The sequence below is a fragment of the Amphiura filiformis genome, chromosome 14, assembly GCF_039555335.1.
Source record: "Amphiura filiformis chromosome 14, Afil_fr2py, whole genome shotgun sequence".
Taxonomy (NCBI): Eukaryota; Metazoa; Echinodermata; class Ophiuroidea; order Amphilepidida; family Amphiuridae; genus Amphiura; species Amphiura filiformis.
In genome coordinates, this window is record NC_092641.1 from 14,941,529 (window position 1) to 15,229,886 (window position 288,358).

Sequence of the window (288,358 nt, forward strand, 5' to 3'; positions counted from 1 at the left end):
CTCGATACCAATAAATGGTAGAGCTATTTTAAAATAAAATCAAATAAAATCTGTGTTTATTTTTTACATTTAATATTATATATTTAACATTAGCTTTTTGATGGGAATTATTAACAGATTGTAGAAGTAAATGCAAATAATATCTATAGTATACAATATAATTTTATTTATTGTAGAGAATCTTAAAGGAGTATTTCGTGATCCTAGCATCCTCCATTTATGTCATTTTTCATTAGATATCCACAAAAAACCTATTCCCAAAAATTCAGTTGATTCCGATTTTGCGTTCGCGAGTTATGCATGATTATGTGTATTACACTGCTCCATAGACAATGCGTTGTAATGTCGTTCTGGTGCACCAGAACGAAATTCAAATTTCACGATATCTTTGCTAAACGAATTAATCTGCAAGAAATATTTTGCACATAAACATTATGTAGCCAGAGGTTTCCAGTGATAAAAATCTCAACTTTTTTTGAGAAAAGTGGGGGGGTGAGGCTGTGGATCACGAAATGCCCTTTTAATTATATTCTTAGTATGAAACCAAATCTCCAATGTGTAATTGAAATATTAAAAATTTAATCGATACATGTAGACGCATCCACGGCTGGGAAGTGCTCGAAGAAACCCTGCAAAAAGGAACAAAATAGTAACAAATAATGACCAATTTCAAAACCACAGAAAATACACTGCAGGTAATTATAAATTGATAATAGAATAATTATCTTTCTTTTTGGTTTATTTTCGTCCATGAGAGCACATAATTTGAAGAATATATTAGGGGGCTGTCCTATAATTATGAGACCTCTCATATTTTGAACGTCTTGTAATGTTTTCCTAAGCCTTTTTTTTTATAGAGCGTGTTATTTAAAAGGTGCCTCGTAATTCTCGCTATTCGCAATAAGGGCGCCGCCAGCGGTTTTGCGATGTAATCGTGATGTATCATGGGAAAAGGTCGACATCAAGTCACGCGAATACGATATTACCATGCTACTTACATAATGTGATTTGAAATTTGACAATAATTTTTTTAGTTTGTCGATTTGGTGTTACACGCGTTATATTGACAAACTCAAAAATATTAATCACGTGATTTGAAATTTGCATGGTAATATTCGTATTCGCGGACTTGAATGTCGACCTTTTCCCATGATACATCACGATTTTCCCATGATACATCACGATTACATCGCAAACCGCTGGCGGCGCCCTTATTGCGAATAGCGAGAATTGTGGACCAAAAATCGCTCGCCCCTCATTCGGATAATAAGCTAGTCACTTGATCTAAAATTTAAGCCTGCCAAAATTTTGACTGTAAGATTGTCATGATCACTAAGTTGCCATTAGTTCATCATGTATACATGTAGTTACTAGTTAGTATACATTGGCTTATGAGGGGGCTGAAACGTAAAACATTCAGTTTTGGTGGGCCAATTTTGCAAAATATAAAAAAAAAACACCCATTTTCCCTCTATTTTATCACAATTTTTTAATTCAACTAGGATTTAATGGGGCTGAAAGGTATTCCAGCCCCAGCACCAAAATTATTGAGGGGCTGAGCCCCCCCCACACACACACACCCACACACCCCAAGCCCCCACCCGGTTCCTAAGCCTATGGCTTAGGTGACATGAACTTGATTCCCCAAAGTTGACAATTTTGTAGGGTACCATTGTAGCTTACGGAAGCTTTCCCTGTCATACTTATAAGTTTGAAGTATGCCTGCATTAGTTTTCTTTTTGTTTTCCCTCCAAATTAGTCTTAGGTTATTTGGTGTTTTGTTTTTGTTTTTGTTTTTTCTACTTATTTTGATGCCTTTGCATGGTCATTGTTCAGATCACTGTCACACATCCTCCAGGATATTGACCAAATCGTGTATTTTGGTATGGTAAATGACTGATAGTGACTTATACATGTATAAGTATATAAAAATGAATGAACAGAAGCAAATAATACCTTGTATAAGATGTTAAGCTGTTGAATTCCTGTGGTACAGCACATCTCTCGGATAGAATGCATACTCAGTTGAGGGCCCCCTATGTCAACTGTTCGTAAACCAAGTTTAGCTGACAGGATTGGACCAATCGTAGAGCCACATGGACTGTCGTTCCTAACCACTACATCCTGCAAATGAATTAGTTCAAATATGTTACATTTGAAGAGCTTTTTTTCCCAAAAGGATCAAATCCACTTTTTGTTGAAATTAGGTTATGTGCAGAATATGAAAGAGAGTGACAAAATACATAGTATATCCTTTGTTTCACATCTGTAACACTATATGTTCTGGTCCGGCGAAGTTAATGGTCCACGATATTTTCCGGAAATTTGAATAATTATATTAAAATATTGAATATTTGAATTATACTAAAATGGTGGAAACTGGGTTCTCAATGAAATGAATTCAAGAAAACAAAAATTGGATTTTTATTAATTGCAGACGAATAAAATTGATGTTGTTTCAAAAATATGTGCAAAATTTACAGTTTTCTCACAAAATACAAAAAATTGTAATTAAAAAATGTTTAAGATATCATTATGGGCCAATTTAACTGTGGTATTCTGTTTTTAGTGTGACTTGAACTTGCCTTTCAGGTGCCATCTTCGTTTGAAATAAAGTGTTTCTTATAAAGCATAAATATACGTAAGACTTTTACCTGTAATGGCACATTGACTTTGTCAGCAATTTGTCGTAGTATAGCTGCTGTGACAGCAGTAGTAGCATATCGTTGGTTTCCATTGAATTTGAGAACAGGACCCTATATTGTGAGAAAATAGACCAACGTAAAAATGGAAGAATAGTTGATATCACAAAAGTTTAAAGGAAAAAGAGACAGAGTGGGCCGAAGGGAAAAGGAGCAAAGGTGGCAAGAAGAGAGGATAGAGTCAGTGAGAGAGCAATAAAGCATGGACTGATACAGACATAGATGGAAAAGATACAAATGAGGAAAATAATATCAATTAAAGAAAATAAATTTATGTCAAATACCTTATGCAATCCAACTTTATGATTCTCCTCGTGTTTGTCTCTGAAAAAAGGAAAGTAAAAGAAAAGTGTATAAACATCATAACTAACAATTCTGCTTTTATATTAACATTCCCATTAAACCTACTATGAATTCTCTTTCTGATGGAGCCACTATCAAAAAACAAAAAATATCCGTCAAGTGGTTTAGCTTTAATGCCCTTCGGAAGAGAGTGGTCTCCAAGTTGCATTTGATTTACACAGGGAATTTTGCAGGCCATGCGTGCCCTTCCTTATAAAACACCAAAGTGCGAATATTTTCAAATATCTAAATTAGCCAAAAATTTAGGACATGTTACAAAACTATGTTTTCTAGAATTTCAGAGAGTACAACAAATATTGGCCGGTTATTTTTTCACACAGTGACGTTAACTAGGAAATGCCATATACCTCTAACATACACTGTTTGTAGAGGTCACGCATCAATGGTGAGAGCACTGTGTATTGTGTATAGGAAAATGAACAGTAACTGCAGTATGTATAATTAGGCTTCGACGGCTTCCTGCAACCGATGACGTCCTCGATTGGAATATGTCCGCATTAATGTGGAGTGTATATCCCAGACAAATTCCATATACCAACGACGTCGCCCATGCACCATCAACCCGGCGCACTCTGCGCCGCAAATGACGAGCTTGTTCTTCGTTTCTGTTTTTCATATAAACATATAACATAAACTTACGAGTAATTGGGATGGACTGCGTGTGCTTGGTCTGCGCTAACCAAGTAAGACTTGCTGACTGCTTCTTCAAATGCAACAGGGTTGGTTCCAGCACAAAGGCGTCTCATGATCCACTCAGACAACGAGGAGGCTGCTCCTTGTGCACTTTCTGAACCGACCTACATGTAAATAAATCATTCATACATTGTTTAAAACTAACTAAGGCTTAAAGATAACTAAGGTTTAAAGATAACTAAGGCTGATAGTAAATTGTTCACTTGATTCTTGAGAGTTGTCCTCTCGGTCTTTTCACTGTCCGTCTTTAAATCTGTTTCTCACTTCCCTTTCCATGTATCCCAGCATGTTTCAATAATTATGCTTTTTAGCCAGGCCTGAACAGTTTGTTTGAGCTTGGTTCCATCCAGACCCAAGTTTGTCTCCACACGCAACGACCGTTTAAACAAACAAACAAACAAACATATTTGTGTATTTAGGAGTGTAATGAGGTATTATCATAAGAAGACAGTTAGGCTATTTCTTTACTTCTTTACACTCTTCAAAATGAAAGCGTTTCATTATATCTGAAACAAGGTTTGATCTGATCCATACAATGCAGTTTGAGTTCTCATCATCATTGAAATATTGTTACCCCGGACTGTAACAAAGCAGATAACAAGTAAAAGTTTGATGATAAATTTACTTACTTCTTCGTTGTCAAAAAGTAGTACCATTCGGATATTGGGCTCATTTTTCAGACTATCTTTATCCTTACTGGACTCGATTAGACCCTATGAAAATATATACAATAAAGTTAAAATGTTAATGTTATTTCACTCATTCTATGCAATAATTTGTTGCCCAAAACATGTGATTCTACTGCATGCAGTAATTTCCGTTAAACCCAACCTACTATTAATTGAACAAACACGTCAGATTTTACAAGCATACAGCAATTAAAAAATGGAAAAATGGAAAATCTGGGTCACTTGGCCGGGGTCACTTGGGCCTAGATAATAGGGTTTTTGTCACCTAAATGGGCTATTCCATTTATAATCCACACTACCCCTCTGGAAGATTTAGCTAAAGTCATCTAAAGAGGGAGTATTTAGTTGCAAATAAAATAGACAGTTGGGTTACTTCCATTCGAAATATTCACTCCAGTTATGGAAGATATTAATATTATAAAGCCATAATATAGGAGAAGTATGGGTTACAAAATGATGTACCCTGACCAATTGCATTTGAAAAACATATACTCCCAAACTCCCATGTGGATATTTCTCAAATCTTCCACAGTTTATTCTACAAATCATATATTTTGAAAACTTGCTTGATTTATTGAACCTGCTAGGTTTCATTTTCTCTTTCCTTTCAGGTGTATTCTCTCGAATTTCCTTCATTGTTGCTACTGGAATTTGTCGAATTCCAAATTAAACCAATTCGAATGAAATAGAAAATAAAGAAAAGTGATACATTCCTTACCTGAAGTGAAGAGAAGCAATTGACCTGGTTATCAAGGCGTGGAGAAAAGATGAATTCGTCAAAAGCACCACCCAATGTCTGCATTACCAGAATAGAATGAAATGAAAGAAATATTTTGAAATCTTATGTACGTCATATTTAAAAGTTCCTGAAATCATAAAATGAAAGTAAAACAAAGACAGGAAAGAAATTTTTGTTTACCATGTTTACTGTAGTATGAATATTAAGAAATAAGTAATACAAATTGGTATAACCTATGCTCTACACCAGGCACAAAAAGAAACTCGTCAGTTATAGTCATCCTTGCTGTTCAACAACCTGATAATTTTGGATTATTCTGAAATATACATTTTGTTAATTGGATTTTGCTGTCTCATTTGACACCCTGTTTGTGAAAATCGAGCAAGAATTAACCAAGATATGCGCCTCCAAACCCTCAAACCCCAAAATGCAATTATAACGATTAAATTGTGCCTGTTATATTGTGTGCTTTATTGATTGTCCCGTGGTGCGTGTGTGCAATACAACGATACGTTCCCATTAAAATCGTTGAGATTGCAATTTTTGATTTTGGGGTTTGAGGCTTTGGAGGCGCATATCTTGGTCAATTCTTGTTCGATTTTCACAAACAGGGTGTCAAATGAGAAAGCAAAGTCCAATCAACAAAATGTATATTTCATAATAATCAGAAATTATCATGTTGTTGAACAGCAAAGATGACTATAACTGACGAGTTTCTTTTTGTGCCTGGTGTACAATACTCTGCGTTCTACCATAATACTTACAGCAGGTTGAGTATCTGCCAAACAAAGCTCAAAATCCAAAATCTGGTCTGGTTGAACACTTAGCTGCTTACATATCAGATTCATAAGGGCTGGATGATGCTTGGCAGACTGGAAGTAACAAAGAACAAACTATTCATAAGCAATGATATAGCAACCGGAACAATACAGTGCGATGTGTAGTCTAAGTATTCACAATACATGAATATATGATTGTCGACTAAGTTGACGATTGAACTTGGATTTGCTGATAGCTCTCATTACATCATTATTATTGAGAACGTCAAATAAAAGGTGATGAAGCAGGAAAGCTAATGAACTACAGTAAGCCAAATAATTAAGGTGCCAGTTATGTTCACCCCTTGTATATCCTAATCAAAGACAGATATCAAATTTGGAACCAGCAGCCAATAGCTACATCTTTTAGCTCGAATTTAAGACCTCATTTGTTGAAATTGTTGAAGAAATAATCACACGACGATCCAAAAACTCAAGGAAGATGCCAATGTAAAAGTTGCCGTTTGCTCCATATGATGCCCTATTGATTTGTACACAACGCGTTCGCAAACTAGCGAATTAGCACCGTGATTCCATTGATTAGCACGTTAAAACTAGCGTCGTGCTTTCATTGATTAGAACACAAAAGTGCAACTTTTGATTTCGTTTCTTCATTAGATTTTAGATCACAGTTTCTTTAATTCTCAACCAACTTCAACAAATAAGGTCTTAAAGCAGAGCTAAAGAGTACAGATATTGGCTGCTTGTTTTATATTATCTTACATATTTGTCTTTATTTAGGATATAGGGGTGAACACAACTGGTACCTTAATTCTTTGGCTTTATACTGTATATAAGCAGACAACCGCGTTGTTTTGTTAAATCAATGTCATATTTTAGTTTCACACTAATACCGTACAGCCCTACTGGTACCTCCATTTAGGGTTATAATTAAAACAACCATAATTGGAGTAAAAAACAAACCAGAGAACAATTGCATACCTGGCTCGACGTCTTGTCCTCATCTCCACCTTGTACCACTGTTGGCTTCTCCAATTCGTCTTGTACACATGTAGCTAGAATAGGAACTCTAGAAAAAATACAAATACAATATGTAAAAATAACTCAATGTGCCATCAAATCAAATCAACCCAATGGATTAATTGGTTTCCCATTGTTATTGGCATTTATTTTATATTATATAATTATAATACTATTGTTATAATTGTTTTTGCTATTATACCGGAATTGGTACTTCTTCCAGGTATTTAATTTGTTATTGTATTGAGGAATATATAAATATATGAATGAATGAATATATGAAGACCTGAGCGCAAGAAGACCGTAAGTCCATATTTGGCATTTTGAGATTTCATGGATATGATCGTTTAAACTTTTCAAAATAAGATAATTTGGAAACCCAAAAAGCCATAATATAGATACTTCTCAGGTACATGGGTATAGGCAAGAAGAATCATTTTGTATATCAACCAATTAAATATCTGTAATATTGATTGATATTATTTTATAGTCTTGCGCTCGGATTGAAACAAAAGCTTATAACTCAAAACTGAATGCAGATGTTGGAAATATTTAACCATTATCGGTAATCTATGTGCAAAGACGAGCGATTTGACACCTTGTTTGTTGAATTTTGGTTGTTTTAAAATTTGACCTCAGTTGCCCTTTAACCGGAAATGACCCTCTAACTCATTAACCGATCTCAAAACGTATGATAAATTATATATTTCCATAATCGTTGTGATGAGACGAGTAATTTGACATGTCTCTTGACGACATTGGATAATTTTACATTTTTGACCCCTCTTGACCCCTCACGTGACCCCTATACTATGGAAAGGAGGCCAAATGTCAAAAAAAATTGTCACAATTTTTGTCTTCATCCAATAACTTCAAAACCACCTGTAACTCAATTTCGTCTTAAGTGGACTTACAGTCTTCTTGCGCTCAGGTCTTCATATTGAAGTCGTGTTTTATTTCATTCAAACTTAACTTAATTACCTACTTATTACAGAGGTAGAGGTCTTAATGTTAAGCAGGGGTCGCATTTAAGGAGTTTGCGCGTCCAGGGACTCCTTACTTTTTTATTTTGGCCATTTTGGACTCCTTAAATGACAAGTTGAAAGTGACCAAAGGGTCCGATAAAAACTGTATGGACTCCTTTAGTTTTACGATGCACGGTGGCGTAAATCAGTATAAGAATCGTCGATCAAAAGTAAAAAATAAAAAGATCAGTAAATCTTCCAAATCACCATAGGCCAACGACACTAATAATTTCACTGGAATATTTGACAAGTTCCAAAGTTTAGAATTTTGGACAGGTTGACTCCTTGAATTCTCATTGGACCACTTAAATGTTGGTTTTGCAGGTACCAAAGGGTCCAGAAAAATTAAATTGGACCCGTTGATTTTTTGTGCTCGTGCTACCCCTGATGTTAAGGGAATCAATGCACATTACTACGTGTATTTTAGATTCAAATTCGTGACGTTGTATATCTACTTACAGTTCACTTTCCTTATTGGGACCAAAGGCTTCGTTGTGTTTCCTATACAGATGAATGGCAATATTCGGTACTCGCAATATAGGTTTCTCCACGTGTATAAGGTGGTGTGTGACCTTGTCATCATTCTTGCAAAATTTAAAGAAAAAGGAAAATCGAAGACAATTTGAATATTCGATTTCACTAGGTTAATAATAAACACCATACTGCAGTTACTGTCCGTTTTCCTATACACAATACACAGTGCTCTTTCCCATTGACGCGTGACCTCTACAAATAGCCCTACGTTAAAAGTATGGAGATATGACTAGTTAACGTCGCTGTGTGAAAAATAACCGGCCAATATTAAAAGTACTCTTCTAAAGTTCTAGAAAATATAGTTTTTAACATGTCCTAAATTTTTAGCTAATTTAGATGTTTGGAAATATTCGTACTTTGGTGTTTTAGTTAATGTTATAGGTAATAGTACATTGCCTAGTTAACGTCGCTGTGTGAAAAATAACCGGCCAATATTAAAAGTACTCTTCTAAAATTCTAGACAATATAGTTTTGTAACATGTCCTAAATTGTTAGCTAATTTAGGTGTTTGGAGAGGGTCGTACTTTTGTGTTTTAGGAAGGATATGTAAACGACAGATAACACCAAAAATATGAAGAAATTATTTCCAAACCGTGTTTAGTCAACAATCATTATGTTGCTCATTTTCAAGAATGCTGGTTTACAAAAAGCACGCCATTGTCTCATTTCGTGAACAAAAGTACACATACCATTGTTTCTTTTCGTTTCCTTTATAATCGGTTACCCAACTGAAGCTATAATACAAACTTTATTGCGATATCGCACATGAAAACAGTCACATGTGCACAGCCAGAGAAGATCCGATTTAATCAGTTGAGCTGTTTCAATGAGTGTTATCTTGGTTTAATAGCTTTTAATGGGGTTAAGTCCTGCAAAGGTCGAGATGAATTCTACTGTAGACATGACTGCATCATGCATAATTATATACAACGCCTCAACGTTGTAAAACGTTGTATATATAGCTATACATTGTTACAACTGAACGAAGCTGTGTCATTGTTGTGATAACGTTATATGACATTGTGTGTCACTATAGGATATGCCTATATAATAACGCAGAGCATAAACGAGGGGTCACAACAAAAGTCAAACACACAACCCAGTCCCTTAACCATCCCAACACCCCCCCTACAAAAAGAGTAAGGAAAGGCTTGTATATATTTGGAAACAAAATCGATCCGAATCCTTCTCCGTCGTCCGTCACTTTTGGTAATTTAAGTAACCCATATAATTATGAGTTCATAGGAAAAAATAACAATCAGAATGGTAGATCAAATCCCGAGACCCAAGTATGATTTTTTTAGTTAATACATTTTTTGTGTACTGTATCAAACACAGGAAATTTACCTTAACCAGGATTCTGCCGGCCACCGTCAAATCTCGGTCAAACCAGGTGTGCCATATCCCACCGCCGTAACACTCCGTAGCAACGGCTAGGTATCCAGCCTTGCATTTCTTAGAGCTGGGTTTAACCTGTAAAAGGCAACATAAAAATACATTACCGTTCAATAAATTAACAATATGAGTGTATTTGAACTGCATGCAATTCATGTGCAGTATCATATTGTGCATATACTTTTTAACAGGACCATCAACGAGAACGCAGAAACCCATTTCAAACTATAAATTGCCTTAGTGTAATGTTACATGCATTTTGGTATAAAACACATATCAATAGATATATCGCGGTTCGCACACATTCCCAAATAAAGAGCTGGGATACACTTTTCGATATTAAAGCCCTAGTATTCTTGAAATAAATTTTGGAGAGTCTAGGTACAAAATGTGCTATAATTGTACTTACTTTGAGACAAGGACTGTCCGTATGAGCTCCCACCATAGAAAACCCATTACCAGGCTGATATTGACCACCAACAGCAAAGGCAACAATGGTAGACTGGTTACGGGTCACAAAATACTAGAATAGAACATGCAAAGGCCATAGTAAAGAAGGTAGTCGTCTACTCTAAAATTGCAAATGTGTCACGATATAACTCAGTGAGCCTAGCCAAAGTGTAGAAATATTAAAATTAGTTTGAAAGTGAAAGATAAGTAATTGAGTCATTGAGTATTTTGAACTGAAAATTTGCCAAAAACAAAACAAAAGAAACAGCAGCGGTATTGACCAAATTTAATGTGGTACTTATACAGTGTACATGTATAATATACACCCCCTGATAAATGTTGTGACTAATTTTCCATTTTTCTCAAAAAATTACTACACACTGGTAACAAAAGTTATGTATATTAATATTATTATGGGCAACGAATCCAATTACTTCCCTGAAATTTCAGTGATTCAAGACAAGTGGTTCATTATTTATGTTAAGAAGTGAGGACATTCTAGTAGTACCTCTTTTCTTATCATAAGTAACGTACCGCTTGTCCTGAGTCACTGAATTTCCAGTGTAGTAACTGAATTCCTTGCCCCTAACTTTTGTTACCAGTGTGTTATTATTTATCAAGGGGTGTAGTACCACCTTAAGCCCCATACAAATTCATATCATGTAGATAATCTCTCTACTTAAAGCCATATTATAACATTTGCTGAGGAGAACGCCCTCAAAATATTTTTAAATTCTGTTTTTTACACGATTGTAATGTATTTTAGTCAATAAAGATACTCTGCAAAAATCAAGACTTTAGGTGCTGTAGTTTTGTCAAAATCCGAGGTTTTGAATAAAACGCCGGAACCGGCATTTTATTATTACGATGGAAATGTTAGTCGAACACGTATGCACAGTACGTACACGGCGTGCGGGATACACATGCACACAGACGCAGAGGATCGTACCGTATTACAACCGCGGGAGTAACAATTCAAGCGCTAGTAGTAAATTCCAATTTTCTATGCTTTACCTCACTTGTTCGGCTCAAAATTAAAAGGGGACATATCTGACAGTAAAAGCTAACATTTTATGGAAAATAAATACTAATCTATTTTTACAGAAATGTTATAATATGGCTTTAATGATATACGATGTATTGTTGGTCGAAGCAGCAGAAAAAAAGTAGTTCACAGCATCTTGCGAATGGTAGTGAGCTTTAGCAAAAATTGCATTACTCAATTCATACCGAGCGTGACGAAGAATTCAAATATCACAGATATACTTTTGTAGGTCCTGTGGTTCTTGAGTTATGTAAAGTGTAAAGTGTGCTGAGGCTTGTGGATCAACGTCTAGGCGTTGTGCCTGTGCGTAGCGCACTATAAATCACTGCGCTTTTTTTTTTTTTTTTATGTTGTAAAGAGGGCTGAAACAACAACACTTTTGTAAAACGTACATAACTCATTAACAACAATAAATTAAGCAAGTTTTCAAAGTATATGACTTGTAGAATGAACTTTTGCAAAACACCAAAGTGCTATTTTTCAATAATATATTGATTCAGATAATGAAAATCGATTTTTTTTTTTTGGCTGCTTCGACCAATAATACCTCGTATACCCTTAAGTAGAGAAATTACAGATTCATGTAAAATAATCTATTTTGTCATTCGGCTTTCGGCTTAACCACTTGCATGGTATGTTAGCACAACTATGCTACTAACAAAGGTGCAAAAAGCTGAATTTTTATGATTTTCTAAGTTTGCAAATTACTGAATACGACTGTTAGTTACCTTCTCTGTAGCCTTGATATCCCAGTGGTCCCTCTCCTTCAATTCTTGAAATCCCGCATTTAGAAGTTTTATACGACACTCATTAACCACTGAGTTAACACAAAATAAACAAACAAAAGGTAAATGATAAGAAATGAAATAACACTAAAATTTGTTTCACACGTATTTAAGTGAACACTGGCTGTGTGTGTGTGTGTGTGGGGGGGGTTGGGTAGGTGTTAATGTATATTTTGTAAAATGTGCTTATCAACTGAGAGACTTGAACATCATCTGCTGGTTGGCGGTCCGCGTTTGAGTCGTAACTTGTTTTACAGTCATGTTGTAAGACCGAGTTAAGACTTTCGCTACAAATAGTACTAGCGTTCTATCGTAAGTCAATTTTTACAATATAGTAATTAGTATGAAGATTTACGCATACACTTTCCATGAAAAAATCTTACGATTAATATTTTCAGGTAAATTACAACATTTATTGATATTAGAAGTTAAAACTATTAGACGTTTTACTTGGGAATCAGATTGCTTAGGTGTAGGGATGGATACATCTGGCCTTACTGGCCTTTCGGCCATCTCCTCCATGATTCTTTGATGGTATTTTGATGTAATGATATTTTAGTGCGTATTTTGGAATTATGGAAATGAATGAATGAATGAATGAATGAATGAATGAATGCTCACAAAGCCGACCAATCTTGCTTTCATGCAGATATTTTAGTGAAACTGGGACAATTGGAAAGAGTAAAATACCCTTTCACCTTTACACACAAAACTTTCACAATACCAAATTATGCGAAACGTGCATTTTATGAGAAGTAAGCTTTATACTATTAAACTGAAAGTTCGAAGTTATTGACCTATATATTCCATATATACTTCCTTTTTTTAAATATTCATACTACTTTAAAAATCAATCTGAATAATTTTTCTAAAATTAAAAAAAAAAAATTGTTCAGTTTTGCACGTTACCAAATGCCTGAGTGCACCAATAGCGAAATGTTCGAGGTAAACTCACCATGGTATGGAGAAGGCGCCTTGTTTACAAAGGCGATAAATTGCTTGGCCGAGGCTTCTGATGCTTCTTTGGACATCATCTGAAATTGGAATATTTTGTAGAGAAATACATGTTTGTTAACTAATTATTTTTTAGCTATTTAATTTATGGAATATTTGCCGCTGCGTTTAAAGCTATACTATCTCATTTTCGACAAATGAAAGATGTAACTCTATGTATAAGCAATTTCTTAAAATGCAATCCTGTTTGCTGTTGATTTGGTATTATATTCTAATGCATAATAATATGCGACAGATGATGATACACAACCGATCTGACGGCAGCTCTACCCTAATACTATAACTATAGATCACCCACTACCATGACTACGTTTACATAACACTCAGATATCAGCAATTATAGACCTTCCTTACCTTAAATTTCTGCTCTTGTTTCTCGTCTGATGGTACTCTGATCCAAATTGAGAAACGATTTGACTTCAGTGATTATTGGAATTGTTTTCCAAATTATGACAACATCTTGATATCAATAACGTCTAATTGAGAATACGCTATACACGTGCAAAAATATCTTGACCAATCAAATCGTCAATGAATAATAATTGTATGACCTCGTTGGTCAACGATTTTGTCTTTCACTTTTCATTTGTCCTAATAATCAAAATGAGCTTCACTTCCCTGAATAGCCACAATAGAATACTGTATATCATTTCTGGGCAGGTCACTGTCTGGGGGCGTTGACGTTGCTGATTGGTTGGTATGTGGAATTAAAAGCCGTAACGGTGTTTCTTGATTCTCAGTTGTTCCAAGGGACATCATAGTGTCACATCCAGTATCAGTCTACGTTGCTAACATAAAACCTATTACCAGTTTCTGTTAATTAAGGTAAGTTTTCATTATGTTAAGTTATATGATTATCAATGTTAATGATTGCAATCATATAATTCTTCTGCGCATATTTACTAGTCTTGTAAGATAAAGAGTACCAAGAGCTTCCCAATTCTCCTTACAATAATGATAATTATGGTGTTTTTGTTTGTTTTGTTTTTGTTTTTGCTTTTGTGTTGTTTTTGTTTTTTGTTTGTTTGGTGTGTTTTTTTTTGCTGTTTTTTTTTGTCCCACAAAGCACTTTAACTGATTTTTTCCCCTAAACTAAATTATAACGCTGTAGAGCTCTTGGTAAGTGTATATGGTTTGGTACAAATCTTTTTGTAACTGATTTCCATGTTGCTTAAAACATAACTCTTCATAAAACGCCTGATGGATAAGGCGTCCGTCTAAAGATCGGCAGGTCGTGGGTTCGATTCCCATGCCGGCACATTCCCTTGCTTTTTTCAAGTTGGGTTGTGTGCCGGTCGGGATTTAATGTTTATTTGTTGTCATGTTTAATTGTAACACTTTGGGTTGGTAAACTGTTCATTCTTTCTTATTGAATATATTCAGTTTCCTCTTGTGGCGAGCAATCGTTCCCCATTGTGTTTATTTGTTCTTGTGCAGGATGCGTACATCCCCATACCTACTTTACTTATATTATACTGGGGAAACGATTAAGCATCAGTAATGATTTCCTTCACTTGTGTACTTGCGTAACATTTGTTTGTGTGTATTGTATAGCTCGACTGCTTACATTAGACCCAGTTTTAACCACCGTTTATCAGTGAGAGCTGGCAGCCTAATGGATAAGGCGTCCGTCTAGAGATCGGAACCGGCAGATTTCCTTGCTTTTTTTTTTCAAGTTGGGTTGTGTGCCGGTCGGGATTTGTGTTTATTTGTTGTCATGTTTTGTTATAACATACTGCAGTTACTGTCCGTTTTCCTATACACAATACACAGTGCTCTCACCATTGACATTGAAGTGTGAAAAATAACCAGCCAATATTTAATTTATTCTCCCAAACTTCTAGCAAATATGTTTCTCTAACATGACCTAAAATTACAGCTAGGTTAGATGTTCAGAAATGGTCGCACTTTTGTAAGGGCAAAGCATAGCTAGCTCATAGCTAGCCAACTCCCCGTGTTAATTGAATGGAGATTTGACCGAAAATATTGAGCTATATTGGTAACGGACCGCTCCGTTCTGAAGGATGCCACAAAAAAACGGTACAAGCTACATTTAAACTATTCTAAATAGGTTCTAGAAAATATAGTTTTGTAACATGTCCTAAATTTTTAGCTAATTTAGATGTTTGGAGAGGGTCGCACTTTTGTGTTTTAGGAAGGATATGTAAACGACAGATAACATCAGTTGAGCTGCTTCAATGAGTGTTATCTTGGTTTAATAGCTTTTAATGGGGTTTAAGTCCTGCAAAGGTCGAGATGAATTCTACTGTAGACATGACTGCATCATGACACTTTGGGTTGGTAAACTGTTCATTCTTATTAAATATATTCAGTTTCCTCTTGTGGCGAGCAATCGTTCCCCATTGTGTTTATTTGTTCTTGTGTTGAGGATGCGTATCCCCATTACCTACTTTACTTATATTATACTGGGGAAACGATTAAGCATCAGTAATGATCTCCCAGTTAGCAACCTGGACAACGGATTCTTTTGTTCTGCAAGGCTCACTCAGTCATTTAATGAGGCAATACAAACGATCGAATTTGGTGTTGAAATGAGCTAAATTTTGAGTTACACCTTTTCAATGTAAAATTAATTTTCATGGCCAAATAAAAAGCAATCATTTTCATTTTTTCAGTACATGTCAGGTCAAATTGTAGCGCTTGATACTGTATTTTTTTTTCAAATCCTAGTGTTAAACTTAGGCGTGAAATTCAGTCATTTCGTGTAAGATTTTCGATTTTGATAGGCTTAAACTCTGCCCACGAGCCTTTTTTGGATCAACCTTTTAGCTTTTCAAAGTAATATAGTTCGCTAATGAAGGATTTTTCCCAACTTTCTAACGCACATCACCGTGAGCGATATATCATAGTTTTGTCAGAATTTCCGTTTTGATTTCACCATCTTTCACTGTCGGCTGAAAAAAATTCAAAATCAACGCTGAAATCTAAGGCTAGTACTAGCATTGTGGATCGATATCCCTGGGTTTAATAGGAATACCGGCATGGCTATAGTGTTGCCAGAACTTCAATATAGCAAAGAAATTCCCAGACCTATAGCGCTCCTACTGATCATGTTTAACCAGAACACCCAATTGGGGATTTAATCGCTGGTCGGGCAATTTGCTTTCAATGAAAAATTGACCTGGATAACAACAAAGGAAATATCGACTATTTCTGCTGGTTGCTCTCGAGATAAAAGCACTGATTTGACATTTTCGGAACATGAATGGAAAAAGGGTAAAACAAAACGGAAATTCTGACAAAACTATAACATATAGACCCACACGATGTGCTTTACAGAGGTGGGAAATATCTTTCTTTAGCAAACTATATTAGTTTGAGACGCTAAAACATGAATTCCGTAAAAAGCTCGCAGGCGAATTCAAGGCCTATAAAATCAAAAATATCACACTAAAAGACACAATTTGATGCTTAATTTTAACACCAGGATTTAAAAAAAAATGTATATCCAAGCACCAAGTTTTTAACTGACATTACTGAAGAAAAAAAAAAAAAGTATTGCTTTATATTTGACCGAGAAAATTAATTTCATAGCAAAAAGGTGTATCTCTGAATTGTGCTGATTTTTACATGTATCGATCGACTTTTAGCGCGACTAAGCATTTCTAAAGAATTGGTTGTCCAGGCGGCTGACTGCTTCTGTACTTGTGTACTTGCGTAATATTTGTTTGTGTGTATTGTATACCTCGACTGCTTACATTAGACCCAGTTTTAACCACCGTTTATCAGTGGGTGCTGGTAGCCTTATGGATAAGGCGCCCGTCTAGAGATCGGAAGGTCGTGGGTTCGATTCCCATGCCGGCACATTCTCTTGCTTTTTTTTTCAAGTTGGGCTGTGTGCCGGTCGGGATTTGTGTTAATTTGTTGTCATGTTTAATTGTAACACTTTGGGTTGGTAAACTGTTCATTCTGTCTTCTTCATAATATGTTTGATTGAGTTGTGTGCAGTGTGTAAAATAGATCCCGTCGCACCTCTAGCTACTTAGTCTTCGGACGTGATATTTTTAAACCAGCCCGTCCGACGGACGCCTTGAAATGATGCCACTACAGCTAGTAGTGCATGGCCTACCAACCGCCGAGATAGCAAGACATAATTGACAATGCCTCATTTCAAATATTTAGTTTTAGTTTTGGTTTTGGTTTTGGTAACGTGGTTTCCTATTGTCCTGCCTAACCACTTGAATCATAAGATATCGAACTCATTGTTTCCACCTATTGTTTAAAACCGAACATTTGTGTCAGTCAGTTTCGGTTTTGGTTTCAGTTTCTTATAAGTGGTGTGAATCGTAAAATTATTTGATTTGAAGTTACCTACTCTAAGTATACAAAAGAAATGTTTAAATTTCGCAGTGCAATATTCACGAGGAGAGAAATCGAGCATAGTAATCTACATTGAAAGACGTGGTTTACAAAACCGAATAAGTCTAGGCTAATTCACCTGTGAAAAAATATAGACCATCGAAATATTTGCATTCGACATTACAAAAGGGGCCACTATTGTAATTGTATACGTGCTATAAACAAAATCGATTCATGTCCTTAATCCCATGTAGCAGAATCGATGTTAGGCCATTATATGACCTCTAATAACCTAATGAATTTTACTGAAGCAATTTTTACTGCAAAAAGTAGAAGATAGAGGGGAAAATAGATTGTGTGGTGGGGTGGGGGGTGTGTGTATGGTGGGGGTGGTTGGAGGGCAAGGGGGATATGGGCCGGGAGAGAGAGAAACAGATGAGAGAGAGCATTGGAAGTGAAAGAGAAGGGGGAGGAGAGCTCGAGATGAAGATATCGAATGTAGGGGAGAAGGAGGGGGAAAGGGATAATTTAGGGAAGAGGTGGTTATATAGGGAGGGGAGCCCCCTCTTAAAGAGGTATGGGTTGTGCTTCCCGGGGATAATAAACTAATTCATAATCAAATCATCTCCATGCATCGTTTATGTTTCATACAAACAAACAAATCCCCCACCCCGCCCCATCCTTCAATATACGCGCATGTATATGATTTCTAGGCCTAGAACTCGTGAGTGTAATATGCCACCTACCTTCGACAGAGAGCATCAACTGTCGTCCGCGGGATAGATTTCCGATATCAATCATGATAATAATTATGTTAGCACAATAGGCTGTTGTATACTTCTGGTTATATACCCTATACTGTGTCCTCCCAGCATAATAGTGTTATGATTGCAGAACAGATCAGCTCTACTTTTTAATCCCTTGATTTTTGGTTTCTGAACAAAAGAGAAACCAAAACTAAATATTTGAAATGAGGGAATGTAGTGATGTTTATCTTCACAATTATCTGGTCCATTTCAGCATTAAAATTACACATTCACGCGCGCGCATACGTCCTAGCAAAGACACTTTCTTATCACACTTGTTGGGATTTTGTAATTTTGCCCACTGATAATTAGATACTAAGACAGTGTCCAGCATCCATATTATCCAAAACAAAGTTACGCATACAATAAAAATTATATGGACAAGTTACTTTCAGGTCGGATGGGCTAATCTCTAAGGAGCAGCCTATCCTGCAGACTAGTTGCTTTTTGGCTGAATTTTACACACTGCCTGTGTTCGGGGCTATGTGCCGGTCGGAGTTTGTGTTTATTTGTTGTCTTGTTTAATTGTAGCCCATTAACTTACATGTATGATGCTGGGAAACGATTTAAGCATCGGTAATGATCTTCGGTACTTGTATACTCGCGTAACATTTGAGTGTGTGTATTCGCTGTAGAAGTGACGTAATAATCGGATTAACTACCATGGCAATAGATAAATACAATTTTTGACTATATCGCCTTGCTCTACACGGCCCACACGATACCTATGCATTGAACCATATCATACTGCTCACTCGCACCTGTAAGATGAGTTTTTTAAAAGAGCGGTGTTGTATTCAATCTATGATTATAGACATACACAGGTGATGAGTGCGACCTGCTTGGAGTGCAGGGCGATATAGTCAAAACTGTATTCATCTATTGCTATGGTAGTTAATCCAATTATTACGTCACTTCTACAGCGAATACACACAATCAATTATTACTCGTGTACACAGGCTGGGAAATAAGAAGCGCCGGACCAGGGGCTCCTTTTTTAAAAAACATAGCCCCTGGTTCACGGGGTTTTACAGGGAACCAGGGGCTATTTTCAACAAACCAGGGGCTATTTTAATTTGAAAGCACATAATTACTGATGTTCGACAATGTTGTGATAAATGCCTTAAGGGAGCACTACACCCATTGCATTTTTGGCGTTTTTTTGTGGCATTTTGTGAAGAAATGAGAAAAAAATGTGACAAAGTGGTATGCAAAATGAAGGGGCAAATCAGTATCAATGTAGCTTACATGCTTTTAAAGGTAGAAGCCAAAAAGAGGTACATAGTGATGTACCACTTTTTGGCTTCTACCTTTAAAACATCTAAGCTACATTGATACTGATGCCACCAATAGAGCGAGAAGATTTGCCCCTTCATTTTGCATACCACCTTGTCCAATTTTTTTCTCATTTCTTCACAAAATGCAAAAAAAAATGCAATGGGTGTAGTACCCCCTTAATAACCAGATGAATAGGCAGAGAATGCAAGAAATAACCTACATTCTATGAACAAAATACACAATTCTGATTAATAAACTAAATGACCATTAGATTAGGGCCAGAGGCCAGTTTGAACCAAATAGGAGGCCCCTGGTCACATGTATTTACTTAAGAACCAGGGGCCTTTTGGAGCTTTACCGGAGCCAAATGGCCCCTGGCCCCACTTAATTCCCAGCCTGCGTGTACACAAGTACAGAAGATAATTACCGATGCTTAATCGTTTCCTAGCATTATACAGGTAAATTATTTAATGGGGCTACAATTAAACAAGACAACAAATAAACACAAACTCCGATTTAATCCGATTAATTGCGTCACTTCTACAGCGAATTGTATACCTCGACTGCCTACATTAGTACCCAGTTCAGCCACCGCTTATCAGTTGGAGCTGGTGGCTTAATGGTGAGGGCATCCGTCTAATGATTGGAAGGTCGTGTTTTTCGAATCCTGCGCGGGCACATTTCCTTCCTTTTTTCAGGTTGGGTTGTATGCCGGTCAGAGTTCTTTCTTCCCATTAATTATATTCAGTTACCTCTAGTATCGAGCAATCGTTCTCCATTGTGTTTATTTGTTCACGTGTAGCTCAATAAATACTTTACTTGTACAATACTGGGGAAGTGATTTAGCATCAGTAATGATGTCATGTACTTTAATATGTACTTGCGTAATTTGTTATCGGTATTGTATACCTCCTTCAACTGCCTGCATGATTACCCAGTTTCAACCACCGTTTATCAGCGGGAGCTGGTGGCCTAATGTTGAGGGCATTTGTCTAGTGATCGGAAGGTTGTGGGTTCGAATATCACACCGGCACATTCCCTTGATTTTTCAGATTGGAGTGTGCTACGTCCGAACACTTTGGGTTGATCGACTGCTCTTTACAAAATATATGTACATGAACACTTACCCCTTAATTAATTACCCCCCCCACACACACACACACACACACACCCACACCCCAACCCACCCACCACACCCCCACCCACACACCCACCTCTTCTTTCTTTCTTTCTTTCTTTCTTTCTTTTTTTTTTCTTTCTTTCTGTCTTTCTTTCTTTAATTCACTCATCCATTCATCCATTTATTCATTCATTCATTCATTCAACATTCATATATTCATCATAATTAATTAATTAATCTATTTACTCATTTTAAATTGGTCTCTATACTGATAAATGATTGGTTTTTGTTCTTGTTTATTCAAAAGGTAACAACACTCCGATTAGATAGAAATGGCATCTAAATTTCAGAAATCACTGGATCTCCTAAGAGCTACTAATGATTACAGTACAGTGGATGTGGGTCGTGCTCTTGATTGCGTCCTCTTCTATAAAACCGGTGACATTGAATGTCAAAAGGAGGCCCGGAAGTATGGATTCGGACTGGGCGAACTTTTTGCCCGTATTCTGAAGTCACTCGGACATCAATTTACCGCGCCAGACAGTTCGCAAGGCACTCGTAATCTCACGAAGATTACATCTTTCTTCTGGAATTACACCGACAGTTGTTCTGACCTGGGAATCGAAGTGGGAATGTCTGGAGCAATCACGTGTATTATGACGATATTAACAAAGTTGGCTAAACAGCAAGAAGGCGGATGGAACACCAAGCAAGTCAATTCACTGATGGGCGTTCTTCACAATTCAATTCGGCCAGATGAATGCATTACAGCAAACCGTTCTATCTATCGTCAAGCAGGAGCCGTAAAAATTCTTCAGAATTGGATCCATTCTTCTGAGATGATCCTCAAAGTCAAGTCTTTGTTGATCTTGTCATACATCACCAATGAAGACGAGAGCGAAATTTTGGCCAAGAATGGCAAGGCGGTTGTGTTCTTGGTATCGAAGGTAAAGGAAGCTGTCGCGGCCAGCAACCACTACGCATACATTGGATCTACGTACTTTTCGGCAAATGAACTTTTGAAAGGTCTGTGCCAACTGATAATCCATGATACAAATAAGAAGATTGTGCTAGAGAATGGAGGCGTTCCCGTCATAACTCGCATGTTGATGTCGGATTTTTCTAATGAAGAGCGAATGCTGGCTATAAAGGCGTTATGGAGTCTTGCGTTTGATGAAGCGGTGAGGAAGAGTGTAGCGATCAGGGAGAGTGTAACTGGTGAGTAATAGTATCTAATAGAAGCGTGTTCGAGCTGGGGGGAATAATAATAATAATAATAATAATAATAATAATAATAATAATAATAATAATAATAATAATAATAATAGTAATAACGCTAATAATAATAATAATAATAATACGAATATTATTAATAATAAATAATAATAATAATAATAGTACTAATACTAATACTAATAATGATACTAATGATAATGATAATAATAATAATCATAATCATAATAATGATGATAATAATAATAATAATAATAATAATAATAATAATAATAATAATAATAATAATAATAATAATAATAATAATGATAATAATAATGATGATGAATCTCACTCCAGTTTAACATGCTTTGCAATATGTGACTCCTCGCCACAACTGAGCCCGGATGTCGCCAATCATCATTTTTGAGATATTCAACCAAAATATTCTGCTTGAAATTAGCTTTAAAATGATGTATATCATGTCTATAGTACTTGACATTTAAGTAGTGAAAAATCAATAAAACAGTCAATAAATCCTTTCTTTCCTATTGTGTATTGTTAAGTTCGATGGAGCATATCTCAATAGTGGCACTGGCGACATCCGGGCTCAGTTGTGGCGAGGAGTCACATATTGTTTTACATATTCCTTTTATTATTATACAGCACTTCGAAAGCTCACTCTCTCTAAAGATGAAAACTTGCGCTCCCTCAGCAAACGAGCTTTGTTTGAAATTGAAGGAGAAGACTCAAAACAAAGTGTTAGGAGTAACAGAGATGCCGGAGGTCACGTAATGATAAGTTATAACTGGGAGCATCAGAAAACAGCACTGAAAATACGAGACGAGCTCAAGAGAAGTGGCTATAAAGTATGGATTGATGTAGAAAAGATGCGTAAGTTTTTATAATAACCTTATCAGTGGCGGTGCCAAGGGGGCTTGACCCGTGGGAGAATCCTTCAATCCTAACCGCTATACAAAACTTGAACTTGGCCACCAAAATCAAAAGTCAAAATCATTGCAAAATCCATGACTTTTGAGCAAAGGTTGTCAAATTTAATGGACATTTTCAGTTTTATTCCTCCCGCTAAAATTCACTTTCCTCCCCAATACTCTCTTTGAAATATATGTGGGTGTCCCCACTGTATCGCTTTATCGTATCCAACTTTTTTATGCTTATTATTGGTAGCCAGTCACTCCTGAGGTTGAAAAGAAAATTGTTGCCTGTAATATCTGGCGTGGGCATATAAGAGAGTGTCCAGAAATGCCTTTGCGGGGGTGGGTGGTAATTTTCACGTATAAACCCTATTTAACCCCTCCCCATTTGCAAAGCAGAAACTGTTTTCGACCCCCCCCCATGGAACTATAATCTTTTTAGCTCCCTCATGTTAGGCCCGAAACCTGTTTGCTCCTCTCAACAACTTACCCCTGATCGTTACGGCACTGCCGAGGCAGACTCCAAAATATCAAAATATTTATGTGACAATATTATGATATGTTGCTTGTGTTTGACCAAAAGCAAGCTCAACTTGGTAAAAGACTTTTTATTAATTTCAATTGCAATTGAATTTTGTAGTGTAATCGCAAAAATTGGCCATTTTTATGCTTAAGCTTTTCTGAACCCTACTGCCTGTTGTACAAAAACCTTTATGATCCTCCCCTTCTTTAGAGGACCAAACTTTTTAGAGGTCCAAAAATGTATGAACCCTTCTAACTGTTCCCGCCAAGGTATTTCTGATCACTCCTTAATGTTTTAAGAGCGATCTGATTTCTGAATCATTTTGTTATTTGAGAAAACAGAACAATTGATAAATGTTCGCATTTATTTTGATCCAGAGGGAGACACTCTAGAGTGCATGGCTAAAGCTGTGAAGCAAGCAGATGTGATACTGATGTGTATGTCTCAGCACTATTATGCAAGTACAAGCTGTCGTCAAGGTAAATAAGTTAAACTAGTTGAGAACTTCTATGAACTGTTACAAAGTTTATGACGCTGTGTAATGAAGTATCCATCCTGGAATGAATAAAGTCGTAAAATTGTGTTTTTGTGCAATAACTATCAGAGGTGACCCGTGAAAGTACGTCTAATTCAGGTAATATTGCGTACGTTAGCAGATGGTAGAATGGCACCTTATTAACCAATTGTCTTAGGGTATTTAAATAAAGAAACTTAATTTAATGCCCTCGTGACCAGATGGGCGCCGCCATTACAGCCTCTGGACAGAATGTCTGGAAAAGCGGGTGGTCTTCCTGTGTATTTCAATTGGAAATACGGGATGCATGTCCAAATTTTCTAGCAAATTTGTCTTTTTTTGCAACTTAGTAGTATTATTGTAAGAGTTTCCGTCGATAACTTTTTTCCGTCGGTAAAAACTTCCAAAATTTAGTTCTTGAAAACATACTAAAAAGTAGAATCTCCCAATGACATTTGTCACTGAACACTTGATGGTCTTGTAATGGCGGCACCCATGGGTCACGTGGGCATTAAATTTAGTGCCTTTTATTAAATGCCCTACGGTGACTGTTAACGCGATATTCTATGAAGCCATCCACACCACATTCTGTTCCTTACGTACCGAAATGGATTGGAATACTAACATGAAATTCCATAATGATGTGACCGAGTTGAGAGGGAATCAAGGTCATTAAAAGCTTTAATGCTCGATTTTTGGTCAACTTTTTTTTATTTGGTTATTCTTTGCCAAAATAATAAAATATTATTAGTAACAACCGTCATGGAAGTGTTCTGGTGATTTTTAAGCCAAGCGAATGAGGTGAAATGAACGAAAATTCATTTACTATCTTAGCCGCTTAACTGACGTTGTTCTATGGGAAATTTAAAATCATATTAATGCCTTTAATTCAAACTTGCCCTGTTGTCTTAAAAACACAATGAATTTTGCTTAATTCAATTAGGTAAGTTGGGAAATGTGTAAACATTACAAATATAAAAGTTCAAAAACAAAAAAAATCTGTATTAAAAGATCGTACATAATAAAAAAAAAATTAATGCAATATCATGTGATGCACTTTAAAAACATATTATTAAGATTAAATCGTTGTTTTGTACAAATAAACACACTACGCACATTATTTGTCACAAACTTGACTTTCCAGAGGCCAAGTATGCCGCAAAGAAAAAGAAGGCGATGATTCCTCTCATCGTAGAGCCTGGCTATGAACCTGATGGCTGGTTGGATATTCTCATCGAAGCAAACTTGTATTACAACGTCAGCTCAGATAAGGAGCTTCGAGCGAACTTGGCCGGAGTCAAGAAGGATATCGGTAGTCGAGGGAAGAGCAGCACGGATGTCGTCGATGGTATGTACATGTATAGCAATGACTTTGTATATGAATTTATGAAAGTATTAGAAGTTGTTACCTTCAGCCAGGAAAGTGATATCAATATTATTGATATCAATAGGTATGAGGTCCTACTACTTTCATCCTATCAAACAATAGAAATAAGTACATGTATAATAATTTCATACCCCAATGGGTCTTTGTGTATTTGTTATACAGTTCGAAATTCGAAGGTCGCCGTTTCGCATTCGGCCAGAGATGCACAGGGTGTTTGTCAATGTGTATGGCCGCTGACCGCTCTGGGGAAAGATTACAAATTTTGAAATATACAGCATTTTGTTCCAAAACCTGTCGCCCGGACCTGTCGGCATTTTATTGTAAATTTAGTTCTTTAAATTTGCGAGAAATTGCACCAATGTCATGTAAAGCTGGCTGCCGCACCTGTAACTTCGCAAAGACACTTTTATTGGAACTTTTAATTCACATCATTGGAAAACAATGTCCTATTAGTATGTTCTAATATAAACTATCATTGTTCACTCCATGCAGGGCCAATCAAACCGAAGCAAGCTGAGGTTCTTGGAGCTGCCGTATCCACGTCTGCATCCACGTGGTCATCTAATCGTGTTCAGAAATGGTTTGTAGAGATTGGATTGCCTCAACTGAAGACGAAATTGCACTTCTTTAAAGGGTCAGATCTACGAGACCTGTACAAAGATTGCCGCGATAACCCTGATGATTTCAAGCAAGCGTGCGAAGAAAGTGGGTTAAAGGGAAATCTTGATATCAGGCGACTTAGAGCAGGACTCCGAGAATTATTTGAGTAGGTTATGTACGATGAACCATCGAGTCTATAGTTTAAGTTATGAATTTTAGCGTGGTGGGTTTTAGTTAACAATGGTTGATAGGTGCATGCTTCATATTAGTTTCAAGTTTATTGTGTAATTTTAAGATCAAATACTATAACCAGTGGTAATACACGTGTTTTTCAAGCTCATGGATACTGGCTATAATAATGTCTTACAAATAGACATGCCTTCACAAAAGAAAAATTAAAACTACCATGAATTGGCTGAAGACACAATAACAATAATATTATTATCAACATTCGAGACGTGACAGTTACGTTATTTAGCTTGAAAATGTGTGTGGGGGTGGTCTTAAAATTAACAATTAGTTTAATTAATTAATTAATTAGCTAATTAATTACTGTTACACGAAAAATCACAATGTCTGTAAAATTCATCCGGTGAAAAAATATTAATCTTACTGTTAAATACCCCTTCCGGCTCTAAAACATTATTTTAAAATAATTTACTGGTACTTAAACTACAAGGGTTTACAATGTGCTGTAAAATTTACAGCGTTTTAATTTTAATTTTTTTACAGTATGGAGAATTCTGTTGGCAGAATCACTGCGCGAAATGTTACTGTAACATGCTATTTTGTTGTTTAAAATTTGTTGTTGTTTACTGTTAGTTCAGTAATTTAGACTATTATATTTACCCAGTAGTTTACGCTATATTATTTACAGTGAATGTGTATTATGGAAACTATCCCACAGTGTTACTGTATAAAGTCGTGCACCAATTCCTGTATAAAAATATCAGCCTTTCAACAATAAATGCTGTAAAATATACCGTTTTGTATCTAAAATAATTATACTATGCTACAAAAAAATCACCATGTGGTGTGAAATGCACAGCTGTTTCATTATATTTTTAAACCTATACTTTAGTACTGTATTGTGTGTAAAATTCACAGTCATTTGTATGATACTTTATCATGTTTTGTATAGCAATGTATAATATTATTATCTTGTTCACTTCGTTATTTTCTAAATATCCAAATGTAATATACAATGATATATATACTGCGCCAAAAAGGCATCCTTACACTTGAAAGATAATCACAATTTCAAAACTGAACCATATTGGGGTAATTTTTTTTAATAGATGCACTATCTAATCCTGCTCATTATAACACCACATTGAATCCATTGTGACCTCAAGAAGTAAAGTTACAAGCAATTGAATAGACGAAGGTCCAGTTTTAAAAGTGACAAACTTGCCTATACAATGCGTAAAAAGATTCCAACAAGCGCAACAAAGAGACAACACAGTTTCTTCAATGAAACTTTATATAAAGCAGTATGTATTTCAATTTTTACTTCTCTGTACTTTTCATAACTTCCATTTTATTTTCAGCTCTTTTGTTTCAGTTTTCTTTTGTTCCTGTTGCTTAAGGCACGCACAAATTAGGCATTTACCACTCTCAAACCAGATGTCTAGTCCGTGGAGTTTTGAATAGGCCAGTTTGTCACTTTTAAAACCTGACCTTTGTCTAATCAAATGCTTGTAACTTTGCTTGTTGAAGTCACATTGGATTCAATGGGGTGTCATGATGTGCCGGATTATATAGTGCATCTATTAAAAAAACAAATTTACCCCAATATTGTTCAGTTTATAATTTGTGATTATTTTTCCAAGTGTAAGGATACTTTTTGGAGCAGTATATTAGCCTTTAATACTTGTTGTTTGAAACATCAAACCGGAAATTGTTTTGGTGATCTGCTTGTTGTTGTTTTTTTATATAATTTTAGATAGATTCTTTGGACAGTTCACCTAAACATCCCGATTTTAAAACACCTTATTAAACAGCTTCTAGTATTACAATGGCGAAACAAAAATAAGGCATAAATAAATAGGTCTTTATTTATTATATCCTATACACAAAAGATTATTTAATAATATGCCTCAGAATATATTGTATCGTAGCTCATTATCATTGTATTGTAAACAGATAAATTAGATCATTACTGTAATTAGGGACCTGTTTACAATGTAAACGCTGTAAAGCTGTTTCTTTTTGAAAGAAAATAAAATAAAATGGTGACTTGAAATATATATTTCTTTGTGGTATTTCTCAATCAACAATCATAATGTCAAAAACGTAGTACCGCCGACAGGTATGCAATAACACCAGTCCGGGATCTTAAGGGCCCTTAAAAAAGCAAAGAAAAGAGTAATTTCTGCCAGTAGCATTTACCACACAAGGATGCTTAATAGAGAAGGAGAGCCAATAGATCACGTAACGCATTGTTCCTTTGATGCTGACTAGATTTGCCTACATACAAAGTAGTACCATTGTTTCGAACGAAATGATTCCGCAATTAAATTGGTAACTGGCCAGACAGCATATTAACGCTTTACCTTGCAGGTTACTGTCAATAAGTGATGAAGTATAAAGTCATATGTAAGTGCACCACTTGAGAAAGTGGTACCATTGTTCTCACGTATCCCAAAGGTGTGTTTGTGCGGGTTCCAAGAATATAAAGCAGGCTTTAGCTGTCAGTATACACTTCTTGATCACCCACTTGACTTCATGCGCTTCATTTAAATAAATTGAATGCCGCAGACTAATCATATTTGGTGCGACCATGGAAGTAAGAGACATGGAAGCTGGTCGATCCAACACCTATTGAATTATTTACGTAACATTCTATAGAGGGTACGTATCAAGCTATTGTGTTAACAATGTAGTCAGCGTGTCTTTGATGTGGATCAGACTTGCCGCCTTTATTGCCAGTTCGTTTATTTACAGGTTTATTATTACGAGCAAAAATCGTGTTTTTCTTGATTATGTTTCAAGTATGTTGTTTATTTTCGGAAAAAAGTGACAGGGATGTTAGATTTGTAATCCATAATTACAGAAATCCAATCAAAATATCGATCTCTACCCTATACTTACAGATTTTCTTAAACTTTTGAAATATTGGAAATCATGCATTTACTTCTAAACCGCTAATTAGCCGTAAAAATTGATATGCGCACTTGGCACATGCGTTACATTATAAAATTAATCTCGCATCTATTTGTGTGCCCGGGGATGCCCGAAATTGCTGTTGACCAAAATGTTCCAGAGTCGGGTTTTATTTTTACATTCTGCGTAAAATAAGTTGTATTTCATTCATTTTCTGTATTAAAACTGCTATCTGAGAGTCTAGCATATATAAATTTAATCGGTAGGTTTTCACATAATTACATACCTTCAATAAAATTGTATAAAATAAAATGATAGCATTCTGATCATTACGTAGGGATTTTATAAAATCTGTTTGTGTTCATAAAACTAGTCATGCACTGCGGTAATATAACACAGCCCATTGTCAGGACTTAGTACACGACCTCGTACTGCTATTGATTTTTAAGCGGGAACTTTGATTTTAGACATGGGGTCCTTTCATCTTTTCTGTTTCGGTTTCGGTTTCCGGTTTCGGTTTCGGATCTCATTGTTATTTTGAAGTGTTAGCATGGTACGTGTGAACAATCCTTTTATTCTAGTCTTTTGTTGACTACAGAAAAGTTGAACGAAGATAACTTCTGTTTCGGTTTCGGGAGTTATGTTAATTTCTGGCAGGAAAAAAAGTGAGATGAGAGGGTTGATGCTAATCTAGACAAAAGAAGTGTCTAAATTTTACGGTCGTAAATTCGCGATAAATTGTACGGCTTCAATTGACTTGCGTTGGGTGTATAGGTACTCCAGCCTAAGCGGGAGTACATTGTGAAAATTGCCCAACGTAGAAATATATACATTAACACGCGTAATCAGTGTTGCCAAGAATTACGTACTTGTTCGTGCAATCGCACAAAAATCGGTTACATTATGATTATGTAGCGATTAAACGGGGAATTGTTTTCGTCCCAAATACACCTTAAAACTTGGTAATATGCAACACCAGAGAAGTGCGTTGAAGTGAAACTAATAGGATTTCTTTCATTGAATTGGTAATCTGATAATTGCTTCAGGCAAAATTGCCAGACTCAAAATCTATTTTAAATGTATATTATATGAGAGAGTGGGGATGAGAGGAAAGGAGAGAGAGGAGAGAGAGGAGGAGAGGAGAGGAGAGGAGAGGAGAGGAGGAGGAGAGAGAGGAGAGAGAGGAGGAGGAGGAGAGGAGAGGAGAGGAGAGGAGAGGAGGAGGAGAGGAGAGGAGAGAGAGAGGAGAGGAGAGAGAGAGAGGGGCGAGCAGAGCAGGGGGGAGTTTATTTCGTTTATTTTGATTTTTTTTTTTTGATCATACGCCTACTGCTAAAACAGTGAGAGGGGGAGAAGGGTAAAGGAAATACAACATCCAATATAATTCAGATATCCACATAATTTAAAAGATGGCACAGGTGAGAGTTGGGGAGGGGGAGAGACAGGCAGACTAGAAAGAGAAGAAAGCGAGAGGAGAAGAGGCAGGGGTCCTTTTTCTTTAAAGTAAGAGTGAGTAAGATTGCCCACTTGAGACGCCAGTGTTGCATATAATTGACTTATCCAACCTTTATTGACAGACATAAGTGTGATTGACAGCACCTATTATTACCTCTTCAAATGAGAAGCATGATGCCCCAAACGTAACAATGAAGTCAACTTACACACCATCCTACTTAATCCCTTGCGTTTTCGTTTCTGAACAATAGAGCTCCCGAAACAGAAAACTTGAAACGAGGGATGGTACACGTTGACCATGCGTTGACTCAATTGTTCCCCTTCCACCTGTACTTCTTTTGTTCAGTATCGCGGCAAGTATGATACTCACTTTGATGTAGCATTTGACCAGCTTCCATGTCTCTTACTTCCATGGTGCGACAGATGATACTAACAGAAGTTGCATACTCTCATTGTGGGTCACTTATTAGAAAAAGTACGTTAGCCAAGGTTAGCCATTTTGTGCAATCACATAACTACGGGGTCAAAGTTTATACAGGGGTCAAATTTGAAAGTTGCTCAAATTTTGTTACATCTTATTTTAAAATATTCCTCAGGTCGTAACTATTCAGAAAATGTATGGCTTGACTTTTCTACGGTTTATCGTTCCGGAGTTATGAGCAAAAAGGTCGAAGGTAAACATGGATCAAAACAGAAAATTTCTTCCGATTTTGATTTAAAAGGTCTCAAATTGTTCGTCTTGTAATAGCAATCAAGAAAAAGAATACTTTGCCCTAACTATGACATTTGGTTACCTAGGAGGCACAGCAAAATACATGTAGTTGACAACCAATAGGACTTATTGGGTATTAACCCGTTTCACTACGTTACCTATGTAACAAACTCAGCTATTGCAAACTATTCCTTATTGAAATTGTTATAAAAAAAGGAACATTTTGAGACCTTTTTCATCAATATCGGAAGAATATCACCTTGTATCACCTTGGTCTCAATTGATTCGCCAATTTGAAAATGAGAATGTTAAGGCTGCCAGGTCCATATGTCTATAGTATACAAATATTGACTGCTATGAGGGGCACAGTTAAAATTATAGGCCCTCAGGTGATGTCAAAACCATGACTATGCCCGAAGCGAAGCTGAGGGCATAGTCATGGTTTTGACATCACTGAGGGCCTATAATTTTAAACTGTGCCCCGAATATTAAGCAGTCAATATTTGTTTTATATACCGAATAATATAGATTCTTCTCATTTGATTGGTTAAAAGATTTCCTGACTGACAAGGCCTTCAAGCTTTTAACTGCATAGGCCTTTAGGCTTAAATGCACACAGCATGACAGTGCATGCAAGAGCAAGGGTGCAGAATTTGGACCGATATCTACCGATGTCATAATCTAAAACAACCCTACCGTTTCTGTGCTAACATCACACACTGCCGAGTCTCCAGGTCGTAGTAATTTGTCTAAAAAGTGACATTTGGCAGGTATAAATCCTTGACATGTAACATTTTGTAAACAATCACTGCACTCACTAAGGCGGCCGGTGAAAGATCGTCGTCAAGCAAGGAGAGGTCAAATTCATTGCGAACTGTGACCGCGATAGTCTCAACACTCGTAATCAACGCCGGCCGTATAGTGGGTGCGCAATGTATACGAGCGATCTGTGTATTCGGGGTTGCGAATATCCAATTATTTTCCGGGCATAGAATCAATTATATACTTCATTCTTGTTCATTGATTGGTTAAAAGTGGATCACATGACCAAGAATAGTTCTACCATCAGTACTCCTATCCGTAAATAGTACCTCTAAGCCGTAAATAGTATTTTCAATGTCCCGGATGAGCCGTAAATAGTACCTCCAAGCCGTAAATAGTACTTTTGACCATGCCTTCCGCGTGCGCGCATTCGATGCGACGGAACAGTTCACGCACGCGAAACCGCCATAGCGTGATTTCGCGCTGCTGTAATTGGTTAGCCCGATTTTAGCCTATTCGATTTTTTTGAAGGGCAAAATATAGGTTGTGCTTAAATTGGTCGTGCTGTTCACTCAGGATAGAAGCTGGAGAGCAACGTCAAATAACCAATCTTTTAACCAATCAATGAACAAAGAACATATTAATGAAGTATATAAAACAAATATATACTGCCTTTATTCGAAGTTCTGGTTAAAACTATGGTCCCTCGTTGAGATCAATTAATACTATTTTCCTTCGGGGCTGCGCCCCTCAGGAAAATAGTACTATTGATCTCACCTCGGGCCCATAGTTTTAACCAGAACCTCTCATGGCAGTATATATTTGTATACTGTGCCCGGGGCACAGTTGTTGTATGACGTCATCTTGATAGAAAAAGGGGGCACAGCTATTTTAATGATCCACTTTTAACCAATCAGATGAGAGGAATCTATATATGAGGTAGGCCTATATAATATTGTATAGTGATAATATACAGTGATTTTATTCATGATGTAATAAATTGATCAAAATGAGAGATCCTATTTTTCTTGTTGAATTAGGAGTTCCAAATCGGTGTATTTCCGAAGATATCATCAAAAAACTGTCTCGTTATTGTCATTATTATGTTTTGATGAATACAAGTGTGCGAAAATATTGGATCCAACACATTTTAATGATAAAATTGGATGCTTTAGCCCAGTATTTATTGGTCTCGCTATGAGTTTTAAAATTCGTCTCGTCCAATATTTTAAAATTCATAGCTCGACCAATAAATATGGGCTCAATCGATCCAATTTTATATCAAACGTGGCATACCACAGTTAAGACTGGTTTTTTTTTTATGATTTCTTTGGAAATACGGATTTGGAACGCCAAATTTCAATATATCAATGTGAAAAATATAAGCTTTGACCATATGCCAAAATCTGTATTTTGATGGGGTAAAGTGGGGGATGAGGCTGTCAATAAGGTTACCCATCTTTAAGGTCGACAATATGCTTCCCTGGTCATGCTGGTAGGCGACATTACTGACGTTGGCCACAACTGCAGCTATATTCCTTTTGAGATTGGTTCAAGAGGTCGTATTAAAATTGAACTTGCCTCAACCGCCTCCTGCATGTAGCCAAGTCGCACATCATATAGGCCTACATGTACAAAGATCTGAAGAATAACATCTCCAAAATGGCGCTCACGCCTTCTTTTGCCATCTTTCAGGCAAGGCATGAAAAAGAGTGGAATATCAATATCCTCAGATAGCCTATCAGGGTGGCATGTCTGTCGCCTGTTGCTCAACGGGCTGGTTAACAATACTTTTTGTTTTAATACTTTGTGTGCGTGTAATATGTCTTTCGTTCTCCCATTCAGTGATCCCAGCAAAAAATGAAGAAAACAGCAGTATCGATGATGTTGAAGCCCCATTCAAATATAAGTACACCCTAGCTAATTTATATACTGTCAGTATATAAATCACAAATTCAAGTAAAATGCCTTATTTTGTCTTAAATACACAGCTCTTGGCTGAACTATACCAGGCTATGTTAGCACATCTATGACAATGCAATGGCAAAGGTACCAAAATCTGAATTTTGATGATTAATAGGATCGTCCGGATCAGCAAATCACTGAATGTGCCTTAGGCCCCAGTTGTCTTGGATGTTTGTTGATTTCTTTATTCCTTGTATGTTTGAATTGTTTGAATAAAGATGATTGAATAATATTTCACACCTGTCAATTGTACTTTCCACAACTATTTGGTGCAACCTTTACTTCTGTACAGGTATTATTATTAATTGCCTTGCTCCATGACACCACTCTATGCAGTTAGGGGGAGACAAAAGTCAAGGATCAATGCCCTTTCATCTTTTTCCCAAAAGACCTACAATTTGTAGGTCTTTTGGAGGAAACAATGTGTATCTTCAATACGAAAGGTCAAAATTTTCAAATGATGGCCGGCCTTTCCTCCCAGCTACATGCCCAATTAAGTACATATCATTAGATTTATTTATAAGTTTACTTCGAGGACTGTGAAATATAAAAAAATAAAAATATATATAATTATAGTATTATTGTATTATATCGCGAATTTTAAATTATCAAAATTATTTGATATCAGAAGGACATTCCTCGTATTCAGAATACAGTAAGATGTGTCTGATGTTCCCTCATGTCCCACAAAAAATATACTATGCAAACGTTGCTATCCGTTCCTTTAGAAACTTAAAAGGTAATGGCAAAAAGAGACAAAATATTCCACACTTTTGTCCATGACAGCATAAATGAAAATAAATTTTAAAGAATAATATTCAACGAATTTGACTTCTTCGTAATTCAATCATCATAAATATAATATAACAAATAGAAGGCATTCTTTCTGGTAGTAATGTATAGTCACGTAGCCTACTGGTTACCTTAGGCCCCGTATCCATAGGCTGTTCCCTTGCTCAAACAATCTCTTGAATGCGAGTGTAAAAGTTCAAAGTAAATAGTTGCATGCTTTCTGTTAATTTGCCAACAATTAATTTCTGCTTTTCTCATAAGTATAGTTGCATATTGCATATGCTATCGTCACCCACGAGCCCTGGTTTCTATTCTTTTGTCTTGTTTTATATACCGGTATTTTTCCACGAATAAGAAAACTTTCATTTTTGCACCCTCCTGCATGAGTCAGAACAGAGTCAGGGAAACCACGCAAATAGACTGTTGTGTCATGCTTGTCGCTGAAGCCACTATCCTCGTCTCACTGAGTAGTACATCAGGGTATTAAAGCCATAACGATTTTTGTACGATTTTTTTGGCATTATTTTGTAACGTTCACACATTTCTCAACGTACACTTAATTGGAATCAGCCAAATGTGTTGTGTTTCTAGGACAAACAGAGCAATTTTAAAGTTAATTGTTAAATAAGACATCCACGGAGCTTCCCCAGTTAAGTGTGTTTCTTAGTACATCGTACGATATCGGTCAAATTTTTATTCTGCTGTTGTTTGCCAAACATTTTGAAATAATATTAGTCAGGAACAGTAGCGTAGCCAGCGGTGGGGCAGGTGGGGCAGAGTGCCCCCCCCCGACAAAAAATTAAAGAAAAAGTGCCCCTCTGACAAAAAATGAAAGAGAAAATCAGGAGGGCAAAGGAAAAGAAAAGGGCAAGGAGCCCTTTTCTAGCAAAATTCAGGGCCAAAATAGTGTAAAATACAAAATTTTCCGCGCTACACGCGCACATTGTAACAATAGAGCCCTTTTCAGCCGGATAATGGGCGAAAATAGTGTAAAATACCATTTTTTTGCACATCATCCAAATAAGGCCTTTTTTTCGGGAAGCTCGAAGACATACAGTCTCTATGTATTGTATGATGCAACTGCAATTTTTTTCGTCTGTGCCCCCCGAAATTTTATTTTGCCCCCCTCGACCAAGAAAGCTGGCTACGCCCCTGGTCAGGAAGGTTTACTAGTCAAATTAATGAGGACAAAACCAACTTATTGTCTTGGCTGCTTCACTTTTAGAGGTGTTCTATGGGGGATTTAATGTGTTATTTTAAAAGACATTACTTTAAAATTGTTTTGTTGTCCTATAACATGCATGAGAAAAATTAATTTGGCTGAAGCCAGTTAGGTATCCCCGTTACTACTAAGTATTGTCGATGTTGTTAAATCAAACAAAATAAATAGACGTAGCCAAATTGGAAAGTAGATTAAATTTTTTTTAAATATAATTAATATTTCAAAAAAAAAAAAAAATTCTACAAATGTCAAGAAAATTAAAAAGTAAAAAGGCACAGATTTGACAAGATTAGACTAAGCAACCACAGTATACATACAATCATGAAAAAGGATAACAAAGGATAACAATATGCTTCCCTGGTCATGCTGGTAGGCGACATTACTGACGTTGGCCACAACTGCAGCTATATACCTTTTGAGATTGGTTCAAGAGGTCGTATTAAAATTAAACTTGCCTCAACCGCCTCCTGCATGTAGCCAAGTCGCACATCATATAGGCCTACATTAGACTAAGCAACCACAGTATACATACAATCATGAAAAAGGATAACAAAGGATAACAATATGCTTCCCTGGTCATGCTGGTAGGCGACATTACCACAGTATACATACAATCATGAAAAAGGATAACAAAGGGTACCAGTGGCTTGCATCTAAATTTAGAATTAATATTTTGCTTGTTTTGTTTATATGAATGAAATACAAAGGAGACAAATTCGTTGAATATCTTTCAAGTTTACTTTCGCTATAATACCATTTTAGTTGGGTCATTCCATACCATATCAAGGAGGGCCCCCACCTGACCCCATCAGATTTGCATTATATTTTAATCATATGCTATATTTAGCAACTATAACTACAAAAAACAATTAATCTGACAAGAAATGTGAATTTAGAGGGGCTAAACATGACAGTTTACAAAACATTCAAAACTTATTCGTATATTTAATAACCCCTTGACACGACGCGCAATTACGAACATTTTTTTTTACTTTTTGACAAATTGGGTATACAATTAGTGTGTATACAAGGTTTCAGACATTTCTCTTTCTTTATAAGGAAGTTACATCCCCCCAAAGATGAAATTTATTTAAAGGGCAGCTTTTGGGTCGAAATTTAGAACCCCCTACTCCAACTTTAAGGCCCGGTCACACTATGACGAATAAAGGTGAACGGCAAGCGACGTTAAGCTGCGAATTGCAATTTTGAATTTACCGTCACTCATCGTGGATTGCCGTTAGTTGTCTCTGACGAATCCGTTAGCGACCGCAGACGGCCGAAATTATTCGTCGCGTTCGTCGGCAAATTTTCAACATGTTGAAAATTTTGTGACGACAAAAAAGTAGTTGTGATTCCGTTCAAATTTCGTTGGAGACCGCAATTTGTAGCCCAGTCAAATTATGAAATCACAACTAATTGCAACAGAATCCATTTCACATGCGTCCATCTCCCACAAGCTTATGCAAACTTATCACAAGTCCCGGAAAAATTCGGTAAACGTCTTGAGGAACATAGGGCAGAGGCGGATAAGGTGTGTGTTAATGTTTTCGCACGAGAGCAAACAGAAAAGCCTCTCAATCAGCTGTCAACAAATCGGCCGTCACAGACCATGTTCTCGAAAAAGACTACATCCTTTGACTGGGAGGAGGCTACGATTTTAGGCAAAGAGGCAGACAACAAACGATAGATCAAAGAAGCAGTGAAAATCAGACAATAGGGCACCACCATGAACAGAGACGAAGGATAATACAACCTAACTCACTTGTTTGACGATCTCCAGAAGAAGAAACCAACTGACAACCGTTTTGTTGTATGCTAAAGAAATCTGACAGATCTCGAAACGTCCACAGTAAGTGCTGTTTTTATTGGACTAGAACTATGAAATTCGTCTCTATTTAATTGGTAAGTGTGACTACAGATATAGATGAATCCAACGATCCAAGTGATGGTCAGAATTTAGTCGGCCATGACTTGGTCCCCGGCGCACCAAACTGGTGTTGTGACTGCTTAAAATCAAAGTTATGTTGTATTGTGTTGTAAACTTTCATCATTCTATTGTTTACGTGTAACACGGGTGATGAAATGCAGTTTAAAATCCCCGCCAAGGACTCATTTCATATTTTAGGTTAGGATATACCCTACGGGGACCCAGCTATGGCTGCCACTGAGGTGTAGGAATGCGTGAAATTGGATTCGTCTATAGAGGTTGTGCATGAAGCTATTGATTGGCTCCAAACAAAGCATTTGAACCGGCTTCCATCACCGTAATCATGGCGCAGTGCAATCCATTCAATCAAATGTTGTCATCGTAGTGCATTTGTTATGTGTGTGAGACGAAGTACTGTCGCGGTAGATTTTTCTATGCTTGATATATAAGAAAATGTTAACACAATTCTTGACAGTTTACTTAATTGTTGTGGGCTAGCTAATAAGTTACAGTCCATATGCCTTCAAAGAAAGGAAATTGTTAACCAGACATATCTAATGTAGTCAATGTACTACTAGCCAGTAATATCTAGAATACGTCAAAGTGTACCTCTTCCCAGAAAGGAACAAATATATTCTCCAGTTGACTTGCTGAAGTCTGGTTTATGAAACAACACGTCTGTTAATGTAAGTGGAAACAGGAGGATCCAAGACATACCTGTTTTCCAGAAGAAATTATGTAAAAGTGAAAATAGCACAACTGTGCGAGGATTTATGCAAAGGATATAAAAGTCTTCAGTGGGCTTCGCTGAACAGTGATCTTTGCAGAACAAGTGAATCAGGATATACGTCAAGAACATTGACACCAGAACTTTCAAAATCAACAAAAAGAAGAAGGCTGCTGGCTAAGTAACTTTATTTAACACAGTGTAATTAAATGATTCTGACTGATTGCATGTATTTACGATGTTATCTCACAAGATTATTGATAAATCATACTTATCTTTTGATTAAAAGATTCAGATATTGTTAACTTAATCAAACAGTGTATAAATAATGTGCATTCGTGTTATTTGGGTAAAAGGTGATTTTATGGCTCGTAACACTGTCAACTTTCATGCATTGCGCGTAAGACTCACGCATTAGGCAGTGTCTACTTATGTTTATCAACTTCGGAAACGTGTACCGTGCACGTGTACCAGGTGTGTACGGGGCATCATTACGCTCGCGTAGATTTACATAAGCGAGAGTGCTGCGCCCAACACGTGGACCTTATCATATAAACAAACAGCTGTCTTCGGAAAATTTCAATTTGAAAATGTCTAAATCATCACGCAGTCACGCAGCAAAACACCAAATATTTTGTCCATAGGGGCTATGACCACTTAATAAAACTAACTAAATTTCAAGGTAATGCACAGTGTCGACACCCAGTGTTATAAATATAAAGTTAATACTCCGTTGGTGAGCGACGGGCGATTGGTATTTCACCGAACGCAAGAAAAGGAGGCCTACCATATCTGATTGGCTAGAAATCGATCGCTTGATCGCTCAGAGGTGTAGTACAAACTCAAAATGGAGACATGTATTCCATTCGATTGAAATCGATATCCTATTATTGACGCAGATAAAGAAAGTCGATAATGTACATTGTATTATAGATACAGCAGCTGGATCTTACACGGGTTCCTTTGTATAATTCATTTCTCAAACAGTTGAAAATATCATAATTTTTACTTTGGATTTCAAAATCTTTACTTATAAAATGCAGTAACATATATCCACAGCAAACAGCAAGGCCCCGCTAATTAGTGTATTGCTTTTCGAGTTAGTGTACTGGAAACAAAACCTGCGTTTTACCTGACAACAAATCGAATTTTCTATAATGGCAACACCATATGTGGTACTGATCATCATGCACAAATCAAGAATAACAACTATGCGGCAGGCTCTGTGTGACATCTCATATCATGTAAATGGTATGCTTAGTCTGAGTCGCTCGGCCTATCTCGAACAAAATCGCCATGTGTAGCTTTTGAAAAACGAGAGGATTCGCCGTACTATCACGGCAATTTTTGACACGAATATAGGGATGATGACGATGTGTAATGTAGATGTGTGTCATTTCGTATATGGCAGCTATAATACAAAATGATAATCAATTATCATTACTACATTTTGTGCACCCTTTATCGATTGTTTCTTCTCAGTTGCCGTGTCTATATTTTAAAGGGGAATTCGCTGTCAAAGTGACGTAATAATCGTAATAACTACCATAGAAATAGATGAATACAATGTTGGATCATATCGCCCTGCACTACAGCGTTCACGCGGTACGCGATATTTGTTTTAGTATAATTAAAATTCTACTCGGGTTCGAACCCACATCCTATGATCCACAGTCTAGTGGCTATACTGCTACCAGAAATGCGTTTTTCATCACACGTATTGATTACGGAATAAAGCGCATACACACGATATACTATATTACTTGTCTATTACTAATAAATAGGTATATGATCTTCGATCAATAATGACCCTTACCTCCGACTATGCGGTGCCTATGAATGTTTTTGTGTTTTTCGGTAAATAAAAAATATCGCACGCGGTACCAGAGAGTAGTTATTCTTGAGAGGGCACTCTATTCACGTGGTTTCTTTTCCAACGCTAAAAGATCACGAATTTTGGTGGCTTGCAAATGAAAAGTGTCCGCACTATCGATTGATTACGTAACTGTTATGAATAATTTATTAGGTTTTTCAATGCAATCGCCTCGACCCATTAATACATATTATCTGTATTATCAAAGTACTTGGAATAGCAATCCGGTGCGTTCACTGAACTACGCCCTATTACTGATGGAGTTTTAATGGCGTTTAATGGCGTTTCTCCTCTCCATACACAAATGAACAAATACAATAGATGAAGGTCAACACGTATGACCCCCTATGTAACATGTTATACGTGGTGTACAAAAACCTGAATATCATAAAGATCAGTATTCGTTTGTGCATATGAACTGCATATATACGTTGCTAAATATGACTCATTATGTATTATGACAAATATTGGTATTATGACAATACGGTATATACATTGTATATTAAACGACTAATAAAACCTACTATCATGGCGTCAAGTCAATGGTTCATCATATCCCGTATGTTTCTTAAAATTCATTCATATTTGAGACAAATTTATGTGCCCATTTTATAGGTGCACAGGTGGATCCGTGTTTTTTAATTTCAATTTCTTTTTAATGAAAAAAAAAGGTTTTCCACTGCACGGGGGCCACAAAAGTGATACTAATTTTAATGCTATATTTTCAAAATGAATACGTGTTCCCGGTTGGCTCTACAGCGATTTCACAGAAAAGGTATTTCTAGTACAATGCAGCGTCGGACTCTAGCTGAGAGCGTAGCCTAAGTCATTATAGACTCCAAGAATGGCTCTCCTTACACAAATGAACAAACACAACGGAGGGTAGTCTCTTCCGTGGCCAGCTTGATTTCGATGGAGCGAAACCAAATTGGCTGTGGAGGAGACGGGTCATTTTGCTATGCAAATTTTTCAGTGTCGTAGACCTGGCGGTACCTATGCACTGAACAATATCATGATGATCACTCGCACCTGTAAGATTAGTATCTTTGATAAGAGCGGTATTGTATTTAATCTATGATTGCAGACATACAAAGGTGATGAGTGCAACCTGCTTGTAGTGCAGAGGGATATAGGAAAAATTGTATTCATCTATTGCTATGGTAATTAATCCTATTTATTACAGCGAATACAGTAGGTACTTTTCCTAATAATTTTGTGTGTGCCCTGATCGTGAGCACTTTAACTTTTTCATGCGTTGAATTTATATGATTGTGTTCTAATGGTACAAAATATTTGACAAAAATTAACTGTTGCATTCCGTAACAATAAATTTAGCTTTTTCATTACACACTAACATTCAGTTGTCAGCTTTAAACATTGCTCTTGTACTTGATACCCTGATCTAATGATACCCTGTTTCATATTGAAAAATGATTTTAATATTGGAATTGTTTTACAAATTATGCCAATAATCATCATCCATTCAACATTCCATCATGGGCTAACGTCGTAGTTCCATATACATGACTGAATGATAGTTTAATGAACTCATGGCTTTCGATTTTTCTTTCATTTTTGTTTTCTTTTTCCAAATAATCCAACGGAGCTTCACTTCCATTAATTTCACACAATAGAATACCGATGGTTAGGTCACCGTCTGCCGATACTGGTGTTACTGATTGGTTGGGATGTGGCATTTAAAGACGTGCGGGTGTTTGTTGCTCCTCATTTGTTCCAAGTGATTTGATAGAATCGTTTTCCGTATTTGCCTGTGCTGCTTCATCAATCAGTCTTAACATTGTTGTTAATTAAGGTAGGTTTTCATATGTTTAGTTTTATAGAATTCTTCTATTCTTCGGCGCATATATAATATTTAGGCCTATGACATTTTCGTACTGTTTACGTCTTTTTCATGATTTTAGGGCGAATTTATTGAATTCCAAAATGTTAACTTGACCAGGATATTCATAATATGTGATGCGATCAAGCAAAATCAGTCGGAACTCGGAAATATTAATTTTGAGATATAGCCAAACAAAGGAAATATTTCTTTTTGTTTTCTATTGTTTTGGAAACTCTTTAATTGCTCATATCAATGGAGTTTTCTGCAAAATGCAACTTTGCAAATGTTTGTTACTATCCTATAAGAAACTGAAAATTTATTATTTCCGAGTTCCGACTGATTTTGCTTGATCGCATCACATATACGTTTCATTATCTGGGGGCGCGCCTCAACTTAAAGAAAGAGGATCAGATGCATGTTTTTGGCTTTAAAAAGTTTAACAAAAATATTGAAATTCAAGTGCTATTCCTAGTTTAGGTTATGACCTAGGTTTTTTTCCTGCCAACATTATATAGGCCTACTATAGTACTATTATAATAATTATTCCCAGCCCTTCCTTATCCCCAAAACAAAAAGGGTGCTTTGTAGCCACTTTGTTATTATCGACACTGATCCTCAAAAAGGTAAACGACTCAATGATTATGATTCCTATCATAAAAGTTTATCTGTGTTGATCATCAAATAAATGGAGGATTGAACTTTTGTTCACAACATATAAAGTTCCTCACCTTAAATTTTCGTTCGGTTGTTAAGACTACAAATTTCTTCAACAGGATGACCCAGTTCGTTGATCGATTTGACTTGTGACTCTATAGAACTAGGTAGAACTGGATCGTAGACTCTTGATAAGTTGAAGCGGCCTTATTCAAAGAAGACATGTTGGTTAGTCTTGATGCGAAGGGCCTCCTCGACTCCTCTTTCGAAGTACCATGGTTCTCTGTCGAGGATCTGCACTGTACTTTATATAGGTCCACATGATGTCCTGGAGACTCTATGTGTATGCATGGTATGTGTTGAGATACTTCGGATGAGGTTAAGCTATGCCGCTATTATATGCTCAAGGAATCATTTTAAGAGATCTCCCAGTCTCTCCTATGTATATGATTCCGTATGTATGATCCTGGCAAGGAATCAGATAAACATTTTTGTCCATTTTTTCTTTGGGCGCAACTAACAGTTTATGTAGTGCATGTAGTGTGCGCGTTGGCTTAAAACACACTCTTATTCCGCATGAGCTGATAATACGTTTTAAGGCATCAGAGATGCCATTGACATAAGGGATAACAACTTGTCCTTTGTTGGTGTTTCTATTGTCCTTTGGCAGTTTATTTTTGTTCTTAGGGCTTCAGTGATGTGCGACTTCTTTTCGCCACAATCTTCAGGATTAGTAATCACTGAGTATGCGCGATTGAAACGCGTGTATATCACTCCTAGTTTGTGCTGCAAAGGGTGATTAGAAAAAAGTTCAAGTACTGCTCTGTATATGTGTCTGCGATAGATCTTGATATTGAGTGAGCCGTCCGGTTTTATGACTGTTAGAGTGTCCAAGAATTTGATATCCGGATCAAGAGAATTCAGGTAATCAGTAAAATCCAGGTCATAACGTGTCTTTAATTTGGTGTGTGTGTCGTCAATATATCTGAGCCACCACTATAGGAGTTCGTGATCACAGTCTTTATTTAACACGCCACGCCACGCCGGTAGATGTCGTTGTTAAGCAGTGTTTGAGTTGGTGCTGGGGGAGGGGGGGTAATAGACAGTCGATAACCAACAATCAATGATCAATTAATTGTCAATATTCAATTAGATTCTAAAACCTAACACGCAAATGATGATCACAGACTGTCATGTTCAATCGCAGTCGCTAAGGATGATTAGATTAGGTGGGGGTAATATGTGTGTAGTTGAGGGTGGTGGAGGAAAATCGATAATCGTTAATCGATTATCGATTATCGATAATCAATCGATAATTTACATACAACTGTATGTACCGCTCTTTATGTGACCCCATTGAAAAGCTACAGGGGTAGGATATTCTAAAATAACTCCAAAGCTTGTCTTAAGTTCTGATGTCCTCAACTTTGAAAGTTTTGAAACTTTCTTCCGTGGAATCGGTTTATTCTAATTATTATTGTAAATTTGACATACGGCTTTTAATTGTTCTTGTCTCATCAGTATAAGAGCATCTGTCTGAAGAAAATGGCGTCCGCCACTTTTGAAGCCCCAAGTTATGAAGATATGGAGCTGAATGATATCCTTCCGCATGTCAAAAAAGCCGTAAAATTTCTGCAAGACACCGATGATTATAGAACCAAAAGCGCTAAGAAGGCGCTGCTTTTTTTGTGCAATGTTAGGTCTGTGAACGAACCTGCAATAACAAGTGAGGCTACAAAATGTGGAATCGGTAAGCTGTATGTCAAGATATCACAGAACTTGAAAGACGAGTTGGCAACTACAATGGAGGATAAGCCTACTCGAGGCATGTGGAATCTTAAAACAGCGACTAACATATTCTGGGAGTATGCTGATGGATGCCCGGACCTTGGTATTGATCTTGGAAAAATGGGGGCAATCGATTGTGTTTTGACAATATTGAAGATGGTTGAAAATCAGCCAGACAGTAAAAGGAAAACCAAGTTTGTGAACTCATTACTCGGCATCTTATACAATTCAATTAGACACGATGAGTGCGCAAGTAACCGCGTCATCTATCGAAAGGCAGGTGTCGTTTCCAGTATGAACACATGGATAGAGTCGCCCAAAATGAATTTGAAGGTGGTAGCCCTGCTAGTTTTGGCGTTCATTATAGATGAAAAGGAGAGTGAAATGTTGGGAAGAGATGGCAACGTCATTGCGACATTTGTGGGTATGCTAAACACAGCGGTTGAAAGCAGTGATCACACGGCTGACGATGAACACGCATCGTTTTCGTTAGAAGAAATCATAGCAGGTTTACACCGTCTCATTATCAACGATGCTAACAAAGAAATTGTGTGGAGAAGTGGTGGTATACCTACCATTACCAGCATGCTGACACCTGATTTTACTTCGGACGACCAAACCATGGCAGCCAAAGTGTTGTGGAGCTTAGCATTTAATGAAAATGTGCGAAAATCTGACGACATGAAGAAAAGTGTAGAAGGTAAGCCAGCCCAGATCATAGCCAGGATATTTGTACCAGGGGAGCTTAATTTCCAAAAGATAGATTTTGTTTCCTGCATAAATTCGCTTACATGCAAAAAGTGGGCGTTAGCTAGCGTAACCCTCCTAAAATCGACTTTGTCCTGCTTTTGTTATCTTTCATGTGCTCAAGGGATAAGGAAATACAGGGTGTCCCAGAAAAAATTACCGAGTGAATAAAATTGAACGTAAGTCGAGAAATAAAGATCAAAATCAAATAATTTAAAATGTATCGCATAGCCTGTTTTATTGTGCATCATATACGAAAATTTTATTTGATTCGGTTGACTGGTTGCGAAGAAATTTACGATTACACAATGCTCGCATCAATGCAGTTCATTCCAAGTTTGATCAAAAGGCGCTCTTTTCATACTCGCTCACCGCTGTCTTAAGTTTGTGTATCTCATTTAATTTAGTCTACAAGATCTATTAATTTTATAATCCGACGGTGTTGTATTATGCATGTTTTCACTGAAGATCAATAAAATTTTGTTTTAGAAAACTTTGATTTCTGCAATTGGAAGCTTTCCAACTTTTAATATTCTCTAGGTTTCCAAAGAACATTTGAGCCAAGAATGACAATGATTAAGTGCTTACTACTTTACGTGTGATTTTTGATACCATGCAACATTAATGTTGAAGTTTTAAAATATTTAAACTTTGCAATACAATTTCTTGGAAATATTCCAAAAACATTAATGTGTGGGAGAATTTTTTAAGCCAGCTGGAATTCTTTAAGCAATAATTCTTTATGCAACATTTATATCAACATTAACAAAAAGATATATTTACAAGTACCGAGCATCATCTTACATGCAAGCTTTCATTTTCAATATCGTGGACGTTTTCAAATTTGAACAAAACGTAATTAAATGTTTTGCATCATTTAAGAAGAAAATATGAAGCACATTGACAATAACCACCAGTGCGCATTATGTTGAATGATCTTTCTTTCAAACTTGGAATGAAGTGAATTGACGCATGCGATACATTATCGCTCATTTCTTCAAAATCAGTCAAACGAATCCAGTAAAATTGGTGTATAAGATGCAGAATAAGATGGGCTACACGCTGATGTTTAGAGTTTTGGATTATGATGTTTATTTCTCGACTTACATCCAAATTCATTCGCGCGGTAATTTTTGTTGGGACACCCTGTACATGCATACAAATTTTACAATTCATCAAATAAATATATCAAATGAAATAAACTTTTGTGGGTTCTCGACCTTTTTGTGCGCATTTTTATATTTAACCCCTAACAAGTGATTTTTTTCTTGTCAATCTGGTGACATAATATTAAAAAAGAGTAAAAAGTGAAAATGAAATTTCAAGACAGGACAAAACTGGATCACCTTTGTTATGGTACGATAATAATCATATTGATAATGTACATTTCTAATGTGCACAAATCCGCAAAATAGCATGCATGACGCAATAAAAGCTCAATACAAGAGCAACTAGAGGGCCCTATATTTGTACACAAATACGGCTATACCTGCATGTTATAGGTGTAGACAAACTTATAGTCTTTATTTGCTGAGGACTTAAAATAACGAAATTGTAAAAAGTCGCCCAACTGGGTGAAAAATGTGGAAAAATTGAAAGTCCGATTCACAAGCTTTATTAGAATGTAGGTTGCACTCTCGTACCACTTAAAATAAAGAATTTGTAGATCTGTTTGTAGGTTTATAGATTTGTCTGTAGATTTGTATGAGGCCGTCGTAGTTTGTACGGGGGTCAAACTCGGTAGGTGGGTGTAGTTCTGTCCTGGCAAGAAGTTCATGTTCGTTGTCATCCGACCCCGGGGTCCCTTCCCAGGGGAGTCGTCTTTCTTACTCTACATAGGTTGCTGTTTCTCTTATTCACAGTGAGGCTGTGCAATTTGATAGATTGAAATTCACAATATGCAATTTGATTATGGAGGACTGCTTTTATGGTCTACTTACCTCAGCAATGCTTTGCTGTCTTCGATAGCGCATTGTGTCGGAGAGGTACCTGGCTTTTATCAAAGCCCAAACCCATAAAAGCCTGTAGCAAACTCTGTCAGGCTCCGCTCAATTGTACACTACGCTTCGATACCACGAGTTGACCAAATTATCGATCGAATCAATTTTACGACCATGCTTGAATTAATAGCAACCCCTTGAAACCTAATTACACCACTTTATGTAAACATAAACTTACACACATTATTGACTTTCTATTGACCGCAGACACTACCCCAGACATGCTTATTAAATTACCACTTGAGTAGTTGATGAGTGGGTCGTTTTGTACTTACTGAACACAAAGGAAATTGATTATGGTTTTACCATCGACCGTGTTTATAATCCTGCTGCTCTGCTGAACGCCCCGATAGATATCAGCCAACTCGTATACTGTTCGCTTGTTCCTATCGAACGCTCTGGCGTACATGAACCATTATCGAAGACAGCAAAGCATCGCTGAGCTAAGTAGACCATAAAAGCTGTCCTCCCTTAAATAGGGGAAAGCTATTCCAGAGGGAGTATGTAAATTAAATGGAACATCCATTTCAGAGGGAGTGTGTAAATTAAATGGAACAGCCTATTTTGTGGCCATTTCGGAGGGAGTATGTAAATTAAATGGAACGGAACAGCCAATGGGTATGTAATTTAACTGGAACAGCCTTAACGTTGATGTCATCTATATTATAATTACGCTATTCTCTGTGGATCTGTTTAGTCCTACGTGTATGGGGTGGGTATTAGTAACAATATAATTCTCAGGTGCAATCTGTGTACAAACTCTGAGCCCTGAAGCTGCTTTATTTGATGAGAAACAACCGGCCCTTTGTTTTAACATTTGGGGCCCTGGGGCCCATAGTATTTGACTTATGAGGTTCATGAGCATACATTGAAGTATAATTCTCAGGTGCTCTCGGTAGAATCAAGCTGGGCACTGTAGCTGCTTTTATTTACTGAGTAACGACCTGCCCTATGTTTTAACGTTTGGGGCCCTGGGGCCCATATTATGTGACATATGGGGCTGATATGTTCATATAACAATATAATTCTGAGGTGCAACCTGTGTACAAACTCTGAGCCCTGAAGCTGCTTTATTTGACGAGAAACAGCCCTGGGCCCATAATATTTGACTTATGGGGCTCATGTACATATGTTGAAGTTTATTCTTAGCTGCTATCAGTAGACTCAAGCTGTGTATTGTAGCTGCTTTATTTACTGAGTAACGGCCAGCCCTATGTTTTAGCGTTTGGGGCCCTGGGGTCCATATTCTGTGACACATGGGGCTCATATACACAGATAACAATATAATGCCTAAGACTACTAAAATACCAAATCTGAACCCTGCTGAGAAACGGCCGGCCCTTTGTTTTAAGATTTGGGCCCCTGGGGCCCCTAGCCTTGAACATCTGGGGCCAAAAATGGCAAGAGGCACATCTACAACTTAGGGCTCATACATGTGCCACATAATGAGCTCTAGTGCCCTTGTAGTTTTAGAGCTAGCCTTGTCAATCTGTTGCCCCTTATTTTAACATTTGGGACCCTGGGTATATATATGACATGTGGGGCTCATGTATACTTGTATTTATAGAGTACCCTGGGGCTATCAGTCTACCAACTCAGGGCCCTGAGGCTGCTTCATTTGATGAGAAAAGACATGCTTTGTGTTTTTACATTTGGGCCCCTGGGGGTCATGACCTTTGATCTCTGAGGCCAAGATGGGCAAAAGGCACATCTACGGGGCAGGGTCCATAAATGTACCACATAAGAGCTCTGGGGCCCTTGTAGTTTTAGCGCTAGCCTTGACTAAAGGATGTGTTTGATAGGAGAAGATGGAGGAGGAGGAGGAGGAGGAGAAACCACAGGATGGCAATATACCCTGCATGCTCTGCATGCGGGTGTAATGAAACCAAACAACAACATATATATGAAAACAAGTAAGAATATTAAGAATGTAAGCAATATTCATAAGGTAAGTTACAAATGATTCAAGAAGAACAAGCACAGACATGATGAGCTGAGCCCTGAAGCTGCTTTATTTGATGAGAAACAACCGGCCCTTTGTTTTAACATTTGGGGCCCTGGGGCCCATAGTATTTGACTTATGAGGTTCATGAGCATACATTGAAGTATAATTCTCAGGTGCTCTCGGTAGAATCAAGCTGGGCACTGTAGCTGCTTTATTTACTGAGTAACGACCTGCCCTATGTTTTAACGTTTGGGGGCCCTGGGGCCCATATTATGTGACATATGGGGCTGATATGTTCATATAACAATATAATTCTGAGGTGCAACCTGTGTACAAACTCTGAGCCCTGAAGCTGCTTTATTTGACGAGAAACAGCCCTGGGCCCATAATATTTGACTTATGGGGCTCATGTACATATGTTGAAGTTTATTCTTAGCTGCTATTTTTTTTTTACTCACCCTGTAACTTTTAAATTTCATCATGTGCATTTTAGAGGAACGGTTCGACTAATTGGATTTTCCGGGACTTTATTCTGATATGTTTTTGTGTGAGCTGTTTGAGATGGATGCATGCGAAATGGAATCTTTTGCAATAGGTCATTTCATAAATAACTGGCTTTAATCTAAAGGGTTATAAGTTACAAAATTTCCAATATGGACGTCAGCAGCCATCTTGGATTTTATGCGCCGATGATTGACTCTTAAGGTGGTAGACCTGGGATTGGGTGATAAAATGTAATTTTCTGAGGTTTTCGTATGGATTTCCCCAAACGTTCAGCTTTCTTTTAATTTTTCTTTGATCACATTTTTATTGGATCAAATTGGTTGTGGGTATTGCCCACAACCTTTGGTATTCCATAATGCCGCAGCACTGAAAACATGACGGACATGTTGATGGAGTCAAAGCCTTTTTTGACGTCCACAAAAGTGCCTGTCAAGGGAAGTTGGTACTCCTTGAAGCTTTCCATGATCCTCTTCAAAATGTGTATTTGCTGAGCACACCTGATCTAAAGACAGCCTGATTGCTTCTCAGTAAAGGATCAATGTGAGGTCGGATCCAGTTCAGAAGGATCATGTTGTACACGTTCTCATTCATGAAAATCACCAGTTCGGGAAAATCAGCCGAAATTAACTAACATGTTTTAAATATTATGTTCTCAGCTTTGACGCGTTTGACGAGTTCAAACACCAAATCTGTCAGAACAGCAAGCAGTAATGCTCTATGGCAGATTTTAGACAAATCCAGTCAACAGAAGAAAGTTGGTGGCAGAGAACACATCATGATCAGTTACAACTGGACACATCAAGACATAGCTTTGAAGGTACGAGATGATCTGGAAAGAGCGGGTTACAACGTATGGATTGACGTGGACAAGATGGGTATGTTAAGAATTTAGCTATTATAGAATAAAGTAATAAAGGCCAACATTTGTAATAGTATATCCGTCTACAGCTATATCTATTTTTAATTTTTAATTTCTTTAAAGAGGACGATATATTGGAAACAATGGCCAGTGCCGTAAGCAAGTCTGCAGTCGTCTTGGTTTGCATGTCTCAACAGTATCACAATAGTCAAAACTGTCGCTCAGGTAATGAATAACACATTGTAATAGGTTGATCATACAATATGTGACCATCCATCTCAAACCGCTCGTAAAGTCGGCAAATTGTATTTCGAGTTACAGTCCAAAATGTGCATCAAGCTTGTATTCATAATGTACCCAATAATTGTCCTACAAGTTTCTCATTTCAGTCCAGTCCGCACATCAATCTTCAATCCTATTGTTGAAGAGGATAATAAGCTTATACTTATAGTAAATAGCTTTAGTCTCTGTTTGCTATGGATAAATCTTGTTCAAGTGGTGGGTTAACCAACAATTAACAATGAGAGGACATTCCTGAACCTCGTTGACTTGGGGATGATTTGAAGTGACCGCCAGTTATCACAATTTAATATTTAAAACCAGCGTGATGTAGAAAAAGAGAAATATTGTAGCACCAAAATAATGTACCCTTTTACTGAAGGAGCAAAGTTGAACAAGCCATAACTCCGCTTTTGGATATCGTTTGAAGTCAAATGATATATCATTGTAAAGCTTATGATATATATTTTCTAAACACGGAAGAAAACAAAATTGACCAGGGGCCGACTTTACGAGCGTTTCGATGTGGATAGTCACATATGATGAGGATAACGATGACGACGAAGATGATGATGTTGATTTAAGTTACGTACTGCCAAGAGTAAACCTTTTAAGGAAGTATTGTCACTACGCACAGTAACGTCTTCGGAGGGTTAGATCATAGGGTCTTGTGAAACCTTTTTTTAAATATCTCAGTAACCATCTTGATTTAGGGGTAAAATAGTGTAAAATTAAACATTCTTGCTCGCTCTCCACACAATTGACTCGCCAAAATGATTCACACTGGTAAATTATATTGAACTTTGCCCCGCCTCTCATCATGCTTATGCACGACAAAAATATCCTAAATTGAATCTCTAGCCAGAGTAAATTATGTGGGCAGCGTGTGGAAAGCATCATATTCCTTGTGATATTCTGAGATTTAAAAAAAATTATTACAGAGGCCACATACGCGTACAAGAAAAAGAAGCACGTGATCCCTCTCCTTATGGAAGACGACTATTCACCAGAGGGCTGGTTGGACATCCTCATTGGAACGAAATTGTACTATAAAGTTAGCTCTAGAGGAGATCTCCAGAAGAACCTTGCCGAGATCAAGAGAGTTCTGGGCAACCGTGGAAGAGGGCTGGGAAGCAGTGATGAAGTTGACGGTAAGCTGGGTTAAAACATAGCCTATTTTTATTTTCATTCATTTCATATATTGGTATTGGAAGTTCTGGTTGAAGGTGAGGTCACGTCTTACAACTACATGTGTATGGAGGCTCAAACAGCACCCGGTAAAAGATTTCCATTGGCCATGGTCATTATAATGCCCGCTTAAAAAATTGTGTTATTTCACATCAAACAGGCTACACTATTAAGGGGTCGGTCACCCACCGTTACACAGTATTTTTGGTGGACCTGAGAGCAGATCAGATATATCGAATTGCATTCTGAATACGAAGAATGTCCTTCTGATATTATGGCATTAATGATTAAAAATGAATATTTTTGACATTTAACGGCCCACGCAGTAAAGTAAAATTTAGGTCGAGGGGAGGGGGAACTGTGTATGTTCAATACGAAAGGTCAACATTTTCAAATGATCGTCGGCTTGTCCTCCCAGCTATACATCATTAGATTTATAAATTTTGTTGTTTGATGTATATAGAATTGGCCTCATTATTAACTAAATGCAAACTATAGATGGCGCTATTTATCCTAAATCATATTTCTTTATTTGCAAGAGGTAGATGATTAATACTGCCATTGAAACAGCTGGAATAGGTGAAACAAGCAACAAAACTATTTCATGAAACAAAAAAGGAATTATTTGTATTAAAAGCTTGAAAGAGTAATTTCCAGTAACTAAATAGCGCCACCAATTTTGTCATAGATACAAATGCTATAAAAGTGAATAATCTTGTAAAATAGGTGAAATTAAAGTTGAGAATAACTCAAAAGCATCTGTATTCATTAGCATGATATCACTGTAAAGCTGTTAAAGCCTCAAATTTAGTTGTACATGATGTTTTGTTTGAAAAACTAATAAATGATCCCATCAAACAACCGTGGGACCTTTACTTCAAAAAGCTTATAAAGAAATCAACTTAAGCTGATATGTGTTTGCTTGTTTGTTCCAGGACCAGTAACGCCAAAACGTGCAGCAACAACAGACACTGCACCTCCTTGGAAACCTGATGCAAGTTCCTGGACTACTGAACGTGTCCATGAGTGGTTTGAAGAAATCAAGCTTCCACAGCTCAAAGCGTTAGATTTCTCCGACGGGAGTACGCTGAAAGTTCTCTATGAAGATTCTGATACATTGAAGGAAACGTGCAGAGAAAGTGGCCTGAAGGCCTATGATGTCTTACGACTACAATCAGCCCTGAAGAAGTTATTCATATAAAGCATTGCATCGGGAAAACGCATAGACTGGCACCACAAAGCCATGTAATTATTGTAAGTGGGTACGTTCCGAAAGGGGTATCAGTAAAGCGATGAGATTCGATGACAATAAAATGGTAAATAAACAAAAGAAATAAAAAGGGCCCCGCCCATGAAAGCAAAATATATAAGTAAAAATACAAAATAATATTATGTTATCATAAAGGATACATGGGAGAGGAGAGAAATCGTTCGCGAAATGAACAATATAAATGAAACATGAAGACATGAGAAAAAGGTTGCCGTTTTCTATATCACAATATATATTTCTATGGGATGGCAAATTAATGTGAATAAACTGGCTGGTTTAATAAAAATATATGTAATGTAATGTAATATAATGTAATGTAATGTAATGTAATGTAATGTAATGTAACGTACGGTAACGTAACGTAACGTAATGTAATGTACAGGGAGTGTTCATAAAGACTTTAATGGGTTGTGGTGGAAAGGTTGGAACCGTGAACATCAGAAGTTTGTTGATCCCCTTACGTTTGCTCAGAATGTTTGTGGGACCTGAGAGCACAGCAGACACGCCAAATTACATTCTGAATACGAGGAATGTCTATCTGATATCAAGTAATTTGTATTATATCGTGAATTTTAAACGAATGGGGTCTTAAATCCGAGCTGAAAGATGCAGCTATTGGTTTTTGGCTCTTATTATGACATAAGTCTTTGTTTAGGATATACAGGGGTAACAATAACTGGTACCTTAATTGTTTTGCAGACTGTATGAAGTCTATCCGCAAATAAAATACTGTAAGATGTATACCGTTTTCTATCTGAAATGATATACTGTTACCACAAATATTAACAATGTGGTGTAAAATGTATAAAGTTATCATTATATCTTTAAGCCAACCCGTATTTAAGTGTAAAATTGACAGTCATTTGTATGACATTGACAATACCATGTTATACTGATATAAGTATATTATAATTTATGTAAATATCCTAAAAATTATCCTTTTTTAGCCTTTACTACATTGTAAAAAAAGCTGTTTTAAACTGTTAAACAGGAGATTGTTTCAGTGACATACTTGTTGTATACTTTAAATAGGATATTCGAACAGCACATCTAAACAGCCCGTTTTTAAACAGCTTTTTAAACAGCTTTTAGTATACAATTTGAAATTACTTGGTACTATATAGGCCCATTTCTGTTCTTCCAATTGTTTCCAAAATTATTGAGAGGGCCATTCATGATCAATTGTATAATGTTTATGACTAATGCAGGTCTTCTCTCTGAAGATCAATCTGGTTTCCGTGCCAACCATTCAACTACCACAACTTTACTTAATGTAGAAGATTTTATACTTAAGAACATGGATAGTGGATTCGCTACTGGTGTTATATTTATTGATTTAAAGAAAGCTTTTGACACGGTCAATCATGAAATACTTCTGAAAAAACTTGAAAAATATGGTGTTCAAGGCAAAGAGCTTCTGTGGTTTAAATCATATTTGTATAAAAGATCTCAAACAGTTAGTGTAAATTCTTCTTTATCCGACTTTGAAAATGTTAATATTGGAATTCCGCAAGGATCAATCCTGGGTCCTTTGTTATTTATTATGTTTGTAAATTGTATGCCTAATGCTGTTAACTGTAAAACTATCATGTACGCAGATGATACAAGTTTAATGTGTAAAGGAAAGAATGTTTTGGAATTGCAAGCTAAATTAGAGTCAAGTCTTTACAGTGTAGCAAATTGGTTTCATGCAAACAAACTTACTTTAAATGTTGATAAGACCAAGTTTATGGTCTTTGGTACCAACCAAATGCTTGAAAAGTTTAATGGTATAAATCTAACATATGAAGATACTTTTATTATTGAACGAGTTCACGAGTTTAAATATCTTGGAGTAAAACTTGATTCTAAACTTTCTTGGTCGGCTCATGTAGATTATTTATGTAAAAATGTTTCTAAAAAAATTGGTGTCATTAGGCGTGTTAAATACTTCCTGCCTCGTCAAACAATTGTTATGTTATCAAATGCACTTGTTATGCCTCAATTTGATTATGGTAGTCTGTATGGAGTAATTTTCTTGTGAATCTCAAGCAAGGCTGCAAGTGTTACAAAATCAGCTAGCCAGGACAATTTTATCTGCTGATATTAGAACACCAATAAGTAACTTAATGAGTGCACTAAAGTGGATAAAACTAAATGATAGATGGAATAATCAACTTCTTATTTTAGTTTTTAAGTGTTTAAGAAACCTGGGTCCATCTTATCTATCATCTCAATTTGAATTTGTTCACGATAGTCATATGCATATTACCAGGAATCATTCATCAAATACTCTTGTTGTACCAAAATGTAATTCAAATTCAGGCAAGCGTACATTCCATGCCAGAGCTGTTAATACTTGGAATGGAATTGCACCTGAAATCCGCAAAGAATTAAATAATATGTCTTTGTATCAATTTAAAGTGCAAACAAATATTTCTGCTAAATAATTTGGGATTTCTATTCCCTTATAAATTGTACTTTTTATAAGGACATTTTAAATTTAGCTTGTATTTTGTATAATCTTTGCCATATGAGTTCAATACTATATATTACGTTATTGATTTACCATGTGTATAATATGTAAATTTACTGTGTATCGATATGTATTACAGTATTTATAATTGTAAGAGGGCCTGCTTGGAAAGCAGTGCTTGACACTGAAGTGGAATTACCCTCAATAAAGAAAGATTATTATTATTATTATTATTATTATAGGTCGGTAAACGTGATTGAGATTTAATCTTTCCCTAGAGAAGTCCTTTTCAGAGGGCTGAGCTTGCGGAACTCTAGCGAGTGCCATCTTCAGAACAACTAAATTAACATGATGATGCGCCTTATATACATTAGGAGAACTGTCAATAGGACATGCCAAAGTGATTGACATAAACTGTCAAGAGGGGGATGTCAAAATGATTGAAAGGAAGTGGCAATGAGTCAAAAAGGAGAACTCTGGCAAGTGTTCTGAAAGGAAATTCATGGAAGCTTGGCATATCCATTCCACTCCAGACAACTTCAAAGGGACAAAGGAGTGGACATTCCTCCTGAACGGAACAGATTATTCAAAAGGACCTAGTTAATTAGCCTGTTTGTTCTCCACACAGGAAATTCTCCTTTTTGACTCATTGCCACTTTATTTCAATCATTTTGACATCCCCCTCTTGGCAGTTTATGTCAATCACTTTGGCATGTCCTATTGACAGTTCTCCTAATGTATATAAAGGCGCATCATCATGTTAATTTAGTTGCTCTGAAGATGGCACTCGCTAGAGTTCCGAAAGCTCAGCCCTCTGAAAAGAACTTCTCTAGGGAAAGATTAAATCTCACTCAGCTATCAGTATATTAAACAATGGCGAAACAAACTAAATACATAAAATGATATTGGCCTATATAGCTTTTACACCGTGTAAGGGGCTGTGTAAATAATTATGAATCCTGGGGAGGCTTAATTTGAGGGGCAGGATTTTTGGGCCAAGCAATTTTAGCAAGCCGACGGTCGGGGCAAGACTTTAAAAACACTCTTAAAATGGCTTAGGGAAACAGTACGGAAACGCTTAAATATGCACACATTTTCCTATCTAGACCATTTATGGTTTGCAAATTGGGACCCCAAAAATTAGGCATCTGCAGAGGGGGTGGGCATTTTGAGGCACGCCGTTTGGAAGTTTTACCTCCCTCAAGGGGCTCATAAGTAATATACAGCCCCTAATATTTAAATTAATATACTAAGCATCATCTTCGATCTTACGGAACATATTCATAATATTGTATTGCAGTTCATTGCTGTATTGTACACAGATCATTAGATCATTACTGTAAACCGTTTTGAAATAAAATAAAATATAATTGGTGACTGGAAATATTATATATAGTTGTGGTGTTACTCAGTTAACAATCATTTTGTCAATTTAATTAAGTACCGCGGGGGTGTAATAAAGAGGATGAATTAAACCTGGTCCGGGATCTTTAAAGGGCCCGTAAAAAAAGAAAAGAAAAGAGTCATGCATTTAAAAATAGCCTTTGACCATTAACTTTCGAAATAATTTCTACCGGTAGCAGTACCGCCGTCAAGATGGTATTAGGGGCCCTTGAAGAAGCATAGAATAGGCAAATAGGCCTGACGTAAATTTAATACAATTAATAATGCACATCCGCTTTTGACATTGTTCAGGCCACAGTTTTGGTAAGTGATTAAATTTGGAGAAATACACCTTTAGTCTGGGAAAACGGGGTTTTTTTGCTTATTTGCGGGTGATAAAAAAGGAAAATATATACTTTTCTGAATTGCACATCACTTAAATCTTGAGGTCACTTTAAATGAAACCTTATCACCATAAAGCCATCTTTCTGCTTTCCCCAAATGTCAAAAAAATCAGTGATATTTTTCTATGTGCAATTTTAGGGTTGGGCATCCTTGACAATTTAGGTAATTTGGCAATAATTTTTATTATCAAACTTTCTGGCAACACTGGCTTTACAGAAAAACTATCCTAAACAATGTGTACGGTATTTGGAAGGGGCAATGTCTGCTCAAGTACCATCAGAGAGGAAATAAGTTTGGGTTCTCAAGCAAAATTAGTTTTTGACCGTTAGCAGGCATATCTGATTTTTATATGGATTTGCAATGAATACTCCACTTTGATCACCAACAGTACGTAGCATAATTCGATCAAAATGGCACTGTGCATCTTCTTTTTGGTGCGGCGTGCTTTAACACCAAAATTAACCTTTATTTAATGAACCAAATAATGTTAAATTAAAATCTGAATAAAATTCTGATTGGATGAAGGGAACACTTGAGGTTATGACAAAAACCAATCACGGATTCCTATTTTCCACTAAATCTCACACAGCTCTTATGATACTATGCACTCAACCGTGTAGTACAACACAGTCTGCGTAGAGTCTAGACTCGCTTTGCTTGGAAATTTCTGTGTACTCGGGTGTATCGAGGTGAAAACTGTGCGTAGATGTATTTATAAGAGAATCATTTTTGTAGTCAAACCTTTTTATATGTATTGAATGTTCCCATGACCCCTTGCCCTCCCCCCTCCCCCACCTAAAGAAGTCCCGGATACGTCACAGACCGCGTGTCTCAATAAAAGCAACATTCATTTTAATTGCATGTATTTACACCAGTTCAAAGTCTCCATGAAATGCCAGGTTCTTTGTCAGACTAGACGGTTGAATTTAAAGTCACGTAACCGTTGTATATACCTTTGACCAGCAAGTATGAGATATAAATGACTGATAAAGAATATTAAGGGCACGCGCCGTTGGAGTATACAAGAAACAGCTGAAGAAATATTTTAACACTTTTGTTCCATGATAGTTTTTGCCACGTATCTGAAACCTTTAGTGAATGATATTTAGCAGTCCAATTAACTTTTAACGAATGGAATAAATAGCAGCGAACCATAACCAATGCGAATTCCACACGCATACAATAAAGTAAGTGGATGCAAAAATGAAAGTAAACTTTCTGTTTTAATTTCTGGAAATGGTAAGAATTTCAGCAAGACAAAGGACAGGAACAAGAACAATGTCGTAATTTATAACTCTCAGTTAAAAGTGTATTTCATTTCAAATTCATAAGAAAATCTTTTTAGATATTTTCCATGAAGTTGAGTGCCTTTTAAATCAGGATTTTTGTTTGTTTGTTTTTTTTGTTTTGTTTTGTTAATTGAGAAATAATTTTCAAGGAAAAAAGAATGACTTTTAGTTTGTTTACAAGTAATATGAACTCAACAAAGCCTATAAAACCAATCTATATTTTTTTAGTAATTGTCATATCGAACCTACTAGACACTGATTTGACAAAAGCTTTTTTGTGATTTGAAGGCTATTTGAGGCATATGTTGCTATTAAGGGAAGGGGTATGAACGTTTGGACAGTATTTATTGTGGGACATTAGAGCACATCAGACATATCGAATTGCATTCTAAATATGAAGAATGTCCTTCTGATATAAAATAATTTTGATTTTTTGAAATTCGCAATGTAATACACAGTTTATGGCAAATCATTAAAAATTGATATTTTTGATATTTAAACTTTATAAATCTGATGATTTATATTTAAAGTATATGTAGGTGGGATGAAAAGCCGACGATCAATTGAAAAATTTATCGTTTTTTTCCCAAAACACCAAAAAAATAGAGGTTTTGGGAAAAAAATCCATATCTTCAATATGAAAGGTCAAAATTTTCAATTGATCGTCGGCTTTTCCTCCCAGCTACATACACTTTAAGAATATATCATTAGATTTATAAAATTTACTTCGAGGACTGTTATATATCAAAAATTTGAAACATATCATTTTTTTTTATAATTTGTCATATAATTTCGAGTTTATCAACTATTTGACAACTGATGACTTTAGATTGACCTTCCAATATGTGACATATAGACTTGATATAGTCATATAATATTATACCGACAAGGTGGCGCAACATTTGCACCTATGGGTTTGCCCCTTTAAAATGTTGCCGAATGAAACTGTGTTGGTGTATTGTAACATTTCTAAATTTTACTATATACATACGGCAATATTTTTTGTACTTGAGAGGTATGTGTCTTTTAAACAATCCCATGTAAACGTACTGGCATCTACCATACCATAACATAGCATTATTTAGCATATATACTGTGTTCGTTTTGGGATAGGCATGGATGAATGCTTCCAATCAGTCTACGTCCAAAGTAAAAACGTTGTATCTACCAGTAATTAACAAAACACATGTTTCCTTTTAACTTGGAGGTCACACTAGACAATTGGTTGTGTGCCGTTTTATCCACGACCCCGGGAAATGAACTTAAACACGTAAGTATACACTTGCCTGACTTTATTAACATGAAAAGAATAATTATGACGACGGTGACTTTACAGTCTAATGAATCTTAAATAGGCAGAAATATTTCTTAACCAAAGTTATTCTTCCCTTTGACGTGTTCAGATAATAGTGTGTTTTGAATCTTTAGCATCACTTTAATATCACCAAATTAGCTTATTTTGACAGTTACATTTTCATATAGTATAGTATATACATCTCTTAATAATAATAATAATAATAATAATAATAATAATAATAATAATAATAATAATAATAATAATAATAATAATAATAATAATAATAATAATAGTAATAATAATAATAATAATAATAATAATAATAATAATAATAATAATAATCAGACGCTTTAAATATATTCAGATCATTATTATACCAACCTTTCTATACTGTTCTATTTGGTATCAGAGGATAAGCTATATATGATTTTCCTATTATTAATGAAAACATTTCCAACATGCTCTATTTTATAGCACTATGCCATGATGTGAGAGCGGCATGCAAAATGCTTTTTTCTTTAAAATTTTCTTTCACAAATAAAATTCTCTTACTCAATGAAGATTCTGTCGAGATTCGATGAGTGATTTAAAAGATATTATCGCCCGATTTTTACGTAAAACGGAGTTAAGAAGGATAGATTCCTATTATTTTGTACGACTGGCCTTAATTCAAAACAAACCAATGATGTCCGCCCTCATCCTGTAAGTTGTATATACCGACTGTTGTCAGGATAGAGGGTGACGTTATCGAATGTTTGGCACTGCTGCAGTGGGGTTGTGGTATTTGAAGTCTCGAATGTTCATTTGCGGGTTTTTCTTTAGTTAACACTTCTCCGCGATAAAGTTGCGGGTCCGAGATGGACCAGCAGTGAAATGTCTAGAACCAAAATAGATATCACTGTATAGCCTTGAAATCCCTGAAATCTTTCTTTCTTTCTTTCTTTCTTTCTTTCTTTCTTTCTTTCTTTCCTTCTTTCCTTCCTTCCTTCCTTCTTCTTCTTTCTTTCTTTCTTTCTTTCTTTCTTTCTTTCTTTCTTTCTTTCTTTCTTTCTTTCTTTCTTTCTTTCTTTCTTTCTTTCTTTCTTTCTTTCTTTCTTTCTTTCTTTCTTTCTTTCTTTCTTTCTTTCTTTCTTTCTTTCTTTCTTTCTTTCTTTCTTTCTTTTTCTTTCTTTCTTTCTTTCTTTCTTTCTTTCTTTCTTTCTTTCTTTCTTTCTTTCTTTCTTTCTTCAAATAATGCCTACCCATTCATCCTGCTGCAGACACCAGCAGTGCCAAACGCGTGTACGAACTATTGAAAACTGGCGAAACTTTCACAGATAGGACCAAGCAAATGAAAAGATGGACTGAGCACGACACTGATCAATACTCAACGAAAATGTAGCCCTCGTCGCTGTGAAAACACTGTCCGTTATGAGGTTCAATGTTGACCCCTTCCTAGAGAAGATTCGTAATGCTATTGGCTCAGATCTAAGAAACCAGTTCTAATCAAACATCTCCATGATTTCTTTTGTTCTTGCTGGGAAGAAGGGTCAGTCCTTCAAGATCAACATGATGCCAGCACCACTACCTTATACAAGAACAAGGTCAGTGATCGTAGTGACTGCAACAACTACATTTTACTGACGAATGGCATGTATTATTTTACGGACATCATCGACAGCGCTATGAAAGATTGGACAAAATTGGATTGATGAGGATGTTCAGCTAGAAAAGCCTGGAAAATTACAATGAAGTTCGTGTTTGCTTTGTAAACTTTGAGAAAGATTTTGCTGGTTACCTTGGTGAGGCTGTTAGACATTCTGAAGAGGATGGATTGGAATTAAAGCCTTAATGTACGATCTCTTTTCAGAATATATCTTTATTTTTTTCAAAACCGATTTTGGGATCAATTTTCAAATTATGATAATACGGTATGTCGGAACGATCGCAAATCGTAGTCTCCTACGAAACCATTTGGTAGTCTCCTATGAAACCATTTGGTTACGCTCCCTCCCCACATGTGGAGGGAGCGTCACCAACCTGGCTGCGTAGGAGACTAACTCTGAGGCCGCACTCGCCGTCCTAATCCAAAAAGTGTGAGATATTTTGAGTGATAGAGGTGAAGTTTATGATGTTGTTTCTTTGCAAATTTCCAATGTTTTTCGATATCCAAATGTATTGGGAACTTTCATAATGATTACATATTAACTATTTTATCATTTTGGAAGAAAAATCTAAAAATTTAAAAAGATCGTACATTAAGGCTTTAACTGGAGAAACTGAATATTGATAAGCCAACTACATGAATACATATGACAGAGGTAAGAGTGGCAGGTTGAGTTCTTCTCAATGTGAAGACGATGATATAGAGGCAATATAAATAATACAAGTCTTGGGTGTACCTGTCCTGGTATTAAAGGCTGTGTGATATGCAGATTACCAAGTAATAATGGCAAATACGAAAGGAGGTTTACAAAGATTGGGCAGCTATATAGGGTATGAAAATGCACAAAAAATACCAAAGTGATGAAGGTATCAAGAAAAGAGTGGAACAGGTAAAGCAATTCAAACATCTGGGTACTATATATGGGAGAAAGATAACATTATGGACTGGCATGACAAAGCTGGCATTCAATAAAAACAAAGTTCTGCTTACCAACAGACTAATCAGTTTGGGCTGTGGCCATGTGTGGAGCTGCGACATGGACACTGCAGAAAAAAGATTTGGGGAGACTGGAAGCAAATTAAACTGTTGGAGTAGAATAAAAGAAATTGAGTTGGAAAGAAAAAAAGACAGATGAGGTAGTGTTAATACTGTGAGAGAAGAGAGGTTATAAAGCAGAAAGAGAAATTGATTGATCACATATTGAGGACTTTTGGACGTATGACAAATGTGATAGAAGAAAGGATGGAAAGGAAGGGGCGGAAGGGAAGACGAAAAATAGGAATGCTTAATAAACTAAAATAAACTAAATTACGAGGATTGGAGCCGAGGACCTGCCTTATTAAGGCATACAGAGCATAGCATGCAAGCAATATTGCAAAAAATAAAGTGCTTCTGAAGTAGTCATGTCACAGTGGCTGCTCAATGATTCAGCCATAAAATTGAATTGAAAAGCGCAAATAAGACTTCGTTATCCCGATATTTTGTTATTTTGTCACTTACAAGCGTATAACCATTTATGTATCGTTCGGCACTTTCAATTCACCTTTTCGGTAAATCCCATAACCCTTTGCGAGTACACCTGAGACCTCGTCATTTGACGTCACGCCGATCTGCCCCGATGCGCACATCGTTTATCGAACATCGTAACTGCGCATTGCAAGCCGGCGTGACGTCAAATGACAAATTCTCAGGTGTACTCGCAAAGGCTTATGGGATTTACCGAAAAGGTGAATTCATAATTATTTTTAAGCTTCCATAAAGATATTTCACGTACAAACATTAAATAACGTTATTCAACTGCATGTGCTTGTTTACACTCAAAATATTCTCTGAATAATTCAAAACATACATGTCAGTGACATATATCTGCCAAATTGTAGGTTAGTCAAGTTTATGGTTATCAAGGCAGTTAAGCGAATGCCCTGGTGCCGTGTGTCATTACCGCTCATGCGCTGATCAACCACACGATAAAAAGATTCGGGAAGCACCGTAAGAAAACTTGGCAAGTGGTGGCAAGAAAGTTTCGCACCACGTACGTCGAAGTTCACTTTTCAAAGGGCGAACTGTTGTTACGAAAATCAAAACGACTGGTAAACAGGTCTACTAAATGACCTCAAAAGGTCAAATCTTCTCATTTCGTCTGTGAAAAATAAAATGACGAAATTGCAACAATTGCAAATACAGCTTATTTAGCCAGCGTCAACATGGGGTCATCGGTTTGAATATTTTCCTAACATATTGGACTAACTCCACAGCTATATGGTTTTTCACAATATAACAGTAATGGAAAGAAAACTGAAATTGTTCGTCATTTTTCGGCACAAACATTTTGACAAAAATGACGTCACGGACATAAACAACAATCTCCTAATTAGCATAATGGTCGCCATTCCTCCAGCTAGCTCGTCCTGTGATTGGTCCTTTAGTTATCTAGTTTTTATTCTATATCGCTGTTATACACCACTAATGGGCAATGCATGGAAATACGAAAAGTAAATATTTGTTTGTGTGGCATCTGAAAAGACTGCTTTAAAATCACTGAAATTGACCATTATATATTGCCAAAAAAAGTACATCCGCATAGCATTGGTTTTTAATATATATTCGCCCTACCATATTGTAACTTTTAGCTTCGATGGCGCACTGCAAAATAATCGAGTGTGTTAAAACAAGAGAAGTCTCAGGTAAACCTATGTTGAGTTTTTGTTTCATTTGGCATCTAATTCATCTAGTTTCTTCTGATATTGGTGGCGTTTAACTCTGAGAGTTCTGAATATGAATAAATTCCCCCTGAAATTGGTCATTTTCCCATGGAAATCGTGTAATAGATAATTAAATAAATTTCGGATTTATATAGCGCCTTTTTCCAGCTAGATCTTGAAGGATTCAAAGCGCTGTAATTTCGCTGCCATGGTGAATCATCACAATCAGATCGCATCATCTAGGCCAGTTGCAGCCGAATCTCAGGCGCAGACCTATCCGCACTTAGATTGTAACATCCACCAATTATCTGCGCAGCTCCCAAATTCCATTGGGTGAAGGAAGTTTTTGATAACCAAACAACTAATCACCGATTTTTTTGAAAGCAGGAGGAAACCGGAGATCCCGGAGAAAACCTGCGAGAGCGAGCATGGAATCGGGATAAACCAAGTGCACATGAGTACTTGGGCCGCGCCGGGGCTTGAACCCGGGACCTCAGTAGTGCAAAGCGATGGAACTACCGCTGCGCTAACTCGCCCTCCCTAGTGATGTTGAACCTGATGTAACCTATCCTATCATGCGTAAAATCACAATTGGCAGAAAACATGTAAACATATTTGTAATTATGCAACTTTTCTGATCGAAAAACGTGCTATTAATTGTGATAATAATTTTAACAGTTAAGGTGTAATATTAACATTGATCTTTAAACAGTTACAGTTCTTGAAAACGCTCATTGAAAAAACAAACAAATACAAACTAAATGCAATTTATAGACATATTACTAAATTGATATTAAAAAAATTAAAACACTTACTATCATTATTACCAAATAGATTTAACAATGAAACAACAACGGCTGGAGTGGCGCACTACTAATATGAAGCTCTGAGTAAATAATCAACTTGAAAAACATAATTTACAGAATTTACCTATTCTCATTAATATCACATTCTCACAAAAAAGATAAACGTCGCCACTGAAGTCCTAATTAACTCAAGTCCTAACCCATCTATAATATAAAGGCATAACAAAGCACGACCCGTAGACATTTAAGGTAAAGTTCACAAGATAGAACTTGCAAAGGAAACAAACCTGTTATACACGCAATACCTTTAACCAAAACCTGTCGTATTCAAAATACACTGAGATATAATCATACATTTACTAAAATAATTCTCGGAGTCCCGACTTCAGTCGTTTTTTATCCAAATTTGTTTTTAACCCACTTTCTTCGCAGGTTGCTTTGAAATCTTCAGGAGTATCGCACGATTCTTTGTACAGCTCCTCCAGGTCCTTGCCTTTAAAGAAGTTCAGTGTGGCTTTTAGTTGCGGTAGTCCGACCTCCTCAAACCACTCCTGAACTCGCTCAGATGACCATGTGGATGCAGACGTGAAAACGGATGTCTGTAAGGAAACAGCAGCTCCAAGCACCTCGACTTGCTTCGGTTTTATTGGCGCTGCGTGGAAAGAACAAAACAAATTAAGATCAGGACACTTTTGATTTATGTATTAATACATGAGTTTGTACGTATAGTTAGTACTTTTGTCGGGTGTCGTGGGCACTGGTAGTATTTGCCATCAACACTTTTCATACTTTATCGCACATTGCGATGCTTTATTTATTTATTTATTTGTTTCTTAAGTGTTGTTTGTGTGTGGGTGTGTAGGGGAGGGGGCTGTAGATGATGGGTGGGCTATGGATGAAGGTTAGGGTTTATAAGGTATGAGTTTTATCCTACGCTATTGATGAATTTGTCTCAATAATGAATAATAAATATTGCCTGACCATTATTCTCCCTTACATTATCTTAATTTTTGCATCACTTGTTTTTGTTTTAACTGATGTTTTACGCTTTATATTACTTTTTATTAAATTAACAACAAGACCACGCTCTTAGCTAATACTAAAGAGTTTGACAGATAAATTAATGGTTGAATTTAATTAGAAATGCTTGATTTCAGGATCTCTGTATTGTGAGACATGAATGTTCAAGTCTGGTTTGTAGGGACCTGGGGTTAGAAGTCTTTAGAAGGCAGAAGAGAATATGTATATATTATGTTACATTGGAGGAGATATTCATATGCAAATTATGTTGTGTACACCTGTTAAGAAAGGTACATACCATCAACTTCATCTAGGCTGCTTTTCCCCAAGCTCTTCCCTCGAGTGCCGATATCATTCTTGAGACTAGTCATGTTCATTCGAATCTCCTCATCTGAGGTGAATTTGTAATAAAGGTTCGCTTCGACGAGAATATCCAACCAACCATCCGGTTCATAGCCAGGTTCCACGATGAGAGGGATCATTGGCTTCTTTTTCTTTGCGGCATACTTAGCCTCTGAAAATTAAGGTTGGCCAGGATTAATCTCAAGTTGAGCTTTTATCATGACATTTAGGAATTTGTTCTCGATTACATACTGCATGAACATCTCAATTGAACTAAAGACTGCACAAAAAGTAACGCAGCTGTTATAAATACGCCCATAGCGTCAGAACAAGTAATAATGTTTACAATATTTCAACATAGAAAGATGGATGCCTTATTTACGCACATTTTGATACCCGAATGTGTTTGTTAATATTGAACAAAATTTGACAAATGGGGTATCAAAATGCGCGTAAATAAGTCATCCTTCTTCTATGTAGAAATATTGTGGAAACAGTTATTAGTTCTGAAGCTATAGGCTTATTAATAACAGCTGCGTTGCTCTTTGTGCAGACTTTACATCAGGAGGGTGAGATTGCATAAGGGCAATGTCGGATGAGTGGTCACAATTTTATGTCCGACTTAAGTTACATTATTATTAACGCATGCGTATTCGTCAACTATTATCTTTAGTCTCCTCCACCTTCGCGGTTAGTCATGTTAATGGAATCACACTGACGGCGGAGGGGAATACTAGCTGGCCAGACAGTCTAATTATATAAGTATGTACCTAATACAACAATCGCCGTCATATTGTTTGCTCAATAAATAAATTAAAATTTTAGAAATGTTAACTAATACAACTTTTGTACAAAAGTATTATGACACCCGAATATCATCATGTAGGAACCACAATGGCCGCTAAAGGCGCATTTTGTGTAGACCTAGAATACAAATTCTTAAATCGTGACGTTATTCCACTCGCCATCCCCATTGACGGAACTTGACCCATCAAAGGTACAAATAATGTTGACCGCAACAAACCAAAAAGAATCAGCTGGTTGATCTTGACTCCAAATATCGGAAATTATAGCGTTTTGCCAAATATCGGAAAGTCTAGCGTTTTGCAGACAGAAAGCTACCCAATGTGAGCTAATTTTTACTGCTGTTGAGAAACAAGATTCGTTCAATATCGGAAATTATAGTTCTAATTTACCGTAGAAGTAATGATGTAACAATATTAATTACCATAGCGATAGGTCTACTCTATTTTTAATGTATTGCCCTGCACTAGACGCTACCAAAGTATAGGGTTAAAGACCTGGATCGGTTATTTTATAGTAATTTCACATTGTGTTGTGTCCATGCATGTTTCACTCACACCTGTAAAAATAATGTCTTTGAAAAGATCGGTATGGTAGCCCACATACACAGGTGATGAATGCATCATTCGTATAGTACAGGGAAATAGAATAAAATATAGTTCAGACATTTCGCTATGGTAATTAATCATGTTATATCACAACTTTTACGGCGAATATTAGAGACCCGAAACTGATGATATTGAAAAAGACACACTCACCCGACATTGCCCTTGTGCAAACGTTTTACGAGTTTTAACTTTTAAAAAAGTTAAAACAAAATACCAGCATGTTTACCTTGACGACAGCTTGTACTTGCATAATAATGCTGAGACATACACATCAGTATCACATCTGCTTGCTTCACAGCTTTAGCCATGCACTCTAGAGTGTCTCCCTCTGGATCAAAATAAAATCATGCAAAGCATTAATTCTTATTTATTACATTTTCGTTTGTCGATGTTTCGGGTTTAGCCATTATAGTTTAGTTGAAAGAAGGGGCTATGATGCATATTCTGAAATCAACTTCTAAATGACGTCTGTAGATCAGAATAAAATGTGTAGAAAACGATAACGTATGTTTAAAAAAGAAGTGTCTCTAGGGGTCAACAGGAGGCGAATCTCATACAACAGGGTTAAAATTTCAAAATTGCTCAGATTCTGGTCATAACTAGTCAGAACAGTTATCTATTTGCGACAATACCGTTCTTGAGTTATAAGCAGTACGGTCAATATTATTTTTTATGGCCACACAGTAAACACAGTATGGTCAACAGTAAAAGTGCTCCTATTTCAATGAAAATGGTCTCAAATTGTTCGTCATGTAAAAATAAACTCAAATAAGAAATAGTTCTCACCAGCTAGGATTCTTCGTTACCTAGGAAATGGTCAATGATCAATAGGAACCATAGGCTGCAATGGTGGTTGACCTTTGTTGCTGAATTTTGGCAATAAAAACCATTCTAGACAGTGCAAACTATTCTTTATTTCATCGTATCCAACTATAATGTGTATCGATGATTTGCATGTTTTTAAAAGCTCGATCTCATTTATAGAATCCCATACCATTTACCACATGTTTCAGCTTTATTTGTCTCAAAAGTTGAGTGGAAACACTGCTAGGTTACGCTTCCAACGAACCCGCCTTTGAATCCTTTAAAATAGGATTTACGTAGCAAATGGTGTATTTGGTTATCTAAAGAAAATTATGCTGTTATAGGTCCTATTAACGTTAAAATATTACAAGGAACGTACGCATATTGTCGACATCAATCCAAATTTTATAGCCATTTTTCTTGAGCTCATCTCGTATTTTCAGTGCTGTTTTCTGATGCTCCCAGTTATAACTGATCATCACGTGACCTCCATCATTCACCTCTATGGATTTGGACTGACTACGATGCTGAGGGTCCTTATTGGTTGCCTTTGTATCGTCCTCTTTCCCCTCGTGACTGTCTTTATCATCGCCTTCGTCGGCCTCAGTCACCTCTTGACTTGACTCATCTTCAATCTCAAATAAAGCTCGTTTGCTGATGGAGCGTACAGTTTCATCTTCCGAGAGTGTAAGTTCCTTAAGAGCTGTAAGTCAAGAGTAAACTAACTACAGTATTTCAGTTACACATTTAATAAAGGAATTATGTTTTATAATTGTTTCGGGTCAGGCACGTATCGTACACTTGCATCCTGTTGGAAATGTATGGTGGTATTATGATCTGTATTTTTAACAGGTAACATGTATGTTAATCAGAGTTGTTGATCAAAATCAAGTGAATTTTGTTTGCTCATTGTAGTATTTCTTTCACTCGCTGGCAGACATTATGATCATGTGCAAATGCCTTAACCCTGCACGTCATGCAAAATCAGAATCAGAATCAGCACATTGCATGTTTGCTCCTACAATTTCATGCAAAGATAGGTGTACATGTGTACCAGAGGATGATTTTTGCTTAAAAGCACTTCCCAGCAAGTCTTGCGGTTAGCACAGCTGTGTGAGTGAACATGACACCACTGCCCGCCCACTGCATACACAGGTGCATAGTTAAATTTGAATTTGGACAGATATATTTACAGTAAAAACAACTTCAAAAAGTTGGTCGATTTCACATTTTATGTTATCTACAGAAGGTGTGAATTATCCTTCATGCATACACCACTTTAGATCTGAAATCGACCAAGTAATAATGACACACGGGTAATTCTAAAACAACATCTTTTGCACAGAGTTCAATGGGATTTGAAAAGTAAAGTGGCAGTTGAAACTCTAGTGATAACACTTTTACAGTGCATGATGGGGCTTCCTTAAAGCATCCTCTGCATGTGTACGTATAGCTTACGGAGGGATTAGAGGTAATACATAAATACAACGAATTTTCAAAATAACTACCCCCCCCCCCTTAAATAATGGCCATTATTCAAATCTGTAAAGTGCGTTGGAAGTAGAGTTTATGTCTTCGCATTTTGACACCTCATATGATACGATAGCTCAGAAAACAATAAAACACAATTAATGTAGTGAGGTTCAGATTTGAAAGAACTTTGCACTTACATACAATACAAAAACACTCAGATAACATTACACAGATTTCCTTCCATTACTCTGAATACAAAATCAATACAATTTACTGCAAATTTCAAATCTTGGGTTACATTAATTTAAATGTACGCTGTGACGTCAATATTTAGTCAATTGCTACAAATGAGGTGTCAAAATGTGCAGAAATAGATTCTGCTTCCAACGCATATTACTGATTTATAATACAATCACCCATTACTTTTTTTTCAAATGTTTATATACTTACCCGTTAAGCTCTTTCCGATAGCTTCACTCTTTCGCACTGTCTCATCAAATGCAAGACTCCATAAGGCTTTGGTAGCCAGGCGCTGCTCTTCGTGGGAAAAATCCGACATCAACATGCGAGTTATGACGGGAACGCCTTCATTCTCCAGCACAATCTTCTTATTTGTATCATGGATTATCAGTTGGCACAGACCTTTCAATAGTTCCATTACCGAAAAATATGTAGATCCAATGTGCGCGTAGTGGTTGCTCGCCGCTACTGCTTCCTTAACTTTGCTAACCAAAAACGCAACCGCCTTGCCATTCTTCGCTAAAATTTCACTCTCATCTTCATTAGTAATATAAGATAAGATCAACAAAGACTTGACTTTGAGGATCATTTGAGAAGAATCTGTCCAATTCTGCAGAATGGCAACAGCTCCGGCTTGACGGTAGATGGAACGGTTTGCTGCGATGCATTCATCTGGTCTGATTGCATTATGAAGGACGCCCATCAATGAATTGACCTGTCTAGTATTCCATATGCTTTCTTGCTGTTCAGCCAACTTTGTTAATATTGTCATAATACATGAGATAGCTCCAGAATTTGCTAGTTCGATTGCCAGGTCAGGACAACTATCGCTGTAATTCCAGAAGAAAGTTGTAACTTTCATGAGATTACGAGTGCCGTGCGAGTTGTCTGGCGCGGTAAATTGATGTTTCAGTGAATTCATAATACGGACAAAAAGTTCACCCAATCCGAATCCATACTTAAGAGCCTTCTCGTGACATTCGATGTCATCGGTTTTATAGAAGAGGGCGCGATCAAGAGCCCGACCCACATCCGCTGTACTGTAGTCATTAGTATTTTTCAGAAGATCCAAGGATTTCTTAAATGTAGACATGTTAGATGTCATTTCAAACTTTATTGAATTAATCGGAGTCTTGACACCTATGGAATAAAAAGGGCGAATCATTCATTACTCAGCACAGACAAATAAAATAGAATAATAACAGATAAGGAGAATGCAATTTACTTTTTGAAGTGCTTTAATAAGGTTGAATTAAAAATCAATTTTATTTCATATGACCCAAATATGCGAAGGGTAACTAAAAAACACATTTTTGGGTGTAAATATCTATGAAAATTTCACATGGAAAAGTCAATCAACGGAATCTCAAAAACAATATCACAAAAGAGCGTGTTTTTCACAAGATCTCACACGCATTATTGTATACGCTTGTTTTGCCTTATAGTCATCTGAAATTTCGTTCGTTTCTCGGTGGATTTGTCTTCTATAAAGGTTGAATAAAAAATAGCCCCGTGCCCCTTTCGAAAACGTGGTCTAACACCAGGAGGTTTGAATACACAATATAGGGTCAAATAAGAAAAATGCTTGGATTTAATGCTTGAAGTGCATTATTATCAAATTATCCGTCTTGTCACAAGGATTAAAACATATAATATCTGGGTCACATTTGCAGTGATCAATTTAATTTAACAGCCGAACTAGGTCAAAGACACCTACCCAAGAGCAGCGACTTACGTGTAATGAGTCATTGCAATGTTACCCAGTTGCATTGACCCACTTATGCTAAGTCAATTCAGCTATATACATACTTTACATGAGTCGGTTGACCCAGTGTCAAAACATGAGTCAGTTCCGATACTTGACCTATTTGAAAAATTCGGACAATTTTCAAGTCCGAATTTGAAAACGTGGCTAAATTTCAACCATTTTATTTTGTGTGTTTAATCGGCTGTAGTCAATGTGGGTGATTCGGACCTCAAAACATTATTTTCAACAAGAACGCTCTCACTTGCGAGTGATAGTTACAAACCGGCAAGATATAAAGATCATTTTGTTTAGTTTGCAACTAAACTACTAAAACCACTTAAGTTAAAACCGCGTTAAGCTTCCTGTACCTTACAATAATACAGCATAGTTTACTGTGGTAAAAGTGTCTGATATCATTAAACTTGCTAGTGATTGAATAAATATTTGGTCTATAATCACCGAGACTGCGCATTAATCAGCACAAAATCATTTAAAAGATCAATTTAAGACCGACATTCAACTTCATTATAACCAAAATTAATTAGTGGTAGGCCCTATTTGTGCAAATTTTTCAAGAATCGGGGGGGGGCGGCATTATGTATCCTTAGCCCTGGGCACCACAAGCTCTAGCTACGCCACTGTTTAGGGTGCTGCCGAACAAAAAACAATAAGCCTACATGTAAATACCAAGGATTTTGGATTCATTATAGGGTACGCACATAACCCGTGAAACCCTTCTGTAATCTGTCGTATTAGTAAGTCTACTAATATTTACGCGGAAGGATATAGTCTATTAGCTATATACCATTGATGATAATTATACAAAACTTAGCAATGTAAAACTTACCTTGACAAGCAACATATACACGTACAGGGATAATGACTGATTAATGAGAAAACGACACTTTCAATCACCACATGAAGCTGAACCACAAGAAACACTCAAATAGACTACTGCAGAAGCTGTGACATGTACACGTAATTGATAAAGTGTTGAGGAAACTCCCTTATAAAAGAATGTAACCACGATTAATATCTGAATATTGCAAATGAAGTTGTTCTGTCGAACGGAAGAAAGTTAGTGCCAAGGTTTTGCAACTCAGGAAGTTTTTGAGCTAATAACTTCCTGAGTTCCTGCCTTTGGCCAAATAAAGAATAATAGTTATAAGTAAGGAGCTAGTTCTCAACACGCGATATTCAAAATTCCCGCGCCGAAATTGATTTTTTATTTGTTTTTAAGGTCAACATGAGCTTGTTTTAAATAAAACCACGCAATTCGTGCTTGATTATTGGTTCTTTTTTAACATATAAGGCATAATGTTGTAATTGCCGGCGTGTTCCTTTAATCTACAATTTACTACAATTTCTTAGTAACTACAGTAAACAAACAAATATATAGGGCAAAAATATTATACTAAAGAAGGTTTAAATCTCTTTGTAGGTAGCGATACTTTATAATGTGAGCCCATGAGGTTATGAATATATTTATTTGCGCAAGAAGAAAAAGAAAAGAAAAGAGGTATTGATGACAATTTTGTTATTGCGTAACTTTAATGCTCTGCATGCTAGCCATAGGCTTCAACATAAAAAGTCCAAGTTTTCAGGTATTTTCTTAAAATATCAAAAGCTATCTTAAGAACCACTGAACCAATAGTAGGCTTGTTTGTACTCATTTTAATGCATTTTTCATGCTGATTCCAAATATGGTCATGAAAATTAACATTTCCGAAATTTTTGACTTAAAAAAATGTTAAAACTTGTCGTCTGCAGTCGACACCCGCTTGAAGAGAGTTAAAGATTCAATACCACTAATTCTCTATAACAGTTTTCAATGGGTAATTGCAAGCCCGGTTTTCACATACATGGAACTCTGACAGTGGTATTATTGTCAATTGATTTCAAGAGCAAATGTGAATTTAGGGGGGGCTAAACTTGCCAGTATACAAAACATTAATGTTTTAGCCCCCCTAAATTCACATTTTTTGTCAGAATAATTGTTTTTTGTTGTCACTGATGCGATATATAGGACAAATACAATGCATATCCAAGACATAGAGGTGACAATTTATTTACATTTCGAACAGCGCCCTCGCAAAGATGAAATTTAAGTTGCAAATTCAACATTTTCAGGGGCCCAAAGTCAATGTGGTCAACCTTCAAAATTCATAAAACATCACTTTTATATGACTACTAGTCTTAAAGTACAACTTTGCTCAATCCCAGTAATTTTATAGGTTGACTTCATATAAAACGACAGGCCCAAAGTTGACCATTTTCTTATGATTGTATGTACTGCAAATGTGCCGAATTCGGAAGGTTTAAAAGTCAAAATGGCCACAATATTGAAAATAAATGACTAGATGTGTAGTTATTGGCCCTATTTACTTAAATTTCCAGTTTATTTTCAATATTGGGGCCAATTTGACTTTAAGCCTTCCAAATTCGGCACATTTGCAGTACATGCAATCATAAGAAAATGGTCAACTTTGGGCTTGTCGTTTTATATGAAGTCAACCTAGACAATTACTGGGACTTTGCAAAGTTGTAATTTAAGACTAGTAGTCATATAAAAAAAATGTTTTATACATTTTGAAGGTGGACCACATTGACTTTGGACCCCTGAAAATGTTGAATTTGCAATAAATTTCATCTTCGTGAGAGCGCTGTTCGAAATGTAAATGAGTTGTGACCTCAATTTTTTGGATATGTATTGTATTTATCCTATATTTAGCATCAGTGAAAAAAAAAAAAAAATTAATCTGACAAAAAATGTGAATTTAGAGGGGCTAAACTTGCCAGTTTACAAAACATTACATTTTTTTCTTGCATATTTAATGACCCCGTGACACAACGCGTAATTACGGATTTTTTTTTTTTACTTTTTTGACAAATTGTTATGCAGTTAGTGTGTATACAAGGTTTCAGACCTCTCTCTCTTTTTGTAAAGAAGTCACAGACTCCCAAAGATGACATTTATTTAAAGGGCAACTTTTGAGTCCAAATTTAGACCCCCCTACTCCAACTTTAAATGGTTGCCACAGAAAATCCGTAAGAGCTACAGACCTCAAATTTGCAGGTTTTAATATTTTTACAGGTACAACATATGACTAAAATATAAAGCAAATCTGAGGGGGTCAGGTGGGGACCTCCTTGATATCATATGGACTTACCCAACAAGGATTTGTTAAATATAGAAAATATAAAAAAATATAAAATTTTAATAATTTGCCATAATACTTGTATCATATCGCGAATTAAAAATTAGATATGTCTGATGTGCTCTCAGGTCCAATACAAATACTGTGCAAACGTTGCTATCCGATTCCGTAATGTCAAAACCCATTGTACTTTAAATATAAGGCATATAAAAGGCATTATAAACAAGTTAATTAACTTGTCGGTAGGCAAGTCATTTCGACATGAAAGAAATAATGCATTACATAATATTTATACGACCTCAGTGGCCATAAAATGGCCAATATGTTAATAACTTAAAAACTCGAGAGTCTAAGTAATTACAGTCAAAAACTGATACAATTTATAAGTACTTTATCAGATGAAAGCATTCTGATATGTCAGAAACTTAGTCAACTAGCTGATTTTGCAATTGTAGTTTTATCCTCAGTGTTTTCAATAAATTCACCGCAAGTTGCAGAGGATACGTTTGTAAAAATTCCCTATTTCGTTCATAGTAGCTGCATACAAGAATGGATTTATGCAGGAGTTGAAGGAAAGTAAATACAGCAATACGTTTTCAAAGTACACATTGATACACTCTGGGCAGATGAAGTTAGTGATTATAACATAAAATACATACGGCAGTGTGCATATGTTGACAACCAATACGATAGCACCAAGTACCGAGGCTGCCTTCTTGTACCGCTGGTTGGGATCCGCTTCTGGTCTAGGCGGTGCTGCTCTCTGTGCCATTGCAAATATAACACTTCGACCTGTAGCAGGTCTTCTTGAACTTGGATTCATATTTTGAGATGACGTAATATTGTTGATGGGATGAATCTGTGGTCGGCGTAATTTTCGCATCAGCTGGATAAAAACAGCGAAACTGAATAATTCAACGGCAAGGAGTGGACCAAATATACTCAGCATGGCCAACACAAGTGCGTAAACCATGTTATGTTTCGGTGGAGAATGACAATCTTGACTGAAATCAAAGTATCCATGTAATTCATGAGGTGTCAGTATATCCCACAAGAGCACTTCGCTTGTTCCCAGTAAAATCCCATAGAGCCATATCCCACAGATAATGCACATCACGCGTTTCCTGGATTGAATCCTGAGGTACTTGGGATACTCTTTGTAGAGAAGCATAAATCGATCCATGCTTATTGCCACAATTGTTACCATTCCAACACTGATAAACAGATTTGCGAGAAAATCTAGCATCTGACACCCATATTTACCATATGGCCAATGTTTCATGGCAATTAAAGGGAACATATACACTTGAATCAAGCCTACCCCAAGATCTGCACATGCGAGGTTCAAAATCAATAGATTGCTGTGTTTTTGTCGCAGAAGACTTACTTTAACAAAAGCAACTATTGTCGCCACGTTGCAAATGAGAATCAAGATTATTATAATACTAACAGCAGCAACATACATGTACAATATATTGAGGTTACTAGGCAGATCCATTTGGAGATGATACCTACAAATTCAAATTGTACTCTATAACGCTGTAACTAACTCCGCCGTATAAGAACTGTTTGAACGCGTAAGTTTTGTGGCAAACAAACAGGCAAACAGCTGTGACGTGATATACACGACTGTTGTTCCGTCTTACACAAGACTCGCGGGGTCTTGTTCACCTAGTATCGTTCAAGACTCTAGTGCTTTTATATTACAGGGTGGTCCAAGCACAACTTTACCCAATTTCAAAATTTAATTTAAGTTGAAACGTCTGTTTCAAATTGCTTTTTACTTATTCTGAAAGACTATTTTTCTATTAGTATTTGGTGAACATGTGAATAAAAAAAAATAAAAACGTGGCGGCAGGTTTAAGGGCTGGGGTATGAACGTTTGGACAGTATTTATTTTGGGACATTAGAGCACATCAGACAAATCGAATTGCATTCTGAATACGAAGAATGTCATTCTGATATCAAATAATTTTGAATTTTCTGAAATTCGCAATTGAATACACATTTTATGGCAAATCATTAAAAATTGATATTTTTGATATTTAACAGTACTTGAAGTAAACTTTATAAATCTGATGATTTATACTTAAAGTGTATGTAGATGGGTTGAAAAGCCGACGATCAATTGAAAATTTTGACCTTTCGTATTAAAGATATGGATTTTTTCCCCCAAAACACCAAAAAATTAGGTCTTTTTGGGGAAAAAAAATCCATATCTTCAATATGAAAGGTCAAAATTTTCAATTGACCGTCGGCTTTTCCTCCTGCTACATACACTTTAAGAATATATCATTAGATTTATATAATTTACTTCGAAAAACTACTTCAAAAATTCGAAAAATATCAAATTTTATAATTTGTCATAAAATTTGTATTATATTGTGATTTTCAAAAAATGAAAATTATTTGATATCAGAAAGACATGCTTCGTATTTAGAATACAATTCGATAGGTCTGATGTGCTCTCATGTGCCACAAAAATACTGTCGAAACGCAATAAACGCTCATTTTAGATCCCTTAAGTCAAATGGTCAATATTAAGTTTGTCCAAATGTAAGCCTATAGGATGTGGGGATGTGTCATCAGTTTGGTGCAATTTCCTTTGACTTTGCGTGAAACTCATCTTGCAAGAATCAAGAAAGAATAAGCTTATCTTACTGCTTTTGGAATAGGGATGAATCTTGGGAGATTTTTATGATCGAAAATTATTAAAATTTAGGAGAATCGCAGCGAAAATCGATTATCTGTCTTGACAAGTCATTATGGAAAAAACGGTATACATGCATGCACAAATCATTTTTCTATTCTAATTAATTTCAATGCGTTATATAAAATTTGTAAAAAATAAATTATGAGTAATGCTGGTTTTATTTTACTGTTAATTAATTCACTAATAACCGCTAATAAAATCACGCCATTATTACAGATGCCAATGTTTTCGCCATAAAATATGCACTGGTGTAAGAATTTATAAATAAGCAATAAACAAACAAAATAGCGTTATAAAGTAAATTATGGACAAAAGTATAGGTCTTGTGAATATTGACAATTTGTTGACAAATGATGCGACCAAGTAAGTTCATATGGAAGACAGTGAGCTATAATGCAACAGAGATTTTGGTAATGTGCGTCCAGACAATGCTTTCCCACAGAATAGCTGAACCATTTCTGTTTCTTCTGCAATCTTTATTTAAATCTATAAGTTATTTGCAGTACTTCTAACATATATTTTCACGCATTTTACTCCTGTTCCAAAATTCCACATGAAAATTCCAACGTACACGCGTACCATCACGTCTGTGTGAACAAAACCGCTTAAAGTAAGTGAAGCAACGCAGCGGCTAATATGCTTAGGTGTGGACATACCTAATCTTGGCCATTTGACTTAAAACTGGCGCCACATTTAAAGTCATTTTCATTAATATTTTCACTAAATAAACAGAATTTTTAACTTTGAAAAATTAACCTATGAAAATGATTAAAGTTGTTTATGCACCACCCTGTACAGCCAGCCGATCACAGAGGCCGGCATTACATGCCTATTGCATAGAAACGCTTACGGCTAATTTTATTTTGCACAATGCACCTTCATTGAACTAAGCTTGATAGATATTTATTTATAAATTACAAATTAATCGCCATTCTTTATCATAGTTGTTTACCACTTTGGTTGTTACAAAATATGACCATGATCTGTGCAAGCAATTTTATTTAAAAAGCCAATTTAGCAAACGTTCATAGTAACACTGGATTTATTACGTCATTCATTCATCTTGAGTTTAAATTATCCTTCAAGATGTAAGTGTCATGGGACGTTTGTTTATTTATTTGTCCATCGCAAATCACACAAAAAGTCTTAGCTTTATTATAGCCAAAAACTCCCTCAAGTCCGGTCAGGTCAGTACTCATGCATACTTATGCAAACATAAAACGCTTTATATAAATATACGCTAAATATAAATATACAGATTAAAGGGGCATTTCGTGATCCACAGCCTCATACCCACACTTTTCTCCAAAAAAAGTTGAGATTTTTATATCACTGGAAACCTCTGGCTACATAATGTTTATGTACAAAATATTTCTTGCAGATTAATTCGTTTTGCAAAGATATCGTTAAATTTGAATTTCGTCCTGGTACACCAGAACGAAATTACAACGCATTGTCTATGGAGCAACTGGAATTTTGGGAATAGGCTTTTTTCGTTTTTATGTACTGAAAAATGTCATAAAAAGAGGATGCTAGGATCACGAAATACTCCTTTAATACATAGAGGTAACAAAAAGAAAATGATTTTAAAATTAACCTTCAACACTACTTTATTAATTTCGCTTACCGAGAGCGCATTCGCGAAACGTCCTCGTTATGTTTTCAGCTCTAATTTTTCTTGAAAACGGTATTGAGACAAACATAATCAGATCTGATCCAACCTACCAAACCCAACATGAACAGGGACAAGAGTTTGCCAACTTTGGTAAAGTCAACTATAAGTTTGACGTCCTTTGAGTAGGTTGAAACAAGATGGTGGGCATGTGACGTCACAGGAATAACCTCGATACAAGTAGACTATGCCATAGTCGAATTTTATTAAAAATATGTTATTATTAGTCATGATGAACCCATTTCGTTGAACTCAAAATTATACTGATGTTTATTAAAATTAAAGTATTCAATAGTAAAATGGTCATAAAGAGTTAAAAATATCAGACGATTAGTGACAATAAAAGTAATTGAATGCAACATCATCTTGCATAATTATAACGGCTCACTTTAATACTGAACAATTCTGATTTTGGAATCTACCAGTTTATTGATAGCGAACCCCGAAATTTCGACTATGAACTTTGAATTGTAAGCAGAACTTTATCCCCTGGACTTTGCTCTCTAAAAACACACTGTCAAGCATACTTGTTTATCAGTCCATTAACCACAAGTACGCGCTAGATGTTTGATGAGAGATTAACTTTCGCGTCAACACAAAAGCGCCGCTAATACCACAGACAGTTGTTTACGGTGTAGTTAATGGTATTTGGCGCGGGCCCAGACGATTTAAACCATAGCGAGGTATGGGCGACCAATCACAAGCAGATCCATTTAAAGATGCATTACATCATCGCCAATTTTAGTTAGGCCAGAAATTGACCTAACTCTCCATAGAGTCCCGTGTTAAAAATCTTAACCGCAAGGCAAAGTCAGTAGTCTACTTGGGAAGCTAACAAACAGAGGGAGTAGGGTGACTGATCAGATGTGAAAATCTATCAATTGTGCACACATTAATTAAATCAGAGTTTTAAGCTTAAATACAATATCCAGAGTATGCACAATGGGCAAGTCCCGGGGGGGGGGGGCAAGTGGACTACGGGGTAGTCTACGATACAAGTAGGAAGATGAACAATGAAACCCACGTAAACCTATAACTGAATTAAATAGACTAGTTTGCGTATGACGTCCTGTCAACCAAACCAAAAATGCTGTACTGCGCAGGTCGGCAACCAATCACGGCGCGCCTCTTCCCTGACGTCAGACGCAAACTACTAGTCTTTTTAATTCGGTCTTCAATTTATATAACACTTTAATTTTGACTAACTGTTGCATTCTCAACTTAGGTTGTCACACATGTCACCAAATCTGTTTCCAACGCTGTTTTAAAAATAACCGTCATTGTATGGGTTATTTGCAATTAGTCTTTTGTTTTGTAAAAGCTATGTTTTTACATATCTACTCACATTTCCACCCGTCTTGAATTGACTCGTAAATTTGCAATTAAAATTCCTGATAAAACAAATATTTTGGAGACAAGTTTGTCTACTTTTGAACAAAACATTTATTATAGTAATGTGCGCTGCTCGACGGTCCTGGTAGTTGCTCTTCCATAGTTGTGTGTTTTAGGCTCCATGTATATACACAGTTAAAGTGTGCAATGATTACAAATTCGTAGCCACTAAAGCGAAATAAGTAATGTAAACACCAATAACCTGTATCAAAAATAATGTTCAAAATTTTTTTATTAATATAGTATAGGAAGGGAATATGAACTATTCCCTCTTCCAGAAAAATACAGCACTAATTTGTTTTTCAATTAAAAAAAGTTTGGTAAAGTCGATTTTAAGTTTGATTAGGTTGAAACAAGATGGCGGACATGTGACGTCATAGGAATAACCTCGATATAAGTAGAACGATGAACATGAGACCCACGTAAACTTATAACCCTTTAATTTGGACTTACAGTTGCATTCTTAACTTAGGGTGTCACACATGTTACGTACCAAATGTGTTTCCAACGCTGTGCGTTAAATAACCATGAGCACAATTGTATGGGTTATCTGCAAATTTTAGTCTATTGTTTTTGCTTCTGTGACGGAACGATGACTTTCATCTAGCCGTTTTGAAGATTTTGCACATATGAAATAAACGCCCGGCTGATCAATGCAAAAATGTCTAAACTCTGCCCGTTTTACATGGTAAATACAACCAAGAATATATACCATAAATAGGAACCTTTATTAATACGACCCCTATGATTGGTAAGGAATTATTATAAAAAGTAAAAGTGAGGCGTGAAATTTGACTTTATTTATACATGTACCTATGGGACATACGTGCTATCAGTTATTGCTTTGTACATGTTGTATGTGAGATATCCAGTACATCAAAAGAGATTGCAATTCACATCTCGGTCACTCTGTTATACCCAATGACCCATTTTTTCATTTTATTTGTACCCAATACCCCCCTTTAAAACAATCACGTTTTGTACCCAATAGACCCCTATTTCGCAACGCCGGTAGGCTACGTCACTTCTTAATTTGAGTGGGAGTCCTCGTTTAAGTGACATGAGTTGGAAACGTGATTTGGATTAATGTTTCTCAATTGCTGCGAATTAAAAAAGGATTCGAGAACAGAACGGTCATTTATTTCGTTATTTATTTCCTTACCGTCAACAAGAATTCATTGGTGAGAGGTATGATGCCCCACACGGTCAATGCAATACTTGGGCCATTTAATTTGGCCAGGAACATATTCATCTGAAATAAGAGTTTCCAAAATCAAAAAATACGATAACTATACCACATAAAGGAGTAAAACTTTAAAAGAAATTGCTACGAGTCGTTAATGACTCAAGGACAAGTTAACAATATCCGAATCTTGAATCAAAAGTAAAGTATGCAAGTAATTTTGCAAGACTAGTGAACATAAATACACATACACTAGTGGAAAATTTGCAATGAGAATTCTTTCAAAACGATGAGAATTGGACAAAAGTATGAGAATTTAAAAGTTTCTCATTTATATAAAACTTTCTCATTCAAATGAATGAGAAATACCAAATAACGTGTCAACCACCTGTCACATTGTTGTAAATGAGAAAATTATTGACTTGTGACAGGTTGTTGACACGGTAATTAATATTTCTCATTCATTTGGATGAGAAAATTTTCTATAAATGAGAAAATTTTAAATTCTCATACTTTTGTCCAATTCTCATAGTTTTGAAAGAATTCTCATTTTAAATTTTCCACTAGTGATAATCAGTCAAAATCAATCAAATGCACTTTTTAGTAATATTACAGTAGCTTCCTTCACGTTGTTAACTATCTATTTTACATTGTAGGGAATTCCCAATCCATAAATAGTCCTGACTTTGGTTAAATGTTATGATTGCCAAACCATAAAATACTCACTAGTTTTAGACTTTCTGATGGCTTCTTCAGAAATGACCATTAGGATCTACTTTTCCTGCGGGTTTGGCCGCTGCGTCCGGCGATTTTCTCATCTCTCGGAGGTTTAGTTCTTATAAGTGGATCGTATACATGGTCTAGAGAGTAGCTGCCGATGTCCCTGTTGACTGTTTTGTCCCCCGCCTTCTAATCCAAACCGCTTCTCTGATAAGTCTTGTTTGTTGGTCCCCGTCTTTGTCAAGTAGCTTAGGCTCCTCGCAATTCATGACGTGGTTTTCAATCGCAATGTGGTCAGTTATGGCTGATTTGTATAACTCCGAAAGGACGACCTGTCTCACCAATGTACGACTTGTCGCACCCTTTGCAGCTTATCTCGTAGACCACCCCACTATAGTCTTGATGGTATCCACTTTGTCCTTCGGGTATACTAAAAGTCTTTCGAATGTGTTGTGTGGTTTCATGGCTACTGATATTTTGTGCTTGCGAAATATTCTCTGCAGTTTTTCTGATAAACCTTCCACGTGAAATTACCATATGCCTTTCATTTCAGTCTCCTGTGTGGTGTTCTTCTGTTCTCTTTCGCTCTTTTCCAACTCCGCTTTACATTCTACCTGTTGTTTTGCTTTGTCAAATTCCCACAATTGGTGACTGTTTTTTTTTTATTCTACTTTCTTCTTCCTTCTTATTTTAGTCCTCCGTCACGATGGAATGCATTCTGTCAAGCAATGTTCTTATGACGCCTATTTTTTGATGAAGTGCGTGACGTATGTTGTAAATCGAAATTCAAATACTGGTCGGTATGTGTTTTCTTTTTGTATACCAGGAGCTTAAGGGATCTAAAATGAGCGTTTATTGCGTTTCGATAGTATTTTTTGGGGGACATGAGAGCACCTCAGGCCTATCAAATTGTATTCTGAATACGAAGCATGTCTTTCTGATATCAAATAATTTTCATTTTTTAAAAATCACAATATAATACAAATTTTATGACAAATTATAAAAATTTGATATTTTTCAAATTTTTGATATATATAACAGTCCTCGAAGTAAATTATGTAAATTTAATGACATATTCTTAAAGTGTATGTAGCAGGGAGGAAAAGCCGACGGTCAATTGAACATTTTGACCTTTCATATTGAAGATATGGATTTTTTTCCCAAAAAGACCTATTTTTTTTTGGTGTTTTGAGAAAAAAAATCCATATCTTTAATACGAAAGGTCAAAATTTTCAATTGATCGTCGGCTTTTCATCCCACCTACATACACTTTAAGTATAAATCATCAGATTTATAAAGTTTACTTCAAGTACTGTTAAATATCAAAATACCAATTTTAATGATTTGCCATAAAATGTGTATTAAATTGCGAATTTCAAAAATCAAAATGACATTCTTCGTATTCAGAATGCAATTCGATATGTCTGATGTGCTCTAATGTCCCACAATAAATACTGTCCAAACGTTCATACCCCACCCCTTAACTGTTCCGTATTCCTTTATCACAACCAGTGTGTCCATGAAAGGGAGTTTGCCATCGCACTCTTCCTCATAGGTAAACTTGATGTTTTCTGTCGCGTCTACAGTGTTTAGGGCTTACATGTACATTCTAACGGTGCGGTGGCGATGGTCAATTTGGCAATCATAAAATTTAACCAAGTTTAATTTCTACAATCCTACAAATGCATCTATTTCATGAGTCCTGACTTTGTTTAGCTTAACCTAAAACGCTATAAACTTGACTAGTGTAGAACAATATTAATTTACACACATGGAAACAAAGGGTTTAGTATAATCGGAATAAACATTAATTCTTATCATACATACCTGTGTGATTTGTTCGAGTTCTTTAAACCCGAATACGCCGATGTCATGAATGTTGTTGACGAGCTTATGTGCCTGATGGATGAAACGAAATGTTTATTTTTAGTCACAATATAATCTTTTAACTGTCATAAAGAAGAAGAGATGACACAGCAAACACGAATTATCTATGTGACTTCCAACCTAACATCCACCATGGCATCAATTACCCCACACTAAGATTTGAAAACTTTTATGCTAATTAGCTTAAAAAGAAAGATGTTAATACATGTTGCTCGTGCCAAATTTTGGTACAAATGTCGATAGACTTTCGACCAATAGATGACAAAATGGGCTTACATGTATCAATATTTGTTGCTTAGGGGCTATGAGCACCATAATGTAGACTCACGGAAAGCACTATCGAAATTATTTGACACCATCTCCAGACAAACCCCAATAAAATTTAACCCTTGCGGTTTATTCAGACCCCTTTCAGATTAGTCCTGGCACTTCTTGAAGAAATATTCCACACTAAATGTCAAGTCTATAATATTTTTAGTGTAAACACATCTAAAACGATTAATATAGTCTCCGCTACTTTAAGTGGTCATACCGATTGGCACTATTAATAAACAGCAACAAGAGTAATACGAACGTAAGGAGGATGTTGGTAGCTGCAGTATGATACCACTCTTGTGTTAAGATGTAAAGTGAAATTGGGTGCGAATCGGAAAGTTGCAGCATAATATGCTGTGTACAGGGCCGTCGCCAGGGGTTTCGACACCCCTTAATGATCTCTAAAAAAGATAGAAAGGGAAAGAAAGAAGGGGGAAAGAAGGAGAGAGAGGGTGAGAGAGAGGAATGAGATGGATGAGGGTTCAGAGTATGATATTTTCTCTCGCAAAATGTAAGAGAAGGGGGAAAACTACAATTAATTATAATTAATCGGTCAGATAGGCCCTATTGGGCATAGAGTTATCTTGGCCGGCCATGTGCGCTTAGGTGTATGTGGTTCATGATAATTATATCTATCCATTGGTAAGAAATTGTACTGTATTGTACGAAATAGGAAAAGAACTAATGATTTTGCTAGATTAACCACATATGTGTCCGTCCCATCGCCCCTCTGCACCTCATACCTCATCAACACCAATGGAGTATCGGCCTGGGCCAGGATGGCAAGTTCTCATGCCCAGTCGATAAAAATATTTGGACAAAATTTGCGATTTATTTTTGGTCTAATTCGGACCCAAAATGAACACCTTTTGGTCCATTTAGCATTACAAATTTATCCCGGTGTATAGGCTCATTGGGAGAACAGACAAACCAGACAGCCCTATAGACAATTCGTTTTTCATCTAGAACTTGGTTACAAATCAGATCTGAATTCCATCCAGCCTATTTGAATTTGCACCTTTCAAATTGCAATTATTGTCAATTTATCGATCGTAGGGAATCCTATTTAAGAGGGTGGTACAGTAGCTAACGAAATTCTCTATACATGCATTTCAATCTTTTCTCACAAAGTTATGACCGCTGGCAATAGTAGTGATTTTCTCTTTAGGATGTATTTCGTTACCTTTACATGAACCTGTGCCGTAATTATCCCAAGCAATCCAAATTTCATCGCCGCCCCAGAAAACCAAAATAAACTTAGCGACGTCGAAAGGACACTGCTGAGATCTTGAATTACAAGCTCGTACATTATAAAGCATACTGAGAGTACCGAAACTCCAAATTCTACTGCAAGAAAAATGCTGAAGGCGTCATCAAGAAGAGACACAAACTTTGAGAAGAACTGATGTTGACGACGGAATGAGATTAAACATCCTTTAAATTTACTTTCTTCTGCGATACATTGGTTAAATGTTTCAGAGAACAGGTGGAATTGTCGCGAAATGATGGAACAAAGTATAAGCAAGAAGGCGGTAGGGAGAGAATACGATGCATTAGCAAATACAAACGAAACTACAGCCAATATATCCCATACGATAATGGGGTCAGTTGCTGGAGTCGCCAGATAAATGGTATCATTTCGAAGTGATTCAATAGGTGCCAACCGTGCAAAAGCAGTGAATAAAGAGTTAGCAATGATGTATACAATAGCCCCACCGAACAGAAGCAATATTCTGCGGTAAACGCAGGCGATGGTAACTGAAATCTCGAACTTTCGACTCATTGACGAAGATTGGCAATATGTCTGCCAAAAATTAAAGATCTTAGGTAGTTTGTCCGTGTTGCAGATATGATACCAAATGAACCCATTAGCTGCACAAAGCCAATACCAGAGAGTCGCAGTTATATGAGATGCAAATGCATCTAAGTACCAGATCCCAACAACTGTTCTCACTCCGTTAAGAAACATGAATAGTTGGACAAGAAGACAATATAATCGGTGCGCGTATTGTTGAAAACCACTAGACGTTTCTTGACTTTTCCAACTCTTTGGTGTGTGGTACAGCCCAAAAACAGCCAAGGCACGGAATATGTGACGAAACTCGTGGCGTAGGTTAACATCATCGGTACCATTGTCAGTAATGGTTGTTTCACCTGGATTCCCGTTAGAAACAGTAGATGATGCCATATCAGCTGCAATCCTGTGTGTTTGGATTCTAGCCATGACCACTTGTTAATATAAATGTATAATAAAATAGTATGTATCTGCTTTCCACAGCAAGAAATAATATTATAGAAGCAATGTACTCTTTACACATTTAACTGTGTTTACATTTTACTCAACGCAGTTTGGTGGATCTACTAAAACAAGAGTTTAAATAAAGGACTAATTATTGTAACCATGCAGCTGTTCTGAACATGAATTTGCCACTAATCAGAGCCGAGGTGAATTGCATCAAAATGTAAAAAAAAAATAATATACTTTATACTGAATTGTGTATGAAGTAGCCACGTGAGATGATATTTGACTAAGGATTGCGTTGACTTAGGTATGCATTAAATTAAGAACCTTTTACGATTGATCGATAACATGTTGCATCACTTAAGGTGTCACTGGTTGAATATTTATATTGAATTTAACTTTTCACAAAAATTGGTCCTAAAAGGCGAGATTAGGTTAAACCTAATGAGGTTAAAATCATGACCATTCAGAGCCTCTTCCTTGCTTGTTCTGCCTCGACATATTTATTTTGATTTTATGCACATAGTAATAAAAAGATCGAAGACGTCCTAAAAGATCAACTTTAACCGATGTTCTAACTATTTTTTTTTTGTTTCAAACCGTCGCTTTTACGGCATAGTGACCCATGAGCATTTTTTCACCAAATGAGTTATGTTGATATTCATAATCTATGAATCATTCGCTTTTATTGTACACATGATGAGATCAACAAGTTATTGTTTAATTAATGTTATTTCACAATTTAAATACTGTGAAAATAATAACCTACAAAATATTGGTCAATACCACATATTCCAGGACATAGTGACCTATGATATGACATAGGGCCTTAGATATGCCACTATGTCGTAGACGTTTTATTGCAAAACTCAACTTAGCACACAATATAAAAAATAGAAAATGCGGTGTATGTCAAAGGTGACCTATGTCATCATGGTCATAACTGTCAAAATATGTAAACCGTTAAATTTAAATAATTTAAAAGAATTTCTACAATGAGAAATGATGCTATAATAAACCCAGGATCTTTTTTTCTTCACTATGCTACCGTCGTCTGCAGCTATACCATACGCGTGGTGGATGGCGGTGAACTATCAGCCGCTCAGATCTCTCTTCAAAAATTCTTGGTTGCTTAGATTGTATAGGTTGCTCGTTAAAGTTTGTTCAACTTATATAAGGCTGAAATTATTCGGCTTTTGTTACAGCGCGCGTCAATAAAGTCCCAACTCACGCTCGTGTAAATTCACATAAGCGTGCACAACTAGCGTAAGCACTGCGCCCAACAGCGTGCACGCCATTCTATATCAATACACGGTGTTATGAGTCTTATTTTCGCCGCCTTATATGAACCGAACAAACATTAGGCATATTTTGAGATATCCGGGAGATATCCTCTACACCCTGTCTTTTATCTTTGTTCTGTGGGCTTGGTTGGTGTACCCTCTGGACCGATCATTTATTAGCAAATGGGGTGTGACACACCGACTCAACGCACCCCCACCCGGCCCTTTTCAACAACAAAAGACAACAAATCCATTTTCAGGGAGAAATTGTGAGCAGTGTCCAATGTCACCTAAAGGAAATAAAGCTTTCAGTTGAACAAACTTAATTAGTAACAATGTCTATGTTTGAACAACACTTACATTTAAGCAATGTTTCAAATTATGACTGTGCAAATATGGAGAGCCATTAATTTATTAGGTATTATTGTTTCTAAAGAACTTCTGAAACCAGCTTACAATATGACAATTTTAATATACAATCAATGATAGCTGCAAGGCTATTGTGGTCTGAGTTTAGCGCCCGTAGTCAAGTTTTTGACGAAACGTTGGTGGCGCATTTTGAGGAGCTGTACAATTTTCGTGGCGTTACAAATTCTCGAGATGCTGCTCTTGATGAGTGCTGTGACATTCTACTTTCTCAAGGTATTCGCCACAGAAGTCAAGTAGTGATGTAACAGGATTAATTACCATAGCGATAGGTGAAAACTATTTTTGGAAACTCAAGATGCAGTGGTGCATCCATCTGGTGGTACAGGACTGGTAGTATGGTGCGGTAAACTTGAGGTATAGCGCTGTAAACTCGAGGTGTAGCGCACTGAGCTCGGCATGGCGCTGTAAAGTCAGAGGGGATTGGGCGTGCCCTACATACTTGATTGTTGAGAAGCAGCCTTCTCCCATGTACTCAACCTCCTACCACCAGTAGGCCTACCCCTAGTTAAGGCCTATTAATATGCCCGCTCGAACCCAAATTGGTAGCTGGTCAGTGCGTACCCTTCAACCTTTGATAAAGAAAATAGCATGGATAGATAATCGATGTTACACAATTATTCAATTCTGGAATTTGGACAGTTCCTAAAATTTGACGCACCAGCTCGTGTAGAGCTAGTGCAAACCTTCGCGCAAATGGTGGTCGCTTTCATTTATCGTCGTTCTCTTCCTAGCCCTGTTATCTGTGGGAACCATCAACTACATTCACGTAAAGTTTAACTCCATTGCTGGTGCAAAGAATCAAAACGACAGACAACGATTTATTATGTTTACCATTCTGCGACAAATACACATTTCACCTGACGGTTGTTTTCAATATTATGTCTACAGGGTGTGTGCAAAATACCAGTGGCGTGTGTCATTCCCCCTCCCAGACATCATGACCTTCGTTACATTACAGGCCAAAATTAATGTTGGCACATTAAGCTTCTCGCCCTTGCCAAAAGTAATCATAATCTGTAATATAACTCAAACTCTTTCTCTCATATATACAATTCAAATATCGTCACCTTTTTGTATCCATGATTGAAGCACCTTTAACATTTTACATCATTATGACCTTTGACTTAAGCCGGTGACCATACAAAGGACAAGAGCTTTTGGACACAGATATTTTTGCATTCCTATACACCTATACAATATGTCTAAACATAACATAATTATGTCCAACTTTTAACCACAATGTTTAGCAAATTTCTATAGGAGTACTGCCTGTCTACTACTAAAAGTTAGGATTTTTCGCAATACCCTCCACTCAACTGGTAGGCAATTAATTAGACTCTATAAATAACACCATTATCTCCAAACTAATTTACACCTGAAAAATTTAACATATATATAATTCTTCACATCCTTAAGGGATGGGGTATGAACGTTTGGACAGTATTTATTGTGGGACATTAGAGCACATCAGACATATCGAATTGCATTCTGAATACGAAGAATGTCCTTCTGATATCAAATAATTTTAATTTTTGAAATTCGCAATGTACGTAATACACATTTTATGCCAAATGATTAAAAATTGATAATTTTGATATTTAACATTACTCGAAGTAAACCTTATAAATCTGATGATTTATACTTAAAGTGTATGTAGGTGTGATGAAAAGCCGACGATCAATTGGAAATGTTGACCTTTTGTATTGAAGATATGGATTGTTTTTGTATTATATCGTGAATTTCAAAAAAATGAAAATTATTTGATATCAGAAAGACATTCTTCGTGTTCAGAATGCAATTCGATATGTCTGATGTGCTCTCATGTCCCACAAAAATACTGTCGAAACGCTCAAAACGCTCATTCCAGATCCCTTAAGAAAAGTTTAAATTTATATCAATTACATCTCATTCTTTTAACAATCATAATGTACATCAGTTCGGTTATAATTATACACAAAGAAAAAAAGGTTCCAAAAGGAAGCACCTTGTTACTACCCTCCTGTAAGTTTTAGAACCTTTGGTGAACTACTAGGAACTGCAGGCTTAGAACTACAAAAGCTTCCTCGGATTTGAGTGACCAAAGAATCTTACATGGTTTCGTTTTGAAAGTGGTCATAATGATAAACATATGATAGGATATTATACTTTTTTTTTAGATTTTACTATTTTTCATATCACATTCCCTAAGTAAAGTACACATAAGAGACACATAACAAATAAATCAGATTAGATGGCCTATTCATGGAGCACTAGGTACATGTCGAGTCGAGTCATTTGACTTTTGTCGAGTCAGTCGAGGGACTCGTGTATTCGCACGTAAAATTCACGTTGATTCATGGCTCGCACAGTTTTGTTTGAAGAATTTACTTTTAATAAAGCCACAGTTAAGCCTCGTACAATAATATTTATGTATCTAAACCTAATCCTACATACATAAATTTTAACACAATGGAAACTTTGTCTAACTTTATCTATATCTAGGTATTGGGTTTATTTTAAAATTAACTGGTAGCATACACTTGGTTTCAGAGAAGAACGATAGTCCCTTGCCAAGATTGACGCAAGCGTTCTGTTAATGAGCGTCATACGAGGAGCTTTGCGTTCCATTCAAACGCGCTCATCTGCGCCGACCAACACAGTCAACCAATCAGATTAACGGTTTCTTGTAATGATTGTCAGACGATTGAATCAGCTAATCAGAACCACACTTCCGTGTTTACGCTGTGCACGCTCTCAAAATGTAAACAACTGCCGTTCTTCACTGCCACAAACAGTACGTAAATAAATTACATAACCCTGATTTATTACCCCATCAATATAATTATCTCTATTCTCAATGTCTATGTAAACATGAACACAATGGGTTATTGAGCACTCATAATAAACAGCCCGGGTAAACAGCAAACAGTAAATCAGTGCAGCATCACACACACGTTTAATGCACTACTCTTTTGAAGATCATTCATTGTCAGCGTCTTGTACATTACGTTTTACGAACTATGCGTATGTTCGGCAGTTAAGATCTTCTCCTTCAGCGCACGCATGTTATAATCCATAAGCGACCTTTGTAGGGGCTTTTTTTATATTTTTTGTTACCAAAAATACTCCATTTCTCTTTCATCTGTGAAGAAAACTTTAAAATCACAAATAAAATAGACGATCTTTTAAAATCATTTTTAAATGGCTATTTCTTTTTCAACCTTATTGTTTGTATTTGTAATGTTTACACAATCTGACAATGTCCCAACTTATACCTATTGTGAATCGAGCCATTTAACATGTGCTTGTAGGACAACGATTTTGAATTAAACATATTAATTTAATATTTTAATTCCCCTAGAACACCGTAAATTCCTTAAATTGTATCCTGAGTTATGGTGTAAAATGTGTACGAAGGTCGTATTCATCGGTAACTAAAGCTGGCCGACATCTGTCTTATTTTGATAGTGGTAAACTAATCAATAATCCTATTGTTGAAGTGGATAATAAGCTTCTACCTTAGATGGCTATAGAACTTTTAATAGCTCTGGTCTTTGTTTGCTTTTGCTAAATCCTGTTCAAGTGGTGGGTTACCAGACATTGTATTTTGTATAGGTATGCATAACCAACAATTAACAATGAGAGAACTTTCTTACACCTCGTTGACTTGGGGATGATTTGAAATGACCGCCCATTATGACTGTTTGATATTTATTGCCAGCAATGTGGAAAAAGAGACACATGTAAAACGTAAAAGCTATAATTTTGTTGAAGGAGCAAAGTTTAACAAACCATAACTCCGCTTCTGGATATCGTTTGAAGTCAAATGATATACCATTTTAAGTTTATGATGTTTATTTTTAAACACGAAATAAAACAAAATTGACCGGGGAGGAATTTACGGCTCATTCGCCGTGGACGGTCACATATTTTTAACCTCGGCAGGGGGCAAACTTATGAAATTGACAAAAATCACGTATTTTGAGGTCTTTTTTAACATAAGATCCTGGGTCACGGTCATGTCACCATTGAAGTTGAATAAGTGCATACAATAGGGTACAGTCTCTTGATTGATGAAAGGATCACTTCATATGAATTCAGTGTGTCACGCATGAGTTATTCCTCTAGAAACAAAACCCCTTTCGAAAATGCACTGTCCCTTCCAAACACATGTTACCCAATTATGCAAAGAAAAGTGACTTTGTATGGTTCATGGCCGTACAGATGTTGTTAAAATTTATTTTACAACACTTGTTCACAATACAGGCGCCTAAGGGACCCCAAGACCAAATTTTGTCACAGGAGGGGGCATGAGGGTTCCGAATGTGTAATGTTACTTTTGTCCTGCCATTGCTCGATGATTTATAAAATAAACATGATGTCGTCTGTTTATCAAAATATGGACTGTAAACAATACTTACAAATGTCAAGTTTGAATGTGACATGACCTTGAACCCAGAATACTCAAGTCAAAGTTGGCATCAAAAATCGCATTTTTGGAAAATTGCCATCTTGCCCCCTCCCAGGTTATAAGATCATCGACAAAATTTAGTGTGACAAAGTTAAATCTACTTAACTGGAACTCTATTAAACCCAAAGTCCTTGTTAATTGCCCAAATTATCATTGTTTAATAGAACATCTAATTTTATCACCTCCTGAAAGTATATTCCAAACTTTTGTTCAAGACTGTAATTCAATGAACCTTGACGACAAATGAGCACAAATAACCATGACGTCATTGCTCTAGAACATTTCGGCGCGGGAATTTTGAATATCGCGTGTTGAGAGATTGCTGTTTTATTCATTTTTATGGTTAATATGAGTTTCTTTTAAATAAAACCATGTCATTCGTACTTGATAATTATTTTCTAAAATATAAGACATAATGTTGTGATTGCCGGACACTTCCTTTAAAAACAGGACTAAAAATCCAAAAAAATATAAATATTCCAAACTTTTATCCATGACTGTTAAAGTAAAGATAAACGTTTTAGCGTGCAGAACAGACATTTTTTATTTCTTTTGAAAATTTCAATTATATCCTTGTTACATATTTAGTTTATACTATATCATATAGTCTAAAGTGCAGTGGCGACTTGTTTCTAAATCTTTTGTGAGTAAATAATATATCAAACTATTTCTTCATATTTGACAGTATATTCCACATTCCATCCGGCTTTGACATTTTTTTGAATAAACACTAAAAGGAATATCATATCACCAGGGTTAATCTTAACACGATACGGCAATGGCAACGAAGTGAAAATATTCACGCGAGTACCTGCATCAACTTCTAAGAAATAGGGCTTCTTTGAACACTCCGATGAGCCTTCCAAGGTCATACCAGACTGTGTTCTCCGTTCATATACGTAAAGACAGCTGCTGCTGTCCAACGCTTTTGTAGTGGTACTGTTTTTCTGATACGCACCAGTAAACTCTAGATGCCACGATGGGATGACCATGTAATCTGGCCTGCTGATTGGTTCAGTCAAGGAACAAATTCAAAGTTTGACGTCAACGCCTTTATCTGCGCATGCTCTGTATTGACCGTATCTGGATATGCGCTGGTGGCTGAGCAGACTCATATGGTTGGTTTTTGAAATAAGAACGGTAACAAAGAAAGCATCGTCGTCAAGTACGTGAATATCTAGCTGTGTGGTTACCGCCGCGGCGCCCTGTGTATTGTAAAAAAAATTAACATATTCAATTAGGATTGCCAGATTGGTAGCCGAATCCCAATTCCCACCCCATGTTCCCATCCCAACTTTTTAACCTTTTGGTACAAGTGGGACCAATTATGATTTTCTTATGATTCCAATGTGAACTATTATGTTTCGAATCATGCTTTCCGCCCCCTTTATGTTCATCAAATGGACTAATGAAATACTACAGTACCGAATTATAATTTGCACCCCTGCAAAGAAAATCAATTCAAATTTAACACATTTCCACATTTTATTTTTCTTAATTCATAATTACTCATCTCTCCAGCTGATTTTATCCTCGATGGTTTTTGCAGGTGTTTTTTACACGCACACTCATTGTGCATAAATACCGCGTCTTTTACACACTCTACACATCGATTGATTATAAATTCATGTTACGTTATATGTCCCCTTAAAATGTTAACAAATTCTTTTTGACCTTTGACTCTTTTAATAAGAGCACGATATTTGAGGTATATTCGGAGGCTGTGAAATGCCCCGAAAGAATGTTAAAATTGGGAAGCCCAAAAGGCGAGGGGGGGGCAAACAAGTTGGGCAGGTCGAAATGGGGAGGGGGACGGGCAAGCAATTGCAGACACGCATAATTCAATATGTGTTCAATATTAAGCTGTAAAAAGGTGTAGAAAACAGTACGAAATTGATCAAACACTTTCTGCTCGTTACGCTCGCATAATGTAATAGAGACCATGAAAGTAAGTTTGAACATTGGGTTAATATAATAGCATTTTGCATCTGCTATAGGGTCCTGGCTCGGTTAAGAGGAGTGTTAAGGTTTTTCCAAACGTAATTTTTGGACACCAAGAGGGTAGAAGGTGCCAAGAAATATTTAGCATTTATTTATTTATTTATTTATTTATTTATTTATTTATTTATTTATTTAACAAGTTTACTTTACAAGTGACTAACTTTGGAATTTAGAGTGCTCAAACCCATTACAGGTGAGCTATAGAAACAAATTCAAAGTATAGACCTCTGGCAAGGCAACCGTTACTTAAAGTTTCACGGAATACCCTCACTTACGAATATTGTTATATAACGCCCCACTATTTTTAGTGGTTGAGCACTCTCGACTACTTTTGGAGTAGAGACTGTTCTGGTTGGCTTGGTTTGTCATGTTTTCGACACCACATAATGTATATACATGTATAAACATTTCTGTTAAGTTGAAATCATGACAAATTATCCGTCTCATGTTCGGTTTACCCGATGATCGTAAGTGAGGGTATTCCGTGAAACTTTAAGTAACGGTTGCCTTGCCAGAGGTCTATACTTTGAATTTGTTTCTATAGCTCACCTGTAACGGGTTTGAGCACTCTAAATTCCAAAGTTAGTCACTTGTAAAGTTAACTTGTTATATAACGCCCCACTATTTTTAGTGGTTGAGCACTCTCGACTACTTTTGGAGTAGAGACTGTTCTGGTTGGCTTGGTTTGTCATGTTTTCGACACCACAGAATGTATATACATGTATAAACATTTCTGTTAAGTTGAAATCATGACAAATTATCCAAATCTGATGATCGGTTTACCCAATGATCGTAAGTGAGGGTATTCCGTGAAACTTTAAGTAACGGTTGCCTTGCCAGAGGTCTATACTTTGAATTTTGTATTTATTTATTTATTTATTTATTTATTTATTTATTTATTTATTTGTTTGTTTGTTTGTTTGTTTGTTTGTTTGTTTGTTTGTTTATTTATTTATTTATTTATTTATTTATTTATTTATTTATTTATTTATTTATTTATTTATTTATTTATTTATTCCGAAGCCAAGCTAAGCCAAATAGTGCTATTAAGAAGCTACTTAAGTCAAGGATGTTATCCGGATATGACGGGACAGAGATATGGGAAGAGGTCCGATTTTAGATGCATGAGGAAATATCCTCATTATCCAAATACTTTTTACATGTAATTAAGGTAGGTGTCGTACTCTATCATCTTGACAGCATTCCCTTCCCAATTTGAAATCATGTGAGTCCTTACTGACTGAAATTAGTTTCTCCTCGACAACTCATCGAAAAATAAGTGAAATATTCCTTGTTTTAATACTGTTTAAATGCATTACGCACATTCGTTACACACCCTGATGTCGGTATAAAATAGTGTAAAATTACCAATTTCGACCTTTACCTCAAATAGTTTGAAACTATTAATTTTGAGTGCTGATATCTCGGTAAAATTGGGCCAAACTAATGCTCACTGGTCATTTCGTTTTCTTTGCCCCCTCACCCCACCAACAGTAAGTCCAGGTACCACTGTTTTGAACTCCTTGATATTGGGCCCGGATATTGCTGACAGGGCCGTGTGATAAAATAGATGAAAAAGGATCTTATAATTTCAAGTTTAATTCACATGGGTTATCTTACCTTCTCAGAAGTTTCGCGCACATTGCCAAACCATGATGCTACTAGTCTCTGACACGAACCAAACCCAGTCGCTGCAGCAGGATGTGCAGTTCGGAACTGATTCAGTATTGCATTATTTATCTCTCCTAAAGCAAATTCTGCCACCATCGCCTGCCTTGTGCCATTGACAACATATTTAGTATTATAGTTTTCACATATACATATATTAGGTTGAATCAATGGGATTGAATCACATGTTCTATTGACTTCAATTGGTGCTAACAATCCCATCGGTTCAACATTATACCGAGCATGATTCGTTGTCACTTCAATGCTGCCCCCTGGAGCTAGTGTATGGAAAGCGTAATGAAGATCAAGTATGCTGACAAGCCGATCCTGGTTTAGTAGCAATGCATTCATTTTATCTTCCCCAATTACTTGAGGTAAGTTCTTTGAGGCATGTATCATTAATATTGGATGGTGTAGTTCAACTCGAGCTTCACCTGTTGTCGAAATATATTTTCCATAATTATTGCCATGATCCCCAAGCAATATCGTCAACATATTATCACGGGTTGATAATGAGTTAATGTAATGGGCAAGGTCTTCATCAAGAGTTTGTATCCGTCGACCGCTGCCTTCGTGCCCGACGTTCGTTGCCGTAAAGTGAAAAAATGGCTTACCAGCTTTCTGTAAATGTGTTTGTAATTCAGCTAGATGCGATAAGGTGTAACTATGCTGGTATTTTCCGTTGTAGCATATTGCCGCATGTAAATCATAATAGAACTGATGATTAAGAGCTTCACAACTAGATAATGTCATATCAATTCTATCAATACCAACTTCTGCGAGAGCTTTCTGTATATTTTTCCACCGCCTATCGGTTCCAAGATGCATATCAAGTCCCCATTTATGTTTCCAACATGTATCGAATGACCAATATATCTCATAACCCCCGCTTTTATATCTTCTCATTAACTTTTTACTTTGGCTGCCTCCTTCTCCTCCCTTGCTCCCTGCCTTGCTTACTACGCCTGAGAACAGCGCCCTCGCCGTTTGAATAGTATGGGAATACACCGCTTGGTATAAGTTGTAGCTAAACACATAACCAGTCTCTTGCCTCCTAATATTTTTCAACGATTTAATCGTAGCTGGCATAGAACGCATAAAATGGCTATGCGAAGTTGTATCCAACCAAATCAGATTGATGTTAACGCCATTGTGTGTTTTTGTGCTCGACGTGACTCTCTGTGGTGGGAGTAGTAACAGCTGCGACACATTCTTTTGAACGTAATTCTCTTCTTCTCTTTTGCCAACTTCTTTTTCCTTTTCCTCGACAATGCATTTGATAAAACAAAACCCAAAGTTTGGTTTCTCTGGTGGCTGTTCCACAAGGCTCTGGATGCGGTCCTCTAGGTCGGTGGTATTATGAATCTGGATCCATTTTAAAATTCCTTGGTTCCAATCGCTAATGCCGAAGACAATGGTACTCTTACACATCGAGGGGAACATTTTACTACTGACGCGCCTTTCTTCACCTGAGTTTAGAAAATGTTACAAACAAACAGTTAGATAGACTTAATATATCTTATAGTCCGAAAATGGGAAGCAAAAATCTTTTATAGATCCGTCATTTTACAAGAATGCCACGTTTACCAATAAGACAATCAATATGCGCACCTCACCTTCTTTACCTCACAAATGTTATACGTTTTTTGATGAGAACAGGATTCTTTGGGCTTAGAGAAAAACAAATCGTTTGCAATCTTGCAAGAATTCTTCAATGGCTTTATGCGTTTGCATTTTACTTGTAGGTCTGGTTTGGTAGATAGGTCAAAACGTGCCAAATTGCATTCTTGGTTATGTCGATTAGTTGAAACGCCCTGATAGAAAAGAAATGGCAAATTAAAATATTATAAAATTATATATTTTTAGAATACTATAACTAATTGTAGAGACTTTTTTATTATGTTTTTTAGAGAATTACAATATTGCAACTATGTATATTGCTTAAGTTTTTATGTTTCAATATGAATGTTGGCGCCACTACGACCAGATCGGCTATGGGAACAGCAATCAGTAATGAAGCATGTTTACACATGAATTGCTATTACCCAGTGCATATGTGGTATTTGTTCACTTTGGGCTCAAGAGTCATGAAGCGGTCACTTCCGGTATAAAAAGAAATACCTTTAAAATGCTACATCTGCCACAAATTACGTAGGACAGTGACACCACTTGCACACATGCATTGCTATTACCAAGTGTCTATAAATTGACAGATTTGGAGTCAAAGCTCATGCAGGAGTCACTTCCGATGTAAAACTAAATATCTTCAAAAATATTATTAGACAGGAAAAACATAGCAGAGTGACAGTATGTTTACACATGAATGGCTGTAACCCAGTGCATTTGTGGTATTTATTTTCTTTTGGTCAAAGGTCATTAAGAGGTCACTTCCGGTCCGAGACGAAATACATTCTCCTGCCACAAATAACATAGCAGAGTGACGCCACTTTTACACATGCATCGACTTAGTCAGTGTATATTGGATGTTTACAGATTTGTGGTCAAACGTCATTAAAAGATCACTTCCGGTCCGAAACGAGCCTCTTTCGAAAGGCTTACAAATAAGATATCATCAGTGTGATGACATGCGCACATATGCATTGGCATTAAGCCAGTGTCTATAGAATGTTCAGATATTTGTTATCAAAGGTCATTTAGGGGTCACTTCTACTATGTTCGTGGTCTTAGACCATAGCTAGTACTATTTTCTTTTATATAGGGAGCTGGCTGAATAAATAATAAAAACAATCCTGCTATATTGTTTCATATTTTGCAAATACTCAGGTTTTTATTTGTGAGTGAAGAATAATATTGACTTACTGAGTAACGCGAAATCAACTTCAATCCCAAATCCCTGGAATTATTGGAACGACCACTTTGATATATCCCGATTGGTGCTGGTACTATTGATCTCAATGTGTAATCATGGTAACTGCCAATAAGCTTGACATATAGGATGAACACTCATAATAAACAGCAAACAGTAAATCAGTGCAGCATCACACACATACACGTTTAATGCACTACTCTTTTGAAGATCATTCATTGTCAGCGTCTTGTACATTACGTTTTACGAACTATGAGTATGTTCGGCAGTTTTAACTGATGTTCTCTTTCAGCGCACGTATGTTATAGTCCATAAGCGACCTTTTGTAGGGGCTTTTTATATTTTTGTTACCAAAAATCCATTTCTCTTTCATCTGTGAAGAAAACTTTAAAATCACAAATAAAATAGACGATCTTTTAAAATAATTTTTAAATGGCTATTTCTTTTTCAACCTTATTGTTTGTATTTGTAATGTTTACACAATCTGACAATGTCCCAACTTATACCTATTGTGAATCGAGCCATTTAACATGTGCTTGTAGGACAACGATTTTGAATTAAACATATTAATTGTGATATTTTAATTCCCTAGATAAACACCGTAAATTCCTTAAATTGTATTCTGAGTTATGGTGTAAAATGTGTACGAAGGTCGTATTCATCGGTAACTTAAGCTGGCCCGACATCTGTCTTATTTTGATAGTGGCAAACTAATCAATAATCCTATTGTTGAAGTGGATAATAAGCTTCTACCTTAGATGGCTATAGAACTTTTAATAGCTCTGGTCTTTGTTTGCTTTTGCTAAATCCTGTTCAAGTGGTGGGTTACCAAGCATTGTATTTTGTACAGGTATGCATAACCAACAATTAACAATGAGAGAACTTTCTTACACCTCGTTGACTTGGGGATGATTTGAAATGACCGCCCATTAAGCTATAATTTTGTTGAAGGAGCAAAGTTTAACAAACCATAACTCCGCTTCTGGATATCGTTTGAAGTCAAATGATATACCATTTTAAGTTTATGATGTTTATTTTTAAACACGAAATAAAACAAAATTTACCGGGGGATGAATTTACGGCTCATTCGCCGTGGACGGTCACATATTTTTAACCTCGGAAGGGGGCAAACTTATGAAATTGACAAAAATCACGTATTTTGAGGTCTTTTTTAACATAAGATCCTGGGTCACGGTCATGTCACCATTGAAGTTGAATAAGTGCATACAATAGGGTACAGTCTCTTGATTGATGAAATGATCACTTCATATGAATTCAGTGTGTCACGCATGAGTTATTCCTCTAGAAACAAAACCCCTTTCGAAAATGCACTGTCCCTTCCAAACACATGTTACCCAATTATGCAAAGAAAAGTGACTTTGTATGGTTCATGGCCGTACAGATGTTGTTAAAATTTATTTTACAACACTTGTTCAATACGGGCGCCAAAGTGACCCCAAGACCAAATTTTGTCACAGGAGGGGGCATGAGGGTTCCGAATGTGTAATGTTGCTTTTGTCCTGCCATTGCTCGATGATTTATAAAATAAACATGATGATGTCGCCTGTTTATTAAAATATGGACTCACGTGTAAACAATACTTACAAATGTCAAGTTTGAATGTGACATGACCTTGAACCCAGAATACTCAAGTCAAAGTTGGCATCAAAAATCGCATTTTTGGGAAATTGCCATCTTGCCCCCTCCCAGGTTATAAGATCATCGACAAAATTTAGTGTGACAAAGTTAAATCTACTTAACTGGAACTCTATTAAACCCAAAGTCCTTGTTAATTGCCCAAATTATCATTGTTTAATAGAAAATCTAATTTTTATCACCTCCTGAAAGTATATTCCAAACTTTTGTCCAAGACTGTAATTCAATGAACCTTGACGACAAATGAGCACAAATAACCATGACGTCATTGCTCTAGAACATTTCGGCGCGGGAATTTTGAATATCGCGTGTTGAGAGATTGCTGTTTTATTCATTTTTATGGTTAATATGAGTTTCTTTTAAATAAAACCATGTCATTCGTACTTGATAATTATTTTTCTAAAATATAAGACATAATGTTGTGATTGCCGGACACTTCCTTTAAAAACAGGACTAAAAATCCAAAAAAATATAAATATTCCAAACTTTTATCCATGACTGTTAAAGTAAAGATAAACGTTTTAGCGTGCAGAACAGACATTTTTTTATTTCTTTTGAAAATTTCAATTATATCCTTGTTACATATTTAGTTTATACTATATCATATAGTCTAAAGTGCAGTGGCGACTTGTTTCTAAATCTTTTGTGAGTAAATAATATATCAAACTATTTCTTCATATTTGACAGTATATTCCACATTCCATCCGGCTTTGACATTTTTTGAATAAACACTAAAAGGAATATCATATCACCAGGGTTAATCTTAACACGATACGGCAATGGCAACGAAGTGAAAATATTCACGCAGTACCTGCATCAACTTCTAAGAAATAGGGCTTCTTTGAACACTCCGATGAGCCTTCCAAGGTCATACCAGACTGTGTTCTCCGTTCATATACGTAAAGACAGCTGCTGCTGTCCAACGCTTTTGTAGTGGTACTGTTTTTCTGATACGCACCAGTAAACTCTAGATGCCACGATGGGATGACCATGTAATCTGGCCTGCTGATTGGTTCAGTCAAGGAACAAATGCAAAGTTTGACGTCAACGCCTTTATCTGCGCATGCTCTGTATTGACCGTATCTGGATATGCGCTGGTGGCTGAGCAGACTCATATGGTTGGTTTTGAAATAAGAACGGTAACAAAGAAAGCATCGTCGTCAAGTACGTGAATATCTAGCTGTGTGGTTACCGCCGCGGCGCCCTGTGTATTGTAAAAAAAAATAACATATTCAATTAGGATTGCCAGATTGGTAGCCGAATCCCAATTCCCACCCCATGTTCCCATCCCAACTTTTTAACCTTTTGGTACAAGTGGGACCAATTATGATTTTCTTATGATTCCAATGTGAACTATTATGTTTCGAATCATGCTTTCCGCCCCTTTATGTTCATCAAATGGACTAATGAAATACTACAGTACCGAATTATAATTTGCACCTCTGCAAAGAAAATCAATTCAAATTTAACACATTTCCACATTTTATTTTTCTTAATTCATAATTACTCATCTCTCCAGCTGATTTTATCCTCGATTGTTTTTGCAGGTGTTTTTTACACGCACACTCATTGTGCATAAATACCGCGTCTTTTACACACTCTACACATCGATTGATTATAAATTCATGTTACGTTATATGTCCCCTTAAAATGTTAACAAATTCTTTTTGACCTTTGACTCTTTTAATAAGAGCACGATATTTGAGGTATATTCGGAGGCTGTGAAATGCCCCGAAAGAATGTTAAAAATTGGGAAGCCCAAAAGGCGAGGGGGGGGGCAAACAAGTTGGGCAGGTCGAAATGGGGAGGGGGGACGGGCAAGCAATTGCAGACACGCATAATTCAATATGTGTTCAATATTAAGCTGTAAAAAGGTGTAGAAAACAGTACGAAAATGATCAAACACTTTCTGCTCGTTACGCTCGCATAATGTAATAGAGACCATGAAAGTAAGTTTGAACATTGGGTTAATATAATAGCATTTTGCATCTGCTATAGGGTCCTGGCTCGGTTAAGAGGAGTGTTAAGGTTTTTTCCAAACGTAATTTTTGGACACCAAGAGGGAGAAGGTGCCAAGAAATATTTAGCATTTATTTATTTATTTATTTATTTATTTATTTATTTATTTATTTATTTATTTATTTATTTATTTATTTATTTAACAAGTTTACTTTACAAGTGACTAACTTTGGAATTTAGAGTGCTCAAACCCATTACAGGTGAGCTATAGAAACAAATTCAAAGTATAGACCTCTGGCAAGGCAACCGTTACTTAAAGTTTCACGGAATACCCTCACTTACGAATATTGGGTAAACCGATATATAACGCCCCACTATTTTTTAGTGGTTGAGCACTCTCGACTACTTTTGGAGTAGAGACTGTTCTGGTTGGCTTGGTTTGTCATGTTTTCGACACCACATAATGTATATACATGTATAAACATTTCTGTTAAGTTGAAATCATGACAAATTATCCGTCTCATGTTCGGTTTACCCGATGATCGTAAGTGAGGGTATTCCGTGAAACTTTAAGTAACGGTTGCCTTGCCAGAGGTCTATACTTTGAATTTGTTTCTATAGCTCACCTGTAACGGGTTTGAGCACTCTAAATTCAAAGTTAGTCACTTGTAAAGTTAACTTGTTATATAACGCCCCACTATTTTTAGTGGTTGAGCACTCTCGACTACTTTTGGAGTAGAGACTGTTCTGATTGTCTTGGTTTGTCATGTTTTCGACACCACAGAATGTATATACATGTATAAACATTTCTGTTAAGTTGAAATCATGACAAATTATCCGTCTGATGATCGGTTTACCCAATGATCGTAAGTGAGGGTATTCCGTGAAACTTTAAGTAACGGTTGCCTTGCCAGAGGTCTATACTTTGAATTTTGTATTTATTTATTTATTTATTTATTTATTTATTTGTTTGTTTGTTTGTTTGTTTGTTTGTTTGTTTATTTATTTATTTATTTATTTATTTATTTATTTATTTATTTATTTATTTATTTATTTATTTATTTATTCCGAAGCCAAGCTAAGCCAAATAGTGCTATTAAGAAGCTACTTAAGTCAAGGATGTTATCCGGATATGACGGGACAGAGATATGGGAAGAGGTCCGATTTTAGATGCATGAGGAAATATCCTCATTATCCAAATACTTATTACATGTAATTAAGGTAGGTGTCGTACTCTATCATCTTGACAGCATTCCCTTCCCAATTTGAAATCATGTGAGTCCTTACTGACTGAAATTAGTTTCTCCTCGACAACTCATCGAAAAATAAGTGAAATATTCCTTGTTTTAATACTGTTTAAATGCATTACGCACATTCGTTACACACCCTGATGTCGGTATAAAATAGTGTAAAATTACCAATTTCGACCTTTACCTCAAATAGTTTGAAACTATTAATTTTGAGTGCTGATATCTCGGTAAAATTGGGCCAAACTAATGCTCACTGGTCATTTCGTTTTCTTTGCCCCCTCACCCCACCAACAGTAAGTCCAGGTACCACTGTTTTGAACTCCTTGATATTGGGCCCGGATATTGCTGACAGGGCCGTGTGATAAAATAGATGAAAAAGGATCTTATAATTTCAAGTTTAATTCACATGGGTTATCTTACCTTCTCAGAAGTTTCGCGCACATTGCCAAACCATGATGCTACTAGTCTCTGACACGAACCAAACCCAGTCGCTGCAGCAGGATGTGCAGTTCGGAACTGATTCAGTATTGCATTATTTATCTCTCCTAAAGCAAATTCTGCCACCATCGCCTGCCTTGTGCCATTGACAACATATTTAGTATTATAGTTTTCACATATACATATATTAGGTTGAATCAATGGGATTGAATCACATGTTCTATTGACTTCAATTGGTGCTAACAATCCCATCGGTTCAACATTATACCGAGCATGATTCGTTGTCACTTCAATGCTGCCCCCTGGAGCTAGTGTATGGAAAGCGTAATGAAGATCAAGTATGCTGACAAGCCGATCCTGGTTTAGTAGCAATGCATTCATTTTATCTTCCCCAATTACTTGAGGTAAGTTCTTTGAGGCATGTATCATTAATATTGGATGGTGTAGTTCAACTCGAGCTTCACCTGTTGTCGAAATATATTTTCCAAAATTATTGCCATGATCCCCAAGCAATATCGTCAATATATTATCACGGGTTGATAATGAGTTAATGTAATGGGCAAGGTCTTCATCAAGAGTTTGTATCCGTCGACCGCTGCCTTCGTGCCCGACGTTCGTGTCCGTAAAGTGAAAAAATGGCTTACCAGCTTTCTGTAAATGTGTTTGTAATTCAGCTAGATGCGATAAGGTGTAACTATGCTGGTATTTTCCGTTGTAGCATATTGCCGCACGTAAATCATAATAGAACTGATGATTAAGAGCTTCACAACTAGATAATGTCATATCAATTCTATCAATACCAACTTCTGCGAGAGCTTTCTGTATATTTTTCCACCGCCTATTGGTTCCAAGATGCATATCAAGTCCCCATTTATGTTTCCAACATGTATCGAATGACCAATATATCTCATAACCCCCGCTTTTATATCTTCTCATTAACTTTTTACTTTGGCTGCCTCCTTCTCCTCCCTTGCTTACTACGCCTGAGAACAGCGCCCTCGCCGTTTCAATAGTATGGGAATACACCGCTTGGTATAAGTTGTAGCTAAACACATAACCAGTCTCTTGCCTCCTAATATTTTTCAACGATTTAATCGTAGCTGGCATAGAACGCATAAAATGGCTATGCGAAGTTGTATCCAACCAAATCAGATTGATGTTAACGCCATTGTGTGTTTTTGTGCTCGACGTGACTATCTGTGGTGGGAGTAGTAACAGCTGCGACACATTCTTTTGAACGTAATTCTCTTCTTCTCTTTTGCCAACTACTTTTTCCTTTTCCTCGACAATGCATTTGATAAAACAAAACCCAAAGTTTGGTTTCTCTGGTGGCTGTTCCACAAGGCTCTGGATGCGGTCCTCCAGGTCGGTGGTATTATGAATCTGGATCCATTTTAAAATTCCTTGGTTCCAATCGCTAATGCCGAAGACAATGGTACTCTTACACATCGAGGGGGAACATTTTACTACTGACGCGCCTTTCTTCACCTGAGTTTAGAAAAATGTTACAAACAAACAGTTAGATAGACTTAATATATCTTATAGTCCGAAAATGGGAACCAAAAATCTTTTATAGATCCGTCATTTTACAAGAATACCACGTTTACCAATAAGACAATCAATATGCGCACCTCACCTTCTTTACCTCACAAATGTTATACGTTTTTTGATGAGAACAGGATTCTTTGGGCTCAGAGAAAAACAAATCGTTTGCAATCTTGCAAGAATTATTCAATGGCTTTATGCGTTTGCATTTTACTTGTAGGTCTGGTTTGGTAGATAGGTCAAAACGTGCCAAATTGCATTCTTGGTTATGTCGATTAGTTGAAACGCCCTGATAGAAAAGAAATGGCAAATTAAAATATTATAAAATTATATATTTTTAGAATACTATAACTAATTGTAGAGACTTTTTTATTATGTTTTTTTAGAGAATTACAATATTGCAACTATGTATATTGCTTAAGTTTTTATGTTTCAATATGAATGTTGGCGCCCCTACGACCAGATCGGCTATGGGAACAGCAATCAGTAATGAAGCATGTTTACACATGAATTGCTATTACCCAGTGCATATGTGGTATTTGTTCACTTTGGGCTCAAGAGTCATGAAGCGGTCACTTCCGGTATAAAAAGAAATACCTTTAAAATGCTACATCTGCCACAAATTACGTAGGACAGTGACACCACTTGCACACATGCATTGCTATTACCAAGTGTCTATAAATGGACAGATTTGGAGTCAAAGCTCATGCAGGAGTCACTTCCGATGTAAAACTAAATATCTTCAAAAATATTATTAGACAGGAAAAACATAGCAGAGTGACAGTATGTTTACACATGAATGGCTGTAACCCAGTGCATTTGTGGTATTTATTTTCTTTTGGTCAAAGGTCATTAAGAGGTCACTTCCGGTCCGAGACGAAATACATTCAAAATCCTCTCCTGCCACAAATAATATAGCAGAGTGACGCCACTTTTACACATGCATCGACTTAGTCAGTGTATATTGGATGTTTACAGATTTGTGGTCAAACGTCATTAAAAGATCACTTCCGGTCCGAAACGAGCCTCTTTCGAAAGGCTTGCAAATAAGATATCAGAGTGATGACATGCGCACATATGCATTGGCATTAAGCCAGTGTCTATAGAATGTTCAGATATTTATTATCAAAGGTCATTTAGGGGTCACTTCTACTATGTTCGTGGTCTTAGACCATAGCTAGTACTATTTTCTTTTATATAGGGAGCTGGCTGAATAAATAATAAAAACAATCCTGCTATATTGTTTCATATTTTGCAAATACTCAGGTTTTTATTTGTGAGTGAAGAATAATATTGACTTACTGAGTAACGCGAAATCAACTTCAATCCCAAATCCCTGGAATTATTGGAACGACCACTTTGATATATCCCGATTGGTGCTGGTACTATTGATCTCAATGTGTAATCATGGTAACTGCCAATAAGCTTGACATATAGGATGACGCCAATGACGCCCAGGACTACCAGCATAGTGTACACACTCTTTGTCGTCATAATCTTCTCAGGAAAGACAATGAAGGTTGCAGCAGATTCTGTAAGAAGGAAAGGGTATATCTGCTGATATCTTGGTTTTCAAATTATAAATGTAATTAAGGAAGAAATAATAATCATGACTGTCTGTGTTTGGTGGTAAATATCAGATCGGTAAACATGGCAAATACTATATGTATAATATAAAAAATTTTATTCACATATTAACATCATATCCCAAGATAATGTCACAGTTCGTTGATGGAGATCTTAAAGGAGTGAGCACCGCAGATAGCCACAGCTGCAGTATTGGAGATGATATTCACCCAGTCGTACGAGAGGGAAGTTCTAGGGCCATATTTAAGAAGCGAAACAAGAACACTGCAGCAAACTATCGACCAGTTTCTCTTACGTGTGTCACAACATAAAGTTTGCACAAAAAGTAACGCAGCTGTTATAGATGCGCCCAAAGCTTCAGAACTATTTATTGTATTCACACTGTTTTGGCATAGAACGAAGGATGGTGTATTTACGCGCATTTTGATACCAGGGGCGGCAACATTGGATTTTCTTCAGCCCCCGGGGAAGGGGCGGCCACGGTACGCCACTTTATTAAGTCGCCTGAAGACGCGGTTACACTGCAGGATGATTTGAACCAGTTAATTGAATGGGCTGATAGATGACGGTTGGATTTCAACTTGAAAAAGTGCTACACCCCAGATAGCAAAGCATAGTTGGTCTAACGTTGGTACAACATATTACTGGATATTGGCACAATGTTGGTAGGTGAACGATGGGCCAACGCAATTTTGTCCGTCGGCCCAACATTGCCATGATGATAGTAATTTGACCTTTAGCCAAACATTTGCCAACATTAATCCAACCATTGGCAAAGAAGCCAAATGGACAAAAATCATGAAAAAAAAAGAAAATATTTAGTTTTCAGTGAATAACAGCGCTTGTATTGAGTCTCATATTACGTGGCTTTCTATTTAACAACGAAGACAAATTACCTAGGTTAATTTAATACTTGTCACTTACCTTAGGGTATCTACCGGGAATCGAACCAGGAACCTCTATGTTAATAGTCTGATGCTCTACCGACTGAGCTATCGGGGTTTCTATATTTGAAGAGGTATTTTAAGTTAATATAAGCAATATTTTTGTAACTAAACCTGCTAAAGTGCATCTTTTGAGGGATATTGATCAAATTTACTGTAATTTTATTATTGATAACATTTACTATAAATATTAATTTTAATTAATTTATTTCATTTCATTTCATTTCATTTCATTTCATTTCATTTCATTTCATTTCATTTCATTTCATTTCATTTTATTTTATTTTATTTTATTTTATTTTATTTTATTTTATTTTATTTTTATTTTATTTAATATTATTATTAAGGCGTGGGGTATGAGCGACCTTGAAGTACAGGTATTGGAGAAGGGGAGCAACGAGTTACCCAAATCACAGCGACAGGTAGTGACTTGGCCGCCGAGTGTTAATATATATTTATTTTGGAAGGTTCGTGTTTGTTTTAAATTTTGGGGCGTTTTTCCAAAATTTGATATTTTTAGTGATATTTCAAAAAGCGACATGCCAAAGACAAATCTTTTTGCACATACTTTGTTATTGCTAATACAACTCTTTTCAGCATACCTACGTTACAATTCGTTTTGGTGATTTAGTAATATTATAAATTTTGTGACTGCATTTTGGCGTTTTCGGTGCGATTTTAGGCTTACCGTGATTTAACGTTGATATCTGGTCTTGCTCCTTTTATAATTTCACTTTGATCGTCGGCTTTTGTAAATAACAGAATGTAGATTGGCTCTGAATAAGTCTCGTAGTCCTCTTGGTGGGTTTTTTCATGATATATTTAGTTTGCATTTGCATGTAACAACCCAAAACCGACCTCTGATTTCAGGGTTGAAGGCTGTTTTTGGAATGCCCGTGGACTCAAACAAGTGCACGAGTGGCGACCATGGTTTTATACTTCCCGCATTGATGATTGCGTCTACGCCTAACAATATACTTCTTTTTATATGTTGACTGTAGCTGGTATATCACTGGTATACAAAGAATTGGTTACATGTCAATGACCATTAACTTCAGGGATAGGCCCTTCGATTATTTATGCGCCTTTCTATCATGCAGTATCTTTACCCGCAGACATGTGCCCGTGTCATGTGACAATATTGCGTAACGTTTAAGGTTAATACATTTCTTTGACTTCGAAGAAACTGTGTGATTCTATGGCCTAGCGGTCTAAGGCGTTGAGGTTTCTAAGTTGCTGTTCTTGGCGTCGCTTGTTCGAAACAGTGCGTCTGTCACTTTTCTTATGCTGCTTTATTTTTGCAACGTTAGGGCCTAGAAAAACTTATTTATAATTTATTTTTGTATTATTTATTTATTTATTTATTTATTTATTTATTTATTTATTTATTTATTTATTTATTTATTTATTTATTTATTTATTTTTCGATTGATTATTGAGTGAGCAGATTTATCGATTGCTACTTTAGTTGTGGGATTTCTATTTGATTTTGAATGACATTGTACATTAGTATTGATTTTTTCCGTTAAGCATTATCAAGAATTAATATCACAGGTTTTAGGGCAGATAGAAAGTTGGCTTAGTGATACTATCCGTTGATTCAGAACCGGAAGGTGCCGGGTTCGATTCCCACCTATGCCTATTTTTTTAAAGACTTGGAACATTTCTGCAGTAAGTTTATTTGGCGCACGATCTCAGTTATTAATTTTCTGATGGCTGTGCCTCTTACAGACACCCTCCCTCTGGAATCCAAACCACGGTTCGCTTATTACACCTCCCTTAATATTATTAATATTATTAGTTTATCTACTGGGGCTATTATAGTCTTTATTTGATGAAAATATAAACTTGACCATTCCTATGCCTTAGACAACAGTATACTGTTTACCAATGTTGGTCTGATGTCGGCATTCCAACCGCCATATTAAGGTTGGCACAACAACGTTGGTCCAACCTTGGTGTGTTGGCATGGCGACCGTCATTTTAAGGTTGGTTGGCTATGTTGGCTCAACGTTGGCATTTCAACCATAATATAAGGTTGGCACAACAAAGTTGGTCCAACGTTGACTTGACGTCGGCTTGCCGATCGCGACCATGCCGACCATTGCCAACGTTGGGCCAACCAAATTTTGCTATCTGGGACCATGCGGGTTCATAGAAAGAAGAACCCTATATCTATAACTACAGCATGAAGGGAAATAGGCTGTCAGCATAATCCAGTAAGGCGTACTTGAGAAGCTGAGTTGTAAACCACACAGTACAAATGTAGCATCTCTAAGCATCGCAATCCCTGGGATTTATCAGAAGGAATCTTGTGCAGTGTTCAACAGCAACAAAACAGCTAGCTTACACCAACCTCGTGAGACCTCAACTTGAATATACTGGAGCCATATGAGACCCCTACAGACAGAATAAGGTAAATCAGCTTGAGAGAGTACAATGAAGAGCATTAAGATTCATATATGACAACTACAATCGTGAAGATATTGTCACGGCCATGAGAGAGGAGCTTGGTCTACCACCTCTTCAAAAAAGAAGACAACACAGTAGATGGGTCATGATGTATACGATCATTCATGAACAAGTGGCCATCCCCCTGCCGGATTACATTCAACCCAGGGATCGCACTGCAACAGCACCGTTTCACCAGACTAAGCACAAGCAGCGAATCCTACAAGCATAGTAGTAGTAGTAGTAGTAGTAGTAGTAGTAGTAGTAGTAGTAGTAGTAGTAGTAGTAGTAGTAGTAGTAGTAGTAGTAGTAGTAGTAGTAGTAGTAGTAGTAGTAGTAGTAGTAGTAGTAGTAGTAGTAGTAGTAGTAGTAGTAGTAGTAGTAGTAGTAGTAGTAGTAGTAGTAGTAGTAGTAGTAGTAGTAGTAGTAGCAGCAGTAGCAGTAGCAGTAGTACACCTTTTATGTTTACCATCTCCCTACACTGACCAATGGATTTGACTTGAGTGCACACACTGTGCATCAGTAGTATCTCATATTAGCCTGTTTGTAATTTTGGTAAAAACATGTTTTGATAAAGTCCAAATATGCACCCCTAAATATCCAATGGCCAATCACCTAACAGGAAGTTCCCATCTACTGTAGCCAACTTTATTATTTGAGATACCCATCGTTTTCCCTCCACAGCAAGCTAAAGTGAAATCTACAGGTAACACGGAAAAACAGTGTCATGATCGACGGGAATTATATAAATAAACATTAATTTTCATCAGGTTCGCCGTCGCAAATTCGAACCCATAAGCGGTCACTTAAACTTATCTCCTCCCCGCAAATAGCCCATAGTAGCTAGAGCCGTAAATGCGAGAAATAAATTGCCATCCTCCCTGTGAGGAAATATAACACGGAAAAACAGTGGCATGATCGACGGGAATTATATAAATAAACATTAATTTTCATCAGGTTCGCCGTCGCAAATAATAAAGGAGACAAGGAGAAAAAGTGATCCCGCCTGGGAATCGAACCCAGGACCTCAGGTTTACGAGACCTATGCCTTAAACACTTGGCCACGGGAGCTTCATGATTAGGCTGGTTGAAATTCGAACCCATAAGTTTTTAACAAAGAGAGGGAGTAGGGTGACTGAAAAGATCAGATGTGAAAATCTATCAATTGTGCACACATTAATTAAATCAGAGTTTTAAGCTTAAATACAATATCCAGAGTATGCACAATGGGCAAGTGGACTACGGGCCGGGTAGTCTACTTAGAGACGAAGCTGCTTTAGGCGAGTCTGTACAATATCGCCGCCCACTTTCGTGGTGACCACGAGCCCCTTCGCCGTTAGCTCGTCACCGCGCCGAGTTGTATGCTTGACCACCAGCAACTAGTAGAAATCTATGATTTCCTAACCGATAGGTAACATTCCATCTCCGCGAGCGTGAGCATTGAAATGACGCGATTTGTGGCATACTTTTGCATGTTTTGGCATGATTATACTATCAACATGATCAATGGCCAAAGATGCAGTACTTTATACCTAGAAGATGAGAAAAGTTTAAGAATTAGCATTGGAATGATGCTATTTAAGGCATAGGGGGGCCTACTTTTGCAAGATTATTATCAACATGATGCACTACTTTATACTGGATTTGGGGTTCTGTCTGTATAGGCCTACCATACATATAAGCTCATAAATAGGCCTAGAATTGCTTGACCCTGTTGTCAGCAGCCATTGCAGTTATTATATTAGAATGGATAGAATGTAGTTATCATGAACATAAAACAATAAACATAAACTCATCACATCTTGTGTTTTACATGGGCCTATAGGCCTATAATATAGAATGTACAGTGTAAGTAAATAATCGAATCTTAATATGAAATTATAACAAGTTTAGCACGGATCACCAATCAATTCTACGGTGCACCTATGCTAAATGAAGCTTGTATGCCAAAGAGCCCTCTGTTGTCAGAAGTGCTACATGTATAATGGAACTTTTCTTGCTGCATGTAAGCATTTATACTAACACGTAGCTGTATAGTTTGTTTGTTTGTTTGTTTACCCAGGTTGGTCGGGTGCAGGGTGTCAGTCCGAAACGTCCTTAGTCCAAAACGTCTTCAGTCCGAAACGTCGTCAGTCCGAAGTGCAAATTTACTATATCTGGGGGTTCGTCAGTCCGAAAGTCATTTTAGGTTAGTCAGTCCGAAATAAAGCTTCGCTAGTCCGAAATTAAAAAACACGTCTTTAGTCCGACACTTTATCAGTCCGAAGTCTTCAGTCCGAAACGTCTTTAGTCCGAATCTGAAAAGCACGTCTTTAGTCCGAATCTGAAAAGCGCGTCTTTAGTCCGAATCTGAAAAGCACGTCGTCAGTCCGAATCTGAAAAGCACGTCGTCAGTCCGAATCTGTAAAGCACAGCATCAGTCCAAATTTGACAGCCACGTCAATAAAATAAAATAAAATAAATGGAAAACAAAATTGAATACGAAAGTCATTCCTCGCTTAATTTTTGTATTGAGTTCATAGATAAGATATGAAACATTAGCCTAACCCGAACCTTAACCCTGCCCCTAATCCTTACCCTAAACCTAACCCTAACCCGAACCTTAACCCTGCCCCTAATCCTTACCCTAAACCTAACCCTAAGCCTAAACTAACCCTAAGCCTAACCCTAATCCGAAGCCTAACCCTAACCCTAAGTATTATCTAACCCTAGGTTCTTAGGAGTTGTTCCGGTGCCTAACCCTAACCCTGACACGAACCCGACCCCTATCACTAGACCTAACCCTAACCCTAAACCTAAGCCTAAACTAACCCTAAGCCTAATCCTAAACCGAAGCTTACCCTAACCCTAAGCCTTCCCTAACCTTGAGTTTTTAAGAGTTATTTCGGCGTCTAATCCTCACCCGAACCCTAAACTTAAGCCTAAGCCTAACCATAACCATAATCAGGGTACACCCGTCAATCCGAAACACCGTCAGTCCGAATAACCGTCAGTACTATTTTTTAGGATTACTAACCCTAACACTAACCCAAAAAATTCGGATTGACGGTGGTTCGGACTAACGGTGTTTCGGACTGACAAGGAGACCCCCCATAACCGATAAGCCTAAACCTAACCCTAACATTAACCCTAACCCTGAGCCTTACCTTAACCCTAGGTTTTTAGGAGTTGTTCCGGCGTCTAAACCCAACCCTGACCAGTACCCTAACCTTAACCGTAACCCTAATCCTTACCCTGACCCTAGTTTCTTAGGCGTTGTTCCGGCGTCTAAAAATAACCCTTACCCGAACCCTAATCCAAACCTTAACCCTAACCCTAATCCTAAACTTAAGCCTTAACCTAACAATAACCATAACCCTAACCCCACGCCTAACCCTAACCCTTACCTATATCCTGACCCTAATACTAAGCCCAACAATGAGCCAAACCCTACACTTAATCCTAGTCCTAAACTTAAGCCTAACCATAACAATAACCATAACCCTCAGCCTAACCCTAACCCTAATCTTTAACCTAACCCTTAACCCTAACCCTAACCCTAACTCATGCCCTAACCCTAATCATAACCCTTACCCGAACCCTAACCCGAGCCTAACGTAGGCACCATCGAGTATAATTGTGCCTATAGCACCCATTATAAGGCTATCAGTATTAAGGTCAAGTTTTGGGATTAAGATTCTTAGGGGTTCTTCCGGTGTCAACCCCGAACCCTAACCATGACCCTGATCTTAACCCTTACCCCAACGCTAAGCCTAACCCTTAGCCTATAATCCTAACCCATAGCCTACCCCTAACCCTAACCCTAATCCTAAACCGAAGTATTACCCTAACCCTAGGTTCTTAGGAGTTGTTCCCCGTGTCTAACCCTAACCCTGACCCGAACCCGAATTCTAACCCTAATTCTAAACTTAACCATAACCGTAACCCTAAGCCTAAACTAAAGCCTAAACTAACCCTAAGCCTAAGTCTAACCATAATCCTATACCGAAGCCTAACCCTAAGCCTTACCCTAACCCTAGGTTCTCAGGAGTTGTTCGCGTCTAATCCTAACCCTGAACAAACCCAAACAAGAACCCGAACCCTAACCCAACCCCAACCTTAACCCTAACTCGAACCTATACCCTAACCTAAATTTAACCCTAATCCTAAACTTAACCCTAACACTAACCTATACCCTAACCCTAATCCTAAACCTAAGCCTAAACTAACCCTAAGCCTAAGTTACCCTAATCCTAAGTCTTACCGAAGTCTAACCCTAAGTCTTACCCTAACCGTAGGTTCTCTACCCTAGGAGTAGGAGTTGTTCTGGCGTGAGTCCAGAGTTTACTTTAACGCACAAAACACGCGTATTTACGCGTTCAGGCACTTTGCGGACTCCTTCAAATCCAAAGTACCAAAGTCCAGCGCGTACAAAATCTAGAAAACGTACGCGTTCAAATATTGCAAGATTTGAATAGAAAAACACCCGATATTGTGCATTTATTCTCGACTTTTGGCATTAAGAACCTCCCAATGTGCAGGGCCCGTCAGCATCGATGTAACATTTGAAAATTTGAAATTGAGTTCGGGTCCTTTTTTCTGTTTAAAGCAATGATTTGAATAGTGTAAAAATGATGCACCAAATGGCTTCAACTGGACCTTTATTTTGCAAAATTTTCCCTCTCAGGGGGAACATCCCCTCGTAGTGGATAAACATAAACAAGTGGCTATTTTTGCTTCTACTTTCGACATTAGCCAATTTAGGCCCTATGTTTAACACAATTTAGAGGCCTACAATATTAATAGGGAAAACGTGCCCACGAAAGACTTCATGGGCCGTCATTTCACAAATTTTCTGCCTTTTCAACTGTTTAATTAAATTTTACACAGTACCGGTAATAGTGCCAAAATGGTTCACCAATCGCTGCAATTATAGGTCTTCATTTTGAAAAATTTTCCAAGTTCTGAGGAGGGAACATCCCCCTGCGTAGTGGATAAACAAAATAATGGCCACTTTAACTTCTGCTTTCAACATTTGCCAATTTATGTTTAACATAATTTATAGGCCTACCATAATAGGGAAAACTTGCCGTCCACGAAAGGCTTCTTGGACTGCTTATTTCACAAATTTTCGGCTAAAATTTTACACATTAATAGTGCCAAAATGGTTCACCAAATCGCTTCAATTCAATCTTCATTTTGCAAAAGTTTCTTACTTCTCAGGGGCATTCTTTTACATTTTATTATTTTCTTCTAAAATTGGACCCCCCCCCCCTCCTTCTCACTGCTCTAGATACACCACTGCTCCAAAAACACACACATTTGTTTTTAAATGTCTTCAAAAATGATATTATAAAAATACCCCTTGGGCAATGTTTTTGACCCCTTCAGAGGAAAAATTCATAATTGAAAGGGTAAAAAAAAATTGAAAATACTCCTTCAGCAAAATGCTTAAAGAAAACCCTGCGTAACCCTGACCCAAACACGAACAAGAACCCGGATCCTAACCCTAACCTTAACCTAAGCCTAACCATAACCGTAATCCTAACTCTAACCTATACCTTAACCCTAACCTTAACTCTAATCCTAAACTTAACCTTAACCCTAACCTATACCCTAACCTTAACCCTACCCCTAACCCTATCCTAAACTTAAGCCTAACCCTAATCATAACTCTAAACCTAATCCTAACCTAAGCCTAACCTAAGTCTAAGTTAACCTAACCCTAAGTCTAACCCTAATCCTATACCGAAGTCTAACCCTAAGTCTTACCCTAATCCTAGGTTCTTAGTAGTTGTTCTGGCGTCTAATCCTAACCCTGACCCAAACACGAACATAACTCTAACCTATACCTTAACCCTAACCTTAACCATAATCCTAAACTTAACCATAACCCTAACCTATACCCTAACCCTTATACTCTGGTTGCTCTATGAAAAAGGAATAAAAATCAAAACCACTAATCCCTCCAATTAGCTCCTGCTGATTTCCCATTATATAACTATCAAAAAGTGTGCCAACAGGTATCATAATAACATTATTACATAGCAATTTCCTATCTTTTGGATTGTCTGCTGTGGTTTATCATTGGGGTGGGCTTGTCTAGCTGGAAGTGTAATTGACCAAAGTGGGTAATTATGAGTAATTGGGCATGGATTTATCACCTTTTTCATAGCAAAAGCCAACTATACCTTAACCCTAAATAACCCTAATCCTAAACTTATGCCTAACCCTAACCATAACTCTAAACCTAACCATAACCTAAGCCTAAGTAACCCTAACCATAACCTTAACTGTAACGTATATCTTAACCCTAACCCTAACCCTAACTCTAAACCTTACCCTAACCTAAGCCTAAACTAACTCTAAGCCTAAGTTAACCTAACCCTAACCCTAATCCTATACCAAGTCTTAAGTCTTACCCTAACCCTAGGCTCTTAGGAGTTGTTCTGATGTCTAATCCTAACCCTGACCCTAATCCGTACAAGAACCCGAACCCTAACCTTAACTATAACCCTAAGCCTAACCCTTACCTTAACCCTAACCCTAACCTATACCCTAACCTTAATCTTAACCCTAATAATAATAATAATATTATTTATCTTTTTTCTGCTTTTTTGTGGTAATTTTTATTCTATTAGTGGACATTTGTGTGAAAATTGAGGGCGTTATTTACATGTATTTTAAATCTAAATTAGCAAAATAATATGAGTTAGTCCTTACATTTCATGATCAAAAGTTTTTTTTGAAAATTCTCTTGCCATTTACTAGTTTTTTCTGATGTTCTAATGCCATTATACCAATATTTACCTCTCCTAACGATGCAAAAAGATTTGTTTGGGTTAAGGTTAGGGTTAGGGTATAGGATAGGGTTAGGGTTAAGGTTAGGGTTAAGGTTAAGTTTATGATTAGGGTTAGGGTATAGGTTAGAGTTAATGTTAAGGTTATGGTTAGGCTTAGGGTTAGGGTTAGGATTCGGGTTCTTGGTCATGGTTAGGGTAAGGGTTTGGATTAAATGGCAGAACAACTCTTAAGAACCTAGGGTTAAGGTAAGGCTTTGCGTTATGGTTAGGCTTCGGTATAGGGTTAGGGTTAGACTTACACTTAGGCTTAGGGTTACTTTAGGATTAGGGTTTGGGTCAGGGTTAGGGTTAGACGCGTGAACAACTCCTAAGAATCTAGGGTTAGGGTAATACTTCGGTTGAGGATTAGGGTTAGGTTTAGGCTTAAGGATGGGCTTAGGGTTAGGATTACGGTTAGGCTAAGGGTTAGGGTAAGGGTTAGGGCTAGGGTCATGGTTAGGGTAAGGGTTCGGGTTTGACGCCGGAAGAACTCCTAAGACCCTGTTCTCAAAACTTGACCTTAATACTGACTGCCTTATAATAGACGCTATAGGCAGAATTATACCTGATGGTGCCTACGCTAGGCTTGGGTTATTAGGCTTAGGGTTAGGGTAATGGTTAGGGTAAGGGTAAGTGTTAGGCTTAGGTTTAGGATTGGTGTTGGGGTATGGTTAAAGGTTAGAGTTAGGCTTAGGGTTATGGTTATTGTTAGGGTTAGGCTAGAGTCCGAAGTTTTCCGTTTTACGGAAAACGAAAGAAATTCACGGAATCGGAAGTACAACACGGAAAATGACATTTTTGTATGATGTGATAAAAATTGTTAAAAGATTTAAGAGAAATGAATGTTAAAAACAATCATGAGTTGTGTATGTCAATTTTTATGATAAAAATACTGTTTAATAATACCGAAATAAAGGTATATTACCAAGGCATGAACCCCCTATATCCCTCCAAACATCGTAATAGTCGGCCTATTATTGTGAGAATATTCCAATTACAGCATATTGATCGCGATATTGAACACTTTATTGTGACATTAATATCATTGTTTATACATTTTAAGCTTTATTCATGATACGGATTTACAAATTTTACAACACGGATTACAACACGGAAAATGGATTTTAGAAAAAAGGTAAACTTCGGACTCTAGCTTAAGGTCAGGGTTAAGGTTAGGGTTAAGGGCTAGGTTTACGTTAAGGGTTATTGATAGGGTATGGGTAAGGGTTAGGATTAGCCTAAAGGTTAGGATTCGGGTTAGGGTTAGGCTTAGGGTTATGATGAGGCTTAAGTTTAGGATTAGGGTTAGGGTTAAGGTTTGGGATACGGTTAGGGTAAGGGTTAGGGTTAGACGCCGGATTGGTGTTAGGGTATGGGTAAAGGTTAGAGTTAGGCTTAGGGTTATGGTTATTGTTAGGGTTAGGCTTAAGGTCAGGATTAAGGTTAGGGTTAAGGGTTAGGTTTACGTTAAGGGTTAGGATTAGGGATAGGGTATGGGTAAGGGTTAGGGTTAGCCTTAAGGTTAGGGTTCGGGTTAGGCTTAGGCTTAGGGTTATGGTGAGGCTTAAGTTTAGGCTTAGGGTTAAGGTTTGCGTTACGGTTAGGGTAAGGGTTAGGTTTAGACGCCGGAACAACTCCTAAGAACCTATAGTTAGGGTAAGGCTTAATGTTAGCGTTAGGCTTAAGTTTAGGATTAGGGTTAGGGTGAAGGTTTGGGCCAGGGTTCGGGTAAGGGTTAGTGTTAGACGACGGAACAACTCCTAAGAACCTAGGGTTAGGGTAATGCTTTTAGTTTAGGATTAGGTTTAGGCTTAGGGTTAGGGTAAATGTTAGGTCTAGGGTTCGGGTTAGGGTCATGGTTAGGGTAAGAGTTTTGGTTTAACGCCAGAAGAACTCCTAAGAACCTTGACTGATTGCCTTAGGATTAGGTTTAGAGTTAGGCGTAGGCGTAGGCTTAGGGTTAAGATTAGGCTTAGGTTAGAGTTAATGTTAGGGCTAGGGTTCGGGCTAGGGTCATGGTTAGGGTAAGGGTTTGGGTTTAACGCCAGAAGAACTCCTAAGAACCTTGACTGATTGCCTTATACATTATAGGTGATATAAGCACAATTATACCCGATGGTGCCTACGTTAGACTTGGGTTAGCGTTAGACGACGGAACAACTCCTAAGAACATAGGGTTATGGTAATGCATCGGTTTAGGATTAGGATTAGGTTTATTTAGGATTAGGTTTAGGATTAGGGTTAGAATTAGGCTTAGGGTTAGGCTTAAGTTAGGGTTAATGTTAGGGCCAGGGTTCGGGTCATGGTTAGGGTAAGTGTTTGGGTTTGACGCCAGAAGAACTCCCAAGAACCTTAACTGATTGCCTTATAATAGGTGCTATAGGCAAACTTATACCAGATGATGCCTACGTTAGGCTTGGGTTAGGGTTAGGTTAGGTTAGGGTTCAGGTTCAGGTAAGGATTACCCTAACTATAGTTCTTAGGAGTTCTTCCGTCGTCTAACCCTAACCCTGACCAGAACCCGATCCCTAACCTTAACCGTAACCCCAATCCTTACCCTAACACTAACTCTTACCCGAACCCTAACCCAAACTTTAACCCTAACTCTAATCCTAAATTTAAGCCTAAGCCTAACCTAAAGCCTAAGCCTAACCCTTACCCTAACCCTTATCCTAAACCCATCTATAACACTTAATCCTAAACCTAACCCTTAACACTAACCCTAATCCTAAAACTTAAGCCTTACCATAATAATAACCATAACCCTACGTCTAACCCTAAGCTGAACCATAACACTAAGCCTAACCCTGATCCGAACCCTAACCTTAACCCTTACCCTAATCCTAACCTTAAGCCTAACCCTAACAATAGCCATAAGCCTAACGCATACCTTACCTGAACCTGAACCCTAACCTAACCCTAACCCTAACCCAAGCCTAACGTAGGCATCATCTGGTATAAGTTTGCCTATAGCACCTATTATAAGGCAATCAGTTAAGGTTCTTGGGAGTTCTTCTGGCGTCAAACCCAAACCCTTACCCTAACCATGACCCGAACCCTAGCCCTAACATTAACCCTAACTTAAGCCTAACCCTAAGCCTAATCCTAACGCTAATTCTAAACCTAATCCTAAATAAACCTAATCCTAATCCTAAACCGATGCATTACCATAACCCTATGTTCTTAGGAGTTGTTCCGTCGTCTAACGCTAACCCAAGCCTAACGTAGGCACCATCGGGTATAATTGTGCTTATAGCACCTATAATGTATAAGGCAATCAGTCAAGGTTCTTAGGAGTTCTTCTGGCGTTAAACCCAAACCCTTACCCTAACCATGACCCTAGCCCGAACCCTAGCCCTAACATTAACTCTAACCTAAGCCTAATCCTAACCCTAAGCCTACGCCTAACTCTAAACCTAATCCTAAGCCTAAACCTAACCCAAATCCTAAACCTGTTTTTGGGAGTTGTTGCGTCGTCTAACCCTAACCCTGACCAGAACCGGATCCCTAACCTTAACCGTAACCCTAATCCTTACCCTAACCTTAAGCCTGACCATAACCCTAAGCCTAACCCGAACCCTAACCTTGAGGCTAACCCAAACCCTAACCCTTACACATACCGATACCCTATCCCTAACCCTTAAGTTAAGCCTGATCCTAACCCTAAGCCTACTCCTAACGCTAATCCTAAGCCAAAACCTAACCCTAATCCTAAACCGAAACAATACCATAATCCTAGGAGTTGTTCCGTCGTCTAGCCCTAACCCTGAGACCAGAAACCAATCCCTAACCTTAACCGTAATCCTAATCCTCACCCTAACTCTAGGTTCTTAGGAGTTGTTCCGGCGTCTAACACTAACCCTTACCCGAATCTAACCCAAACCTTCACCCTAACCCTAAACTTAAACTTAAGCTTAAACCCTAACCTTAACAATAACCCTAACCCTAAGCCTAAGCCTTACCTAACCACAGGTTATTAGGGATCGTTCCGGCGTCTGACCCTAACCCTTACTCTAACTGTAACCCTAACCTTAACCCTAATCCTAAACTTAAGTCTGACCATAACACTACGCCTAACACTAACCCGAACCCTAACCTTAAGGCTAACCCTAACCCTTACCCTAATCCTAACCCTTAACCTAAACCTAACTCTTAACCCTAACCTTAATCCTGAACTTAAGCCTAACCATAACCATAACCCTAACGCATACCCTAACCCCAATCCTAAACCTAAGCCTAACCTTTACCCGAACACTAACCTAACCCTACTCCTAGCCCTAACCCAAGCCTAACGTAAGCACCATCGGGTATTGTGCCTATAGCACCAATCACAAGGCAATCAGTAAAGGTTCTTAGGATTTCTTCCGGCGGCAAACCAAAACTCTTACCCTAACCATGACCCTAACCCGAACCCTAGCCCTAACATTTACCCTAACCTAAGCCAAACCCTAAGCCTACGCCTAACCCTAAGCCTAAACCTAAGCCTAAACCTAATCCTAAACTAAAAGCATTACCCTAACCCTAGGTTCTTAGGAGTTGTTCCGTCGTCTAACACTAACCCTTACCCGAACCCTGGCCCAAACATTCACCCTAACCCTAATCCTAAACTTAAGCCTAACGCTAACATTAAGCCTTACCCTAACTATAGGTTCTTAGGAGTTGTTCCGGCGTCTAACCCTAACCCTTACCCTAACCGTAACGCAAACCTTAACCCTAAGCCTAAACTTAAGCCTCACCATAACCCTAAGCCTAACCCGAACCCTAACCTTAAGGCTAACCCTAACCCTTACCCATACCCTATCCCTAATCCTAACCCTTAACGTAAACCTAACCCTTAACCCTAACCTTAATCCTGACCTTAAGCCTAACCCTAACAATAACCATAACCCTAAGCCTAACTCTAACCTTTACCCATACCCTAACACCAATCCGGCGTCTAACCCTAACCCTTACCATAACCGTATCCCAAACCTTAACCCTAAGCCTAATCCTAAACTTAAGCCTCACCATAACCCTAAGCCTAACCCTAACCCGAACCCTAACCTTAAGGCTAATCCGAACCCTTACCCATACCCTATCAATAACCCTTAACGTAAACCTAGCCCTTAACCCTAACCTTAACCCTGACCTTAATAACCCTAAGCCTAACTCTAACCTTTAACCATACACCAACACCAATCCTAAACCTAAGCCTTACCCTTACCCTAACCATTACCCTAACCCTAAGCCTAATAACCCAAGCCTAGCGTAGGCACCATCAGGTATAATTCTGCATATAGCATCTATTATAAGGCAGTCAGTATTAAGGTCAAGTTTTGAGAACAGGGTCTTAGGAGTTCTTCCGGCGTCAAACCCGGACCCTTACCCTAACCATGACCCTAGCCCTAACCCTTACAATGCTTACCCTAACCCTTAGCCTAACCGTAATCCTAACCCTAAGCCCATCCTTAAGCCTAAACCTAACCCTAATCCTCAACCGAAGTATTACCCTAACCCTAGATTCTTAGGAGTTGTTCACGCGTCTAACCCTAACCCTGACCCAAACCCTAATCCTAAACTAACCCTAAGCCTAAGTGTAAGTCTAACCCTAACCCTATACCGAAGCCTAACCATAACGCAAAGCCTTACCTTAACCCTAGGTTCTTAAGAGTTGTTCTGCCATTTAATCCAAACCCTGACCCAAACCAGAACAAGAACCCGAACCCTAACCCTAAGCCTAACCATAACCTTAACTTTAACATTAACTCTAACCTATACCCTAACCCTAATCATAAACTTAACCTTAACCCTAACCCTAACCTTAACCCTAACCCTATCCTATACCCTAACCCTAACCTTAACCCAAACAATCTTTTTGCATCGTTAGAAGAGGTAAACATTGGTATAATGGCATTAGAACATCAGAAAAAAACTAGTAAATGGCAAGAGAAATTTCAAAAAAACTTATCATCAAATGTAAGGACTAACTCATATTATTTTGCTAATTTAGATTTAAAATACATGTAAATAACGCCCTCAATTTTCACACAAATGTCCACTAATAGAATGAAAATTACCACAAAAAAGCAGAAAAAAGATAAATAATATTATTATTATTATTATTAGGGTTAAGATTAAGGTTAGGGTATAGGTTAGGGTTAGGGTTAAGGTAAGGGTTAGGCTTAAGGTTATAGTTAAGGTTAGGGTTCGGGTTCTTGTTCGGATTAGGGTCAGGGTTAGGATTAGACATCAGAACAACTCCTAAGAGCCTAGGGTTAGGGTAAGACTTAGGGTTAAACTTCGGTATAGGATTAGGGTTAGGGTTAGGTTAACTTAGGCTTAGGGTTAGTTTAGGCTTAGGTTAGGGTAAGGTTTAGAGTTAGGGTTAGGGTTAAGGTATAGGTTAGAGTTAAGGTTATGGTTAGGGTAACTTAGGCTTAGGTTATGGTTAGGTTTAGAGTTATGGTTAGGGTTAGGCATAAGTTTAGGATTAGGGTTATTTAGGGTTAAGGTATAGTTGTCTTTTGCTATGAAAAAGGTGATAAATCCAGGCCCAATTACTGATAATTACCCACTTTGGTCAATTACACTTCCAGCTAGACAAGCCCACCCCAACGATAAACCACAGCAGACAATCCAAAAGATAGGAAATTGTTATGTAATAATGTTATTATGATACCTGTTGGCACACTTTTTGATAGTTCTATAATGGGAAATCAGCAGGAGCTAATTGGAGGGATTAGTGATTTTGATTTTTATTGCTTTTTCATAGAGCAACCAGAGTATAAGGGTTAGGGTATAGGTTAGGGTTAAGGTTAAGTTTAGGATTAGGGTTAAGGTATAGGTTAGAGTTATGGTTACGGTTATGGTTAGGCTTAGGGTTAAGGTTAGGGTTCGGGTTCATGTTCGTGTTTGGGTCAGGGTTAGGATTAGACGCCAGAACAACTCCTAAGAGCCTAGGGTTAGGGTAAGACTTAGGGTTAGACTTCGGTATAGGATTAGGGTTAGACTTAGGGTTAGGTTAACTTAGGCTTAGGTTAGGCTTAGGTTAGGCTTAGGTTAGGATTAGGTTTAGAGTTTTAGGCCAATTACAACAAGTTAACCATATATTCTTTCCATGTTATTTTTGTAACATAACTTATCATGAAATCTTTTACAAAATTATATTAATGTATATCATAGAGTATTTTCATTTTTCAAAAACAAAACAAAAAAAGCTCCAACACCCCCCATTTGACGTCACAATAACGTCATATAAAGATGTCTTTTTGTGGGTTACACCAACACGCATGGAAGGTGGTACTGAAATGTTTTGGGGTTTTTTTTCGCCTTAACACTCTTGGATCATGTCTATAGCTTTAAAAATGTAAAGATTAGAATTAGGATTTTATATCCCATAGGCTATTTGAAGCAAACAATTTCAAGTGAAATATTTTCGAGACCATGCACCCAAACTGGGCAATATACTTTGACGACATTGTGCTACTGACTCCCTACACTGATTTTCTTCATTTAGGAAGTGCTTAATAATACTCTAGGGCTTGGATTAGGGAGCCAAGATGTTTTGAACCTTCTAAAATTCAGAATGCAAGCAACCCATCCCATAAAAACATCTCTGAACACTCCCTTATATCATCAGTAACAAAGTTGTTCAATTTCTTTTTATAAATGCTGTGCTAATACTTGTTATTCATTAGTCTGAGAGCACTGAAAACAATACTCTTAAGTTGACATAATTTATAGGGAGGGCTTCAGAACTCATCCGCCAGTTGCGCACTAGTGACGCCCGGTTCTACCCTGTTAGGCGAGTATGCACATTATCGCCGCTCACTTTCGTGGTGACCACGAAGCTTCGCCGTTTAAGAACATAACGGTCACTGACTGACAATGTATCGGCGACCAATAATGCATGACTGAATACTCACAGCATCCTTCACAGCGAAGACTAGCGGCGGTCACGACGAACCCCTCTAATTGGGTCAATAAACTTTCTTGAAAATCGCTGATTGCACTATCTTACGTGGTGTTATCAAGTTTACAAGCGATCGTTTCATCTTGATCTTGAAGTGTGTTGAGTAAATTCAATGGCTAAATAAAATTCCCCTGGGTGTTTGATATCACATTATCAAAACAAAGCAACTGATAATAATTATGTACATATTATTTTAATTACCTTTGTCTTATTGCTTAAAACATAAAGTGTACGGGTGTCCAAAACAGAAGCGAAAACAGGCACTTGTTTATCCATATGTATAGGGTATCTGATGGGGATGTTCCCCCTGAGAAGTTGGAAATCTGTGCAAAATGAAGGTCCAATTGAAGCTATTTGGTGCATTATTTTTACACTTTTATCATTGCTTTCAACAACAAAAATAAGGGCCCGCACACAATGTGCAAATTTTTAATAGTACACTGGTCCACTGACACTTTATAAGACTTGACCCACAATTACAAAGCATGCATGGATTGATATTGAAGTCAGCATTTAGTCCATCTTAGTACTGAATTTTGTGACAAAATGTGCCAGCACTAATTTTCACAAACCAACAGACCCCCCCCCGTGTCTGATAATGCGTGAGGTCAATCAGTGGCGGATTTAAGCTGTCAGCAAGTGCTGACAAGGCCCCCCCTGTTATTTTTTTATTGTTGCTTTTATTGTTTCTGCAAGGTTCAAAGGTCCGGTGGGTAGAATAGTACTGAAAAGGCTATAATGCCCGTGCATGCAGAGGACATTCTATTTATGCCTGCATTTATGATTCTTGAAAAGTTTCATTAAATTTTGCCCATTTTGGCCACAGCAAGAGATCAAAAGTAGCTAAAAGTCAAGGGCCCTAGCTGCCCAAATTTAATATTTGGGAATACAATTTCTATAGAATCAGGACTACGAATTGGTGCATTACACATTCTCAAAATACAAGTAGGTCATCTAGTATGGGTCCATGATATAAGCGTACCATCAAAGCTGGCTCTAAAACTACAAAGGACTCCGTATGTGGACCGTGATGCACTTTAAAGCCTGAAGGTCTTTCCCCTTAGATATGAATTTTGCCAATTTTGGCCCGGATACCCAAGATCAAGAGTTCCCGGGGGCCCAAAATATCAATACAAAGGGTCTGTCGTTTCTCAATAAATATTCATGAGTTCCAAAGGTCAAATATTATAGGTCCCCGGGGTCTAAAATGTTTATAAAAAGTAATTTAAAGCAATAACAGTTCATGGTTCAGCACTTGGGCAGTGTACCTTTACATGGGTATATAAGCCTCATAATGTCAAATATTATTGGTACAGAGCCCACATAGGCCCAGACCCAGGGCCCCCAAAATGTGCCTCCCTCCCAATTGCCCTGTGCACCTTCCTTTTTAGACCTAAAACACCATGTTTTGGGCCAAAATAGGGTAAAATTGCATAATTTTGCCCGCGCGAAGCGCGCACTGGCCCTATATATTACAGCAAAATTCACCTTCATTTTTTTCGTGCTTCGATCACCCGCAAATGTCATAGTAAAATCGAAAACAAAATATGCCCGACTCTCTCTAAATTGTTATGCTTCTGCCGCAATCTTATACGTAAATCAAATTAAACTAAGCCACTTGAGTGCATACGCGCTCGTATATGCCCTCCTTACAGTGAGTTTGGGGCCCTCCAAATTTGGCCGGGCCCAGAGCCCCCAAAAAGGCAAATCCGGCCCTAAGGTGCATAGGCGTAGATCCGGGTGTGTGGGGATGGGGATAAATCCCCCTTTTGCACCATATTTTAACAGTTTTGTTTCAAAATGGCAACATTTTTCGCGCGCTTCGCGCGAATTTGTGTCATAAACTAAATAAATCGCCAAAAAGCCCTGGATTTAAGATTTTTTCCAACCCCATCCCCCCTTATGTCAAAATTCACGCGTACCAACGTATTGGCTTCGTATTCCTTGAGATCAGATTATGACCATTAATCTGGGATTTTGCTTGCTTCTTGACTATCAAGCAAAAACAGAAAAGGAAATATTCCTTGTTCTTTAGTACCGTTTACATGATGCAGTCATGTCTACAGTAGAATTCACCACGACCTTTGCAGGACTTAAACCCCATTAAAAGCTATTAAACCAAGATAACACTCATTGAAAACAGCTCAACTGATTAAATCATATCTTCCTGGTTAAATCCACACAACATATGTTTCTGCTTTACATATACAATGGAGCAATGAGCTGGTATTATAGTTTCAGTTGGGTGAACGATTATAAAGCGAACGCTAGAGAACAATTCTGTGTGGGCTTTTGTTTACGAAATGAGACAATGCTCTGCTTATTGTTAACCAACGTTCTTGAAAATGAGAAGCATGGTGGTTTGCATACTTAACACGGTTTGGAAATAATTTCTTCATATTTTTTGGTGTTTTCTGTCGTTTCCATATCCTTCCTAAAACACCAAAGTACGAATATTTCCAAACACCTAAATTAGCTAAAACGTTAGGACATGTTACAAAACTATATTTTCTAGAATTTCAGAAAAGTACTTTTAATATTGGCCGGTTATTTTTCACACAGCGACGTTAACTAGGCAATGTACTATTACCTATAACATACACTAAAACACCAAAGTACGAATATTTCCAAACATCTAAATTAGCTAAAAAATTAGGACAAGTTACAAAACTATATTTTCTAGAATTTTAGAAGAGTACTTTTAATATTGGCCGGTTATTTTTCACACAGCGACGTTAACTAAGCAATTACCCATAATTCTAACATACGCTATTTGTAGAGGTTACGCGTCAATGGTAAGAGCACTGTGTATTGTGTATAGGAAAACGGACAGTAACTGCAGTATGAAACACTCACAAATCTGATAAACCCTCGAATTGGGTATAGAATAGTGTGAAATTGCAAATTTTCGCGCGCTTCTTGCGAAATTTACCGAAATAATATAGGCCTACATCAACTTTTACTTCAAATAGTATGAAATGGAATGAATGTTTGCGCACTACGCGCACGTATCTCATAACATTGGGCCGAACTAATGATCACTATCAAATTTTGTTGTTACTCTCCTCCCGACAAAAATTCAGGTACGTTCCTGATTTCAACTCTTTACCATTGGGCCCCGGCCACCGGGATATTTTGCTGACAGGGCCCTTTTCCTTAAATCCGCCTCTGAGGTCAATGTCAAGCAGATGTCATCAAAGTCAGAAGCCACCGCCTAACCTTCGTGGCTCGTGAGTCACAGCAGCTCTGGTTGTAATTATGCTTATGACTGGAGACAGTTTTGTTAATACAAGAGCATTGCCTCTATCATGCCACATGCATCTGTTTTCCATAATTTACATAAATTCGACTTTTTTTATGTTTCTGTTTTGTAAATGTGAAACTGCTTGTGAATTTTTGTCATTACTAACAAATAATTTCCAAATGTTTGCTTATCGGTTGATCTACTGTAATTCTGTATACGTATACTGACATGAAATTTGCATTTTGACAAAACATGGAGGGATTTGATATTGTGTCATATATCTAAAAACATGAGTGATATCCACTCCCCTTGTCCCCCGGGATTTATGTCTCCCTGTCTCCCAGGATTGATGCCCATGTTTGCAGTTATTATCTTATCGTTTGAGGGAGGAATATTTATTTTAAGGCAGCTGTGTACTCTCAGACATGCATGTAGTAAAAGTGCTATAACTTTGCAATTATTCACGCAAGACATATAAAAGTATACATTTTATAAAGGCAAGACATCAATAAATCTCAATATAAATACAGATTTGGTGTAAAAACAACAATTATGAAGAAAATCACAAAACAGTGAATTTTTGGCAATTTTTGTTCGGTACATCATAACAAAAAAACACTCTTTCCAAAAAATTTTATTTTGTTTTTCTCTTAGTCTTGAGGCACCATTCCAAAAACGGTTTTTTTAGTTTTTTGATATTGGCCTTACTCTTTGAAATATTGACCATATCGTCGGCTGTATTCCATAGTGGCGTATAGTGATTTTTGGTCATTTTTTTGAAAATTGGCACATATGTCTTTAATGATGTTCTCTTTCATTTTTTCTAAGTCTCATCAGTCATAATTAGCTAATTAATTAGTAATTAATTAATTAAATGTGGCGTATAGTTACAAAGTGACATTTTTCGTATTCCATAGTGGCGTATCGACCATACGCCACTTTTTATACACATTTTATAATTATGAAATATCGGCAAAAATGAAAAACATCGTATGTCATAGTGGCGTACGCGTATCGGACCTATACGCCACTATGGAATACGATGTTTTTCATTTTTGCCGATATTTCATAATTATAAAATGTGTATAAAAAGTGGCGTATGGTCGATACGCCACTATGGAATACGAAAAAAGGTTAGGGTATTGCGTTTTGTTCGTTTTCCATAGTGACGTATAGTTTTATTGTCAGTTTGCCAGCAAAAGTATGTATTTATTTCTTTTGAAAAATATATAACAATAAAATCTATTTAGTTTACTACAGAAATTTCACATCATTTACAAAATATAATGAATGTCTGATTTACACAACTCGATTTTAAATTGGCATTTCTTCAAACCCGATTTTCTCGAAAAGTTGTTTATTCGCGGCGCCCCACTATACGCCACTATGGAATACGGACGACGATATAAGGCATCAAAATGAACTTTTTAAAATTCACAAACGCCTATTTGCACAAAATGATGACTAAAATCGGAAATAGACCAAAATATAAAAAAATGAGAAAACCGTTTCTTAAGTCGATCATGCTTTTTATGATGAGCGTAATTGTTTACCTATAGATGTTGTATTTATTGAGTTATCGTGTACCTAAATCGTCATTTTACCGAGAAAATGAACATTCAAATAAAGGCCGTTGAAGTTTAAAGTGGTCACATTTTGCACTTTGATCAAAGCTCACAGGAGAATACGGCATTTCTCGTTTTTCTACCTTACATTACGTGAACATCGGGTAAATCCACAGACCCTTGAGAAGTTTGGGCGAAATCTATTCATATCTTGATGTTTAAATCGGGGGAAAGAACTTGAAAAAATTCACATTTTATCAGCTAAAACGGAGCCGTTTGACCGCTAGGGTTTTGTGAAATCAGTGCTTCCGTGATGCTTCCATAAGATGCGCCGCGCATGCAGATAAGCGTTGCGTATGCGTTGCGTATCTGTGCGTTAACAAATTGCGCGAATACAAAACGCGATGCGTTGTTGCGCGCGTGTACCCCGATGATACAACAAAGATTTTCTTCCCTTTTAAAGTGCGGAAACGAGTGAAATAATGAAAGAAAATCCATAAAATCGAGCAGTTAGAGTTAACAAATCTGGATTTTCTTTCCTTGTATTTATAAAAAACATAACAAAGTAAATACATTTCAAAAAAGCTCAATTTCGCGAATGAAACAATGTCTAGAGTACACAGCCACGTTAAATTTGGTAAATTTGATTCGCTATAAACAGCAGCCGTAGCGATAAATTAAAGATAATCGTCAAAGATGTACTTAAAATTCAGCAAATTTACTATAATATAAACACGCTCATAATTGCCACGATTCAGATCTACACATCACATCATTGCAAAACTCTTTGTACACAGCTGGTCCGAATGACGTTTTCTACACGTCAGCATAGTCGACAATACAAACTCAACAAGAGCACTGTGTATTGTGTATAGGAAAACGGACAGTAACTGCAGTATGAAACACTCACAAATCTGATAAACCCTCGAATTGGGTATAGAATAGTGTGAAATTGCAAATTTTCGCGCGCTTCTTGCGAAATTTACCGAAATAATATAGGCCTACATCAACTTTTACTTCAAATAGTATGAAATGGAATGAATGTTTGCGCACTACGCGCACGTATCTCATAACATTGGGCCGAACTAATGATCACTATCAAATTTTGTTGTTACTCTCCTCCCGACAAAAATTCAGGTACGTTCCTGATTTCAACTCTTTACCATTGGGCCCCGGCCACCGGGATATTTTGCTGACAGGGCCCTTTTCCTTAAATCCGCCTCTGAGGTCAATGTCAAGCAGATGTCATCAAAGTCAGAAGCCACCGCCTAACCTTCGTGGCTCGTGAGTCACAGCAGCTCTGGTTGTAATTATGCTTATGACTGGAGACAGTTTTGTTAATACAAGAGCATTGCCTCTATCATGCCACATGCATCTGTTTTCCATAATTTACATAAATTCGACTTTTTTTTTTGTTTCTGTTTTGTAAATGTGAAACTGCTTGTGAATTTTTGTCATTACTAACAAATAATTTCCAAATGTTTGCTTATCGGTTGATCTACTGTAATTCTGTATACGTATACTGACATGAAATTTGCATTTTGACAAAACATGGAGGGATTTGATATTGTGTCATATATCTAAAAACATGAGGGATATCCACTCCCCTTGCCCCCCGGGATTTATGTCTCCCTGTCTCCCAGGATTGATGCCCATGTTTGCAGTTATTATCTTATCATTTGAGGGAGGAATATTTATTTTAAGGCAGCTGTGTACTCTCAGACATGCATGTAGTAAAAGTGCTATAACTTTGCAATTATTCACGCAAGACATATAAAAGTATACATTTTTATAAAGGCAAGACATCAATAAATCTCAATATAAATACAGATTTGGTGTAAAAACAACAATTATGAAGAAAATCACAAAACAGTGAATTTTTGGCAATTTTTGTTCGGTACATCATAACAAAAAAACACTCTTTCCAAAAAATTTTATTTTGTTTTTTTCTTAGTCTTGAGGCACCATTCCAAAAACGGTTTTTTTAGTTTTTTGATATTGGCCTTACTCTTTGAAATATTGACCATATAAGGCATCAAAATGAACTTTTTAAAATTCACAAACGCCTATTTGCACAAAATGATGACTAAAATCGGAAATAGACCAAAATATAAAAAAATGAGAAAACCGTTTCTTAAGTCGATCATGCTTTTTATGATGAGCGTAATTGTTTACCTATAGATGTTGTATTTATTGAGTTATCGTGTACCTAAATCGTCATTTTACCGAGAAAATGAACATTCAAATAAAGGCCGTTGAAGTTTAAAGTGGTCACATTTTGCACTTTGATCAAAGCTCACAGGAGAATACGGCATTTCTCGTTTTTCTACCTTACATTACGTGAACATCGGGTAAATCCACAGACCCTTGAGAAGTTTGGGCGAAATCTATTCATATCTTGATGTTTAAATCGGGGGAAAGAACTTGAAAAAATTCACATTTTATCAGCTAAAACGGAGCCGTTTGACCGCTAGGGTTTTGTGAAATCAGTGCTTCCGTGATGCTTCCATAAGATGCGCCGCGCATGCAGATAAGCGTTGCGTATGCGTTGCGTATCTGTGCGTTAACAAATTGCGCGAATACAAAACGCGATGCGTTGTTGCGCGCGTGTACCTCGATGATACAACAAAGATTTTCTTCCCTTTTAAAGTGCGGAAACGAGTGAAATAATGAAAGAAAATCCATAAAATCGAGCAGTTAGAGTTAACAAATCTGGATTTTCTTTCCTTGTATTTATAAAAAACATAACAAAGTAAATACATTTCAAAAAAGCTCAATTTCGCGAATGAAACAATGTCTAGAGTACACAGCCACGTTAAATTTGGTAAATTTGATTCGCTATAAACAGCAGCCGTAGCGATAAATTAAAGATAATCGTCAAAGATGTACTTAAAATTCAGCAAATTTACTATAATATAAACACGCTCATAATTGCCACGATTCAGATCTACACATCACATCATTGCAAAACTCTTTGTACACAGCTGGTCCGAATGACGTTTTCTACACGTCAGCATAGTCGACAATACAAACTCAACAACACGGATCTTACATTATTTAACAAATTTATCCATAAAATAGACATTATCAAAGGTTAAAATTGATCGTTTATGTGAATATTTCTACATGTAACAGTTGTTTGAAATGGTCTTTGATGTCACTACAGCATCATTTAAAAGGACATTTCGTGATCCACAGCCTCATCCCCCCCACTTTTCTCAAAAAAAGTTGAGATTTTTATATCACTGGAAACCTCTGGCTACATAATGTTTATGTACAAAATATTTATTGCAGATTAATTCGTTTAGCAAAGATATCGTGAAATTTGAATTTGGTTCTGGTGCACCAGAACGAAATTACAACGCATTGTCTATGGAGCAGTGTAATGTAATACACATAATCATGCATAACTCGCGAACGCAAAATTGGAATCAACTGAAATTTTGGGAATAGGTTTTTTTCGTGGATATCTAATGAAAAATGACCAAAATAGAGGATACTAGGATCACGAAATACTCCTTTAAACAGAATTAATGGTCAACATCTGTTGCGTGTTATTGTCAAAAAGAACGCACGTAGATATTTGTTGAAGGGTTGTTTTCCCTATCAACGTGCATGGGTTCATGTAATAATGTAATATTTACATATTACATGAGTCTTACATATTGAGTCAGGTCTTTTTAACAAACTGTAACGGTTATCACATGATCATTACTGTATAGCATTAAAAATTAAATCAAAAAATAGAATTTAAAAAGTTACAAAACTCACCAGAAATATGTCAGATTTATAATAAGTGGTTAGAAAACCATAGAATAAATAATAATTAAAAAAACACCACAATTTTCTCATGTACTGTATACTTCTTACCAGTTTAATATAATTGAAAGACATAAAGAAAGCTTTATAAAATAAAGATGAGAAGGAAGGCAGAATTAAATAATGAGGGAAAAGAAAGATAAAATAATAACCAAGATAACAAAATATACTATAGACCTATATAAAATATATAAAAGGGGTGATATCAAACGGCCTTTTTTATTTGTCTTATTAACTAGTATCATATAACTTATTTATTTTAAAGTAGTTTCTTATTTTACTGATTATTAATATAATGAAATTATTTCAATAGTATTTTAAGGTAAAATTCTGTCATTTGAAATATATATCACATGAAGTCAATTTTATTTTTTTAATAAAATGTCAATTTTCACATCTGACTTACTTCGCGTGCAACTGACTTAATAAATATAACTTAATGATAAAACGAGAATGATAAGTAGATCGAACCAAGTTGTCCCAGCAAAAACAAAAAACGTTAAAACGTTTTAAACATTTGGGTTTTGATTTAAGTAAATTAAATGTCGGGTTATATAAAGGTTATGAAAACGTTTTAATATTTCTAAAGTGTTTTCAAAGTGTTATTGTAAAAAATATGTTTTGCAAATAGTTTTTGCCAAATATTTTGTCAACACTGAAATAACATTATGTTAGAATGTTTGCAGTATAACGTTTTTGAGTGTTTAGAAAACGTTTTATACCCTTTATAACCCTTTAAATAACCCGACATTTAAACGTTTGCAACCTTATCTAACCTTTGCGAATGATGTCGAAAATGTTTTGTGTTTGCTGGGTACATGCCTAAAATGAGAGGATATTTGAGTAATATTAATATAATTCTAAACATGATAAATAACGGGATCCGCTAATATTTAAGTTAATAATTAAAGGCCTATTCAGTGATAGCCTGCAAAAAATTAACATTGTTTATCAATTGCATAGCTAGGAGTGAAGGATAAGTCATTAAAGTTGTCATAGGTAGGCCTACAAGTATTTTTGCTATATGCAAAACAACGAGAAAAAACGGCAGTATTGACAAAGTTCAAATTCAATTCAATTTGAAATTACAGATACATGTAAAATATCTCATTTTGTTTGCTGGCTTAACCACTTTTGGTTTTCGATTTTTGAAGAACATCATATTGAGTGAAACTATATAACTTAATGGATACTTTGGAATCAAGAGGGTTAACAATGGTTAATGAAACCAAAGAAAATCACCCCACTGTCATGTTGCATGTGTTTGCAATATCACCTGCATACGCGGACAATTTAGCGCGTATGAGCTGCGACAAGTTTTTGCTAGTGACGCGCTATGATATATGTTCGCATCAACTAGGTTGCTGCCGAACGGCGCACACCTATCCGCATTTAGATTGTAACACCCACCAATTATCTGTGCAGCTCCCCAAATTCCATCGGGTGAAAGAAGTTTGTGATAACCAAACAACAAATCACCGATTTTTGCGATACAGGAGGAAAACCGGAGATCCCGGAGAAAACCTGCGAGAGCGAGCATGGAATCGGGATAAACCAAGTGCACATGAGTCCTTGGGCCGCGCCGGGGCTTGAACCCGGGACCTCAGTGGTGCAAAGCGAGGGAATTACCGCTGCGCTAACTCGCCCTCCCTTATAGAAAATACATTGTGGTGAAAAAATTCGGTTGCAATTTGTATGACCTTTACCTAAAAACTCAATTAGTTTGCCTGGACTATATAACCAGTGGACTACGGGTGTATATATAAATGCGCATATATAAATGCGCACGTGACATCTACAAGTCGCCATACCGTGTTCAACGATGTACCCGGATGTGCACAAATTCCACACGCAAAAGTATAGGCGAAAATGACAGGTTACAAGGAAAATTGGCTTTGCAAAATAGTGGCATTGATTGCAAAGGGCAAAATAATTTGACCCGACACATAAACTCTTTATTTGGATTTTCCATTACGGAAAAAAAAAAATTATGACGGAAAAGCTAGATATCGCTGATTTAAAAGTTATATTTCATTATTTCCGTGCTAAATGGGCGTGGCAATTGGCCATATTGATGACGAAATGTGATTCTTACTGGCATTAAGGTCAGAACTGGGTAGCTGCCGATGATGTTATTTGATAATGTTTGCACGTAGGGAACTTAGGGGCTGTCATTTTCTTCGGAAGGAAGGGGTCATGGATTTATTTATTTGGGAGTCAAGATAAGTATTCCCCCGTAGTGCCGCCAATGAACATAACTCTGACCCTAATTTTAACTCTAATTACAACGTAAATTGAGGAAACTATAACTTTAGCCCTTTTCGGCATAATGACCCTCTCAAACTAATAGGCTAGATGTCCCCGCCCGACCTCCTCAACTCTAACTTACTCATTCGCTCGCAAATGGACAAAAAACAAATTCAAAATGTGTTTTTAAGCACCTTTTGTGTCCCCATGCTAAATCGGTAATCTGTACACCCTTTGTCACCCTTTGACGTACAATTTAGAGTATAAACACGTAGATGACTGTACATGATCTAATCATCCCGGCTGGAAGATGTTGAGGAAGACTCGTATACTATACATCACGCTCATACGTTATATGACAATTTGACGTACAGTCACGTATGTGATGCATGGTTTGAGGTTTATTCAGCTAGTAAGTTAGATCCGTCATACACATTATTGTCATGGTATTATATTGTAATTGTATACGTCAATTTTGTTCAGTTTGATTCAACCGACTTATAAAGTTTTACTTTACACGGAAGGGGAAAGTTAGCAAAAAAACCAATTAATTTATGAGTGTAAAAGGGGAGGGGTGGGTTTGGGGAAGGGGAGGGACAAATAATATTTATAAAATTATAAGTAAGGCGAGAAAGAGAGAAACCCTGTTCTACGGGCGAACGGACCTTTCAAGTAGGGTCGGTCGGTCGGTTGGTATTTTTTTTAAATTTTTAAATAACCCAAAAAATCACAAAAATCTGTAAATAAATTTCAATTTGAGAAAATACAAAAAAAATTAGTTTCCCAATTTGTTCAAAATAGAACAGGGTTTTCGTTTTTCGTCGCATAAATAAATAAATAAATATACACCCGAAGTCCACTGATAACGGCGAAGGGCTCGTGGTCACCACAAAAGTGGGCGGCGATAATGTGCAGACTCGCCTTATTGTTGAAATAAAAGGTATGATAATCAACAAATCACTACATAAAATCTAAGAGAATGTACCTACCAATAAGACAGCTTTTCTTCTCAGTCAACGATTTTGCGGGCTCATTATTTGAAAGGTCTCCACGCTTTATTACATAGCCAGGCGGGATGCTCCGTTCTGTCGGTACAACACATTGCTGATCAATATCATTTTCCACTGCATGACATCATTAGGAATAATTCGCTGGTCCCGATTTATTTTCAACATACGTTGACATTGTTGACATTGAAGACAAACATTTCAAAATGTTACCAACAACTTGTCAGGTCCGAGGTCCACTAGAAAATATTCTCTCATGACTTATATGAGCCATAATTTTTTTCAAATAATTAATAATAATAAAAGAAAACCGGGTCTCTAAATTAATCGGACATACAGTAACACCGTTAATTTATGATATAACTACGTCACCATGATTACCTACCAACGCCAGCTAAATTGGAGGCAATCGTGTACCGGGCGCGTGTATTTTTATATTCATTTGGAATTTCAGCTGCCATCTGTCAAGTTTCATCTGATGTGCCACGTGAAAACATTTTGCTCGGAAACATAACACTTTGAGTTTTTGAAGAAATTGGTATGTACCTTGTTGTATGGATATAAACTATCAGTAGTTTTCTATCGACCCTAAAGGCATTATTATCATTTTGTTTGAGGGTTTGCCATTTTTACTATTGAATTTTGCATAGAAATATTTGACACAGGAACGCAATTTACGTTGTAAATGGAAGAAGAACATTTACAGATTATTATTTTAGCATGATCAATTTTGTTAGCTCATACGCAATTCTTAAAATATACTTGTGTTATTATTTAATGATTCAATTTGGTACAAGGTCTTTTTGTGTGATGTCATGCAATTCGTGTTGACCGATAATTCTACACTTTTGCGTATATATGTCCACAATCCTCAACAACAACCAAAACCGAAATATGTTAGTTATTTAAGACCTGGGAGTGCAACGAAGGCATGTTTGATCGTCGCCAAAGCATTTCCACACGCCTTGACTTCTATTCGCACATGCTATTTTGTCACTCTAAATTCAAAATAATGTCCAAGTTGTTTAGGCTAACAGTTATCATGAGATACTCCATATTCGATTTACGAGTTAGTTCCCTAAGCTATATGCATTTGAATGACAAAAGGTGGGGTTTTAAAAGTGACACATTTCCGCGATTTCTGCTGCCTTTAGTTACGGGCTTATTACAGCCTAACAGATGAACGCTCATTCCACTGTGTTCAATAATTGCGTGCTTCGAGAACAAGAATCAATGTAAATTTTTGTCACTATTGAAAAACTCACTTTTCATTCAAATTGCGGAAAAGAAGTCGTATCGTATCGAATGAGGAATAAAATACGCAGAACAAATTTGTTCATCTTTCGACAACTTTATTTCGTAATTTAGTTTTAGTGTCTTTAAGAATTTTGTTTTGTTACAAGTGTGCGGACACTATTTGTTATGCTTTTTCAGGCTACCGTTGATTAAGACATGAACGCGGCTACTCGCAAGCAGTTCGCGGAGGCGGAACATGCGACTGTTTACACCAAATACAGGCCTAAAGCAGATCCGAAGGTACTTGCAACAGTCATCAAATACCTCAAAGAAAAGGTCAGTTTCACAAATTACCCATAGTTTTTAATTTGATGCGATGGACTTGTCAAATAATTTGTTTTTTTTGTGTTTTCGTTTGTTTGTGTTTTTTTTTTTTTTTCTTCATTATTTTCACTGAACAAAACAGGATGCGCGCGCACATTTCCGGGGAAGGAACAAGGGGCATAACACAGACAAATTGCATGACAATGACGTGACATGTCAACCTAATCTATAGTGTGATCAGAATATTACAGTCTGATCAGATCATCTCCGGGGATCATCTATAGTATGATCAGTACGAAAAGTCCGATTTTTAATTTTTTCTCAAATTAAAAGAACCACTTTTTAGTGGGAATTGTGTGAGTTACACAGCTGAGGTTGTTAAAGGGTTAATATTATTATTATGGCACAAGCAAGAATATGAAGATCTGAGCGCAAGAAGACCGTAAGTCCACTTGGCCCTTCAACATGTATACATTAAAGTTACGTATAGTTTCTTAGGGTTTCATAATGTTTAATACATGTTCCGGGGTAAAAACATCATGAAAGATTGTGAAAGATTTGCTTTGGCCCCTGAACATGTATAAAACATAACCAAACTATACTAAACTATACGCAAATTTAGCGTATACATGTTGAGGGGTCAAGTGGACTTACGGTCTTCTTGCGCTCAGGTCTTCATTATGCTCTTTTGGTCTTTATTCTATAAGCTTTACCCTTTACACGCCTGTGTGAATTGGTGTACCTCGCTCTCTTTTCTGATAATCAAACATTAACTGGTGATTTGAGTAGCGTTCGAAAAGTTATTTATTGGTTTATAACATTAATTTCTTAAAGATGTGTTTATAATTATAACAAGGCAATTTTAAAGCTGCTTGCATTTTGTTCACAGAAACAAACATCTCTGAACGTGGCGGTAGATGTTGCTTGCGGATCGGGACAGGGCACGGTTGGTCTGGCGCCGTACTTTAATAAAGTAATAGGCTATGACATCAGCACAGCGCAAATCAACGAGGGAAGACGCGTTAATATGCTGGAAAATATTGAATATGCGTAAGTCAATTCAGGGACAGTGGAATTTTTGGGATATAGATCATTTTGCTTGTACCTCAACCCGTTTGACGTGTAGGCCTCACGTTGCTTTGTGAGCAAATCCTTCCATGACATTATTCTCGTGTTGTTACTACTAACTAACATCTGTTTTAAAGGTGAACCTCATTGAAAATAAAGTTATATATCAATGGAAAGCTTATGATGTCAGGAAGCAGAAAAGAATATTTTTTATTTGCCTAACGTACCAGGCTAGACAAAATCTCCATGCAAAGATTGGATATTGGCACCCCCCTAAATTACAAAACGAAATCGTTCAAATTGGGCGCTTTCGTTGATGACGTCAGCTCGGGGACACACAGTTACTTCCGGGTTTGATTGTAAACACAATACTGTGGCATGCATTGGGCCAATGTACGAATTAAGTCATTGTCAACTTACTTTACATGAAAAATATCTTCAATAAAATAAGAATAACATGAAGGAAACATCATGATCAAGTCAAGAATGAAGTTCCTGAATAAAGTGTGTGGATAAAAATGGAAAAAGTGCTGGCCGGGGTGATTTGGGATAGGCCAAGCCATCCACGATATGCATAGGGAATATTACAGTAAAGCACGAAGAGCGAAGATTCGCCGAAGAACCGGAATGAAAACAGATTGCAAAAATAACTGCTAGTGCTACCAGTTCAGATCGTCACACCAAGTTGAGATAAACTTATCACAATGAGAAAATGAAGGAATAGAATAAGGTACATGTACAGGATTTTTAATTATTTCTTAGCTTTACAACCGGTCATGTATGATAGGCGAACTCGTAGATACATACGGGATGAACTCAGTGGCTGACTGAGTCGCCGAGTGTTCGGTATCCGCGACTGTACTGTACTTGCAGACAAAATGACCGATTTGATATTCACATTCTGATATTTCCAACTTATTGCTACTTCATCAGCAAAATTTATTCCTGTAAATGTTCCAAATATCAAGGAACGATTGATCAAATCAGCTAATACACAGAGAAGTGCTCCCGGAAGACGAAGGCTAGCGCTGTTTGGGTATATCCGCCTCGCAGACATCAGCTCCTGCAATTTCTTCAGTATTTCGCTACTACCATCATCCATACAACAATTACATGGATGTTTTTCTTTTTCAGTAGGGCTACACCGATTGTGCTATCATCAAGAACTGTGACAGAAATGACAATATTATAATTTAGATTTCAGAATTCCATCAAATAACGGTCTACCAAGCCTAAATTGTATTTATAAAGTATTTGTTTCTTTCAATTGTCAATTCATGGAAAGAATATTTTCCGCAATGAACGATATCCGACCGGGGAATGATCACGGCGCTAGATATGAAAACCTTTTTATGAGCTGGATTTAATGAAATCTTTTTTGATTACTGCAAGACAATATTTTTAGAAATCAGATATTTTAAAATGAATCAAGAACAGGGAATGTCACTTGATAAGCAAGTATTTAATTTGATGTTTATATTTATTATTATGCCATGACCGGTCACCGGTCGCAGCAAGCATTTGCGCATGGAATTGATCACAGCGCGAAATTCGAACTCAATAACCCAATTATACCCAGCCAGTTTCGACTGATTTTGTCCAAAATTTACGGAAAATTTATGTGTTGACAATAATTCTATTATTTGCAACTTGAATATTCCTCTAATTTCAAGCCTAATTGCGAAAATGCATACAAAAGCAGACTTGATCACACCTGCTGCAACACACACCGCACCGCAAGTGCTATACCGGAGGACGAACTTGGCGACTCGCTGTGTTTGCGCATATCCACCTTGGTCGGGTGAATGCTATTTCTTCATCAGCAATTTACGCATCTTGTTCGGTATAAATCCATAAAACATGAATGTTTCACTGATTGTACTATCATTAAAGAATCGTGACACAAGTGACAATATTTCAGAATTCCATCTACTAAGCCTCAATTGTACTTATTTTATAATAAAGTATGTTTCTTTCAATCGTATGATTGCGTGGAAAGAATGTATTTACCGCAATGCGCTAAATATGAAAACCTTTATGGGCTGGATTTGATGAAATCGGCGTTTTTTTAATTAATTTTTGATTACTGCAAGACGATATTTTTAAATATCAGATATTTTCAAATGTATCAAGAATAGAAATGTCACAAACAAGTATGTAATTTGTTTTTCGATCATGTTTATTCAGTCCATGACATGAGCGGTAGCAGCAAGTTTGCGCATGGAATTGATCCAAGCGCGAAATTCAAACTCAATTACCCAATTATACCCAGCGAGTTATGACTGATTTTGTCAAAAATTTACGGAAAATTTATGTGCTGACAATAATTCTATTATTTCTAATATATATAGGGGGCCTAGAAGGAACCAGCAACTTGAAGATTCCTCTAATTTCAAGCTTTATTGTGAAAATCAGACTTGCCGGGCAGCTTGCAAAGTACAGGAAGCAAGTCTTGTTTTCGTGTTTCCGAGTAGGATCACGTGACTGCGAACCCTGAGCTTACGTCACGAGCATTCTCAAGGTCATAGACGATTGATTTGGGTGCTTTTGGGCGCCTTAAAAAGACCAAAAATTCATTCATTTTTTAATTTTTCAGCTTTATTGGCCATCAAAAAATCGGAAAAATAATTTTAGTATCCTGACATTATAAGCTTTCCATTGATATATAACTTTATTTTCAATGAGGTTCACCTTTAACATTATTGCGTTGGTCGCAACCCATAGTAGTGTACGTGAAGGGCAATAGAGACATTGCGATTTTCCAAACGCAGCGCGTAGCACGTACGTTTTCGCGTACGTTTTCGCGTACGTTAATACGGTGTTGAATATTGCTAGTCTCGGTTCCAGACTGGATTGTGCTCATTCGTCACGAAGGAGAACAAGAAAGTCAGAATAAAGACTATAATATTTGATCTAATCTAACAGCTTCTAACCTAAGTCGATAGAGGGCATAGTGATGAAAAAAGCAGTAATTTGAGTCTCTGCATAGATTCAAACAGACCGCTGTTGATTTTGATTAAAATTTTGACCTACATGCTGATTAAACCTAATTGTTTTTTGTGCTCCCCAAATATTATAGTTGCCCCAAAACATATATTTTGGTAGATTAAAGATCACTACATACATACATCATGGCTTTACTTTCAAAATGAGACTTTTTCGTCCTGAAAATTGGGCGCGTTGCATGGACTTAGACATGAGGTAAAATCAGCATATTTCAACGTAGCATCTGCGTTTTTTATTCTACGTTGGATCCAAAATGGGAAATCGCAATGTAATTTTTTTAACGCAAAGTATCACATACATTTCAATGGGCAATCTCTGCGTGTGAATATTGCGTTTAAATTTAGTCCATTTTTAACACATCGCTGTACCTTTATTTAATGATTTGTTACAAACAAAAAGGATCATAATAATAATTAGACTTTCCTTTATATGTTCATTATCTTTGATTGTCTTTAATATATTGTAAAATGGACAAATTTTGTGCATTTTCAACGATGTATCTACGTCGATTTCGCACGTGTAATATCTTCAAAAATAGCTAAATACGTGACATTGCTTCGATACAGGAGAGTGGTTTTGAATAGATCAACGTACGTCCGATGTCTACGTTTGGAAATCGCAATGTCTCTAATATCTTTCCAAAAACCCAAACAAAACAAACAAAAAAGGAAAAAAGAAAAAAAACACACACGACTTTCGTGTGTGTATGGGAGGTGGTATAACCAATAAATCATTTAACAATATTCAATGTTTACACATTGAGGCCTACGCAACCGACAAAACTGCATATTTTCAGTAATTTGAAAATAATTATGATTTTCTCCAAAGTGCTTGAAAAGCAAACTTTTTGACCATTTCTATGCACATCATATCTCATACAACCTGAATGAAATTGGTTTCCGTTTTGGATTTCAACTGCTTAAAATTCAAATTTTTCGTAAAATACGGTCCAAATATTTTGTTCTGAATTGCACAAATATCGTTTGGAATATAATGGCCAAATGAGTCTCATAGCGAACCGTGCTTGCTACTTTCACTTCACTCTTGAATCCGTTATGGAACTGTGACAAAAGATTGATAGACACCCTCTAAGAGCGTCCGAAGTTTTGTGTCACGTGACCTTGCTGGCTATGGGCGCTTCCAGAAATGTTTGGCCCTACCCCTAAAGAAGACAAATGTGACACATCTGACCCCGTATATCATAAGACATATCAAATATGAAAAAATAAACATTCCTTTAAAAAGGAATGGGGCGCCCAATGTGAGCTGGACGGGATATGATGATCAAATACGAGAGAAATGCTTCATGGAATGAAGCTTTCGTGTCAATTTGCGATTATGTGGGGTGGGACTTCTGTTTTGGGGGCCTATTGTAGTGAGGATATTGCTTTGGATATTGAATATTGTTGAATTTCGTTATGCAGGGCCTAGGGTATATGATGGATATTTGGAAGACACAAATAAGGAAGCTTCCCCCCTGTCCTTTATACACTCATTCTTGTCACACGACGAATTTCGACAAAGTCATGTAAACGTAATTTCGTTTTTCACCCGACCTCCGTCCAGAAACAATCCTGAAATATTGAAAACCTGGGGTCGGCGCACTCATGCCAGTTTATCCTAAGGTATACTCTGTGTCTTTTGTAGCCAACCCTGTGGCTAAGAGATGCTAGGAAATGCTTAAACTAATACAAAAAAATCATACCCTCCTTTCATATCAAACAATTCCAAGAAATTGACAGGCCTGTTATATCAAGGGTAAGATCGAGCGTTATTCTTCATGAAACGGGCACAGCCCATTTTTATGTTATTAATTCTGCTAAAAATTAATTAATAAGTAACAAAATTACGTCATAATTATGACTTTAAATCGGCCAAAGAACTCTATTTTAAACGGACAAAATAGCCATTGGAGTTTCTTTCACTTTACCTTGCTAGGAAGCCTTCCCAGCAGTTAGGCATATTACAATAAATATTATTTCATTCAGCATTTTGGGTAAACACTAACAAAATGACGTAGGCCTAAACCGTACGTTATTGCTTTAAACTGCCCAACAACGGTGAACCACGAGTCAAAAGTCGCCTAATTGGGCTACCATATCGCGGGGTTGGCAACTCTGGTTGCAAATACACTTCTGACCTTCAACACAGTCATGTCTTTCGAATTTATTGCTTTCTATGCTGACCAGAATTGAAATTTGTTAATTAATGTTTTTTATCAGAGATAGTCACCACAAAGATACTGAGCTGTGTTCTAATATCTTTGGTCACAATCCGTTAGCAGTCAAGCACATAAACCAATTAGTGATTTCATGATTGGTCAGTGGTTGTTTGGTTTGGTTTAAGGATTAGGTGTGCAGAGGTCATGGCCCTGTTGCTACTGCAATCACTATGGACCACACTGGCCTCATTCCAGTGGCATATTATCAATAACCTCAATTAAACAATCATAGTGCAAAATTTGACCTTACGTTGCAGAGTATGAGTTTTGTACTCACATTTTCAAAGGTCATTCAATGAATGCACAAATGTATTGGGGTTAAAGAACTGTGCCCTGATAGATGAGCATGTTGTAGATTCTTCACACTGTAAACAACTAGTTCATGTGCAAACATGTTCAAAACATACATAATCATAATGGTCAAATGTCACCGTCTATCGGGTTCTAAGAGGCGGTAAACTGGTTTAAACCATACCTGACCATACAAAGGTCACGGTTTATTTGGTGTTTTATAAGTCCATTAATTTTGTATTTTAAACAAAGAATATACGCACATCATTTTATCCCGTGCATATCAGAAAACAATAAGAAAATAAAATCCAAGCATATTGTGGTTTTATTTCTAAGCTGGGCATACTTTTAAGCAAAACAGATACGAAGTAAATCTAGCAAGACCGAAATTAGAATCTTTTTGCAAAGTCAAGCCAAATAATGGGCCGCCGCCGTAGCGGGCGCCCCACAAATTAGAAAGAAAAAGGCCAACAGTACATAGAGTATCCTGCTTAGGGAGTTCATAATCACGGTCTTATTTAGCACGATAATCAATGATCTATCAATAATCACTATTTAATTGCAAGTGTATGGGCCGGGGGTAGTATGTTATTGCTCGCAGTCGCTAGAGACCCCTAATGGTACAATTAGATTTTTCCCGTGTCTTCTTGGTGTCAGGACGTTTCGCCCCACACCAGTACATACCACTACCAGTTCGCCCCAATACACGTACATACCACGACCAGTTCGCCCCAAATACACGTACATACCACGACAAGTTCGCCCCAATTGACTCACTGTGTAAACTGTAAAGTGCTGTGAGTGCAGTGCATGCGGTCATATGGTCAATCAATACAACTTCCAATTGTTTGCATTTATATTCATGTATTATGGAATAATCAATACGACCTATTCATATTATAGTAAAAATTATAGTATTATTATTATTTTCTTATGATAACAATAAAAAATAACTATCATTATTATTAATAGTACTAGTATAATATTAATCATATCTTAATTATTATAAAATTATTGAATCACTTTACATTGTGTTGTTTAATTTGTTTATTTACTGTAGGCCTATATCTTTGTAAACAAATTTGACGGTGTTCTATGAATTTTATGCCATTAAAATGTATTTATGTATTTTATGAATTTGTCATGTTTTACAATCCATTGTTTGTAACTAATACAATTTGTATTTTCACTTGTAGACAGTATGCAGTCAGCTGTGCAGTGCTGTTTTTAATTAAACGTTGAGTATTTTGGAACAATTTGGCTGGTGCTATAAACGTGTAATGCTATGAATTTTTTTAGAAACCCATGTGATTCAGCCCCGAGATTCAGTTGAGCTGACTATGTTTATGTTATGAAAACATTTTATTTTTGATCATGTACTTTTCCATCCATATGGGTTTTTTTATACTTACCTATTTTATCGAGTATGTTTTTACTACCCCGAGAATTATTGGCCGTTTTTTGAAATTGTGACGTAGGCCTATATCGGAAGGCACGCGAAGAAGAAAAAGTTGGGATTTTGTTTGCAAAACTGGTTAAAGCCCAGTAGGTCTATTAATAAGATTTCGGTCAAATTTTAATTTGGTTATCCTTTGCCAAAATATTATTAGTAACGCGCTCCTTTACCCACATGTCCTTCTTTTTTTCACGCAAAAGGCAAATTTTTGCTCCCAAGACCCGGGCCAAGACCATTTTGTGGGAAAAATCCCATTATGTTCAGATGTGCAGGCAGCCAAAAGATTTAATGGTGTCTTGCAGTGCATGCAGCATGCGTCTGAACGTAGGCCTACATACATTATTATATCATCATGCATGGTACTGTATACTTTTAATGTAGGGAGTGGGATTTTTGACGCCATACTAAACGTTTAACAATAACACCCCTCCACACCCCGTTCAGCAGTATAAACATTGAGCGCGGAAATGGAAAATGTTACTTTTGCGCACATAAATCTGAATTTGAGTTTTCTTTCTCCAATAATTCGAAATGGAAAATCTTTCCCAAATAATTTTGTTTCTTTGCTTGGTTAGTTGTTCTCTATACAACCACACCCGGTAGGCCTATACCCCCCCCACACACACACCCCCACACACACATAACACACATCGTCATGATCGGTCACCCATATACTCAAACATTAGGCCTACTCATGATAATGGTGTCTTCCAGTGCATGCAACGTGTATGAGACATTATTATATCTTCATGCATGGTAATGTATCCGGTATGTATACTTTTCATGCAAGAATGGGATTTCTGACGTTGTAGGCATACTAAACCTTTTAAAAACAACTATTTTTTATAATATACACCCCTCCACCCTCGGACTCCACCCCTAAGTTACATAATGCACACCTTCATGAACAGTATTGAACAGAATAAAATAATTGAGCGCGGAATTGGAAAATGTTACTTTTGCGCGCATAAATCCGAATTTGTGTTTTCTTTCCGCTATAATTCGAAATGGAAATTATTTCCCATTTAATTCTTTTTACAACATAATATAGGCTAAAGCCACGATTTCTCCGTGTTACAAAATTCTGTGTTACAAATTGGACAATTTCCGTGATTTTCCATTTTCCAATATAAAGCACTGAAAAGTGAAAACAAACATGTTTTATAAGTGTATTTTGTCTTACCCTTTACTGTAGTAGGCCTAGAATTAATGCTAAAATGGATTGTTTAATGGTTTTGATTACTGCCCGATAATCACCTTTCTTTGTTTTATTTTGCAAATCAACACAACAGTTAGACATTTTACTCAAGTTCAGCGTGTTCTGCATTCAAAGTCCATAGTCGGATTTTCGGGGTTCGCTATCAATAAACTGGTAGATTCCAAAATCAGAATTGTTCAGTATTAAAGTGAGCCATTATAATTATGCAAGATAGTGTTGCATTCAATTACTTTTATTGTCACTAATCATCTGATATTTTTAACTCTTTATGACCATTTTACTATTGAATACTTTAATTTTAATAAACATCAGTATAATTTTGAGTTCAACGAAATGGGTTCATCTTGAATAATAATAACATATTTTTAATAAAATTCGACTATGGCATAGTCTAAAGAGCTTTTAAAATCCCCGATAAATTCTTTGTTGAATACTAGCATTTCCATCAATGCAACATATTACATAGCCTATATAATAACGTTAACATTAGAATGTATATTTGATAATGACTATTATCAGTAACAACCGGAGGGGGCCTTAAATCAAATTTAAATAATCAAATTTAAATAATAAGTAATGTGCACACCCGCCTTCCAAATCTAGGTATATCAAACACCCAGATTTGGAAGTTAGGCCTATACGAAGTGGTCCTTTGTTACCAAAAATAAATAGATCTTTGAATTGGTGAATTGGCGCAGTATGGTACCTTTGTTGTCTGTGTCGTCATATTTTAGTATGAATTCAATAAAATAAGTAACCACTCGATGAACAATTATTACGGGTATACTCAACTGACAAATTACATTGATTAACAGTTTGAGCAAGTTTGAATGGGATGAAACTGAGTTCGTCTTATGCAGAATGAGATCAAACAAGAAAACTAAATGTGTAAAAAACAGGGACATATAGCCCACCTATCCCTTTGAGCAAGAGGATTTATAAATCATGATAGCCCAGGAAGAATTAATCCCTTTCTCTTTACTGGTAAATGGTCCCAATAGAAATACGCCTATTGACAGGCAAGTTGCAGAAATTAAGAAAAACAAAATGAATCATAATAACTGTCAATCACAATTATCAAAATTGTAAAAATACATTTATATTAGAGAAGTATGTCCTTTATAAATAAATCTGATATAAAATACAAAATTATATAATCAAAATAATAGTATTTTAATTAAAGATATATTTTTATTAATTTACATTTATATCTTTGATTAACCAGTTTTGCAAACAAAATAATTGGATTTTTCTTCTTCGCGGCACTGCCTCCCACGCCTTCGTCGCAAACACAAAACACGGCCCGTAATTCTCGGGGTCTTAATCAAATTGAGAGCAGACTACTTGACCCGGGGACTTGTCAAGCAATCGATCGTACATCAGTGTGTAAAGCACGCGGACGCGGGCCCGGGGACTTGTCAAGCAAGGTACGCCGTGTTCTAGTACTTTTGCGTGCTTGGTGCACGGAACCGTTGATTGAACACATATCACACCCGGCGTTTTCGTGCAAGTGGCAGCAAATAATCCGCCGCTAACACGCGGGGCAAAAAGTCAGTGCACAGCACGGAACCCACAAAATATCTCAAAGCTGCTGCTGGCGTTTGTTTTGCTAGTTGTGCTCATTTGTCTTTGAAAAATTTGTCAAATATTTTCAGTATTAATAGTTTCATTATTTAGTATGTTTATAGGACTGCAAGTTTTGAAAGTTTTGAACATCACAAACTTATTTTAACTGAGTTTGAGTCGGTAAAATAAAAATACACAAAACTCGCAAAGAGTTTTTTTTGTTTTATTTTTTTATATAATGTTTTGTTTTGCCATATTATGTAAATTATTACATAGCTATACTGGCGATAAGTAATTTACATGTTTAACACTACTTATTATGAATGTCCTTATTATATCATACAAAATATGAAGTTAACATGATTTGTAAAATGAGAAAGCATAATATTGTTATGTAAAATAAAGTACACGAGGATTTAATATTATATAACAAAATACATAATCAAGGCCTAAATTTCAGACATAGGCCTACACATGTATTAAATTAATTATTGTTAATGAAAATATAAGCTAATAATTATAGTGTGACATCAAAAGTTTATTTTGCAACACGGGCGTATCATCGTGCATTATGGTTTTGTTACGAGTACCAATCTTCAGTCCGTCAGCAATCAGCATACCATTTGCTTTAAATACTATAATATACACGCCGGGCTTCAAGCAATCGACCAGGAAACAGTCAACAACAGCCCCAATACCCGCGGTATAAAATGGGGACGAAAGTGCACGGGAGTGTAGTGTAATTGAATTGGCGTGTAACGGAAGTGGAGAGGTTCGAAGTGGCCTGTTTCCCGGCACAGCAGTAGATTTCCGTGGTTGAAAATTAGCGAGAAAAGCACTAAAAAGCGCGTTTCACAGCGAGAAATTGCGTATTCTATTTGAGCTTACAATCATGCTACAATGATCTCCGTGACGGAACGGTTATGATTGATCGTATTGATTGGCATTGGTCGCATGCACACTTCGGCAACGTTACACAGTGAGTCAATTGGGGCGAACTGGTCGTGGTATGTATTGTGTATTGGGTGAACCTTTTTGGGGCGAATGTGTTTTGGGGTGAGACGTCTCGCATTCGTCTTCTTTAGGGGGTAAAGAAGACATGGGAATCACATGTCTTCTTTAGAGTGGGTATGCTTTAATATACTTCAATACAATCGATATATATTTGTTAGGTCTACATTTTTCTACAATTTATTCATTGATTGGTGAATGATCATTGTGTTACCTATAGACGAATCCAACGAGCCAAGTCATGGTCAGGATTTGGTCGGCCAATGGTAACGTATGTTACATTTCTTAAACATACGGTCTGAACTTTCGAATTTCATAGGATTTCTTTCTCAAATACATAAATCATGTGGATCTGCAAACATTGCTATCATATAATTTGCATAATAAACCGTATATTTAAGGACACTTTGGTTCAATTTCAGTGTTTGCAACCACTAAGGTACGTGTTAACATGTCGGGGTAACGTAGGTTTCACGAAATGCGACATATTTCGATGGCATTTTTAAAAACTCAAAGTAGGCCATGGCATTTAAATTTTCGCTGCTTTGTATCGGTATGGATTGTTACTTCAAATACGAGCCATGCTCCAACTGAATGCACGTCTGGTTAAGAATTAGCAACTTCAAATATCAAAAATATTTCATCTGCGACACGGTGTTTTGGCCATAAATCCCTCAAACAACCTGCCGTGGTTTATAAAAGGAATTAATGCAAGATTTAAAAATATTACCATTTTTCTGAGTGTAATCTGGTTGTTTGATTATGCAAAAGAAATTAACAATGGAAGTTAAAGCATTCGTGAAAATAATAATTCAATGTGTGCGACACGATTTTTTCCAAGTACTGCCGATTTATCGGTTTGACTCTATATCAAGGGGGTGACACGAAATTCACGGTTGTTCTATTAGCAACGCAAAACCTATGAAAAATTCCGCTGGTTTACTAGCTAGAAAGTGAGGCCAGTTATCGATCCGTTATGAATAATTCATGTTCGACCCTTGGATCATGTTAATTGATATTGGCAAATAACAACGTTGTTAGTTTTGCGAACTTTGCCTGTTCAATGAGAGTATAGCGCGTCCCCAATACATCTGGGCACAAACCAGGCGAAAACGATCCAGTTTAATGAAATGGCAGACGGGTATTCCCATCAGGCAAGAAAGTCTACTAATTTGATATGAAATGACATTTTGCAATAGCAAAGTCAAAATTAGGACTTGCTGTCAATAATATGAAGGAAATACGTGACAGAGGCAAGGTGTGAAACACAAGTAGTATTTGAAGTTACAATAACCTTTGATACCCGACCTGACCTTCCATAGCTTTCCATCATGGCGCCTTATTCGTCTTGATGTATTTCTATTATGCTCTCAAGTAAAATAAAATACCAATCTGCACTAAGCAGACAGAATGTTACTTGGCTCCCAGCATGAATTATTGATTTTATACGGAGGTAAAGAAATACACAGTTGCCTGCAAGCCGTGCACCATACTCCAAATACTTACGGTAAATCTGAATAATGGTCACATGTTGACATATCATGTGTTCGGGAAATCACGTGGCAACATTTTAAGATTTCAGACTTAGTTACTGGTTAAATTGTCATTTGTATTATTGATTATTTATCTTTGTTAATTAATATATCTTTTAAATGCTGATCAATCGTGGTTGGCTGCCCATATTATCTGTGAAATTCAATGTTTTATGAATATAATTCTACCACGCAGAGGGGGTCACACAGCATAATTTCACACTACTCGATTTAGCTAGATTTGGAGCTCTGCACTTCAAATTCACGTCAATTTCAAAGTTTATACACTTAATATATTTAATATAATACTTATTTTTTTGTTATAACAAACTGGAACACGAAATATACTAGCTTATTACCTGTACAGAAAGGGGATTTATACACATTCACTCAGCAATTTGACATGCCTGGTGCATCAAGCCATTCTCTGTCTGGATAACATGACTGTCGCCCTCAATACGTCTGGGCACAAATTTAAATAACAATACGCTATTTACATATGAATGCGGCCTCATGCTAATTTCCAGGTATTGTTCTATGTCTATTATGGCCTCTTTTGCGCCTGACTGGTTATATTGATTTTATCTATTATGAGGTGTCGGTGTCGCCGGCCTTGGAACAGACAATAGTGCCAAAAAAGTTAATCAATAATAAAATTGTCCGTTGCATCAAGGATATCGTGTAATTGTCCTTATTTATCGCTATATCACCATGATCAGATTATTGCCAGCTGGGTTAGTTTATTACAACATCTTTAATAAGATATCAAAAATGCACCTGTTTAAATTTTAATTAGAATAATCAATTGTTTTTACTCTCACGTATTTTACAATCAGGTCTGACTATTATACTAGACTAAAAAACATAAACTTCTACAAGCGCTTTGGTTGTGTTTATTTCATTGATTCAGACCTAACTTATTGGCTGGGACTTGATGAAAGAAATAATCTTAATCGGACGTTCCATTCCAGAGATGTGGCCTTTCGAGTGTCACGGTTGTATATAGGGCTGGTAGAACATGTTAAAAAGTCAAAAAAGTAATAACAACATATAAAGTGCAACTTTAAGGTACTTTTTCTTAATGTATTTATTTTTTATCGTTATCTGGAACATTATAATTTGCTTATAACAACATGAAGTAAGAAAATTTAAGCGATTTTGTTGACATACAACAAAAGATATAAGACCTCAAAACCTGGCTTTGTTTGGTGGAACGAACCTCAAGCATTATCATATCGAGGGCTTAGAGCAAGAAATAGCTATGTCCAAAAATGGCATTCTGAGAAAAACGAGTTTGACAGTTTGATCACAGCTGAAAAATCAGAAAATCTAGCATAAACAATAATCTTCTAAAAATCTGTTACCAGTACTGTTTCAAAGTTAATGCTAGGGTCTCATACGTATTGGTCCACTGGGTGGGGCACAGAATGGCCGAAATGGACATAACCAGTTCTTGCACAAAATTATAGTAAGACTTCTAGTGAAAAACTGGACATAACAGGCATCGGTAATTTTTTTTCAAGTTTCAAAATTTATTTTACAAACAAAACTGGGCAGTACCAGGACCCGTCAACCAGTTTCTGATGACACTCAACATACAGAGAGAGTGTAATAACAATCACGCTGGACATAGTCACTTTTTGCTCCAAAAAAAACCCCAAACTTTATGGACATAAACTGGACATAGCCAGTTCTGGCATAAATATAAAACAGCTTTTGGACATAAACACTATTGACATTGCTAGGGCGCCCTCTTTTGTTTACTTTTAGGCTTAGTCACTCCTAGTAGAGTAAGAGTATCAATAAATATACCTCACAGTGGACTTAACTCATTTTGGCCAAAAGTGGACATAGCTACTTCTTGCTCTAAGCCCTCGATATATGGCTGCTATAGAAAATATCCCCATAGAGGAGCTGAACCAATAAGTGCAATATTTTAAATGAATAGTGGTAATCTTAAAATTGTTCAATCTTTTAAGATCAGCACATTTTATCTTAAATAATTATATTTCATCATGACGTAAGTTGTTATAACATTAATCGAGCAACCTTAAACAAACATTATGACATATTGCACTCATTTGTAAAAGAATTGTTTTAATTTAATATTCAATACAAACCAATTTCTTCCAGTACTGCAGATGCAGAGAATATTCCTCTGGCCGATAATTCAGTAGATCTGGTAACATGTTCTCAAGCAGTTCATTGGTTCAACTTTGATGCTTTTTTCCGTGAGGTTGATCGCATCCTTACCCCAAATGGTGTGTTAGCTGTCTATTCCCGTGGTGACTATGTATTGGTACATGATGATGCTGATGTAGCCAAGGAGCTGACAAAGATATATAAGGATGTAGGTACAGCGCTAGGAAAGCAGCAAGTTTAAAAAATCTCCACCCCTCTCCTAACTTTTTGAGCCCTGGTCCCAGTTGTAATAGGTAAAACGGAGCATCCTCTATTTATGACATTTTGCAGTAGATATATACGATAAATGCTTATTACCAAATTCAGTTGATCCCGATTTAGGTTTGGGAGTTATTCATGATCATGTGTATTGCTCCATAAGCCACTGTGTTGTAATTTCGTTCTGGTGTAGCAGAACTAAATACGCATTTGACTATATTTTTACTAAACGAATTAATCTGTAAGGAATTTGTTTTACATATACATTATTATGTAACCAGAGGTTTCCAGTGGTATAAAATCTCAACATTTTTTGCGAAAAGTTTGGGGTGACGGGGTGCGGGTTTGAGGCTGTAGATCACGAAATACCCTCTTTAACTTTAGAGGCCTATCAAAATCAATTTTAAATATTTCAAGAAGTGTTGTGTATGTTCATGCGATATCAATTTGTATGCTTCATCTGTTGGTTTTGCATGGTACACTCATAGAAATGACTTGTTCGCCTTGTTGGCGCAATTCAAAAGGAGTAAGTTTGGACAACTCAAAAATAGTGTAAAAGTTCATTTTAGTTATCCGAACTTAAAAATGCTGAAAAAGCTCAAAAGTTCCGTCAACTAATCAACTTTGTTGGCATTACTTAAAAAGTTGATGTAAGTCGTTGCGTCAACTTTTTAAGTAATGCCAACTTCTGAATTCAAGTTCAGGGAACGTAGAAAAATAAACAAGGTTCAAAGAACCAATAAGTTGAGTTATTGTAACTCAACATGTAAGTTGATGTAACTCGTTCATATTAAGTTACTGGTACTTATTGTTTTGAGTTATTCCAATTTGGTACTTTGTTTCTTAATTCACGTAATTGGATCATTTTCTGCACAGTTAGCAGTATTTAAATATTTATTTTTGTAATCAGTGCAAAATTTTGTATACTATAGCACACCTCTAGAACATTATGCTAACCTAGTTTGTAACAACTCAATAAGGTAAGTGCAAATAAATGCGACCAACATAATGATATCAAGTCAGCGTTACTCAATATTGTACGCGTTGGCATTACTCGGAAAGTTGACGCAACGACTTACATCAACTTACTGAGTAATGCCAACGAACAATTTCTATGAGTGTAGGCCTATATGTTATACATTTTTATAATATTAATTGTATGATTAATGATTGACAATGATAGGCCTGTAATATCAATGATGTTCCTGAAAACGTATTTTGTTGAAAATAAAATATTAAACACTTTATTTGTTGTTCAAACTGTTCAAAAGTTTCAAAAAGTAGAGCATAGGAGGGGGCTTTTAAAACTTCCTGCTTCCTTTACGTTGTCAACGTGTTTTTCTTGGTGGATTTCTCTTCTTTTTATAAATGTAGCCAAATCCATGAATAAACGAATAAATCGAAAAGTGAAGTAGTCCATGAATAAAACGAAAAATATAATTAATAATAGGCGTGCAACATAAGATCCATATTCTAGTAATTCAGCATCGAAGTGGTTACGTAATTCTCTTGGTTACCGGATCACGCTATTTTTATATCCTTCGAGTACCATATACTTTGTGTGGTGATTGTTTCGATCGTAGTTCATTACTCTGGCGCGTGATCCCGTTGGCATAGTAACATTACGTAACTTCGATACTGAATAGCAGAGGCCTCTGAGCTATGGGGTAAGGAAGAGAAAATCAAAACATCACAATGAATATGCATTCCTTTTATCAATGAATTAGACGTCTATCATAATGATATAATGATGATGAAAGAGTTTTACTTGCAATATCTTGTTTACATTGATTCTTTTTGTTAATTTATTATTTTATTCATTATTTCAGTGCACATGGAAAACATTAGCTTCTTATTGGAACGACCCAGTCCATGCCACCAGACAAAAAGGTTATGTAGATCTTACTATACCATATCCAGATTTTGAAAGGTATATATAACTAAGCAAAGTAGATTTAAACTGTCATTTAACTAGTCATGACCCGGTAAGGTTTATACCATGCATACTTGTTCATTTACAATATATATGCCTCATAGCATCAGACATTGATGCCAACGACATTGGATAAATCGGGTATTAAAATGCGCGTAATTAAATCACCCTTCTTTCTATGTTGAAATAATTATTAGTTCTGAAGCTATAGGCGTATTTATAACAGCTGCGTTACTTTTTGTGCAGACTTTGTTATAAGTGTGACCCACTGCATAGGGGAACGAAATGAGCGACATGAATTATTCGTCCTTAGTGCCGCAGTATTTATTAATTAATATGTCCACAGTATACTGGCAAACCCACAGCTACGTGAACAACGTGAATATTATACATTTGCAGTAAGGTTTCTTCCCTCAAGTTATATCCTATGTAATAATGAAATTTATTGAGTACATATTGTGGTAAAAATCTCAAAAAGAAACTATACGTAACTTTAGTGTATACATGTTGAGGGGCCAAGTGGACTTACGGTCTTCTTGCGCTCAGGTCTTCAATTGTATTTTACACAGAGTGACAATGGAATCCCAGATGGACCTAACTCTAACCAGTTTGACAGGATTTATCAGCAGCTTTACTGCCTATCAGCGTTTCCACAGGGAGAACCCTCACGATGACATATTTACTCCCTTACATAAAAGGTAGGCTAAACATGATTTAGGTTTATTTCGTCATTCTATACTTGTTTGGCGGATTCTGTCAGTGGATCAGTCTGTCCAATGGTCCAATGATGTCATCGCTCAGAATACAGAAAACGATTGCTTTGAATCTGGGTCAAGAAATATTCAAATTTAGACCTGTCTAAAATTATAACATAGCTTCCCAAGGCTGTTAACGTTTTGGAATTGTTTGGCGTGAGACACTGTGGCACAGTTGAACAGTGGCGTACCAGAATTTGTCGTCTAGATTTTAAAAGCGAGTGGTTAATCACTCGCTAGCAAGTAGAGGGTCGGCCTTAAGACGGTATTTACGTAGAATTTGTGATTATTTGAGCACGGACGCTCGAGAATAAAAAAAAAAGTGTGTGGGTGGTAGGGGGTGTAGGGTGGGGATGTGTTTGTAGGGACAACTATTTAATTTGACGATGCGTGACATGCAAATGTAATGTTAAACTATTCTATAGTTAGTGAGTGGCTGTGTATCCTAGTGGAACACCTTCCTATAATGCATTGGCTGTACCCTGTAGTGGAAGCCTTCCCATAAAACATTGTTGAAATTATGCTACAGCTCATTTGAAAATAATATTCAAGCTCGGAATTGTCTAAGACATATCTACTTTAGTGGAATGTATTGTATTCCCATAATGTCATCTTAAAGTAATGATATAGCTTCCCATAATGCATTGTTGAAGCTATGCTATAGTCATGGTAAGTGGCTGTATGCCACTAGATGAAAACACGATTTAAGATAAAAAGCGCCATCAGTGTTGACTTTTTCTTTAAAATGACATAGTTTTACATGCCATCAAACAACCGGGAACACCTTCCCATATTGCATTGGCTGTAACCTGTAGTGAATTTAATAATGCAATGTTGACATTATGCTATATCTTCCAACCATGCCTTATCGAAACTATGCTACAGTCATGGCACAAACCCTATAAAGAAAGCGGATATACCCTGTAGTAGTTCACCAAGGGGACCTGTAGATTCCACCAAATTCCGAATTTAGAGCAGTGAATATTTGTTTTATATCCTTCATTAATATATTCATTGATTAGTTAAAATATATTTTATCATAGACATATGCTTAGGCATACACGTAGGCTAGGCTGGATTTGCTTTGTTTTGTACATGCAGTCACGCAGCGCGCACACAGTTGAGCACTGACCACTAGGAACTGCGACGCGAAATGTGGTTATACGCGCACAGGGAAATAGTAGTAGAAATAGTAGTACTATTTCCCGGGGAAAAAGTACTTCCAATAGTACCCCATTCCCTCATTAATCGGCCTTTTGACTGCTTTGCAAAATAGTTATTTTGGTCACATGATACCCGTTTAACCAAATGAATAAGCATAATATTAATGAAGGTTATAGGATATCTTGAATGGAACTTTAATATCTCTACTGTGTGATTTGCTCACAATGACGCCCACAATTTAATTCGAATTTCTACTTTTGCACGATTGTTCACAATCCAGGGAGTTCTGAACCTTAAATTATCAGGATAGTTGGAGGTGTACTTACAATTCAACGCTACACTTTGTATCATCGTGAGATAAGATTCACGTCAGTGCTTTTACGCTTTTGCGCCGTTGACATGCTGACTCGGTGTATTGCACAACGTCAGTTTTAACTGCCGTTGAGACAAAGTAAAGCCTGTGTACACCAATCTTGCATGTGCATTGCATCTTTTGACATTTTTAAATAATTAAAATTATTGCCCTTCCATGCAGGTTTCTGCAAACCTTGAATGTTCAAACTTTACCTGAGGAGACAACGGTGACAACAAGCTGCCCTATATATATGCTGATTGGACGCAAACCTGGCACCAATTGAAAACTGAAGATGCATGCCGATTGTTCATTTCGTTCATTTTTTGCCATTCACGTAATTGGATCATTGGATTTATTATATAATTTATCTTTCTGCAGTCATGTATAAATTTACTAGTTTAAGTAGTTGTTTTGTGGTATTTTTTTCGTTTTTTTTTGGCGTAAATGCAGGACAAAAGCACAAATTTTAAAAATCGAAAAGAACAAAGACCCTCCCCAAAAAAAAACACCAAAAAAAGCCACCAAAAACGCGTTGGATCATTGGATATGCTGCTTATAACAGGAAACTGGAATGGTTTCAATAATAGAAGTAACCAGAGTATCAGAGTGCATGCGCAAATACATTGTCGTTAAAAACGAGCAAAATAGATCGGGAGGTAAATTAGGATAATTTACTGGGATTTGTCCTCAAATCAGGGAAAATATAATTTACTGCATTGGCAACCGTAATTAATGGCATCCAGGCGTTTCCATTTTCGAAATGTAGACCTATTTGGAAAATTCGGCTTCGATGCAAAAAGTGGACTCCCCCGCCCCCAACATAAGGGAGTGTTCATTAATACTTTGGTAGGGGCTGGTCTTCCTCCAATTTTTCGCTCAAAACTTTTTGACCCCCTCGATGGACCGCTAAACTTTTTGACCCCTCTCTTTGACAGACAAAACTTTTTGACCCCCCCTATCGTATAACAAACATTATACTTAATAGTGTTGTTTCCAGTGGTGTAGTATCTGGGTCACATGTCATTGAGGGAGGTAAATGTTTGAAACATTCCCAGTGGGGCAATTGCGCATGAAATACAAGCACAAGGAAATTTTTATTTTATACTTAATTTAGATTTGTCCCAAATCATGGTGTTTATCTGAGTTTACAGGTATTAATGAAATAGAGGATTTTTTGGAGGTTCATAGGCACATCGGCATATAATTTGGATCCGTGGCTATTATGATAGTACAAATGCAAAAATTTGGCCATATTGAAGCTTAAATGGTCAAATATTGTTAAAATTGGAACTAATGCAAAAAGCTAAAATGGTCAAATATGAGATTAATTTGGTCACACAAATGTTCACAGGTGTCAGTTTTGGCCCCCAAAGACTGTGGCACCTGGGCCTGTGCCCACTCTGCCCTATGGTAAATCTACCCATGGCCTATGTGTACAAAATAATTTTGCAATAAGAAAGAGTAAACTGAAGTGTGCAGTTTACGTGCAAAGAAATCCAATGTATTTGCAATATTTTCTTGATTTAGTTGCATTTTGATCAGATTGGTACATAATCGTGTTTGAAGAGATATACAATTCTATGATCAAAAGTGCCAGTATTTGTTAGACCAACCCAGATGTTGCATGTTGCTGATCATCTTTAATGTTATATTAATTAATAGATATGTGTACACTAAGTGCCATCATTTTTTCAAACAAAAGCACTGAAAACCCAAACTTGCCCATGTTAAAAGTGATATGGAAGTTCTCAATGCGCACGAAAATTTTGGGTTTTAAAGCGCGCGAAAATTTTGGGTTTTAAAGCGGAACACTTTTTTGCCCCCCCCCCCCCTTTCCTACCACCAAAAACTTTTTGGTCCCCCCTCTTTTAAGGTCCAAAACTTTTTTCCCAGCCCCCCCCCCCACCAAAGTATTTCTGAACACTCCCTAAATGAACTTTTGGTGGCTCTTTATCATATCTTTTCAAGGAATAGAACTTTGTGACTTTTCCTAAGTTTTGATCTTTTGCAGATATTTTTTTCCCTTTTCACTAAGAACCATAACAGTTTTGAAGTAATGTTTCATATAATAGCCCTAAGTCGTGATTAAATGGAAGCTTCAAATATTCATATGTTATGATAAGCATTAACCCTAACACCGGCCGTGGTCTTTGCTCTAGGACATTTAAAAAAAAAGACAAAGGAGAGAAGATGAACAAAGAAGTCACTTTGTAGCCCCAGAATTCGAACCTTAGACCCCTCACGTGCCCTGCACAATCCCAGCAAACACAAAATGTTTTACAGGAAACGTTTATATGTCGTGTATAAAAGGGTATAAAAACGTTTTAATAACATTACAAAAACATTTTTGAAAACTTGACACAAAACATGTTATGTTGGGGTTGAAAAAATAATTTGCAAAAACGTTTGCCCAAAATATTTGCAATAATGTTTTAAAAACGTTTTCATGACCTTTATATAACCCGACATTTAAATGTTATTACAATGTTTTGAAAAAACCATTTTAAGAACATTTCTGTGTTTGCTGGAATATTACTGACCGGCAGCCACGGGGGTTTTTCTGACCCGGCCAGCGACACCGCGAGTATTATATGACTTCAGCGTGTCATCACATCACGTGGTATGCATCCATGCCCGGTTGATTTGTCAACTGTCTAGAATAATCCATTTTCTGGCAACACCAGATTTTGCAGGACAGAACTTGTTCCCAGCCTCAAAGTGTTGCTTTCGTTGCAGTTATGGATGTAATCATGTATGCAAAGTGTTTAAATATTTTAGATTAGTTTGTGGTATTAAAGGTAACATGAGTGAATATGTAGAAAATGCATTATATCGAAAAATGCATTTTGAAAATTATCAACCTTTCCGGCAACACTGGCTTTGCAAGACAAATAGCTCCAGAGATACCAGATTTGGAAGGTGAAATATCTGTTCAAGTACCAACAAAGATGAAATAAGTCTGGGTGCTCAAGCAAAATTCGTTTTTAGTCTTCAAAGTGCTAAATTGGCAATGTTGCCCATCCCTAAAATTGCGCATAGGGAAATATTATTGAAATATTGTTTGCATCTGGGGGAAAGCACAAAGATAGTTCTTTGAGGTTTTTTAATATGACCTCAAATTTTAAGTAAAGAACAATTCAGAAAAGTACATATTTTCCCTTATTACCGTAAGACAGAGAAATTGAAAAACACTCGGACGCAAAATTTGCATGCATGTTGGCAATCAGACACGACAACCATTTATTGACTTTTGTTTAAGACCCGCACCAGTACCTACAACAAACAAACAAACAAACAAATTCTATAGCCAAATATATAATAGGAGATTCTCTAATCGAGCGAACTATACCCAACCCAAGACTCTAGCGAAACAACGACCAAAGGCGCAGAAAATCTCGTTTTAGCAACACCAAATGTGATCCAAACTTGCACTCGGGTAGCCGCCACCCGAGGCTTAAATTCTGAGCGTTTGACCCCTAACCCGTGGATCATTAAATCAAATATCATGGCTAAACCAAATGTGATCCAAACTTGCACTCGGGTAGCCGCCACCCGAAGCTTAAATTCTGAGCGTTTGACCCCGAACCCGTGGATCATTAAATCAAATATCATGGCTGGAAACTCAACAATAAATTACGGTACTGGTGCATACAGATCCCACGCTCCCAAGTGGATTTTTGTTGTTGTCGTGTCCAATACAAAACCAACAGTGAATAAATCACCACCTAATCACGCCCGAAACCCGCGAAGGCGACAAATCCCATTGGTTCCCGGGTCGAGCCAAACAATACAAATTTATCTGCATGACAATGATTGACCTCTGACCCGGTAAACAATAACATGGATTCGCCCATTTCTCAGCAAGGGTAAATTGAGTTTAACTTGTTGCACTGTGTTAAACTTTATTTTCACCCCAAAATAAGCAAAAATCGCTAAAATCATAAAATCGGCCGTTGCTATGGCAACAAGCTCCGGAGGAATTTTTGATGGGGTGCATGTGGTTTTTACCTGGAATTGCACTTAAAAAGGACAGGGTTTGTGAAAGAAAAGCAGAAATAATGTTTTACAAAAGTAGACTAATGGTATAAACACGTAAAACAAACCTGAGCTTCTTTTTGCTATTTTAGTGTTAACCATTTATAGATTTTGACTCATCACCGCATAATAAAGACAGGGTTATTACTTTTTATGATGGGGGTATGTATGTGTGTGTGTTTTTTAAATAATAAGACATTAATCCATTGATGAAGGTGAAACAATCAAAGCATTTAGATGTGAATATTAATCTATCATTTATCAACATATGAAACCATGCCAGCTTGTTTATAATAACAAGTATAGTTTATAACTCGTGAAACATGGAAATATGTGACACGCGTCACATAATTATACAAAAGGAGAACAATGTCATATTACATCAACTCAATACGGCTGCAAACACGGAGACAGATGAAAAAACAATTTCATTATGTTCAGGTTTGGTCACTTGAATTAGAATATGTTCTAAACAGTAAATAAATGAATACTCCGGATTGTGTGTAAATGATAAAAAAAATGTTTCAAATGTTACAATAATTCAATAATTCATTCATACTTCAAAGAAACACACTTTAGCGACTTTGTTCTTATTTCGGTAATCAACGTCATAAAAAAAGCGCAGGGATTTATAGTGCGCTACGCACAGGCACAACGTCTTCTTCTTTGTCTACGTTTTCTTTTTTTGGCTTTCTCTTGTACTTCTTCTTGATCATTCGGGTATGAAATAAAATTTGGATTCAACTTGAACCAATTATGCATCCCCATTACCATTTATCGGATGCAGAAAAGCATCGGATGCATAATATTTGGGGTCCTACTTGTGACACCTCTGGAGTCCAATTAATAGTGATATACTTGATACTTCCATTTCCGGACATAAGAGAAGATCAGAAAGTAAAGAGGAACTGTAGGATAATGAGAAGATTGACAAGGACTGGTGCGTGAAGTATAGTATGTATAACTCACGGAGTACTTTCTGAAGTTGGCTTCCCATGTATCTCCGCTGTAAATAATGCTTCTGCGTATATTGCAATCTCAGACCCATGGACTGGAGAGGGTACGATCAGTGTGGGCTTAGTAAGTGTACACCCAGCCGGTAGCGCTTTCACCTCGATCAAAAACTGCAGCGGAACTGTACTTAGAGCAATTGTTGAAGTTTTGGTGAGAAAATCTTCAATATAAATTGCAACACACCAAATAATGCCCGAAGATGGGAACGTTATTGTACAAGTGAGCTGCAAATAAAAAGTAAAACGTTCAGTATTAGGTTTCCTTCAAAAGGAACTTACAATCAAAAGTATGATACAAGGTGTCCCATAAAAAGGTTACATGTAGAAAATGACCCGCATTTTGGGATGGTACAACAACATAATGTTTTTTGTTGAGATATTATTTATTTATCCTTTTTTGTTCAGATATTATTTATTCCTTCTTGTTCAGATATTATTCATTTATTCTTCTTGTTCAAGAAGGATAAATAAAGTTTCAACTCCGTATCTTACAAACAACTGAACTTATGAGCGCAAGATGACAAGGGTGTTAAGAGTGGCTAACCCTCAAAATATCGCACAACGAAAGCTGAACACAAGCCCACCTTTGTTTTCATATTTTGTCTTCATTGCTTTTTATTTTACTCCTAAATTTTTCATGGTTGAACATATTAAACAAAATAAACGTATTAAAACTGTAGTGCTGTACACTAAAAATAAATCAGTTTTATAGCTATTGACTCTTGTTTGTAACAAATACAGGAAGATACGAGTAGTCATTAGAAAAGAACACTATTTGATGAAGGCGTTTCTGTACGCTGTGTCTCATATCATCAACATAGTGAAATTAATAACAATATTGTACAATGTACATAGGCTTTGTTTGGGTTTTGATGAGTTGAAATCGCTGCAGTGTTATATACTGTAAGCATATTGTACATGTCTGACTGAGCTCTTGAAATAAAACTTAACAAGTTTTATTCTCTTTTCATCAGAATAAAATACTGCTATGGCTGGGCCTACAATGCCCCGCCAAATGCACGGTGAGTGAGATGGTGGTAATGAACTTCGTGTTGCATTATATTACGTAAAAACAGTTTGCTCTGGAATGCGTGAAACCCTCCAAAGAATCTTAATAGAAAATGAGCCAAATAGAGTAGAATTGCACAAGTTTACGCCCTTTGCGCACACTGGCACATGAAATACAAAACTTCACCTTCATTTGGGCTCAAATAGCCTGAAATTGAAAAAGCCAGTGCAGTGCTGGTAGCATACGTCATGAGACTGACAACCCAGCAAACACAAAACGTTTTCGACATCATTCGCAAAAGGTTATAAAAGGTTGCCAGAAAACGTTTAAATGTCGGGTTATATAAAGGGTATATAAAGAGTATAAAACGTTTTTATAACCTTAAAAAACATTTTTGATAATCTACTGTTCAGCAAACAAAAATGTTTTACAGAAAACGTTTAAATGTCGAGCTATATAAAGGGTATAAAACATTTTAATAACATTCCAAAAACATTCTTGAAAACTTGATACAAAACATTCTAAACAAAATATTATTTTGGGGTTGAAAAACTATTTTGCGAAAAATGTTTGCCCAAAATATTTTCAATAACGTTTTAAAAACGTTTTCATGACCTTTATATAACCCGACATTTAAATGTTATTAAAAGGTTTTGAAAAACCATTTTAAGAACATTTCTGTGTTTGCTGGGTGCAAATATTTTAACATAATGTTATTTAAGTATTGACACAATATTTGGCAAAAGGTTTGCAAAAATAGTTTACAATAACATTTTTTGCAAACATTTAAAAATATTGTTGTAGTGTGTTTTCATACAAAACGTTTTAAAACGTTATCATGACCTTTATATAACCCGACATTTTAATGTTATTAAAACGTTTTTACCTAAACCAAAAGCCAAAATATAACTTATTTAAAACGTTTTTAAAACGTTTTTGTGTTTGCTGGGAACATTATGACAACAATATACAGACTTGACACTAAGTATTGAATATTTCTTTTGCTAAAACTAGTCTGAAAGCAGTCTGCATAAACAGCACGGGGTAAATATTAATTGGGGTGTGTTGGGAAATGGTGTAAAATAATTGTTTGATAGAAGATGTGCTTTCCATGAGTTAACATTATGGTGCTCATAATATAGTGCATTTGCGTATAATGGCGGATTTGAGGAGGCTGAATTTGTGCTTTGTGTTGGACACAATTTCAGACTTTATGCAACATTTATCAAATTTAATGGGGTTTGTGGTGATATTTCCGAAACTTAGTCAGCGAATGGCATTCGTCAGAACTGAAATTCACCTGAAATTATAATTTTTTGGATAATGAAAGCATCTTAAAATATGGCCCCTAAAATGGTCGGTACTCAGAAAGTTTGAATACCTCCCCGCCCCCACCCCCGGGGTCAAATGTTATATACAAAAACAACTGCGCGGATTCCTGGTTGTCTTTTTATACAGTAAGTTTATAACATTTGGCCCCAGGGGCCATTAAAACTTTCTGAGTACGACCACTTTTAAGGGCCATTTTTCAAAGGCTTCTCCCACATTCAAAACTGATATATTACAAGTGTATTTCAGTTCTGATTAACACTTATTGGTATTTAGGGTCAGTAAATATCACCACAAACTATCAATTTGATAATAGGTCCTATCAGAGCAATGTTGCTCAAATTCTAAAATTTGGCCCCCACAAAACTCAAATTCAGTCTCCTTAAATCCACCATTTTATGCCAATTCACTACATTATGAGCACCATAATGTTAACTCATGGAAAAAACATTTTCTTTCAAACATTATTTGACACCATCTCCCGACACACCCCAATAAATATTTAACCAGTGCGGTATATGCAGACCCCTTTCAGATTAGTCTTGGCACTTCGTAAAGAAATATTCCCTACTTAATATCAAGCCTGTACTTAGGCAAAGGTTGCTTCATACTAATAGGAACAAACTACATTATCTGGGCAAAGTCTTTCTTGACTGCGGTTAACGATTCGGTTATATAACGACCTGCGAATGTGCTTAACTCAGTTAAAGGTAGAAATGCGGTGAAATACATACTTTGTTTAAGGAATATATAACGTAGTGTAAGATTTACCACCTACCGGATCTAGACTTAAGATACTCGGCAAAGGCTGGATCACACCGCCACTTACTCCCGTAGCCCATCGACATCTGATGTAATCGCCATCTGTATCTGCAACTAATTAGATTATATTTAAGTTGGGCCGTATTTAAAGATAGATCATGGAAAATGCATATCACCGCTTTATATCCTATCATCGACTAAACTTGATACCTGACCGACTTATCAAACAAACATTTATTTTATCAACGAAATGACTAATTTACTAACTATATAACTTACTAAACCACCATTAAAACCCAGTTGGGAAGGAGAGAAGTGTGCTTACTTGGTATGGCTATGGTGTTTGTTGTACCCGGAGGAACCTTGACTACGGGCGAGATGGTGGCCGTAGGTGATGTGTTTATGGGTCTCCCAACAGGCCTTGGAGTAAGATCCACATAAGATCTCAGATCCCAACTACCACCGCCGTTACTTAATGCAATCCAAGCACCACCAGCAAATCTTGGTGTGCATGAGAAAAAAGGAAGGATATAATTCAGACTAGGGTTAATTAACTGTTTGGCCTTCAGAAACATTTGAATAGATTATTTATTTCCAAGTTCTTACCATAAGCGTAGATGGAGATATCACCCCCCCATATTTTGATAAAGGGATGGTCCATACAACCACACCCCCCCCTCATATTGACTCATGTATGTGGGTTTATAATCAAATTAACCTTGTATTTTGCTATTTTAGCCAAAATGGTGCCAATTTTTCCCCATGGCGAAAAGAGATCTACGCCACTTTCGTTTCTTCTAAAAGCAAGGGATGGCATGGCTCAAAACACCACACAATTGTCCTGGTCATGATTGTGTTGACCAAAAACATTTCAAGGAAATCTGAAAAATAAGAATTACGTAAACGGTACAATGACCTTAAACATCACCACTCGAATTATCCAGGCTTCAAAATAATCATTGTTCAGATTATTTTTCAATTAACTACCACGGTTTTAAAATTAAGTTCGTCATGAATCAACAAGAAATACTTACCGTAACACAAATGACGTGGATGTTGCAGTGAATGTTGTTGTAAATGACCCACCAGACCACTTATCAACCACATCAAAGTCATTACAGTATGTGCTCGCAACAAAACAATTACTGGTATCCATTTGGCATATTTTGCCTGAACCTATGAGACCATTATTGTTAATAGTCGTCTGACTACAAGGTACAACGTCTATGTTCCAGGAAAATCGCCACGTGACAGTTATCTGAAGCGTTAAAAGTCACGAAAGTTGTTAAAATGGTCAAAGTAGATGTAGATGTTTTGTATTTATACCCACATGTGGTATTTGTAGTACCGTATGTACAAACACAATACCCCACACGGATAAGACAATATACTATAGATGACATAAGGAGATAAATAAGGGTACACTTGGCTGGGTCCCTGATTTTAGGTTTTCATAATCCCTGCTTGTCAAAAAGTACGACGGAGGTGTATCTGGATTGACTAAACGTAATTGTTTTGGTGGCATTTAGAAAATTGACTTTTAGAGTCAAATAAGGCGAAGATTGTTACACGAGTAACAAAAGTGCCAAATTTGGTATACAGGTTTGTATGAACCTAAAGTTTATGAAAATAAGCGGCTCTCAAAACACTTTAAATCCATTTCAAATGAAAGAGCTATTACATTAAGGGCTGGGGTATGAACGTTTGGACAGTATTTATTGTGGGACATTAGAGCACATCAGACATATCGAATTGCATTCTGAATACGAAGAATGTCCTTCTGATATCAAATAATTTGGATTTTTTGAAATTCGCAATGTAATACACATTTTATGGCAAATGATTAAAAATTGATATTTTTGATATTTAACAGTATTTGAAGTAAACTTTATAAATCCGATGATTTATACTTAAAGTGTATGTAGGTGGGATGAAAAGCCGACGATCAATTGAAAATTTTGACCTTTCGTATTGAAGATATGGATTTTTTTCCAAAAAAAAAAAAAAAAAAAATTAGGTCTTTTGGGGAAAAAATCCATATCTTCAATATGGAAGGTCAAAATTTTCAATTGATCGTCGGCTTTTCATCCCAGCTACATACACTTTAAGAATATGTCATTAGATTTATAAAATTTACTTCGAGGACTGTTATATATCAAAATGTGAAAAATATCAAATTTTAATAATTTGTCATAAAATTTGAATTATATCGTGAATTTCAAAAAATTAAAATTATTTGAACTCAGAAAGACATTCTTCGTATTCAGAATGTAATTCGATATGACTGATGTGCTCTCATGTCCCATAAAAAATACTATCGAAACGCTCAAAACGCTCATTCCTGATCCCTTAAATTTACCAAAATACTGTGTTTTTAGCCCAAAAAGTACCAAAATAAAGTCTACATTTTGGAACCGCTTATTTTCATAAACTTTAGGGCAATAAAACATGAGCATCAAATGTAGAACTTTTGTCACTCGTGTAACGATTTTGACTCTAAGGCACTATACTATTTGCCAGGTAGTCCAAAAAATAGAGAAAACAACATCAAACAAACATAAAGATTACCAACCTGATTTGGTTGATTGTATACTGGTGCCCATGTGATCATGCCACCGCGAAAATGATTGGCCACAACAGTGCAAAGACCACAGAGTAGCCATAATAATATCAAAGGATTTTCTATTCCCATCTCGTTGACTAATTGGACATAGGTTTCATCTGCAATATAATTATGGAACTTTTCAAATTTAGTATGTAGCCAATCTGTATAGATTTAAACATTTTAAACGTTTTAAAAACGCAATATATCATAATCATATAACCACTTTGCGTTCGGAGCATGCCCAACAAACATAAAACGTTTGACAAAAAACGTTTGGTTATAAACATTATAATAACATCAAATTTTGCAAAAACATTTTACAACATTTCCAAAAAATCGACATAACCAACAATTAAATTATATATTTTATATAAACGTTTTAAACTAAACCGAAACGTGTTTATAATCCGTTTTAAAAACATTTTTGTGTTTGCTGGGAGATGGACGCTTAAATCTCCAAAGATGAAGATACAGTAACTCTTACCGAGTTAACAACGCCAAACTATCCATCAACGAACAATAAATGTACACTAACAAAGTGCCGCCGCTGCATGGAAAACAATTGAACTTAGGGTCAAAAATTACCCTTTTTGTAAATTTCACTTGTTGATAATAGAGCAACGCGCTTTCCTTATTGAACTTATAAATGTAATATGTAAACCACAAATGGCCAAAGTGTTTTCTTTTCATTCCGGTGCCAGTCAAATACATGACTTATTAATGAGCTTGATCTCCAAAAAAAGTAATAAATACATTAATACGCATATAATACAGCTCTTGCAAGCTAAGAAATAACACGCATAGCTATTACATTTCAACATAGCCCATGATAATAATTATTCTTGCAAGACTGTATAAGTGGTTTCAATCTATTGAATCTGCATGAAGAAGTATTAGCATTACGGTTGGTTACGCGTCACTTTGATGTAACAACCTAAAATATTTTCTCATTAAATCGCGGTCATAAAATTGAAATAAAGGGTGTGACCTTATCCTTTACGTCCAAATATAGTGTCCTTCGGCTGCGCCTCACCCATTATTTACGTTTTTACTGTCTCGGGCATATTATTTGCGTGTAAAGGATACTGCATTACCCTTTATCTTTTATATGTATAACTTATTAGTAAAGAAGATAAAGCTTTGACCTCATATTTAAGTTTTTTACCTGTTTTAGGTAAGATTAACCCTTCAAGTAGAATGCCAACTCGTGAAATGATTAGGCCATCCGCCAGTCTTGATAGAAGCAAAATGAATAAGTGCTCTTTAAATTGTACCTTTTTATCGTTCTATTCACTGCGCTTGATAATTTAAATTAGATTTTAAAAATTTAAACAATTTTCAATTGCTTTAATGTAGTAGCTCTAAAAACTGCAGAGTGCTCGCATGGAATTTTATGTTGGAAGTCGTAAATTATACGTCTACCGAACCCACCTGGTAAATTGTCTATATAAACATCTCAAAACTATTATTATGTCGTTGTTATGTCATAATGTAATTGCGTCCTCATAAAATTAGTAAATCTTCGATGTGTACAAAGTGTAGGTCAATAACCAATTTGTTAAATAAACGTAGAAACATTAGATTTTGGCTGCATATGAGTGCACTTACAATCGTGTAAGAAGTAAATAACACGGGGGATATATATTTCACAATCAGGCGGCTTCCAATGTAGAGCTTAATACAGGGTGTCCCAAAAAAAACCCTCAAAAAGACACCTTTAATCATTAAAGGAAATCTGTACCATAAACTAATCAATGGCTAATATAGTTATATACCCCTAAATTAAACATACCAGACGGTCTGCGATTCATGGAAACCGCCATGATAGCTCCTTTCTGCCACAAGCGGTCAGTGTAACCTTTCACACAGACCCGCGGCGAGCGTGTGTCGCTATGGCATTCGCAACCCCACAGCGAATTTTGGTTTTAGTGCTGTTTTTACTTTTCGTTCTCAAAAGACATTGTTGATCATAAATATTACTTAAAATACATTTTTTATGTTCTTCTGTAGTTTTATGGGTAAAAATTGTCGCGTTTTCTTTTGAACGAATGTTGAATCTGAACTTTGGTAGTATTCGCTTCGTGTCACCAAAGTTCACGAGGGACGAGGCTCGTGGCACGGATTTCGCTAGTTTCAAAATCGGTGTACCGTTACAGCGTAATAAAATGCATCGGGTATCAATATGGCCGCCACCATGGATTACAAAACGATCGCTGATTGTCGTAAGGAATTAAGAATTTCTCCTTTATTTGGACGTATATAAGCTTGGGACTTTTACTGTTTGTCGTTTTTATTATTACTGCAACTATATAGCCATTGATTAGTTTATGGTACAGATTTCCTTTAACTTTAATAAACCACAACAATTGTTTCAATCGGCTCACAAATTTTGAAGATATGCCCTTTTAATGAAATGTACCCGTTTGTCACTCTGTCCACGGAGGAGGTTTGCTACTTCAAGATTGAAAAGGAGAAAGTAACGTAAATACCATCGCCGTGTTTGCCTAAATTGTTTTAATTGAATTACGATTTTGCACAGTCACGTTTAATATGTATTCTATTACCCCCACGACCCATTATTCAAAATCGCGCAATGTGATTTGTTGACACGCGTCACGTGACAGACCATTAATTAGCGATAAAGTGTCAAGGGCAACGAACTTTATGTTCTTCTATCATCACAGCGCACAGCAGAGCGCACAGCACACCTGCTTATGTAGGGGAGAATGGAATGTCAGGGGTGTGTTATTGTATGTGCATACGTGCTTATAGGGGAGAATGGAATGTTAGGTTGTGTTATTGGAATGTGCATACGCTTTGGCTACGCGTATACACTCCACCTTGAGATAAACAACTTGAAATATTTGGGCAAAAAATTTGATATTTTCTCTTTAAATCACACTATTTTGTGGCAATAGAATAGAAATAAAGGGTGCAGCATTATCCTTTACACGCAAATAATGTGTCCTCGGCAGTAAAATCCTTTAAATAATGAGTTCGGCTGCGCCTCACCCATTATTTACGTTTTTACTGCCTCGGACACATTATTTTCGTGTAAAGGATCATGCATTACCCTTTATTTCTTAAATATAGTAAAGAACATTGATCAAACACAAACATTCTTATTAATTCATTTACTTTACTTTTATCCAAACACCCTATTTCCTTTGGAACTCACGATAGAATCCTATGTGCTGGTCACCATGAACGTATTTATACATAATGGGTTTTCAAATTGGAATAGAAGTCTGCTATATCTTATCCCAAAGTATGGGAGAGAAATTATTTCCCATTTAATTGTAAATAAAATTAAGTATTATTTGAGATTTAAAAAATCGACATTCTGGATACAAATGGGACTTTTAAGTTTCTTCAATTGATCTACCGTATTGCCATTTGGTCTAATACCATTTCGTCTAATTCCCGTTTAGTCTATATTCAATTGGTCTATTACCAGAAAGGCTAATTGCCACTTAGTCTAATAATCGTATAGTCTATTGTCCATTTAGTCTAATATTGTTTGGTCTAATACCCGGTATGTCTACTAACCATATAGTCTAATAACCATTTGGTCTAATATTTTTTAATAACCATTTGGTCTAATAACCATTTTGTCTAATAACCGTTAGGTCTAATACTCGTATGGTCTAATAACCAGTTAGTCTAATACCATTTCGTCTATTTATTAATAAACTAAATGCTTGTAAGACTAAATGGTGTGTAGACCAAATGGGTATTAGACCAAATGGCTATTAGACCTATAGGTTATAGACCAAATGAGTATTAGACTAAATGGTTGTTAGACTAATTGGTTTTAAACTTATTGGTTATTAGACTAAATGGTTATCGGACCAAATGGTTATCGGAGCAAATGGTTAAAGGACCAAATGATTATTGGACGAAGTGGATATAGACCTAATGGGTTTAGACGAAATGGATGTTGACGAAATGGATATTAGAGCAAATGGTATTAGACTAAATGGCAAATCCCCCTTCAATTGATCATTCAAGACAATGATTGAAGTGAGGAGGAATCCCTAAAGTTATACGGGATGATGTTCTACGATCAAAATAAAGCAGCGACATAAAACGATTCATCACCAACATTGAAACTGGTAAGGTGGTAAGTTTAGCTTATCATATGTCACAGGGCCTGTTGAAGGTTTTTCTCTATGAGACAGACAGAAAATCATATATATTTGAGAAGCTTTTCACGAAAACCCTTATAAAAATGCATACAAATCTTGAACCTGGTTCTATCACGGATAGGCAGCCATGTGGATATTCATTAACTGTTCATAAACTGTTCATAAACTGTTCATAAACTGGTTGACGGTGACGGTTTATACTTATATCTAATATTCTTCTTGGCGGGATTTACAATGAATCGTAATCCCGTAAAATATTAGTTCTGAGATATGTGATGGTATGCACAAAACAAAATCCAACGGCAAATGTAGAGCACCATTTCCCCTCATTTGACCTTCGCAAAAAAGTGTCTACCTCCTGGTCGATTTACGCCAATTCGTACGGATTTTTCGAGGTAGTGGTATTCAAAACCTTTGTATCGGTCATATATTTGAATTATACGAATTACTGCCGAAAAAGGGAATTTAATACTGTGGGGTTTTGTCCGATTTTTGTATTGAAATTTGCTAGTTCGAAAAACACGCTATTTATCTACCCAAATAAACTTAAATCTACTTCTTTTTTTGTTGCAACGTGCAAGTTCTATGGGTTGGTATGATAATTTGACAGTTTTGTAACTTTTTGTTTTAAAACAAAGAAATTCGAGCTCTTCAAACAGGGGAATGTCATGAGCTAATTAGTATGCATAACTGGTCACGGAGCGGTACGCGCACTGGTTGTTATGCATATTTACTTTCACACACTGGCTGAGTACTCCAGAAATTGTAGCTTTTCATCGTTCCATTCAATTCGCATCTAAATCTAAATTAGATGTTAACAATTTAACCAATGTTTCATTTAATTTAATGCATTATCGGTGAAAAGTGTACACAATGCTCCGGCTAGCATGCTTGCAGAGCATGGATTATGTCGAGCAATATACACATTACACTACATCCTTAGATAAATCGGCCAAATGTTACCGACGGTTTAGCTGGAGAAAATATGTCATTTAACCATACTTTGGCGAACACAAAATTTGTGCCAAAAAACCCGGGTTTTTTTGTGTGTGTGTTTGTGTGGATTTTCCCCCAAAATGAGCATTTTGGTCCAAATTTGACCTTATAGATGAATTCATCAAGTCTTTGCCTGTCATACTATATTCTTTAGACCAACAATTTAGCAGTTATGAGGCCCAAAAGTTTCCATAATTCCAGGGTTAAAATGTTAAACTTTTTAATTATTAATGGTCGCCCTTTCCTCCCAGGTACATAGACTTTAAGGGGGTACTATACACCCCTGCCCAATTGTGTGCCTATTTTTTTTCTCAAAAATTATAGCGCATTGGTGACAAGTAAGATATGTATATTATAGGAGTAAGGACTACAGCTACTGCACTGGAAATGTTATTTCAGCACAGACAGCAGTTGTGGAGTTACAGTCAAAAATAAGGGAAAACCAATATTTGATCAATAAATCAATAAACACTTGCCTTGAGTTGCTGAATTTTCAGTGCAGTAGTTGTAGTCTTTGCCCCTATAATATTCATATCTTACCAGTCACCAATGCGCTATAATTTTTGAGAAAAATGCAAAAATAGGCACAAAATTGACCAGGGGTGTAGTACCCCCTTTAGTACATATCATTATAGGTTTATAAAGTTTACTTCGAGGACTGTTAAATGTAAAAAAAATATCAATTTTTTAATAATTTGCCGTAAAATTTGTATTACATTGCAAATTTAAAAAATCAAAATTATTTGATATCAGAAGGACATTCCTTGGATTCAGACTCCAACTTGGTGTGTCTGAAGTGCTATATGCGATCCATTAACATGCTTAAGTAAATATCCGTAACGTCTAATTAGCAATTATGGTAAATTGGAAAGAACATTGATCAAACACAAACATCCTTATCAATCAATTTACTTTAGGGCACTTATGATTCCTTTTCTTATCACATACAATTGAATATATGAATACAAAACCACCCAAGTCCATACCTTGGCAAATTGTTGCTATACATAGGCCTGTCATATATATGAAAGATCAACTCAAATTCATCCTCTGTGTCTATTGAGCATGTGAAAAATAGCATGTATGAAAGAAACACCCAATTCCATGATTTGAGTCTTGTAACACATTGATTGAAATCCAGTATGTATAAAAGTCCACTTGTAGCACATTCCTTGCTGGAGAGTGACTTCTGAAAAAAAAATTGCTTTAATAAAGGAAAGTGTGTGGTTTATATTACATGGCAGAATGCCTATCAACATTATACATACCTGTGTGCTTTATTTTGTATAATCTTACTAGTGGTAATCTCATTCTAACATTGTGGTCTTTGTATATGATTCAAAAAACCAACCAAGTCCAGCATTTAAAATGAACCCCACGAAGTCCCTGAAATGCTAATCGTCATACCTAATACAGTTAAATCCACTCATGTGCACGTAAAACTTACCATATTGACCAGGTAAATCTAACTGAAGGAATTAAAATGATACACATGTTTTTTCTCTCAAAATCACTTCCCATGGACTTGGGTGGGTTTTGTATTCATGTATTCGATTGACTAGCTTTATAACATCGAATAATTATATGCCCTGAAAAATGACATGACGTACCGGTACACGCAATCAATTCAATGAGCAGCGCTCGTAACTTGTTACGTTTGTCCCTTATTTTTCTTTCAGTTAAAATGAAGTTCAAAGAGTGTGATTCAGCGCTCGAAATAAGGCGCGTCCTTGCGTCAAATACCCGTGGAAGTAGGCCCGGATCCGCAAAATTTGTACGCTACGGGTCCGCGTGACCCGTAAAAATTGAACCAAGCAAAGAGCAGAAAATCCTAGTTTTGTTGTTCCACTGGAAAATCTGGTTCACATAATAGGTCCAGCTACCTGAGTACTCTTTCATTTTAGTTTCCCATCAAGTTTTCAAGCCGGTTTTTCCATTTTCTACAATCTAGACATATCGTGATCGCCGTAGCTAATTCTCTCTCTTGAAATTTCAAAGGAATGGGTCCGGCGTCGGACCCTTGAAAATTGGTGAGGACCCTTGAAATTTCAAAGGCAAGGGTTCAGAAGACCCTTGGATTTTTCTTCTTATTTCAAGGCCTGGTGTGATTCACTATTCTCTTAGTGTCACCATTAACGATGCAACGTTATTGATTAATAGGAAAACCATTTAATTAATTAAATGTAAATTAATTTAAGTCAACACGCATCAGTGCTATTCATCGCGCATAGCTATTGGAACCATGTTAAGTAAACTGGTGTTTCACAGTTAGATAAGAATCGTTTTAGTTTTAATTAGTGATAATTGCAGAGTAGCTGGTTACAACACTTTCAGTTGGAATTGTAAATTTGTAAATCCACCAAATAAATTGAAAGTTGATCAGGATCTGCATACTGCATGTTTAATCGTTTTAAAGCATACACTTGCATTGTTTCGATATATTCTTTGCGTTGAAACAAATTATAGAACATATTCTTAATCTACATTGACCAATAAGGACTTGCTTTAGAGCAATAATGGCTAAGATTCACGCACACGGGGATTCTGCAGCAGCAACTAGCACACCAGTTTCAATCATCTCAAAAGGGATCTGACTAAAACAACCATTAATGAAAACGATGACAATGATGTGCATCTGCGGTATGAGTTTCGTCACATATTCCGTGCCATGGCTATTTTGGGACTATACCACACACCAAAAAGTTAGAGAAAACAAGAAACGTCTGGTACGTTTCAACAATACGCGCACCAATTGTATTGTCTTCTTATCCAAATGTTTATATTCTGTAACGGGGTAAGACAAGTTGTTGGGATGTGGTACTTGGATGATAGAACATTTGCGTTGCAAATAACGTTTGGTGCCTTTTATTTTTTCAATGCAACTAACGGTTTCATTTGGTACCATATCTGTAACACGGACAAACTACCTAAGATGTTTGATACTTGGCAAATCCATTGCCAGTCTTCGTCAATGAGTCGAATGTTCGGAACTTCACTAAATATTAGCTGGGTACGACGGAGAATAAGGATCATGTTCGGTGCGGCTATTACCTTCATTGTCGCCAATACATTGATACCAGACATTTCACGATTAGCACTAACTGAATCACTTCGAAATGATACCATATTCATGGCCGCTCCAGCAACTGACCCATTAATCGTATGGGATATAATGAATGCAGTCTCAGGCGTGTTTGTTAATGGCGCATTTGCTCTACCTCTGGCGTTCCTGTTCATTCTTTGCCTCATCATTTCGCAGCAATTCCACCTGTTCTCGGAAAATTTTAACCACAATTTCAAAGTTGACAGTAAATTTAAAGGATGTTTAATTTCACTCCGTCGTCAACATCAGTATCTCTCAATGTTTGTATCTGTTCTCGACAACGCCTTCAGTTTCTATCTTGCAGTAGGATGTGGATTTGCAATGCTCTTAGCGTGTTTTCTAATGTACCAACTTGTTGTGGCTCAAAATCTTAGCAGTTTCCTTCTGACGTTTCTTAGTATATTTTGGCTCTCTACGTCGTTAGTGACATTTGGAATGATTGGGATAATTACGGCTCAGGTTCACGAAAAGGTAACTATTTATATACATTTTGCATGTAAATTTATTATGATATGAAATATTATCTGTTAAAGATTATTACCGACATATTATAAGTAATTTTAAAGAAGATCGTTGTGCATCTTGCGTTCGCCTACTCCGCAGCCGTATGATGATATATTTTTCAGTCATTCCACAGCAATGTACTTACTACCATGGCAAAATGATGGGTCATTCTAAGCGCCATTTTTGTGATCGACATCTAAAACGATCATAAAATCGTAACATTTATAAGCATTGTTGACAGCATGGTCAAAATTGGAAATGGATAGGTACCGATCATTTTGATATAGCCTCTATCGCCTCAATAGCACATTACACTCACTGAGTACACTAATGTGATATTTAGTCCGCACCAAATTGACGTGCGGAAGACTCTTTTGATGCTCATCCATATAAAACAGTTTTGATGCATATGAAATAGGGAAATTAAAAAGGAGAAGCCCCGAAATCTCAGTGTGAAATCTACGGAGCGTAAACCGTATCATTTGCATAACAAGGAAGAACGTTAGAAAGAGCCAACGTCATTTATATCATTTTAGTTGATACCAGATTTCTCATGACCTGGAGATAAGATTAAAAAAATTACTTGTTTGTAGGCAAAAAAAAACTGCTTTAAAATCACTAAAATCTGAAGTTAAATAGCTAAACGTGTGGACTTCGGGGATTGGTGCTTTGCAATGATATGGTGGTGTTTTTTTTCATTACTTGGTATTTTACGTTTGCGCCCTTTCCCATTGTAAGGATCGAGGGCGCGCTGCTATTATGATACTTGCGATCTTTGCGTGATAACCAGAAATATTTTCAAGTCAACTAAGGGCAACTTTTTGGTAATTTCGGTACCTAAATCATTCAGCATCATCTTGTGTGGATGGCTTTTAACGGTGGGATTCTAAATATGAGAAATATGAGGAAATTGGCAACTTTTCTATTGAATGCTATTACTATGTAATACATAGGTAATTAGTATTGTTTAACTCGTAGGTCATTAGTATTGTTTAACCAACTTTTATAGATTCACATGCTATTGGGGATTTTGTTGCTGCTGATGTTTGTTTAACACGGTTGTTCCGTAAGAACACATTAAAAACTGTGAATCTAATGTGGTAAAACACTGAGATCATGCATACAAGATGCACAAGCTAGGCCAATAAATTGATGCAATATATGTAAACGGTCTCAGCTAATAAGACCTTAAAAGACTGTTAAGAAGGAAACAGAAGTAACTGATAAAAGCAAAGAAAGCCAGTTCAAACAGGTAATTAAACAAATATGTTGTTGTTGGTCGTAATTTTCTATGATTTCATGTTGTTGTGTATTTTGTTTACTGACCATAATATTTCTATTCATCCACCAGGCACATCATATCGTCAACTACATTCATAATATCAGCGTGTTTGGGCTTAAAGATAACGAAGATGTTACACAGGTAATATTTATACCTAGGGTACACTCATAGAAATGACTTGTTCGCCTTGTTGGCGCAATTCAAAAGGAGTAAGTTTGGACAACTCAAAAATAGTGTAAAAGTTGCCAAAACAAAATTCATTTTAGTTATTCGAACTTAAAAAATGCTGTAAAAGCTCAAAAAGTTCCGTCAACTAATCAACTTTGTTGGCATTACTTAAAAAGTTGATGTAAGTCGTTGCGTCAACTTTTTAAGTAATGCCAACTTCTGAATTCAAGTTCAGGGAACTTAGAAAAATAAACAAGGTTCAAAGAACCAATTAGTTGAGTTATTGTAACTCAACATGTAAGTTGATGTAACTCGTTCATATTAAGTTACTGGTACTTATTGTTTTGAGTTATTCCAATTTGGTACTTTGTTACTTAATTCACGTAAAATTGATCATTTTCTGCACAATTAGCAGTATTCAAATATTTATTTTTGTAATCAGTGCAAAATTGTGTAGACTATAGCACACCTCTAGAAAATTATGCTAACCTAGTTTCATTTTCTGAGTTGTAACAACTCAATAAAGTAAGTGCAAATGAGTGCGACCAACATAATGATATCGAGTCAGCGTTACTCAAAATTGTATGCGTTGGCATTACTCGGAAAGTTGACGCAACGACTTACATCAACTTACTGAGTAATACCAACGAACAATTTCTATGAGTGTATCTATTTGTGGGGCTGGGTGTTTGAGCGTGCGGATGTATGGCAAATTATGCTTTAAACGTCAAATATTTATAGTCAAATCCGATTCAAAGTAGAGTAAATGTGGAAAAGGATCTCGCTCGTATATGTAAGCGAACACTTGTTGTTTCAGCCCTCTTTACAAAATCAAGACCTACAAACAGAACGGTAAACTGCATATCCGTCAATACACGCTTTTTCAATGGGAAATGAACTTTGCTGCTTGGATGATGTCACGATGAGGTTAGCATTTATTCCGTATTGAAAAGCGTGTACTGACGGATATGCAGTCGACCGGCCTCCAAAAGTATATCTGCGATATTTAAATTCTTCAACACGCTCACTATGAAATGACCACTGCAATTTTTGCCAAAGCTCACTACCATTTGCAAGATGCTGCAAACTACCAAATCGCAACAGTTAAAATAGTTGCTAACCTGAAGTTTGATAATAACAAAACAGTTTGGCATAAATTTGTTCAATTGAAAGCAAAACGGCAGCATTGTAAAGCAATTACAATTACTTCTAATAGGAAGTTTTACCGATAATGTGGTCAAAATTGTCAAACACTTGTTTTTCAGATTATTATGTTTATGTCCAGATTAAATGGGCCGAGTATTGCGCTAACCCTGTGGGGCATTACACCGCTCACAAGAGAATTCATGTTGACGGTAAGTAACAAAGAATAAAATTGCCTTTAAAAGGGAAAGCTGGTCGCACAATTGAGAAGTGGTCTTAATTGTTGACTCTATGTCACCTATCAAGTGTTTTGAATATAATGTTTTCTCTCTAGTGGATACAGGAAAGTCAACGACATGCAATATCGCTTTTTACCAATATTCTGTCCCATAAAGCAATTCGAGACAATCAGTGAAAATAAATAATTTAACAACATTTTGATCATTGATGAACAACACAATAAAATAATCAAATTAAGTAATGGCATTAGAAAAAACCCATTAAGAATGAAGAAATAAACCACGATCATACAACTTCACAGTAATTAAAATAAAATCGTTATACATAAAACTTGGGTTATATTGTATTCATTATTTTTACTGCATTATTAGAAGAAGAATAACACAAAAATAATTACAGCACAAAACCCAGCAAATATTTATAGTGGTAATTTTTACTCAAAAACTGCAAAATTTGGCTCTCTTTGGGTGATTGTTTTTAAAACATGGACCCATATATTGTGATTTGCTACCCCATTTTTACCGTTTTGGAGGATCTTTTAACCCATGTCTAAAATAAGTTATAGAGCAAAACAAAATATCTTCAAATTATATCATTTAAAAATATATTAAGTGCGAAGTTTTAAATTTGGATAATACGTACATACATATTACGCTAATTGTATTATGCGTACATTATTATATCTTTTCTAATATAACTCTGTTTTAAATTGGTACACTAAAATGCACTAGCCAAAAATGTCCAGTCACCAATCTAATCTGTAAATATTCTATTCTAATAAACAACAAACCCGATTCAAATATCTGTCCTATGGGCCAGCGAAACATAGGAGCGTAAACTTGACAAATTTGTGAATCACTTGACCACATGTGATATTAGCAACATGAATGACATACACACAGTTCTAGCTATTTGTTGGATTGGATAAGTTTAACAGGGTAATTTTAGGTTCAAACAGCATAACAAAACAATACCAACAAATATTGTTTTATGTTTGGTTTCATTATTCATATTGTTTTGTTTTGCTGTTTAAACCCAGATTCAGCTTGACGAAAGGACATTCTGATCCAATCTGAAAATTAGCTGGAACTGTTGAAATTTTTATTTTGTTTTATTTACTTGCTTGTTTGTTTGTTTCTTTCTTTCTTTGTTTAAAGAATATTATAATATTGGTGTCAATCTGTTTATTTTACAGGTTGTTGGTGCGTACATTACCTATTTTGCTTTGGTGGCTCAGACATTTTAATAAACTTGAAGTGTCATTGCATTCTTTCATCCTGTACACATGGAGGCTAAAACCCGCTGACTAAATACTGAGAAACAAATAACAGGACCGACTCGCAGCTATTACTGAGGTTGGAGATTGCTTCTTCGCAAGCATGCATTGTTGTGCTTGAAATATCCCTTTTCTGGATTTCGCAAATCAAAAAAGAGACATGCGCTAAAATTGTTACAAGTAGAGTAACAACTCCTTAAAATGTAGCTGGGAAAGTGTTCATCTTTTGTATTGAAGATATGAAGAGCTTGTTTTCAAACTATGTTAAGTCCACAAACACATGTTTCTGATTTACCTATGTGTGCGATATTGCAATGGGTTGTGATGCTATAGGTATACTAATTTCAGTTGGATGCACCATTGCAAAGCAAACAGTGGATAGATGCACAGTAATAGTACTGTGTGAGGCCTTTGATGAGACAAATAATCTGCAAATTGTTTTAACAAAGCATTATTGTTGTGGTACTGGTAAATAATGGCTTGATGATGGTACAACTCATTGTTGCTATTGCCAATGATCAAATTGCGCCACTATCTCATTGGTCAAATACCAACCGCTTTTAGCTCACTGATAGAGTAATAAATTAATTAAACTTTAGTGTAGAGAGGACCATAAGTATATAATAGCTTATTTTCATGATTGTGCTAACCAAATATCGGATATATATCCATATTGACCATAAAAACGAGTAAAATCAGCCGGCTCTCAATACGCGATATTCAAACTTCCCGCGCCGAAATTGCCTTTGGCAATGACGTCATTGTTATTTGTGCTCAATTGTCGTCAGCCTTCATTGTGTTACTGGGATCTACGGTCACACGATTATCTAACAAACTGAAATAAAAACTGCTTTCTACAAGTTTCTAACAAAGGGTACAGACAAATGTATTGGTCATGACGTCAGTCAAGAGCTTAGGCAGGATGGTAGAAAACCACGTGATCAAAACCAAAACCAATACCAAAGTTGTTATGTGAAACGACCGACTCTCTTGAATTAGCATTATTTAAAACTAAACACGAAGTAAACACAATATATAATTTCTTTGAGTGTTGATTGTTATTTTTTTTATATATAGTAGAAAACGCTATTACTGCATAATACTGTGGGCCTTGCACTTTTTAAAATAGTCTAAGTCTATAAACAGCCAGTACAGTTTTAGCATCACATGCATCATAGCTGGTATATAATTGAACAAATGTTTTCTTCTCATTCCGGTGCTAGTAAATCTCAGCAATCACGGTTACAGTACCGTACACAGAATTACATGACAGGGGTATGAAACGTTTTCCGGACTGGCCTAACAGAGATAACAGACTTCACAGATATCCATTTTTTGACAATTCATGTTTTGAAACATTTTAACTCAAGATTTTGGATATCAAGACCTAACCAAAGTGTTATATTTGAGGGATGTGGAGAGTCATTTTGGCCACTGCGTTGATAGTTAATCAGGTGTATAAAAAGCAGTAAGCGATATATCATTCGAAGGCTTCGGAATTTAGCTTCCAGAAAAAGAAGTTTCATAATTCATTATGTAAATAATATGTAAATAAGCTCATTATTCAATTAGCTCTTACCCAAAAAATACCAAACACAAAAACAAACAAACCCATTTTGAGTGCATTAATTTGTCATTTTTATGTTGTTTTAAATAATATGTGTTCCTACATTATAATAAATAAAAATGAATAGTTGTATTGTTTTTATGTTATTTTTTTAGGACAAAATATGGTCTAAAAATGCTTGAAAGTGTCAGTTTCCAACAATTCAAACAAATTTATGTTGGTGATTTGTATATATACATGATTTACTATCAAAATTCTTCAATTCTTCTAATTTGAATATTTGCAACATACAACATATGCCATTTTGTGCAATATTGCAGGCTTCAGGAATTGTCAATTTGGTTATAAACTAGGGGGAAGCAAATTGAAATATGACTTTACGTATATTCTAAATATAAAGGTAATGTAGTACAGATAATTTAATTCAACAAAACTGTTGCCATAACAATAGGACTTCTTAATGCAAGTGCTTCATGTGTTTATGCATGAAATAGTGGTTTGATGAAATGATTTATTTGAAATATACACCAATATGACAACCTAAGTTACATAGGATATATCACAAATAGGTAAAATATAATGTATAAATTCACTGGTAGTAAAATGCAAACATAAATCATCAAGAGTGTTAGATCCCGAAAGAATACAATATGCAAGCCTGAAAATAATCACTCTTGCAATAATGCACATCAAATCCAGGGACACAAAATAGGTCGTTTTCTTTCAAACATCCATTTCAGTGTTGATGCAAGCTGCTGGAATTTGTAGTAAAACACACACTAAACACAGTAAATTGACAATAATAATGAGTGTTTTGTACTAACATAATTTATTAAACGTGTTAAAAACTCATTATATAAAGCACAAAGGCTCCCCTTTGAGAATCCGCCGGGTTGTTTGCTGACAGGACCATTTTCCTGATATCCGCTTCCCGAGTACATAGTGCATGAGCCCGACCCTCTCAAAACTAATGTGGGGGGTTCAAAGCTGCACTGCTACCAGAGATTGTTTGAATCATGGGGTACGCAAAAATGCATGGTAGCTATTGAACCACAATAGTTTTTGGAGGGAAAAGGTCATCAAACTGTACAAAAACGGTGTCAAATAATTTTAATTAAAAGCTTAAAAGCTTATTGACCTTGATCTATTTGTATTTACATGTATTTGATAACGAGACATACTAGATTGTTCAATCCTGTTTTTATTTTAAATGTTTTAGCTAAACGAAGACCTCCTTTGTCAAAATTAGAGCGATTTTATGGTTATTTGGACCTCTTTAAATAATAAGAACTACTTGCTTTAATTGATATCATAAGTGAATATTTGGGTGATATGAAAAAACAACTTTGATTTGATATTAGCAGCATCAGCTTAACCAATACATCATTTTATGATTCAATCGCCAAACCCTTAATTTAGTCTTAGACTCTTTCAATGATTTAACATATTTTACGTCAACAGTCACCATTATCGCGCATGGCTACTTGGAATATATTTGATGCATACAGTTAGATAAGAGTCGCTTTAGTTTTAGTGATAAATTCATGCTAGAACAACTGATTACCATGGTTATAATAATATCCTTTCTGACGATATGTTGTATTGGTAAATCCACCAACAACGAAAGCTTTAAACCGTATATCAATATGAGCAAACTGTGTAAGTAATCTTCAAAAAAGCAAAGCCCATTGCTTCGAGAATATTTTGTTTGAAAGCAGGGACAAATGGAAAATATTACTACATAATCTTAATCTATATTGGCTACATAGTAAGGACTTGTTAGAGCAACAATGGCTAATATCCACGCAAGTAGGGGAGTTGCAGTAGCAGATATCACACCAGTTTCATCAATTGTCTCAAAAGTAAATCTGGCTAAAACAGACATTGTTGCAAACGGTGACGCTGATGTTAACCTACGCTATGAATTTCATCACATATTCCGTGCCATGGCTGTATTTGGACTGTACCATACGCCAAAGAGTTGGATAAAACAAAAACCAGCTGACAAACCTACGTCGGGTGGTTTTCTTCAACAATACGGTCAGCGATTGTATTGCCTTCTTGTCCAAACGATCGTATTTCTTAACGGGGTAAGAACAGTTGTTGGGATGTGGTACTTGGATGACAGAACATTTGCATCTCAAATAACGATGGCTCTCTGGAATTTTTTATGTGCTGCAAATGGTTTCATTTGGTACCATATCTGTGACACGGACAAACTACCTACGATCTGTAATATTTGGCAAACACATTGTCAGTCTTCGTCAATGAGTCGAGGGTTTGAAACTTCACTTAGTATCATCTGGGTTCGTCGGAGAATAAGCCTTATGTTTGGAGCAGCTATATCTTTGATTATCGGCGATATCTTGATGATTTGTTTCTCACGTTTTGGACCAATTGAATCACTTCGAAATGATACCATTTTCTTTGCAACTCCAGCAACTAACCCAATAATCGTATGGGATATAATAAATGTAGTTTCAGGCGTGTTTGCTCATGGCTCGTTTGCTTTTCCTCCCGTATTCCTGCTCATCCTTTGTTTCATCATTTCCCATCAATTCCACCTTTTATCAGAAACATTCAACCACTGTATCACAGAGGAAGGTAAATTTAAAGGATGTTTAATCTCATTCCGTCGCCAACATCAGTATCTCTCAAAATTTGTGTACGTACTTGATGACGTTTGGACTATGGTAACAGCCTTCTCTATGGACTCAAGTCTCAAGATCTTCGCCGTCTTCAATCCCTTCAACACAAAGCATCTAAGCTAATTTTCTCCGTTCCTAGACGTACTGATCCAAAACCTCTCATGAACAATCTTCATTGGCTTACGATAAGCAACCGCATCCAATTCAAACTCTGTCTTCTGATTTATAAGTGCCTGACTGACTCTGCTCCGCGATACCTCATCGATTCAATTAGTCTTAAGCCAACACCTTCCAGTGGCCCTGTTACAAGATCTGCCCTGGACAGAACTCTCCTAAACATTCCCATGTGCAAGTTAACCTGTGGTGATAAGTCTTTTACAGCTGCTGGCCCGTCCATCTGGAACAGCCTGCCACGGGACATACGGGAAGCTACTTCTCTCACACAATCCAAAAAGCTGCTGAAAACTCACTTGTACAATATTTAGTATTCTTCATTTTGTCTTCACATTGACTTGTTTTCCACTGGCTGGTTATTGTTTGTTGTTGGTATTGTAGTTGTGTGCGTTTAGATCAATTTTTTGCATAAGCGCCTTAAATCACCTTTATGTATGTATGTACGTATGACACCTTCAGCTTTTATCTTGCAATTGAATGTGGATTTACAATGCTCTTAGCCTGCTTTCTAATGTACCAACTTGTTGTAGTTAACATTCTCAGCAGTTCCATAACCACGTGTCTTAGTCTATTTTGGCTTTCTTCGTCTTTATTGAGATTTGGAGTGATTGGGATAATTACGGCCCAGGTTCACGAAAAGGTAACTGTGTATTGTACTATTAAGTATAACATTTAAAAAAATTAAAATATATTATAATCGTTTAAATTTGTCGGTTTAGTCCATAAAAGTCTAAATTACCTTATTTTGTCGTGAGATTGAGTGATCAACCTATTTTAGAAGGCTTAAAAGCAATTAATCAAATTTCAATTAAATAGAAAAGCTTAAACACAATAAATAAGGTTAAAAGTAGAAACACACTCTCCTCCTGTAAAATGACAAAAAGGTCACTTACGACATTCTTTCGCTAATCCCTCGATAAAAGCTTTATGTTTTCTGTTCTGTTTCTGTTTTTATAGTTGGTTGCTTTTCGTTCTTTCGTAACGTTTTTGTTTTGTTCGCATTTGTTCATAAGATAGTTGAAATGCAATTATGACTGAATATAAATATTCGTTTGATTCGTCAGGCTCATGATATCGTCAATTATATTCATGATATCGGCGTATTCGAGATTAAAGAACACGAAAAAGTCACACAGGTATGTCTCATAAGACAATGTTTATTTTGATTAGGCTAAAAGAATCTCTGTACCAAAACTACCGTCTTTTCTAAACTTAAGGAGCGAGATTGTACTTATTTGGGTGAGTGGATGAACGAGTGGGTGAGCAGATGTATGACAAACTATGCTTCAAATGCCGAATATATATTGCCAAATCAAATTCAAAGTAGGGTAATGTAAAACAAATGTAGATATAAGCAAACACTATTAAGAAAACGCCGTATGTAATAAAGTTTAATTTCTCATATAAAAACGTTAAATACGGAAGATTTGCTCTCCAAACTATTTGCGAATGCCCAATAGGAACCAAACTTTTGCCTTCTTTTTTTTAAATTTTTGCATGGTTTTTCTCGAGAAGGGAAATGCCAAAAACATGCGTTTTGACATATTATTTGGCCTTAGCTTGACTTCCTTGTATGCTTTGCTGTAAGATCAATGTATTGATATTAAATAGGCATACACCGCAGTTCTTTAGTTTGGCAGCTAAAATTGGACAGATGTGGCTCTTGCGAGTTATGTTATTCCCAATCATCGTAAAAAGAATAAACTACAAACGTCTACAGACTCGTAAACTGTGATGATACCTGAGGTAACAGGTTAAAGTGCTTAAGATAGTAATAATATTTGTGGTAGCAGTGGCATAGCGTCATTTACTGGAGGGAGGGGCACCGGGTCTACACAGCGGTTAACAAAAAAGTTTATATGACGGGTTATATAAAGGATATAAAACATTTAAAACATTTTTGAAAACGTGGGGAACACATTCTAATAGAATGTTATTTAACTGTTGACAAAATATACTTTTGTAAAAATGTTTGCCCAAAATATTTTGCAATAGCGTTTTAAAAACGTAGTCATGAATTTTATATAACCGGCCATTTTTAAATAGTGTTAAAAAGTTTTGGATAAATGTATTAAGAACATTTGTGTTTGTTGGGATGGCACGTGTCCCCGTAATGCTACGATTCTGTTTAGTAGATTGTTATAGTTTTACCCATAATGTGGCAAAAATGATTTTATGTCTTGATTCTTCAAACTATTTTTCAGATGAACATGTTCATGTCTAAATTAAATGGGCCAAGTATTGCGTTAACCCTATGGGGTATCACACCTCTCACAAAGGAATTCATATTGACGGTAAGTTAAACAAGTTGGAATTGAACATGAACTTGACCTGTCGTAGGTGGGAATCTTAATGAATGAATGAATGAATTAATTAATTGACAAGGAACATAATTGGTATACACTGCTTGTGGGTCTCATATTAGGAACACACGTTAGACCCTTTGTGCAATCGCAGAATTACAAGGTCAAAGTTTATAAGTGATCAAAATTCAAATTGGTTTTAATATTTTGTCTTCTTGTTCAGCCAATGTCATTCCAAGCAGACACAAAATGTTTTACAGAAAACGTTTAAATGTTGGGTTATTAAAAAACGTTTTAATAACATTCCAAAAGCATGTTAGAAAACTTGATGCAAAACATTCTAATCAGAATGTTATTTTGGGGTTGGAAAAAATATTTTGCAAAAAATGTTTGCCCAAAATATTTGCAATAATGTTTAAAAAAAGTTTTCATGACCTTTATATAACCTGACATTTTAACGTTATTAAAACGTTTTGAAAAAACATTTTAATAACATTTCTGTGTTTGCTGGCTTATGATCCAGTCCATGAATTAGATTGAATTGTAAAAATTATTATAGAACTGCAACGCACCAGTGAAATCTGATATTGTAGGGAATTGTTGGAAATATTTGTATTGACCATGTTGACAGTATATGCAGAAAAGGACAGGTTTTAGCATTGGGTTTGATATTATACTTACCATATTGGTTCAACTATGGTTATTAATTATTCCTGTCAATTGTTTTATATTACAGGTTGTTGATGCTTATATTACATATTTTGCTTTGGTGGCTCAGACATTGTAAAAAACTCAAAGGGCTATTGTGCTCTTCCATCCTGTACAATGTAGACAACGACACGCCAACTAGGACGGATGCACATCACACAAGGCCATTTCAGCTACTAATTTAAAAATCCAAGATGGCTGCCAATACACTAAAATGGCTCTATGTCATCATCTATTCACCTTAGAATTGTAATTTTCAACAAGTTCAATAAGTATCATTGAGTATATTGATATCAAAATAATTACGATTAATCATCATTAATTCGATCTACGTGCGCTAGTTTCTAATGTTTGAATGTTTCTATGCCCAGTATACGATATAGTATAAGTATAAGCCTCTTCCCTTGTTTGTATCATTGAGTAATCAATTCATCAATAAATCCAAGATGGTAGGCCTCTTGGATTTTTTTGAAACCACTAAAATGGCTATACATTATTATTACTCGGAGTTATATCTACACGACACCCTGCTATCAGAATCCCTGCTCTCGCATACGCCGATGATGCCGCACTGCTTGCCGATAGTGGAGAGGCTGCCCTGCGCCAATTGCAACGTTTCGAGTCAGCATCCGCAAAAGTTGGCCTTCGCCTTAATGCCAGTAAAACAAAAGTCATATTTATTGGCGACACTCCTCACATGGACATTCACACGACATCGGGTACCACCCTGATGGTCTGTGATGACTTTAACTACTTAGGCTGTAACGTGGCAGATAACACTAGTGCTTTCCAGCGAAGGAGACAGGTTGCATGGGTCGCAGCTCGGCGACTTACCACTGTGTGAAATAGTACGGCCAGCGATGGCGCCAAAATGCAACTCTTCAAGTCCACTGTCGAATCTGTTCTCCTATACAGCTGTGAAGCATTAGTTATCACAGACACATTGGGCAATTCCATTGACGCTTCTCACCGTGCCCTGCCTTGGAGTGCATTTTCCAGATCGCCTATCAAACGACAATCTGTATGCCCGGGCAAAAGTTGCACCCGCGACATTGACACTCACATGCAACAGGCTACGGATTGTGGGCCACGCAATAAGGAGACCGGAACTGCCACTTCCCATCATCCTCCATCCTAACAATCAGGCCACAGAAGCCTATCGCCGTGGTGGTGCACTTCGCCGCACATATCTAGCTCCGCTCATAGCGATCTCAACGCCATTAACTTGACAATCAAGTACGCCTTCAGAGTAGCGCAAAACCGCACAGAATGGCAGAGACTTGTGGGATCTGTTAAATAACTGTATATTATAACTCTTTCAGTCACAACGCCTCAGGTTCTTGAACTTGAGTTGCGTCACCTTAGTAGTAGTATGTAATAAATGATCTCGTTGTCACTCGATATACGGATTGTAACATATTTCAAGCTGACAGGGTCCACATATTTTATGACGTTGTAGTCAGTATACAGCTACAAATGGGTTTCTGCAGGCAGTGGAGCAGTTGCAATGGATCATCTTCAGGAGAGTGTCTGGGGCAGCGTTCATTTTTGACTTTATTGGAACCAAACGATTGTCCTCCAGGTTCAATATCCAGTGCATGACATCCAGGTCACCTTCCCTCCAAATCCATACCATGATCTGGTAGTACGTTCTTAGGCAGTAAAATTTGGTGAAGGATGGGGTAGGGGTTGGGCGTTCAGATGTCACAAACGATTTTGCAGATGCTATTTTCTTAGTTATGCATGATTATGTGTATTACGCTGCTCCATAGACAATGTGTTGTAATTTCGTTTTGGTATACCAGAATTTTCAAATTCAAATTTCATGATGTCTTTGCTAAACGAATTAATCTGCAAGAAATTTTTTTTGTACATAAACATTTTTTATACGTTTTGTCCGAACGAAAATATAGTTCCTTGTCATCTGTGTGCTCATGGTAAAGGAGTAAGAAAAATGGGTCAGTATCGTCCATATTTAAAGTGGTTGATTGATGTCAATACTTCTTATACACAATCCCTTGCATAATATTAGTAAATAGTTTGTAAAAGGTCGAGATGAATTCTACTGTAGACATGACTGCATCATGATAGAAAGCTGGTTTAAATTGACTTTTATTCAATTTATTTATTGGAGTAGAGAGAGAAGAGATCGTCAGGGAAAGAGGGGTGTGTGTGGGGGGTGGTAAGGGTAAGGGAGAAAGAGAAACAGAGGGGAGAGAGCATTGGAAGTGGGAAGGGAAGGAGAGGGGAGCTCAAGAGTGGAGTGGAATAATAGGGAAGAGTCGATATCGAGTGTGGGGGGGGGGAGGGAGGAGGTTATATATAGGTGGCGGAGGGAAGAGGTATGGGTTGTGCTTTCCGGGGAATAAACTAATTCATAATCAAATCATCTACATCATCATGCCTCGTTTATATTTCAGACAAATAAACAAAACAACCGCCCCCCCCCCACCCCTCAATTATATGCACACGATTTCTACATGTAGGCCTCGTAGAACTCGGGTGTAATTATCATTAAAGTGTCATGAAAGTGTGCCACCTACGGAAGAGAGCAACTGTCGCCCGCGTTGATAGATATCCGACAATGAAAATGTATATACGTATGGTTATATGCCATTATACTTTTGGTTATATATACCCTCTTGTGTCCTCCCAGCACAATAGTGTTATGATTGCAGACCAGTTCATCTCCACTTTTTAATCCCTTGATTTTTGGTTTCTGAACAAAAGAGAAACTAAAACTAATGATTTGAAATGAGGGACAGTACCTACAATTAGCCTTTTCGAAGTATGGCGTACACCATGTACACAAAAGGAGGACAGTCTTCAATCTGGGTAACACCCGGCAAATCCAAGACTTTAGCCATATCTCAAAAAGGCAAAAAGGCTAATGCACTCTGGTGTGATACGACCATTGATTAAATTCCAATGATCTCATCTCCGGTACACTGCTTGCTTAAAAATTACACACAACTTCCGTATGTACATACGTGTATTGGTTTAGTTGAGTTTACATTGTGCAATTATGGTACATTTCAAAGAACATTGATCAAACAACAACAACAACACCCTCATTAATGTAATCACTTTGATTTACTTAATTGAAAAATGATCAATATTCTTTCAGCGTCACCATTACTGATGCAACAAGTTATTGATCAATCGTAGAAGCCTTGATTCATTGCAATTAAGTTGCAGTCAATATTCATCATCGCGCAGCGGTAGTTGGAAATATTTGGTAGACTGTGGATTCAGTTTTAGTTATAAACTCATGTTACAATACTGTCACCTGAAGTCGTGAATTTGTAATTAAGCCACCAAACAAGATCGGGTTACTGCGTGTTTAATCTTTAAAAGGCAGTCAAGTTCATTGCTTCGACTTACAACAATAATGGCTAAGATTCATGCACGCAGGGAATTTCCAACAGGCGCGAACACCCCAGTTTCAATTACTCCAAAAGAGGATCTGACTAAAACCACCATTACTGAAGACGGTAGCAATGATGTGAACCTACGGCATGAGTTCCGGTACATATTCCGTGCCATGGCTATTTTGGGACTATACCACACGCCAAAGAGTTGGAGAAAACAAGAAACGTCTGGTGATTTTCAACAATACGCGCACCGACTGTATTGCCTTCTTGTCCAGATATTCCTAATTTTGAACGTGATAAGACTATTAATGGAATATGGTACTTGAATGATAAAACATTTGCATTACTAATAACATCTGTTGCCTTTTGTTGTTTATCCACCACTAACGGTTTCATTTGGTACCATATCTGTAACACGGAAAAATTACCTAAGATCTTTGATACTTGGCAAATACGTTGTCAGTCTTCGTCAATGAGTAGAAAGTTAGGAACTTCACTAACTATTAGCTGGGTACGTCGGAGAATTAGGATCATGTTCGGTGCGGCTATTACCTTCATCGTTGCAAATACATTGATGTCAGGCTTTTCACGATTTGGACCAATTGAATCTCTTCGAAATGATACCATATTCATGGCGGCTCCAGCTACAGACCCACTCATTCTATGGGATATAATACAGGCAGCCTCCATCGTGTTTGTTAATGGGGCATTTGCTCTCCCTCTGGCCTTCCTGTTCATTCTTTGCCTCATCATTTCGCAGCAATTCCACCTGTTCGCGGAAACTTTTAGCCACTGTCTCAAAGTTGACAGTACATTTAAAGGATGTTTAATTTCACTCCGTCGCCAACATCAGTGTCTCTCAATGTTTGTATCTGTTCTCGATGACGCCATCAGTTTCTATCTTGCAGTAGCATGTGGATTTGCAATGCTTATAGCGTGTTTTACAATGTACCAACTTGTTGTGGCTCAAAATCTCACCAGTTCTATAACGACATATCTTACTATATTTTGGCTATTTACGTCGTTAGGAACATTTGGGGTGATTGGGATGATTACGTCCCAGGTTCACGAAAAGGTAAGTGTTTAAATATTTTTCCTCTCATTTTCCCTTTCCTTCTCCCTTTCGTCCTCCTCCTCCTTCTTTTTCTTCTTCTTCTTCTTCTTCTTTTTCTTCTTTTTCTTCTTTTTCTTTCTTTTTTTTCTTCTTCTTCTTCTTCTTCGTCTTTTTCTTCTTCTTTTTCTTCTTCTTCTTCTTCTTCATCTTCTTCGTCTTCTTCTTCTTCTCTTACCAATCCAAGTGGTTTTGATATGAGAAGCAAAACGTGTATAATAGTGAACTCCGGTTGTGATTTTGCAATTCTCAACGCTTTTGTTCACACATTGCAAAGGACACATAACCCAGCAAACACAAAACGTTTTCAACATCATTCGCAAAAGGTTATAAAAGGTTGTCAGAAAAGGTTTAAATGACGGGTTATATAAAGGGTATATTAAGAGTATAAAACGTTTTCATAACCTTAAAAAACATTTTTTGATAATTTACAATTTACTGCAAAAATGTTTTGCAGAAAACGTTTAAATGTCGGGTTATATAAATGGTATAAAAACGTTTTAATAAGATTCCAAAAACATTCTTGAAAACTTGACACAAAACATTCTAAACAGAATGTTATTTTGGGGTAGAAAAGATATTTTGCGAAAAATGTTTGCCCAAAAGATTTTCAATAACGTTTTAAAAACGTTTTCATGACCTTTATATAACCCGACATTTAAATGTTATTAAAAGGCTGTGTTTTGCTGGGTTCAAATATTTTAACATGATGTTATTTAAGTATTGACACAATATTTGGCAAAAATGTTTGCAAAAATAGTTTACCATAACATTTTTTGAAAACATTTAAAAATATTGTTGTAGTGTGTTTTCATACAAAACGTTATCATGACCTTTATATAACCCGACATTTTAATGTTATTAAAACGTTTTTACCTAAACCAAAATATAACTTATTTAAAACGTTTTTAAAACGTTTTTGTGTTTGCTGGGAACCGTTTTACTCGAGTATTATACGAAAATTATAAGCTTTCTTCTGATATCAAAGTCTCCGTTTTGATGGAGAAACATTGACGATAAGACAGTCTTTCTTTCACACTCCTCCCAACAAGCACACATCATTTTACAGAAAAGGTTTAAATGTCGGGTTGTTTAAAGGGTATAAAAATGTTTTATTAACATTCATAAAACGAAACGCGATGCAAAACATTCTAGAATGTTATTTAACTGTTGAAAAAATATTTCGTTTGCCAAACATATTTACAACAAAGTTTTAAAAATGCATTCATGGTGTTATATAACCCGACATTTAAATTTATTAAAACAATTCGAATAAACATTTTAGGAACATTTTTGTGTCTGCTGGGCCTGTTTTAACATTGTTTAAAAACCGGACAATTTCAATTATATCAAAATAAGTCACGAAATTTTCACTGTCTATGCTCCCGGTCTATGATCAGTGGCACAGTGAATCACAATTGGATCAAATGGGTTTTGTTGTGATCGTGGCTGCGGTTAGTGGTAGTGGTTAATTGGGTTTTTTTAATGTTTTTCTGGGGTTTTTTGGGGGGTGTCAGGGTGGTATGGTATGGGCGTGTGTGTTTTGTTTTGCTTTGATTTAATTAAGTTTCTTCATACTTGGGTTAAGAGAAGTCACTTAACGTAACATGTCTATACATCTATTCCTCAGGCACATATGATAGTCAACTATATTCATGGCATCGAAGTATTTGGGTTTAAAGAACACGAAGAAGTCACACAAGTAAGGCACTGTTTATTCAGAATTAGCTACAAATACTACAATGGTCAGCTGATGTGTGGAAATTGATGTAATATTGTAATAAAATTTTCTAAAAAAAAGAAATCATGTCAAATAAAATTTGACCTGGAAAGTGTTGACTTCGACACGGATGAGTCGAATTTTAATTGACCTTTTCGGTAAAGCCCATAAGCCTTTGCGAGTACGCCTGTGATGTCGTCATTTGACGTCACACCGACGTGCAATGCGCAGTAACGATGTTCCTTGCGCACATCGGCGTGACGTCAAATGAAGACATCTTAGGTGTACTCCCACAGGCTTATGGGATTTACCGAAAAAAGTCAATTGATATCTGGCATAGACATCTAAAGATCTTTTAATGCTCTGTGTGGAGGGCATAGGCGTCAACATAAAGTCCAAATTTTGAGATATTTTCTCAAAACATCAAGAACTATCTTACGAACCATTGAACCAATACTACGGGCTTCTTTCTACTCGTTTTAATGAATTTCTCTTGCTGATTCCAAATATTTTCATGAACATTTACAATATTTTTTAATTTAAAAATATATTGAAACGTCTGCTCCCGCGTGGAACGACTTCAGAGGGTATTCTTTAAACCATTTTTGCCCATTATGTGAAATGATTGCATTGTCAATTACCAATTATTTTGCAATACGAGAAGTTTTCAAGAAACCGTAAGTTTTAAGTTGACCAATCATAGAGGGATTACATGTATAAGATTAGTATTTTCATTGAAAGTTGAAAATATTAGTGTTGTCGTGTAATTATTTGTCACAAAATTAATACAACCACTTATGCATTATTAAAGTACCTCTTCACTATCCCAGCAAATGTGGGGCACTGGTGGGGATTGTAAGCTGGGAATACATGGGACTATACGGTTTGTGCGTCCCGGGGGTCATGTAACATGTAGCGTTTGTAACATTATGTACTTGTCTACCCTGCAACTCGGGGGTGCAATGGTAGAAGCAACAAGATAGCAAAGATAGTAATAGACAGTGATGCATACAGGTCGGGGAATATAATTAAATGTAATTAGTCCGAAAATTACAAACCCAATCATTCCCTCATCACTGGGATTGTAACCGGGTTGGTGTGCCCCAGTGGTGGGATTATAATATACTTAAAAGTAAAAGTAAGTCCGAAAATTACACATTTGTAACTGTGTGCTGATCTATTTTAAAACCTCTCATTTCAGATGAATATGTTCATGTTCAAATTGAATGGCCCAAGTATTGCATTGACACTGTGGGGCATCATACCTCTCACAAAGGAATTCCTACTGACGGTAAGTATATAGAAAAAATCCTGATAAACACAATTTGAGCCAATTTGGCCTTAAACTCGCACCATCGGATGCTTTATTTTCTCATATTTTTGACTCCAAGGATATATTTGCAACAACAACAACAAAATCATAAACATCATCATTTTATTATTTATTAGTTTAAATGACATTACATTATAATTATATTACAATTTTGTTTTATATTACAGGTTGTTGGTGCTTATATTACATACTTTGCTTTAGTGGCTCAGACATTTTAACATGGACGTACTTCTCATGGAATCTGATCAAATTGTGTACACGTGATTACATGGTATTTTCGCCAAACTGAATCTTTGTCTTATAGTATAACTTACGGCACATGTATTCGGTAGAGGGTTTAAATGAAATATATCTATGTACATACTTGACTTCGTACAATGTAATGGCAAAGGTCTAGTCGAATTTGACTAGATTCCTAGTCATATTTGACGAGAAATTATTTCAAACATCATTTGACCTGAAAAGTGTCAAATTGGACACGGATGAGTCAAATTTGAATTGATTTCTGGTAAGATCTTTAACTTGCGTTGCTAGGAATCACCTAGACCTTTTAGAGTGTAGTATTTTTTAATAGTTTTTACTGATATGATTTATGTAATTTCCCCACCCGCCAACCCGGGGATTAGTTATGGTAGATGCAACATGATTATGAGCATGTAATACCTACAGAGGTCATCAGAGGTCATGAATATACTTCAATGTGATAAGTCTGAAAATTACAAGATTTTTGACTTGATTTAGTAGAGGGTTTAAATGAAATGAATAACTTTGCTAAAGTGTTCGAGTAAGTGAAAACTTGAAGAAAAACACGTAACCTCAAATCAAGTTTAATTTACGTTTTTTCTCAGGTTACTTGTTTGTAATGCCATCTGTAGCTTTTACAAGACCACATGCGTAATTAAGATGTCAACAAAGGTCTTTTTGGCGAATTTGTTGTATATTACTGTATTGTATTTTTGTTGCAAAGAATCAACAGGACATGGGATTCTGAAAAAGTTATTATTATTTTATTACACATCAATACAATATTTATCTTTTGTAAAAACACAATGTTATGTTAATATAGGCATATGTTTATACATGATGTCTTAAAGTTATACATACCATACACACAAGCGGGTTAACACATTTTTATTATAAGTAGTACTTTAACATCGATCTTTGTAATATGGAGTTTTAGCAATTATGTATCTATGTAAATAGTATAAGGAAGCAATTTCCATAATTATACCTAACTTTAAAGGGGAGTCATTAGTTTAAAAAGTGATTTTCTAAAATAAACACTCAATTCACATTCACATTCATATTAGGTTATCTTATGTATACCAAGGTCACAACTAATTTGAATCAATTTCTGCCCAAAAACAATTTTACGTTCAGGAACACTGAATATGAAATGCACATATTATGATATTTTCTTAAGGGATCTCAAATGAGCGTTTATTGAGTTTCGACAGTAGTTTTGTGGGACATGAGAGCACCTCAGACCTATCGAATTGCATTCTGAATACAAAGCATGTCTTTCTGATATCAAATAATTTTCATTTTTTGAAAATCACAATATAATACAAATTTCATGACAAATTATAAAAATTTGATATTTTTCAAATTTTTGATATATAACAGTCCTCGAAGTAAATTATATAAATCTATTGATATATTCTTAAAGTGTGTGTAGGAGGAAAAGCCGACGGTCAATTGAAAATTTTGACCTTTCATATTGAAGATATGGATTTTTTCCCAAAAGACCAAATTTTGTTTGGTGTTTTGGGGAAAAAATCCATATCTTCAATACGAAAGGTCAAAATTTTCAATTGATCGTCGGCTTTTCATCCCATCTACGTACACTTTAAGTATAAATCATCAGATTTATAAAGTTTACTTATAAAAGTTTACTTATAAAATGTGTATTAAATTGCGAATTTCAAAAAATCAAAATTATCTGATATCAGAATGACATTTTTCGTATTGAGAATGCAATTCGATAAGTCTGATGTGCTCTAATGTCCCAGAATAAATACTGTCCAAACGTTCATACCCCAGCCCTTAAATATCGCAATTTGAATAATGATAAAATTATTTCGCCTATTTTGGTCGAAACAGCGAAAGAAAATAAAATGGTTAAAATGTCAATTTTTCACTTTATGAAACAAATGCGTCCTCTTAAATACAATAACTTTGCCTAAAACAATACTATTATGCATTTATTTCATAATAATAGTCGAATATATTCATCACACCGTTTGGTGTTCAGTTTATATCCGTGATTTATACAGACAAGCAATCACACAAAAAGCTGAACTATCACATTCCAACAATGAAGTCACAAACTGATTCTAATTTCCGCATATTGACGAACATCAATCAAATATTTTGACTACAGAGGGCCGTGTTATTAGGATCGAATGCCAATATAAAAATGGTAAAATGAATGTAAAATTGGGGCCTACTGATTAAAGTTAATTTATATATTCGTGATTTTCGTAAATATTACTGGAAATTGCTTAAGATAAACTGTGCAAAATCTGCAGCCACAGAACTTCCTCGAGTCAGTCTCTTCATTTCCTCTTGAGTCACGTCGATTCAGGGCCATCACTGGAGGAGGAAGAGGAGTGATGCCCCATTCATAGATGTAGTCGGCAAGTAATCATTCTGGACGGCAAAACCATGTGCTATTCGGCAAATTGCAATAAAGTCGTAAAAAAATGTTAAATGTGCCAGATTTTTGGGATCAACAGCAACCTTCCTTGCGACTGGTATAGCGACGACCCTCCGTCCGTGTCTCATTATGGTGCGCATGACTGATGGTCTGAAATGTTTCTCTAAGTCTTCTATTATGAACTAGGCTTTGGTGTTTTAATAGGTTAAATAATAATTTGACTCAATGTGTGATTTTGTTGAGCAGTTAAAAATCAGTTCAGATCCGCCAATTTTGTGTCTTCCGTTTTCTGTAGGAATGAAATGAGGAATTAAAGAAAAGTTAATGATACTTTAATAAATGGTACCGGAAATTCTCCGTGACATTGCACTTAATATTAACCCCATCATCACCACCCCTCTAAAAACAAACACACAATCATTTTACACCCCGAACCTCCAATCGATATGCTCACCCCTTCATCTTTCGCGTGTACTTACCGACGTATTTGCCATCGGATCAACTTGCCGGTGTCTGTTGAAGGCTGTCTTGATATGATTTTGTACCTAGAATACAAGCAAGTAATACATGCGAGTTGAAAGAAAGTGAGGCTGTAAATTACGTATCATGTATTTTTACAATCTGAACAATCACAACATTTAGTCGTGACTCGTCACGAGCTTGTTAAATATAACTAATGAAATTGATCGTTACTTGTCGCTTTGAGAAGAACATTTAATATTCCATAGCTTATAATAGACATAAAGGTTGTTGTACCTCTTTGTTTAACGCACAATAGGCCATGAAGATGAAGAATCCTTGGAGTGAGTTGCAGATTACGAATAAGTACTGGAATACTATGGCTGCTCCAGTGAGAGACATGTATCCGAATACCCATGTTATACCAAGTAATGGTGTCAAAATGAGAGTACCCTTCATTGATGCCCTAAAACAGAAACCACAAATGCACATTTCTAATACAGGATGTCCAAAAAAAAAAAGAGGCCCCTCATTGCGCCCTCTTTTTCTCCTATTTCTGAAAAGAAACCTTGAGTCGTTAGCTTTAATAAACCAAAACAATTATATCAATCGGCTGACAACTTTTGAAGATATGCTCTTTTAAAGAAATGTACCCGTTTTCACTCTGTCCACGGAGAAGGTTTGGCTATTTCAAAGATTGAAAAGGAGTACACATACCATGCATGAATATCAATCATTCCTCAATGATAACTTTATAAAATAACTTTATTGAATGGGCTTTACCGGTGGGTTTATGGGCAATGGATTAATCATTAATATGTGGGTAAAATGGATGCCGAAAGGGACTCCTTTTGCTTTACTTGCAATTTTTTTTTTTTCTTGGTTATTTATTCCTTTTTTGTTTTATTATGTTTCTTTCTTTCTTACTTTGTTGTTTCTTGCTTTTTTTTTTATTTACAACATAAGTCATTTCTCTTTTTAGGATAAAAGGTAGCCCTAAAAGGCTGTTTGGGTTGTCTTTGGTTCTTCTGAAGTGAGTTTACTGTGCTGCTCTGCTCTCTACCTGGTTGCCTCCTTGGCGAATACAGGTTTCAGCCCTGGTCCTCATTGCATCAATTGCGTTGCGTACCATCCATGTGCGCCGGATACTTGCGAATGCATTCAGTAATACGTTTACGAAGATCTTGGATTTTGCCTCAAAGGAAAAAAATCAAGTGGTGTGGGGTCTGGTGATCGTGCAGGTCAATCCACAGCATGAGCCATCCCAACCACTCTGTTTGCTATCGGTGGACAGAGTGAAAAACGGGTAGTTTTATTCAAAAGGGCATATCTTCATAAGTTGTGAGCCTATTGAAATAATTGTTAACGATTAAAGGTTTCTATACATACCAAAATATATTTAATCAATTTTTCAGAAATATGAGAAAAAGAGGGCGCAATGAGGGGCTTCTTTTTTGGGGGACACCCTGTATAAACGGTGCATTTCTCGAAATTAACGACGAAATACATTGTAAATGTGTGATTCTTCTGCACCATAACAAAATCTTAGAAGATGAAGCAGTAACGGCAAAAAGTTCCCCCTTGGAGAGATACATTACAGGCTTTGTAGAGACATACATATACAAAAGATACCCTTAAGGTGGTACTACACCCCTTGATAAATTTGTGACTATTTTTGCATTTTTCTCAAAAACAAATAACACACTGGTAACAAAAAGTTATGTATATTATAGGGACAAGGAATCCAGTTACTACACTGGAATTTTAATGACTCACGACAAGCGGTACGTTATTTATGATTTTAAAAAAGCGGTACCGCTAGATTGTACCTCATTTCTTAACATATATAATGAACTACGTGTCTTGAATCACTGAAATGTCAGTGAAGTAATTGGATTCCTTGCCCCTGTAATATACATAACTTTTGTTACCAGTGTGTACATAGTTATTTTTTGAGAAAAATGCAAAATTAGTCACAAAATTTATCAGGGGGTGTAGTACCACCTTAACATCAATAAACAATTAAATGATCCAGAAACATTACCTTGCACCATCTCCAGTAGCTCCGTCAGTTATTGAGACAACTGCTTTGAAAAGAATCCGCCCAATGAGTAGTAATAACACCGAGTTTAGCTTGCAATTAAAATGATTTAAACAACTTAATGTCAGTCACATACTTTACTTCGGGCATTATGCGTTTTTGTTTGTAATGATTCAATCATGTTGACCTGTTCATTACAATAGTAGTGGTAATATAATGTAATATGAATGTAGTTCTTTAACCAAGCAACGTAACTAAACAGCTCTAGTTATATGTTGCATGATGCAGTCATGTCTACAGTAGAATTCATCTCGACCTTTGCAGGACTTAAACCCCATTAAAAGCTATTAAACCAAGATAACACTCATTGAAGCAGCTCAACTGATTAAATCAGATCTTCTCTGGTTGTGCACAAGTGTCTGTTTTACATGTGCGACATCGCAATAAAGCTGGTATTATAGCTTCAGTTGGGTAACCGATTATAAAGGAAACGAAAGGAAACAATGGTATGTGTACCTTTGTTCACGAAATGAGACAATGGCCTGCTTTTTGTAAACCAGCATTCTTCAAAATGAGCAACATAATGATTGTTGACTTTACACGGTTTGGAAATAATTTCTTCATATTTTTGGTGTTATCTGTCGTTTGCATATCCTTCCTAAAACACAAAAGTGCGACCCTCTCCAAACATCTAAATTAGCTAAAAATTTAGGACATGTTACAAAACTATATTTTCTAGAACCTATTTAGAATAGTTTAAATGTAGCTTGTACCGTTTTTGTGGCATCCTTCAGAACGGAGCGGTCCGTTACCAATATAGCTCAATATTTTCGGTCAAATCTCCATTCAATTAACACGGGGAGTTGGCTAGCTATGCTTTGCCCTCACTCATATTCTACGAAAGTGCGACCCCTTCTGAACATCTAACCTAGCTGTAATTTTAGGTCATGTTAGAGAAATATATTTGCTAGAAGTTTGGAGAATAGTTAAAATATTGGCCGGTTTATTTTTCACACAGTGATGTTAACTAGGCAATGCCCATATACCTATAACATACACTGTTTGTAGAGGTCACGCGTCAATGGTGAGAGCACTGTGTATTGTGTATAGGAAAACGGACAGTAACTGCAGTATGGTCAGATTTTACTGGCTTTTACTTCGCTTACTGTGCATTTCCTTAATGTAGGCTGTTCCTAGAGTTCACCGCCCCACCAAAATACCACCTAAATCCTAAAACGTCCCTGAACCTTAACAATATACGGCGACAGGCTTGGGCAGAGTAGCTATACACACCGTACACTAGGTTAGAGTTTTGGTTAGGAATAAAGTGAGTGTTAGTGTTACGGTAAGTGTTGCAGTTAGGTTTAGTGTAATAGTAGATCCTAATTAGAATTCTTAAAATTACCCAAAAAAATAGGCATGGAATTGATTCAGGAATACTTACCACGATAACAACTGCAGCTGGTGCACCAAAAGCCCATATGAGGCCAGATTGAACGTCCAACCAACAACTTGAACAGGATTAAAATGGAACACCATAATACAAATGAATTCACAAAGGTCTCATCTTGGTCTTTAATATGTTACTATAATAGCCCAGGAAAAAGGGAATTCCTTTTATATTCAAAGTATTGCAACATAACCTGTTACACTACGAAACATTTCAAAAACTAACAGTTCAACAAATCCCGAACAAATGATATAATTTGAATAAAATGTAATTGAACTGAAATCCTATAGATAATAACATCACTACTCTCTTCTTCTCCATCTGACTCAGTTGGTAGAGCATCGGTCCTGTCAAGTTCAAATATTGTATGGAGATTCAGTGATTTTGTTTTCACTTGCTGTCATTTCTGTAAGCGAAGACTTGTGGTAAAAACCTTTTGTGATACATTTCCACATAGTTTAACTTTAGTTATCATTCTATGATGCAATTAGTTTAAATGTGTGAGAAAAAATAGTCTGGATTATAAACCGCCCCAACCCGAGACGTGGTTTTCACGATTCCTCGAGCACTGGCCGACGGCAAAAATGGCTTTACATCAGAAAACAATCATTAATTCCGCGTTCTAGCCGACTGTTATATAGCTATCTGACACTCGAGCGTATGCGAAGATTGCGGATTTTCTAGATATTCTTGTTTACTGTACTCTCTACTCCGTACTCTTACGTGGTAATAAACCCACCCGCTTACCTGGCTGGTAGTTTAATTGTTTCCCAGCTAAAGATACCCCACATTTAATATAAAGATACTCCAAAAATCATTAAATTTACCATTAAAAACATTTTCATGTACTAAGATCAAGCTCGTTATTGCGTACCTGGTTGGAGAAGTGTAGTTGTTGAATTTCAGACCACCACTGATGGCCACAATGAGAGCCGGTATGCCATATCCAATGCCAATATACAATGGCATTCGATTCTTCTCTGATCCATAAACTTTGACGATCTTGAAATATAGATTGATGCCTTCCACCATCATCCATCCGAAGACGGAGAGAAACAGAAAGTGAAGCAGCATGGCAATCACTGTGCATACAATCTTCAGGAAAGAGAAAACAGAGAAAGTCTTTTAATGGCTTACACTGATTGAACGGATAATAATATGTTAACCGTAGTTACTCAGTTACCGTATGTTAGTGATACCAATTTTAACCCACCACCGTATCGGGAGTAGGGCTGACCATCAGTGACAACCATTAGGTGGTGGGGTGATGTCCATCATTGGTTTCTACTGTAAAATCCATGATTTAATTTTGCTCTTGTGATATTACTCTCAAAATGGACTTTAAATGTGCTACATGTAGTTTGTATTCGTGGATTTTGTAGCTGGAGTTCAAAATAACCATACTTTTGTACATATTGATGGGGAATGGGGAGGGGTGTACGGAATATCTGAAGATAAACACAATAATATATAGTAAGCCAAAAAATTAAGGTACCAGTTATGTTCACTCCCTGTATATCCTAAACAAAGACAGATATGTCATAATTGGAACCAGCAGCCAATAGCTGCATCTTTTAGCTCAAATTTAAGACCTCATATTGTTCAAGAATAAAAACACGACGATCCAAAACCCCAAGAAAGATGCCAATTTAACAGTTGCAGTTTCCACCATTGCATGACCTATTGATGTGTACACAAAACGTTCGCGAACAATAGAACTATCGTCGTGCTTTCATTGATTAGAACACAAAAGTGCAACTTTTGATTTCGCTTCTTCCTTAGGTTTTAATCTCAACTAATTTCAACAAATAAGGTCTTAAATCATAGCTAAAAAGTACAAATAGTTAACGGTTGTTTTAATGTTGGCATATTTGTCTTTGTTTAGGATATACAGGGGTGAACATAACTGGTACCTAAATTCTTTGGCGTACTGTAGTGTCCAGTTACTCATATAGTATTTGCACTGTGTTAAGAAGAACATGGGAATTATAGTAAGCGTTCTTACACAAATATTCTGAGATTGTAAGTATTAACAATTATTTTGCCTGTTGTGGACATTTAAGTAGCAGTACTCCGTTTATAAAGCATTTTAAACAAAACTACGGGTCATAGAAAGCCCATCTTATACTATCTTATGCGTTAGAACGTCAGGTTGCATTTAATGCAAACTAGCTTCACTTTGTATCGATACAGACCTTATTGTTTGTCATGTCGATCCCCAGCAAAAACAAACATAAAGCTACCATCAATGAAACTGCTAAGTTGATGTGGATTTGGTATCGGTCCGAGTTCCTCAATGACCTGTTAAATAGCATAATATCGTCATCACTAGTTCAACATTTTTCCTCATAATATTGCAGACACGGCAAAACTAAATAATTCGTTAAATCGTAACACAGAGGATACAAGATTCAAGATAAGATACAGGATACAATGGGCTAATCTATTTAAAATCCACACAATCAGTGGCGTAGCCAGGGGGGGCAGTGGGGCCGGTGCCGCCGCTCGTCATGGCCGTCGGTTCATGTAAGGCCGTCGGTAGACGGAAGGCTTTGGTGGGGAAAATTGGGTCAACAATAGACTAATTTTTACCCAGGGTGACAGAAAAAAGGGAAGAATTATAAAAAAAATGATAACAAATTGTGAATGAAATTGAATTTTACGACAACAATTGTGTTTTTTATGTTGGTACCACCTATAATCTTTTTTTCTTTTTTTTTTTTTTTGCTCTTCACTTTTTCAAACCATGCAAACAATTTTGGGGTCAACAAATCACAACTTCCGTCGGCAAAAAATATTCCGTCGGTACATTTGCAAGTTGTGCCCCCTCGGTTCCAAAATCCTGGCTACGCCACTGCACACAATCACTGTGGAAGATTTAGCTAAAGTCTGCCACAGAGAGAGTATCAATTTGAAATAGAATACACAATTGGGTAACTTCCATTTTATATCCTTACTCCAGTTGTGGAAGATACAAGTAAAGCCATAATACAGACGTACTGCCCCTGTCGAAAATATTTCCAAAATCCAAAGGGGTAGTATGGATTTCAAGTGGAATACCCCAATGTTAATTATTTCTTTCCATAATTCACATTATTCATAAAAAAAATATTAACTGTTCAAACTGATAATGAGAAGAACACCAACAAATACACATGTTCAAATATAACAAAACATGTAACACGTGGGTTATTGTTAATCAAGGATGAACCTACTCGAACATAAGAAATACACATATTGTGATGAAGAGTGATATAATGGATATGGCTATGAAAGCTGTCGTCATGGCGTCCATAACACGGGCGTGAACTTCCGGAATCTGAAATGAATTAAAAATTATTATTATTATTATGATGATGATGATGATGATGATGATGATGATGATGATGATGATGATGATGATGATGATGATGATGATGATGATGATATTGATGATGATGATGATGATGATGATGATGATGATGATGATGATGATGATGATGATGATGATGATAATGATGATGATATTGATGAGAATGGTGCACACTCTAAGAAATAAAGGTTCTAGATCTTTTTTGTGCTCTCAGGAAAACGGTTCTGTGTCACATTTTTGGGGCCATTGTCGATGGTTTTGGAACCATTTTTGGTTCTTTAGAGAAGGATTCTCCTGATAAGACAACTTTAGAACCTTTTTAGAATCTTTATTTCTTAGAGTGATGATAGTGATGATGAAGATGATAAGATGATGGTGACGCTATACAAAGCACAATATACTACATTATGTAGGTTGTGTGTAATTATATTATGTGTATAATCAACATACCGGGCATCCACCGAATTGCATCAGTACAGCAAAGCTGGTTGTGTGATTCGATTGACATGCGATGAAATCATCAGATGCTTCAATCTCAGACTGGCCAGTTACAGAATACATGCTTGATAGTAAAATAAGAGTAAATATCACATATTAGGGCCTAATTGCAAACGCTTCGAAAAACAACAACAACCTCAAGTGTATCTTACTTAGATGCATCGACAAGGGGACTTGTGTATGTATTTATTCCTCAGCGCTGATTTATGTTTACTTTTCTTGCTAGATCTCCTTATTTCTTGGCCCAAAAATTAATGTACAATAACTACACAATGACAATGGACTTAATTATGCATGGGTGAATGCTAAAAATATCCTCTAATAACGTTTTTTTTTTGTTTCGATATATTTAACTTTTTAAATATTTTATTATAGGACAATCCTAAGCACTTTCATATAAATGGCCACACGTTGGCTTTACATACCTGATTGAATCATCCCAAAATGAACATAATGTTTCCAAGTTATTTCTTTCATTTGTTGCTTTATTTGAAGATCCGCATTTGGATGTCTGCATGAAAACATAACAGAGCGACAAAATGATTATTCATTGCTTGTGCTTTCACTATAATCAGTTGCGTAGCCAGGACTTTTTCAGAGAAGGCGGGTTGGGTAAAGGGTTTGAGGCAGGAAGATAACTTTCAAGGGAGGATAAAATTTGTAAAAACTGAGCTAAAAGTACTTTAAAAAGGGAATACAAATCTTAAACATCAGAGCGGTCAGAATCCCAAACAGGCTATAATGAAGATTCGTATTCGTTCTAAAAACCTGGCCATCTATGTTTTAACTCGTAATGAGGAGTTAAAACTCCTCATTACGAGACTTTGCATATTCGACATAGAAACACTAGGTTGATTTGAATATTGCACTCGTTTTGGGCATATAAAATGTATTTTGGTCATTGGTTTTCCAAAAATGTTTAAGCACAACGTTTTATTAAGAAGACTTGGAACAAGAAATAAATTTTCTTCCAAAATCTGCATACTGATCTACATAAGCATTTATTAGCATAGCATAACTTGTAATGTAGACCATTAAAGCTAAAAACCTTTTCCAACAAATTGTTCTAAGAGGTTACAGGAACAAATTTAAACTCATGATGTGACGTAGATAAAAATGTACTGATTTTTTCTGCCTAGGATTTCTGCCTAGGATTTTCAAATTAGGTCGGATGTAGGACAACCGACCTTTATTTACCTTCTGTTCTTAAACTAAATGATATGTTTGGAATTTTAAGACACCTGCAGTGAAAGCAAGACTGACAAAAGAATGCCCCATGACGCAAACATTACAAAACATTGGCGAATAATGATAATAATGATACTTGGTGTGTTGCTTTCACTTACCTGAATAGGTACTCCATAGCTGATAGGAATAGAGAATGTAGAAGCGTTAATTTGAAGTCGTACACCCATGGTCCCACTTGTCGTCTGCCATAATCTAAAGCAAGTAACAATCTTATTAATGAATAATTATTGTTGACTATAAATCATATACTCAGAAATAAGTCACATTGAGTGAGAAAAATTATAGAACACCTGTGTGAGCACATCACCATGGAAATCACGAGATATTCAAGAAAATAATGAAAAACATAATAACATACCCCGGAGCACCAGACACATTCACGAAGCCATTCGCTGTTTCGTTGGCAGGATCAATGTAGGTTATCGTTATCACTTTGGTCCCTTCATAATAGAATAATAAGAAGTGTTCTTCGAATTAGTAATCTCTCACATATCGTCGTATACTGCATACTGGCGAATACTATAAAATTATAAATCGTCCCGTCCGTGTCCTCGACCTTATAAGGTTTATAGAGGGCGACAATATTTTTGTACAATGCAAAGCCGGTATTTTGCCTTGGTCGCTACCTGTGTTCAGCAATTCGCTTTTAAGCGCCTTAAAAAAGATACTACCTATGGGTTAGAAAGGACGGGTTACTGTAATAGCGACTTCCTTCATTTCATGCTCAAGCTAAATGTACAATGTATGACGACATCACCGGACCCTCAATAGCATTCTGAAAACTTAGCAATATTGTATTTCGTTCAACGAAATAGCTCTTAAGTATAGTCCATATGCCTTCCTCGAGGTAGTCATTTTGATATTGTTCTTCATTGTATCACTAAACATACACTAGGAGACAAAAATCTGTGACTCTTTACTCTAACACCGATTTTTCAACCAGGAACAGATTTTTTACAGAAAATTGTCTCCCAGTGATAATGACAATAAATATACAAATTATAAATTTTCAAACGAAAATGACGCATGGAATACAAAAAGCATAACAGATTTTTGTTTTAAGAAAATCGCAAAATTTAATTGCTAGGAATTTAGATCAAAATAGTAAGCGTTTTGTTTATATAAATATTCAAGCATTACCTGGCGGTAAATCTTCCAGTACATCACCTGCAATATGTACCCATGGTGCTAGAACATCGCCAGTGTTATTATTACCAAAGGCCCATTCAAATCCACCGGACACTTGACGGGCTGGCAACCGTTTAGCGGTAGCGGCTTAAGAGGTGATGAGAGGCAACAGACAAGTGTAACATAATGTTTATTACTTTTAATAATATTTTGTTAATACAATGAGAGTTTATGTGGACTGGGTAATGTATTTTATGTGTATGGTAGGCGTTGGGTACATGTGAATAAATACGAGCAGCTTTATGGTTAGCCGATATGGATAATATTGTCATAAATGTCGTTGTTATCATCACTATCAACGCCTCCTCCACGCCATCACTAACACCATCATCATCATCATCATCATCATCCATCATCGTCGTCGTCGTCTTTGTCGTTGTCGTCGTCGTATGATCATCATTATGTGTAATCACCATTATCATTTCCATCATTAGTATCATCATCATCATTATGATCGTCGTCGTCGTCGTCGTCGTCATCGTTGTCGTCGTCGTATGATCATCATTATGCGTAATCACCATTATCATTTCCATCATTAATATCATCATCATCATTATGATCGTCGTCGTCATCGTCGTAAACGTCATCACAATCATCAGCAGTAACATTAGTGTCAATGTCACCATTATCGTCATCATCATCATTTTAGCATCGTCGTCATCATCGTTATAGCATTATATTTGCTTACCTATGCCGGGTCTTTTGATGTTTACTTGTAGCCAGTCTTCTACACTTGCTCCATTGCTCTCCCCATTTTCATCTTCTGGTATGTATTGTGAGAGTGCTGCTATGATGCCTAATGAGCCTTCCGCCAGAATATTCGGATCCAGGGATTGAAATTGAGCCTGTTTTGATGGCGAATTGAGGTATTAATATAGTTAACAGTACGGGAGTCTTTTGTCCAATTTCACAATTTACAAGAATCTATTCATAAACAACAGGGGAAATATTTTGACGATTTGAAAGTTTAGTCCAACCAGGGCCTGATTCATCTTTTCGAAGCCCTGGGCCGGGCTAAAATGGCTTTCAATCACTGGCTGGTCATCTGTGCGTATCACAAAGCCAAACTTTTCAAACATTGGATCAAAATTGATTTGTATACGATATAGTTCTACTTTAATGCTTACCTTTGTTTCTCTTGCAGAAATTGTGTTATTATCACCATTACCTCCCACACCTTCACCAATACCACCAGCATCGCCGTCACCAACGCCACCATCGACGCCACCGTCACCAACACCAACACCACCATCGATGCCACCGTCACCACCACCATCGACACCACCGTCACCACCACCAACGCCACCATCGACGCCACCACCTCCCCCTACACTTGTCTCAATGTTATTTTCACCATCATAATAGTCATAGAAATCATCATTTTGTTGGTCCACCGACGGAAGAAAATCGTTGAACACGCTATCAAAGATAGTCTGCAAAAACAACAACAAAGGGACCATTCTCCAGAAATTGAGCCAATATGAAATATACATTTTGTTACTAATAATTTCCGAGCTTATCTTTTAACGCATAAACTAGTTTCCTATTTACAAAGAAAATAACGCCAACGTTTAAATACCAGTACCAATGCTTGCCCTCGATATTTTCAGACACTTTTTATTCAAAGAAACACAGGCATGGTGTGCAAACAATCATGAGCTTAACAAGTCGAAACTGGCTGCAAAATCTTTGTCATTTACTGTCATTTACTTGATACTTTTACCCTAGAATAAAAAACCTTAACAACTTAAGTTTCTCAAAAAATATATTTGCATTTTTGTACTTACCACACTTATTTCTTCCAGCTCAGTCAAAAGTTGTTCATTACTAATGTTTTCGTCAAATACTAGCGCATCGATTTCTTTGATAGCGTTGACGACTCTTTCGTCAAATAATTCTTCTGGTGATTTCAACACTGCAAATATTTATATTTTCATACTCGTTAAACATGACATTAACATTTGTTTTAAATTGCACACACAGTCGTTACCACGCGCATACATTACAAAAAAAACCTGTTCCTACGGACACACCCCAATGAAATACTATGAAAATAGTTGACAAACTGGAAGACCAGTCGCTGATCACTGATTCAACATTTCGCCAGCAGAAGCATTAGCATGTGGTATGTTATCGGCGCTATTTTGCTCATAATAAATTACGAAAGTCTCTAAATAAAGCCTTTATGGTCATTTTTTCCGTGATTGGTGTCAGTCTATAAAATGGTAGAAATTGGCAGTCACGTAAACAATATCGTTTATTCGTTTTAGTTTTCTCATAATGACGAATTTCAATTAACTATAAACCGTCCTAGCATAATGCCATTCTTCAGTATGCGGGATCATGACGACTTAATATGTTGCAACGTTTTACCAACCTAAATGTACACACTTACAATCATCATCAGAAATCGTGACTTTGACCATGTGAATTCTGTCCCCTACATCTGTCCCATTGATTACTACAACAAAACTCTCCTTTGTTTCAATCGCTGTATCGTCATAGATACGAACTGACACTTCCTTAGTTGTTCCCAGGGCAACAGATATTGGAACGTTCCGTTTAGGCTCATAATCAATGTCCTCCTTTGTAGAAATGTCTTCTGTCTGTAAAACTATTTTGTAAGAATGATAAAAAAGTAAAAAGTTTGAGAATGAGGAAAGAAATATTTGCTATTGGTGTGTTGAAATTCATTGTTCTTTGTGAAACCTAAATAGGAATTAAGATTCGATTTACTGCAAGTTTGAACGATTATAGTCTTATTATTAAAGTGTGAACTACAGTAAATGAGACTGATATTTACTATAGATGTTTGAATCCAATTTCTGGCAACTCATTCAGCTATAAGTATTGTATATTACAGACACAAAAACAAATTACATGTAGTCAGATACTCACACACTGTGCCATCTGCAGATCCATTATTATGAAGAGTTAATTTTACAATCCCAGATGTTTCATCAATCGCAGATGTTGAGCTTACAAAATTGATAGAAGCTGTTAAACGTAAAGAATACAAAATGAAACTGAGAAACTGTGTGAAGTGAACATTTACTGAGTATGTCTTGTGTTTTTTGTACTCGCCAAACAAAAAACAAATAACTAATGTGAATTTTTTTTTAACCCTTAGCTTTTTGGGTTGATTTTCCCGCATGTCTTGGTTCGAAATGGTTCAAGTAAATCACAGATGCTTCTGGCCTTCTATTTTTATTATTATTTTTTTATTAACGGCATCTTTATAGAGGGTAGCCCAGATCAGTGAACAAAGCACTGCTTTCCACCGGGGCCCTCTTCCTCCAGGTGTGCGCAAGAGTAACGATTTTAAAATTACTGATTTATTTACTCTATTGATTGGCCGCAAAGTAGTCGTTCTTTTCTTTAAACACCAGAATGTTTTAACTGAAACGGCTAAATAATGCTTCACAAATTACCAGATTAGTTAAACTTTGACGCTTGTGTTCCAGAAGAAATTGTGGGCTAGGAATTTAAGCAACTTAACGTGACTTCAAAGCCAAACCTATTGAACTAAAAGACCTTATAATGTTATGAACCTCTATGTGTTTAGACTATGTATAATCCATAAACTGAATATTCACGTCCATGTTTAGATATACGGCTTACCATCATCATCATCAATGATTATCTCCATTATCTTAAACCCATCAATACCAACATCGTCGCCAGTAAGTGTTACCATGAATTTTTCTTCAAATTCGACCAAATTATCATCTAAAACATTTATTGTAGTATAATGTGTTTCTCCTGCTTCAACGGTCACCGCTAAGTGGTTTATTGGTTCGTAGTCTGCATTTTCAGTCGTAGATAGGTCCGATGAAGTGAGGTCTATACGAACGATAAATACAAGGTGTCCCTGAAAGAACTGTATCATCGGAAACTGATTTTTTTGGGTATTTTAAGTTTAACGCATAAACCAGACATAACTAAATAGCTGATGTGGTTGACGAATATATCAGCTATCACATACTTTTGAATTTTGACAATTGGCCGCTCCGTTTTTGAAATAAAAGAATTTCCTAAACCAGACATAACTAAATAGCTGATGTGGTTGAAGAATATATCAGCTATCACGTACTTTTTGAATTTTGACAATTGGCCGCTCCGTTTTTGAAATAAAAGAATATCCAAACAATTAAGTTTCCGACGATACAGTTCTTTCAGGGACACATTGTAGTAGTTTCAAGCCCTCCCTTTATACCATTCAAATGAACCAGCATCTATATACATAGGGCTGAGTCTCCAATGTACAATTATATCGCTTTCAAATTCACCTCCAATCCAATATACATTTTTGTTTTCATGACATCTGAAAAGACTGCATTAAAATCGCTGAAATTGGTCAAGTTATATATAGCCAAAAAAGTACTTTTTAGTTTTTGATGCTTCAAAATGGTACGTTTTCTCTTAATATATGACATTTTTGGGATTTTAGTAAATATTCGCCCTACCATATTGTAACTTTCAGCTTCGAGGGCGCATTGTCATTTTAAGGTGTTTACGGTTCAGTGCGTTAAAACAAGAAAAGTCTCAGGTCAACCTATGTTGAATTTTTTGATCATTTGGCATCTAAATCATATAGTTTCACCTGATATTAGTGGCATTTAACTGTGAGAGTTCTGAATATGAGAAAATTCCACCCGAAATTAGCCATTTTCCCATTGAAACCCGTGTAATACATAATTAGTGGTATTTAACCTATTCCTGAAGCAATACAATTATTTGTTCAATATCAACCATTGACCAAGCATCTGATAATGTGCACCAGAGTTATAAACACTGGGTTTAATTTATTGATGACACGTGACTTTTACAGCATACTAACATTAATATAATGGGGTAACATTAATATATAAATTAACAGTACAGTAGGTTTAAAATAGCGACTTTCGCAAGGTGTACTGTTTGCAGTTTATCACTTACATGCAGTTCCAGTTACAGAACCACTGTTAACTAGATACAGCTGGACAGTACCTGTAGATTCGATAATGTTGGTACGAGCCTCCACAAATACTATTGACGCTATAAGACGACAATATAGAAATGAAACCATTATTTAGTTTATTTCCATTGACATAAATGTTAACACAAGTGAATAATCAGTATACACATTTTGATCTGTTACATTACGGTAAAGATATTTGATTTTAACATTTGGCGTAAGAAAAGTAGAATCATCTTAAACGGGTGACGGACACTGTTGAGCAACTCCAAAGCAATTTTAATGCTATACATAATGTCACAGTAAAAAATCTTAAGTGCACTCTTAAAACAGAGTGGTCAAATTGACCCCATAAGTAGTCAACTATGCACCTTATCCCTAAAGTTTTGACCACAATTTAGGAGTAAGGTGCATATCAAAGGTTTGACCACAATTTAGGAGTAAGGTGCATAGTTGACTACTTACGGGGTCGATTTGACCACCTGCTTTAAGGGTTACGGTTCGCTATCTCTAAGGACCGCTATCTCTAAGGTTCGCTATCCGTAAGGTTCGTTATCACTAATTACGAAAAAGGCCCACTATACCTAAGGTTCGATATCACTAATTTTGAAAAAGGTTCGGTATTCCTAAGGTTCGATATCACTCATTTTAAATAAGGTTCGCTATCTCTAATTTTAAATAAGGTCCGCTATCACTAATTTATTGAAGGTTCGGTATTCCTAAGGTTCGATATCACTCATTTTAAATAAGGTTCGCTATCTCTAATTTCAAATACGGTCCGCTATCTCTAATTTTAACAATCCCGGTATCCCTAACGCTATCACTAATTCCAAATAAGGTTCGCTATCTCTAATTTCAAACAAGGTTCACTATCTCTAATTTATAATAAGGTTCGCTATCTCTAATTTTAAATAAGGTTCGCTATCTCTAATTTTAAATAAGGTTCGCTATCTCTAATTTTAAATAAGGTTCACTATCTCTAATTTTAAATAAGGTTCGCTATCTCTAATTTTAAATAAGGTATAGATAGCGGACCTTATTTAAAATTAGAGATATCGGACCTTATTTGAAATTAGAGATAGCGGACCTTTTTAAAATTAGAGATAGCGGACCTTATTTAAAATTAGAGATAATGGACCTTATTTAAGATTAGTGATAACGAACCTTAGATATAGCGCACTAATCAAAATTAGTGATAGCGAACCTTAGAGATAGCGAACCTTAATTAATTAGGGATAGCGAACCCTAAACAAAATTAGTGATAGCGAACATTAGGTATAGCGGACCTTTATTGCAATTAGTGATAACGAACCTTAGAGATAGCGAACCTTCAATAAATTAGTGATAGCGGACCTTGTTCAAAATTAGTGATAGCGAACCTTATTTAAAATTAGTGATAGCGAACCTTATTTAAAATTAGTGATATCGAACCTTAGAACTAGCGAACCTTATTCTAAATTAGTGATATCGTACCTTAGAAGTAGCGGACCTTTTTTTAGGTATAGCGAACCCTTTTCTCTATTAGAGATAGCGGGATTCTGATCTCCATAGACTTTACACGTTAGTGATAGCGACCCTTAGAGATAGCGAACTTTAGAGATAGCGGTCCTTAGAGATAGCGGGATGTCACCGCGTTAAGAGTGTGGATGTCATTGTTCAAACTGTTGTGACTGAGCTTTTGCTAATGAATTCAACAAATGCTAGTCTACACTACAAGTTGCGTTGCCCATATTAAGTGAATAGTGAAAGGGACTGAACGATAACTTTCTTTTATGTGTTCTTACGGTCATCATCAACGATCGTGACGTTAACAACGTCGATTCCTTCTCCCACAGCAGCACCGGTTATCTCTACAAATAAGTCCTCATCTTCTTCCACTCGGTTGTCATCCAGGATAGTAATGGAAGCTTCCTTAGATTGGTAAGCGTCGAAATTAATAGTTTCGTTGTTAATGGGAACGTAATCTTCGTTTTCCGTTGCAGATTGGTCAATTGTCTGGAGTACTATTTAAGTAGATTATTTTAAAGTTTTATCTCGGAATGTTATAAGTAGAGGCAGAAGAAAAAACAAATATGTTATTTTTTCAAGATATTTCTTTATTTCCATATTGTTTTACTGAAATAATTTTTACATTACTTTTAAATTTGTATTTCCTCATTGTTTATGTGCATATTTGCTGTTTGTAATGTGTTTACCCTTGCCTGAGATCGGTATGGATCTCAGTTGATCTTGGGGTTACATGTTCTTCTTTTTTTGGTAAATAAAGATGATTAAATAAACAAATCCATACTCACATACAGTTCCTGGCATTGGACCAGAATTTGTTAGCATCATTATTAAAGTACCATTCGCTTCATCAATACTGTATATCGCATTATCGAAATTGACAGAAGCTATTAAAAGGTGGAAAAGGTTAAAATTAATGAGATTTTTCTCCACAAAACATTATTTTCATTGACTTCAAACGTGACTAATTGGATTGTTTACGCTTGACTGGAAATGTTATTAAAACGAGTCAGATATTCCTGAATGTGAATCCAACAAGTAGTGATAATGTATTCTTCATCTTCTTTTCTTTAAATACGAGTATGTACAGATTGACAACCGTGTAAAATTTTCACCAAGGTCAGATTATGTGTATCCAGTCGGACATGCTTGGTGTCTAATTTGTTTCTTAATGGCATTCTTCCAATTACTTATCGCCGCGATTGTTTTCATGATAATGCACCTTGAATTTGGCAGCGTTTATTGCATTTTAAGTGATAAATACATTTCTCTGTTACAAAAGTTTACTTCAGGCAATGTTAATCATGAACTTTTCAGTGGCTCATCTGTATTACTTTGCCTTTTGATTGCACTTGTATCTTTACACCATGCACCATACAACCCCATTGGAGGGTTCTGTTCCAGTATTCCTGTAGATGTAGATGTATAGCGCTGACTGCATATATCATGAATTATTCACCTTTATTTTTTACTAAACAATGTAAATTTTTGATGACATGAATTTAAGATAAACAAGTAGTCAATAAATAACACCTCAATCCTAAAATAATCAACTTATACTCCAAAATCTCCCTGCATGCATTTAAAATTTTCAGTAATTCGTCTACTGCCAAGGCCATGTAATACGGCGCGCCATTGCCAACGCTCGACGCACAGTTAGCACGAGACGCGATGTAGCGTGTAAGTGCCGTCTCCTCCGCATACGCAATCAGCACGGTTACAATACACCGCGTGTATTCATACCTGTTGATTGCATGTGCTGATTTAGAGCTGAATAATAGGGCTATATAATAATGTACGGTGATAAAAACTCAACGATACAGAATCATATTATCTGGCTATTAACCAATGAATTATCGTTATTCATGTCTAAGGATCTGATCTCATCTTTCATTTTGTATATATCATAATTAAGTTAATTTCTCAAAAATTATATTGCTCGATTACTAACGAATCTTCCGAAAGAAAAACACAGTGATAGAATTGAATGGTTAATATTATCAAATTCATCAGGGGGGGCCGGCCAAGATTGGCTCAATTTTGACGTTGTCATTGGTTTTACACGTAAACACAAAAATGTCTCAAATTATTCCAAAACTGTACGTATGTTATTAAGCACTATTTTATCAGTCTAAATCCGTTGAGGTTCGCCAGTGAACCTCATTGTAAGTACTGTTTTTTTTTTTTTTTTTGTATGAATAACGCACGATATGTTACGATATATACTGAAAATTTCCCCTACGTGTATCAATGAGTTTACGTGTATGGCAAGCTAAGCGGCTCAGAACGTGGGACTAGCTACGCGCAGCTTCTTTCTCGTTACGTGCAGCTTATTAACCAATCAGATTCGCGGTTTTAAACACGTGGAGCTGATGTAAACATCCTCTCTCACAAATATTACGTTGTTAATTTTGTAAATGAAAATATCTGTAGTATATCAGCAAAAATGGTATAGGTGCTATTAAAGTAATATCTGAACAGAATGATGATTGTTCTATATTTAGGGGCTATCATTTTCTTCGGAAGGGATCCCAAATATAGGGGGTCATACTTTTTGGAAAGAAAAATAAGGGGAGGGGGTCATAAATTGATAATGACAAAATGTAGGAGTCACAAGATGACTACAGATAGTGTGTTTATTGTATTCAAAAGACTGATTTCAATACAATTTTAGCCTGTCTAGGGGTACGGTGTATCGGTGGTGGGTGTCGGGGGTCATAACATTTTGATGCCGAAATAGTGAGGGCCGCAATTTATTGACGCCGACTTTTTGTAAATTTAGGACCCCCCCCCCCCGTTCCGAAAAAATTGATGACCCATTTTACTCTCTCCATATTTACACAGTGGCATGTGATATCGCTTTCCCTGCAATCAATATCTTTACACAGCGCTTTACATCAGTAGTTGTTGTTGTTTGACCTTCATATCCCCTGCACCGCTAATACAGCCCGAGTATAAAGTTACTTGCTATTAAACACGGTGTAAACTTGGAAACACTAAATAAATATGCTTTGTGTCATTTTTGCCAGGCATTAGCAACATGTTCTCTTGACACGTGCTGTGATTTGGCCTCCTTTACCCGTTCGTTATCTATGCTAATTCCGTAAATTAATTACAAGATAATAATTATGAAAGAGGATACCTATAACTATACTACGCGCAGCTAACGACCCAACCACGTGATTAAATTTGACTATTTTGATTGGTCAAACAGCTGCTCGTAACGAGAAAGAAGCTACGCGTAGCTGTTCCACGCTTTTGGCCCCCTTGGCTTGCCATATACGTGATGTAGTGGTTACGGATCTCGCCGCTCACGCAAAGGGTCCCGAGATCGATTCCCATCCCCGGCGATGAAAAAAAAATGTTCTTCTTCTTTTTTCTTTGAATTTAAAATTATTTATTTTCATGTGAAAATGTATATATTGCACTGGGAAATATATTTTGTGCATTTTTTTTTTTTAATGGGGCCACCCGGCCAATAGAGCTAAGAACGGATCTTGGCTCCGGGAAAAAATAATTGCGTCCATCGTGCAGGCAGTGTTGCCGTCATATTGTCTGTTTTGTTTACGCTTTTGGCTGTTGTCACATTGAATAATGTAGTCCACCATCGTCTGAAATTCATCATTTGTTACAATCGCGCCAATAAACTAGACTTAAAATTGAGTTTTTGGTATTTTTGGTATTTGTCTTATAAAATAATGCTTAATATTATCATGTTTTCCATATGAATGGAGTGGATATACTTACGGGCATTACGAATCTCACAAATATCGCCTATGTAGTCACTTGTACAATCACATATGTCAGGTGCGCTGCATACTCCGTCATTTCTACAATCCGGAAAACATATTGCTGTAAATTGGAGTTAAATGTTCAATAAAGCTTTATGAAATATTTAGCAAATCTTACCTATTTGAACATTATTATCATTAAGCTAGTCCATTTGTGTAATGTAACTGGAATTGACTTATAGTTAAGTCTGTTAAGTCGCAGAAATACATTAAGTGAAATACTGTAATTTCGTAATTATTCACTCATGACAACAAAAGATAATAAATGGAAACGAATCACGGATTCTAAATAAAGTCGCGTATTTTGGCTACATTTTGGACAAATTAAACGTTCTCATGGGGTGAGTATTGGTATTATTTTTGGAACTATTGAACAAATAAGCTAAATTGTTGACAGTCAATAATTTAATCTATAATAATCTATAATTATAATACAAAGTAGATTTGAGGGGTTTTGTTATCAGTCTACGGTAAGCAAACGACACAGCAAATGGGTTTTTATTCCTCAGAAAGTAAAAGCCAGTATATGGTAATTACCAAACCAGCTATTTCATTTTTGCTTGGAATTGGCACAGCAACGGCCGTGAAAAGTGAATTAGCAACATTTATCAACAGTTCTACAAATACTTTACATGGTTGGTTATTAATGTTTAATAGAAAGATAAATAAATACCTTGTTCGCATATTGGCCCTGTATAGTTCGATGTACAATCACATTCATTTGGTTCAATACATTCTCCTCCGTTCAGACAATTTGGGTCACATACGACTGGAATTGGCAATACTTAAGTATGTAATTATTTACATGTTTATTTATTTATTTATTTATTTATTTATTTATTTATTTATTTATTTATTTATTTATTTATTTATTTATTTATTAATTTATTAATTTATTTATTTATTAATTTATTTATTTATTTTTTTTTATTGCTTGATTACTTGATTGATTGATTGATTGATTGATTGATTGATTGATTGATTGATTGATTAATTGATTGATTGATTTATTGAAATGTCTATTTGATGTAACTATGACAACAAACCTGTCTGACAGTAATCTCCCGAGTATCCAACCAAACAATCACATTGATTAGGCAGCACACAACCGCCACCATTGATGCATTCAGGATCACAAGACACTGTAACATAAAAGAACCAATATTGTGCATTAATAAATGTCAGATTCATTGAATACAACAACAACAACAACAAACAGGTATTTAGGACGCTATTCACAAGGTACCATAGCGTTTACAACAAAGTTCTTAAAATAGAAAAGTCTTAAGATTTCCCTTTCAGTTTACAAGGTGAAAATAAAACTAATTTCAGTGCGACAACAAACTGGCAACCAATATCGTGATGCTATTAATTCGCGAATCTTCAGAAGGTCCGTGGAATGAACTAAAACTTTTACAAATTTATTTAGTAGTGCACACAAATTTCCCCTGCATGGGTCATTTTAATTTTAAAAAGCACCATGCATAAAAAATTGACCAGGAGGGTGAGCCCAATCTCAGCACAATACCAGTAGAATTATACTACGAGACTTTTGTAACTCATAGGACACTGATAATTATTTCAGATAATAATTTTTTAATGTTTTCGTTCAAAATAACCTCTTTCCAATAATACTAATAATACGTGACATTTTAAATAGCTTATAACTTACCTTGTACCAGCAAGGTCACACACCATTGCTCACTCGATTGGCTAGGCAATTTAAAAAATAATAAATTCGATTATTGGTTGTTGGGGTTTTTTGGGTGGGGGTTGAGGTAATTGCTATTTGCTCTATTGTAGATCTTTATGTTAATATTGCGATTCCGTATTTTCATTTCTTTATTAAATAATGCAAAATTCATATTTTGTGACGGGCTGCCTTTAGCAGAATAAATGTCAATATTAGTGATAGTACGACATCCACATTTAAATAAGCTGACATAAATTTTCAGAATAGTACAAGGATATTGCCCCGAAAAATATAATGTATTGACTCTATCACGTGTTTCAGTTCTTAATATAATTTCTTTGTTCCTTGAAGGTCACTTTATTTTATATTCTACCCCTGGACATAATTTTTATGCTGAAATTCCTTTTTGTGATTGACACGTCCCTATTACTGACTTGCTTGAGAAGGCATTTTTTTATGTTAATGAGGCAACTTGATGCTCCTTCTTACCACTCATCAGACACAGAAAAGCAGAAAATATTGGGTCCTTCTTGAGACAATTCTGGGGTCCAATTAATAGAAATGTACTTGGTGCTTCCTTGTCCGGACTTAAGACTTGATCTAGTCACCCCTCTTGGTGATATCGTCGCAAAATTGGTAATCCTGATGAAAGAAGAAAATATGTGAAAAGTAAAACTAAGTTTTAATGCGTGTTTTAATTTCAATATGAATTTGAATTTGGAGGATAACCTTGACTATTTCCGGCATTCGATGGTGATCACATCCACCAAGTTTGATGACAATCCAACAACCTATACTAGAATGACTTTGACATGACCTTAACTATTTTTGGCACTCGATGGTGATCACATCCACCAAGCTTGATGACAATCCAACTATTTATACTCGGATGACCTTGACATGACCTTGATCATTTTTAGCGCTCGATGGTGATCATATCCACCAAGTTTGATAACAATCCAACAACCTACAGACAGTATCAAAATGAGAGGTACCCATCAATTTCCAGTTATATTAATATGACTGCCAAAATGCAACATAGGATCTACATAATTTGTTGATTAATGTCATGAACAGTCCAATAACTATAAATGGTGGTCATTTCGAGAAGACCACATATTGCATTTGGAAGAAGCAGGCTTTATACAATAGCCATCAAAACTGATGGATACCAATCATTTTGATACAGTCACTCGGATGACCTTGACTATTTGCGGCACTCGATAGTGATCACAACCACCAAGTTTGATGACAACTATCCAACGACCTATACTCAGATGACCTTGACATGACCTTGACTATTAATGGTACTTGATGTTGATCACAATCCATATCTATACTCGGATGACCTTGACATGACCTCAGCCATTTTTTGGCACTCAGTGGTAATCAGAGCCAACAAGAATGAACGTATTGTCCCTGTAGCCTATGAAGAAGAAAAAGAGAAGAAACATGGAAGCGGAAGAGAAAATGAGAAGCCGAGCTGAAAGAGATTACAACTCACGGTTTATTTGCTGCAGTTGGCATCCCGTGTATATCTAATGTAAACAATGATTCTGCATCTATCGCAATCTGAGACCCGCGGGATGGAGAGGGTGCGATCAGCGTAGGCTTTGTAGTTGTACATCCAGGCGGTAACGCTTTAACCTGAATTAAAAACTGCAGCGGAACTGTACTCAGAGATGTTGTTGAGGTACTTGTAAGGAAATCTTCAATATATATTGCAACACCCCAAATGGAAATGGTGCCAGATGATGTAAAGGTTATAGTACAAGTGAGCTGCAAATAAAAAAGTGATTTGTCTGTTGGTTAATTATAGATTATTATTATTAAATGTTCGTAGTCATCCAGTAGTTATACTAGAACTTACTTTTTGCAACTCCGTAGTACTAGGGTTAAGGTAATAATACTATTTTCAAAAAAGAATGTTATTCTAGCAGTTCATTGATCCGTGTTGCATAAGTGCGCACGTCAAATTGATTTGTCATTAATCAATGATCAATCATCATCATGGGTAGACTATATGTGACAGTAAAGAAACGATACGTATGTTATTGAAGGCAAAATAATCTTGGCATAATTATAATCATTATAATGATTGTTCACTTATTGAATAATTCTGATGTGAGGATCTACCAGCTTATTGATAGTGACTTTGTCCCTAACACACACACTGTCAATTATACTCGCCATCTATTTGTTATAAATCCAATCTAACCGCAAGCACCAAGCATGGAAGTACGAGACATACTTCCATGCACCAAGTGAAAGTTTAACTTTCACATCAACACAAAGCGCAGCAAACTCCACAACTGTAGTTAGTGGCAATAGAAAATGCCCAGAGGATTTAAATCTTTAAGAGATCTGGGCGACAAATCACAAGCCAAATCCATTTTAAGATACATTGCATCACAGGCTAATTTTACATCACGGGCTAATTTGAGCCAAATTTTCAGCCAAATTATCGACGTTAAGAAATAATTCAGGCAAACATTGCCTGCAGATTGTACAAGGTTATAATTATTTATGTAACTCATCAACCCATTCGAATCATGCATTGCCCTGTGGCTATATGACAACCTATTTATGAGTTCACCTGACAGTGGGGTGGCAAAAAACTGCCAATTTGTTTAAGGTAGCTGTAACGTAGATTTACCACCTACCGGATCTAGACTTAATACACTTGTCGACGGCTGACTCACACTGCCACTTTCTCCCGTAGCCCATCGACACCTGATGTAATCACCGTCTGTATCTGCAGCTAATTAAAATTAGAAGCAAAAAGGTGGATGTTGCCAGAATTGTTTTTGAGTTCTGGGGTTCATCAAACCTCTATGTTCTTTATTTATGTATTAATTGTTTTCTACTATGACTTTGTATTCTTATATCGCATCTTATATCATTACTTTTCGCCATATTTTCTTTATTTGCTCATCAGTTGTCAAGCCAATCAAGGAAATTTGCTTACTTGGTATAACTATGGTTTTTGTTGTACCAGGAGGTACATTGACTACAGGTGCGATACTGGTCGTAGGTGATGTGTTTATGTGTCTTCCAAAAGGCCTTGGAGTAAGGTTCACATAAGATCTTAGATCCCAAACACCGTTACCGCCATTATCTAATGGAATCCAAGCATTACTAGTATATCTTGGGGTGTAAAGAAAAATCAAAGCACATTTCAGAATAGGGTTACCTTAGTGTTGGCCTTCAGAAACAAACATTTTCATCAGGATCGGTATAGTAAACTCAGTAGACAAAGTTCTGATGCAGAAATTACACTTACCTGTGTCCGTCAAGTCTTGATAAAGGGAATTATTCGGTAAGTTTCAACATTCCCAGATTAATAGCCATATTAGTGTGTGTAATGTTAACTAAAACACCTGACAGGGTCAAAAGTCTGCCTTTTTCTATTATAGAATTCACCTGCAACTTGAGTTATGCGTCTTGAAATTTTTATTTTACTATCCTTCCTCTACCGTGTCATAGACGACAGGGAGGTTCACTACTCTAAATATTGGAAATTATTTTCTTATAAAATATTGAACCGGCCTCAAAGTATTGAATCTAATCCACGGTCTGATATACAACACCTGAAATCATGCGACTGTCCAATTAGATTATGTTATTAATTAGGTTCAGTATATTATCTCCGAACTAGTCCACTCCCACTGAATAAGAATCTTGAATCAGTAACTGCTTATCTAAGCGTTAACACTCAACAACATTAATATGGCAGCGAAAAGGCTTTCACGATAAAACACCTACTGTAACACAAATGACGTGGATGTTGCAGTGAACGTTGTTGTAAATGTCCCACCAGACCAATTATCAACCACATCGAAATCATTGCAATATGTCTTAGCATCAAAACAAGTACCGGTATTCATATCGCATATCGTATGTTCTCCTATGAGGCCGTTATTGTCAATGGTTGTCTGATCGCAAGGTACACTGGCTCGATTCCAGGCAAATCGCCACGTGACTGTTATCTGACGAAAGAAAGAAATCACGGAAGTTCACAATTGCCTGAAACATAAACTACGTGAGTAGCTATATAAATGAGCTGTCAGGTTGTGATCGATACTATCAGTTTTCCGGGCATCAGTCTAAAGTCTGCACAAGAAGTAACGCAGCTCATGAGCTGTTATAAATACGCCAATAGCTTCAAAACTTATACAATATTTTAAGATAAAATAAGAAATATATATTTACGCGCATTTCGATACCCAATTTGTCCAGTGTTGTTTAATATTAACAATACAGCAGTGTTTTGAAACAAAGATACCCAAATTTAAAGTTGCAGCTATTTGCATCGATTTGAAGTAAGTGCGAAGATAATGGCGTGCTTTACGTGCTGCAGTGCTGGCATAATAACCATTGTTCGCCGTAAACTGCAACTTTTAAATTCGGGTATTTTTATTTAAAAGCACTACTGCGTTGTTAATGTTGAACGACATTTGACAAATGGGATATCAAAATGCGCGTAAATAAATCATCCTTCTCTCTATGTTGAAATATTGTGCAAACAATTATTAGTTCTGAAGCTATAGGCGTATTTATAACAGCTGCGTTACTTTTTGTGCAGACTTTATATTAAAGCCATAATGTGTGATTTGCTTCACAGCGACGCACTCAATTTTACCCGGATTTCTACTTTTTGCATAATTATAATGCCCAGTGGTGTACTAAAATACCACGTACATGACGTAAAAGACTAAGCCTGAAGTGCTGTAATAGCAGTAAAATTCAACTTTTTATATTAAAACCGGGTCGACCCGGTTTTATTCAGAGTTCATCGATCGACTGCTTTCTAACATCTCCCGTGGATGTCAGCTTATGTGTACACACGTCTAGCGCGATGCTCCGTGCAGTATAACATGTTACGATCGGCGAGCGTAGTACACGCAATGTAGACGCTGGAATGAAATCGCAATTTTCTACGTTATACCTCATTTGTTTGGCTCGAAATTAAAAGGGGATCATGTGATCAGTGAAAACAAACATTTAAATAGGAATCTATTCTTTATGCAAATCACACATTATTGTTTTAAAGACATATTATAACATTTGCTGAGGAGAAAAAAAAAAAAAGTTTTAAATTCTGGTTTTTACATTGTAATGTACTTTAGTAAACAAAGATACTCTGCAAAAATCAAGACTTTAGGTGCTGTGGTTTTGTCAAAATCCGAGATTTTAGATAAAACGCAGGAACCGTCGTTTTATTATTACGATGGAAATATTAGTCGAACACGTATGCGATGTTCATAACACATAACACAGTACATACGCATACACACACACACCCCCACATCAGAGGGTCGTACCGTATTACAACCGCTGGAGTAATACGCATTGGCGCTAGTAGTAAATTCCAATTTTCTTTGCTTTACTTCACTTGTTCGGCTCAAAATTAAAAGGGACATATAATGACAGTAAAAGCTAACATTTTATGGAAAATAAATACTAATCTATTTTTACAGAAATGTTATAATATGGCTTTAATGCTCTGCGCGCTAGCCATAGGATTTTACATAAAAAGTCCAAGATATTTTCTTAAAATATCAAGAGCTATCTTAAGAACTACTGAACCAATACTAGGCTTGTTTGTACTCATTTTAATACGGTCATAAAAATGTATAATTCTGAACAAAATGAAACTTGTCGTCTGCAGTCGCCACTCGCGTGGGGAGAGTTTGTCACATCATATGATTTTAATCATGTGATGTTAAAAATGTTTCTAATAATACCTAAAGTGCTTAGGGACGCACCATTTGAATTTCAGGGGGCGCATGACAGTTTGGGTCAGGCGGATTTTTTTAAAGCCAAAGTGGGGCAAATTTTTGTTTTCGTCTTAGTAGTGAGTGAAGTTTGTTTTTTAATTAAATTTTTAAAGTACAAACCTGATTTTGTTGATTGTATACTGGTGCCCAAGTGATAAAACCACCTCGGAAATGACTTGCTCCAACAGTGTAGAGAAAACAGAGAAGCCATAATAATCTCACGAAATGATTTTCTGTCCCCATCGCAGATATTAACTAATATGATGATTGCTTCATCTGGAATATCAACAGTTTAATATGGAACTTAATGCTCTGCGTGCTATCCATGTGCTTCAACGGAAAAAGTTCAAGCTTTGAAATATTTTCTCAAAATATCAAGAGCTATCTTAAGAACTACTGAACCAATACTAGGCTTGTTTGTACTCATTTTAATGCAATTTTCATGTTGATTCCAAATATGGTCAGGAATATTTACATTTCTGAAATTTTTGAATTTTTAAGAAATTTTTGAAACATGTCGTCTGCAGTCGACACCCGCGTGAAGAGAGTTAAACATCAGATTTATCTTCAAATTTATCATCATAATCCCTACACTATGAATGAAACTCGTAAATAATTATTTCAATTAAGGATTGTAGATGTGTACTTCCGGTTCCAGAAAAATACAGGGACTAACTTATTTAGTACTTTTAATATGTGAACAATTAGCTAAAAACATGCAATTTTTCATGTTTTCTTAAAATCACAATCACAATCACAAAATTCAATGACTTGGAACAAGTCAAAGAACTCAAATGTCCATATGCACCAGACGATGGTGGACTACATTATTCACTGTGGCAACAGCCAATATCGTAAACAAAACAGACAATATGACGGCAACACTGCCTGGACATTGGAAGCCCCGTGCTGAGTTGTGTTTTTAGCTCTATTGGCCCCGTTACAGAAAAAAAATGCACAAAATATATTTCTCAGTGAATGTATAAATTTTCACATAAAAATAAATATTTTTGGATTCAAAATAAATGTGAAAAAAAAAAAAAAAGCGGGACTCGATCTCGGGACCCTATGCACCGCAGGCGAGACCCGTTACCATTAGACCAAGCGAACCGTGATACACAATGGGGGAAATTTTAGGTATATATCATAAACATACCGTGCGTTATTCATACAAAACATTCAAAAAACAGTACTTACAATGAGGTTCACTGGCGAACCTCAACGGATTTAGACTGATAAAATAGTGCTTAATAACATACGTACAGTTTTGGAATAATTTGAGACATTTTTGTGTTTACGTGTAAAACCAATGACAACGTCAAAATTCAGCCAATCTTGGCCGGCCCCCCCTGATATGCACAAAACAAGTTATCACTATAGAGGTTAGATTAGGGAGGGATCACATTTTTCCGCCTTTATTCCTAACAAAATCCAAAAACAAAAATTAAACTGCAGCCATCTAATATTAGCTTCATGTATTTGCCCTTAAGGTTAGCAACTATTTTAAACTGTTGTGATTTGGTAGTTCACAGCATCTTGCGAATGGTAGTGCGCTTTTGCAAAAATTGCATTGATCATTTCATAGCGAGCGTGTAGAAGAATATACTTTTGTAGGTCATGTTTTTCTTGGGTTATGTTGTAAAGAGGGCTGAAACAACAACACATCTACAATACTATAGAATTAGGTATGTAAATATCAAAGTTACTTCTCCGTAGGACTAATCTCCCTAGTAAGACCATGCAGATCTAAGAGTTTACTCATAATTTTAATATCTTATGTTGATTTTGATAATTGATTTTTGATAAAGATTCAAAAAATATTTGGCCTTGATTGTTACGAAAACACCCTAAAAACATGGGCTTGTCCCTTAGGCCAATTACAATTGATCCTTAGTTTCCTGTTTCCCTCGCGCGTCCAAAATCAAGAATGGAAAAATATTTAATTATTTTATTTTTATTTAGGTATTTTCATCTTTTAATTGACTTTTTAATTACTTTTATTTGCTAATATCTGTTTTTGATCATCTCAACTTTGATTATGACTATAAAACAAGAACATTGTAGGTTCCTTATAATATTAATGTAAAAAATCAATTATAAAGGTAAAATAATTAAATCCGTAGTCTTAGTCAAAATGACCAAATGGACTGTTGTAAATAGTCACGACCACATTTTCAAAATAAAGAAAGTAATAGATAATTAATAATTAATAGATAATTAATAATTAAAAGTCGCCTCGTCCTTTATTTTCAAACTTGAAACAGGAAACTAAGAATTAATTGTGAAGGGCCTTATTTCCAAAAAATGACCAAATTAGAATTTTTACTTGATATACATTAATATTGAGCCATATAGCGATATTTTATTGCTCTAATGTTTCCATAAAAACCGATACAGTTTAAGATTTTAGAACCACATCTTCGAAGTCTGTTCTTTTCGGGACAAACTTTATTTATTTTTATTTTATGACTCGTCGTCAAGGATAGTGTCCCTCTTGCCAATTAATCAACGTTAAGGAGATGCCAGTGACACTGTCTCATACAAAAATAAATTATCAATAAGCTATATCTAAATGTCAATAACAGATTTTAAACTATACATTTAATTTCCTTAACGATGATGCCAGAGGCCAGGAAATTGCAGACACATTTATGTCTTCAATCTCTTCAGCTCATAAACAGTATGTTATCATGTTTGTTCAAGGCCGTATCTGAGGAAAATATTTTCCTGTTCTATTTCTTATTAGCCTCTTCAGTACCAGGCGGCGGATGACATGATTGAGCCGGCAACTTGTGAAATCGCCCGGCCGTATGGCATTTTCCAATATAGTCGGTTAGTTTTGTGGGGTTCATTATCGAACCCCATAACGGTTTTAGCTTGTATTTATATTATTTATCAACATAGGCCTATTTGTTTGTGATATTTCAAGCGTTTTAAAATTTCAAAATAATCCCATTCAATTACATGGTTGACGATGAAAATTTACTGAATTTAGAGAATGCAATGCGGCCACCACCTGTTCAGTACTTAAATGCCCGCTCATGGATTGTTGCCATGGTACCTAAGGGTGAAACCAAAGTATCGATAAAACTATATGAAGGAAACTAGTTTAGTCAGGTTTCGCCGCCGCTGGCGGATTGTAAGTCGACGTGACGTCAAATGACGACATCTTGGGTCTAACCGCAAGGAATTATGGGATTTACCGAAAAGTTTAATTGTTTTGTCACAATACAGTTACGTTCACCCAATGTATATCCTAAACAAAGGCAGATATGTCATAATTGGGACCAACAACCAATAGCTGCATCTTTTAGCTCGAATTTAAGACCTCATTCGTTGACATTGACACGACAATCCAATAACCCAAGGAAGATGCCAATTTAAAAGTTGCAGTTTGCCACATTGCATGCCCTATTGATTTGTACAGAAAGCATTTTTGTAAACAAGAGAACTAGCGCCGTGGTTTCATTGATTAAAACGATAAACTAGCGTCGTGCTTTCATTGTTTCGAACACAAAAGTTTTTATTTCATATCTTCATTAGGTTTTGGATCACCGTTTCTTTAATTCTCAACCAGTTTCAACAAATAAGGTCTTAAATCAGAACTAAAGAGTACAGGCATCGACTACTTATTTTGCCACATTTGTCTTTATTTAGGATATAGAGGTGAACACAACTTACTTAAACCTATAACATGTTCAATTGTTGTCACTTTTTTGCCTCTAAAGGACGCGTACCAATATATGGAAGTGCCCCAGCCTTGCCTATGGTAAAATTGGCCTTTCAGTGCACAAAAGATCAATGCAGTAACAAGCTCGATAGAATCGTAGAAGTTGCGGTCTGACGGGGCTATCAGAGCTTCCACAGCCATTGCGTAGAGCATGCGCAAACCAACCCCGACCCCCCCTCCCCCCACACACACGCCCCCCCCCCCACACACACACACAATAAACACAACCAAAAATTCCTTAAGGCGGCACGACCTTTTGTGCGTAATTATAGAGGGCCTAGGATTCACTCTATCATTATAAAAAATATTTGAAATCAAAGAGAGGAATAAAAAATTTTAGTGTAATTCACTACAGACACAATTTATTTTAATGACAATTATATTTTGTAATCGATCAAAAAATAAACGTTTTATACCAACACTTCTCGCCCTTTTTATGTCAAGGTTGTTTATACCATTAAGCAGCCAACCATTGTTAAAGCTATTTCACATGCACATATCTTTTGTTCATTTCGAATGACAAGGTCATGAAATCGTAAATTTTAAGGTCAAATTTCCGAAAGCAAAAAAAAAATATTGCGACGCAGATATTTCCCGACTTCGTGCTATTTATGCATAAAACGGCCAATCTATCTTTAATTTTTATGTAAACAAAAGGCTAAAGATAGCACTATGAGATTTATGCTTTATTATTACACTCATCTGTGCAACTGTCCCCGTGGTCTAGCGGTAAAGATCTCGACTCGTAATCGACGATGTTACGAATCGATGGTGCGAGTCCCAGCGAAACCCGTAGATTTTTTTTTCTTCAAAATCGTGTTTCGTATCCTTAACATCCTTCGTATCAATTGCCCCGTGACGGTCTATACAACTCTAACACACTACACATCTCAAAGTTTATGCGAACGAAATGGCACAGATACTGCTTGAGCTGGCTTCGCCATTAAATACTTCATTAAAATTCATTCATTAAAGGTTTATTACACAATTGTCATAGCAGTATAAAAACTGAAATGCAACAATTTTACAAAAGTACACACATATAAAATATTAAAATATATAAGTATAAATGCTAAAATACAATGTACATATAAATACAGCAAAAACATGAAGAAAAGAGCAAATAACATAGTAAAACATCCACACATTCATTTTCACCCATTCATCCATATGTACACCCCCACACACACCCCTGCATCCCATATCCACTCATAAACTATCACTACCACAAGATCACACCCACTGACCTTACACACCACTTATTCAAACTCTTTCTCAACTCATGCACTAGTGACAACATACTCAAACTCCTTCTCGGCACACACATACTTTCAAAAATGAATTACATAGCATATTAAGATCATATTAAATGAGAGAAACAGAAAATATATTGCACATAATAATGTTTATAAAATTTGGTGGAGATGGGAGTGAAAATGCAAATAGCCTTGTAAAATAATAAAAAAGCTAAAAACTAGGAGTCTTTTTATTCCACATATTGGCCATGTACACCAGAGGGCTTTTCTGACAACGCAATGTTCTACACCTTGGTACCGACAATTGGTCAGAATTTCTTAAAACTCTGCCATGAATGGTGCTCTTCTTTGGCGGTACCCAACTATGGAAACGCTCAGATTTGAAAAGCGAGTTGAAAAACTTCAAACATTGTTGCTCACGTCTCTCATACATGGTTGGCAACTTGCAAAGCTCAAGTGCCTCATCATAGGTTGTATACTGCTTGCCAACAATGATCCTACATGCTCTCTTCTGGATTCGTTCCAAAGCGGCACTTTCGTCGATGGTCAGACCAGGGTGCCACACAGGGGCAGCATACTCAGCTAATGGGCGTACGAACCCAGAAAAGATAGTAATAAGATCATCTGTTGGCAAGTTGAAGCATTTGAGAAGTTTGACTATGAAAGTTTGACGCTGAAAATCACACTGAAAACCATTTTCAGCGTTACTCTAGCCATTCCCATTGTTACTCTGGGTATTTTCAGTGTGGCTATTGTCTAGGGATTATTTTTCATAACAATAGCATGGCCCAGTGCATTTCAGTGTGATTAGGACCATTTCAGTGGGATTAAGGAATGGCCTCTCATTTTGAGAATGTTGCTGTCTATTTTCAGTGTGATTATAAACATTAATCTGATAACAAAATAACTCTTTTCAGTGCTATTTCAGTGGTGTTTTATCTATTATATAATTTTTCAGCGTTACTCTGCACTTTTCAGTGTGATTTTCAGTCTCAATATCTCATGGTTGGTTTATTCACAACTTGCGTGAGTCCGTTACCAGAGCAGATCTGAGTAGTATCAAGCCGGTTGATGTCACCAAATAATGTTACACCAGCTTGAGGATATTGGGTGCGTATATAATCAAAACCATGAAGCAAGTGCCCAATAAGTTCACTTTCATGTGGATTATCTGGCGGGGAGTAGATGATTGCATAAAAAGTACAGGTATTTCACGGGTTAGCCTTTCCGGTCTGGCTTTTACCCACAGCACTTCAAGGTGGTCGGGCACATTAATATCATGTACTTCTTGGACTCCTAGATTCTCGCGAGCATAAATGGCTACCCCACCACCACGTCTCCAAGTACGATTGTTAGTTATCAGATTGTAATGCTGGATCTGAAAATGTTCTACTGGTTTGTCTGACGTAAACCATGATTCAGAGACACCTGCAATATCAACACCTAATTCTCTCACCATGGTGCTAAATTCATCAAACTTGTTGTTTAATGACCTAGGATTACACATGTAAACATTTGGAAGTGAGCAAGCTTTAGGTTAGTAAACAGCTTTAGGAAATTTAGTCAAGTTGGCATGGCAAGCTCCACTGACATTGGTAACATTGGTAGGGTGTAAACGTGCGGTAATACGAGTCTTTATTTGTCTCTGCTTACTTTTTCCAGATCGACAACCACGGCGTGTAGATTTGGCTATCTTCAACTCTTTCATCAACTTCCAAACATTTGGCTCAAAATTATTTCTGGATCTTACATGCACACTAGTATCTACCAAAAAACGTTTCAAAACGTAAAAAGGGGCCAAGTTTAAAAATTCTTTCCTGTGTGGCTTTTCACCCTTTTTTAAACTTGGTCCCATTCAGTAAAGTAGTACCGTAATAACATGAAGAATGAGTCCTAATTTCTACATGCAACAATAAGACTGTTCGAAAGCGGTGCAATATGACGTAGGCTATGTATTATCAAAAACATTTGAAGGTTTATGTTTTATTATGTTTATTATATTGCGTGTTCATAAAGAGTAGTAGAGTATTATATATACTTAGCAAATTGACTGTCTGTCAACCTGTTACATATTATAGGCCCTACATCTGTACATAAGGCGCAGAATTGCACAAGACGATGAAGAATAATTATTTAACAAAGTGAGTATTTGCTACTTTTGCCTTAATTCAAAATACATTATAACGTCTTTACGGAAAAACTTCAATCAAGCACGAACATTAATTAATTTACTCTACAAAATGAACACTGACAACTAAGAAAACAAACAAGTAGCCTAAAGATGACTTCGTATGGGTCTTTAGAAACTTTCATAAATGGGACCAAGTTTAAAAAAGGGTGAAAAGCCACACAGGAAAGATGTTTTAAACTTGGCCCCTTTTTACGTTTTGAAACGTTTTTTGGTAGATATTAATTCTTTTTTTGAGGTAAAAAGATATTGCACGGTAAGTGGTTCTTTGTAGCCATACGAGGCGAAGTAGTTGCATATCCATATTTCGCGGTTAATGGTTCTCTGTAGCCCTGCGGGGCAAACTAGTTGGATATCCATATTTCGCGATGAGTGGTTTTTGAAGCTTCGAGGGGCAAACTTGTTGGATATCCATATTTCGCGGTTTGTGGTTCTTTGTAGCCTGCGGGCAAACTAGTTGGATATCCATATTTCGCGATGAGTGGTTTTTTACAGCTTCGAGGGGCAAACTAGTTGGATATCCATATTTAACGACCCGTAACCACCCCAAACAGCTGCATAAAGAATTATTTAAAAAATAATAGCTGAACCCAATAGTTCAGCCAGGGACTGGAAACGCCATATTGATGACTATATATAGAGTGTATTCAATAAACCCAAACGGAACGAGAGCTGCTAAGTAACCGCTATCCGAACCATAAACACATGCATGATCAGACAACGAGTGTTCAATTTCCTCATAGCTTCTCACGCTGTACACACGTCAGTCGAATTTGGCGGTGTTGGTTTTTTAGCCCTCCAAGTTATAACATCGTTCACTTTGTGTTGAACATTGTATGTGGGCCGCACTGTAATAACATAAAGATCAGTCTGATCAGTGTGATGATATCATTTCAAGAGGTCAATTCCCGATTAACATGATTAAGCTAAACAGCCTATGTGGAAGAATTTTATGCATGAGCATTGAGCAACCACATCAATGATGTAGTAATGAATATCCTCTATTGTTATCGGATTAATTTTTACGACCTTCGATTACAAGGGAGTAGCACCGAGGACACGGTGTTTGATTTCACTCACGTAATAGATCAATATGACCTTCATCCAGCAAGGATCAGCAAAGCACTACAGTGGCCAAGCACGAAAGGTTTCTTGTTATCTCTTCAAGTATTTTAACTTAGGTCTATAATCATAATGCAGGCCTAAATCCCGGGCCTAAATTAAGTGTCACTGTTCGAGTAGGAGGATTTGTTTGATATTATTCTTGATTTTGAATAATATTAAAGTACCCGTTTGTTTCCTTAGCATAATATCGGTTATTAAAATTACAATTCACCACATACACATTCCAGTTTGCGAGAGGTTTATAATGAATAAATGAATAGGTGTTATTATTTCGTGTTTTAGGATTTTGTTAGAAAAGGGATGATTGTTGATCATGTTTATTTTATTGTTGTATGTATTTTCCTGTCATTTCCTGCAAACCTAATAAAGATATTTTGATAATTGAAAATAGTCTGTATCATAAATCGTAGAGGTTGAAAGAGTCAACAAGCGTCAGAAATTATAATTTGCCATGGAACTTCGGTCATATTTTATTTGAAATATAACTGGATGTTAGGGTCTGCATGCATGGTATGCTTAGTATGATGATATACACTGACCTTTCCCTAAAACTATTAAGCAGCAAGTTGTGTATCACACCCATCATGGGTTTGAACCCCTTTATTGTATTTTATTATATAAAATGGCGGGTCCACGGACAGAACCTGCTTCCAGTCAAAAGCTATCTCATTAGGCGATGAAAATAATATATCCAAAAAAGACATAAATATCCAAAAACTATGGAACAATTTAGAGTCTCATTTTTGTAAGGAATTTCTATCTGAAAATCCCTCGGGTAATTCTGGCTAGAAATACCCGAAATATCGAATCATGCTGTAAACATCTAGACATGTTAAACACCATCTGATCTCATCACTATACCGTGTACATGGTATAACAATATTGATTAATCGAAATAACTTTGTGAGAGATCAGTGTTTCATGTCTTATTGGCTTTTAATGCGGCGTTCTGAATAGTAAGCGTGCTAACTAGGAATTAAACAAAATATTAATTCCGTACAGCTTAAAAAACATAGCAAAGACTTGCAATTAGTGGAGTTCACATAATTGTCTTTCAGACTTGAAAGCATGTATACTTCATATGTACCTGCACTTGGTACTATATTTTATGATAATGATGATTGTACTAGAAGTCTCTTTTGCTTGCTCTTTGGAGCCTTGCAAATGTATTAAGTTATGCTACTCTGCGCATAACATATTCTCAAACGAAACCCACTCATATCGGCAATTAGCTATACTTTGTTCCACTATCATGATTATCTACCAAAATTGGAACAAGCGAAATCCGTTGCTACTAAACATACAGGTAATATATTTTCACTTTCAAGGTTTGTAGTTTTCATAATTGCAATTTCTGAATATTATATAAAAAGCACTAATAAGTCTATAAATGTAAGAGTATCGGATCATTTTGAATGTTAATAAATGCGAAACGCCGGCGGTAGACACCTGCGATATCAGGGATTGCCGCGATTCTTGCAGTAGCTTTTATGAATAGAATACAATAGTGGATACAATAGCGGATACAATAGCGGAACAATAGAGCTCTCTTAGGCTGAGTTCACATAGAAGTATACGGTATACGGTATTCGCTATACGAAATACGCTCATTCGATCAGGCTGAGTTCACATAGGAGTATACTATGTGAACTCAGCCTGATCGAATGAGCGTATTTCGTATAGCGAATAGCGAGTATATCAGTTTACCCATTTTCTTCGTCTTATCAAATGCTTGTAACTTTACTTCTTGAGGTCACATTGCATTCAATGAGGTGTCATAATGTGCATCTATTAAAAAAATGAATTTAACCACATATGGTTTAGGTTTTTAAAATTAGGACGGTATACGCTGCACTAAAATCGAACACGCACGATTCCCACTATACTATACTATACGCGGGTATACGGCCTTTTCGAATAGCTCTTATGTGACCCGGTACTATGAAATTACCTTGCTCGATTTAAGCTATGCGCGTGCACCTGCAAAACGTGCATCGAATACCCGAATAGTATACTTCTATGCGATCGTAGCCTTATGTGACCCGGTACTATGAAATTGCCTTGCTCGATTTAAGCTATACGCGTGCACCTGCAAAACGTGCACCGTATACCCGAATAGTATACTTCTATGTGATCGCAGCCTTACGGGCAAATAAACCTCGTCGCGTTTTGCTAAATTTCACTTCTTCTTTTTCATGAACTAACCGTTATTTCATTAAGTAACCGTTATTTTTAAAACTTGGCAAACCTCGACGCGAGGTTTTTAATTGCGTTGCGTGTTATAATGGAAGTCATTAGCTCAATACACACACTGGTGACCACTCAAGTATAGCGATGTACACACATGCATCCAATAGTACAGTATAGGCATTTCAGTGTTCAGTAAGCTTAAATGTAAAATGACTCGGCAAGAATATGTATTTCAGCAGCTGAACTAGCGCTTAAAGTCTTAATATTGCACAAAATCCGTTCAAAACTCTTCACAGTACTCACGATATCAGCATACAGTCACAATGACGACATAAAATCCTACCAAACAAAGATAAATAACGAGAAATTATCCAGACAGTGGAGCGGCCATGCGACGCTCACGATGTATCGCTCAAAACTTACTGATAGAAATAATTCCTGATAAAAAATATTTTAATCTAAAATGCAAAACTGCTGGCAGCTAAGGGGGCTGCCAGTAAATGTCTGTTGTTGCTTGTTTTCTTTACATAATTGTCCGGGTTTTTTTTTTACAGAATGTCGATTTATACAGAAGTAATGTTTTTTCTGGATTTACAGAACGTATCTGTTCTTTAAAAAAACGGTTTCCCAGTTGTTTTTTATAGCGGCGAAACAACATACCTCCGTAAATAAAAATTCCTTTAAAAGGAATAGGGCGGGCAAATGAAAAATCGTCAAGAGAAATGAAAGAATGAGTAAGTCAAGTTCACAATTAAAAACAGGGAAAATATGACACAACATCGATTTCCAATGGGGGGAATAACACAAAACGTATAAACAAAGTTAAAAGAGTTTTTATAACGTTTATACGTTTGTTATTCCCCCATTGGAGGTTGTGTCATATTTTCCTTGATTTTAATCTTATCTATTGCTTATCCTTTGTTCTCTGCTGGTCAGTTGGAACAGATTTTCCCTGTTTTATATTAACCCTTCACATCATAACAGAAGACGTTTTATGTTAACATTTTATATAAAACATTGTTATAAAAACTTTTGTAGATAATAGTTATTTAAAACATTTTCGTAATCATACCTAGAGGTTTTTTTATCATCAGATAGAAAGACTTCTGCTCATCTTCTCTGGTGAGACAACAGGGCTGGGGTATCTTTCCATATCAAAGTTTAAAATCTGTCATATCAATTTCCTCAATATGTTGTTTTGATACAACTTATGAGGGGAAAAGTTTGATTTTACAATATTTCGATATTATTTTTTAACTTTGTAACTTTATTATGATTAACATAACTGTATTTCAAAGCGTCAAACTATATCATTATTTTGTCCCAACAAAAATAATCCAGGGAATAAAATATTCATTCATATGTTTATTTATTTTATTCAACCTGGGCCATTTCTACTGGTGCACATGCATTCTAATAATTTGTCTATAATACCTTATACAAGCATTATTTGTCACAAGATTTGAAAAGTAAATAGCCTATGTACACACTGAACACAATGCACATACAAGCTGTATTTAAGTACATGCCGAAGCTATCAGTATAAAATGATATATATGACCTTCACGATGCTATTAATTTAGCCCAAAGATTAGGAAAACTAGCAAAACTGGTGAACTGGTACTGTTCAAATAAAAACATCTGCAAATCTTGCTGCAATTTCCAAATAGTATTTCTATTACTAAAATAATTATTTTTGTTATTTCTTTTAATACAAACACATTACTGCCTATGATGACTTTATCGTATTACTTACATATCAAAATCAAGTAATAATTACAAAACTCGCGGTAAACTATCAGTTTTGTCATTTTTGGGATTTCTTTTTAAGGAATGTTTATGTTTTAGCTTAAATCTGTTGATGTTCACTGACCTATGTAGAGTGTGATCTTTACCCCTTAAAATGTGGAAGGCTACTTAGCAGCATAACAAAACGGATAGCTCCGTAAACCTATAGAGCAAGCTAAAATGACTATATATTTGCATCATGTCAGAGTTTCATGCAACTGGTACATTCTCTCTTCTAATTTTCTTCCTCATTTCCTGGCCTCCTTTCCTCATTGGAAGAGGGAAGTCGCCCACCCTAGAAAACCACTGCGTATAAACCAAACAATAATACCAAAATCTGCAGCATTACAGTTCCATCATATCTTACAATCCTCCCGAATCCTCCCAAAGCCCACGCGCACGTTCGTGTTTCGTTAGCGCGTCCATGTCAGCTAAAATGGCAAATTCAGTTCTTTTGCTGTTTTTTTGTTTTGTTTTTTTTTGTTTTGTTTTTTTACTTAGTTTTTGCCGTAAAATCATGAAATTCTGAGACAAATTTGGAAGAAAAGATATTTGATTCGATACTCGCATTGTTTAGGTATAAAACAATTGAGATTTTGTACTTCAATTGTGTAAATCAACCACAATTTTATCCTGTGTACTTTGTAACACTCAAAAATTACATCTTAATTCAAAATTTAGTTTTACAAAATCTTTTAAAAAAATCATAATCAAAACAAACAAATAAACAAATAGTACAAAAGAATTTGAAACCTACATTTATTTAGGTTCTTACCTGTTAATTCGAGTACATCCCTTTTGTTAGATAAACACTCCTAGTTAAGTGACAGCTCGCAAAATAGTTGACCCTCTAGTTGCATGTTTTGCTAATTCAAGTTACGGATTATTGCTGGTAAAAAACTTTTTTCACCTTAATGTAGTGTTTTAGGCTAATTGCCAGTTTTGGCAGAAACATACGTGTTATAGCGTTCCATGAAATGATAGAGTGCTCTTGAGGATACAGATTTGTATCGTTGTGTTAATCAAGCTTGATAATCTATATTAAATTTTAATAATTTAAGACTTGTTTCAATTAATTTAATGCATTAAGAAAATCCGCAAAGCCGCAAGACTATGAGCTCTGTGCTCGCAGAGCGTCAATGATATCGAACAATAAAGCGATAACCAGCTTGTGCTCATTAACTATTTGTTTTAGCAACTGCGACACAAAGAGGAGTGGTTACTAAGAGGCTAAGTTACTAAGTGATACTGCTGTTGATGAAGACGTTTCGAAAATAAATCATTTAATATATATTACTAGTAAAAAAAACTATATCTACTAATAAATAATACAGCAGCTACTGCATTATACTATGTGCATTTTATTATTCAAAAGACAACATACATTAGCCGCATTTTGATTTCGAAAATATTAGTCTCTATCTTGACATTATACACTCTAAAAATGATCTACTCATTTTTGAACAGAAACTTGTCAAATCTAACAGAAGAAACTATTCAGAAGGGCACATAGCAGATTTCAAAATTAATCGGATATTCTCATCAAAATGACAAGAAACTCACCAAATTCGATTGAATTGTCATTAAAAAAATAAATTATTGCCAAATATGGCCCAACTCAAATTTGAGTAGTTTGTCTGGTCAAAAATGAACAAAAAATGTATAGTTTCTCTAGTCAGAGGGGGACATAACAGAATCTTATATGGGTAATCTTATCAAACAAAGAGTTTGGAGATCTTGTCAATTTGAATAGTTACTTGTAAAAATAAAACGGAAACTATTCATTTTAATAAGATCGTCGGTTCAAAGAGATAATATACCTAATCCAAATAAACAGTATAGTTCATCAAAACTGGATTATACAAAATAAGTGAGTAGGGATTCTATTCAAAAAAATTAATAGTATAGTTGTTTTGTAATATGTGATGTGATCAAGCAAAATCAGTCGGAACTCGGACATATTATCACGGTTATTTGATGTGATCATTTATTGAATTTTCTAATAAAACAATGTATAATGTTCAATTCTAGATCTGGACATTACCAACAACTATCACACTAATATGTACATATTATTTCCAGCTCTTTTTAACATATATTTTCGCTTCTATTTCCACTTATACATCTTTTTCTGCTTTTTTGTGGTAATTTTTATTCTTAAAAGTGTATATTTGTGTGAAGATTGAGGGCGCTATTTATATATATTTTTAATTTAATTTATTTTTTCCAAACATTTCATGATAAAAAAGTTATTAATATTTTGGTTGCTATTTGTTATTATTTTTCTGATGTTTTATGTCATTATACCAAGGCCTACCCCTTGTAAAGACGAAAACACGATATAAGATAAATAGCGCCATCAGTGTTCACCTTTTCTTTAAAATGACGTAGTTTTACATGCTATCAAACAACCGTGTTATTTTTCCAGCTTTTTTTTTTATAAGATAGTAAAAATTATTTACAAAGCTAAATTTTGCAGAAAACCCCATTGAAATTGAACAACCAGTGCCAAAGATATCAGCAATTAAAGACTTTGCAAAAAGCAGGAAACCAAAGGAAATATTTCCTTTGTTTGGGTATTTCTCAAAATAAAAAAAAAGTGTAAGGATACTTTTTTTGGCGCTGTATATAATAGCACATCTATGACAGTAAAAATGGTGTCAAAATGTGAATTTTGGTGAAATGTACGATCCTCCGGAAGAGCATATCACTGAATGGGATAATGTCCAGTTCCAATTTTAAAACCTACATTTTGGTCAAAAAATGCGCTTGGATAGCTAGTTTTCAGCAGATTTACCAAATTTTCAGATTCACCCAATTGTATAACAATAGTCAGCGAGTGACTAGCATTCAGAGTGTCTAGGGCAATATAAATCTATAAGATTGAAATCATCGGCAAATGATGCGGAGTCTTCCTTGGGCCCTATTTATACATCCACGTACTTTGTGTGTAAGGTCACTCCTACAAACGCCGTAGAAGGTGCGGGATTCGCTCTTTAGCGCGTTAGCGCGTTAGCGCCAAGAGTTAGCACCAACGCTAATGCTAACAATGACAATTAGGCGTCATTTAGTTAGCACTCCCTGGGACGTAATGACACCTGTTGTTTTAAAGTGCTAAAGGTGTCTAGTATCAGATTTGATAGGATCTCAGAAATGAAAAGTGGTTCGAAGCGCGTAAAAATTTCAAAGTATTCATCTTACCTCAAAAATACAGGCAGAAATATGGTTTGACCTACCTGTGACAAGCAAAAAAGGTCAAACCTAGGGTCAAAAATAAAACTGCTCTGATTTCATCAAACATGCCGTCAAATTGTACAAATGTAAAAAAGGGAAATAAGGTATAATTTGCATTTTCTACAATGCTTCGTTATATCAAATGGAGCAATAAAGGTCAACCCCAAACTGTCATTAGTGTTCTGTACCTAGCGATAATAAAGTATAATTTCGCATGTAGGTTTTTAGGCCACCTATTGTAAACAAACTTTTTTAGCCTTAGGTTAGTTGGTTATACAACAGCTTGTTAAGAAAATAATAGGTGTAATTTACGTTAGTCCTAATCTATGTTAGTACGTCTATTATTCTACAACAAGTACAATATATTAGTTATTTACAATATAATGTTATGATTAGCTCTATGTACATACATGTTGTGTGACCTTTTTAAAGATATCGCAGCATTAGGGCAACATTGAAGCCTATGTTTTTCAAAGTTTGTAATCTAAAGTTAGAATAGCAAATATGGATATTGCGCATGTATTTCAAGTTAAGGAAATATACTATGATCTTAACCCTGTAATTGATCCGAAGAACATCACGAGAAGTAACTCCCATGAAGTGGTTCTTATCACCTTTGGGACCCACTGTATCTAAACTTCTAACATAATATATAGTACCATTTATATACAAGTGCCAAACGCTGCGGAATGTCAGGATTGGCTCAGATATCAAGCAATTTTAATTGCTTGATATTTTAATAGCTATGTCTAGAACAATATATGTTCAATGTTCAATGTTCAATTTATTTCACCGAAAATACATAACATGATAAATATACAAAACAGTTCATTGGTAGGAAAACCAAAAGAGAGCAAAGCTCGTTAAAATTGGCCACCTTGAGATTTCATAAATATGCAAAGTAACATGAAAAACTTGCTACAAACAGTGGACAGGACAAAGTGCAGACAAACAGGACGAGAGAGATTGCAATGTTACATACGTGGTGCGTAGCACGTATGTTGGCCCGTGCGTTTATAAGACGTTGAAAACGGTATTAAATATTGCTAGTCTCGGTTCCAAACTGGATTGTGCTCATTTGTCACGAAGGAGAACAAGGCGGTTGGAACAAAGACTATAATATCTGATTTAGGTCGATAGAGAGCATAGTGATTGAGACTTTAATGGTTACCGCAGGGTACCGAGTCTCTGCCTAATTCAAACAGCACGCTTTTGATTTTGACTGAAAACCAAGGTTAACATGCTGCTTAAACTGAATTGTATTTTTGTGCTCCCCCAATATTATAGTTGTTCAAAAACATATAAAATTATTTTAGTAGATTAAGGACAGCTACATCCATATATCATGACTTTATTTTTAAAATGAGACTTTTTAGTCCTGAAAATTAGGCGCCGTTGCATGAACTTTGGTATGTCGTAAGATCAGCATACGTTTTATACGACGTTGGTATCCAAAATGCGAAATCGCAATCGTCATTTTTTATACGGAAAGTATCACACACATTTCAATGGACAATCTCTACGTGTGAACATCGCGTATAAATGAAGTTAGTTTTTAACACATCGCTGTAGCTTTATTATAATGATTTATTACAATAAAAAAGGATCATAATAATAATTAGACTTTCCTTCGTATGTTCATTATCCTTGACTGTCTTTAACATATTGAAAAATGGACAAATTATGTGAATTTTTAACGATGTATCTACGCGACCTCGCTTCGATACAGGAGAGTGGTTTTGAATAGATCGACGTGCGTCCAAGCACTGTGTTGGGAAATCGCAAACTCTCTATTTTAGACATAAGCGCGGCGGCTTGTGGTTAATATCGATATTTGATGATCCCTTTTATATATTACAGACATGAAACATCACAGAATAAAATTGAACTGTTACTCTCTAAGAACAAAGTTCGAAACGTGTTTCGAGAAACCGGTCCCTTGTGTTTTGACTATAGAGGGCGACGTTATATATACAATAATATTCAGGCGGTATAAGACACGTGACGTACCAGCATGGCGAAAATACAAATTGAAAAAACAACATGTTTACAGTGGGGTACTTCGTCGCACCTCAACGGTTTCAGAATAACATAATTTTTCTTTTACACCACATAACACATTTAGAATTGTTTGTAAAGATTTCATGATTATGTGTTAATCCAATGGCGACGTCAAGAATGGCGATATCGCATCCACCACCACCTGATAATATTAGGGAGGAGTGCCAATATGACAGTGGTAAATGTAAACATAGGGACCTACTGAAGTTGTAGTAAGTTACGTATTCGCCATACTGCAAAAACGTAGCATAAAGTTTATATACAATTTTTGCCGAATGTGGAGTAATTATGCAACAGATAAACTTTTACTACAAACGTTTATTGAAGTTAGTCCAAGTTTAGTCTAATAGTATGTGTACTTTGCTCAATTTTTGTTAAATTTTGCTGAACAAAGTTACATAATTACTCAAAACTTTTACCACATTTTTTCTGGCTGTGCATGTTTGTTAAAATGACTGCAAATGCTTTCGGAGAAAAATAACAAAAACAACTGCCACCCTAAAAATAATCAACTCCTGTCGCCCATATATGAGTTGAGTCATTTGAACTGTACAAATTCAATCGGATGGTGTAAGTGATTTTCGCTCGAGTCAGTCTCATTTCATCTCAAGTCCATGTCTCGTTATATGCTACACATAATAGACCTGTTTATCTGAAATGTTTTCTGTGCTACTGGTTTGAACTTGGCTTGGGTGTTTAATTGGTTGGATATTTTGACTTTACATCAGCCAACTTTGTGTCTTCGGTCATCTGTAAGAAATTAAACAAGAAATGAAATGACAATTTCTACTGGAAATATTCCATAAGGCACCACCTCGTTTTTGGTCCTATAGCACTATCGGTGTCCTGTTAGGCACCAATAACCATTTCCATAGTGTTATCGTTTGTCAGCACTGTACAAATCTTCAGGGTACGATAGAAAGAGTCACCGATAGTGCTATAGGACCAAATAAGATGTTGTGTCATAACATATTGACAGTGCATAAAGGCTATAAGCACCCCTAAAATTATACACAAACGCACACACCCATATGCCACACACAACCCCAGCACTTGTACTTACCAACGTGTTTGTCCGCGGTTCTACCTGGTTCCGGTGTCGGTCAACGGCTGTCTTGATATGATTTTGTACCTTGAAAAAAGTAATTCAAGCATTTTTAATTGGTGAAAGAAAGAACGTGGAGCTGTAAATGACGAGCCACAAGCTATTGAAATCTGACCGATGAAACAGGGTGTATCAAAATGATTGGTATCCATCAATATCCAGTGAGCATGGGAAAGAATGCCACATCAAAATGCAGCATAACATCAGTGGCGTACCCAGACAGCTCCAACCAATATTGGGTTGACCCAATTTTTTGATGGTTTGAAAAACTGAAGAGCCAAACACCTCCCCCCTACTCCCCCTCCCGCTTATTCTGTAAATTTATGTTATAAAAGTTCATAAAACTTTATCTATAGTCCTAATGGTGAATTTGGAAAAAACAGGCACTTCAGTAGACAACAACGCTGTACCGATCATTTTAATACAACCTCTATTCCACATAAATGTAGCAGCCTGATGTACAATCTAATGTACACGGTAAAGATTCCGATAAAATATCATGTGTACACCCGCACGCAATGCCTGTGTTTCTTCTAGACTCGCTCTTTATTTATTTAGAAAATGACAAAAACCACTCATATATAAAAATTATATAAAACATTTTAATTTCCCGGTAAGAATACTTTTTACTATCGGAATATTTACCTCTTTGCTTAAGGCACAATAGGCCATGAAGATAAAGAATCCTTGGAGTGAGTTGCAGATTACAAACAGGTATTGGAATACTATGGCTGCTCCAGTAAGAGACATGTATCCAAATACCCACGTTATACCGAGTAATGGCGTCAGTATGAGAGTACCCTTCAATGATGCCCTGAGAATAGAAACACACTGTGTAGAATATGACGTTCTTTGATTTACAGATTAAAACTCACAGACAAAGAAAAACACGACTTTTTATGATGTGCCACTGATGAGTCGCCAGCAATCTTGAAGAAAACAGTGTATTCTCTTTCTACCAAGCAGTAATAATAGTAGCTGTCAATTAACCTGTCACAAACTTTCTTGGTACTCTCATTTTTCAAGAAAGCCTATTGTAAATACACTTGAATTTTGTACTATTCATGTAAGAAAGCTGAGGTCATCGGCACAGAGCAAAATAGATACACCCGCTGGATAAAGGATGCTATAGAAATAAGAAAGAGGAGGGGGCACCGCCATGAACAGAGACGATGGACAGTACCAATTATCTCACATATGATTTTGAAGAGAAATCTCTTATGTCCCCATCTGAATAGATTCCCTTGTCAAATTTGACAAGTTTCTATTTAAAAAAAAACAAACATTGGAAACGGCATTATTAGGATGTAAAAAGTAACAATAAACAATGAAAATGACAGTTAAATATTACCTTGTACCATCTGCCTTTGTTCCAACAACTGCTTTGAAGATGATCCGCCCAATGAGCAGCAATAACACTGAATTAATCTTGTAAATAAAATCACAGTTAAAGACAGTTACGTATTATTTTTTTGTAATGAATTATAATATTCACCTTTGATAAAGATCCTGTTAGGATCGAAAACTCAGGCCCCTAAAACTTTGGAATTGTAATATTCATCACATTCTATTTAACTTGCAAAAAAAGATGACAATTTTGACCATAACTGAATTAGGTAACTTAATTAGTTAATTATTCGTTCTTATTTTAAAAATTTCATTGAATTCGCAACACCGATTTTCAATGGAACAGTGGTGAGCATAGGTATAGTTGTAATAAAGAGTTGCATACAATAAGGGACAACATCAAAACTCGACCGGCGGTCAGCCGCCGGCTCCGGGCGGTTCCGTCCGGTTGCTATTGTTATAAACAAAGGAAACCGGAAACCGGAACCGGCGGTCAACCGCCGGTGGAGTTTTGATTTCATCCCTAAGTGGTTCTTTGGCCAAGCGCCAAGCGACAATATAGATCAGAATAGGTCAACGTATTTTTGGTCAGAAATATATTGACTTCAATTAGTTTTCTGGATATTATTTTATTCAGCTTCCTTGACTTGGAAAGTGTTTCTTTGGCCTAAGTGGTTCTAAGTGGTTCTTTGGCCTAAGTGGTTCTTTGGCCAAGCGCCAAGCGACAAAATAGATCAGAATAGGTCAACGTATTTTTGGTCAGAAATATATTGACTTCAATTAGTTTTCTGGATATTATTTTATTCAGCTTCCTTGACTTGGAAAGTGTTATTAAAGATTCATAACCTCATTAATATACGCGAAGCCTGTAATCCAATCAAAAGAAATTGATTGCCTGACCGCGCACTAATTGCGAGGTCATTAATAACTCACAATGACTCCGGACGCGCAACAATGACTTCTGCGCGCGCGTGCGTGTATAAGCTACGCGTTATGGCAACGCACACGCCTACGCGATGCCGTCGCGCTTCTGTGATTGGTAGCTCTTGTTGTCGGCGCGAATGTTATATTCGCCTGGTTGAATTTTTTGTAGGGTAGGTTACAACAATGATTAAAACTGGTTATATTTAACAGCGTTTTATGGCATAAAATAACATAAAATGCCGTTTTGATTTGTTCAAAATATTAGATACGACGGTAATGAATGACAATAATAACTTTGAACCATCTATTTTGAGGTCATTGTGTGAAATTGTCGGGATTTGTTTTGGGCCTCGGTATTTACCGGTATACCTCAGCCCAAAACAAAACCCTCCGATTTCACACAATGACCTCAAAATAGATGGTGCGCAGTTATTATTGTCTAAGTAGACACAGGGCAAAAGACACCAAATCAACATATCTTGTGAGAAAAGTCATGTTTTTCATATCCGAAATTCTGTGAAATATTTATCTACATGAAAGTTGCTGGATAAATATGGGATGGATACCGACATACGATATGTACTTATCGTTTGCAATCTTCAAATTAATGACGGACATAAAGTGTATTTATGCAATGACGTTTCTGGAATATACTTACCAAGATGACAGCTATAGCCGGTGCCCCAAAGGCCCATATGAGACCAGATTGAACGTCCAACCAGCAGCTAAACAAGATAAATATGAAAATACCATATCTTTATGTTTTTACGAAGTTATCTACTTTTAGTCTGGTTATTAATTTATTGTTTTTGACATTTATTATAAAAATCTACGTGCAGATGATTATTTTCAATGTACTCTGCACTTCTCAATATCAAAATGGCTATTGGTCAATTGGTATTTTCAACTTGTACACTTTAGATAAACCACATGATATTACACTTTCCAGCTTTATAACAACACTTCGTCGGCCGTATCACATACTGACGTATTTGCAAAATACGCATTTCGAGAAAAACTTGGAAATCTACCGATTTTCATTTGCTGCATAATCTTGATTAAAATATTATTGTCGATTAAAACCAGGTTAACAGTAATGCAAATATACCATATTTTCAATATAATTCACTTATTCTGCAAAAAATCAATATTAGATCAAATACGTCACTATGTGAAAAGGACTAATGTCAATTTCGCCGTTCAAATGACAAATACGTCGCGCAAATATGTCAGTATGTGAAACAGTTGCGCAAATGCGTCAGTATGTGAAAAGGACAAAACAACAATTTTGACGTGCAATGACAGAGTCGCGCAAATACGTAGCACAAATACGACAGTATGTGAAACGGCAAATTCTTCAAATTGCAGATATGATATACTGGGCTTGCGCAGTATAGGTGATCGGCAAATACGTCGTTATGTGATGTAAATGTTTTGTAAATACGACATTGTTAAATTTCTTAATATTACACTAATTAAGCCACTTTGAGGCATGTTTTTTGGTGAATATATAGAGTAGAACATAACAAACGAATATACAAATTTTCTCAAAAATGTTTAAAATGTCGAATACGTCAGTATGTGATACGGCCGACGACTTTGGGCCATACCGCCGGTCACTGGCTATATGTCAACATGTCCAGCACAGGACTCATTCTTAGGGGCACTTAAGTTGCAAAGTGAAAATGAGAACTTTATTTAATGCAGAGGTAGCGTTTTAAAATTAACATTTTGCGTACCTGGTTGGAGAAGTGTAGTTGTCAAATTTTAAAGCGCCACTGATGATTACAATGGCAGCCGGTATGCCATATCCAATACCAATATACAATGGCATTCGATTCTTCTCTGATCCGTAAACTTTGACGATCTTGAAATAAAGATTGATGCCTTCAACCATCATCCATCCGAAGACGGAGAGAAACAGAAAGTGAAGCAGCATGGCAATCACAGTACATACAATCTTCAAAGAGTAGAAGATAAATTGTGAAAATAATATTTAGTTACGGCTGTGTATAAGATGAAAAAAAAGGGGGGAAATAATACTTCCATTGAATCTAGTGACTAGCTGGCAAATAACTATCTAGCTATACCGAATGAACTAACCACTTTATCTGGTACACCAGAACGAAATTACAACACATTGTCTATGGAGCCGTGTAATGCACATAATCATGCATACCTCGCAAACGCAAAATGCTAGGAACTCAGCAAATTCTAAAAATGATTGTAGAATTGTAAATGGCATTAAGCATGGTTTTTAGCATTTGACACCTATCTCTGTCCAGATCCTGGGCATGAAACAGCTAGCTTTGATACCCATTAACGTTTTTAACGGCATCATTTAAAAACAAAGTAAAAGTCCATTTGCCCTAACTGTGAAGGTTTTGGGGAGTTGACAAATTCCCAATATTGATAAACACCAAACCACACTACTGCACACTGATAAAATGGCATACTATTTTAGACTAAAATAGTTAAAATTGTATACAGTCTCTTATCATATTATGACTTCTTGAGTACCACTTTGGAACTTGTGGTTAGTGATATCAATAAGGTAACCCATTAAACTTGTAAACACATCCAGTCAAAACCTTCACTCTTAGAGCGAATGGACTAATGGTCTTTACGATCAAGTGTTTGACTATAATCACCAAACGCCGAATTTATCATGTACCGTTTTTCCAATACACACCTTATTGTTTGTCATCTCCATCCCTATCAAAAACAAACACAAAGCTACCATCAATGAAGCCGCTAAGTGGATGTGTATTTGGTATCGCTCGGAGTTCCTCAATGTCCTATTGGATTTATAGAATAATAACACCATCATTAGACGGACAATCATGGCCTACATGAATTTGAAGAAAAAACTAACAAAGTAATGTTTATTCACTTGCTATCTCTGGGGGTTTAACACGTATATCCCACAACACTGAAACAATTGGTGTCACAGCGACACCTTCTAGAAGTCAATTGTAAATGACACTGTCAACGGTATTGTTTTGACTTTAAACTTGGTGTAATCGACAATAATAATAAAATTGTATATTCTTTTACGGTGGCACCGTAACGTGCCACCGTTTTACGGAGACACTGACACATTTCAGTGATCATTTAGTGATTAACACCAAAACCGGTGTAAGATTAAATGACTCCTAGGGTGTCAAAAGGTGACGGCGGAAAAAGCGCACAGTTTTTTGAGGTGTCAAAGTATTCTGATACCAGCAAGAGCGTCTGACAACATATTAACGCATGCGCCTTGGCACAAACAGAAGTGTCTCGACATTCGTGTCGCTATTTTGTCCATGCTATCGAGCCCGGTAAGTGTAAAATAATGTATCTCAATATGACACCTTAGAGAGCCAATTTAACACCCCATTTTAAGTGCAATGACCTGTTTTTCAAACTGGGTCCTCGGGTGGCCACCATGGGTGTCAAAAAGAACATAACACCCAAAAGTGTCAATTTCTTACACCCATTAAAGAAAAAAATTTGACACCTCTAGGTTGCCACCCGAGGACCCATTTTTTACACTAGTTTTGGTGTAAAAATGACATCAAATATTTGTTCAGTGAAGTTTTCTCATCTGACATACAAAAACGCAGGTGGTTACACCCAAATAATTTAAGCTAATCGTGGATCTCAAAGAGTTAACCTACCACCTTACCTGGTGTAAGCCAAACCATCAGAGTTGACCCTTAACGTCCGTTCATACTACGTCGCAACTGCTTTGCGGTGCGGTGCGTTGCCGCACTGTATTCTATTGCAAAATACTGCATTGCGGTATCGCAATAAAGTTAAATACATTTAAACTTGGAAATGCGACGAGTTGCGTTGAGTTGCGGCAAAATATCGGCAAATCACCGCACCGCAAGCAATTGCGGCGTAGTATTAACGCTCCTTTACGTGACCGGTGTATTCTGTACTTATTTTAGTATAACTGGATAGGATTTGATTTGATTTGATTTGTTCGGGTTTTGACAACCCTGGATAACCCAAGAAAGCCTCTATTGAAGCTTATTTCCATTGGGGTCCATTTGAACACCGGGACGGATTGGGAACAGTCAGGGGTTAACACCCTACTCTTTTCGAAACTGGCTGCGAGATACATGTACAGGTGTGACTCTCTGTACACGGGACCGACGGCTTAACGTCCCTCCGAAGGACGGAGTACTTTCATGATTCATTTACCCAATTCTAAATGAACCATGGGGAGAGCGGAAGTCTGAATTTAATCTACAGATGTTGCCAATTAATTTCAGACTTTTTTTCCAAGTCAATATCCCAGCAAATCGCCACCGCCGGGAATCGCACCCGGGACCTCATGCACTAAAGGCAAGTACTCTAACCATTGCGCCACGTGTCCATAGCCAGGCGACGCCCCCCCCCCCCCTCCAATTTTGGAAAAGTATAAAAAAAGTCCCAAAATTTCAGAATTTGCGAGCGTAGTGAGAAAAAAAATCAGGTTTTTTACGCATTTTGCACAAAAAAGGTCCAAATTTTGGGAAGAAAGTCCACTTTTCACAAAATCACCCCCCCCCCTTGGAAAAAAGTCCATTGTTTCAAAATTAGCACCCACAAATGAAATCCTGCGTACGGGCCTGTCCATAGCTATACAATGCCACTACATTATAACAGAATCAACGTTGAAAATAAACCAGTTCGTATTATAAAATAGGATTAATCGAGAATGAACTTACTCGAACATAAGAAAAATGGATATTGTGATGAAGAGTGATACGATGGACACGGCTGTAAAAGCTTTGGTCATGCTGTCCATAACACGGTCGTGAACCGCAGGAATCTGCAATGATAGGAAATGATGGCAAGTCTTGAAATAATGTTGATAATGGTAATGATGATGATGATGATGATGATGATGATGATGATGATGATGATGATGATGATGATGATGATGATGATGAAGATGAAGAAGATGAAGATGAAGATGAAGATGATGATGATGACAGAGAAAACAGTTGGGCATATTACACACAAAACCATACAACAAGCACATAATAAGCAGATCTCCGGATCCCGATGTTCTTACCGGGCGTTCGTTGAATTGCATCAATACAGCAAAGCTTGTTGTGTGATTGGATTGACATGTGATGAAATCATCAGATCCATTGATCTCAGACTGGCCAATTACAGAATACATGCTTTAAAATAAGAGAGGATTAAATAAACATCTCAAAATAAGTAACTCCCCCCCCCTTAAATAATGACCATTATTCAAAAACGGGCTATTGTATTACAAATCTGTCAAGTGTGTTGATTTATTTCTGCGCATTTTGACACCTCATTTGATACGATAGCCCAATAAAACAATAAAATACCGGGCAATTTAATGTAGTGAGCTCCAGATTTGAAAGATGCACTTACAACAATACAAAATCACTCAGATATCATTACACAGATTTCCTTCCATTAGACTGAGTACAAATCAAAATAATTTACTGCAACTTTCAAATCTTACGCTGTGTGGGGATCGCCACACCTCCTCTACAGCTCTGCTACCCTCCCAGCAATAAGGAATGCCGGTACCCTGGGTGAAGAAAGAGAGATGGGCACTCCGTCCTGTAAATACAGGTTCGACTCCTTTACCGTTTACTTTACGTAATCCTTGGGTAAGTTCTAATTAAATCGCTTAATGAACTCCATTGAGCACATATTGGGAACTCGTTGGCTTTACGTACCTGATTGAGGTATCCCAAAATGAACATAATGTTTCAAAGCCATTCTCCAGATTTGCTGCTTTATTTGAAGAACCACATTTGGGGTACTGCATCGGCAGGAAAAAGAATAAGTATACGAACGATCATTCAATATTGATGCGAACCAATGCATGTTAACTCCTCATTATAAGGCTTTACATAATATGAAAATATATTTTGTTTTCAAAAATTTACATAAGTAATCATTCCCTTGCAATATTATATTGAGTTGATATTTTCGCACATGGATAAGCATACCTTTAAACCACGAATGTCAAAAACTTTTCCAACTCATTGTAACAAACATTACACATATCATGTTGTAAGCGCTCTTTAGCAAAGTCATAGTCTATTGAATTTACAACCGTATGACAACACAGGCGAACAACACCTTTTCATATGAGAGGAACAAGTAAAAATGTAAACCCAGAATATAGTTCTGACATTGACGACGTTCACTGATGCACATCGTATAAAGTTGTGCCAAAACTTCACAAAAGTTCCCAGTAGAAGTATTTCATTCTTCGCAACTTATACAACATAAGCCGATCTTTATTTGACTCTTGTTCTTAAATTATTACATTAATGTTCTGAATTGTAAGTAAACTACAGGGGAAATAAGTTCAACTTCCCCCTTTACCAAAACCAATCATCTATAGTGTTTTGTGTTCACACACCTGAATAGGTAATCCATATTTGATTGGGATGGAATATGCAGAATCGTTAAATAGAAGCCGTACACCTATGGTTCCAGTCACAATCTGCCACAATCTAAAAAAGAAATTAACAATAATGTTTGCTATAAATTTATTATGTGAAATAAAACTTAGGCACTGAATCCCAAAAGCAAGAGAACTGGTACAGTGATTTTACAATAATCACATGACAATGTAAATGCAATACATTCATTAGTAACCGTCCACCACAAACTAGCCGTTAAGTCGGCCCGGTCAATCTTGCTTTATTTCGTGTTTACAAAATGTATATCATAAGCTTTAAAATGGTATATCATTTGACTTCAAACGATATCCAGGTTATTGTTGGTTATACATACCTAGACAAAATACAATGCTTTGTAACCCACCACTTGAACAGGATTAACCAAAGCAAACAAAGACTAGAGCTATTTAAGAATTCTATAGACATATGTAGAAGCTTATTATCCTCTTTAACAATAGGATTATTGATTGGCTTAAAGGTGTTTGACTGGCACTAGCAAAATGAGATACATGTACCCCCAACTTGAGGTACTTATGAATACGACCTTCAAGCACATTTTATGCTGTAACTAAAATAAAATTGGAATATCATACCTTGAAGCGCCTGACACATTAACGAATCCATTATTCACCGCCTTGTTCACAGAGTCAATGTATGTTAGCGTAATCACTTTATTGCCTTTTATAAAAGAATTAATTAAATATGATTCAAATCTGTTCGTGTTATTGTTTCAGCCCTCTTTGCAACATAACTACAGGACCTACACAAGTATATATGTGATATTTGAATTTTTCTACACTCTCGCTATGAAATGATCAATGCAATTTTTGCCAATTTTTTGCCAAAGCTCACTACTATTCACATGATGAATATGATGCTATGAACTACCAAATCGCAACAGTTTAAAATAGTTGCTAACCTTAAAATCATAAAATTAATGTTTGTACAAATATAGAAGCATTATCTACCTGGTGGTAAACTTTCCAGCACATCTCCTGCAATACGCACCCATGTGTTATTACCAACAGACCATTCAAATCCATCGGATACCTGATGGGCTGGCAATCGTTTAGCAGTAGTGGCTACAGTTGGACAGAAAACATTGCAATTAATGAGATACTACATAATGGATTTCGTGTGGGTGTGCGTTGATAGGGGTGTGTTTGGGTGTGGGATTTGTGAACTAACTCTATAACAGCGTTATGGTCAGCTGACATGGATATAATCGTCATCATTGTCATTGTTATCTTCATCATTATCATCATCATTTTACTGGCATTATTGTAATCACCATCATCGTTGTCGTCTACGTCGTCATTGACATCTCTTTTATTTTATCATCATTATCACCATCTTCGTCATCATCATCATCATCATCATCATGAATTTTATTAAAAATCATCATCATCATCATCATTATTATCATATGTCGTTGTGTACGTCGTCATAATCATTCATGTTTTCATCATGAATTTTATTAAAAATCATCATCATCTTCATCATCATCATCATATTCATCACCATCATCATCTTCATCATCATCATCTTCATCATTATCATCATCATCATTATCATCTTCATCACCATCATCATCATAATCATCATCATCATCATCATCATCACCATCGTCATCATCATCATCATTATATTAGCTTACTTATTCCTGGTGTTTCAATATTGATTTGTGGCCAGTCTTCTACACCAGTTCCGTTACTCTTCCAATTTTCGTCTTCTGGTATGTATAGTGAGAGTGCTGCTATGATGCTCAATGAACCTTCTGCTAGGATATTCCGATCTAGGGACTGAAACTGAACCTATTTTGAAGGCGGAATAAATGATTAACTAATACCATGCTTACAACATACAAGCGTAACGTTCAAGAACTGAAGTTAGAAATATTTAAAACAAAATATTAATGATAACCTGATCCGGCAGCAAACCTGATTATTACACTTTATATGGTACAAATAAGATTAATTATTGTTTAAAACCTGTACTAAATTATCCGTCTGATCATCAGAAAAACGACGACGCGATCTATCTCTACAGGGAAGGTTGCTCTTGGAAAATCTTTACCATTGTTATAACACAAGGAAGGCAAGAGAAATTGTTCCATCCCCCACCTCCGGACCAATTTCAATTGTGGTTAAAATTTATTTGGAATAAAAACCTACGATATAGTTTATACTTTAAATGCTTACCTTTGTTTCTCTTACAGAAAGGATGCCATTATTAGTGCTATTAACATTTCCTTTCACTCCTCCAAGACTACCACAACCATCACTACCATCGATGTCGCCGCCACCATCAGCATCGATATCATCACCACTATTTTCGACGCCATCGTCGCCACCACCAACGCCAACATCATCACCACTGTCAACGCCACCACCGACACCACCATCATCACCACCAACGCCACCATCGCCATCATCGACGCCACCGTCACCACCACCAACGCCACCACCAACGCCGTCACCTCCTTCTCCACCATCACCAATAATGTCAACACCACCACCAACGCCACCACCGACTCCACCATCACCCCCACCAACGCCACCATCGCCACCATCGACGCCACCGCCCCCAACATCAACTCCACTGTCAACACCACCATCGACGCCACCGTCATCACCACCAACGCCATCATCGCCATCATCGACGCCACCGTCACCACCACCAACACCACCACCGACACCGTCACCTCCTCCTCCACTTGTTCCAATGTTATTATCAGCATCATAACCAACGTAGAAATCATCAATTTGTAGGTCAGTCGATGGAAGAAAATCTTCGAACACGCTATCAAAGATGGACTGAAAAAAGGCCACGACGGTTATTCTATTTATTATATTATATTATTACTATTATTATTATTATTATTATTATTATTATTATTATTATTATTATTATTATTATTATTATTATTATTATTATTATTATTTGGGATCGAACCTGGGATATCTTGCATTACACTACACAAAACCAATGTGCCATACCCCTACAATCATATTACCTTGTTTTTACTTACCGCACTTATTTCATTTTTGCTTTCGGGATATGGTAACGCCTCAATTTCTTTAATAGCGTTGACGATTCTTTCGTCAAATAATTCTTTTGGTGATTTCAGTACTGCAATAAATTAATACCCCCGGTTAAGGATGCAGTTAATGTTTAATGTAAACACACCGACATATAACGCTTAGTCCCACATACATACGTACCGCTACAGACACAAATCTTTAGCCTTTTAAATCAGATTTAAAATATTGTAAAAGATTTGGTATATGTGAATACTCCCCAGTCACTTATGTTTGTGTAAACTACTAATTAGGTCAATTGCAGTGCATGCGTTGACAGCAAAAACACGAGAAAACATGTAAACCGCGGTTTACATAGGCTCTAATTACTAGCAAATTACAAAAGCGCGCCGTTATTTCAGCCGTTATTTTACAATCTGTAGATGGTTTCTCTCATTTAGTTAGTAAGCTTCAGCTCTAGATGGCGTAAATAGCCTTTTTGTTAGTAATCACGTGAGATCCTTCTTTGACCACGGTTTCGTTGTTTATAAACACGATATCATCAATGTCAATGCTGTTCTCCAAATGTACATATGGAGCGTGCATGGCAGACGATAATAGATATCGTCGTTGTGTTTGCGTAATGACAAACTCATAGACGTTTTCGTCACGGATGGTCACTACCCACGCTTGGTGAAGTCATGGTCATATGGACGATTTATATAATTGAAGACAGAGATAAAAAAAAAAGACTAGGTTGCGTCTGACGTCACTGTCAATCAAATTCCCTACGATCCTTGATTTGTTAATAGCGCGTAAAAGGAAGGTCGATTTATCTGGTGCCGATCGGAGAAAAGGAATAGCAGAAAATGGCGTAAAATTACGTACATTTACAAGGCAAAAAGCAACTTTTATAGGCATTGTTGACATGGTGTCTTCGGGAAAGAAAGTTTCTTACTATAAAGACCTAACTGTTGAGATGGTTTGTAAGTTTGAAGGTGCACAATTAACAATAAGGCGCCCGGTTTTACCGCCGCGTTCAGCAACTCATATCATCATGACACTTGCATACAAACCGTGCTCGAGTTTGATTGACAGAGGACGTCAGACACAATATGTTATTCGTCAGCATATGAAAAGCAGGACTTATGTTGTACACACTTACCATCATCATCAGAAATCGTGACCTTTACCATGTGAATTCCTTCCCCTACGTCTGTCCCATTGATTACTACAACAAAACTCTCCTTTGTTTCAATCGCTGTATCGTCATGGACAACAACTGACACTTCCTTAGGGGTTCCCAGCGCAACAGATATTGGAACGTTCCATATAGGCTTGTAATCAATGTCCTCCTTTGTGGAAATATCTTTTGTCTGCAAGACTATTTTGTAAGAATGATAAAAAATTTAAATAGTGCTGTGTCAGGCAGAACGAACTATGAATCCCGAAATATAATTTGCAAGCACGAACGTCGTATACTGAAGTGTAATATAACAGGCTAAATCTGGGGCGAAATGCAACTCATTCTGCTTGCACCTTACAGACACAAAAGCTAAATGGTTTCCGGACTGTCGAATACTCACACACTGTGCCATCCGCAGATCCATTATTTTGAAGAGTTAATATTACGATACCAGATGCTTCATCAACCTCAGCTGTTGAGCTCACAAAATTGATAGAAGCTGTTAAATGGGAAGATTATAATGAGCTTTAAATACAAAGATATTTATGACTTTATCAGAATCATACCAAAATCATATCCAAATCGAGTATTATCGCACTGCGTACAGACAAGCTGTACTTATTTTTACTCTGGAACCTAGAGTAGATGAGTGTATTTTTGAAGTACAGTCAACAGTACCAGGATGATCCCCTGCTCTTTTCGAACAGCCTGTGACGTTCTTTAATGTGCACACTGCATTAATGTCAGAAATACATGTACACGGGACTGACGGCGTAAAGTGCCCTCCGAAGCACTAAGCAAGTAGAGTGAAGTGCCTTGCTCAAGGACACAAAGAGCCAGCCAAGCTCAGGCGGACCTGGGATTCGAACCCTTGAACCTTGGATTCACAGTCCAACGCCTTAACCGCTAAGCCACGCTCCCCTAGCGGTTATGTCGACGTAATTGCTCACCGCGTTAAGGCCTCAAGTTAAGTTCAATATTACATGGGCGTTTCCCCCTCTCGGAAAAATCATGCACATGGGAACGGAAATAACACCCCTTATATCAAAATGAAGCCAAGGGATCGCTTTTATAGAACACATGCAATTCCTCTTGTGTACTTAATGGCTTTATTGGTATAGCAATATTTGAGTGCAGGTCATGTTCCTCTGCAACCGTCTTTACTCGGTCAATAACAGTTTATGCACAAAATATCGGGTCGATTCCGCTTTTTGCTCAAGATACCGAAGTTGTCTCATGTGAGTATTTAAGATAGAAATGCTCAATGTAATTGTACTTTTGAGTAGTCAAGGTAAATCTTTGTGTCGGATCTAAACCCTTCCGTATCTAAAACTAATATAACTATTACTATGGACCACAATGGCCTCATTCCAGTGGCATCGTTCAATAATCTCAATTAAACACTCAACGTGCAAAATTTGACCTCAAGTTGCAAGTATGAGTGTTTGTACCCAAATTTTCAAAGGCCATTCAATAAATGTATAAATCAACCTTGGGCCTTACCATCTTCATCCTCGATTATTATCTCCATTGTCTTAATTCCATCAATACCAACATCGTCGCCGCTAAGTTTGACAAGGAATGTTTCTTCAAACTCAACCAAATTATCATCGAGAACATGGATTGTAATACTTTGGGTTTCTTTTGCTTCGACGGTTACCGCTAGCTGTTTTATTGATCCGTAGTCTTCATTTTCAGTCGCAGATACATCCGATGAAGTGATATCTATTTGACAGGTAAAAAAATATATAGGCCCTAAACAGGGTGACAAGCCCTCCCTCATGGAAATTTATACAATTAAATGCACTAGCAACTATACACATGACTGTGCTTGGGTCCCCGCTCTCGACCTCACCTCCAACCCAAATCATCCGTTAAGAAATTATTTTCTTATCCAGAAGCAATGAATGTTGTTGTAATACATCATTAATATCCACGCACAAAATGTGGCGTCACGCACTTTTTTCACCAGAGCTTTAAAGGACCCATATAGGTTCGATTCATTGATTTTTATCGCTTTATATAATGGGTAACATCAATACTTCAATCGACTTAGTAGCTTAACGTATTATTCGTTCTACAAGACGTACTATTTGAAGTTTCTTACTTACATGCTGTTCCAGTAACAGAACCATTGTTGGCTACATGCACCTGGAATGTTCTCGCAGATTCGATAATGTTGGAACGAGCCGCCACAAATACAATTGAAGCTATAATTATGGGACGACAATTACAAGAACGAAATCTCTATTTAGTAACTTTATTTTTACAATAATTTCCATACTTTCATCAAAATTAAAATGGACATGAAGGAGGTATTTGAAACCGAACTTCATATTGTTATATCTAGTAACCAACGTGTAGCTATAGGTCTCTTCTATCTAGTAATATCAAAATAAATAAGAATAAGGTGAGGGGACCCTCGCAAAATTGGGACATTCTGATCATTTACGAAGTATAAATCGAAATTTGATTTCGGCTACAAATCCCACGAACAGGCGATTATCTTTAATTGAGACCCAAATATAACAAGTAATTTGTATTACAGACTCGACTTTGTATTTTACAATTATGTGATTTCATCTTTTCGGGGTAACAAAGATCTATTTCAATTGCGAACTTTGTTTTGTAATCTCTTACGGTCATTATCAACAATCGTTATGTTAACCACGGTGATTCCTTCTCCCACCGCAGCACCGGTTATCTCTACAAATAAGTCCTCATCTTCTTCCACTTGGTTGTCATCCAGGATAGTAATGGAAGCTTGCTTAGATTGGTAACCGCCGATACTAATGCTTTCTTTGTGAATGGGAACGTAGTCTTCGCTTTTGGTCGCATATTTGTCAAATGTCTGGATGACTTTTAAGTAGAGTATTTAAAAAAATTATTAATATATAAAATAATGTTATTTTCTCGGGAGTAAGTTTAAATTAATTTTGCGTGTGGTGCGTTTATATATGTAGGGGTATATTCCCGGTGTTCAGTGTTTGCGAATCAACAACAAATTTGACCTTCAAAATAAACGTCTATTATAAAAGCAACAGTTATCTTCACTAAATCGATTCTCCAATGTAAAGCTGACCTTATAAGTTATGAAATGCTGATGAGCTCTCAGGTCCAGAAGTTTGAAAAGGACCTTTTTAGTCAATGGAGAAGCATCACAATGAAATAAATATATCAAGAACAACATCCCTTACGTGTGAAATATGACCGCGAAGTGGGCCTTTTGCACGTGGTCTCTGAGGGGGATGTGCCCCACTACGTCTTTGGTATATTTTACAAAATCAGCGCCAAATGAAGGCATTTGGTGGAAAATTTTACACTATTGTGTAAAATGTTAAGTTGGAAAAACTTTTAAAATGTTCAATATGAAGGCCCAATGAAAGCAGTTTGCAGTACATTTGCAGTGGCGTGCCTGGATTTTTTTTGTCAGGAGGGGGGAGGGGAGAAAAAAATTGTCCACACTCTAATTTTGTACTTTTCATTTTTTGATAGAATCCCTACTGATTTGTTTTTGGTCCCATGTTTAGAGTAATATGGGATTCTTCCTTATAGGTTAGGGCAAAAGTTTGGATTCATGTGTGTTGATCTGTATTGTGGTAAAGATCGAACCTATAGTGGGCAAGAATTATTTTTAAATAATGGTACGTTTATATTTTTGCTATACTCACATACAGTCCCTGACATTGGACCAGAATTTGTTAGCATCATCATTACGGAGCCATCCGATTCATCAATACGGTATGTCGCATTATCAAAATTGATCGAAGCTAAAGGCATAAAAAATGTCATTATTTATTAGAGTTTTACCATTGACTAGAAAGGGCACTAATTAGCGACACATTTGTTTGTAAAAACTGCTTACCTAAATAGGCCTACTCTACAATATGATCAATAAACACGAACTACGAAGGGGGTACCACCTCCCTATATTGTACTATGTTAAAATTCAATGTTATATTGGTACCAATGTATAGCTTTAAATGTCACTATGACGTCATAATGTGTACTCAAAATTTATTTTTGATTAAATTTCCACGAACATGCAATTTTCAAGGGATTTGAAGTTTAAATCTATATTTCTTGGAACAATTTCACAAGAGCAACATTATAACAACGGATTTTACTTAGAAACATACGGTGGGCGTACCCACCATCCCCACCCTATAATTAACGACAGAGATAAAAACAATTTATCGCGTCTGATGTCACTGTCAATTACGATCCTTGATTGGTTTACATAGGTTAATCAGCGCGTAAAAGGAAGACCGATCTATCTGGTGCTGATCGGAGAAAAGAAATAACAGCAAATGGCGAAAAATTACGTATTTTTACAAGGCAAAAAGCAGCTTTTCTAGGCATTGTGGACATGGTGCCTTCGGTTAAGAAAGTTTCCTACTATAAAGACCTAACTTTTGAGATGGTTTGCATGTTTCAAGGTGCAAAATTAACAATACGGCGCCCGGTTATAAATCCGCGTTCAGCAAGTCATCATTACGACACTTGTAAACAAACCGTGCTCGAGTTTGATTGACAAATGACGTCAGACGCGATAAATTGTCTTTATCTTTGTCTTTCATTATAGTAATCAACTTTGAAGGTTTGTCTTACCCCATGGTAATGTGGTGGGTTTAACACTTTTACCACTAAAATTAGCAAAAAGTATGGATTTTCAATTAGCTTAAATTTAGATGTAAATATACCGAATAATAATATTCAAAATTCATTCAAGTAGAATATTCCATCATTACTAGTTTCCCGCCTTTTTTGTCACTGTTGATAATTTACATATTGTAAGATGAAATCATTAACATCATCTACTATGTTATTTATCTATCCAGATAGTGTGATTTCATGCATCGATTTCCCATCTTATTAATTGCCCCTAAATTTGTATGTGAAGCGGCCACAAAGCAGTAATTCATTTATTATTCAGCAGTACTCTTTAATAAACAATGTGAATTTTGTCTTCACGGTTGGAACAATGTGTATCAAATCAAACACGTTTGGGTTGTAATGTGTTTCTTAAGGTGGTACTACACCACTGATCAATTTTGTGAGAAATTCTGCAGTTTTCTCACAAAATAACTACACACTGGTAACAAAAGTTATTATTTGTTGAGAAAAATGCAAAAATAATCACAAATTTATCAAATGGCGTAGAACCACATTAATTGCATGTTTCTAGCCGTCGAATCCATTCTTGATTCTTCGCCTCGATTGTTTGCAATGTAATCAATTAATAATGTGTATCCAATCAAACACGTTTGGGTTGTAATGTGTTTCTTAATATGTTTCTAGCCGTTGAATCCATTCTTGATTAGTACTTCTCGCCTCGATTGTTTGCAATGTAATTAAGCTTTGGAGCTTTTAATGTATTTTAACGATAATTGAATTTCTCTTCTATACAACATTCAGTTCAGGTAAAATTGCTGAGTATGAACCTTTAAATTTCAAAAGATAATGATGGGAAGGATTTCTCAATAAGAATTAAAATATTCAATTACAAATGAAAAGTAATGAACAACATGTTTATTATATCAGGTACAAATAGAATTTGGTATATACAGTAAGCCACGTATTACCTGACAGGTAAATACAGTAAACCAAAAAAATTAAGGTACCAGTTATGTTCACCCCCTGTATATCTTAAACAAAGACAGATATGTCATAATTGGAACCAACAGTCAATAGCTGCATCTTTTAGCTCGAATTTAAGACCTCATTTGTTGAAATTGGTCAAGAAACAAAGACACGGCGATCCAAAAACCCAAGGAAGGTGCCAATTTAAAAGTTGCAGTTTTCTCCAGTGTTCGCGAACAATTGATTAGCACTTTAAAATGTGTCGTACTTTCATTGCAAAGTGCAACTTTTGATTTCATTTCTTCATTAGGTTTTAGATCACCGTTTCTTCAATTCTCATCCAATTTCAACAAAAAAGATCTTAAATCAGAGATAAAGATTAGAGTTATAATTGGCTGTTTGTTTTAATTTTGTCATATTTGTCTTAATTTAGGATATACAGGTGTGAACACAACTGGTACCTTAATTATATGGCTTACTGTATAGTATTTGATCATGTCATGTCGCTTCCCTGATATGGCTGGGTTACATAATGATATCCTTGAATATAATAAACTAGTTTCCAATACCCTGATTCGGAATATTATACGTACGGATATTATGAATCTCACAAATATCGCCTATGTAGTCACTTGTACAATCACATGTGTCAGGTGCGCTACAGGCGCCACCATTTGTACAATCCGGAGAACATATTGCTGTAAATTGAGATGAAAATTATCAACCATCATCATTATTTTTATAAACTATCATTGCCTTATACATTTCATTATATCTACTGTCTGTCCAATTATCTTAGAGACCCGGGTTTTATTACTTATTAAATACATATATGTTTTCGAAAAGTCATGAAAGAAAAGTTGTTAGTGACAAGTTTTTCTCCTTTCAAAAGTTTTTAATCATTGGGAATAATTGTATGGTCTCGAAATATAGTCAAAATTGAATAAAAGTCGACATGAAGAAAAACATTTTCAAATTGTTACCAAAAAATCTTGTTAGGTCCGAGGTCCACTAAAACTGTGTGTATAAATTAGCTCCTATGTATCTCCAAGACCTTCTTCGTAGTTATAAGCCTGGTCGAGCTGGCCTTAGATCATCTAAAGATACTTTGCGCCTTGAAGTTCCATCTACTAAACGTGTCATTAGCGATAGCGCTTTCTGTGTTCTTGGACCCAAGCTTTGGAATCAGCTTCCCATTTAGATCCGTCAGGCTCCCAGTGTAAAAGTATTCAAAAAGTTATTAAAAACTCATCTTTCCCCAAAGAGTAGCTATCTTTGCATAATTTTTATAATGTTTTTAAATATTTTTGCTTTGGTGTAATAATGATTGTAATTAATGCTTGATTCGGTAATATTGAATTGATGCTTTTATTTATTTTACTATATCATATTTTCATTGTATTTTATTATTATATTATTCTGTATATTCTTTCATGTTTTTAAATTGTGTATTTTAGTATTTATCTTGTAAAGCGCCTCGATCTATTGAAGAGGCGCTATATAAATGAGCAAATAATAATAAATAATAATAATAACAACACTTTTATGCATTCACTGTGTAGGCGATGTTATGAAATAGTCTTTTTTCTGAGGTTGTTATCATGTGAACTTAAAAGGCGATCAATATCAAAACCTATGGGATTTTCTCAATTTTCCAATCGATTTGGGGCACGTGCCCCTGTCCTTATGACGCTACGTCACTGGAATTACTTGTAAATCAATCGTACGATGGATCATATTAAAGGCTCTGTGAATAGCACTCTCAATAGATATTGAATGATTGATAAAAAAAAATACCTTGTTCGCATATTGGCCCTGTATATTTTGAAGTACAATCACATTCACTGGGTTTAATACACATTCCTCCGTTCAGACAGTTCGGGTCACAGATGGCTGGAACAGGTAATATTATTAGTTTATGTGTTTATTTAATATTTACATGTTTATGTTATTTATTTTATTTATTTGTAACGTATACGTAAATGGCAATGGATATTAAACTAACGACCTGTATGAAAGTCGCAACGTCAGTTCTTCCATTGAAAATAGGTCTGGTTGATCAGATATATATTACATCCTAATTGTAAAATGCCCAGATGAATGAGAGTCACAGGTACGTGTGAAAACTATTTAGTATATATGATACAACTATAACCACTCACCGTTCTGACAGTAATCTCCCGAATATCCAATCAAACAGTCACATTGATTGGGCAACTCACATATCCCACCATTGATACATTCAGGATCACAGAGAGCTGTAAAATAAAAACAAATACGGTGCATAACAGGTGAATAAATATCTTGCTAATTACTTAATTAATTAATTAATTAATTAACTATTTATTTATTTATTTATTTATTTATTTATTTATTTATTTATTTTTATTTATCTTTATTTATTTTTATTTATTATTATTTATCTATGTATTATTCGTTACTTGGTTATTATTTATTTATTTGATTATTTATTTGATAGATTTCCATGAAATAACTATATACACCAACCTGTCTGACAGTGCTTTCCAGCATATCCAAATAAACAGTCGCATTGATTAGGCAGCACACACCCGCCACCATTGATACATTCAGGATCACAGATTACTGTAACAATGAAATAAAATACGGTGCATAACTATGCAACAAGCATTAATAAACGGTTCCAAAAAAATAACTCATTTACCAAATTACCAATTTATTAATATTATAGATTGTATAACTACATCACCAACCTGTCTGACAGTAATCACCCGAGTATCCAACCAAACAATCACATTGATTAGTCTGCACACACCCACCACCATTAATGCATTCAGGATCGCAGGATACTGTAACATAAAACTTACACCGTTCATAACTTTGAAATAAGTATTAATAATGGGTAAATAAAGGCACTCCGGCAATCACAACATTATGCCTTATTTCGTACACTCTCAGATAGGAAGAACCAATCAGAGCACTTGTTAGAAAAATCCAAACCATGCATTGATTGTGTATAACGTGCGCTTCGTGTACTACGCGCAGTGCTTTTGCATGCATTCGCATCGCGTAGGCTTGAACCATTTTTTCGGGCGGGTTGATGCATTTATATTTGGTTCTATATTCCAATATTTTAGTGATAATTTTGTTATAAAAGCAGCAAAAATCACGTGGTTTTTTTTTTTGTTCTGATTTATGAAATAGGTTAATAAACGCGTTGGGCACGGTGGCTCAGTGGTTACGGCCTTGGACTCATAATCTGAGAGCTTGCTTGATGTGCATGGGTTCGAGTCCCCATCCCACCACCGTGTTGCGCCCTTGGGCAAGGCGCTTTGCCTCGCTTGCCTCACCCCACCCAGGTGCAATGGGAAGCTGTTAGGGGTTGTCACAGTCGTTGTACTGATGAACCCTGCGCCAATTGTAGGCTGCAAACGTGGTTCCGACATATTCTAATGACGGCGGAATAAATGTAAAGCGCTTTGAGGCTGTTTACGGCATAAAGCGCTATATAAATATCTACATTTATTTTATTACTTGTTATTCGAGAAATTAGATGTTGATGCGTCTAATGCACCCCTCTTCGGAGCTCGTGCATTAGAGTCATCAACATCAGCGCGCGTGCATTTTTTTGTCTTATTTATCTCCGTATAAATGTTAGAAAAACCATTCGAATCAATAAAACAAACTCATATTGCCCATAAAAACGAATAAACACAGCCGGCTCTCAACACACGGTATTCAAATTTCCCGCGCCGAAATTGCTTGTGGCAATGACGTCATGGTTATTGTGATCAATTGTTGTCAACCTTTATCTTTTTTCTAATAGTGTTTGTTTAAAAGTCATGCTTATCATCACAAAACATAGAATACCACTTTCTTCTTCAGATTGAGTTTACATGTTTTGGGGAGCTATATACCAGTATTGAATAAAATAAGTTTTAAGGAAGGTCATAAAAAAATGAAAAAATATTCAAAACTTTTGTCCATGACTGTATAACACAAACCGGCTGTCTGACAGTGATCTCCAGCATATCCAAATGAACAGTCACATAGGTTAGGCTGCACACACACGCCACCATTGATACATTCAGGATCACAGGTTACTGTAACATTGAAACAAAATTCGGTACATAACTATACAATAAGCATTAACAATTGGCAATTAAAGATCCCAAACCTAATAATAATTAATCAATAAACTAATGCACTGATTAACTACTTAAGTAATTAATTGATTAATTATTTTATATTTGGTATAACTATATAAACCACAAACCTGTCTGACACTGATCTCCAGAATATCCAGCCAAACAGTTACATTGATTTGGCTGCACACACACGCCACCATTGATGCAGTCCGGATCACAGATTACTGTAACATAAAAAATTAATACCGTACATAACTTTGAAATAAGTATTAATAACTGGTAATTAAATGTCTTGCTAATGAATGAATGAATGAATGAATGAATGAATGAATGAATGAATGAATGAATGAATGAATGAATGAATGAATGAATGAATGAATGAATGAATGAATGAATGAATGAATTATATATTTATTTATTTGACAGATTTCCGTGGTATAAGGACAGTAATTGAAAAGTGTTTGGAGTACTTTTATTTTTTAAACACTCTGTTTTTTTCTGGGGAATACAAAAAGATATTGAATGAATGAATAAATAAATAAATTATATATCTATTGATTTGACAGATTTTCGTGATACAAGGACAGTCTTGGAAAAATGTTTGGAATACTTTTTTCTGGGGAATCCGATATTTTTACAGCGACCTACGTGTCCTGATTAAAACTTCCTAAGAGAGGTCACTTTAGGTGACATGTCGTGATAAAAAGATGACTTTATTGTTGATGAAAAATTACTAAAATTCGATAATTTTTTAACAGTTTCTTTCAAAGTCATCACCATAAAGCATAGTATACGAGTACTACTCCTTTCTTCAGATTGATTTTACATGTTTCGGGGAGCTATAGTTGAGTGAAATACGTTTTAAGGAGATCATAGCAAAAAGATGAAAATATTCCAAATTTTTGTCCATGACTGTATAACCACAAACCTGTCTGACAGCGATCTCCAGAATATCCAACCAAACAGTCACATTGATTATTCAGCACACACTCCACCATTGACGCATTCAGGATCACAGGTTACTGTAACATAAAAACTTGTAGGGTGACTAACTCTGTAACTTTGTAATAAGAATTAATAATAGGCAAATTAGGGTCTTGGTAATTAATTAACTAACTAATTAATTAATAAATTCAAAATAATGTAAATATTGTTTGTTTTTTAAACAGCTTATAACTTACATTGTACCATTAAGGTCACACACCATTGATGACTCGATTGGCTGGGTAATTTAAAAAAATACGATTCCTCTAAATGTGAATATATATATACTTATATATAATATATAATATTGTTATTATTATTGAAATACAGTTCCTTTATATAAATATGTGTAACGGACTGTCTTTAACAGAATCAACAGATGAATAATAATTTACGTAAATTTGTATTCTGCCGATGAATAAAAGTGGTTGGTTATCGAGTGTTTATTTTTAAAGGGGCATTTATATATCCATCTCCCAAACTACAGTATTCCCACACACGTCATATCGATTAATTAGACACTGCGATGTTATTTCAAGACAGACAAATCTTCTTGCAGAACCTTAGATAGATCTATGCAAGTTTCTTAAAGTTTATGTTTTTAGACAGCCCGTCTATTAAATCTTTAATAAGACGTTAAGCTTCGACATATTATTATGTCGTAACTCCTTTTGTGAAATTCAGAATGTGACTGACAAGTCCCTATACTGACTTGCTGGAAACCCCCTTTTGTAATTAATGAGGCACCTGTCGATGCTTTCTCTTACCATCTATCAGACACAGAAAAGCAGAATATATTGGGTCCTCCTTGAGACAGTTCTGGGGTCCAATTAATAGTGACGTATTTGTTGTTTCCATTTCCAGACATAACAGTTGATCTTATCATTCCTCTTGGTGAAATCGTCGCAATCTGGATGATCCTTATAAGCGAAAATATGGACTTCAAAGGTTAAATTATTGCTAACGCGTATTTATAATTTATAATGTTAAAAGAAATATGCAACGAAGAAGAAGAAGAAGAAGAAGAAGAAGATGTAGAATGATTGCGAATATGTAGAATGATTGCGAATATGTAGAATGATTGCGAATATGTAGAATGATTGCGAATATGTAGAATGATTGCGAATATGTAGAATGATTGCGAATATGTAGAATGATTGCGAATATGTAGAATGATTGCGAATATGTAGAATGATTGCGAATATGTAGAATGATTGCGAATATGTAGAATGATTGCGAATATGTAGAATGATTGCGAATATGTAGAATGATTGCGAATATGTAGAATGATTGCGAATATGTAGAATGATTGCGAATATGTAGAATGATTGCGAATATGTAGAATGATTGCGAATATGTAGAATGATTGCGAATATGTAGAATGATTGCGAATATGTAGAATGATTACGAATATGTATATAGAATGATTGCGAAGAAGAAGACAAGGAAAAGAAGATGAAAAAGAATAGTAGAGGAGAAGAAGAGGATGGTTAGGAGGGGGTGTGCATTTGGAGCAGAGGCCTAATGAAGGCTTCAAGGGACTGGTCAATTAAGTACTTATACTCACGGTTCAGTTCCTGATGCGGGCTTCCCATGTATTTCCGCTGTATACAATACCTCTGCGTCAATTACAATCTGAGATCCATGGGCTGGAGCGGGTGCGATCAGCGTGGCCGTGGTAGTTGTACACCCAGCCGGTAATGCTTTCACCTGAATTAAAAACTGCAACGGGACTGTACTTAGTGGAGTTGTTGAGTCACTGGTAAGGAAATCTTCAATATATAGTGCAACACCCCAAATGATGCCAGAGGATGTAAAGGTTATAGTACAAGTGAGCTGGAAATAGAAATACAATTATTTATTATTATTAATATTATTATTATTATTATTAGTAGTAGTAGTAGTAGTAGTAGTAGTAGTAGTAGTAGTAGTAGTAGTAGTAGTAGTAGTAGTAGTAGTAGTAGTAGTAGTAGTAGTAGTAGTAGTAGTAGTAGTAGTAGTAGTATAGTAGTATAGTAGTAGTAGTAGTAGTAGTAGTAGTAGTAGTAGTAGTAGTAGTAGTAGTAGTAGTAGTAGTAGTAGTAGTAGTAGTAGTAGTAGTAGTAGTAGTAGTAGTAATAGTCACCATCCACAAATGTAATGACCAGCCTTATTTGGGATATAATTCTGACAAGCTTTCATTACAAAGATTTCATAGCACAAAATACACATTCAATTCAATTCAAATCAAGTCAAGTCAAAGTAATTTATTCACATATGCTTTTCCATGTTACATATATCGAATAATATAAAATGCTGATATCATGTCTCATAAACAGGTATAGTAAAACCTTTTAAGAATTTGTGAGCTTTTCTTATCTACCTTCTCACTTGATATGTGGAAAACTATAGGTTGATCATCTTTTAAGAATATCATATCTGATGTTTATTGATTGGCATTTCCAATGTTTTAAAGTGCTTGATATGATCGATAATGTGCCTATGTCACCCCAGAAGATAATCATTGCACCGTCGAAGAAAACGCTTACATCCGGGTGTGTTACAACGCTAATCATTTTCTTTGAGCTTTTTTTTGTACAGAACACTTTCTTCAAACGTACGGGGATTTTGAGTGTAAAAGAAAAGTATGGGGTATCTATTAGTACCAAAATTTTGAAGCGTCGGTTTCCATTATCACACGCCGAAAGTTTTAAAAATAATGTCCATGATTAGCAAGAAGTTAAAAAAGTTATATTAGTAAGTCACCTAAGAACTAAGAAGGTCTAAAGTTTCATATAGGGCCCAGAGGTCAAGGGATGATTCGCATTGCTTGAATGTGAACTGCGAGTTAATATAACAATAACGTCTCTTCTGTTGAAATGCGTTTGTGACAAGTAATGTACTTGATTTTGAATTTGTGCTGCTAAATAAAATAGTCCTATAACACTCTAAGCCTGTGAATATGAGTTATTAAGGATTTTAGTGGAATTTTGGGATTTGGGCCACCATCTTGGATTTAAGGGAAAATAAGGTGGCCCTTGCGCTTATTTTACTTCTTCCATCTAAAGTAACATACATGAAACGTGTGATCTTTTTAGGAAAACGTGTTATTTTTTTTTCCTGGGATGGACCTGCTACCTTTTATACAAATTTCACCCATCTGGGTCATTACCTGCCCTTTTGGTTATATGACAATCTACGCTCGTATTTACGTGTCACCTCAGTGGCAGAAAGAAATCGCAGTCTTTGTTCAAGGTAAAATTAACGTAGTGTAAGATTTACCACCTACCGGATCTAGACTTAAGACACTTGTCAACGGCTGAGTCACACCGCCACTTTCTCCCGTAGCCCATCGACATCTGATGTGATCACCGTCTGCATCTATAGCTATTAAAATGATAAATATGATCCGATCAAGTAAAATGAGGAGGTTAACAAAGATATTTGTTGGAGTTATGATATACACTATTCAACTCCCTATGTTTATTAAATATCCCGGCAAACACAAAAACGTTTTCAAAAGTTTTTAATAAGTTATATTTTGGCTTTTGGTTGACATAAAATGTCGGGTTATATTAAGGGCATGAAAACGTTTTGTATGAAAACACACTACAACAATATTTTTAAAATGTTTTCAAAAAATGTTATTGTAAACTATTTTTGCAAACATTTTTTGCCAAATACTCTGTCAAAAACTTAAGTAACATTATGTTAAAATATTTGCAATCAGCAAACACATAAATGTTCTTAAATTGTTTTTTCAAAACGTTTTAATAACATTTAAATGTCGGGGTAAATATAAACAATTTTAAACGTTATTGCAAATATTTTGGGCAAACATTTTTCGCAAAATATTTTTTCAACCCCAAAATAACATTAGGTTTAGAATGTTTTGTATCAAGTTTTCAAAAATGTTTTTGGAATGTTATTAAAACGTTTTATACCCTTTATATAACCCGACATTTAAACGTTTTCTGACAACCTTTTATAACCTTTTGCGAATGATGTCGAAAACGTTTTGTGTCTGCTGGGTACCCAATAATTTTTTACTAATTATTAGTTTCCAAAATAATAATAATAATAATAATAATAATAATAATAATAATAATAATAATAATAATAATAATAATAATAATAATAATAATAATAATAATAATAATAATAATAATAATAATAATAATAATAATAATAACAATAACAATAATAATAATAATAGTAATCGCCACGTTGTCTTCATTTTTTGCGTTACTGGATTACATATTTAGAATTTTCTAGTATAGATAAAAAGGTAATTTGCCCGATCCCTTAATTTTTGACCTTTTGTCGCACCTCTATAAAAATTTTATTACGTGCTAAACCAAGTCACAGTTTGTATAATTATGAGAGCCAAAATATGCAAATGAAGCCCACCCATAGAATACTGGGTGGGTAATAAATGATTTTTTGGTGAAGAAACGTTTTTATTGCAATATTTTGCATACACAAAATATGAGCTTTCTTCGAATTAACAACTTATCAAGCTAGATGAATATCAGGGAAGTTTTCTTACTTGGAATATGTATGGTGTTTGTTGTACCAGGAGGTGCAATGACTACCGGCGAAATGCTGGTCGTAGGTGATGTGTTTATGGGTCTCCCAACAGGCCTTGGAGTAAGATTCACATGAGATCTCAGATCCCAATTGCCACCACCGTTAGATAATGAAATCCAAGCATTGCCGAAATATCTTAGGTGTAGGGGAAAGCGCAATTCAGTATAAGGTTACGTGACGTTATTGTTTGACCTTCAAAAACTTTGTTTCTTATAAAAGCAGAAATTTTGTTGAACAAAAACATTTTACAGAGATCACAAAAGCTCAAATAAATAGCACAATCCCCTTATATTATTGATGATCACCATTCGTCAATATACAGCTCCCTCTCCCTTTACACACTGTAAAGATCTATACGCTGGCGAAGTTACGTAATAATCGGATTAACTACCATAGCAATAGGTGAAAACAATTTTTGAATATACACCAATCCGAGAAGCGTTTACTGTATTTGGCCCTCTATTGACGGCAACACAGATGTACCAGAGCGGAGATTTAATTCGTAATTCAATACTCATGATTGTGTATTGAATATCACTGTTGTGTACAATTCCCGGGTACAATTCTGTATAGCACACTATAAATAATGGATAGAACCCCCGACCTCGGGACACCGCAGTTTTACATCGGGGACACCGCAGTAATGGCGAAGTCGGATAGGTGTATACCGCGCTATACTGATACGTTCTCGCGGTACCTCTGCATTGAACCATATCATGCTGATCACTTGCACCTGTAAGATTAGTATCTTTGAAAAGACCTGTATTGTATTCAATCTATGATTGCAGACATACACAGGTGGTGAGTGTAACCTGCTTGTAGTGCAGCGCGATATGTTCAAAATTGTTTTCACCTATTGCTATGGTAACTAATCCGATTAATTACGTAACTTCGCCAGCGTATAGACTAAGCTGTAGCTGTGTATCCAAGGAAATAAATTAATACGAGCGTACTTACTGTAACACAAATGACGTTGATGTAGCAGTGAACGTTGTTACAAATGTCCCACTAGACCAATTATCAACCACATTGAAATCATTGCAATATGTCTGAGCACCAAAACAATTATTGGGACCAATTTCGCATATAGAACCTGACCCTATGAGAGCGTTAGTATCAATGGTAGTCTGATCACAAGCAACACTTGCTCGATTCCAGGACAATCGCCACGTGACTGTTATCTGATGGATGGAAAATGGCACAGAAGTTGTTGAAGGCACCATTGTACGTGTGCACCGTCAATGCATAAATTTGTGTCAGTTTATTGTCGGGCGCGTGATACAGGTTGTATCAAAATGATTTTTACCACATAAGTTTCTAGTGATGCTACAAGGTGCATTACAAATAATAATACATTCAGGCAATATTTTTCTGACAAACAAAATACATCAGTTTGGTGATAATGGTAATAAATAATAAATAAATATATTGTAGTTCGTGTGATTTAGCGGTTTCGGTTTACATTTACAACACATTTAACATGGCATGACATTTTCCTCTTGATCCGCTTCAAGTGTTTTGAGCTTATTTTATTTACGTTATTCAAGTCTTAATACTCAACTAGATTATCAGTATGAGTAAACTTAAGATGAGACACCTCGGAAAAAATATTGCTATAAAATATACTAAGAAGTAGAAGTATCACAGACAGCTATACAGTGCTCGATACCAATAAATGGTACAGCTATTTTAAAATATAAACACAGATATTATTACATTTCACTACACGGTGTTTCACGCAAAGGCGATCTTCAGGTGAATAAATGAAAAACACGATGATCAAAGGCCTTTCCAAATCAAAAACTCCGTAACTTAGCAACGAAATATAAAGCGTACACGCAACGTACTCGGTGTCGAAAAACACACCTATAAAATATACAATATCTATACATACTAATTTTGATTTTTGCATAAAAACGATCACATTTGTCATCTTTGTTAGCTTTAGTGCAAGCAATAACGCATGGTAACATAGTTTATACAGGGTTATTGGGGTTATTTAGATATTTTGATATACCAAACTTGATTTGTTTGATTGCACTGAAAATATTTGAAACAATTCAAATGAATATTACGCGAGATTCGATAATTAGTCGGATTGTCACAAAGTTTTTATCAAAATGCCACTTAAACCGATAGTGATTTTTTTACCAAATGGAACTAGCATTAATTATATATAGCTGTAATTTTGGATTTATATGATGATATGAGACGGTATACGTGTGCTCAGAAGCATTCAGTTGAGAATCAGTCATGATTTCCAATGGTTTTCTGTTAACTACAAATTCTACAATAAATGATTCCAACTAGAATTTTTGTTTCAATTGCCAGATCATATGTGACCCATGGGGGTCAAAGACGGCAAATTTGAAATTGAGATAAAGGCAGAAATATGGAGTAAAAAAACAATAAATAAATAATTTTAGAACCAAGTGTGCTAAACCTTTGGTGTTTTCAGTATAATATGATAGCCTAATTTTTGTATAAGGTTATAATTATAGCAACTCAATTTTGGTCTTTAGCCTCCATGGACCAGATCGTGTCACATATTGAAGATTTACTGTATATCAATACCTATTGCGGAGAGGGAGTAATTATAAACAAAAAGAACATTATAAGAACTAATATTTTGCACAAACCTGCTTTGGTTGATTGTATACTGGTGCCCAGGTAATCAAACCACCTCGAAAATGACTTGCTCCAACGTAGTACAGAAAACACAGTAGCCATAGCAATCTCAAAACAGGGTTGTCTGTTCCCATCTTGAATGTTGGCCAATATGCTCCTGTTTCATTTGGAATATCAACAGATTACCAATTGCAAAATCAAACGAAAACTAAACACTTGAATCAAACTATTGTAACCACCCTCTGATCTAAACGGTTATATCAGTATGCGGCTATGAAAGGAAACTGCGTTATAATCCCATTTCATCTTAATCCGCCTTTGAATGCGCAGGTGGTAAAGTAATATAATTAAATACTGCTCAACACTTTGCGGTGCTATAAAACTTTCCGCTACATTTATTTTGGTTAAGTGTTTCCACTTCACAAAATTCTGTCATTAGAATGATCATTAGAGTTCTTTTTATTTCAACTCTATATGCATATAATTATCTGAAATTAATTTTTTGGAAAGAAAGAATTTTGCTTAAGGTTATTAATTATTTTAAACTGTTGTGATTTGGTAGTTCACAGCATCTTACGAAAGGTAGTGAGCTTTGGCAAAAACTCCATTGTTCAATTCATAGCGAGCGTGTAGAAGAATTAAAATATCACAGATATACGTTTATAGGTGCTGCAGTTCTTGAGTTACGTTGTAAAGAGGGCTGAAACAACAACACTTTTGTAAAACGTACATAACTCATTAACAACAATAAATTAAGCAAGTTTGCAAAGTATACGATTTGTAGAATGAACTTTTGCAAAACATCAAGGTGTTCATTTTCAATAATATATTGACCTAGATAATGAAAATCGATTTTTAGGTTGCTTAGACCAACAATACCTCGTCGACCCTTAAAAGAAATCAAACATCTGATACATTTATGGAACTTGAAAAATTGAGCTGCAAAACATTCCTAAAGGTAACCCACTTGCCAAAACTAGTCCGTTTTAGAGTAGCCCTAATCCGCATCTTTAGGTACGCCAGCGGATGTGGGGGGGGGGGGGATCAGAAATCATGAACCGCGTCGGTACATCATAGTTCGTCGGTACACGACGGTCCTTGGTGTGGATGCCGGCGCATCCGGTATCCACTACGATAAAAAAAAAATTGACCTGCCTGTCATCTATCATAGGTAGAGGATAGTAAAAACAACAATTCCTATCGTTTATTCTCATTCTTAGTCAGTTAAATATTATTTTAATCTGTAAACTATTTTTTAAAGTATTAAAAACTCAGGTACCGTCATAAAAACCTTATTATAAAATGAACGAACCCGGGACCTTATGCACTAAAAGCAAGTACCTAACTATTAGGCCAAGCCCCCCCCCCCTTGTGATGATGCAACTATTCGCAGTTACTAATGAACAATTCTGAAAAAATAACCCAGCTCCCTCTTGAATATGGTAAAAAATGGGGTCACCAAATTCACAATTTCTGTCGACAAAAGTATTTCCATCAGTACATTCACATATATCCCCCTCCCCCTTGTTCCGAAAACCTGCCTACGCCACTGATCAACCTTTTGGCCAAAACTTTAAGAAAAAGGCTAATGCCGTATCGATTTCACCAAAATTCGTGTCGATGCAGTACAAACGTAAATATTGATTGAGATGCAGCCAATATTATACGTTGCGATATCGTAGATTTTGCATACCTACAAAATATAAAATTTACATACGCTTGTAGATAGGAAGTCTGGGAGGGGCCTTCGATATAGCGCGTGATCTTCCTGTACATAAAACAACAAAAGCAAAAATGTCTATTTTGTTTAACTTTGTGATATTATTGCCAACGTTTCCGTCAATAAATATTGTTTTCCGTCGGCAAATACTTTTTCAAAATGTTGTTTTTAGTAGCATATTACCAATTCGGACCCCCCCCCCCCATCTGTAATACACGTAATTTTGCAATTCAATTAATACTTAATCTAATATCCATGTCAATGTCATGATGATCTACTTTTGTACACTTCTAGCAACACTAACATAACTTCCGCCAGTCATCAGTTGTTGGATCATCATCAACAACAAGCTTTGATAAAGTCAGTAGCTCACTGACGAAACTGTCAGCAAGATAAACTAATAAGTATTCTTCAATTTGGTTTTGACAAAATATTAAAAAATCTTTTAATCTGTTAATTACCAAAACTGATGAATTTGTTTCAAGGGCCATTGTACGACTTCAAGAATATTCATTGGCAACATTTCCCATCGTTCAATATGGAACGATAGTTCACCATGAATAACCTTGCTACACATCTGCATACAACAGAAAATAAACAGTACTACTTCCTATTCTTACCTGTTACGTCGGGTACAACCCCTTCGTCGCATTAATCCTCCAGGTGGAATGCTAGTGTGTGAAGTAATTGCGACTCTAGTTGCACAGTTTGCCAAGTTGATTTATATACAAAGAGCATTGATTTACAAACAAATCTCATTTTTATTAAGAGATTTGGTGCTCCTAAATCTAGCTTTAAATCGCCCTATTTGTCTTAACAGCAAAAACGAATGTTGAAATGATGCATCGCTGGTATCGCGTATGTTTCAAATACAACTTCACATTAGTTTGTGCTATTCCTGTTGAAATCCATACACCACGTATGGAAGACCTGACCTAAATCTCCCACAGTGTGAATTTCAAATGGGGCTACCTGAATGGGTGACTCCATTTGAAATCTACACTCTCTGTGTGGAAGATTAACCTCACGTCTTATAGGTGGGGTGTATGGATTTCAGTTAGAATAGCTCACTTTGAACATTAAGGGATATTTTTTTATCGTAATGCATGCACCATCAAACGTCTAGACCCAGTGCTCGCAGAGCGTAACTGATATGGAACAATAAACTGATTTGGAGATTATCTTTGTTTTAGCAACTACGACACTAAGTGGCTACTAATGAGCTCATAATGATACGGCTGGTGATGAAGATGTTTCCAAAATAAGTAATTAATCTACTCTACATTGTAAACATGTAGCATCTGCAAATACATTACAAAGCATATGTTGTCTTTTTACACGGGATACAGGTGTTTTAATCATTCTGTCCTTAATATAAAAGTACAATATAATGTCATGTATTCTGTCGGTCGAACATCCGGGCTATCTCTAGTCTCGGGTCCAAACTGCATGTGGCTCACGGTTTGTTGTGAACAACAGAACCCGGCTGTGAAGGAGGCTACATAGCGATTTTGCTGGAGTGGCATTCAATTTCAGAAAAAACGACACTCGACCATGAAATTTAATTTTAAGTTTGTCAGTATATAAACGGTAAATCAAGTAAGTTTCTTTCACTCTAAAGACTTAGAAACGGTTGTTTGATTCCACTGACTATTTGCGATCGAAATTTACATAACACCAATGACAGAAATCATCAACAAAAATCGAATCAGGAACTTGTTTTCACTCGAACATCATCAACCGGAAGTGACGTGACACGGACCGACAGAATAGACCTTTTTCGTAATTGACCACTTCGTCGCCGTTGGCGGCGTTTGGCTCTGCTAACTACAATTTGGCGGAGCTCTCAGCTAGATAGTCCTTATAGTTACTTAGCAAATTAAATTTGCATAATTGGGAGTATGTAATTTATATCTTTGGCCTCGCTTTCAGATTTCTGCTCCGCTGAATTGGAGTTAGCAGAACCAAACGCCGCTAACGGCGACGATGTGGTCAATTACGAAAAAGTTCTATATCAGCCTGCTGCCAATGTATGCGTATATCATGTATTATTATTGACATTGCGATGTGCCTTTTGATACAAATGTGGCTTGCAAACGCACGGTCCGCGTTGAAATTGACATTTTTACGGCGTTGCAACGATTCATAAACGCGACTTATTTTCATCACAAAAAGTTATCATTTTGAATTAATAAAGTCATGATATTTGCATTTAGTGGTACTTAACCTGCATAAATATTATGGTTGGTTTTGGTTTTTTTGGGTTGTTTTTTTGTTGTTGTTGTTGTTTTTGCAATAATAATATTCGGAAAGCACTGAAAACAATTAATTTTAAGGGGCATGTTAAGCCTGTTCTAAAATCAAATGAAGCTAACTTTTCGTCATTACATAGATCCCCGTTAAAAAACATATTTACGCCTTCCTGAATATACCAGATTTTGATTATAAACATCTGGCCGCAAGAGGGTCGAATGCTGTATCCAAAATTGTTGGTTGACTATATACAGCCAATACGTGTATAAACGTGCGTATAAACGTGCGTATAAACGCACGTTTACAAGCGTATGGAGCATCGCAATATCTCTATTATTTAATTGCGAATACTGGATTTTACGTCGGACGACGACAGTAGGCTACAGTACTATTTTATGTATGCAATAGGATTTTTATACGAATATGTGACCTAAACATTATGAGGCTCTAATGAATAATTTTTAGGCTGAAAGAAATATTATCATAAAAAAAGCGCAGTAATTTATAGTGCGCTAAGCACAGGCACAACGCCAATGCCGCTAAGAAGCGCATACCCTAGACATCCTGCAATAGACCGTCGCTGCCAGGATCAGATCCTCAGGTTTCGTACGGGCGATATCGAGACAATTAGCAGTAAGTTCCTTGTCCAGTGTAATGTTAAAGGTCATATATATTGCTCGGACAACATCATATCATTGGCAAGCTAATATTATGAGGACAATGAAAATGACTCTTTTTGAGAAAATAAGACGTTTAAAATTGATATTCCGCAAAAACCAACTGTAAGCGGTGAGTTACTTCGAACGAGACAGATTTGACCTCATAAAATGAGATGTGCCCGCTTTGAAAGAATGAACTGTAAACACTCTCAATGCACAGAACGTATACTGTTGTTGTTCTAAGAATAAACTCCGAATCAAGTATTACAAATTTAATGGTTTTAAACATATGGATAAAATCAGCCGCTTCTTTTTTATATATATTAGTAAATTGTGATATTACAATTCATATGTATATCAACATCATGAGAAATATTTGGACTAAAAAATAAATAAATATTTTGAGCTTAGAATTTGAGCGTGATCAATATTGTATTTATTATGGAAATAAACAATTTCAATGGGCCGGGAGCTAACCTTTTGTTGTCCATTGAAAGTCGCACATTTATACATGAACGAACATGAAAAGAGCTCTAGGCTCATGTGTTATGTACTACTCGTGAACACAGGGGAACGGCGGGAAATCCCGAACGCGGGGTAATCTCGAACGATGCTGTTGTATATAGCTAACCTGAGAACGTTGACACTCTCACACTACTCTGTATCAAAAGCTACTACAAAGATACATTCACAGAATGCACATTAAGTGTGACGTTATGAAATGAAACGTGCCCGCTTTGAGAGAATGGACTTTAAACACTCTCAATGCACAGAACGTATACTGTTTTGTTATCAGAAACGCGATCAATATTGTATTTATTCTGCAAATAAGCAATTTCAATGGGCCGGGAGCTAACCTTTTGTTGTCCATTGAAGGTCGGGCATTTATACATGAACGAACATGAAAAGAGCTCTAGGCTCATGTGTTATGTACTACTCGTGAACATAGGGGAACGGCGGGAAATCCCGAACGCGGGGTAACCTCGATGGGATATAATTGATCATAGTTGATCATTGTTAAACCATGCTTTGTAGAATGGCACCACAGTCGACCATGTTCATGGAGTGATTTGGAAGGAATTGTTGAACATGGTCAAACATGATCAATTATTTATGTGTGACACCATGGTTGACCATAGTTGGTTAAACCATGGTTAAACCATGGTTGACTACGATTGGGTAAACCATGGTCAAACATGCGTGGCTGAACACTCAACCATGTTTGAATCGTGGTGATATTTCACAAAACACGGCTGGGCATGGTTTAACCATAACATATACCTTAAATTAAACATATTAATAGCCAATTGTAGGTTTAATAAGAAAATTACAGCTCCTCAAATTCATTATGTACTGTTTGTTATGTTTTGTTAATCATTCTTCATTTTGATTCCGCATAGACCTTTAAGTATTAATGTTAGCAAATGAAGAGCATCTGGTGGTGGTATCATGTCATTTCATCTTGGGGTTAAGTTAGTTTTTTCGTCTTCCAATGAAATATGAGAACGCCATCCTATATTAAGCGACTGTACTCCTTTGTAGTCACTGAATGAATTTTTCGGCAACACGGCAATGTTAGCTTAAAAGAAAGATTGAAATAAAATACAATACAATATATAATGGTTTAAGGGCTAATTTGATGATGTGTTACGTAACATACATATTTTAAATATCTAAAAGATCAAATAGTCAACGTAGTACTAGTAATTATATCATGTATACAATGTAAGGAAATGAAAAATGAGTTTGACAAACAAAATATTAAACGTAATAATTTATTTTGTGGTGGTGTTATTAAAATTCTTTCCGAACAAATAATGTATTTTACGTAGTATTTGTTCTTATTTGTATAAAGGCATCGTGTACGAATTTTTATCTGATTAGTGGCGTGGTTTTCAGAATTTTAATAAAACACGCTGATAGTCCGAATGTGAAAAGCACTTATTCAGCCCGTCACGCCGCTAGTCCGAATCTGAAATATAATGCGCTAGTCCGAATCTGAAAACACTTCTTCAGTCCGACGCTACGCTTGTCCGAATATGAAAGGAAAAAAAACACGGCGCCAGTCCGAATTTTTATCTGATTAGCGGCGTGGTTTTCAGAATTTTAATAAAACACGCCGCTAGTCCGAATCTGAAAAGCACTTATTCAGCCCGGTACGCCACTAGTCCGAATCTAAAGTATACTGCGCTAGTCCGAATCTGAAAACACTTCTTCAGTCCGACGCTGCGCTAGTCCGAATATGAAAGGAAAAAAAACACGGCGCCAGTCTGAATTTTTATCGGATTAGCCTGATTAACTAAATTAAAGAATCAGAATAGTAAAATTTGCTTATAATTTTCAGTTACAAACCTAAAATTAGCAAAAAAATATGCAAATTTTATGTTAATCAATCTATTGTTCAAAAACTACAAGTATAAAAACTTCAGAATACTTTGGACTTATATTGTATTATTTACCAACAAATCCTATATCTACCCACCTTGCCAGTTGAGTGCATTACAGCTTATGTTCTGCCGCCATACTAGTCCCTATCATGTCTCTTACTACATCAGTCCTGGTCTTATCTGTCATTGTCTAATTAGCTGCTTTCCGTAAGCATTTCATTTCACAGTGGTGGCTTTGGGGAGGGTGGCGCCAGCCCCCGGGGTAAAAGCAGGGGCGGCGGAAAGGAAGGGGCGGCAGACGAAGAAGGGGGAAAACTGATATTATTGAAAAAAAGGTAACAGTTATTAAAGAAAAAAGGGCGGAAAATTGTCATTATTGTTTCAAACTTTCTTTATTTAGGCTGTTAGCGCTTATTATCCTTTTTGTGGGCGAAAAACGCGAAGCGTTTTTCGTCCTTATTGCGATAGGTTTTGGTCTACTTATTTCCTCACAGCGTTGCAGAATAAAAATAAAATAATCCTGCTGTCTATGTAATCAGGAAACTACAGAGGCGATAGTGTACATTTAAATTTGTTATTACTACTTCATGTTGATATTCAAACAGTGCTATAAAGTTGTCTTACCAAAAGAAATTATTAAATTATTAAAAGAAATAATTGTTTTACAACTTGGATGAACTAGAATTACTTTTATGCAAATCCGAAATTGCAACAGATATTTTTCATTTCTTTAAGATTTAGCGGTATTGCCATATTGTACGTACAGTTGGGCTACATTAATAGCCTCATTATAGTTTTATTGATACTGGCAAAATACTTGCCTGTATGTACTTGTTGTTCTGCTATAGCGTATAGAATCTGTTAATGATACTATAACCACACATTCAATTAATTTATGTCAACATGCTTTTCACGAGGCTGTGTTTATATAACTGAATTCATTTATACAAACACAACCTTGAGTAAATTAAAGAGAGTACTTAAGGGATCTGGAATGAGCGTTTCGATAGTATTTTTGTGGGACATGAGAGCACATCAGACATATCGAATTGCATTCCTAATGCGAAGAATGTCTTTCTGATATCAAATAATTTTCATTTTTTGAAAATCGCGATGTAATACAAATTTTATGACAAATTATTAAAATTTGATATTTTTCATATTTTTGATATATAACAGTCCTCGAAATAAATTTTATAAATCTAATGACATATTCTTAAAGTGTATGTAGCTGGGAGGAAAAGCCGATCAATTGAAAATTTTGACCTTTCATATTGAAGATATGGATTTTTTCCCAAAATGACTTAATTATTTTGTGTTGTGGGAAAAAGATCCTCAATACGAAAGGTCAAAATTTTCAATTGATCGTCGGCTTTTTCATCCCACCTACATACACTTTAAGTAAAAATCATCATTTGCGAATTTCAAAAAATCAAAATTATTTTATATCAAAAGGACATTCTTCGTATTCAGAATGCAATTCAACATGTCTGATGTGCTCTAATGTCCCACAATAAATACTGTCCAAACGTTCATACCCCACGCCTTAAATGGGAAAACTTAGGCAGCCGATAAGAGAAAATATATTTACTTTAGCACTTATGGAACCTGCCGATTGAGAATTAATGTCTGTTAAGTGAGGGCTGTTATTTGAACAGTTATGGGATTAGTTAATAATATTATTTTGATAGGTTTCAGGTGGTGGTCGCAGTGCATTCTCTAAATTCAGTAAATTTCCATCGTGTAATTGAATGGGATTATTTTAAAATTTTAAAACGCTTGAAATATCACAAACAAATAGACCTATGTTAATAAATAATATAAATACAAGCTAAAACCGTTGGGGTTCGATAATGAACCCCACAAAATTAACCGAGTATATTGGAAAATGCCATACGGCCAGGCGGTGTCACACGTTGCCGGCTCTATCATGCCACTCGCCGCCTGATAGGTTTCTACCTCTTACAAATGTTATTCGGGTCAAATTTATTGTCAGAACACGGAGATAAAATAGCATTGAAATAGAAATAGATGTATCAAGGACGTTTATGAACATTAATAAATAGATGTATCGAGGATGTTACGTTTATGAGCATTAAGACATAGATGTATCAAATTGTTATACGTTTATGAACATTAATAAATAGATGTATAGAGG

General features: G+C 36.2%; 13 protein-coding genes and 2 long non-coding RNA genes across 15 annotated transcripts; 3 read left to right on the forward strand and 12 right to left on the reverse strand.

Moving 5' to 3' along the window:
• Nucleotides 1-250: 250 nt before the first annotated feature.
• LOC140168941 (aspartyl aminopeptidase-like) lies at nt 251-13,698 on the reverse strand. The gene is made up of 15 exons (XM_072192253.1): nt 13,588-13,698; nt 13,175-13,253; nt 12,163-12,251; nt 10,349-10,462; nt 9,892-10,017; nt 8,470-8,594; nt 6,947-7,034; nt 5,951-6,058; nt 5,166-5,243; nt 4,388-4,471; nt 3,705-3,862; nt 2,987-3,026; nt 2,655-2,756; nt 1,957-2,124; nt 251-629 (listed from the first exon to the last, which is right to left on the reverse strand). Exons 2-15 carry the CDS (start codon nt 13,251-13,253, stop codon nt 579-581), a joined length of 1,410 nt encoding a protein of 469 aa, XP_072048354.1. The 5' UTR covers nt 13,588-13,698; the 3' UTR covers nt 251-578.
• Nucleotides 13,699-21,070: 7,372 nt separating this feature from the next.
• Nucleotides 21,071-26,177, forward strand: LOC140168942 (uncharacterized). Its single transcript, XM_072192254.1, has 5 exons — nt 21,071-21,975; nt 22,636-22,863; nt 23,805-23,906; nt 25,086-25,289; nt 25,821-26,177. The coding sequence occupies exons 1-5, from the start codon at nt 21,090-21,092 to the stop codon at nt 26,096-26,098; spliced, it is 1,698 nt and encodes a 565-aa protein (XP_072048355.1). The 5' UTR covers nt 21,071-21,089; the 3' UTR covers nt 26,099-26,177.
• Nucleotides 26,178-44,510: 18,333 nt separating this feature from the next.
• LOC140169220 (uncharacterized) lies at nt 44,511-53,476 on the forward strand. Its single transcript, XM_072192477.1, has 5 exons — nt 44,511-45,453; nt 50,606-50,824; nt 50,932-51,033; nt 52,029-52,238; nt 53,211-53,476. The coding sequence occupies exons 1-5, from the start codon at nt 44,511-44,513 to the stop codon at nt 53,474-53,476; spliced, it is 1,740 nt and encodes a 579-aa protein (XP_072048578.1).
• Nucleotides 53,477-65,045: 11,569 nt separating this feature from the next.
• Nucleotides 65,046-71,954, reverse strand: LOC140169767 (uncharacterized). The gene is made up of 5 exons (XM_072193072.1): nt 71,029-71,954; nt 69,485-69,808; nt 68,528-68,629; nt 66,846-67,061; nt 65,046-66,179 (listed from the first exon to the last, which is right to left on the reverse strand). The coding sequence occupies exons 1-5, from the start codon at nt 71,921-71,923 to the stop codon at nt 65,887-65,889; spliced, it is 1,830 nt and encodes a 609-aa protein (XP_072049173.1). The 5' UTR covers nt 71,924-71,954; the 3' UTR covers nt 65,046-65,886.
• A 4,250-nt stretch (nt 71,955-76,204) lies between these two features.
• On the reverse strand, nt 76,205-76,906 carry LOC140169221 (lysophosphatidic acid receptor 1-A-like). Its single transcript, XM_072192478.1, has one exon. The coding sequence runs from the start codon at nt 76,904-76,906 to the stop codon at nt 76,205-76,207; it is 702 nt and encodes a 233-aa protein (XP_072048579.1).
• A 17,717-nt stretch (nt 76,907-94,623) lies between these two features.
• On the reverse strand, nt 94,624-99,109 carry LOC140169222 (uncharacterized). Its single transcript, XM_072192479.1, has 2 exons — nt 97,631-99,109; nt 94,624-95,214 (listed from the first exon to the last, which is right to left on the reverse strand). The coding sequence occupies exons 1-2, from the start codon at nt 99,107-99,109 to the stop codon at nt 95,041-95,043; spliced, it is 1,653 nt and encodes a 550-aa protein (XP_072048580.1). The 3' UTR covers nt 94,624-95,040.
• Nucleotides 99,110-103,272: 4,163 nt separating this feature from the next.
• Nucleotides 103,273-139,242, reverse strand: LOC140169223 (uncharacterized). Its single transcript, XM_072192480.1, has 5 exons — nt 138,972-139,242; nt 108,656-108,885; nt 107,445-107,642; nt 105,791-107,296; nt 103,273-103,365 (listed from the first exon to the last, which is right to left on the reverse strand). The coding sequence occupies exons 2-5, from the start codon at nt 108,845-108,847 to the stop codon at nt 103,273-103,275; spliced, it is 1,989 nt and encodes a 662-aa protein (XP_072048581.1). The 5' UTR covers nt 108,848-108,885; nt 138,972-139,242.
• Nucleotides 139,243-158,146: 18,904 nt separating this feature from the next.
• On the forward strand, nt 158,147-160,812 carry LOC140168943 (uncharacterized). Its single transcript, XR_011861293.1, has 3 exons — nt 158,147-158,249; nt 158,822-158,950; nt 160,707-160,812. It is a non-coding gene; the product is annotated as an uncharacterized lncRNA (long non-coding RNA).
• Nucleotides 160,813-168,952: 8,140 nt separating this feature from the next.
• Nucleotides 168,953-173,102, reverse strand: LOC140169224 (integrin beta-like protein C). Its single transcript, XM_072192481.1, has 4 exons — nt 173,072-173,102; nt 171,247-171,395; nt 169,709-169,932; nt 168,953-169,175 (listed from the first exon to the last, which is right to left on the reverse strand). The coding sequence occupies exons 1-4, from the start codon at nt 173,100-173,102 to the stop codon at nt 168,953-168,955; spliced, it is 627 nt and encodes a 208-aa protein (XP_072048582.1).
• Nucleotides 173,103-201,329: 28,227 nt separating this feature from the next.
• On the reverse strand, nt 201,330-209,000 carry LOC140168944 (adhesion G-protein coupled receptor D1-like). The gene is made up of 8 exons (XM_072192255.1): nt 208,902-209,000; nt 207,882-207,987; nt 206,561-206,781; nt 205,681-205,747; nt 204,240-204,328; nt 202,493-202,661; nt 202,216-202,281; nt 201,330-202,025 (listed from the first exon to the last, which is right to left on the reverse strand). The coding sequence occupies exons 1-8, from the start codon at nt 208,979-208,981 to the stop codon at nt 201,990-201,992; spliced, it is 834 nt and encodes a 277-aa protein (XP_072048356.1). The 5' UTR covers nt 208,982-209,000; the 3' UTR covers nt 201,330-201,989.
• A 4,488-nt stretch (nt 209,001-213,488) lies between these two features.
• LOC140169225 (uncharacterized) lies at nt 213,489-242,883 on the reverse strand. The gene is made up of 19 exons (XM_072192482.1): nt 242,752-242,883; nt 229,820-229,975; nt 227,685-227,908; nt 226,888-227,066; nt 226,583-226,680; nt 225,424-225,698; nt 224,409-224,561; nt 223,899-223,939; nt 223,273-223,368; nt 222,900-222,995; nt 222,183-222,287; nt 219,224-219,322; nt 218,714-218,932; nt 216,911-217,009; nt 215,594-215,815; nt 214,853-214,969; nt 214,368-214,586; nt 213,760-213,887; nt 213,489-213,515 (listed from the first exon to the last, which is right to left on the reverse strand). The coding sequence occupies exons 2-19, from the start codon at nt 229,940-229,942 to the stop codon at nt 213,489-213,491; spliced, it is 2,520 nt and encodes an 839-aa protein (XP_072048583.1). The 5' UTR covers nt 229,943-229,975; nt 242,752-242,883.
• Nucleotides 242,884-247,967: 5,084 nt separating this feature from the next.
• On the reverse strand, nt 247,968-258,964 carry LOC140169226 (adhesion G-protein coupled receptor D1-like). Its single transcript, XM_072192483.1, has 14 exons — nt 258,742-258,964; nt 258,053-258,166; nt 257,678-257,762; nt 257,042-257,135; nt 256,347-256,432; nt 255,698-255,809; nt 255,348-255,451; nt 253,340-253,445; nt 252,387-252,607; nt 251,306-251,372; nt 249,728-249,804; nt 249,022-249,190; nt 248,335-248,403; nt 247,968-248,021 (listed from the first exon to the last, which is right to left on the reverse strand). Exons 6-14 carry the CDS (start codon nt 255,806-255,808, stop codon nt 247,968-247,970), a joined length of 978 nt encoding a protein of 325 aa, XP_072048584.1. The 5' UTR covers nt 255,809; nt 256,347-256,432; nt 257,042-257,135; nt 257,678-257,762; nt 258,053-258,166; nt 258,742-258,964.
• LOC140169228 (uncharacterized) lies at nt 257,018-265,054 on the reverse strand. The gene is made up of 12 exons (XM_072192484.1): nt 264,962-265,054; nt 263,931-264,149; nt 263,402-263,500; nt 262,794-263,015; nt 261,691-261,789; nt 261,270-261,488; nt 260,116-260,216; nt 259,286-259,900; nt 258,742-258,898; nt 258,053-258,166; nt 257,678-257,762; nt 257,018-257,135 (listed from the first exon to the last, which is right to left on the reverse strand). The coding sequence occupies exons 1-12, from the start codon at nt 265,002-265,004 to the stop codon at nt 257,018-257,020; spliced, it is 2,091 nt and encodes a 696-aa protein (XP_072048585.1). The 5' UTR covers nt 265,005-265,054.
• Nucleotides 265,055-269,605: 4,551 nt separating this feature from the next.
• On the reverse strand, nt 269,606-271,209 carry LOC140168945 (uncharacterized). Its single transcript, XR_011861294.1, has 3 exons — nt 271,129-271,209; nt 270,857-270,955; nt 269,606-269,701 (listed from the first exon to the last, which is right to left on the reverse strand). It is a non-coding gene; the product is annotated as an uncharacterized lncRNA (long non-coding RNA).
• Nucleotides 271,210-271,945: 736 nt separating this feature from the next.
• Nucleotides 271,946-279,337, reverse strand: LOC140168946 (integrin beta-like protein C). The gene is made up of 8 exons (XM_072192256.1): nt 279,193-279,337; nt 277,511-277,734; nt 276,513-276,688; nt 275,253-275,350; nt 273,552-273,820; nt 272,752-272,904; nt 272,182-272,222; nt 271,946-272,022 (listed from the first exon to the last, which is right to left on the reverse strand). Exons 1-8 carry the CDS (start codon nt 279,313-279,315, stop codon nt 271,976-271,978), a joined length of 1,131 nt encoding a protein of 376 aa, XP_072048357.1. The 5' UTR covers nt 279,316-279,337; the 3' UTR covers nt 271,946-271,975.
• Nucleotides 279,338-288,358: the final 9,021 nt, after the last annotated feature.

Excerpts from the sequence above, each read along its gene's own strand:
- LOC140168941 (XM_072192253.1), bottom strand. The coding sequence starts at position 13,253 with ATGATGTCCAAAGAAGCATCAGAAGCCTCGGCCAAGCAATTTATCGCC. Across the intron at positions 7,035-8,469 it reads CCCAATAAGGAAAGTGAACT|AGTTCCTATTCTAGCTACAT; the intron begins GTAAGTAGATAT and ends TATTTTTTCTAG. Across the intron at positions 2,125-2,654 it reads AAGTCAATGTGCCATTACAG|GATGTAGTGGTTAGGAACGA; the intron begins GTAAAAGTCTTA and ends ATTCATTTGCAG.
- LOC140168942 (XM_072192254.1), top strand. The coding sequence starts at position 21,090 with ATGGCATCTAAATTTCAGAAATCACTGGATCTCCTAAGAGCTACTAAT. Across the intron at positions 21,976-22,635 it reads GATCAGGGAGAGTGTAACTG|CACTTCGAAAGCTCACTCTC; the intron begins GTGAGTAATAGT and ends ATTATTATACAG. Across the intron at positions 22,864-23,804 it reads GATTGATGTAGAAAAGATGC|AGGGAGACACTCTAGAGTGC; the intron begins GTAAGTTTTTAT and ends ATTTTGATCCAG.
- LOC140169220 (XM_072192477.1), top strand. The coding sequence starts at position 44,511 with ATGGCGTCCGCCACTTTTGAAGCCCCAAGTTATGAAGATATGGAGCTG. Across the intron at positions 45,454-50,605 it reads CATGAAGAAAAGTGTAGAAG|CTTTGACGCGTTTGACGAGT; the intron begins GTAAGCCAGCCC and ends TTATGTTCTCAG. Across the intron at positions 51,034-52,028 it reads TAGTCAAAACTGTCGCTCAG|AGGCCACATACGCGTACAAG; the intron begins GTAATGAATAAC and ends AAATTATTACAG.
- LOC140169767 (XM_072193072.1), bottom strand. The coding sequence starts at position 71,923 with ATGACATCTAACATGTCTACATTTAAGAAATCCTTGGATCTTCTGAAA. Across the intron at positions 68,630-69,484 it reads GATTGATGTCGACAATATGC|AGGGAGACACTCTAGAGTGC; the intron begins GTACGTTCCTTG and ends ATTTTGATCCAG. Across the intron at positions 67,062-68,527 it reads AAGTACAAGCTGTCGTCAAG|AGGCTAAGTATGCCGCAAAG; the intron begins GTAAACATGCTG and ends CTTAATTTTCAG.
- LOC140169221 (XM_072192478.1), bottom strand. The coding sequence starts at position 76,906 with ATGGATCGATTTATGCTTCTCTACAAAGAGTATCCCAAGTACCTCAGG.
- LOC140169222 (XM_072192479.1), bottom strand. The coding sequence starts at position 99,109 with ATGTGTAAGAGTACCATTGTCTTCGGCATTAGCGATTGGAACCAAGGA. Across the intron at positions 95,215-97,630 it reads TGCGCGAAACTTCTGAGAAG|GGCGCCGCGGCGGTAACCAC; the intron begins GTAAGATAACCC and ends TACAATACACAG.
- LOC140169223 (XM_072192480.1), bottom strand. The coding sequence starts at position 108,847 with ATGACGACAAAGAGTGTGTACACTATGCTGGTAGTCCTGGGCGTCATT. Across the intron at positions 107,643-108,655 it reads AGTTGATTTCGCGTTACTCA|GGCGTTTCAACTAATCGACA; the intron begins GTAAGTCAATAT and ends CTTTTCTATCAG. Across the intron at positions 107,297-107,444 it reads ACATTTGTGAGGTAAAGAAG|GTGAAGAAAGGCGCGTCAGT; the intron begins GTGAGGTGCGCA and ends TTCTAAACTCAG.
- LOC140169224 (XM_072192481.1), bottom strand. The coding sequence starts at position 173,102 with ATGGCGGTTTCCATGAATCGCAGACCGTCTG. Across the intron at positions 171,396-173,071 it reads CATGAATCGCAGACCGTCTG|ATGAAACCTATGTCCAATTA; the intron begins GTATGTTTAATT and ends ATTATATTGCAG. Across the intron at positions 169,933-171,246 it reads TATACAATCAACCAAATCAG|ATAACTGTCACGTGGCGATT; the intron begins GTTGGTAATCTT and ends TTAACGCTTCAG.
- LOC140168944 (XM_072192255.1), bottom strand. The coding sequence starts at position 208,981 with ATGGACGCCATGACGACAGCTTTCATAGCCATATCCATTATATCACTC. Across the intron at positions 207,988-208,901 it reads TGTGTATTTCTTATGTTCGA|GTCATTGAGGAACTCGGACC; the intron begins GTAGGTTCATCC and ends GCTATTTAACAG. Across the intron at positions 205,748-206,560 it reads AACTACACTTCTCCAACCAG|TTGTTGGTTGGACGTTCAAT; the intron begins GTACGCAATAAC and ends ATCCTGTTCAAG.
- LOC140169225 (XM_072192482.1), bottom strand. The coding sequence starts at position 229,942 with ATGGGGACAGAAAATCATTTCGTGAGATTATTATGGCTTCTCTGTTTT. Across the intron at positions 227,067-227,684 it reads TCCACGTCATTTGTGTTACA|ATATACTAGTAATGCTTGGA; the intron begins GTAGGTGTTTTA and ends TTACACCCCAAG. Across the intron at positions 222,288-222,899 it reads AGGGCCAATATGCGAACAAG|CAATATGTTTTCCGGATTGT; the intron begins GTATTTATTTAT and ends TCCAATTTACAG.
- LOC140169226 (XM_072192483.1), bottom strand. The coding sequence starts at position 255,808 with ATGTATTCTGTAATTGGCCAGTCTGAGATCAATGGATCTGATGATTTC. Across the intron at positions 253,446-255,347 it reads TCCATTTTTCTTATGTTCGA|GACATTGAGGAACTCCGAGC; the intron begins GTAAGTTCATTC and ends TAAATCCAATAG. Across the intron at positions 249,191-249,727 it reads ACAAAGGCAGATGGTACAAG|GGCATCATTGAAGGGTACTC; the intron begins GTAATATTTAAC and ends TTCTATTCTCAG.
- LOC140169228 (XM_072192484.1), bottom strand. The coding sequence starts at position 265,004 with ATGATGATGCTAACAAATTCTGGTCCAATGTCAGGGACTGTAT. Across the intron at positions 263,501-263,930 it reads AACGATTGTTGATAATGACC|CTTCAATTGTATTTGTGGCG; the intron begins GTAAGAGATTAC and ends CCATAATTATAG. Across the intron at positions 261,489-261,690 it reads ATCTGCGGATGGCACAGTGT|TCTTGCAGACAAAAGATATT; the intron begins GTGAGTATTCGA and ends CTTACAAAATAG.
- LOC140168946 (XM_072192256.1), bottom strand. The coding sequence starts at position 279,315 with ATGGGAACAGACAACCCTGTTTTGAGATTGCTATGGCTACTGTGTTTT. Across the intron at positions 273,821-275,252 it reads GTGTCTTAAGTCTAGATCCG|CTCACTTGTACTATAACCTT; the intron begins GTAGGTGGTAAA and ends TTCTATTTCCAG. Across the intron at positions 272,223-272,751 it reads TTTTCTGTGTCTGATAGATG|CCAATCGAGTCATCAATGGT; the intron begins GTAAGAGAAAGC and ends TAAATTACCCAG.